The 216,929-nt window shown below is 41.7% G+C and overlaps 3 protein-coding genes and 3 non-coding genes across 39 annotated transcripts; 5 read left to right on the top strand and 1 right to left on the bottom strand.

Moving 5' to 3' along the window:
- Positions 1-27,326: 27,326 nt before the first annotated feature.
- Positions 27,327-148,487, bottom strand: FAM122C (family with sequence similarity 122C). Of its 15 annotated transcripts, none has more exons than XM_017954395.3 (11): positions 147,656-147,971; positions 144,213-144,384; positions 137,438-137,516; positions 116,795-116,851; positions 102,463-102,506; positions 102,310-102,364; positions 100,243-100,335; positions 99,746-99,831; positions 98,475-98,536; positions 94,505-94,601; positions 28,182-28,310 (listed from the first exon to the last, which is right to left on the bottom strand). In XM_017954395.3, the coding sequence occupies exons 1-11, from the start codon at positions 147,702-147,704 to the stop codon at positions 28,271-28,273; spliced, it is 834 nt and encodes a 277-aa protein (XP_017809884.1). In that variant the 5' UTR covers positions 147,705-147,971; the 3' UTR covers positions 28,182-28,270. The 15 variants fall into 15 exon arrangements, with proteins under 15 accessions (XP_009196559.1, XP_017809884.1, XP_009196558.1 ...); XM_009198294.4 differs by having other exon boundaries at positions 28,183-28,310; positions 98,475-98,533; positions 99,746-99,834; positions 147,656-147,969; XM_009198293.3 differs by having other exon boundaries at positions 28,185-28,310; positions 99,746-99,834; positions 147,656-147,964.
- LOC116272192 lies at positions 28,287-28,395 on the top strand. Its single transcript, XR_004180919.1, has one exon. It is a non-coding gene; the product is annotated as a U6 spliceosomal RNA (small nuclear RNA).
- On the top strand, positions 31,216-59,037 carry MOSPD1 (motile sperm domain containing 1). 3 transcript variants are annotated; one of them, XM_003918308.4, is made up of 6 exons: positions 31,216-31,373; positions 46,791-47,045; positions 47,164-47,239; positions 49,277-49,494; positions 54,957-55,118; positions 57,487-59,037. In XM_003918308.4, the coding sequence occupies exons 2-6, from the start codon at positions 46,892-46,894 to the stop codon at positions 57,516-57,518; spliced, it is 642 nt and encodes a 213-aa protein (XP_003918357.1). In that variant the 5' UTR covers positions 31,216-31,373; positions 46,791-46,891; the 3' UTR covers positions 57,519-59,037. The 3 variants fall into 3 exon arrangements, with proteins under 3 accessions (XP_003918357.1, XP_009196556.1, XP_017809889.1); XM_009198292.3 differs by lacking the exon at positions 57,487-59,037 and adding an exon at positions 53,353-53,459 and having other exon boundaries at positions 54,957-55,028; XM_017954400.3 differs by lacking the exon at positions 54,957-55,118.
- Positions 148,488-154,702: 6,215 nt separating the features above from the next.
- Positions 154,703-181,696, top strand: FAM122B (family with sequence similarity 122B). Of its 18 annotated transcripts, none has more exons than XM_009198289.2 (11): positions 154,703-154,814; positions 155,582-155,829; positions 158,020-158,098; positions 162,906-162,962; positions 163,281-163,324; positions 163,408-163,462; positions 163,716-163,817; positions 164,445-164,506; positions 166,044-166,105; positions 170,018-170,114; positions 179,905-181,696. In XM_009198289.2, exons 2-11 carry the CDS (start codon positions 155,732-155,734, stop codon positions 179,972-179,974), a joined length of 726 nt encoding a protein of 241 aa, XP_009196553.1. In that variant the 5' UTR covers positions 154,703-154,814; positions 155,582-155,731; the 3' UTR covers positions 179,975-181,696. The 18 variants fall into 18 exon arrangements, 17 of the variants coding, with proteins under 17 accessions (XP_009196553.1, XP_009196545.1, XP_009196543.1 ...); XM_009198281.4 differs by lacking the exon at positions 179,905-181,696 and adding an exon at positions 178,979-179,235 and having other exon boundaries at positions 154,717-154,814; positions 166,041-166,105; XM_009198279.3 differs by having other exon boundaries at positions 154,735-154,814; positions 158,020-158,110; positions 166,041-166,105; positions 178,979-181,395.
- LOC116272295 lies at positions 174,722-174,867 on the top strand. Its single transcript, XR_004181008.1, has one exon. It is a non-coding gene; the product is annotated as a small nucleolar RNA U109 (small nucleolar RNA).
- A 9,399-nt stretch (positions 181,697-191,095) lies between the features above and the next one.
- Positions 191,096-191,236, top strand: LOC116272317. The gene has a single exon (XR_004181021.1). It is a non-coding gene; the product is annotated as a U4 spliceosomal RNA (small nuclear RNA).
- Positions 191,237-216,929: the final 25,693 nt, after the last annotated feature.

The following is a 216,929-nucleotide window of genomic DNA, read 5'->3' as shown; positions in this document are numbered from 1 at the left end:
ACCCAGGCACACAGGGAGCCTACTGTGGCCAGTCCATGACCACACACACACCCATGCCTGCCCACACACACCCAGGCACAGAGGGAGCCTACTGTGGCCGGCCCATGACCACACATGCACCCATGTGTGCACACACACACCCAGGCACACAGGGAGCCTACTGTGGCCAGCCCATGACCACACACACACCCATGGGTGCACACACACACCCAGGCACACACACCCTGGACCCCTGATCCTATTATATTTCTTTCCCCATAGTACTTTTCTCACCTAGATTATCATTTTAGTCACCTTTTGGTCAGTAATTTTTCTCCTCCAATAGAACCTAAGCCCATGAAGATGAAGACAGGGCAGGTTTTTTACTACCAGCATTGTTCGCTGGCATAGCCCAACCACGTCGACCACATTGTAAGCTCTTGATAAAAAATAAAAATTACTCAACACGACAAAAAGAGCCACCATGTGGTCAGAAGGGACCAAACCACAGACCCACTCAGGTCACGAGGCATTTCTCTTTCTGCTTTCAGGACTCGATGGCCTTTGACAACTTCGTGAGGATCTCCGAGTTCACCTTCCTTGGAATTCACTGAGCTTCTTGGATGTGTAGAGTCATGTATTTCATCACATTTATGACTTTTTGGTCATTATTTCTTCAGCTATCCTCTGTCCTTCCTCACTCTCCTCTCCTTCTGGGTCTCCTATTATGCACAGTTAGTGGCTTGTGGGGGCCACAGGTATCTCCAGCTTTGCTCATTTTTCTGTATTCTTTTTTCTTTCTGACCCTCAAACTGGATAATCTCAATTGACCTGTCTTCAAGTCACTGATTCTCTTTTTCTGCCTGCTCAAATCTGCCACTGAACCTCTCTAGTGAAATTTTCATCTCGGTTATCTTAGTTTTCATCTCTAAAAGTTGTTTGGGTAATTTTCATAATTTCTGTCTCTTTATTGAAATTCTCTATTTGTTCAAACATATTCTCCTGGTTTTCTTTCTTTGCCCATGTTAAACCCAACTAAATATGGCCTCAGAAGGACTCTGTACTTCTATATTTGAGTCCTTGTGGACGAACTGCAACCTAGCTTAATAGGTAGACAAGATTGAAAACCTAACTTAGGAATCTGCACCCGTAACAATAGCTGAGTCTTGTCCAATCCCAGCAGCTATAGTTCAACCATTCATACACTGCTGAGTGTTAAACTGTGTTCAAATAAGGCAAACACCGAGCTGTAACCAACCCAGCTGTTCTGTACCTCACTTCTGATTTCTGTACATCACTTTCCTTTTTTTGTCTGTAAATCTTCTTCCACCACATGGTTGCACTGGAGTCTCTTTGAGTCTGTGGTGATTCTGGGGGCTGCCTGATTCACGAATCTTTCATTGTTCAATTAAACTATTTAAATTTAATTCAGCTGAAGTTTTTTTTTTTTCTACCCACTATTTCCTTTAGCTCCTAAACATACTTTAAATAGTTGATTAAAGTCTTTGTCTAGTAAGGCACATCAAAGTCTCCGCTTCTTCAGAGAGAGATTCAGTTGATCTTTTTTTTTTCCCCCCTTTACCATCTATGGGCCATATTTTCTTGTTTCTTTGCATGCCTTGTAATTTTTTGCTGAAAAGTAGACATTTGGAATGTTATAATGTAGCAGCTATGAAAATTTCCTCTCTCCCCAGATTTGGAGTAGGGAACTCCAAAATCCATCTGTTCACAAAAGCAATGAATAAACTGACAAAAACAATCAGAACCAACTCATTGCTGCTTATTTAGTTTTTTTTTTTTGTTTTAGTTTATTTTGTTGCTGCTTATTTTTAGTATGCGTCTGTTTATTTAGTAACTTTTCTGAGCTAATTTTATGAAGTCTGTGTTCTATGCTGTATGTGGTCAGTGAAGTTTCTGTTCTGTGAGTTCAGTCTCAGCTAATGATTCTACAGAGTGAGGACTAAGCTCTGGCTTTTTCTTATCTTGCCCTTCTATCTAAGGGGTCTGGGGAGTCATGCCCTATGAACCATAAATTCTCATCAGATGGGTTTTATTTAACCTTGTGTATTGTGACTTACTTTCCAATCTGTCTCTGGCATAACATTACGTGACAAAGAAGAAAATAAAATCAGTTTTCCTGAAGACATGTTTCTTTGCCATATTCTGAAATGGCCCTGCAAAGCCATCCTTTGTGGGGAAAAAACTTGCATCTGTAAAGAATCTCTAGTAACATAGCTAGATCTTTTTCTTCCAGGCCCTCTCAATCCTGAAGAGATTAACTGAGAGTCTAGCACCTTGTAAAGCTCTGAATAGGAAACATTTGTCATTGATTGTCTCTAAGGGCAGCCATCATGAGACTCCAAAAGAACCGTGGTCTCCAAAATCTTTTATCTTAACCTGAATATTTCCTTTCTATTGATCCCAGGTCTTTAGACAATCTCAACCAACTGTCAACCAGAAAATGTTTAAATTTACCTATAACCTGGAAGCCCCAGAGGCCCCCCTTTGAATTGTCCTCCCTTTCTGGCCAAACCAATATATTTCTTAAATGTATTTGATTGGTGTCTCATGCCTCCCTAAAATTTATAAAACCAAGTGTTAGGGAATCTTTGGGGTTTCAGTTTTCTTCCCAGACACCCCTGTGGCTGGTGGCACCTTTGCTGAGGTCTTGTCCTGCATCCAGGAAGAATGAGGTATACAGACAAGTGGAGGGTGAACAAAATGAAGAGGAGGTTTACTGAGTGTTACATCGGCTCAGAGGAGCCCCTCAGTGGGTAGCTCCTGTCCATAGGCGGGTCATCCCCTCAAGTGCTCAGCTTTCATCAGAGACGAGGCCCTGGAGAGGGTAGCTCCTCTCTGTAAGCAGATCATCCCCTCAAGTGCTCAGCTCTCATCAGAGACGAGGCCCTGGGGAGGGTAGCTCCTCTCTGTAGGCAGGTCATCCCCTCAAGTGCTCAGCTTTCATCAGAGATGAGGCCCTGGAGAGGGTAGCTCCTATCTGTAGGCAGGTCATCCACTGAGTATTCAGTTCTCAGCAGAGAGGGGGCCCTGGGGTAGTTTCTCTCTGCAACTGGTCACCCTGATGTCTGCATCTCTTAGTGGAGAAGAGGCCCTGGAGAGGATGGTTCCTCTCTGCCAGCAGGTCGTCTCTGTAGCTCTCAGCAGAAAGAGTAACTCCTCCCTGCCAGCAGGTCATCTCTGCAGCCCTCAGGAGAGAGAGTAGCTCCTCTCTGCATCTGGTTGTCGCACAGTCTCTCTGCCCTCTGTCCTCTGGTCATCCTCTGCCCTGCTCTGGCTAAACCTAGGGCTTTTATGAACCCCAGAGGGGAGGGAGTATATGCTGATTGGTCTATGGGTGGCCATGGGTGGGCCTGGAAGAAGCACTATGGGTTCCCTCTCCAGTCCGGGGGACGCAGTCCAGCCTCCAGCCTTCAGGGTCTCCCTGGCTGAGGGTGGGGCCTTACTGAGAACCTGCCCCTTCCACCCAGGAATCAATCTGCCTCCTGCTGCCATTCATGGCCCCTGGGGCTCAGCCTCAACCCCACTGTGAGATCAGAACAGGCACCCGGAGCAGAGACAGGCCAGGCAGTGGAATCTGATCCTGGAGCCTGCAGGGACCATGACTGCAGACCTGGGCCTCCCACTCTACAGAGCAGGCAAGAGCCAGGGACAAGCAGGTCCTGCCGCTTCTGAGCGGGTGGGGCAAGAGCTCCCCAGGTGCAGCTGCAGCCGCCCTCCAAGGCACAGGACCCGGGCATCCCTGCAGCCGGCACCCTCAGGGGCCCAAGAAGGCTCCCTCCCTCCCACTGCACCCAGGCAGGCAGGTCCTGACGGCTCCTGGCCTTTCCAAGAGAACAGGGAGGCTCAGAATCACAGCTGCAGTTTGGGTGGGTGTAGCCCCGCCCAGGAGGGCAAGGCTCCCACCAGCTACATGGAGCGTGCAGCCCAGCCATGACTCCCAGCTGCAGCCAGTGTGATGGAGCAGCCCATGAGGCGTGTGGCCCAGCCGTGCCTCCCAGCTGCAGCTGGTGTGATGGAGCAGCCCATGGGGCGTGCGGCCCAGCCGTGCCTCCCTGCTACAGCTGGTGTGATGGAGCAGCCACTCACCTTGGGTACATGATCACCTTGGGTACATGTTCTCAGGACCTCCAGAGGGCTGTGTCATGGGCCACGGTCACTCGTATTTGGCTCAGAATAAATGTCTTCAAATATTTTACAGAGGTTTCTGTAAAATTTCATTGACAAGAGGTTTCCTTAAACACTTGAAACATAGCACACACGGGCAAAATACCTCCCAGTCTTTGAAGGGCGGGGGGCTCTGTGTGTGTTCAGGGGCACACCTTCAACATGGAGGCAATTTTCAACTCTGCCTTAGCCTTCATTTCCTGCTTGCACAGACGCTGAAGGTCAGCCAGAGGTGAGCACGCAGAGCCGTCTTAGGTCTTTTCTACATTTGTACACACTCCTGGGTATGCGCCTGGATTTCTAGATTCCAAAGAATATGCAGAAACCCTCAAAATCTGTACCATCCAAAGCATCTCAGTCCCCAGTCTTTCCTCCCAATCTTTATGGTTCATCTATTGTTTGCCCCAACGGTTATCCCTTGCCCCAGGCAGCAGTGACTAATACACTTGACTTTTAAATGTTTCAACAAATGCCTATAGGGAGACACCTAAGAGCTCCAAGTTATGTGAAAGAAAGGCAAGCCCTTTGAGCCTGTCCATCCAGGGGCCACAATTGTCAGGGGCATTTGAGCCAGAGCAACTCCATCTTGAACAGGAGCTGGCTAAAATGAGGCTGAGACCTACTGGGCTGCATTCCTAGATGGTTAAGGCCTTCTAAATCACAGGATGAGATGGGAGGTCGGCACAAGACACAGGTCATAAAGGCCTTGCTGATAAAACAGGTTGCAGTGAAGGAGCCGGCCAAAACCCACCAAAACCAAGATGGCAATGAGAGGGACCTCTGGTCGTCCTCACTGCTACACTCCCACCAGCACCATGACAGTTTACAAATGCTGTGGCAATGTCAGGAAGTTGCTCTAAAGAGTCTAAAACGGGGAGGCATGAATAATCCACCCCTTGTTCAGCATACCATCAAGAAATAACCATAAAAATGGGCAGCCAGTGGCCCTCGGGGCTGCTCTGTCTATGGAGTAGCCATTATTTTCTTAATCAACTTTACTTTCCTAATAAACTTGCTTTCAGTTTACTCTATGGGCCTGCCCTGAATTTTTTTCTTGCGTGAGATCCAAGAACCTTCTGTGGGGGTCTGGATCGGGACCCCTCTCCTGTCACACAACCACATGCTAAGGTCTGTCCCCTCCTCTGCCGGTGCTAGACTCCTGTGCTAGGAATGTGTGCTGTTGTCTTCGAGGCCTCAAGCTGGCGAGTGGTGGATGGGTCCAGGGTAAGTGAAAAGGCCACAAAGCTTCCTTACTGAGATTCCTGATGACGCACTCCCCTGGTGGCTGCAAGCTTTGATTAGTGTGCAGAGTTCTAAGAAACTTGGTTCTGATCATTTTTGCTGGTTTGTTCACTGCTTTTCTAGACAGATGGATCCGGGGTTCCCTACTCCAGCTTCTTCACTGATGTCTCCGTGGTTGGGTTTGGAAAGTTCTTCATGCGTTCTAGATACAAGTCCCTTATCAGATATGTGCTCACAAAGATTTTCTCCCTGTTTATGGCTTGTCTTTTCCTTCTTTTCACAGTGTCTTTTGAAAGCAGAAGTTTTAAATTTTAACAAAATCCAATTTATCAATGAATTGTTTTATGGGTGGTGTTCCTTCTCCTACCCCACTGCCCAAATTCTCTTATTTTATTGTACGTGTTGTGATTTTCTTTTCACCCCCAAATTAGATATTTGATTCATTTACTGGTTCTCTGGATTTTAAAAAGTATTGGTTTTTGCTCTGGCCTTTTTTTCTTCCTTTCTGTTTTCCTAAAGGTTGGTGTTTGAATTATAAATAAAAACATGTGTCTATGCATGTGCACTTATGTTAGTTCGATGTTTAATTAATTCAATATAATATTTTTATTTAATAATGAAAACATTTAAGAATCTTGATTGACCTTTGCTACACTTAGAATATTCATTAAAAAGCCTAAAATTACATCTTAATTAGCTCCTTAATCCAACTGTTGTTTAGCCAAGGGCTTCTTAATTTCTAGTGGATGAGGCATTTTCACACCAGGTCTACTCTGATTGCACTCTACTTTTAAGAGGTAGAATGCGTGATGTTTGCATTTGAGATAACCGAGGTTTGCTTGGTTTTGGTCTTTTTGGTTATTTTAGCCTAGTACATCATTTAATATTATATAAGAAATGTGCTATTTATAGGTGACAAAGTTTTCTGTATACTTATTTATTCAAATGTTTTAATTATTCAAATAGTTCAACAGTAGAGCCTACTTGTCTTAATTTAGTGCATCCCTGAAAGACTGAGAAATACATTAAGCTTTCTTCACCATAAGTGCCTTCTGTTGATGTCTCCCTTTATTTCTAATCATTTTTGCTTTATATTTTTGAGAACTAAGTAATTCAGAAAAAGCATGTGATGTTTTCACTGAAGAGTATCTATTTTATGAATATAAAACGACTCCTTTATTTAATATTTTTACTTTAATTTTATACTGATGTTAAGATCAGCACTTTGATTTTTCTTTATTTACATTTGCCTGGTAACCCTTCAGTCATTCTTTTGTACATGTGTATAACTTTTCTCTTCCTATTTTCGTGAGGAATCTAAAACACTTATATTTATTATCAAAACTGAGAGGTTTGGCTTTATATATATATATTGCTTTATAGTTTCACATTTTGTGTTTCTTTGTAGTTTTGTTTCTTTTTGTCTCTTTGGTTTACATAATAATTTCTATTTGCACTTATTTCCTGTACCAATTTGACAGGTAGCAATTCAGTTCTTCTATAGCTGTTGCTGTTGAATTTGTTCATCACATCCTGACACAGTCCCACCATTGTCAGAGTCAAGAACAGGCCCTCACCCAAGACCACACACCTTCTCCTCCAAATTCAGGATTGGAGCAATAAAATAAAGGAAATCTTCAAAAGCCAAACCATTATGGAAGCCTCTTCCTTGTGAGACACAGGACGATAATGCTCCCTTTCCCTCCTAAGGCAGGAGAAAGTCCAGGGCCCTTGTCAGTTCTGAGCTGCCCAGAAGTGGGGCCTGGGTGGACATCCACTCACACCCCTGGGATGAGCCAGGGGGGCGGGGGTGGCCCAGCTTCGAAGAACTTGGGTTCCAGGATCACAAAGACCAACCAGCAAGGCCTCAAGTCCTAACCCCTCCTACGTGTTGTGCAAACTTGGGCAAATTATTTCACTGCTCATGCCTCAGTTTCCCCAATATAAGATGGGATAACAATAGTTCCTCCTTATGGAGTTGCTGCAAAAATTAGATGAGATTGTGTCAGAAATGCCAGCAATTGTTATAATTTCTTATTATTACTATATGCAAAGAGCTGGTGGGTCTTGGTGAGGATCTAGAAAATGGGCAGGGGTATGTTCCTGGGGGTGCATCAGGCTGGGTTTTCAAGACGGCCCCAAAGACATCCACAGAACATGTCTGGCAACTTTATTTGCTCAGCCTTCCCCCTTCCCCACCGCCCAAAATGTCCAATTTCTGTGGGATCCCGCACCACTCATTAAATATTGGAAGATTTTCCTCCGAGGAGGTGGGAATGCCACTCACGTGACTTCCATTTGACATTGTACTGGTGCTCTAGCTATCCACTGCTGTGCTAAACCACCCCGCAAACCTAGTCCAGTCCTGTGCTAAACCACCCCACAAACCTAGTCCACTGCTGTGCTAGACCACCCTGAAAACCTAGTCCACTGCTGTACTAATCCACCCCACAAACCTAGTCCACTGCTGTGCTAAACCACCCCGCACACCTAGTCCACTGCTGTGCTGGAGCCACCCATAGGCCCTAGTCCACTGCCGGCTAATCCACCCCGCACACCTAGTCCGCTGCTGTGCTAGACCACCCCGCAAACCTAGTCCACTGCTGTGCTAGACCACCCGCACACCTGGTCCCACTGCTGTGCCTGGAGCCACCCGCAAACCCTAGTCCACTGCTGTGCCTGGTCCACCCGCACTAAGTGTCCGGCTGCTGTGCTGGAACCACCCACTTTACACCCACAGATCCCGCCTGCTGTGCTAGACCACCCACTTTTTTAATTCCACTGCTGTTGCCAAATCCATCGGACACCGTCCTTGCTGTGCTGGAGCCACCCTGAAAACCTAGTCCCATTCCTGTGCTGGGCCACAGCAAACCTGGATTCACTCCTGTGCCTAGACCACCCATAAAACCCTAGTCCTGCTGTGCTAATCCACCCACATAAACCTAGTCCACTGCTGTGCTAGACCACAGCAAACCTAGTGACTCAAGTCTAGAGCCATCGGCTATTTCCCTCTGAAACTACAGCTTGGCTGGGGCTCAGGAGGTGCATTGCTCCACGATGGCATCAGCTGGGACAATGGAGCTGGTTGTGTACCCAGCTAGTGACCATCTATGGCTGGGAGCCCAGCAGGAACGTCAAGGAGGCCCTGTTCCTCACGGATGTCATGTCCGCGCTAACTCTCTGGTAATATTAAATCCACTTGTTAGTAAATTTCCTTCTGTGTGTTCTGTTCATCCTGTGACAACCAGAGTCAGTTCCTCTCATGTTGAAATTGCTACCTCTCTTCCTGGACACCACATCCCTCAAATGTTTGATGTTCTCAATGGAACAGAAAGGAGAACCCAGAAATAAAGCCACACCCCTACAGCCATCTGATCTTGAGGAAGTCGACAAAAAATAAGCAATGGGAAAAGGACTCCCTATTCAATAAATGGTGCTGGGATTGCTGGCTAGCTGTACACAGAAGATTGAAGCTGTATCCCTACCTTTCATCATATACGAAACTTAAGGCTGATTAAGGATTTCAGTGTGGGACCTCAAACTATAAGAATTCTAGAAGGAAACTTGGGTGGGACCCCATTAAACTAAAGGGCTTCTGCACAGCAAAAGAGACCATCAACAGAGTAAACAGACAACCTAGAGAATGGGAGAAAATATTCACAAACTATGCATCCAGCAAGGGTCTAATATCCAGAGTCTACAAGGAACGTAAAAAATTCAACAAGCAAAAAACAACCCCGTTAAAATGTGAGCAAAAGACTCAAAGACTTCTCAAAAGAAGACATACAAGAAACCAACAAACATACGAAAAAATGCTCAATATCCCTACTCATTAGAAATGCAAAATCACAATGAGCGGCCATCTCACACCAGCCAGAACGGTTATTATTAAAAAGTCAAAAAACAACAGATGCTGGTAATGCTGTGGAGAAAAGGGAACATTGGAACACTGTTGGTGGGAATGTAAATTACTTTAGCCACAGTGGAAAGCAGCTTGAAGATTTCTCAAAGAACGTAATACAGAGCTACCGTTCAACCCACAATCCTATTACTGGGTATACACCGAAAAGAAAATAAATCCTTCTACCACAAAGACACATGCACTCATGTGTTCATCTCAGCACTATTCACAAGAGCAAAGACATGGAATCCACCTAGGTGCCCATTGATGGTGGACTGGATGAAGAAAATGAAGAAAACGTACACACGTGTGTGTACGCCGTGGAATACGACGAAGTCATAAAAAGAATGAAATCGCGTCCTCTGCAGCAACATGGATGGAGCTGTCGGCTGTCTCTTTAAGCAAATTAACACAGGAACAGGCACTTTGGGAGACCAAGGCTGGTGGATCATGAGGTCAAGAGATCAAGACCATCCTGGCCAACATGGTGAAACCCCGTCTCTACTAAAAATACAAAAAAAAGAAAAAAAAAAAAATTAGCGGCATGGTGGCGCCTTCTTGTAGTCCCAGCTACTTGGGAGGCTGAGGCAGGAGAATCCCTTGAACCCGGGAGGCGGAGGTTGCAGTGAGCCGAGATCACGCCACTGCACTCCAGCCTGGCGACAGAGCCAGACTCCGTCTCACATAAATAAATAAATAAATAAATAAATAAACAAATAAATAAATAAATAAAATACAAAAAATATCTGGAAATCGCTTGAACCCGGGAGGCGGAGGTTGCAGTAACCCGAGTTCGTGCCACTGCACTCCAGCCTGGGCAACAGAGCGAGACTCTGTCTCAAAAAAAATACAAAAGATATAAGAAAGTTCCATAAATGATTGGATCCCACAACAAGCAGAAATCACAGCGCTAGACCCTTTCCTTGTTTAGAAAAAAGTGTAGTTAAAATTTATCTCAATATCTTTCATCAGTCTCTTAAACAAACAGCTCAGAAATTGTCCCAATACCAGGTATTTGTCAAATTATAACAGATGAGACTGGGCACCAGTGGGTGCATGGTGGCTCACGCCTGGCTGAGGAGGGCAGATCACTTGAGCCAAGGAGTTTGAGGCCAGCCTAGGCAATGTGCCAAAACCCTGTCTCTACAGAAAATACAAAAATTAGCTGGGTATGGGTAGTCCCAGCTCCTCGGGAAGCTGCGGTGGGAGAATCACTTGAGCCCAAGAGATCGAGGCTGCAGTGAGCCGTGATGGCACCACTGCACTCCAGCCTGGGCGACAGAGCGAGATCTTGTCTCAAAAACAACAACAACAAAAAACAAGTTATAGCAGATGAATCTGAAGCTTTTATTCTCTCCTTCCTTTTATCTGCATCCCATTCAAGAGAAAAATAAATTATTTTCCTTATGTCTCACTGCGGGTCTCACTCCCTCCTCTGAGTAATTTATCAGTCATTCTTCCAAATCAACACAACATTCTTTCTAAGCAACGCACACACACAGAGGAGATGAATAGATGGGAGAGCAGAACACAAAGGCCTAACTAACCTCATTTGAGAGCCAATTAATCTGCTTGAGAAAATATTTTTTTTGAATTTCATTTGAGACCTGAAGGATAAATCGTGCAAAACTGTGGTGCTGGCGTGGTGGAGGCCTGGTGGGATGAGGGGGAGAGCACTCTGTGACAAGAGAGCACAGTATGCAAAGTTTCCGAGTGGGGAGAGCAAGTCATGTTTCAGGAGTTCGGAAAAGTCCTGTTTGGATAGAGTTGAGAGATCAAAGGGAAATGTTGCGGGAGATGTTGGGAGACGGCAGCAGGGGCCAGATCAAGGAGGGCCTCTGTGGTGTTATGATGTACATATATATTGGTTTTCGCCCATGGTTCTTGGTTCATAACTCCCATAGCCCTTGTTACACTCTTTTGTTATAATATTGGGTGTGCTAGGCCTCAGAAGCTGGCCTCAGGAAACAGAATCTGTTTCTGTTTCTCCCACCCTCCTTTCACCTGCTGCAAGGCAGAACTCGAATCTTTCCCCCACTTTTCTGATTTTGGGTCTTAAGACCCTCTCCTGACAGAGTCTTGCCACATACCTTAGGGGAAGTAATGCTGATGTAATGACACGTCCATCAAAACCCAAGAAGACTGGGTATGGAGAGCTTCCCGGTAGCTGAACACATAAAGGTTCCTAGAGGGTGGTGCACCAGGGACATCATAGAAGCTCCATACCCCTTGCCCCATACCTTGCCCTATGCATCTCTTCACCTGTATCTTTTGCAATACGCTTCATAATAAATCAGTTAACATGTTTCCTCAGTTCTCTGAGCTGCTTCAGCAAATTAATGGAAACCAAAGAGGCGATTGTGGGAATCCCAACTTAAGTCAGTCAGTCAGAAGTTCTGGAGGCTTGGACTTGCACCTATTGTGTATGGTGGGGCAGCCTTGGAGAGCGAGCCCTCCCTCTGTGGGATCTGACAGTATCTCCAGGTAGAGAGTGTCGGAATTGAATCGGAGGACTTGGTGTGTGGGGAAAATCCCCCCTGTATATTTGGTCATAGAATTCTTCTTCTGTTTTGATGATTGCTGTGGTGGTGTGAGAGCAGAGGAAAAAACCAGTTTGGAAGTTTTCCAAAACAGCCTCACATTTGCCTAGTCTTTTAGCAACTATTTGCTGAGTGCTTACTATGTGCCAGGAGCTGTCCTAGGTGTTTGGGAGTGTATTAGTTTGTCAGGGCTGCCCAGTAACAAGGTACCACAGACTAGGTGGCTCAAATAACAGAAATTTATTTTCTCACAGTCCTAGAGTCTGAAGTCTGAGATCAAGGTGTCAGTACAGTTGGTTTCTTCTGAGGCCTCTCTCTTTGGCCTGTAGATGGCCACCTTCATCCTGTGTCTTCACATGATCTTCCCTGTATATGTGTCTGTGTCCTCATCTCTCTCTCTCTCTTTTTTTTTTTTTTTTTAGATGGAGTCTCACTCTGTTGCCCAGGCTGGAGTGCAGTGGCACAATCTCGGCTCACTGCAACCTCTGCCTCCCGGGTTAAAGCAATTCCAGAGTAGCTGGGACTACAAGTGCACACCACCACGCCCGGCTAATTTTTGTATTTTTAGTAGAGACGGGGTTTCACCATATTGGTTAGGCTGGTCTCAAACTCTTGACCTCAGATGATCCACCTGCCTTGGCCTCCCAAAGTGCTGGGATTATAGGCGTGAGCCACAGTCCCCAGCCCTCCTCTCTTCTTATAAGGACACCAGTCAGATTGAATTATAACCTACCCTAATGACTTCATTTTATCTTAATTACCTCCTAAAGACCCTATGTCAAATATAGTCACATTCAGAGATACTGGGCATTAGCACTTAAACATACGAATTTTGGCAGGGGTTGGGGGGCAGGCTTCAGGGGGCAAATTTGGTGCAAACTAGTGATATAGCTGTGTGCAAAACAAAGATCCATGGACTCACGGAGCTTACATTCTAGAGGAGGGAGACAGATAACAAACAATAGTCTGAATAAAGTATATAGACTGTTAGAAGGTGATTATGGAGGCTGAGTGTGGTGGCTCACACCTGTAATCCCAGCACTTTGGGAGGCGGAAGAGGGCGGATCACTTGAGGCCAAGAGTTCGACGAGATCAGCCTGGACAACATGGCGAAATCGCATCTCTGAAAAAAAAAAAAAAAAAGGAGGAGAAGAAGAAGAAGAAGGTGATTATGGAAAAAAAAAGATAACGTAGGGAAGGATGAGGGGTTGGGAATATGAGCCTTGTGACAGAGGGCGGAGGTGCAGACGGAAGGAAAGAGGAAGAGCTACAGATTTTGTTCTTTATCCTAGAGGCAATGAAAAGCTCTTAAAGGGTTTTAAATAGAGGTGTGACATATTTGCTTTTGAAAAAGATCACTCAGACTGCTTATAAGAAAATAAAGGGTGGGAGAGGAAGGTAGGAGGATATAGCAGTAATGCAGATGATGATACCGGTCTGAATTAAAGTGGTAGTAGGGGGAATGAATGATATGGATAGATTTAAGATTTGTGAAGGAAACTGAATTAATAGGACTTGGTAATTGGTTGAATATAGAGGGGGAGGAAAATTGACAAAACAAGGATGACTCCTAGGGTGCCGTCTTGCATAACAGGATGGATGATAGCGTCATTCACTGGCATAAGGAACACTAAGAGAAGACCTGGTTTGGGAGAGAAGATCACGAGTTTGCTTTTGGATGTTGTGAGTGAAATGCTTGTGTGACACCCAAGTGGAGATATCCAATGGTTAGTTAGATGTGAGGGTCTAGAGGTCAGAGTGGGACAGGAATAATATAGGGTGGTCGCAGGAGAATAGAAAATTTCAGGCAGCAGTTTTACATGACTAGCAAAAGGAAACTGTTGAAACAGCTGCATAGGCTAAGGGCCCATAAGACCCTGAATAACAGGATGTGGGCCAAGCTGGCTAAGACTGACTGGACCCAACATGGCCCTGGATTTGACCTAGGTTTCACCTAGGATCTCACTATATGCTCATTAACATAATCTCACATCCACTCACATCCCACAGTTCTGGGAACACCCATATTTGGTGTAAAAATGGATGGTGCCACAGTTCTGAGAAATCTTCACCTTTTTCCAGAAGTCTTCATGAACATTTGGTTAAAGAAACCCATAAAAATAGAAGCCCCAAACCCTATTGGGTGCAACTCTCTTGAGTACACCTGCACTCCCCTTTCTTGAGAGTGTGCTTTCACTATTTTCTGACTTGTCCTTGAATTATTTCTCATGACAGTGTCAAGAGCCTGGACAACAGCCAGGGTCAAGGTCCCACCAGTGTTGGGGGATCTCACCCAGCCCACTGGTATCAAGAGGCAGTGAGTGCATGGACTAGAGGTACAGATCTGGAAACCAGCAACTTATAGAGGGAGGGAGAAGCAAGGGGAGAGAATGAGATCAAGATCAACACTGCCTAGCAAGACTACTTTGCTTCTTCAGTCTGTTTGCTCTCCCACTTTCTACAATGAGAATTTACCTTTTCCACCTTCTTCAAAACTTCTGCCACCCCTACTCAATCAACACAAAAACACACCACGACCACCACCACTACCATCGTCATCAACTGAGCCCCAGATCCCAAACTCTTCTCCTGAATCTTACCCACTATTCCCTCCCTTTTCTGTATCTTTGGTCACTCCCTTTTTATTAGGTTGGTGCAAAAGTAATTGCGATTTTTGCCGTTACTTTTTTTTTTTTTTTTATAAGATGGAGTCTCACTCTCTTGCCTGGACTGGAGTACAATGGTGCGATCTCAGCTCACTGCAACCTCCACCTCCCAGGTTCAAGCGATTCTCCCCAGGTTCAAGCGATTCTCCTGCCTCAGCCTCCCGAGTAGTTGGGATTACAGGCGTCCGCCACTATGCCCAGCTAATTTTTTTTTTTTTTTTGAGACGGTGTCTCACTCTGTCACCCAGGCTGAAGTGCAGTGGCGTGATCTTGGCTCACTGCAAGGTCCGCCTCCTGGGTTCATGCCATTCTCCTGCCTCAGCCTCCCGAGTAATTGGGACTACAGGCGCCCGCCACCACGCCTGGCTATTTTTTTTTTTGTATTTTTAGTAGAGACCAGGTTTCACTGTGTTGGCCAGGATGGTCTCGATCTCCTGACCTCATGATCCGCCTGCCTCGGCCTCCCAAAGTGCTGGGATTACAGGCGTGAGCCACCACGCCCAGCCGCCCAGCTAATTTTTTGTATTTTTAGTAGAGACAGGGTTTCACCATGTTGGCCAAGCTGGTCTCGAACTCCTGACCTCGTGATTCGCCCGCCTCGGCCTCCCAAAATGCCGGGATTACAGGCGTGAGCCACAGCGCCCAGCCTGCCATTACTTTTTTTTTTTTTTTTTGAGACGGAGTCTCGCTCTGTCGCCCAGGCTGGAGTGCAGTGGTACGATCTCTGCTCACTGCAAGCTCCGCCTCCCGGGTTCACGCCATTCACCTGCCTCAGCCTCCCAAGTAGCTGGGACTATAGGCGCCCGCCACCACGCCCAGCTAATTTTTTGTATTTTTAGTAGAAATGGGGTTTCACCATGTTAGCCAGGATGGTCTCGATCTCCTGACCTTGTGATCTGCCCACCTCAGCCTCCCAAAGTGCTGGGATTACAGGCGTGAACCACCGCCCCCGGCTCTGCCATTACTTTTAATTGGAAAAAACCGTAATTACTTTTGCACCAACCTAATACTTTCTCCATCCCATCATCGTTTATACAAGCTCAAGTCTCTCATATCTTTAGGATATTTTCCTTGATCCCACTCTTCCTTCCAGCTATCATTCTATCCTTTTTCTCTTCATTGTTAAACTTCTTCAAAGGGTTGTGTATTCTTTTTTTCACTTCCCACTCATTTCTCAATCTACCTTACTCTGTATTCCCCCCACACCATTCTACTGAAATCTTTTGAGAAGGTCAGTAGGACCTTCATGTTCTTAAATCTAATGGGATTTTTTTTGTTTTTCATCTTCTTTGATAGCTCAGGAGCATTTGTCACAGTTGAAAGCAGTGAAGAACAAAGGTTGTTTTTTTAAAGTGACAAGCTCATTTCATTCACTTATGAAAAATAATCTGCCAGATACTCAAGTCGGAATAACTATAGTTTGTCAGTTATTCTTTCAAGTAAAAATGGAGTTCCATGACAAAATCAGCTAGTTCAGTTTGCAACTCAACTAACCAGTTGTTTTTATTTTTGAGATAACCATCATACTTTTGTATACAGAGTGCTTTATGCATACTTCCTATTTTGTCACACAGATTACTAACACCTGCACTCAAAAGTTGATATTTAATAAAATTAGTAATTTTCACTGCTTAATCAGGTAAAATTTGATTTTTTTCTTTCTTCAAGCATGTGATGGGGAAAAGTACAATGACCATTAGTAGGCTGATGCCACTGCCTTGATTTGTGTGCCAGTACACCTGCAGTTTTACTTACCATTGCTTTTGCACCATCGGTGAAATTGTCCACAAAGAAAAAACAAAGGCAAATAATGACTATTATTTTGCAAGTTGTTTTGACTTTGTGAAACCTTGGAAAGGGACCAATATGGACCACAATTTGAAAATCGTCATTTTAGATTAATCAGGACTGACCCCAAAACTGATAAACAGAATCACATTCCCTAAAAGATAGATCATAGAAAAAAAAAAGTGGGTTTCTGTTAGCATCGAAGAGGAACAGAATCAGTGTTCATAGCCAGCCAAGTATCTCTTCATCGAAGAAAAAAAAACAGGTATAGTGGAGTAATTGAAAGGAAAATGGTGTAAGGGGAGGTTTGATCAGAAAGTAGAATTTCAAATTAGTGCAGGGGTGTCCAATCTTTTGGCTTCCCTGGGCCACATGGGAAGAAGAATTGTCTTCAGTCACACATAAAATACACTAACACTAAGACAGCAGATGAGCTACAACAAATCACAAAAAATAATGTTTTAAGAAAGTTTACAAATTTGTGTTGGGCTACATTCAAAACCACCCTGGGTTGCATGCAGCCCATGGACCATGGGTTGGACAAGCTTGAATTAAGGTAAGTTTCTGCTGTTTATAAGGTCAAGGGTGCAACTGCTGAAGTAGGTGGCTGTGTGGAGGAGAAGGTCATTAGAAATTAGGAGGTCAGGCTGGGCGTGTTGGCTCACGCCTGCAATCCCAGCACTTTGGGAGGCCAAGGCAGGTGGATCAGAAGACCAGGAGATCGAGACCATCCTGACTAACACGGTGAAACCCCGTTTCTACTAAAAATACAAAAAATTAGCCTGGCATGGTGGTGGGCACCTGTCGTCCCAGCTACTCGCAGGAGAATGGCATGAACCCGGGAGGCGGAGCTTGCAGTGAGCCAAGATCGCACCACTGCTCTCCAGCCTGGGCGACAGAGCGAGACTCCGTCTCAAAAAAAAAAAAAAAAAAAAAGAAAAAGAAAAGAAATTAGGAGGTCAAGGGAGAGAATGGCCAGGTCAATGGGTGGATTGACCATGTGGACACTGAAGTCCCCCAGAATGATGGCAGCAGGGCTTACAGTACACAGCAAGACTAAAAGCCACTTGCTAAACTCTCCAGTGAATACAGAGGAGTGGCCAGGAGTTCAGTAGATAACAAGGACCAAGATGGGGAAGCATTATCATAGCCAAACAGCATGTAACTCAAAGGAAGGAGTAACGGTTTGAAAGTGGCATTCCCCAGTGTGGAAGACACCAACCCCACCTCCCAGACTATGGAAGGTAGGGTGCTGAGAGATTAAGTAGCTACCATTGAACGGGGTTACAAAGGAAATGGTGTTCTCAGAGGAAAATCAGATTTCCACTAATGTAAGGAGGTGGAAAAATGCTCATGAAAGGTGTTGAGGATATAAAGGTGTGTGATAGTTATATAGCAGCCATTCCAGAAAAGGCATGATAGAAGTTTTTGGTTGCTGGCAGAAGAGTGGAACTTCAAGTAATAGGAGAAGCAGAGAATTAGGGCAAGAAGCATGATTGGGAGATGGAGTAATATATGACTAGGGGAGCTTAAGCTATCCTAGATTTTGTCCTGACAGCCTCTGGGAGGAGCAGACTCAGGCCTCTAGAATAACAGCTAAGGTTTGAAACAGCAACAACAATCATTTCAAAGCTGCAAGTGAAACTGACCCAATAGTCCCATAGATCGTTTTTATTTTTTATTTTATTATTTTATAAACAGAAATTGAGCCTTCTGATCTCAAAGCATAAAACTTATTATTTGTTTTATCCCAGTTACTTCCTCAGGAGATGACCTTCAGGCCTCTCAGGAAAAGTATCAAGAACTGAAACTCATCAGATAAGCACATCCAGATAATGAGATGTGGGCCTCCTCATTCCTCGTGATTGCTTCCTTGCTCCTCCTTAGTTCCTACTTTCTTATACGTTGTTACATTTTTTCCCTGTGATGTAAACCCCTAGTTTTAGTGGGTCAGGGAGATGGGTTTGAGACTGAGCTCCCATGTTCTTGACTGCAGCACCCAAAATTAAAGCCTTCTTCCTTGGCAATAATTGTTATGTCAATGATTGACTTTCTGTGCTATGGAAAACAGGAGCTAGACCAAACCCCTGGTGTTTCAGTAACACAAGCATTTTCTATATCTTTTTTTTTTTTTTTTACCCCGTGCTCCTGCCTCAGCCTCCCGGGTAGCTGGGACTACAGGTGCCTGCCACCACGCCTGGCTAATTTTTTGTATTTGTTAGTAGAGACGGGGTTTCACCATGTCAGCCAGGATGGTCTCTATCTCCTGACCTCGTGATCCGCCTGCCTCGGCCTCCCAAAGTGCTGGGATTACAGGCGTGGGCCACCACGCCCAGTCAGCATTTTCTATATCTTAAGAAGTATGGAACTGTACACTTCTTTGAGGCAGATGTGCCTTTGTTCTGAAAAAGAAAAAAAAAAAATGCCTGAAATGTTCTGCACAAGGGGACAGGCAGTCATGGACTATCACTGCTAAGCTTATACAGTTAAGCAAGTTTAAGCATGCCAGCTTAAAAGTACCACTGGTAGTGAAAGGAGCTGGGCACATTCCTCAGCCCCGGGCTCAAAACTCCCTGAGCCTAGTACAAACACATCCCATCCTCCCATCCCACCACATACCACCATATATCTCTCAAACTCCCTGAGCCCAGTACAAACACCACCTGGAAAGTCTCCGATAAGGGGACAGCCGTTCAAGGTTACTGAAAGCGCGGGAGCCAAAAGAATTTCTTTGTTCCCCTGCAACTTTCGGGCTATAAAAAGCAAACGCTCGCATTGTTCGGGGCCCTCTTGTATACTGTGGAATGGAGGGACCAAGTTCGAACTTGTAGTAAAGATCCTTGCCGCTTGGCTTTGACACTGGACTCTGGTGGTCTTCTTTGGGGATCAAACGGTCTTGGCATAACAGTAGACCCAGTACAGTGGCTTACACCTGTAATCCCAAGCAGGAGGCAGGGAGGCCAAGGTGGGTGGATTGCTTGAAGCCAGGAGTTTGAGGCCAGCCTGGGCAACAAAGGGAGACCCCCATCTCTACAAAAAATAAAAAATTAAGTCGGGCGCAGTGGCTCATGCCTGTAATCCCAGTACTTTGGGAGGCCGAGGCAGGTGGATCACAAGGTCAGGAGTTCGATACCAGCCTGACCAACATGATGAAACCCCATCTCTACTAAAAATACAAAAATTAGCTGGGCATGGTGGCGCATGCCTGTAATCCCTTCTACTCAGGAGACTGAGGCAAGAAAATCGCTTTCCTGCGAGGTAGAGGTTGCAGTGAGCTGAGATCGCGCCACTACACTCCAGCCTGGGCGACAGAATGAGACTCTGTCTCAAAATAAAAAGGAAAAAGAAATAAAAAAATAAAAAATTAGCCAGATGTCATGGTATGTGCTTTAGTCCCAGCTACTTGGAAGACTGAGGTGGGTTGGAAGGCTGAGGCAGGTCGGAAGGTTGAGGTAGGAGGATCCCTTGAATCTAGGAGTTCAAGGCAGCAGTGAGCTATGATCATGCCACTCCACTCCAGCCTGGGAGACAGAATAAGATCGTGTCTCTAAAAGAAAAAATAATAATAATAAAGTACCACTGGTGAAAGTGTATTCTGGTGACATAATCTTGTGTAACTTAGTTTTTTACTGGTTTTTTATTTGGGGGTTTTACTTCAAAGACTGGGAACTTGTTTGGGTGTGCGTAACCAGCTTAAACTAGAATTGGTTTTTTAAAATGTAGTTTAGGTATTTCAAATGCTGAATTTCATGTATTTAGGAAAGTTACTGATTCTAAATATGTATCTAGATGCTGGTGTTACTCCAAATGCTAACGTTAAAAATGTGTTTTGAAGAGTTATACAGAGAACATCAACATTTATATAATCACCCCTATTTTTCAAATAAGGAAACTGAAGCTACAAGAGACAAACTGGCCCAAGGTCACATACAGCTAGTAAGTGTCAAAATGAAGTTTTAACCCAGGTGTGAAGGCCTCTTATCCATGCTCTTAACCACTGCACTGCAGTAGAGTATACCTACCTCTTGCAGTGGACATTTGGGAAAATACTTACAACTGGATTATAGAGCTGGTCACTTTTGAAGTACAAAATCACATGGTCTGAAGTAGAGTGTAATTACATACAAGCTACATCTTAAGTATATGTTATTGCAGAATCTTCCCTTGCTGTGGCTTGCTCACCCCAATCATTGAAATCATCTGTGCCTCTGTGAGGACATATTCCCAGAAGTGCTGTGACGCACATGCTTTCCTTAAAAACTGTGGTTTGGCCAGGCGCAGTGGCTCATGCCTGTAATCCTAGCACTTTGGGAGGCTGAGGTGGGCGGATCACCTGAGGTCAGGAGTTCAAGACTAATCCTGGCCAACATAGTGAAGCCCCATCTCTACTAAAATACAAAAATTAGCTGGGCATGGTGGCGGGTGCCTGTAATTCCAGCTACTTGGGAGGCTGAGGCAGGAGAATTGCTCGAACCCAGGAGGCGGAGGTTGCAGTGAGCAGAAATGGCGCCATTGCACTCCAGCCTGGTCAAAAAAAGCAAAAGTCCGTCTCAAAAACAAAACAAAAAACAAACTTGTGGGTTTTTTTCTAGGTATATTATTAGTTCAGTCTGCCTTCCAAGTTTGGCCATGAAGAAAGTAGGTAAGTAGGTGAGTGTAATAAGTTATACATCTTGGATGCTTAATGAAATTTCAGTGTTGCCCTTTGGCATATTCCCTCAACAGGGTGTTTCAAAAGTCTCAGTCCAGTTTTTTTTTTTTTTTTTTTTGAGACAGAGTCTCACTCTGTCACCCAGGCTGGAGTACAGTGGTGCGATCTCGGCTCACTGAAAGCTCCGTCTCCTGGGTTCACGCCATTCTCCTGCCTCAGCCTCCCGAGTAGCTGGGACTACAGGCGCCCGCCACCACGCCCAGCTAATTTTTAATGTGTTTTTAGTAGAGATGGGATTTCGCTATGTTAGCCAGGATGGTCTCGATCTCCTGACCTTGTAATCCGCCTGCCTCTGCCTCCCAAAGTGTTGGGATCACAGACATGAGCCACTGCGCCCGGCCTCAGTCCAGTTTTAAGTTTTAAATATGTTTCATTGAGCACCTACCAGATTACTAGATAGAAAATTCCAGGCCGGGCGCAGTGGCTCACGCCTGTAATCCCAGCACTTTGGGAGGCCGAGGCGGGTGGATCACCTGAGGTCGGGAGTTCGAGACCAGCCTGACCAACATGGAGAAACCCCGTCTCTACTAAAAATACAAAATTAGCTGAGCCTGGTGGCACATGCCTATAATCCCAGCTACTAGGGAGGCTGAGGCAGGAGAATTGCTTGAACCTGGGAGGCGGAGGATGCAGTGAGCCGAGATCGTGCCATTGCACTCCAGCCTGGGCAACAAGGGTGAAACTCCGCCTCAAAAAAAAAAAAAAAAAGAAAATTCCAGATGAACCTGGTGGGCCTGCCATTTATGAGAGAAGCCAAAGAGCCAAGTATGAAGGATAGGGCCACAGGAAGTACAGACTTTGGAAAGGAACAGAGTGGAAGAGTGGAGACAGTGGGATAGTACAAAGCTACTCAGAGCACGATGTGGGATCTCCCCCACAATCCTTAAGAATTGCAGTAAAATTGCCAAATTTAGAAAATGCTGATTGTATCTGGATTTCTTGTGGAAAATAGCAAAACTTATCAGGGTTTGGTACAGGACAGGGTGAAAATAGCATGCACAAATGTCTAAGAGCGTGGAGACACCTAGTATGAAGTACAGCTTGGAAATCCCTGGAGGATGCTGAGATATAAGCGGCAATTGAGGGTGACCTAAGACAGTATCTGGGCTACAACATCATTAGATAAGATGGACTGCCTTGATTTTTTGTTTTGTTTTGTTTTTGTTTCCCCTTGATAGTTTTTCTTTTTTTTTTTTTTTTTTTTTTTTTTGAGACGGAGTCTCACTCTGTCGCCCAGGCTGGAGTGCAGTGGTGCGATCTTGGCTCACTGCAACCTCCCCCTCCTGGGTTCAAGCAATTCTCCTGCCTCAGCCTCCCGAGTAGCTGGGACTGCAGGCACACACCACCATGCCTGGCTAATTTTTGTATTTTTAGTAGAGACAGGGTTTCACCATGTTGGCCAGGCTCGTCTCAATCTCCTGACCTCGTGATCTGCCCACCTCAGCCTCCCAAAGTGCTGGGATTACAGGCGTGAGCCACTGCCTGGCCTCCCCTTGATAGTTTTTCTTAAAGACGTTATTGTTTTAGAGCAGTTTTAGGTTCATAGCAAAACTGAGAGGAAGGTACAAAGATATCCCATTTAGCCCCTGCCCCCACACATGCACAGCCTCCCCGATTATCAACAGCCTCTTGAATTTTTAAAACAAAGTTGACTAATCTCAGTGGCCATGGCCTTTATTTCATTCTTCATCAAGTCCCAGCTTCTTCATAATATAAACATATATATGAGTGCCTTCTGTGTTCTAGTCACTTTAAAGACATGCATTATTTCCTCTACTCAGGCTACCTTATGAAGGAAAGTTTCACAGATGAAGGATCTGAGCTCAGAGAATTTTTTTTCTTCCTAGATGGAGTCTCGCTCTGTCCCCCTGGCTGGAGTACAGTGCCATGATCTTGGCTCACTGCAACCTCCACCTCGTGGCTCAAGCAATTTTCTTGCCTCAGCCTCCCGTGTAGCTGGGATCACAGGTGTGTGCCACCACACCTGGCTAATTTTTTGTATTTTTAGTAGACAAGAGGTTTGCCATGTTGCCTAGGCTTGAGCTCAGAGAATTTAAGCAACTTACGCCAGTTTCCGCAGCTCATGACTCTCTGTTTCTTCCAGTGAACCACACTGCCTCACATGCCTCATTCCATGGTTATTTTCTATATTCACAAGGAATTCCTGACTTTTATTTCTTTCCCCTTAATACTATGCCCAAGACTGTCTCCTTGTCTTGGTCAACTTTCTCTAGCATGGTGAATAGATAGCCTTATGTAACAGTGTTGTAACCTGACAGGTGCAGAGTACAGGTGCCCTGGTTGCTACTACAGAAGGTGAAAAACTATCCTTAGCTCTGCCCACAGGCTCAGTAAGTCACAGGGCTCTTGACATCCCTGAGGCCACTCCAAGCTCTGGAGCATGGAAAATGCTCCCACTATTTAAAGAATAAAACAAAGTCATTCATACATAGTGTTGACATCTAGCAGGCAATTCAAGGGTTCTTGATTAACTGGTAATTTAGTCATTTTTATTTAACTTATATGGGTCATGGGGTAGGAGTGATGAGAAATACAGGACAGTTTCTCTGTGGTTTGATTCTATAAACTTGCACAAGGAATCAAGACAGAAGAAAGGCTAGTTCCAGGACCTTGAACAGAAATTTTTGGCCAGGCCTGTCACAAACTCATTCTAGCCCAGCAACTTCACTGTATGAAGTGAATTTCAAGGTCCAGGAAGAAGAAAGGTACAGCTAGTTAGTGCAACAGTGGAAATCAGTTCCTACTTTTGCAAAAAGTGCTCTAGGGAATTAAAACGGGTCTCTATTGTCTGCTTTGCCACTGAATGACTGCAGTTATTATTCCTGTTCCTTAATTTTTTTCCAAAATGAGCTATGGCAAGAAAGAACAGGAGAGGAACTCTGGGCAAAGGCTACCAAAATGGACTGGCAATGCAACATGTCTGAACATCCAGAATTAAAGGTGTGGTTTTTAATACCTTTTTATGGCTGGATTGACCATGCGTCTGGATTGTCAGCTAATGAGAAGGCAGCTGAAGCCTTGTTGGCGTTCCCTGTTTTAGCCACATCTTTTGGTCTCCAGCCCTTGCCTCAACGTAATGGGAGAACTAGGCAATATTCCCCACTCCTCTCATAAGGCCCCTCTCAAACTCACCTCAGCTAAAAATAGCACACCTATATAAAGGCTATGAACAGTAGGCTCTCACTGAGTCCTAATCCTAAGACTGCCAGTGCCAATGCCTAGCGGACTCTGCATCTTTCCTGAAGTAACTAACATAGGCTTTACCAAAGGGGAGACCATTCACCCTTTTTGTTTGTTTGTTTGTTTGTTTGTTTGTTTTGAGACAAAGTCTTGCTCTGTTGCCCAGGCTGGAGGGCAGTGGTGTGATCTTGGCTCACTGCAACCTCCCGCTCCTGGGTTCAAGCAATTCTTCTGCCTCAGCCTCCTGAGTAGCTGGGACTACAGGTGCTCACCACCACACCTGCCTAATTTTTTTTTTTTTTGTATTTTTAGTCGAGACGGGGTTTCACCACGTTGGCCAGGCTGGTCTTAAACTCCTGACCTCAACTGATCCACCCACCTCGGCCTCCCAAAGTGCTGGGATTACAGGTGTGAGCTACCCGCCCCGCCCCATTCACTCTTTAACAAATATTTCCTGATGGATGACTGTGTGCGTGGCACGAGACTAGCACATAAGGATGGATACAGAGTTGAACAATGACTGCCCTCAATAAGTTAGTTTCCAGTCAACTAGGTGAGGCACAGAGTAAACAGACAATTTCACCTTTGCATCCCCTGGGCCTCACATTGTGCTTGCTATATTGTAGGTGCTTATGTTGGTGGATAAGACCAACTCCAGCTCTTACTACTTAAGAGGCAAACAGGAAAACAATGACAGTTGGCCGGGCACCATGGCTCACGCCTGTAATCCCAGCACTTTGGGAGGCTGAGGTGGGCGGATCATGAGGTCAGGAGTTCAAGACCAGTCTAACCAATATGGTGAAACCCCGTCTCTACTAAAAACACCAAATTTAGCCAGGTGCAGTGGCGCACACCTGTAGTCTCAGCTACTCGGGAGGCTGAGGCAGGAGAATCACTTGAACCTGGGAGATGGAGGTTGCAGTGAGCCGAGATTGCACCACTGCACTCCAGCCTGGGCGACAGAGCGAGACTCCATCAAAAGGAAAGAAAGAAAGAGAGAAAGAAGGAAGGAAGGAAGGAGGGAAGGAAGGAAGGAGAAAGAAAGGAGGGAAGGAGGGAAGGGAGGAAGAAAGGAAGGAAGGAAGAAGGAAGGAAAGAAGGAAAGAAAGAAAACAATGACAGCACAGTGTTTAAGTGCGATGAAAGAGGTCTGCCCAGGGAGCTGGGAGAACTCTGGAGAGAGGGATCTAGTGGGAGCACTGGTTGAATAAAGCCACTGTGGCACTAAGAAATTTCTGAAACATCACCAATTAGTTGAGACAGTAAAGGTCCCTGCTTTAACACTTTGACTTCAGATGGTAAATGATATTATCTTCAAGTCACCTAGTGTCTGCAACCAGTTCTAAGAGCTTGGGGCGAAGACAAGGAAATTCCAGGGGAAGGTTTTGCATATACTAGCTGCAGGCACAATTGTAAGGGCAGTTTGGCCCTGCTGGAGCCTCCTTCCAAGCTCTGTTCCACAGTTTTGATTTCTCCTTATCTGAAAGGCCTCTCCCAGAAAGAATCCTAAACGAATCCATTCTGATACGTGAATGACTGGTAATGTCATTGACATTATCTCCCAGATGACAGTGTTTCCCAGATTTGCCTGAGGATAAGAATCACCTGGTCTCATTCCTAACTGTACTTTTAATCTTGTCTTTCTCCTGGAAATTGGTATTCAGTATGTCTGGGATAGGTCTTGGAATGTTTTTAACAAGGTCTCCAGGTAATTTTTTTTTTTTTTTGAGACAGAGTTTTTTGCTTTTGTCACCCAGGCTGGAGTGCAGTGGCACAATCTCAGCTCACTGCAACCTCCGCCTCCCCGGTTCAAGTGATTCTCATGCCTCAGCCTCCCGAGTAGCTGGGATTAGAGGCACCTGCCACCATGCCTGGCTAATTTTTGTATTCTTAGTAGAGATGGGGTTTCGCCATGCTGGTCAGGCTGGTCTCGAACTCCTGACCCCAAGTGATCAGCCTGCCTCAGCCTCCCAAATTGTTGGGATTACAGGCGTGAACCACCGTGCCCAGGCAGGCTCCAAGTAATTCTTAACCTCGGGCAAATTTGGGAAACCATGATCTAAAGCATTATCCATAGTCATTTGCAATAAAGCCTTTGATTCCCACAAGTGGCATCTCAAACACACATATCTAAGTAATACAGTGTCAAGATTATTAAAAACATAATAATAAAACAGAACTTACGTTTGAAGAACATCTTGTGGTTTACATTATTACTGGTCCCTGGCCTGTTAAGAACTAGACTGAACAGCAGGAGTTGAGCCATGGATGGGCAAGCATTATAGCTGAGCTCTGCCTCCTGTCAGATCAATGGGGGCATTAGATTCTCATAGGAATGCGAACTGTATTGTGAACTGCGCATGGGATGGATCTAGGTTGCACGTTCCTTATGAGAATCTAATGCCTGATGATCTGAGGTGGAGCAGTTCCATCCCAAAACCATTCCCCACCCCCATCCATGGATAAATTTGCTTCCACAAAACCAGTCACTGGTGCCAAAAAAGGTTGGGGACCACTGACCTATTCCATATACATTACCACATTAGAACCTCCTAAGAGCCTGGTAAACTGTGTAGGCCAAAGATTCTTGTCTCCATTTTAGGAATGAGGAAACCCTGCCAGAGTGTAACTTGTGATATAACTGGAAAGAAAGCAAATGTATCATAAATGACGCAAGAACAACACAAAACAAGATGCCCACTTTTGCAAAAGAAGAAATCTTCCAATTTATAAGATCTGAAGAGACATCAAGTCCAAGGGTAGTCTAAAGCAAATAGGAGTCAAAAGGTGGGAGATGTGTCTCCTTTTGGAAATTCAGTTGTTTTTCATGGCACCATACAATTTTTCTATACTGGATTCTTTGTTGTTGTTGTTGTTTTGTTTTGTTTTTTTGAGACGGAGTCTCACTCTGTCGCCCGGGCTGGAGTGCAATGGCAGGATATCGGCTCACTGCAACCTCTGCCTCCCAGGTTCAAGCAATTATCCTCCCTCAGCCTCCCGAGTAGCTGGGATTATAGGCACCCGCCACCAGGCCTGGCTAATATTTGTATTTTTAGTAGAGACAGGGTTTCACCATGTTGGCCAGCTGGTCTTGAACTCCTGACCTTAGGTGATCTGCTCACCTGGGCCTCCCAAAGTGCTGGGATTACAGGCGTCAGCCACTGTGCCTGGCCTTCTATACTGGATTCTTATGTGAGCTGTACCAGTTACATTTTCCACAACCACATATTATACCACAAACCAGTCTGACCTGCAAGGCAAGTACAAGCATTGGTCCTTTTGTAATGCCCTGCTGCCTAACCAGTTTGTATTTGCAAAAGCGACACGTGGCCAGGTTAAGTTGGAGATGTCCTAGGGAAGGGTGGATGGTTGTTGTATGAGGCCTTGCCTAGGGTCCTTTCTGGGCCTACTTAGGGCTTCAGATGCAATGGAGATGAAAGATTTTATTTCATCAAATGGTATTAACGTCATTTCTGGATCAGGCCTTGTGCTGGCAGCCTGAAGAATTCATAGTCTAGGTAGGAGAGAAAGGAAGATATACATGTGGCTAGTGATTACCTAAGTTAAGATGAATTGTAAAGCAGAATAAGCAACATTCTATGGTGATGGAGCAGGAGTTAATAGTTCTCATGGAAGATCCTGGAAGGTTAGTGGAGGAAGGAGCATTTCCACTGGGCCTTGAAAGATAAGTAGGTATTCCAAAGACAGAGAAGGGCATTATAAATTGAGGAAATCTGTGAACAACGTTATCAGAGGCATGAGCTTAAGGAAGATCTACTGGCAGCCTAGGTGGGGCAACTGGGGAAAATTCTTTGGGCCTTTTTCTTATGGAGAGGGGATCGGTCAACACTTCACCTTACTCTTCCTCTAAACAGCAATACAATTTAATTTTGAAAACTGTATCTTTAATTATACTCCAAGGGGCCTATGGAAGTTACTGATAGTGTGGCCTCCTTTCAAGGGAGAGTATTTGAGGTAGCCAGTGCTGGTTGAGTTGTCCCAGACCCTGCTGTCTTCCACGGATAGCCAAATGTATTGGGCTAGAGTATAGGGTACATCAGAAGAGGATTGCAGTACTTTCTTTGGCAGCACATGTACTAAAAAAAGGAACAACACAGAGAAGATTAGCATGGGCCCCTGCACAAGGATGACAAACAGATTCATGAAGCATTCCACATTTTTTTTAAAAAAGAAGAGGTTGCAGAGATCCTGAGCAAAAAGAACAAAGCTGGAGGCATCACACTGCCTTACTTCAAAATACACTTTGGTTACAAAGCCATAGTAACCAAAACAGTATGCTGCCAGCATAAATACAGACCTGTAGACCAATGGAACAGAATAGAGAACCCTGGAAAAAGTCCACGCATTTACAGCCAATTCATTTTTGAAAAAAGGTCCCAAGAACATACCTTGGGGAAAGAACAGCCTCTTCAATAAATGGTGCTGGGAAAACTGGATAACCATATGCAGAAGAATGAAACTAGACCCCTCTCTCTCACCACACACAAAAATCAAATCAAAATAAAGACTTAAATCTAAGACCGGAAACTATGAAACCACTAGAAAAACATATTGGAGGCTGGGCGTGGTGGCTCACGCCTGTAATCCCTGCACTTTGGGAGGCTGAGGCGGGTGGATCCCTTGAGGTCAGGAGTTCAAGACCAGCCTGATCAACATGGTGAAACCCCATCTCTATTTAAAAAAAAATACAAAAATTAGCCGGGTGTGGTGACGGGCGCCTGTAATCCCAGCTACTTGGGAGGCTGAGGCGGGAGAATTGCTTCAACCTGGGAGGTGGAAGTTGCAGTGAGCTGAGATCACGCCATTGCACTCCAGCCTGGGCAACAGAGCAAGACTCTGTCTCAAAAAAACAAAACAAAACAAAACAACAAAAAAAACCATATTGGAGAAATGCTTCAAGGCAAAGATTTTTTTGAGTAAGATTGCAAAAGCACAGGCAACAAAAGCAAAAATAGATAAATGGATTACATCAAGCTTAAGAGCTTCTGTACAGCAAAGGAAACATTCAACAAAGTGAAGAGACAATCTACAGAATGGGAGAAAATATTTCTACCCATTCATCAACCTCTCTTCAATGCCCCCCTTCTCCCCTCCCCTTCCCAGCCTCTAATAACTACCAATCTACTCTCTATCTTTATAAGATCCACATTTTACACCCACAATGAATGAGAGCATTGACTATTTGTCTTTCTGTCCTTGGCTGATTTCACTTAAGATAATGACCTCCAGGCCAGGAGTGGTACCTCACGCCTGTAATCTCAGCACTTTGGGAGGTCAAGGCGGGTGGATCACATGAAGCCAGGAGTTCAAGATCAGCCTGGCCAACATGGGGGAACCCCGTCCCTACTGAAAATGCAAAAATTAGTGCCTGTAGTCCCAGCTACTCGGGAGGCTGAAGTGGGAAGACGGTTTGAGCCCAGAAGGTTGAGGTTGCAGTGAGCCAAGATCCCAAATATCTTTTCTCATTCTGTAGATTGTCTCTTCTCTTTGTTGAATGTTTCCTTTGCTGTACAGAAGCTTTCTAGCTTGATGTAATCCCATTTGTCTATTTCTGCTTTTGTTGCCCGTGCTTTTGCAGTCTTACCCAAAAAATCTTTGCCCTGTCCTGAAGCATTTCCCCAATATGTTTTTCTAGTAGTTTCATAGTTTCAGAAGGAATGAGAGCTAGTATTTGATACTTCAGTATGGTAATTATAGTTTATAGTAATTTATTGTATATTTCAAAATATGTAGAATAGAAAAATTTGAATGTTCTCAGTATAAAGAAAAGAAGAAAAGACAAACTAGCTAATTTTTTTGTATTTTTTAGTAGAGACGGGGTTTCACTGTGTTAGCCAGGATGGTCTCAATCTCCTGACCTTGTGATCCACCCGCCTCAGCTCCCAGAGTGCTGAGATTACAGGCGTGAGCCACCGTGCCCAGCCAGAAAAGACAAACTTCTGAGGTGATGGGTATCCCAATTACTCTGATTTGATTTTTACACATTATATGAAAATATCAAAGTATCACCTGAACTCCAAAAATATGTACAACCTCTATGTTTTTTTGTTTTTTTGTTTTATTGAGAGAGCATCTGACTCTGTCACCCAGGCTGGAGTGCAGTGGCACAATGATATTGACTCACTGCAGCCTCGGACCTCCCAGATTCAAGCGATTCTCGTGCCTCAGCCTCCAGAGTAGCTGGGACTACAGGCATGCACCACCACACCTGGCTAATTTTTGTTTATTTAGTAGAGATGGGTTTTGCCATGTTGGCCACGCTGGTCTCGAACTCCTGGCTTCAAGTGACCTGCCCGCCTCGGCCTCCCAAAGTGCTGGAATTACAGGCGTGAGCCACGGTGCCTGGCTAATTTTTGTGGTTAGTAGAGATGAAGTTTCAGCATGTTGCCCAGGCTGGTCTCGAACTCCTGACCTCAAGGGACCCGCCTGCCTTGGCCCACTTTATATACCATGCTAAGGTATTGTAGGTACTGTTGAGACTGAAAGGTTTCAAGGAGAAAAGTAACGTGGTCATGTGTACATCTTAGATCGATCCCTCTGGCTGCTTTCTGGGAGATGGTTTAGACTGAGGTAAGAGTGGAAGCAAGAGTCCAAACAGGAGGCTACTGAAGGAGTCCAAGCAAAAAGTCATGGGGCCTAAACAGGTTCTGAGGATAGGGTGGAGCCAGAGGCAGTCAACAAGACATGTCTCAGAAGTATGAATAGAAGCCACTAGCCTTGAGTACTCACTGGGTGCGTGTGTGCAGGAGAATGAGACAGGACAGCAGGCAAGAGGGACTGCCTAACGAGCGCAGAGAGAGGTGGCCCTCTATGAGAGCCTCCAGTCTGTCTCTTCAAGGGAAGGCGGGAGAGGAGGGGCAGATCCGAGGACAGAGAAGGAAGAAGTTTAGAGCATGAAGAAAGAAACCCCAAGAGGCCAGGTGGCAAGGCCAGAGCCCCGCCCCAGGCTCCGGCCCCGCCCCCAGCTCCACCTCTTCTTCCTCCCACCTCCCACCCCCAAGTCGCGGCTCATCCTCGAGGGCGGAGAGAGGTGGCATTTGAGTCCTCCGGTATCCCAGCAGGCAGTGCAGCCTAGAGACGCTGACAAAGGAGCGGAGGAGCAGTCGCAGCTGCTTTCCGAGGAAGCCGGTGTTGCCGAGGTGAGAGTCCCCCACCGTCCCGTCACCCACTTCCTCTCACTTCGGGAAAATGTGGAAGTTACGTGGCCGAGAGCCCCCCGCCAAAGAATGACCCATCCCCACAGCCGGAGGTTGGCTCTGTGATTGACAGCGGCGCTCCGCTGCGCCGGGATGCGGGTGGGCGGCGGGGAGGAGACGGAGGGGATCCTTTCCTGTCCGGTGTGTGACTGGCAGTGGCTCCGCCGCCCTCGGCGCCCGACCCCGGGGTCTGGCCAGCTGATGTGTGGCTCGCTCCTGCCCGGGCAAAGGCAGGCTCGGGAGCCTCTCGGTGCCTGCCCGGCGGAGTTCGGTTGCCCAGGGGATGCGGCTCTAGGGACAACTCTTCGGTGGACGCAGCGAGGAGGGCTGGGGGAGGGAAGTTGACTCCCCGTTTGGGGTGACACTGTCCTCGCCCTTCCTCCGGCTCAGCCGGTCGCCCCAGCGAGCAACTGGAAGGAAATCGGCAGGGCTGGAGCGAGGCGTCCCGGGATAGCCTCAGCTGTGCTGTCTTTGCCTGGAGGGAGATGAAAGTAGGGTGGAGAGGCGGGGAGGGAGAGCGAACGCCTTCTTGGAATAATGGGGTAGGGTGTAGGGGGTGCGTGGCCTGTTTCCTTCGCCTTCCCTGGACCTCTGCACGGATCCTGATGGTTGCACCAGCTGCTCTGCTGTAAACAGGCTCACATGACCGGTTTCACATGGAGCGGCCGGTGTGGGGACGAGGGCTGGGAAGGCTGGGCCCCAATCAGGTGGAGCTGAAGTCCTAGGACAGTCCATTTTGTACTCCCTCTCCAGCCCTCCTGCCCTTAATCAATGTTCTGCAGTTTCCCGCTTTGAAGGAAAGTAATTGACATCTGCCCTCTCTGGCTGAAGTAGCAGATCTACCCCAGTAGAATCTGAGAGATCTCACGTCGGGGAACGAGAGGACAAATACTAAGTGAAAATTGACCTTTGAGGGAGATAAGAAGAGGACTCAAACGTGAAAAATTGGGTCCTTTGGATCTTGCCTAAAAAGCAGTCCTGTTCTTAATGTGAATTCCAGACAGAAAGGGGAAAGTCTACTTTTTCAGGCAAGGCACACGTGGGATTTAATATTCTTGGTGAATATCTTGTCCACACTTCCTCTGAATACTGGAAAATCTCTTTGCTTAGAAAAGACTATATACAGGATATTGAATACGGAGTGGATACCAACTTTTAGATTATACTTATAGTTGGTAGTGGGAAGTTTGGAAAACAGGAAACAGGGCCAAATGTGTCTTTCAAGTTGTTCACGTCTACATACCCAATCAGGATGCGAGATTAAACTAGTTTCTGAAGCGTTTCTTGAACTCTCAAAACAACAGGTATACCTAAATACTAGGAGAGTTGAAATTTTGGAAGTTTTCAACTTAGTAAGGGATAGCTGTGATAGATTCTCCACACATGTATTAATAATATATAATTAAATGTAATGGACAATATTCAGTATAAAGTTACTCCTTTATAGGCAAAAATAGACAATAAAACAAATACCCTGTAAAACAATGCATGCTTCTTCCTTCAATTGTTTATGTACATTTGCTTCCCAAGTGTTTTATTTTTTTTTTCTTAGAGAGCTTTTACATTTAACTCCATTTTCTGAAAACTAACAGTTAAGAAATGATCAGAGAAGCGATTCCATTCCCTAATAGGCCAATAAAGTAATTGGCTACTATTCTTTTTCTATTTTTAAAGAAGCTTAAAATGGAATATGTAGACATTTTACATGTCTACAAAAACATATATATTTTTTGAGACGGTCTTGCTCTGTCGCCCAGGCTATAGTGCAGTGGTGCAATCTCAGCTCACTGCAACCTTTGCCTCGCGGGCTCAAGCAATCTCCCACCTCAGCCTCCCAAGTAGCTGGGATTACAGGAGTGCACCACCATGCCCAGCTAAGTTTTTTTTTTTTTTTTTTTTTTTTTTGAGATGGAGTCTCACTCTGTTGCCTGGCTGGAGTGCAGTGGCACAATCTCGGCTCACTGCAACCTCCGCCTCCCGGGTTCAAGTGATTCTCCTGCCTCAGCCTCCCGAGTAACTGGGACTACAGGCGCCCGCTACCACGTCCGGCTAATTTTTTCTATTTTTAGTAGAGACAGGGTTTCACCATGTTGGCCAGGATGGTCTCGATCTCTTGACCTCGTGATCCACCTGCCTTGGCCTCCCAAGGTGCTGGGATTACAGGCGTGAGCCACTGTGCCTGGCCACCCAGCTGATTTTTGTGTGTTTAGTGGAGACAGGGTTTCACCATGTCGACCAGGCTGGTCTCGAACTCCTGACCTCAAGTGATCCGCCCACCTTGGCCTCCCAAAGTGCTATGATTACAGGTGTGAGCCACCATGCCCAGCCAACTTTATTTTGTATTTTTAGTGGAGACATGGTTTCCCAATGTTGGCCAGGCTGGTCTTGAACTCCTGACCTCAGGTGATCTGCCCACCTTGGCCTCCCAAAGTGCTGGGATTACAGGCATGAGCCACCGTGCCTGGCCAAAACCCAGGCTGGAGTGTGCAGTGGCATGATCTCAGCTCACTGCAAACTCTGCCTCCTGGGTTCACGCCATTCTCCTGCCTCAGCCTCCCGAGTAGCTGGGACTACAGGCGCCTGCCACCACGCCTGGCTAATTTTTTGTATTTTTAGTAGAGACGGGGTTTCACCGTGTTAGCCAGGATGGTCTCAATCTCCTGACCTCATGATCCACCCGCCTCGGCCTCCCAAAGTGCTGGGATTACAGGCGTGAGCCATCGCACCTGGCCAATTTTTTTTTTAATTAGCTGGGCATAGTGGCTTGGCACCTGTGGTCCCAGCTACTCGAGAGGTTGAGGTGGGAAGATCGCTTGAACCCAGGAGGGGTTAAGCTGAGGCCATGCCACTGCACTCCAGCCTGGGTGACAGAGGGAGACCCTGTCTCAAAAAGGAAAAAAAGGCTGGGAGTGGTGGCTCACACCTGTAATCCCAGCACTCTGGGAGGCTGAGGCAGGTGGATCATCTGAGGGAGTTCAAGACCTCGTCTCTACTAAAAATAGAAAAATTAGCTGGACATGGTGGCAGGTGCCTGTAATCCCAGAACTTTGGGAGGCCGAGGTGGGCGGATCACCTGAGGTTGGGAGTTCGAGACCAGCCTGACCAACATGGAGAAACCCTGTCTCTACTAAAAATACAAAATTAGCCAGGCATGGTGGCACGTACCTGTAGTCCCAGCTACTCAGGAGATGGAGGCAGGCAAATCACTCGAATCCGGGAGGCAGAGGTTGTGGTGAGCCGAGATGGTACCACTGCACTCCAGTCTGGGCAACAAGAGTGAAACTCTGTCTCGAAAAGAAAAGAAAAATAGGAATTGCACCCTGCAAAATTCTCATTAGGTATATTAACCATATAGGTTGACCTATACCTCTTCATTGGGAAATTGAAGATGGCCTCAGCTAAATCCTGCCTCCAAAATTAGAAATAACAGCTTCAGTTGACTTTCTTGACCTTCAGGGCAGAGAACAAAGTCTGATTCTTTTACTCATTCCAGCTTCTTCCTGAATTAGGCAGACTATGTTATTAATGGTGAAGTCAGAAGTTTTTAAAAAAGGAAGGCTCTAGCAGTGTCTTAATTTAGCAGTATCTTGGTTAGATCACCAGAACCAATGTCTGGTTTTCAGCTTTTCCAGGTTCAAAATTTCATTGGCATATCCAGAAATTGTCAGTCTCGCTGATTGATTCACACCAACCAAACTCAAAAGATTTCTATGAGCATGAATGGCAATTTGCTAACTCAGTGAGAACGGCCAAACAGACCAGAAGACTCATGTACAAGCCAAGGCAAGCTTTGCTGTTGACTATATGGAAACACAAAGAAGTTGCTCTTGACCTCCCGTTTTTCCAGGTTCTATGAGGACCACTTTTTCAAGCCTAGCAGTCAATATATTCCACATCATTACAGGTTTCTTTTATATAAAAACCATTTCAGTCATACCTTTGTATGGATATATCCTAGTCACCTGGTTGAATTGGGTCACATGTAAAACATCTCTAAAATCTGTTTCTTCTGCATTCCTGCAGCCTTAGCCTAGGCCCTCATCATTTCTTCCTGCCACAGTCATTCAACAGTTTTTTTTTTTTTTATTTTTTATGGTAACTACTCAGGAGTCAGGTGTTGTGCTTGAATGGTCGATGGCAACCCCTCTCCAACTTCAAATCTTAATTGGTCAGTTCCGTGCTTAAAATCCTTAAGGCCAGGGACAATTGTAGGTTACACTTGTAACCCCAGTGCTTTGGGAGGCCAAGGCAGGAAGGTTGCTTGAGGCCAGGAGTTCAAGACCAGCCTGGGCAACATAGGGAGACCTCGTCCCTATATTTAAAAAAGAAAAACCCTTAAGTGGTTTCCTGTTGCCTGCAGCAGTGGTTCTCAAAGTTTAGTGTGGATCAGAATCACCTGGAAGTCTTGTTAAAACAGATGGCTGGGCCCCAATCCCAGAATTTCTGATTCAGTAGGTCTAGGGTGAGAACCAAGAATTTGTGTTTCTGACAAGCCAAAACCACTGGCATAGGGAATCAAGTTTAAACCCCCAAACGTTCACAAAATCTTTCACAATCTGCCTCTAACTTACCTTTCTAGCCGAATCTCTTGCCACTCTCCCCGTATCTGCTATTTTTAACCATATGCAGTGCCAAAGCTCATTTTAAGCATCCCTTTCATGCTTCTACACACATTCTTCCTGGAATTCATCTGGCCCTCCAGTTCTGCAGACTAGCCTTAAGGCAGATGATCACTTTCTTTATGCTCCCAGAGCACTTTATATCTATCAGCAGTTTTAACATTGCTCACATCATATCCTAATTACTGCTGTATATCTGTTTTTCCGCTAGTCTGAGTTTTTGGAAGGCTGACAAAATATTTTCATCTTGTCTTCATATTCCCTAGCACAGTGCCTCGTATATAATAAGTGCTCAGGGAATGTTTGTTGAGTGAATCTGTGATTTTTTTTTTTTTTTTTTTTTTGAGACAGAGTCTTGCTCTGTCACCCAGGCTGGAGTGCAGTGGTGCGATCTTGGCTTACTGCAACCTCCGCCTCCTGGACTCAAGTGATTCTCTTGCCTCAGCCTCCCAAGTAGCTGGGATTACAGGCGCCCGCCACCATACCATGCCTGGCTCATTTTTGTATTTTTGGTAGAGATGGGGATTTACCATGTTGGCCAGGTTGGTCTTTAACTCCTAACCTCAGGTGATCCTGCCCACCTCGGCCTTCCAAAGTGCTGGGATTATAGGCGTGAGTCACTGTGCCCGGCCATGAATTTGTGATTCTAAAACTTCTGAGTGTTACATGTAGCAACATATATAGAATCATATAATATGGATTTTGCTTTGAGAATTGCACATCTTAAAATGAGGACATACGGAGATATTGTAAAACATGGAAACAACACATTAATTATAACCGGGTTGTAAATAACACATTTGACAATATGAAGTGTTTTCAAAAAGACATTAGGGTATTCTTTTTTTTTAAATCTTAAAATGTATACGACTCAACTTTTAAATCTTGAATATAGAATAGCCAATCACTACATATTAATTATAGCAGTCAATCCCATTAGTTAAAATAGCAAAGCATACCAAAAATCTACACAATACATAAAAACAAAAGTGCCAAATATTCAGCAATGAACATTGAAGTAGAAAGTAAACATTAGAACGTCACTTGTTATGACTTTAGGAAAATGCCAGCAATTAAAAACCCTAATAAATAATACTGGGAATTCAGAGGAGGACAACTGAGTTTATGAAGTGGGAGGGAAGGAGGTTTTAATACTAATGAGACTAAAGGAAAATAACATATCGCTCTTAACGATTTAGTATTTAGTTGGTCATTGGCAAGGAATGCACAGAGTATGGAAGAAGGAGATAGCCCCTATGCCCAGATAAAAGGGAGCTGACCTGAAGGTAGAGCTGGGAACCTTAATCAGAGTAAACAGCAAGAACCAGGCAGAGAGAGTTAAGTAGCTGGTACACTGTGACCAAGCAGATGGGTCACCAGTTTCTGGGTGAAGGCTGTACTTTGAATCATCCTTAACTGTTTTCAAACTTCGAACCACTTATTTCAAATGAGAAAATGCTATGAAAGTGGTTTCAGTGCTCTTTAATGGTCTCTAAGTTTTGTATCTATGGTGGTAAAATGGATTCCTGTTGATCTCAAAGTCTTACCTTTTCCTTCCTCTGGTCAATGCAAAGTGAGGAAAATGGAAAGAAACCATCATACTTTGGGGTACTGGTCTCCCCGGATTGATGGTAGTAGCAGGCATGTGTGAATATCTCAGAGTGTTTATGCTTCTTTTTGTGGCAAAGTACTTTGCAAACTGGTCACAAGGTGGTGTGCACACATCAGGTTTTCTTTATAATTTCATTCAGGATTGATGTTCTGTGCCTTTGGTACAGGAGAGGAAGACAAGACAGTTTCCTGTATCACCAGATCTCAGCCGTACTCTCTGCCTGTGAGGTCAGAAGTGTGGTGGAGCCTCAGATTTCTAAATGCTTGCTGGCACAGTTAGGCACTGAAGAGCCAGGGAAAATCAGAGGGAAACAAAGAGGGGAGGGGAGAAAAGGGGAAGAGAGGCAACTAGGAGTGCTGATTCTCTCTGCTCTCCTCTTACCCCAACCCATGGTGAGCAGCTACCTAAGATTTACTGCTCCTCTAATTAGGATCCCTTGCTTGTCTTGTATAGACAAAGTGTGTTCAGCTATGATGGGCGAGTGGTGGGGGGAATGTTTCCCAGTGGAGGAGACAGTTATTAGTAGACATCTGTAGGACAGCTGATAAGCTCTTAGCTATCTGCTAAGTGCTCAGCACTGACCTTGGGCCTATGAAGGGTACGAAAAACAAAAGCATCCCACAAAAAAACAATATGGCATTATACCTAAAATCTGACTGAGGAGTCAAAATTAATGCACACAAAACAAATGTCAAAATATTCCATTCTGACTGGGTTCAGTGGTTCATGCCTGTAATCTCAGCACTGTGGGAGGATTGCTTCAGTTCAGGAGTTCAAGACCAGCCTGGACAACACAGGGAGACCCTGTCTCTACATAAATTAAAAAAAAAAATTAGCCGGGAGTGGTGGCACATACCTGTGGTCCCACCTACTTGGGAGGCTGAGGTGGAAGAATCACTTGAGCCCAGGAGTTTGAGGCTGCAGTGAGCTGAGATCATGCCAATGCACTCCAGCCTGGGTGACAGAGTAAAACCACGTCTCAAAAAAGAATTCAACTCATACAGTAAGTACATTCAAAATAACATCATAAAATTGGTGAGATCCGTGGAGATGGAGATCATGGTAGTAGAGGAATGCCACAGGGAGAGGGAATTTTTTTTTCTTTTTTTTGAGTCAGAGTCTCGCTCTGTCACCCAGGCTGGAGTGCAGTGACGCCATCTTGGCTCACTGCAACCTCCGCCTCCCTGGTTCAAGCAGTTCTCCCGCCTCAGCCTCCCGAGTAGCTGGGATTACATGTGTGCACCACCACGCCCAGCTAATTTTTTTTGTATTTTTAGTTTCGCCACGTTGGCCAGGCTGGTCTCAAATTCCTGGCCTCAAGTGATCTGCCCGCCTCAGCCTCTCAAAGTGCTGAGATAACAGGCGTGAGCCACTGTGCCCAGCCAGGGAAGGGGAATTTGTATTAGGTTTTGAAAAATGAGTAAAATTTTGCTGTCCAGAGAGGAAGAATGCGGCAAGCCTTCATTATTAATGTCCTGATGAATAGTTCCTGACAACTACAGCTGTTTCATCATCAGGAAAATAGTGTGTGCAACTCAATAAGTGAAATTGTCTCTTGATTTTTCTTTATAAAACTGAAAAGGAAACACAAATGAAGATAATGCAGACTCAGTTGTGACTTGAATTTTGGATCATCCTTTGAGAACTCTGATCTTCTTGATAAGCAGGGACAGTTGCTACAGATTAGGGCATGTGTGGTAGTCAGCATCAGGGAGGCAGGACTTTGTTTTTTTTTTTTTCGAGATGGAGTTTCGCTCTGTTGCCCAGGCTGGAGTGTAGTAGTGCGATCTCGGCTCAATGCAACCTCCATCTCCTGGACTCAAGCAATTATCCTGCCTCAGCCTCCTGAGTAGCTGGGATTACAGGCGTGCACCACCATGCCCAGCTAATGATGGCCAGGCTGGTCTCAAACTCTTGACCTCAAGTGATCCACCTGCCTCAGCCTCCCAAAGTGCTGGGATTACAGGTGTGAGCCACCGCGCCTGGCCGAGGCAGGACTTTTGAAATTGAGACACAGAAGGGATGACTGTATAAGGAAGTGTAAACCTGGAGACCAGAGTTCTGCCACTAATACCCTGTGCAACCTTGGATAAGTCTCTTAACCATCCTGGGCCTGTTTCCCACATCTGTCAAATGAGAAAAGTGGGAACCAACTAATTCTGACTTGGTGTGCACTTGACTTTTGGAAAGCAACCTCCTAAACCGATTTGCAATAAGTTTTTACCAGTTTAGTATATAATCTCTCCCCAGGATTTTTGCATTTTATCGTTTTGTAATATGGACTGCAGCAAAGAGAAAGTGTTAGTCTCCAGAAAACTATCAATTCAAGGCAAGTGTTACACCTTATTATGTTCATTGGCACAGTTGCTAATATTGCTCTATTGACTTGGTGCTAATTCTTCCCTAATTTCCACTGGTTGGAGTTTAGGAGGCAACTTATATCTTAGCCAAGGTAAGTGATAAGCTGGGCGTGGTGGCTCACGCCTGTAATCCCACCACTTTGGGAGGCCAAGGTGCGCGGATCACGAGGTCAAGAGTTCAAGACCAGCCTGGCCAACATGGTGAAACCCTGTCTCTACAAAAATACAAAAAAAAAAATTAGCCAGGCGTGGTGGCATGCACCTCGAATCCAAGCTACTCGGGAGGCTGAGGCAGGAGAATCACTTGAACCCGGGAGGCAGAGGTTGCTGTGAGCTGAGATCATGACATTGCACTCCAGCCTGGGTAACAAGCGAAACTCCGTCTCCCAAAAAAAAAAAAAAAAAAAAGTGATAAATGGGAACAGAAATAGGAAAAGAAATAATAGTAAATTGCTCAAATATTATTAAACACTTAAACACTTCTCTCATAGTAACAAGGAGATAGCCTATTCGTGATTCATGGGGAAATGTGTACATGTTCAACTCACAAAGAGAAAGCTTTGAAATTAAAAGAAAAAGAATTCCTACTATGCCATTATTCAAAGATAGTAAAATTTCTACTTTGACCTCTGTTGACTAACTTTTTAAAGTTAGAACCAAGGGTTTAGCATTTGTCTGTGTGGTTAATTTTGACTTCCCAGTCAGATTTATGAACCATTTCATACTCTTTTAAAACAAATAGTTTCACATTAGAGTTATACATGTTCTTAAGTTTGCAAGTTATCTTAAATCTTTTTCTCACTATGAGTTTCTGTTACATGTAAATTATTTTAAATAATCGAAATTATTCTATTTAGCCCATAGTTTAAGGTTTTCAGTATGTTTTTGGGAGAATTATAAACTAGAAAATACAGTTAACAGAGATTTTTCACATTGCTTCTAAATTCCCTCTTGTGTTTCAAAACAGGCACCTTTTTCAAAGTAAGCCCTAGTAGAGTTGTTACTTAATTTTTTTTTTAAATAAGTATTTAAAGACTTCAGAATTCAAAAGATACAAAAGGGTATCCAGAGAAAAATTCCTCCCACCCCTGTTTCTTTCTCCAGGGACAAATGTGGATATCCTTCCAAAGAATTTCACCTGTATCCAAGACAATAGGTTTTCATATTCTTTTATCTGCCCCCCCCCCCTTTTTTTTCTTTTTGAGACAGAGTCTCTCTCTGTCGCTCAGGCTAGAGTGGAGTGATGCAATCTCGGCTCACTGCAAGCTCTGCCTCCCGGGTTCACGCCTTTCTCCTGCCTCAGCCTCCCAAGTAGCTGGGACTACAGGCACCCGCCACCACGCCCGGCTAATTTTTTTGTATTTTTAGTAGAGATGGAGTTTCACCGTGTTAGCCAGGATGATCTTGATCTCCTGACCTCATGATCCACCCACCTCGGCCTCCCAAAGTGTTGGGATTACAGGCGTGAGCCACTGCGCCGAGCCTTATCTCCCTTTTTATACAAATGGCAGCATGCGTTACACACTGCACTGCTCCTTACGTTTCTCACTTAACACTACCTCTTGAAGATCAGTCCATCTCTAACTACACAGAGTCTCCTCTTGATACCTGGTATCCCAATGAAATGAATGGATAGACTATACTTTATTTAATGAATCCTCTTTTAATGGACAGTTGAGCTGTTTCCAATCTTCTTTTTTTTTTTCAGATGGAGTCTCACTTTGTCTCCCAGGCTGGAGTGCAGTGGCATGATCTCGGCTCACTGCAACCTCCACCTCCCGGATTCAAGTGATTCTCCTACCTCAGCCTCCTGAGTTGCTGGGATTACAGGTGTGCGCCACCACACCCGGCTAATTTTAGTATGTTTAGTAGAAATGGAGTTTCACCATGTTGGTCAGGCTGGTCTCGAACTCCTGACCTAAGGTGATCTGCCCGCCTCGGCCTCCCAAAGCGCTAGGATTACAGGTGTGAGCCACCTCGTGTGGCTTGTTTCCAGTCTTTTGCTATTAACAACAAAAAACTAGCTCTTCCTGGGTGCCAAGTTCTGTTCCATATTGTTTCACATAAATCATTTTATTTAACCCTCAGCACTGCAGAGAAACCTTTCACCTACATGACTTCACACAAGGGTAATATATATGCCAGATAAATCCCTAGACGTACAATCTCTGGAACTGAGGCTGTGTGCATTTGATTTTGGCACATATAGTGGTTATGCCAATTCACCTCCCCACAAGGAATGTAAGCACATGCTTGATTGCTCCCATCATATGCTGTCAAAATTTGAGTTTTACTAATGGGATAGGTAAAAAATTGTGGTATTATAGTATGGCTTTATTTTGGATTTCCTTTGCTGTGAGTGAGGTTAAACATCCTTTTGTAAGTTCAAGGACAATTTTTATGTCCCTTTTCTATGAAATATTATAGTTTACTAATTTTTTGTTTTAGTTTTAATTGACAAACAATAATTTAATATACTTTTATATTGAGTTGTCTTTTTCTCAGTAATATGTAGGCCCTCCATATAGTAGGGAAACTTGCCTGTGATACGAATTGCAAATGTTCCTTTGGCTTTGCTTATAAAGTTTTTTTTGCCATGCAGAGTTTAAAAAGTTATACAGACGAATTTATCATTTTCTGTTTATTTCTGTCTTCAGGAACAGTTTTTTGTTTGTTTGTTTGTTTTTTTCCCAAGACGGAGTCTTGCTCTGTTGCCCAGGCGGGCGTGCAGTGGCACAATCTCCGCTCACTGCAACCTCCACCTCCCGGGTTCAAGCAGTTCTCTGCCTCAGCCTTCGGAGTAGCTGGGATTACAGGCGCACGCCACTATGCCTAGCTAATGTTTGTATTTTTAGTAGAGACAGGGTTTCACCATGTTGACCAGGCTGGTCTCAAACTCCTGACCTCGTGATCCGCCTGCCTTGGCCTCCCAAAGTGTTGGGATTACAGGCGTGAGCCACCGAGCAAGCCCGGCCTTCAGGAACAGTTTCTTTTCTTTCTTTTTTTTTGTTGTTTGTTTTTTGGTTTTTTTTGAGATGGAGTCTCACTCTGTCACCCAGGCTGGAGTGCAGTGGTATGATCTCAGCTCACTGCAGCCTCTGCCTGCTGGGTTCCAGTGATTCTCCTGCCTCAGCCTCCCAAGTAGCTGGGACTACAGGCACACACCACCATGCCCGGCTAATTTTTGTATTTTTTAGTAGAGACAGGGTTTCACCATATTGGCCTCGAACTCCTGACCTCGTGATCCTCCCACCTCAGCCTCCCAAAGTGCTAGGATTACAGGCATGAGTCACTGCACCAGGCCAGGGACAATTTCTAAGTGAAAAAAAACAATTTGGTTTCTGTTTTTACGTCATTATTAGAAAGCCTGAGGTTTTTTGGGTTTTTTTTCTCATTGTTTCTTCTAGAATATTTATGACTTTACTATTTTTTTAATTTTACTTTTTTTTAAAAAACTTGTATCTGTTTAGAATTTTCCCTGATTAAGGAGTGAAGGATAAATTATTTTTTTTCTAGATAGATACCTGATTCAGCTAACATTTATTGATTAATCTATCCTTCACAAATCAGAGATACCACTTTTTATCCTAAATTAAATTCTCATCTCGACAGAATTTTAGAATGAGATGGTGCATATAATTTTGTGATGCCAAATTTGGATGTTCTCTTCCTAATGCTTCCTAAGATAGTAATTATACAGCTTATTTATCATTTTTTATTGAAAAAAAAAGAGAGAACACATCAAACTTCTGAGAGCACATTATCCCAATAGAAATGTGTATGCTTTTGAGTAGAAGAAATAAAAATGGAAAATTATAATTCTTTAATCGGATGGCTTTTAGAATAATCTTAGTTTTGTATTTTTTTTCTATAAACCCAGGAACTTGATAATCTTAGTTGTTTTATTTTATTTTCTTTTTTTTTTTTTTTTTTTTTTTTTTTTTTTTTGAGGCCGGGTCTCGCTCTGTCCTGCCAGGCTGGAGTGCAGTGGGATCTCCAGCTCACTGCATCCCGCCTCCCGGGTTTACGCCATTCTCCTGCCTCAGCCTCCCGAGTAGCTGGGACTGGCTCCCTTTTCGCCCGGCTAAGTTTTTTGTATTTTTTACCCCAGCCCAGAGGCGGGGTTTCACTGTGTTAGCCAGGATGGTCTCGATCTCTGACCTGTTGATCCCTTCCGTCTCGGCCTCAAAGTGCTGGGATTACAGGCTTGAGCCACAGCCCGGCCTATTTTCTTTTTAGGGCAGAATCTCAGTCTGTTACCCTGGCTGGAGTGCAGTGGCGTTGTCATGGCTCACTGTAGCCTCAACATCCCTGGACTCAGATGATCCTCCCACCTCAGGCTCCTGAGTAGCTGGGACTACAGGCATGTTCCACCACCCCCAGCTAATTTTTGTATCCTTTGTAGAGACAGGATTTTGCCGTATTGCCCAGGATGATTTTAAATTCCTGGGCTCAATAAATCCTCCCACCTTGGATTCCCAAAGTGCTTGGATTACAGGCATGAGCCACCGCATCTAGCCTTAGTTTTATTTTATTGAAGTGCACAGACAGTATAGTGGAAAGAATACTGGACTAGGAGGCAGGAGGTCTGTCAGCTCTTTGGTTTTTTGTTTATTTATTTATTTATTTTATTATTATTATTATTGAGACGGAATTTCGCTCTCGTTGCCCAGGCTGGAGTGCAGTGGCGTGATCTTGACTCACTGCAACCTCTGCCTCCCGGGTTCAAGTGATTCTCCTGCCTCAGCCTCCCAAGTAGCTGGGATTACAGGCACCTGCCACCATGCCTGGCTAATTTTTGTATTTTTAGTAGAGACAGGGCTTCACCATGTTGGCCAGGCTGGTCTCAAACTCCTGACCTCAAGTAATCCACCCGCCTCGGCCTCCCAAAGTGCTGGGATTACAGGCGTGAGCCACTGTGCTCAGCCAACTCCTGGCCTTTCTTACAGGTAGAATTATTTATGTAGTCCTCTGATTCTCTAGCACCATATATACCATGATAGGCTTATAAGCATCTATTATAATAGAGGTAGCTTCAATATTTTTGCTTGTCAATTAGACTTGAACTTTTGAGAGTACAGCCTGTGTATTATTCATCTTTGTATCTCTGCTCAGCTTCTGACATAGTTCCTGGTATATAATAGATACCCAGCTGAAAGAAAAGAATAAACATTTGCATACATGACTATATAGCTCCTATTTGATAGAAGTTGGAAAGGCCTCTATCAGAATCAGAGCATGTGAGCCTCCGCAGCTGGTAAAACCAAATAATTCATTCATTTGTTTTGTTTCTCTTTGAATGCATGAGAACCTGAACTTGAAATTGTTAAATGGCTTATAGTCTATTTTAAAGGTGTGATCTACAGGGTAAAAATCAGATATTTTCTCTGATTGTACATTTTAGCTTTTGCATTTTATTTTTAAAAGCTATGTTTCAATTGTGGGGGCACGCCTGTAGTCCCAGCTACTCTGGAGGCTGAGGCAGGAGGATTGCTTGAGGCCAGGAGTTCAAATCCAACCAGGTAACATAGGGAGACCCTGTCTCTTAAAAAAAAAAAAGGCACACTTGGTGTGCTGGGTAAATAAGAATATTGATTAAAGTGAGATTAGGAAATAAATACAGAAACATCACACTTAACAAGCATTCAGACTTCTGTCAGTTACAGCTATCTGGAACATATTCAAGAACCCAGAGGGAATCTAAAAAAGCCTCTGAAGTTGGAGGAGAATAGCTCTCACAAAGCATGTGTACTTGATGTAGGAGGGAGAGGCACAGTGCCACTCACATGCCAAAGCCCTACTTACTGACTACACATTTTCATAAAAAAATTCCAAGGACTGCTTAGCATGTGTGGTCATTCGGCCTCCTTTCAAGACATTTTAGCTTGTTTCTGGTTTCAGCAGAAAAAAGATTAAAAGAACTCTCCCACCCATGCTGCCAAGAAGGCACTAAATAAAGTATTGTTGACACGAGCGTAAAAGTGATTCTCATGGTTTTCTACAGAAATCATGGAAACTTACTTTGTGTTTATTTTTTAGTCTTTAATAATTCTGCTGGACTCGTGCAAAATCAGTTGTGACAATACTTAATTTATTCTACTTTTTAAAAAATCTGAGGTTTAAGAAGAGCGATATCCCTTTGATCTCACCTCTTTGAAAGGGGGTCATTAATTTGAGAAAGATTTCTTTATTCCTTTGAGTATTTAGATTATTAATCATAGGTTGAAATCCTCAATATGAAAGGAGCATGTATAAACTTCTTCGCATAATTTGGTAAAAGCTATATAAGTAAGTCAAGGTAAAAAGTCAAAAGGCATGTTTAAGTGATTTGGGGACTTTTTTTTTTTTTTTGAGTCGGAGTCTCCCTCTGTAGCCCAGGGTGGAGTGCTGCAGTGTGATCTCGGCTCACTGCAACCTTTACCTCCCAGGTTCAAGCGATTCTCCTGCCTCAGCTTCCTGAGTAGCTGAGACTGCAGGTGTGTCACCACACACCCGGCTAATTTTTGTATTTTCGATTTTGTATTTTTGTATTTTGTATTTTTAGTAGAGACAGCATTTCACCACGTTAGCCAGGCTGGTCTGGAACTCCTGACCTCAAGTGATCTGCCTGCCTTGACCTCCCAAAGTGCTGGGATTACAGGCAAGAGCTACTGCACCCGGCCGATTTGGGGGCCTATTTTAATGCATGCTAAATATGCTTTTTGTGTAGGGGCTATAGATTAATGAAAATTGGGATCATTCACTTCTCGCTTTCTTCTTCTATTTCTAGATTGCCAAAATGCTTTGGAGTTTTTAACTGAATCTAAGAAAAGTCCAAAATAGATTTGAGACTGTAAAAACAGAAACTGCAGCAAGGGGGATTCAGTGCCAATGCATCAACAAAAAAGACAGCCAGAGTTAGTGGAAGGAAATCTTCCTGTTTTCGTGTTCCCCACGGAGCTCATATTTTATGCAGATGATCAGTCAACACATAAGCAAGTGTTGACACTGTACAATCCCTATGAGTTTGCCTTAAAGTTCAAAGGTGAGTCTCCTAGCTCTATTTTCTGGGTTTTTAACTGCTCCCTACTAATTTTTTACTTGTAGAAACTAATTAAAAAAAAAAAAAAACCACTAATGGCCATTGTGACTTTTTCTTTCAGTTTTGTGTACTACTCCAAATAAGTATGTTGTCGTTGATGCTGCAGGTGCAGTAAAGCCTCAGTGTTGTGTGGATATGTAAGTCAAGATCACTTCTTGGTAACACGTTTTAAGTGTGTTAATATTTATGTTTTTAACTTGAGAAAAAAAGATATTTTCTTGAAGCTGTTCTCACATAGGCATTTATTATATCTTGAATTTTTGCTGAAAATTTGTCTATTAAAATTGTTTCGAAGAGATTCGGCCAAATACTTAATAATATTTCATATTGTTGGAGCTCATGTATGTGTTAGTATCTCCGTGAACATTTTCTCATTGTTGTGGTTTTAGTCATACCAGGGATGTATAAAGGTAAAGTTCTGACTTATTCCTTTAAATTTCTCCAGCTATGATAGGGGATTTAGCTTTCTTTGGAACATGCTGCTATTTGGAAAACTATAATACTACTACTGTCTAAGAACAATGGTAATATGAGTTCATCTGAAGTGATTCAACTAAAAGCCTGGAAGTTAATCTATATAAACAGGAAGCAGTTGTGTAACCACTCATCTGTAAAGTATTATTTGAGCTCTTCCAGATAATTTCATCTTAAGAGTGTCAGATAAATGATTGTTCAAGCTGTTCATATTTAATTTTTATTTTAGAACTAGTGGTGACCAGATGGATCCACTGACCAGCCCTTAATTTTAAGCTACCAAGTACACTGTATTTGTTTAAATCTTCTGTGAGAATGAGAAGCAGAATTCTTTTCTTTTGAATACTTTTTCACCAGCTCAAAGCCATAAAATGATGTATCTTTGAGAATGTTTCTGCACATTTTAAAAAATTTTCATTCAGTACACAATAAGCAAGAGCTATTACAAAGAAATGTAGTCTCTTGCCAAATAAATGTGTTACTTTTGACCTAATTGTTTTGTGTTCCCTGATAAGAACAAAATAAATGGAATTGCAGAAAACTCATAAGAATTACAGTGCTTGGCTAGGTGCAGTGGCTCACGCCTGTAATCCCAGCACTTTGGGAGGCTGAGGTGGGAGGATCACCTGAGGTCAGGAGTTCAAGAGCAGCCTGGCCAACATGGTGAAACCCCATCTCTACTAAAAATACAAAATAAAAATAAAAATAAAAATAGCTGAGCATGGTGGCAGGTGCCTGTAATCCCAGCTCCTGGGGAGGCTGAGGCAGGAGAATCTCTTGAACCCAGGAGGCAGAGGTTGCAGTGAGCAGAGACCACACCATTGCACTCCAGCCTGGGCAACAAAAGTGAAACTCTGTCTCAAAAAATAAAATAAAATTACAGTGCTGTATACTCTTTTCTCTTCAGAGAAGCAGAGGTGTATTATTGGCCTTCTGTTGCACTGGTAATAGTGGATTACTTACTTATTCAATTGCTTGTTTCTACCTGCATGCATGGGATTCAATTTTAAGTGTAGGGTGAGGTTTGTTGCCTAAACAATAAGTAAGTAGAAATGGAAATTTATGAGATGTTTGTGGGGAATAAACAATTGCATATATTTCTATTTAGTAAATGTTGCTGCACTGAGATATCCAGAAAAAAAAAAGTCATTGCTAAAGATAATTTTCTTTCCTTTTTTTTTTTTTTCAAATGAGACAGTCTTGCTCTCTTGCTGTGGCAGCGATCATAGCTTAGTGCAGCCTCAAGCTCTTGGGCTTGGGCTTAAGGGATCTTCCTACCTCAGCCTCCCAAGTAGCTAGGACTACACGCACACCACCAAGCCAGTTAATTTTTAAATTTTTTTGTAGAGACGGGGTCTCTGTGTTGCTTAGGCTGGTCTCAAACTCCTGGCTTCAAGTGATCCTGGCCTCAACCTCCCAAAGTGCTGGTATTACAGGTGTGAGCCACTGTACCTGACCAAAAAGGAATTTTCTTTACCTGTTATTTTTTTGCTTAAGACTTTTATTCTGTGTTTCAGATTATGTGCTTTCATCTAATATTTCTGAATTACTCATTTCCGAATTACTCATTTTTTTAACATCTTAGCAAATTTCTGTTTTTGAGTATTTGGTTGTAGTCAGTATATTAAAATATCTCACTGCATTCTGTTTGGCTGGCCCCCAGAAATCTAAACAGCATTTGTTATTTTTGCTGTTTTCAGTGTGATTCGTCATAGAGATGTTCGATCCTGTCACTATGGTGTAATAGACAAATTCCGTCTTCAAGTTTCTGAGCAAAGCCAGAGGAAGGCTTTGGGAAGAAAAGAGGTTGTTGCTACTCTTCTCCCATCAGCAAAAGAACAACAAAAGGAAGAAGAGGAAAAAAGAATAAAGGAACATTTAACTGAAAGTTTATTTTTTGAGCAGTCATTTCAACCAGGTAGTTTTGGGGTTGTTTTTAAAGCCCTTTTGATGTCTTACACATTATTAACTTTAAAATAATCAGGCAGCTAAGAATAATTACTAGAAAAATCATCTACCATTTCAAACATGGTCAACTACTTTAAAACTGAACCTAGAGAATCAGGGACCTGAAGTAGAACAAGAAGCCTGGAGGTGGATTTTGAGAGGAGGGAATACCCCTCACTGGACTAGGCTGTAAGGAGAGGGTAGATGTTGCTGTAGCCTTTTAAATATATCTGTATTTAAACATAAACATAAACATATCTAAGACTGCAGGCACCATACTTTATGAAGCTAGTAAATTTGGCAGTTCTATACTTCTGTTTCCATGACTTTCCTATATCCTTTCTCATTTAATTAGTTCCAAGGAAGAGAGAGATTGTGTTTGGCAATAGGCCAAGCTTAGTGCACTGTTCATATTATTTTGAAAAAAAAATCTCATTAAAGTTGAAGTTAATTAAACTAAGTAGATTATAATATCCCCTGTGGGCTATTAATTGAATCCCTCTCCAGCCCTCATTTCCTTCCAGCTTAGATATTCAGAAGTGTTATGATATATTCTTTCAACATTGACACTACCCTCATATTCAACTCTTTGGATGTCATTACCCCGTCTTCTTAACTTCTCATTATCTCCTCCTAAACCTGTTGTAGTAGAAGGAAGATAAAATTTTCCATAGAAAAACAGGGAAACTGGAAACTTTTTGATGGTGATACCGATACATGAATATGATAGCAGCTGTCCTTGAAATTGCAACATTTTATGAAGGATTAAAAAAATCTAATTGCTGTTACATTCAGTCATATCAGTTTGTTCATCTTAGAATGTTTATTTCCGCCGGGCATAGTGGCTCACGCCTGTAATCCCAGCACTTTGGGAGGCCAAGGTGGGTGGATCATGAGGTCAGGAGATCGAGACCATCCCGGCTAACACAGTGAAACCCTGTCTCTACTAAAAATACAAAAAATTAGCCGGGCATGGTGGTGGGCACCTGTAGTCCCAGCTGCTCGGGAGGCTGAGGCATGAGAATGGTGTGAACCCGGGAGGTGGAGCTTGCAGTGAGCCAGTGCCACTGCGCTCCAGCCTGGGTGACAGAGCGAGACTCTGTCTCAAAAAAAAAAAAAAAAAAAGAATGTTTATTTCAATAACAGGAAGTAGTAGTGCCTCTTTGATTTACTGTAGCTAAGAGTCTCTTCCTAGTCCATTAGGGACCATCTAGATTTTCTGGTAATACCAGGACTAGTGACTAGGTAGTAGCTATTAGGTTGGTGCAAAAGCAATTGCGATTTTTGCCATTACTTTTAATTGCAAAAACCGCAATTACTTTTGCACCAACCTATAGTGGATTGTTTTATTCTGACCAATTAGTATCAACTGACAGGACCAGCTTTTCATCTTTTGAAGCTGAAAGAGAACCTTTGTCCAGTGTCACTCTGTCAGATCAATATTGTAAAGTTAATGTAGTTATGAAACGCAAGATTCCCTTTTTAAAATGCTTCCTCTGGTATAAGAAAGAAAGGCCATTTAATTTGTATTTGTTTTTTGAAGTTACACTTGTAATTTAAAATAGTCTTTGAAGTTCAGTTTTGTATTTAACAGATTGGTTTAATAACCAATCTGGAGTAAGGAATAATAAGGAGTAAGGTTTAGGGTATATGTGTATGTAAATATATGTAAGGAGAACTTTATTCCTCTTATTGTGAAATTTATTAAAATTCAGGTGAAGATCATGCTAAGAGGCTAAATAATTATAGTATGTATTGTCTTATTTTGTTTTATTTTTTATTTTTTGAGAAAGGGTTTGTCTCTGTCGCCCAGGCTAGAGTGCAGTGGTGCCATCATAGTTCACTGCAGCCTCCAACTCCTGGATTCAAGTAATCCTCCTGCATCAGCCTCCTGAGTAGCTGGGACTACAGGTGCTCGTCACCACACCCAGGGTCTCACTATGTTGCTCAGGCTTGTCTTGAACTCCTAGCCTCAAGCAATCCTCCTGCCTCAGCCTCCTAAAGTACTGGGATTACAGGCCTGAGCTCCCGCACCCGGCCTTATTTCATTTTTCTAACAAACCTTGGTGTCTAAAGTATATTAGAGAGTTTTTCTAATTATAAAATTGGAGTAGGCAGATGAATGAGGATAGGTGATGCTAGCATAACACATGGTGATCTCTGTTTTGGGGGAAAAAATTCTCTAATCCATTCCTGTAAGGAAGCTCAATGAAGGCAGGCACTTTTCCTAGTACTATTATATCCTCAGTACCTAGCGCAGGGCCTGGCACAGAGAAGCTACATAATGAATTTGTAAATGAGCTGAGCTAGGAAGGCTGGACTTCAGGTCTGGTAAGGGTCTGTGGGAATGGTGAGTTTTTTTGTTTTGTTTTGGCTTACAAGGTTTTCATGGCTATGACAGCTGTTTAGAGGAAGGGTGATACCACAGTACAGCCCCATTCACAGTCCTGGCCAACATGTCCCATTTATGGGTAGTTACCCCAATGTGTCTAATAACCTGGAAGTAAGTTGAGTAAAGTTTTCTTCTTTAATAGAATATCATGATGACTGATTTCGTCTCCTGTCTATTAAATTTACAGGAATTTATATGTCGTTTCCAATATGTGGAAAACTCAGGTTTTTAAGTTTTTCTGAACTAAAATGTTGAAAATTAATTGAGATTGTTTTGGGAGGCTTTGAAATGTCATTACTTTTACAAGTCCTTAGCTTAGAGAATATTTCAACAAATGCATATTATTAAAGTATTAGAGGTACAACAGTGTTGTGAGACTCACTTTTAGCAGGAAAATGGTTGATGGCTACATTATGAAAAATTTGGATTTTGAAATATATTGAAAGTCAGTAAAAATGAGAAAAATTTAAGTTTATTGTATAAAACACATATAGCAATAACATAAGAAAATGTACCTGTAATCTCACACACTTAACACATCTGCTTATATAAGTGTTCCATGTTACTTTCCAGACCTTGCCTATGTGCATAAGTATATCTTGTGAGTTTTTTTATTCAACAGAAATTTAAGTATACTTTCATAAAATACTAGAGCTCAGGTTATTAAGAAGCCATTTTAAAAGATACATCTGAATCTTAGTGGGTTTGTCTTAATTACATTATTAATGAACTGCTATGTCTATGCTATAATGTTTGAGTCAGTACCCTCTGGCTTAAGAAAAGTATAGTCTTAATTATTGTTTATAATAATAAAAAAATTGAAAATAACTGAAAAGTCCATCAATTGGGAATTGGTTAAATTATAAATATTCATAAGGTAGTGTGCCAGGCAGACATTTACGAGGATCTGATAGAATGATGAATGCTTATACATTGTCATATAAAGAGCTTCAAATATATTTCTAAGTAAGGAAAAAAAACCAGTTATATAACAGTATGTATAATATGGCCTTATTTATGTAAAAGATTCTCCTACATGTTTATACGGGCATTTGTAAAATCTAAAAGGATACATACCAAGCTGCTAACAGTGTTAGCTCTAGGAGGGTGGAATTATGGAGGAACATTCACGTTTTCTACATCTTTATAACATATTTTACAACGATCCTGTAGTACTAGGGGGAAAAAAGCTTTTTCCATTTTGAAAAATTTCAAGCATTTATGTAAATGTTTTTGGAATACTAAAAATTCCAATTTCTCTAAATACTACATGTTCTCTAAATACTAAAAATTATTTGAAATTATCTTTATTGTGGGTTTGCAGTGAATGGTGTACTTGTCATAAATAACTGTTTTCCTTGAGAATTCATCCTTGCAACAAAGATAACTATAAAGGTACTCTATTAACTGAAACAAGACTTGGGGTTTTTCTTTTAGGTATTTCTGCTATTGTTTCATTCCAAGCAATAATTACTATAAAATTTGAATTTGTTTTCACCTCTCTGGCTCTGATGAAGTTCAGTTAACGCCACACAACAGCTAAGGTATTAATAATTTAGAAAAGTTCCATTTAATAATAGAATGAACAGCATTATTTCATTAATGAAACACAAAGATTGTGTTGCTGTTGGCTATTCCTTTTAATGAAAGGAAAGGTAGTGGGAAAAGCTGTATGAAAGAAAATGCTGTTACTGGGTTTCTTAAAAATACGGGTATGTATACTATACAAATAGAGTCAGAACGGTAGAATAGCAGGTGTGATAACATTTTTAATTTTTTTTTTTTTTTTTGAGACGGAGTCTTGTTCTGTCCCCCAGGCTGAAGTGCAATGGTGCAGTTTAGGCTCACTGCAACCTCCACCTCCCGAGTTCAAGCGATTCTCCTGCCTCAGCCTCCTGAGTAGCTGGGATTACAGGCGCCTGCCACCACACCCGGCTAATTTTTGTATTTTTAGTAGAGATGGGGTTTCACCATGTTGGCCAGGCTGTTCTCAAACCCCTGACCTCATGATCCACCTACCTTGGCCTCCCAAAGTGCTGGGATTACAGGCGTGAGCCACCATGCCCGGCCTTTTTAAAAAATCTTTTAGAATTTTATTTTAGGAACATTTAACATGAGACCTAGTCTCTTAATGAATGTTTGTGTACAATAAAATATTGGTTAAATGGAGGGATAACGTCGAGTAGATTTCTAGGACTCACTCAGTTTACATAATTGAGACCTATCCCCATTGATTAGCAATTTGCATTATCCTCCTCCCCCAGCCCCTGGCAACTACCATTTTGCTCTCTGCTTCTATGAGTTTGACTATTTTAGATTTCCTGTATAAGTGGAATCATGCAGTATTTGTCCTTCTGTGACTGGCTTATTTCACTTAGCGTATTTGCCAGATACTGTTTCTGCTGTTTTCTTCTTTGCTATAAATGGGTTAGAGCAGAGGGAAACACTTTTGGTTCCTTAACATTTTCAAAATTGATAGCAGGATGTACAGTTATTAGGATCAAACCTATCTGGGGGGCTCCTTAAAATATTCCCAAAAGGTAGTGGAGGTCTAGTGTGGCAGGCTCAAATTGAATATACACAGGCAAGCCACTGGGGTACTGGAAGAAAATATCAGAACTTCAATTTATATTTATTTTTAGCACATTCTTCCAAAAATCTATTTGTATGTTTTATATTAAGCCTAACAGTACAGAACTTGTGCATATAATTTTAAAATGTGCATACATTGATGATACATGCTTGAATACTTTCTACTGACTAGGGTGGGATGGTCGGGGGAGTTGGTGACCACCTTTCAGTAAGAGCTCACTACCTCACAATGCCACGTCAGCATTCCATCCTGCAATGATTCAGACCAGTTAAGACATGGGCTTCCACATCAGCCCAGCAGTTAACTCTCTGACGGATGAAAACGATGGGGAAACAATCGGAGAAGTTAGACAAAATCAGAATTCTGGTGAGTGGCGGCCAGTGTATGTGAAGGAACTTTTGTCTTAAAGTTTTTAGAAGGAAGCTTAGGGATTTTTGTCTTTTTACAGAAAACAGAGCTGTCTCCTCAGGACCTAGTTTACTAACTGTCTTCCTGGGAGTGGTGTGCATTGCAGCCCTGATGCTGCCTACAATGGGGGATGTGGAATCGCTGGTGCCTCTCTACCTCCACTTAAGTGTGAATCAAAAATTAGTGGCTGCTTATATCTTAGGTAAGGGTTTTAAAGATGCATTTGGGACATATGTGTAGGATTTTATGTGTTTATGGGTGGTGGTGGTTTGATTTTTTTTTTTTTTTTTCCTGAAGAACAGGTAAAGAAATGTTTCAAGAGCATGTTGAGGTCAGGTGCCTTTGAAGACTTTTTCAGCTCACATTTAGTTCTTTTTAGCTTATTTATCTAGTACCTGATACTGTATTCAATTATTTTCCTTTTGCCGACTTACAATGTCATAAAACATGTATAAAATGTAAACCGCATGCATTCCATGATACAGCATTTCTACTTTTAGGAATTGCTCCTAGGGAAACAAAGTACATGTGGTGATAAAGATGAATAATGCAGCCTTGTTTAATATTGTGAACCTTTCTGTTTTATTATTATTTTTTCTTTACTTTTGAAGGCACCATGTTCAGAACTTTTTAAGCCAATTCCCTTATTTCCTATTGATTCACTATTTCAGTCATCCTGGCTTGAAATCTTAAGAGTTAATTATTTCAATGGAACAAATATTTATTCTGTACCTTCCATGTGTTGAGGATTAGTGTTCTGGTGATGAATGACTTTCCTCATGTTCTCCTCTCACCTTTGCTTAGATGCCAACTCTTTTCGGTATTCCCTGGCATATGTGCTTTCTCTTATTTATTTATTTATTTATTTAGAGACGAAATTTCGCTCTTGTTGCCCAGGCTGGAATTCCCTGGCATATGTGCTTTCTCTTATTTATTTATTTATTTATTTAGAGACGAAATTTCCCTCTTGTTGCCCAGGCTGCAGTGCAATGGCGCATTCTCAGCTCACTGCAAGCCTCGCCTTCCAGGTTCAAGCGATTCTCCTGCCTCAGCCTCCCGAGTAGCTGGGATTACCGGCATGCACCACCACACCCAGCTAATTTTGTATTTTTAGTAGAGACGGGGTTTCTCCATGTTGGTCAGGGTGATCTCGAACTCCCAACCTCAGGTGATCTGCCCAACTCGACCTCCCAAAGTGCTGGGGTTACAGGCGTGAGCCACCAGGCCTGGCTGCTCTCTCTCTTTTATTTTGAGAATCATCTTCTTGATGATTCTCTTGATCGTCTACCTTCTGTCTGTGTTCCTTCTCTCTTTTTCTTCCCCCATTCATTCCCACCCCCAACCATCCATCATATTGTCATATTTATTTCTCTTTTGCTCTCACGACCACCCCCTAGTCAAAAATCTTCAGTGGTTCCCCATAATCCATACGATGAAGTATATAACCTTCAGTGCCATAGTTTGGCATTTAAGACTCTCCACAATCTGAGACCTCTCTGAGCCAAATCTGTCTAGCTGCTTCCTCCTGTAAATCATTGCCTAAAGCCTTTTAGATTATTCACTCATTCTGGAAAAGCTCCTCTAGAGGCCTGGTTCTCCAGGCCCTTACTCATGCCATTCCCTCACCTGAAATGCCTGCCCATCTCCTCGTTCTCTCTCTCTTTCCTGTCCATGTCTTTTTTTTTTTGCGATAAAGTCTCGCTCTGTCACCCAGGCTGAAGGGCAGTGGGTGGCTGGATCTCAGCTCACTGCAACCTCCGCCTCCCCAGTTCACTGGATTCTCCTGCCTCAGCTTCCCAAGTAGCTGGGATTACAGGTGCTCGCCACCACACCTGGCTAATTTTTGTATTTTCAGTAGAGACGGGGTTTTGCCACGTTGGCCAGGCTTGTCTTGAACTCCTGACATCAGGTAATCCACCTGCCTTGGCCTCCCAAAGTGCTGGCATTACAGGCGTGAGCCACCATGCCTGGCCCCTGTCCATCTTGTAAAGCAGCTTTTTATCACTGGGGGCAACTTTTCTGACTGCCCCAGTCTCATGTGATTATCCTCCGTCTCTGTACTTTTTTTTTTTTTAAATCACACTTTCATCATCCTTCATTTAGGACTGAGCATATTCTTATTCTTATTTTATATTTTATATATTCTCTCTTCAAAAGAAAGAAGCAAAGCAGGAATGCCATGCTTCTGTCTCTTTGTGGCCCTAGGGCCCTGGGATACAGGTAGACTCTTGATGCTTCTGTTAACAAAGTCGACTGGCTTTACCCATGCTTTAAAATGGCACATCTGCTGTTATGGCTGATGTGACTGAATAAAGTAGGAGGTATGTTTGATAGTTTGCTGTGGCCAGACATTAGTGATTTAATTAAATCTCTCCAGTGACTGCCCATTGCTATAAATTGGATTTCTTCTTTATAATATCAACAAAATTCAAATTGACTTTGAGTTCTTGGTAGAGTGCCTGCCTATGTGCTATGTTTTATTTGTTCACTGAGGTCCGAACAATTGCTTATTGAATGAAATATTCTATTAGATGCATATCTTTAACTGTTCTCCATTTTTTTTCTTTCAGGTCTTATCACAATGGCCATACTTAGAACATGAGCAAGGATTTCAGTTGACTTCTGAAGTAAATCTATCTTGAAAATATGAATGTGGACTGCCTTTTATCTCTATTTCACTCCATTAACATGCTACAAACTATTGAATGATTTCAAGTAATTGCAAATGTATAATATATATTTTAAATTATAATTTAATTTGAAGGACCGCAGAACATTATTTTACAGACAGCAAGGATGCTTCTGAGTGACACCTAGGAAATTATTTGAAGAAATTCTTTTTATACCTATACCTGTTGTGCAAGAGACTTTAAAACATTTGTTATTTGCTCACCCTTTTTTTCCAGTTCACTTTGATTGCTAGGGGTCATGTCTGCTTCGAAGTTACAGGACTAAAAGAACAAACTGACCGGCCTAAAACTAAAATGACATTTACTCCCTGGCTACAAACGTCAACGTTATTATGTTAATCATACCTTACCCTCTATCATTATAAGCGGTTGCCATGGTGTTTCTAAAAGTAAGTGTTTTACCATTAATGTGTAGAGGGGAACAAAGCATAAAGTACTAAGGGATCATGCTTATCCTAGGGTCTCACAGAAGACAGGACATATTAATCTTGTGAATTACAGAATGGGTTGTGGTCCAGACACCAAGAATCATAGGGGTTTTTTAAAAAAACCTAATGGAAGTAGGGTGACCTCTCTCTTTGGTCTAAGAGTTCTAAAGGAAGGTAGGCATCTGTTTAATTAGTTGGTTCACCCTGGCTTTACCTCTGGTTAATGCTTTGTGTTAACAGGAAGGAAAAATCACTTTATCTTTTCTTCCAAGCCCCTTCCCCACCTGACTTGCCCAGACTGGGCTTACCAGATACCAGGTGATTTATGTGGAGATGATTTTTCACCTTTAAACTCTAAGCCAAGTGTAGGAAACTCTTCATAGCTGTGTCGATTTTATATCAGTCACTGAGACTTTTTTTTAAGTTTTTATTTATTATTAAGACAACTTTGCCAAAAAAAATCCCCTAAGCACAACTATTTACATTTCTTTATAGCCTCTTCTGATCTCTAACACATATATGCAGTTTTAACTGTTACTGTCATAGTAACTGATCTTTTGTCTAAGGATTTTTACCTGAAAGCACAATGCATTAAGAGTCTCTTGAAAATCATCTTTCAGATCTTTTTACAGAATGAATTTATGCACTGCAACAAACACAAATGTATGCCTGAGGTTGGTTTTTGCAGAAAATAGTCTCCGCTTCTAAAAACTTCTATGTCTAGTCTTCCATAGGAAATCCTCACTGTTTAACCATGTGAGGAGCCTAAGTCATTAAACGGATCATGTCTGTACATTGTGTAATGAATGAAAAGCACATAAATGTAATCTACTTTGAACTTTGTAGAAATTATGTGTGGAGGCTATTCTTACTTATCCATCTCAAGTCCTGTGTGTGCACGTGTGCGCAAGTGCACATACGTGTATGTATGTGTGTATAATAACACATTGTAAAGAACAGAAATTACTTTAAAAAATAAACAGAAATGGAGACCTGAGCTTCACATTGATTTAAACATTTTATTTAACTTACCTTCGAGGAACTTAAGGTTTTAGCTCTCTTATTTCCTAAAGTTGTCTCATATTTCTGTGACTGACATAGGAAAAGTAGAAACAGTGAAATAATAACAGCTTTATTTACCAAGGGATTTAAGTCACTTTGTAATTTAACTTCTTGAATAGGTAACAATCATATGCTTCAAAAATGAAAATAGAGTGAAAAATCACTCCTCACCCTCTCGGTGCACCCAGCGCCTTACAAATGACCCCTTTTATTAGTTTAAATATATGTGTGTGTGTGTGTGTGTATGTTTGAGTGTTGGAGACGGGGTCTCTCTCTGTCACCCAGGCTGGAGTTCAGTGGCGCAATCTTGGCTCACTGCAGCCTCAGCCTCCTGAGTAGCTGGGATTACAGATTTGCACCACTATGCCTGGCTAATTTTTGTATTTTTAGTAGAGACAGGGTTTTGCCATGTTGGCCAGGCTACTTTGTTTCTTTATGCAAAACATATACAAGTTGAGTATCCCTTATCCAAAATGTATCCCTCATCCAAAATGCTTGGGACCAGAGGTGTTTCAGATTTGGGAAGTTTTTCAGATTTGGGGATATTTGCATATACATAATGAGCTATCTTGGGGCTAGGACCCCATCTGTAAACATGAAATTTGTTTCATACATACCTTATACACATAGCCAGCAGGTAATTTTATTTTTCCCTTGGGGACATTGAATAAACTGTTACGTACCTGCCTTTTGACTGTGACCTATCACATGAGGTCAGGTGTGGAATTTTCCACTTGGGGCATCATGTCAGCACTCCAGAAGTTTTAGTCTGGAGCATTTCAGACTTTGGAGTTTTGGATTAGGGGTGCTCAACCTGTATATTCTTACTTTTTTTCTGTAGAAACAATAATAGTTTCATTAGTAGTCAGAGACCTGGGGCTTGAGCTGGCTCTGGAAGGGTAAGTTTAATTCACATACAGAGAGGAGCTGGATTCACAAGAAGAGGCAAGGATGTGCCACGAGGTGAGATTTGTTTTGAAATAATGTCTAGGGAGATGAGACTGTTGTGTGTTCCATTATTTCCTGTCTGCTGTGAAGAAAACTTTACTGCTGTGACTCATGGGGATGAACACAGGCTCATGAGGAAAGAACTAAGCTAGCCAAGGGGCCACAGGTATCACAAAATTTAATCAGAGAAGAGGTAAAGAAGTAATTGTCATCGTGAAAACAAATATGATTCATCCTGAAGGTAGCTAGCAAACAGGAAACACAGCAAGAGACATGGCAATAGTTGCAATTATCTGTCACTGCAGGTGTTTCTGCCACCACGAAATCGTTAGGCCAGCACAGTTCTGCCACCCGAGTTCATTTCGAAAGGAGCTGTACAAAGTCGGCCTGTGAAGCTTTAGGTTTCTAGAAAAGATTCTGGAAACGAGTGTCTCCCAGGTATTTTCGTTCACTGAACGAATAAGTTGAAGGACTATAGCAGCTGCAGAGGTGATATCTACAGGGTTTCCACACGCACACGGAAGTAGACGCTAAGGTTTCAAAACTTGACTATTATGAAAGAGATTGAAGATTTCAAGTGGTACCTAAAACCCTGCCATTTAGAGAAAGCATGCCTAAAAGAACAATTTAGACCTAAAGGAAGTTGGGGGGTGGGAGGAACTGGGACCACAGAGTTATCTTAGAAGATTCAAATGGAGGGGCCCAGCCAGCCTAGCTGCATTATCCTAGAAGTGGAAGGTCAAGTTAGTGATTATTTCATTAGGAAACTATTTGCTACACCTATAATCTGGAAGTGATAAACAACATACCAGAGCAGAACATTAGTCTCCGGGATTAAATACCAAACAGAATAACAAAGAGTTGACCCAGCTACAGGATGTTAAGACAGTCCTGTCCAGTTACCACATCAAAGACCCTGTAAGCAAGCCATGGGCAGAAAAAGGAGGAATAAATTGACACTGGTTTGGAGAGGCTTTATATGACCGAGAGAACAAAAATGCAAATGGACTAAACTCAAGCTGGCTGTTTATTTTGTTCATTTAGTTTTTCTGTGATTTGCCCGTCACTTAGTTAATCAGAAGATAGTCAACAAATTAAAGTGACACTTACCATGGGCTATGTTAGCTTCAGCGCCTAATAGAAACTGGGTCAGTTCAAGGAAGATGGTGGTGAGGAATGTCCAGCTTACTAAATACGTTTGCCAATTAGCTGGGTGATTGCTTTGTGAATCACTGACTTAACAAACACACAAGCTAGACAGTTCAGAATGTGATCCAGGTAGGTGGCGGAAAGGCTTGATTCGATAAAGAGAAAAGAATAAATGAAATGATTTCATAAGAATGCAGACAGATTTTTTAGTCCACCAGGGTAGAGAAAAACAATGTGAAATCTCTCTTGACGAAACGAAGTGTGAGGTGTGATTATGTTAAGAAAACTGCTAACCTCTGGGCTAGAAAGCAGAATGCAGATGTGGCACAGGTGCACGTGCATACACACAGATGAAATCCCACATTAAATTACTTTTGCACAATCATAAGTCACAGGAGGTACAGTTAGGAATGGATTTTTTCTTTTCTTTCTTTCTTTTTTTCTTCTTTCCTTCTCTTTTTTCTTTTCTTTCTTTCTTTCTTTCTTTCTTCTTCTTTCTTTCTTCTTTCCTTCTCTCTCTCTCTCCTTCTTTCTTTCTTTTTTTTTTTCGTCTGAGACAGAGCCTTGCTCTGTTGCCTAGGCTGCAGTGCAGTATTGTGATCATGGTTCACTTCAGCCTCAACCTCCCAGGCTCAAGTGATCCTCCCATCTCAGCCTCCCAAGTAGCTGGGATTACAGGCACACACCACCATGCCCGGATAATTTTTTTTTTATTACTTTTTGTAGAGATGGGGGGTTTCACTTTGTTTTCTAGGCTGCTCTTGAATTCCTAGGTTCAAGCAATCCTCCCACCTCGGCCTCCCAAAGTGCTGGGATTACAGGTGTCAGCCATCATACCCAGCCAGGCATGCAATTTATTAAACAAAAGCACCCTCTCTCCTAATAAACATGTTTTTGCAGCTAATCACTGTACTAGATAACCTGTATCTTCTGCTGTTCTCAGGCTGCTAGAGAGCAGATGTTTTTTGTTTCTTTGTGTGTTTTTTTTAGTAGACTTTATTTTTCAGAGCAGTTTTGGGTTCACAGCAAAATTGTTCAGAAAGTACAGAGTTCACATATACTCCCCTCCTCCCTCCGCCACGTGCACAGCCTCTCCCACTAGCAACATTCCTCATCAGACTGGTACATTTGTTACAATCAATGAACCTACATTGACACATCATGATCACTCAAAGCCCACAGTTTACATTAGGGTTCGCTGTTGGTGTGATATATTCTATGGGTTGGGACAAATGTTTAATGACATGCACCCACCAGTATAGCATCATACGGAGTAGTTTCACTGCCCTAAAAGTCCTCTGTTGGGGTTTTCTTTCTTACATTAAAATTTTTCTTATGGAAAATTTTGAATATTTACAAAAGTCAAGAGAATAATATAAATGAACTCTGCCTGTGTACTTATCACCTGCCTTCAGAAACTACCAACCATGGCCAATCGTGATGAGATGGAATTTTGGTGTTTTTGTTTGTTTTGTTTTTTTGAGACAGAGTCTCACTCTGTTGCCCAGGCTGAAGTGCAGTGGCACGATCTCGGCTCACTGCAACCTCCGCCTCCTGGGTTCAAGCGATTATCCTGTCTCAGCCTCCTGAGTAGCTGGGATTACAGGCTAGTGCCACCATGCCCTGCTAATTTTTGCATTTTTAGTAGAGATGGGGTTTCACCATATTGGCCAGGCTGGTCTCGAATTCCTGACCTCAAGTGATCCACCCGCCTCTGCCTCCCAAAGTGCTGGGATTACAGGTGTGAGCCACCTGTGGGGCCAAGATGGATTTTGTAAAGGATATGGGTACATAGCTATTGGCAGACTGATATTACTTCTGTGGAAAAGGGGCTTCTCACCCACTTTAAAATGAGTGATTGAATTATTCCGGGGTAAACAGGCATTAGTATTGAGCATTAACTGTGTTAGGCACTTTGCAAATGATATTGAGACCCTTGCTATTCCATGTGTGGTCCATGGCCAAGCAGCATGGGCTTACCTGGGAGCTTACTGGCCATGGAGAACCTCAGGCTCCACCCATGACTGACTGAACCAGGGTGTGCGGTTTAACAAGATTCCCCAGGTGCTCTGTCTGTGTATTGAAAGTTAGGAAGTACTGACTGCCTGGCACAGAGTAGGCTCTAAACAGCCTCCTAACAATCTTGCAACAAGACCACAAGGCAGATATCATCATGTCAGATTTATAAAATGAGATAACTACAGTGCAGAGATGTTATTTGGCTTTTCCAAGATCCCACAGCTAATAAACTTAGGTCAGGCTGGCTTCAGAGTCTATGATTTATAGCATGCTTCCTCCCAGTTAGAGAGTTCGTTTTTTTGGGTTTTTTTTGTTTGTTTTTTTTGAGGCAGAATTTTGCTCTTGTTGCCCAGGCTGGAGTGCAATGGCATGATCTCAGCTCACCGCAACCTCCATCTCCCGGGTTCAAGTGATTCTCCTGCCTCAGCCTCCCGAGTACCTGGGATTACAGACATCTGTCACCATGCCCAGCTAATTTTTGTATTTTTAGTAGAGACAGGGTTTCACTATGTTGGCCAGTCTGGTCTCAAACTCCTGACCTTGTGATCTGCCCACCCTGGCCTCCCAAAGTGCTGGAATTACAGGCGTGAGCCACCATGCCCACGAGAGTTCGCTTTTTTAAAGGGAGTTTACTGGCTGGGCACTATGGCTCACACCTGTAATCCCAGCACTTTGGGAGGCTGAGGCGGGTGGATCACCTGAGGTCAGGAGTTCAAGAACAGCGTGACCAACATGGTGAAACCCTGTCTGTACTAAAAATACAAAAATTAGCCGGGCGTGGTGGCACATACCTGTAATCCCAACTACTAGGGAGGCTGAGGCAGGAGAATCACTTGGACTCATGAGAAGGAGGATGCGGTGAGCTGAGATTGCACCACTGCACTCCAGACTGGGCAAAAACAGCAAAACTCTGTCTCGAAAAAAATAAATAAATAAAATAAAGGAGCTTACTTTTAGGGCAACTCAATGAAAAAAAGAAACCAGGATGGTATGTGTATATACAACACCAAAGCAACCAGTCATCTCAGCAACAACAGCAGAAAACCAAACTGCTACCATGCAAGCTACTTGCATGCTACTTACTTCACTAGAAGGCTTTTCACATTCCAGCCAGTTATTATGGTGTCATGTTGGACAGCTAAATATTTCAGAGCAATCAGAAAAAACCTAGAGCAATTATCGAAGTTATTCTCTCTTGTCAGTGACTGTTAACCCAAATAGGAAGCAAATTGCAAACCACATGCTCTTCCAGAACAAAGAGAAGATTTGTTAGAGTCCCAAATAACTGGTAAAGACATTTAAGAAAATCAGTCAGATCGGTCTGACTTCATGTAGGCAGAAAGGGCAGGTAGTAGATTGCTATTTCTCTTTCTAACCCGCTGGGTGACCTTAGCCTGTAGCTCTGCATGAGTGTTGAATTGCTTACACCAAGAAGAGAACCTTAAATGCTTGAGCACTGCTGGGCAATACAATAGGCGCTTTTGTTTCTGGGTAGCTTTTTGAAAGGAATATTACTGGAAAAGGTAGAAAAAGCATGATTCTTGGAGCACAACCCCCAGTTTAGCAGGAACTCATTAGACCTCAGGAACTTCTCCCTTCTAATCCTGGGAGGAGATTAGGCCATTTCCTTCTCTTTCGTTGCCCTAATGACTCTGGGGACTTGCATTAATGGATCAGCATGGCTACTTGGTTTTGCAATGAGCTGATTTGATGATTAATTAGCCTCTAGCAGGGATCTGATGAAGTTCTTAGCTCAAAGCTCCAGGGATCCAGTTCAGGGCAATCTGCTCTCATAATCAAAAAGACCAGGTGAAGAGGCTCACAAACTGGCCTGATGATAGGTTGCCATGGGGTTATGATTGACTTTCTACTTTATAACCAAATGACCTGGACATAATGTGCTGTTGTGAAACAGGAATATACTATGGAAAAGTAGTAAACCTACTGGCTCAACAAAGCTAATTGTCTTTATACATGAGATCAAATTCTTAGTGTATCTCCCCTGCCATGTAAATAACCATTTGGGTCATTCGTTCCCACATTCTAATGAATTTAATATTTCACGGCCAACCTTGCCCTCATACTAAAAAATGTAATGAACAATATTAATAGAGTCAACATAAGCAAAAACAAAACCAAAAAACATATAGGGTAAAATAGATAAGACTTTAAGAGTTATTCTAAGAACGTTTTTCTAAAACACTGAAGAACATTTTAAAATAGGGTACTATTAACACTGTATTTTGATAATGTATTAATCAGTGTGTTTTCCCTCCAAAGCTTCACAAGACTTTTCTAAGCCATAATTTTATTTCAATGATCACCATTGTAAGATTGGAAGGGCAGTTATTATCCCTCCTTCACAACTGAGAAAACCGAGACTCTGAAAGTTGAAGTCACTTGCCCTCCGTAAAAAGGCCTCCCAGTGAGTAAGATGCAGAGCCAAGACCAGCATGCAGATCACGTGCCAGCCCTTCATTCTTTCCACTTCCCATAAGTTGAAGAAAAAGACAGCATGACAGTAGCCACAGAAATGACCTCCTACAAAAACCAAGGCAACTGAGAACATGTCACGTTTACTAAGTTAGTTGAAAATACCTTTTCTCTTTGGAAATTACAAATTACACCTTATGGGTTATTTGGTGGGGCGGAAAACTTGAGACATAAGAAGCTGCACTCATTATGCTTATGATTGCCTTTGGTTGTGGGCTGTGATGTAGACCCAGAGCCGTGGCCCTTGGAGTGGGGCACAGAGCCAGCTTCATCCTCTCCTTCCCTCCCTCACTGCTCATCTTCTCCTCACCTAAGGGGAAGTGAGGAGTATTCTGGAAAACAGGGGTCTCTACTCAAAAAATAGGGAATGGGGGCCTTGTTTCCTGAACTGCAGTGTCTCCTGGATCAAAGGCAGATGCCTGCCCTGATCGCTGCCTCTGGGGCTGGCTGTGGAAGGAGTCATTAGTTTGAAGTCACTTTTTTTTTGTTTGTTTTTGAGATGGAGTCTCTCTCTTGTCACCCAGGCTGGAATGCAATGGCACGATCTTGGCTTACTGCAACTTCTGCCTTCTGGGTTCAAGTGATTCTCCTGCCTCAGCCTCCCAAGTAGCTGGGTTTACAGGTGCCTGCCACCAAGCCTGGCTAATTTTTGTATTTTTAGTAGATATGGGGCCAGGCTGGTCTCCAACTTCTGACCTCAGGTGATCCACCTGCCTCGGCCTCCCAAAGTGCTGGGATTACAGGCGTGAGCCACCGCGCCCAGCCTGAAGTCACTTCTTCTAAAGAGCACCACATCCTAATGGATCTGAGCCTGGCTTTGTGTATGGGCTGCTACACAGCTGAGGAGACCACGGTGCTCTTCCTGAAGTGAAGAGCAAGTGAAGTTTGTGCAAAGTGAAAAGATGTCAAGAGGCCAGGGGAGAGGGGGTGGGGGATCCAAATTGATCCTACCTGTGGCATCACCATGGCTTCACTTCTGCTAGCCTCTTGCAGTCTTAACACGACTTTGAGTCATTACTGTGAACAAAAGTTCTGTCATAAGGAATTTGGAAGAAGAGACTTTATTCCAGTGAATAAACTGGCGGGAGGCAGAGGGTGGAGAGGAAACACAGCCTTCTAATAAAGGGAAGGTCCAGGTTTTATAGCAAAACTTCCTGTTCAGGTTCTCAATCAGGTTCCTTTTATGCAAAGGAAGGATTCAAATTTGATTAGTTCTCATTTGTCAACACAGCTGAGATCTGATTAGTTGATACAGATGAGCCCTGACTGGTTGCTACAGGTGAGCTCTGATTGGTTGCTTCAGGGGAGCTCTGAAAGTCCCAAAGTTAAATAGAAGTGTGGGTTTTCTGACCTCTAGTCAGCAGATGGCTACTTGATTCCATTAAAAATTTAGTCACTTGGGATCCGTCTGGAGGGATTGGCTTTATATTTGTTGACAGTACTTTCTGATGTTGCAATGGACAATAGAGTGTCCAGTATAGCTCTCCTAACCACAAAAGAGTCCTGGGGAGTTGGGGTCCAGTTCAAATGATCTCATGGATCAATAAGTATAGATATCGTTTAGATAACACATTCATAATCAGTCCGGAATGAAACTCCACACATGAACCACATTTATTTGAAGGGTGCCTACTGCTAGAGGCCAGGCTATTTATTCTGTAATTAGGAGGGGATTTCTGGAATTTTCTGTGAGCCTTCCAGGCTTCCTGAACCTCATCCCTCTCGTTAGGTAAAAGGAACAGAAGAAAGTAGATACTTGTTTGGGACAGAACAGTATGTGATGGGGAAATCAGCACGTGAGAAGGCATTTTGTAGTAGTTAATCTAAAAGTAAGAATTTCACTAATTATGGAAGGAATTAGGGTTTATGGAAGGAAACAATGTCCTTGCTCTAAATGTTTATATCAAATTCTTCAATACTCCTAAAATCCCATAGGAGGTTCTGGTTTGCACATGGTAGGGTCTCGATGGACACTTGGCAGGGATATTGTGGAGGGAATTTGGGTATGGGACACAAGTCTGGGCTGGAGAAGCCACTTCTTCAAGCCTGAGATTCTGTGAAAACTAGAGGTGCCAATGTATTTTATTAAAGAAACGGTACCTTTTAAAGTACAAAATCGTAGAGAGAGAGAGAACAAATCAATGGTTACCAGAGGTTCGGGATGGTGGGGGACAGGGGTATGATTATAAATGGGTACATGGGAGAGATCTTTGTGGTGATGGAAGTGTTTTGCATCTTGAGTGCAATGGTGGTGCCACGAATACATACATGTAATAAAATGGCATACAGAAGAACAGTTAGTGCAAAACAAAAACCAAACAAACAAAAATGGCATAGAACTCCCCCACACACATTGTACCTATGTCAAATTTTCTGGCCTTTATATTGTACTATAATTATGTGAGATGGAATCATTGGAGTCCAATGGTGCCATCTCAGCTCACTGCAACCTCCGCCTCCTGGGTTTAAGTGATTCTCCCACCTCGGCCTCCCAAGTAGCTAGGATTATAGGCATGCGCCACCACACCCAGCTAATTTTGTATTTTTAGTAGAGATGGGGTTTTACTATGTTTGTCAGGCTGGTCTCAAACTCCTCACCTCAGGTGATCCACCCACCTCAGCCTCCCAAAGTGCTGGGATTACAAGCGTGAGCCACCATGCCCGACCAATCTTGCATTTCTTTTAAGGGTCCTACAGAATCCTTCCTTTATCCCATTTTTCTTTCAAGAGAAGCCCATCCCACCCCTACCCCATATACATATGACTCTTGAGAACTAGAACTACAGACTTAGAAACAAACTTTTCCATCTTAATTTCTCCACTGGGAGAAAAAAAAAAAGTCAGAGAACATATGTGCCCTTCTTTTATTTTATCTATGGATCTGATGTTTCCGATGGAGCTATTCCACTAGTAATGGCTTGAGCAGACTGGGAAGCTTCTATAGTCAGCTAAGCCAGCTCTTCTTACTGCCATGGAATAAAAGCAGAAATATGTTAAATTCCTTTCATCCCTTCAATGTGAATAGAAGCATAAGGGTAGGAAGGAAGGAGGGGCAGGCTAGGAGGGTGTGGGGTCTTGTGGTTCTGAAATGAGAAGCACCAGGCCACCACACAAAGCAGAGGGGCTTCTCTCAGCTCAGGAGGAGCTGTGTTTTTGGGGTTGAGACACACAGAGAAATTGGCCCAGGACATCAGGTACTTGAAAGCCAGCCTCAGAGAGGGGAGCCGTTTGAGTTGAATGTAGAAATCTGAACCAGCTTTCCCTCCCAGCCTCCCCAACTACACCAGAAGAGGAGATGAACAAAGCCTGAGCCCTTCGGTGGGAACAGGTGGTTGTAATGGGCACAGGTCATAAAGGGATTTGGGATGGGAGCATCTGCTGCAGGCTGCCCCATTCCTGACACACCCTATCTCCCAGAGGCCCCATCTTGGCCTTCCTACATTTATTCCATTCCATCTTCTCTGGCCCATGCAACCTAGCACTTGACAATAAGTCATCTCACAGTATTCTCTTATTTTGAGTTAGAGGAGCCTAAGTTCAAATCCCAGTTCTACCACTTACTAGTTATGTGATCTTGGGGAAGTTGTCTAAATGTTTTTGCCCCTCAGTTTGCTTACCTGTTAAATGGGGGCAAAACCTGCTTTACAGGGTTCGTAAGGTGCCTGGCACCTAACAGGCGCTCAGCATATATTAGCTTTTTCCTTTCTCTGCTCGTTGTTTCCTATGTGAATGGCACATCGCTCACTAGATTGTAAGCTTCTTCATGGAGCTTCCCTCCCTTCTTTCTCCCCCAGTACCTAGCCTAGGGTTGGGCACACAAGAACTTGTTCATGACTCCTCATTGGCTAGGCTAAATGGACTTTTCCTGGCTGTCTCAGTAATGCTGATGGGGACCTGAAATGAACATAAGGGAATGCCAACATTCCATTTTAATGATATGAGGGTAACATGTTGAATTCTTTTTTTTTTCTTTGAGATGGAGTCTCGCTCTGTTGCCCAGGCTGGAGTGCAATGGCGCGATCTTAGCTCACTGCAACCTCTGCCTCCCAGGTTCAAGCGATTCTCTTGCCTCAGCCTCCCAAGTAGCTGGGATTACAGGCACCCACCACCATGCCCAGCTAATTTTTTGTATTATTTAGTAGAGATGGGGTTTCACCATGTTGACCAGGCTGGTCTTAAACTCCTGACCTCATGTGATCCACCCGCCTCAGCATCCCAAAGTGCTGGGATTACAGGCATGAGCCACCGCACCAGGCCAACATGCTGAATTCTTTACTTCAAAACTCATGTGCTAAGTCCTGCCTTTAGTGCAAACATAATTTTAGACACCAGTTATGCAGCTCAAGTAAAATTAGAAGCCAATGGTTTAAGTATCTTGACAAAATCACTTCTTGATCTGTTTTGCAGATGTGAAGTAGGAACAAGAAGCAATTACAGACTGACATGCTTATTGCCATAGAATTCAGAAGGTTATCAAATCTAACATGAGAATCTGAAATTGACCCTGTTACATCTATACCTAATCACTGTCTTGGGACCATATCTCAGTCTGTAGTCATTTGTGAGGTCCAGTGGAAAGAAAATGAAGACCAGAGGTGGAGTCCCAGATTCACTCATTCAGCCAACAAACATTTACTGAATGCCTACCATGGGGCTAGGCTCTATGCATCACAGATCTGATCCTGCCCCACATGGAATTTACTAAGTTTGTAGCTGTGTGACCTGCGGGAATCACTTCACCTCTCTGGGTCTCATGCTCCCCATCTGCCAAATGGCGACAGATATATTTATATCATAAAGTAATTATTAGAATTATATGAGGGAATGCAGGGGCGAGAGCTCTGCAGACTGTGCTTGTTCTCTATTATTGTCCTCTATGTAATGGTTACATGAATAGCTTGTGATCACTTGAAAATTATGTCCTAAGTCTATTTCAAGGGGGCTGAACATGTTCTGCCTGTCTCATTTTCCTTCCTTACATGTTGTCAAGCCAACCAAAACCAGAGTGAGCAGGAGAAACAAAGAGAGTTATGCTGTGCCGGGCTATGCGTTACAGAGAATAGCACTCCACTTTGTGTTCTCAAGTGGGCTGGATTTCAGATAAGGTCCCGTTATGAAATGAACCACGTTCCTGCAAATGTAGTTGAAGTCCTAACCTCCAGTACCTGTGAATTTGACCATATTTGTAAATAGGGTTTTTGCAGATGTAATCCAGTTAAGATCATAAGGGTCAGCCCTAGCCTGATATGACTTGTGTCCTTACAACAGGTAAATCTGGACACAGACACAGTGAAAGGAGACTGCCATGTGAAGACACACACAGACACACAGAGGAGGCGGCCATGTGAAGATGGAGTCAGAGAGTGGAGTTGTGCAGCCACAAGTCAAGGAATGCTTGGGGCTATCAGAAACTGGAAGAAGCAAGGAAGGATCCTCCTCTACAAGCTTCAGAGGGAGTACGGCCCTGCCAACACCTTGATTTCATACTCCTAGCTTCTGGACTTGTGAGAGAATAGATTTTCGTGTTGTAAGCCCCCCAGTTTGTGGCACTGTGTTACGGCAGCCCCAGGAAAACAGTATAGTTCCGAAACAGACACAGCCCTTCCCTCCGTTCTCCAGGTGGTCAGATGCCTCTTCCTTTTCTGTACTTGAATCCACATAATAAACAATGCCTTGATATAAGAGCCTCAAAATGTGGGTCTCCAGAATGGCAGAAGAGCTTGCATGGAATTCTGAATTTCATTGCACATTTTTCTTTTTTTTTTTGAAATGGAGTCTCACTCTGTTGCCCAGGCTGATCTCAGCTCAATGCAACCTCTGCCTCCCAGATTCAAGCATTTCTCCTGTCTCAGCCTCCCTAGTAGCTGGGACTACAGGCGACTGCCACCACACCCAGCTAATTTTGTATTTTTAGTAGAGACGAGGTTGCACCATATTGGTCAGGCTGATCTCAAACTCCTGACCTCAAGTGATCTACCCGCCTCAGCCTCCCAAAGTGCTGGGATTACAGGCGTGGGCCACCGTGCCCAGCCATTGCACATTTTTCAAATAAGTCAACGTAGAAGCCAAGGTTGCCCTCCTTTACCCTTTCTGTTCTCAAATTTGATGGAAAATAGCAAGAGCAGGCAGGCATGAGACCCACAGGCATGAGAACTACTGAGTAAACAGCTTCTGCTTCTAGCTCTCAGTATAGAGACTATCTTGGGAATTCAGAGGGCCCATTCTGGGCCCTGATAAAGCCCAGGGGCTTGCAGGAGAACCGGTCTCATTTAAGATTTCCAGGAACTATACTGCAAGCTTGTCCAACCTGTGGCCCGCAGGCCACATGTGGTCTAGGACAGCTTTGTGGCCCAACACAAATTAGCAACTTTCTTAAAACATTATGAGCTATCATTAGTGTTAGCGTATTATATGTGTGGCCCAAGACAGTTCTTCCAGTGCAGCCCAGGGAAGCCAAAAGATTGAATACCGCTGTGATACGGTTTCGCTGTGTCTCCCCAACAAATTTCATCTTGAATTGTAATTCCCACGTGTTGTGGGAGGGACCTGGTGGGAGGTAATTACCCCCACGCTGCTGTTTTCGTGATAGTGAGTGAGTTCTCATGAGAGCTGATGGTTTCATAAGGGGCTTTTCCCCCTTTTGCTCGTTCTTCTTCTTCCTGCAACCATGTGAAGAAGGGCATGTTTGCTTCCCCTTCTGCCATAATGGTAAGTTTCCTGACGCCTCCCCAGCCATGCTGAACTGTGAGTCAATTAAACCTCTTTCCTTTATAAATTGCCCAGTCTTGGGTATGTATGTCTTTATTAGCAGCTTAAGAATGGACTAATATACCCAGCTATACTGTATCATGTGCTTCAGAGCCAGGCTGACAGCTTGTCTTGCCTAGACTCCTCTACTCTTGCAACCAACCAGAGGCTGCCATCCTAGCAAAGGAGGTATCCCTTCTATAGGACAGACAGGTGATTCATTTAATCAGTGCATGTGTCTTATTTTGAAAAATTACTATTTGGCAACCACCAAAGCAATAGCTGATTCAGGCAAGAGTCATCAACAGATCCTTAAACTAGTGAGTGAAATTTTTATGAGAAACATGATATTTACATAGTCTCAAAGTATCTCCCCATATGTTAGTTATTAAGCATAAAAACAAAATAGTATCTTTACAGTGGAAAAATCTGGTGGACATCATCTTAACCAAGGAATCAAGGTTAACATCACCAACCATCGCATGCCTTTTTATGTTTCACCCCCACCAAAAATGTGTAACCTAGCTCTCATCATGAGGACACATCAGGCAAACCCAAGTTGAGGGACATTCTACAAAATAATTGGCCTGTACTCTTCCAAAGTGTTGATGTCACAATAGACAAAGAAAGGTTGAGGACTGTTCCAGATTTAAGAAGGCTTAAGAGATTAAGAGACATAAAAACTAAATACAATGTGTGATCCTAGACTGGATCATGGATGAAAAAAAAGCTATGCAGGACATTATTGAGACAATTAAAATTTGAATATGAATGGCAGATTATATATTAGCATACTGCAATAATGCTATATGTCCTGTATTTGATAACTCTACTGTGTTTATATAACAGATTGTCTTTGTTCTTAGGAAACACAATTTGAAGTATTAAGGAGAAGAGGAACATGACATCTACAATTTATTCTCAAGTGTTTTAGAAAAAATATGTGTGTCTATGTGTGTATGAGTAGAAAGAGAGAATGATAAAGAAGTTGTAACAAGATGCTTACAAGAGATGTATCTTGATAAAGGGTATGTGAAAGTTCTTTTTACTGTTTTTGCATACTATTTTCTGTAAGTTGAAAGTACTTCAAATTAAAAATTTAAAAATATATTATTTTGAGCATTTAACTATGTGCCTGATGCTGTGCTGGGTGTGAGGCATTCAAGGGAGAACAAGACATGATCTTTACCTTTAGCTCACAGTCTGAAGCAGGGAGACAAAGCGGCAAGCACAATTCTGTGTGATGAAGGATGCTGTGAGCACACAGAGGAGGTACGCTAAACCCAGACTTCTCAAGCAAGGGAGTCAGTGGGGCTCTCTACAGAGGAGGGAAAGAGGTAGAGTTGGGATAACTTATTCAGCTTGGGGTGCCAGTGATACATGCAAGAAGTTGGGGGGAAGAAGCCAAGCCTGGACCTCTAAGTAGCAAGAGGAAGTCACCTGCCTCCTAAGGACAGACAACAAGGCACAGATTAGCAGGTGTCAGAGGCCAGGCTGAGGTTGTTACAGCCTCTAACGTAACATAAGAAGCGCAGACATCAGCAAAACAGCTTGGGGCTGAAAGGTTGAACACAAGTGTGTTTACTGATGACCTTTGCGGTGATGTATAATGGATGCCCGAGAGGTATCAGCCCCAGATTGATAAATACAAGTAACCTGGATAAGGGCATGGCCTCCAATTAGCTTAAGTTGCTAATAATAAACGTCACGGCAGGAAGAGAATGTCAAGCGATCATAAGAAGTGATTTTTTGAGAACAGGATGAGCTTTACCAGCAATAAGGATAAGGTAGTAGCCAATTAACACAAAACAGGATGGGGAGAGATTGTTGTTAATAGAAAAAATCCTGAGGACAGTACCAGGTCCCGTAATAAAGGGAAATCAGGGAGGCAGTACTGCTGTTTCAGAAGTTGATGTGGGAATGGGAATTTCCATTCAATTATGAGATACAAGAGCCAGGATGAGAAAGTACACCGATGTTCTTAGCAAGGACCTAGTGGGAGTTTTATTTTCTTTTTAAACTTTTGTGCTATGAAAAATTTACAAAAATAATGACAACAGCATTAGTTTAAGCCACATGAAATTGCCAAAATTTGACGATTTTTGATCTACAAACATGGCAATTTTGTGTTTTAAATGAAAACAAACCCCCAATACCCACCACTCAGCTTCAGCAATTATTGACACATGGTCAATTTCATTTCCTCTAAATCTCCAACCATTATTCTGATAAACTGACTGATATAAAGGAAACCTCTGGTGGAAGTTTTTGTTGTGCTTTTGTTTTAATGATTTAATATCTATAAAAGAGACTCAAATTACATATGTACACATAATATTAAAATTAAGAGATTCCAATTATGTGTAGATATGTTTTTAGTTAATTATTTTTTTCAGTAATACATCCAGATGGTTCACAATTCAAAAGGTACAAAAAAACCAGGGTACGTGAAAATTCCCTTCCAACCCTTTCCCACTTGCCAACAGCTGTCTCTCCTCAAGGGCAAGGAATAGTAACAGTTTTATTATTTTGTTTAAAAACAAGGTCTTGCTCTGTTTCCCAGGCTGGAGTGCAGTGGTATGATCATAGTTCACTATATCCTTGAACTCCTGGGCTCAAGAGATCCTCCCGCCTCAGCCTCCCAAGTAGCTGGGATTACAGGCATCTACCTCTATGTCCAGCTATTTAAAAAATTTTCTTTTGGTAGAAATGAAGTCTTATTATGTTTCCCACGCTGGTCTTGAACTCCTGGTCTCAAGCAATCCTCCCACCTCAGCCTCCCACCTCCAGTGCCCTTGTATTACAGGCGTGAGCCACTGCACCCAGCAACAGTTTTTTATGGATCATTCCAGAGATGTTTTATGCATATGCTCGTAAAGAGATTGTAAACTACTCACAGTGTTCTGCACCTTGCTTCTTCCACTTAACAATATATTCTGGAGATTATTCCATATCAATACATAAAGATCTTTCTCCTTTTTAACAGCTACCTAGCATTCCATTTTATGAAGCATAATTTATTTAACTAATCAAATTACTACTGATGGACTTTTAGGCAGTTTCCGACCTGTTGCCATTACAGACAATACTGCAGTGATTTGCCTTACACATTCATCTTGCACAAAAGCAAGTAAGTATATCTGTAGGAAAAATTCTCCCGAATGGAATTGCTGGATAGAAGGGGATGTGCATTTGTAATTCTGATAGCAGTTGCCCAGTGGCCTCCAAAACGTAAGAGCTGTTTGAATGCTGTCTGCACCCTACCCTTTCATCATGCATAGTTTCCTTGTTGCTCCTTTCCTCTTACTCCCAGGGTCAAGGGACCACTTCCACATCTCAAACTTAGAAAAGTCCCTCCGACCTCAGCCTCCTATTGGTCTCCTTCAAGCACATTTTGGGCCCCACACCTACCAGCCTATCCTTCCTCCTCTCTTTTTTTCCAGAGGCCATCAGCATCCTCCTGGCTTCCTCTCCTCTTTCCAAGTCAGCCCTACCATTGGCCATTTTAGCTCTGCTAGAGTTGATCCCCCGGACTCACTCTCCCCGTGACCTTCGGCAGCACCTGCTCTGCCAATCCCTGGCCCTGTGAAAGCCCCACCATGCATTCTCTTCATTGCCTGCTCCCAGGCGGCTAGCTATTGCTGGAGAAGGTCATGAAGTTGGCTCCACTACAAAGCCAGGCCAGCCAGCCTCAGCTGGGCCCCAAGGGCTGCAAGGCAGTCCTTTTATATATCAAATTTCTCTCAGCAATTGTTCCAACTCCTCTCCCTCTCCTCATATCCCCTACTCCATCCTTGTGCCAGACCCCTTGGTACTGGGCCTGGCTTTGGATTTCAATGACAGGACATAGGTTATCAAGCAGGCACTCCCTCAATGTCCCCCTCTTCACCTCACCTTCCCCACTTCTCTGCACATTCACCCATGCCTGTTCATCCACCCACACCACCTTCACGGGAAGGAGGTGCTTCCTCCTCAAGGTTACCCCTTCCAGTTGTGTCCTTGGCACTAGATTCTCTTGCTTTCTCCTACGCTTGGCCCCAGAAGCCATCCTCTTTCCCTTTGGGCAAGCTCTTCCTCCTCATTAGTTTTTTCCTCTCAGCCTAAACACACTTCCCTCATATCTGTGTCATTGTTCCACATCACCACCAGACTTTTTTTTTCAGATGGAGTTTCGCTCTCGTTGCCCAGGCTGGAGTGCAATGGCGTGATCTCAGCTCACCACAACCTCCGCCTCCCGGGTTCAAGCAATTCTCCTTCCTCAGCCTCCTGAGTAGCTGGGATTACAGACATGTGCCACCACACCCGGCTAATTTTGTATTTTTAGTAGAGACGGGGTTTCTCCATGTTGGTCAGGCTGGTTTTGAACTCCCAACCTCAGGTGATCTGCCCACCTCAGCCTCCCAAAGTGCTGGGATTACAGGTGTGAGTCACCTCGCCCGGCCTGGACTTTTAAAATTCAGCAATTCATGTGCCTCCTGGCTTCACTTCCTCCTTCCATGTTGTAAATTTCCTCCCCAAATTTAATAGAAAAATCAGAAATATTGACAAGTGAAAAGGAGAAAATGAAAATTATCCACAATGCCATCATCCAACTATTGACATATTCATGTATTTCTTTTCAATCTTTTTATATGCATATATATATATACATTTACGTATTTTTTACAAAATTGGACCATAGTATAAATACTGATTAAGTAAATGCACTTCTTTGAGTGAGTCCATTTCCTCCTGTGTAAAGTGAGGACTATTATAGTAACTACCTCACAGGGTTGTTATGAGGATTACTCAAGATAAAAATATAGAAAAACACTTATCACAGTGACACATAGCAAGTTGAATTAATGTTAGCTATTACGATCTTCCCACGTCAACAAATATAGCTCTACATGAGAATGTAATGAGTTCTGTCACTGCAGTGTCTAATAGGAGTGACTAAAGCACTGCAGTGACTCACCAACACACATTCATTTGGCATAAGAGCAAGTATATCTGTGGGATAAACTCCTAAAAGCAGAATTTCTGGGTCAAAGGCTATGTGCATTTGTAATTTTGATAGATATGTTCAAATTGCCTCCATCAAGTGCTAGTTACCATGATTTCTTTAACTTATAAAGAAGTAATGAGGCTGTTTCACATTTTTAACTGATACAAACCCAGACCATGAAGAACATTCTTATAACTGGATCTTTGCATAGATCCACGATTATGTATCCAGGGAAGAGGAAAGAGTATGAATAAGGGCACAGAGGTGGAGGCTCAAATGATGTGCATGGGAAACTGCTAGTATTGATGACTAACAGCTGAGAATGGCAAGAGTTGAGGAAAACATAGTGGGACCAAATCATGAAGGACCGTGAATGTCACTGTCATTCATTCAGTCAGTCAGTCACCAAATATTTATTGACCACCTAATACAGACCAGGTACCATTTTAGATACCTTGTTCACTTACTGAACAAAAACAGAAGATTCCTACCCTGGGGGAACTTATGTTCTGGCAGAGAGTGGCAAACAATATATGGAATGTTAGAAGGTGATAAGTTCTATAGAGAAAAGGAAAAGCACAGCAGGCCAAAGGGGATCAGGAGTGCTGAGAGTTGTGATATGAAATACAGTGGCTACCCCATTGTGGACTTTGAACGTACTCTACAATGAAGAATTAGGCATCACTTACATTTATCACCAACCTGCCACATCCACATGCCTGATAACCTAACTATTCTCTTTAAATCAGCTTACCTCCCCTACTTCGATTTATTTCAAAGGAAACTTCACAACACTAGCATAAATGGAAACCCAGGATTGCTGTCATACAGGTCTAGAAAGGGAAGACCTTTCTAGAGGGGGCTGAGGCAAGAGGATCACTTGAGCCCAGAAATTCAAGACCAACCTGGGCAACATAGGGAGACCCCATCTCTATGCAAACACATTTTTTTTTTAATTAGCCAGGCATGGTGGCATGAGCCTGTGGTCCCAGCTACTTGGGAGGCTGAGGTGGGAGGGTCATTTGAGCCCCCGAAGTCAAGGCTGAAGTGAGCCGTGACTGTGCCACTTCACTCCAGCCTGGACGGCAGAGTGAGGCCGGGTGCGGTGGCTCACGCATGTAATCCCAGCACTTTGGGAGACTGAGGTGGGTGGATCACTTGAGGTCAGAACTTCAAGATTAGCCTGGCCAACATGGCGAAAAACCATCTCTACTTAAAAAAATACAAAAATTAGCTGGGTGTGGCGGCACACTCCTGTAATTCCAGCTACTTGCGAGGATGAGGCAGGAGAATTGCTTGAACCCAGGAGGCAGTGGTTGCAGTGAGCCGAGATCACACCACTGCACTCCAGCCTGGGCAACAGAGCAAGACTCCATCTCAAGAAATAATAAATAAATAAATAAATAAATAAATAAAATACATAGAAAGGGAAACTGGAGAGTACCTAGCGCTGGCTTCTTCCCTTCCTTTTGTAGGTCAGTTATTAAATAACAGCAACAACAAGCACTTACTACACTATGTACTTATTTTCCAGGTAGCTTAGGGTTTTATGTGCAGCAAATAATTTCATCTTCACGATGACCCTATGAGGTAGGTACCATTATTGTCTCCACTGGTTTAGGAAGAAACCTGGGTAAAGTGACTAACCTTCCCACATCTCAGTTTCCTCCTACATAAATGGGGACAATAATGGCAACACAGGAGAGAAGAGCCCATTGGCTTCTCCCCACTTCATGTCATGCTTAGGGGAGAGTTGGAGAGGGGACAGGAAGGGGACAGTGGCTCCCAGCTGCAGCATTCCCTGACTGCCTTCCCAATGCCAACAATTGAGATTAGAACTAAATTACTGCTTTAAAACACCTCTCCCCAGAGTTAAATTTATTAGTCACTTTAATTTTCCCATGAAGAACTTTAATCAGAATGTCCAAATTGATTTCAACCTTGCTAGGATGGGAGGTTTTGATTAGAAGAGGGGAAGATGATGTGCCTTGGGAGCATAGGCCCTTTTTTTGGAAGAGATCAGAGCAGGGTAGATACTGAGGGGTTGGGGGTGGGAGCTGGAGGGAAAGAAGCAGCAGAAAGCAAGGTGGAAAGAAACTAAAGACGAACTCTATCAGCTTCAGCTGTCTCTAATTCAAGTCCTTTTGGAGAGGAAGCAGAATCTAACTGACAATAAATAATACATCATTAGAGAGACAGCACCTTGGTCCTGTTAACCTGCTTAGTCTCTCAAAGTATACTACTGCTATTCGACTTCCTGAGAAGTCATCCTTGTATCTTTAAAAAAAAGTCATTTTCATTCATAGGAAATAATATTGGATTCTGAACTACTCAAAGACTTTGAGCCAGGCCAGGTGCAGTGGCTCACACTGGTAATCCTAGCACTTTGGGAGGCCGAGGGCTCGCTTGAGCTCAGGAGTTCAAGACCAGCCTGGGCAATATGGTGCAACCCCATCTCTACAAAAAATAACAATTTAGCCAGGAGTGGTGGCATGCACCTGTAGTCCCAGTTACTTTGGGGGCTGAGGTGGGAGGATCACTTGAACCTAGGAGGTCGAGGCAGCAGTGAGCCAAGATCACACCACTGTATTCCAGCCTGGGTGACAAAGTGAGATCCTGTCTCAAAAAAAAAAAAAAAAAAAAAAAAAAGAAGACTTTGAACCAGAGCTATGTCTTTCCCTGGTTTTAGTTTTCATTGAATAATGAGAATTCCATAAAGTCACACAGACGAACCCACATTCCCTGAAAGGCTTACTTACAATCAAGAAAAAGTCAATATAATGCAGTAACCCAGGAATGTGAGCATTGGAGTAGATGAACCCACGTGTAGAATAAATATTTTTAAGTTGCTTAGAAGAAATTGGAGAGGAAAGAAAAGCTTCTCATGGAAACTAAAAAGCTAAGAGCAGAAGGGGTTAGATCTATGGTGCAAGGCCGGCACTGCCTAATGACCCCTCATAGCCCACAGATGTGATGGGTTATGTAGGCCCTGTGCCACAAAGGAACACAATGTTGGATCTGTTCGGTCTGGACCATCTATGAGAGGATAGAAATCCCCAAAGGCAAGCACATTACCCCTGATTTCACAGTTCAGGAAAGGAAACATCAGATTTCTTTCGTTGACACCCTGTTGAATGGGGGAACTACATTATCTACTACACAAATGCCTTCCTTCTCCTGCCCACATTTGGGGAGCCGCAGACAAGATTCAGACAACCCTGGCCCTTATGCTGGAGTTTCAATTTGGTAAAGTGGGATTAGCAAAAAGCTTGTTGCTTGGTAACAATGTGCTCTTATAAACCCTTAGATCTTGGTATGATGAAATAGACCAAGTACATCTATTATTTTATTTTGCTTTGCTTTTTTATTCATTTCTTGTCACCAAGATCCAAAGGATGATACCATGCTTTGTGGCTTTTCAGATATCCACCACCCCTAACCAACAGGACACTGGCAAGTATCTATGAAATCAGATTCTCTTCCTGTCAGTAAGTGGGGGAGTTCAGGAGGCCACTTAGACATATAGTATGTCACTGATCACAGGAACTTTAGCAAGTCACAGCCTTTCTTTAATTGAACATGCTTTATCATGAGTTTCTAAGTTAAACAAAAGAAGTAGAAAGTCATATGAAGCTATTCCTAAGAATTTTAGGAGACTCTAGAGAAAGTCAGGTCAGTTTATTCTTTAAATCACATTAGATTTTCTTTTGAAGGAAGTATGCCATGTAGCTGATCATTTTAAACAGTAATGAATAATTGTGTCTGGTTAAATACGAAGGCCCAAGATCTATAAATTAAATTCTTTTTTTTTTTTTTTTTTTGAGACGGAGTCTTGCTCTGTCGCCCAGGCTGGAGTGCAGTGGCCGGATCTCAGCTCACTGCAAGCTCCGCCTCCCGGGTTCACGCCATTCTCCTGCCTCAGCCTCCCGAGTAGCTGGGACTACAGGCGCCCGCCACCTCGCCCGGCTAGTTTTTTGTATTTTTTAGTAGAGACAGGGTTTCACCGTGCTAGCCAGGATGGTCTCGATCTTCTGACCTCGTGATCCGCCCGTCTCGGCCTCCCAAAGTGCTGGGATTACAGGCTTGAGCCACCGCGCCCGGCCAAATTAAATTCTTTAAAAACAAAAATAATCTGGCCGGGTGTGGTGGCTCATGCCTGTAATCCTAGCACTTTGGGAGGTTGAGGCGGGTGTATCACCTGAGGTCAGGAGTTTGAGACCAGCCTGGCCAACACGGTGAAACCCCGTCTCTACTAAAAATACAAAAATCAGCCAGGTGTGGTGCCACGCACCCATATTCCCAGCTACTCGGGAGGCTGAGGCAGGAGAATCGCTCGAACCCAGGAAGCGGAGGTTGCAGTGAGCCAAGATTGTGCCACTACACTCCAGCCTGAGTGACAGAGCAAGACTCCATCTCAAAAAAAAAAAAAAATTAGATCAACATTTTAAATAAAATAGACATATTTAAACATATTCCCTCATGCTCATTGATGTCTTTCTTTTGTCAAGCAATGTTTAACACAGCAAATTATTTTGAAAACCAGGATCTCAAAATCAAAACATTGTTTAAAAGAGCTACATATATGAACTACATAAATGAACATGCACTGCCGGTGAAATATAAAATATTTTATATAAATAGTAATATCACTTGGGAAAACAGGCTGCTAATTTCTTACAAAGCTAAGCATGCATTCACTATATAATAAAGCAATTCTAGTAGGTATTTACTCAAGATAAATTAAAATATATGTTGACACAAAGGCTTAAACACAAATGTTGATAGCAGCTTTATTAGTAACAACTCTCAAATGGAAATAACCAAAATGTCCATCAACACATGAATGGATAAACAAATTGTACCATATATACAGTGAAATATGATTTGGCAATAAAAAGTAATGAACTACTGATAGAGGAAGCAACACAGATGGATCTCAAAGACATTATTCCAGGCAAAAATAACCAGACACAAAAGAGTACATATTGTGTGATTACATATATATGAAGTTCTATAAAAAGAAAATCTAATCTACAGTGATGAAAAGTAGATCAGTGTAGCCTGGAGCCAGTAGTGAGTGTGGAGGAAGATTAACTGCAAAGGGGCAGTGGACATTTTCTGTGGCAAAGGAAATGGTCTGTATCTTGACTGTAATCTTAAAGTGGGTGCAATTTGTAATACGTAAATTATATCTCAATAAAATTGATTTTAAAAGCTGCGTAAGGCCATGTACAATGGCTCACCCCTGTAATCCCAGAACTTTGGGAGGGTAAGGCGGGAGGATCACTTGAGCTCAGGAGTCCAAGACCAGCCTGGCCAACATGCGAAACCCTGTCTCTTCTAAAAAATACAAAAATTAATCCCAGCTACTTGGGAAGCTGAGGCAGGAGAATTGCTTGAACCCAGGAGGCAGAGGTTGCAGTGAGCTGAGATCATGCTAATGCACTCGAGCCTGGGCAACAGAGTGAGTGAGACTCTGTCTCAAAAATAAAAAATAAAAATAAAAATAAAATAAAAGCTGCATAAATACGAAACTTCAAAAGTTGAAGATTTAAAGTTATTTCTGCCTAGCAAGCATGAAATATAAAGCATCCTGTGTATGAAGATGCAGTACCTACAATTAAGCAAGTACTCTTTTGAAAAACTAAGCACACAGGCCCATATGCATGGTGGAAGTCATTGAGCTCAGTGTTATTTGGAGCTGGTGCATATATTTATCACGCTTTAGTAACAAGTGCCTACTATGTAGGAGGAATGGCAAAAAGAAGAAAAAGCAAAGGACTCATTAGGCTGGAAAGAAGACCAGGGTGTACACTGGATTTAGCAGGAGAGCTGAGAACATGCCAAGGACAGGAAATGATATTCTACACATCACCATGAATCCTGGTCTTTCACTATCATCTTGTGGAGTGACTCTCAGTTGAGAGGCCAATCAATCTACATACAGCTTGACCTTGTCTAACTCAGCTCTAATGTTGATCAAAAGCCAGAAAAACTGGTACCAATGACTGGGACAAAGAGTAGAAAATGGTATAGGACAAGAGATTCTTCAAATTCCTTGTCCAAGCTACAGAGAATCCTTTGCCTTCCCCATCGGTAGAGAAGCTCTCTCATTTTTTTTTTCAATGTTTGGTAAAAAGTTCTACTAGTGTTTTAATAATTGCAGGAGGCTGGATGAGAAATTGACCTGGAAGGCTTTATCCATCTATATAACCTTAGAAATTAAAAGATGGGGGGATAGATAATTGAGTGTCTCTCATATAATCTTAATTTTTTCATTATTATTTTTCTTTCTTTTTTATTATTTCAATCCTGCTCCTTCTGCATAATCTTAGGATAGGATTCAGAGTACAGTCACACTAAACTGGGAAGTATTCTGAAATTACTTTTTAAGTCAGAGAACCCTAATACCACAATTTATAGAAACTGAGAATGAAATGTAGAAAAAGTGTGTAGTGTTGTGGAAATTTCTGAGTGTCACACTTTAAACACTGATAAACTGGAAAATGTTCAGAAGCCAATGGTCAGGATAGTATCAAGGTCTGGAAACTATCTCAAAGAAAAAAACACTGGAATGGAAAATCTAGAGGAAAAAAGATTTGTAGAGACATGATAGCCATTGCCAAATATCTGAAAGTCCATCTATTGGAGAGGCGATGGGTTTTGCTTATTTTGTGGCATTCCCTAGGACAAATTGGGACCAAAAGATGGAAGGTAGATTTTGGTTCCATATCAGAAAGAATGTTTAAATGAGTAGAACTTTCCAACAGTTGAAAGACTCTTATACTCTACTTCAATAAAAGCTCAGATAGAGGCAGGATTCTGGATCCTCTCACCCCTTCTCTCACAAAATTAATAACTGCATATGAGTTTCTAAAATATATTTAACTTCTATTGTTTCTTGATTATACAAGTAATAGATAGTCCATGCGGAAAAATCTGAAAGTACAGACAAGGCAAAGAGAAAAGCAAATAAAAATAAAAACCATCAATCTTCCTACTTCCTAGAAACTTAGTTTTTGGCATATAAGCTTACAGATTTTTTTTTTCTGTTACATATCTATATAAAATATATAGATACATATACTTCTTAAAAAACAAAAATGAGGCAATGTGTGGTGGCTCAAGCCTGTAATCCCAGCATTTTGGGAGGCCGAGGTGGGTGGATCACCTGAAGTCAGGAGCTGGAGACCAGCGTGGCCAACATGGTGAAACCCTGTCTCTACTAAAAATATAAAAATTAGCCGAGTGTGGTGGGGGGCGCCTGTAGTCCTAGCTACTCAGGAGGCTGAGGTAGGAGAATTACTTGAACTCGAGAGGCAGAGGTTGCAGTGAGCTGAGATTGTGCCATTGTACTCCAGCCTGGGTGACAAGGGTGAAACTCCGTCTCAAAAAAACAAAAAACAAAAACCAAAAAAAACCAAAAATGAGATCCCATTAATCACACTGCTTTTTAACTTTACAATCTAGTACAAACATCTTTCCATGTCAAGTGATATATGACCATGCCATCATTCTTCACTGGTGCCAAGATTTCCATGGAATGAATGTACTGCAATCTATTTTAACCCAATGTTTCCCAAAGGGTATTCTATATAACATCAATCCCACAAGCTATCCCTTAACAAGATAATATGGGTTAAACAGTTTGAAAATGCTTCATACCACATCCTCTTTCTTGGGCTTTCAGAATGTTAAAGAAACAAGTCAACTGAATTTTCCAAACTTACTTAACCATGGACTCCCCCTGGACTTCCTCTTCAATTCTTCAGGACATTTACTTACTCACATTTTATCAGGTTGGTGCAAAAGTAATTGTGGTTTTTGCCATTTTTTAAAAAAAAGCCACAAAAACCGCAATTACTTTTGCACCAACCTAATATAAAGCACCCTGAGAAATGTGAATTTAACTGATCTTAGTGTGACTAAACATTAGTTGTTGGTTTTTTAACATAAAACTTACTATTTTAACCATTTTTAGGTATACAATTCAGTAGCCTTAATTACATTCACAATGTTGTGCAGCCATCACTACTATCTATTTCCAAACCTTTTTTTTTTTTTCTTTTTTGAGACAGGTTCTCACTCTGTTGCCCAGGCTGGAGTGCAGTGGTGCCATCTCGACTCACTGCAACCTCTGCCTAGATCGGGTTCAAGCGATTATCCTGCCTCAGCCTCCTGAGTAGCTGGCGGACTATAGGCACCCGCCACCACACCCGGCTAATTTTTTGTAGTTTTAGTAGAGACGGTTTTACCACGTTGGCCACACTGGTCTCCAACTCCTGACCTTGTGATCTGCCCGCCTCGTCCTCCCAAAGTGCTGGGATTACAGGCGTGAGCCACCGCACCCGGCCCAAACCTTTTTTTTAAAATCACCCCAAACAGAAACTCTGTACCTGTTAATAACTCCCCATTCCTCCCACCCTCTAGTCCCTAGTAACCCGTAATCTATTTTCTGTCCTTATGAATTTGTCTATTCTAAATATTTCATATAAGTGAAATAATATTTATCCTGTTTGTGTGTCAGACTTATTTTACTTAGGCTAATGTTTCGTGATTCATGCATGTTGCAGCATGTGTCAGGACTTCATTCCTTCTCATGGCCCAACTTCATTATTTGACACGTGGCTACTCAGTTGCCCCAGCACCACTTGTTGAAGACAGTAAGTTTTTTTCATAATTGATTTTTTCCCACTTACAAATAACATTACAATATCTTTTTCAACCTGTCCTGTATTTTTCTCTAAGAAAAATTCCTATAATTGCTATCCCCAAAGAGATGCACTTTTTGAAGGCTTTTGATACACACTACCACACTTCCTCATTAAAGGACAATAGGACTCCACCACAGTAAATTCAAACACCACTTTCCCCACTCTCAACAACCTTGTATATTATTTAAAATTTTAAAAATTTCTGCTAATCAGTGTGGCATGGGCGTATTCCAAATCAAGTTGAAGGGTCCAGGTGTGGTGGCTCCAGCCTGTAATTCCAGCACTTTGGGAGGCCAAGGCAGGCAGATCGCTTGAGGCCAGGAGTTTGAAACCAGCCTGGCTAACATGGAGAAACCCTGTCTCTACTAAAAATACAAAAGAATAAATGAGCTAGGCATGGTGGCATGCGTCTGTAGTCCCAGCTACTCAGAAGACTGAAGCACAAGAATCACTTGAACTGGGAGGTGGAGGGTGCAGTAAGCCAAAACAACACCACTGCACTCCAGCCTGGGTGACACAGCTAGACTCTGTCAAAAAAAAAAAAAAAAAAGTTGGAGTTTTAGCTGAACTTCCTTCTTCCTTCACAGCCCTGCCATGCTGGCCTCAGTACCATCCTTTCCAAAGACCCCACTCTTAGAGTTTAATATACGTCAAGTTAAGGAAGCAAACTTAAACCCTTCCTCTTAGAGGAGGGAGACTAGAAATGGAAAGTATAATTAGGTTCCTCTGCTGGATAATGTAATTTTAAAGTATTTCCTTTCTCAGAACAAAGTCACAAGCAAGCTACTTGCAACTTTCAAGTTTGTCCTTTTTTGTTGGTGTTCATTGCAGAGTTACCAAGCACAAGAGCCATGCCAAGAAATAAACCAACTTAACGTACCAACTTAACATCAGAAGGCTTTTCTTATTGCCATATAATAATTATCAAGGAAAAAGAAAAAGTTCTTTTACTGATAGTGTGCTTTGTAGTGTGAGTTGAGCACTTCTGAATTTGTATTGGGATGGTATTTTTATACTTGATGTAGCTTTTGGCCATGTCTCTCTTGCTTCTCTGAAACAAACATACCAAGTATATCTTTGTTTTGTCTCAAGTTGTTGTTACAGTACAATGAAAATTTTATGGTGAGTGCTGTGTCAGTAGGAACTTGTTATTAATATGGAAATCCTGAGAGGATCATTTATTCACACAAAACAAGAAACCAGGGGGAAATTAGCTTTCCACATTTCATCATAAATCATGCATAATTCAGAAAAGAGAGGAAACTATTGATGAAGCTGAGTAAAATGAGTTTCTTGTTGCCAGAAAGAATAAAAATATTAGGTATAAAGTTCTCTAATTTCTTAAATATTTTAAATGCCACCATGACTTTTACTGTCATACTAGCAAAGATGAAGGCACATGTTTTCACAGAATCCATAAAATTTTAAGAGGCAGAAGGGACCTTATAAATAACTAGTCTGATCTGTTTTACATATTGGATTCCTGAAGCCCAGAGTGGTGAAGTGACCTGCCCAAAGACCCACATAGCTAGTGGCAGAACTGGAGCTACAAGTCAGATCTCCTGACTCCTATACTTACTAAGAATGTACTTTGGTCACTCTCCCAAAAGGCTGACATGAGCATTTATGTTACTGATTTACTTTGCTGTCAGTAAAGCCACAGAAATCTCCAATTGCACATATGTAGCTGTTGGTCAACTTATAGGATTTAGTTAATGACTGCATTCATTTAATGCATTTCTTCTGAGAGACCATGGTCATCAGGTCTCCCTTTAGTAAGGGGGTTGAGCAAGTTTCCAAGATTCCTATATGACGTATGATTCTCTCCACCTATACGTTATAGATACTTGTGGAAATCAATCTTGTTTACCCTCGGGTTAAGAACTACATTGTAAGAAATCTGCGAGACATTATGGAATTTCAGAAAAACAAAGTTACGTATTTGCTGGGGTACTTATGGTTCCCTGACCTTTTCTAAATGCACAATTTTAACTATCTGACAGTGAAGTCTACCTATATGATAGATTTTTCAAGCTCAACTTTTAAGATCTAAAATATTTAAAAACACTTCAGGCAAATTGTAATTAGTTTTCCCCATAGATACCTAAAGTATCATACATGCATTTTCATCTTGGATATTTATATATCGTTGTTTCTAGGTGAATTTTAAAAATTCATTTAGGAGATGAGATTAAATATATCCTGTAGTGGGAGTACTAATAATTCAAGGAGCAGGGACAAAGATTAATGCAGAATTAGAACCTTAACTCATGTGCTTTTAATAGCTCATTTGATTTGTCTCAATTCTAAAGAGCCAATGAAACAGGCCACCCAAATACAAACTCTACACTCATCCCCCCTTTTAATGTAAGAGATTTCTAAATATGAGAGCTGTCCAACAATACAATGAACTGTCTTGTGACAGAGTCCATTCATTCCTACAAGATTTCAAACTAAGGCTAAAAAATAATCTGTCTGGAATTATTATTATTATTATTATTATTTTGAAATGGAGTCTCACTCTGTTGCCAGGCTGGAGTATACTGGCATGATCATGGCTCACCGCAACCCCTGACTCCCTGGTTCAAGCAATCCTCCTGCCTCAGCCTTCTGAGTAGCTGGGATTATAGGCATGTGCCACCACACCTAGCTAATTTTTGTATTTTTAGTAGAGACAGGGTTTCACCATGTTGGCCAGGATAGTCTCGATCTCCTGACCTTGTGATCCACCCGCCTCGGCCTCCCAAAGTGCTGGGATTACAGGCGTGAGCCACCGCGCCCGGCCATCTGTCTGGAATTCTTAAAAGGATTTCTGCATTGAGAGGTATGAATACTAAGATTACATTATCTCAGTATTAGCTTTATATCCTATTTTTACAGTAAAAGTGTCTTTTCTTATGTGTATCTATAGTCATGTTACCATAGAATGTCTTGTATCATTATTTTTGCATTTAGTTATCCTGCTTGAAGACAGATAAGGTATCTCACTCATCCTCATATATCATAAAAGTTTTAGTACAGTTTCCTGTACATAGAAAGTATTCACTAGATATTTATTGAATATACTTAAAATTATAAATGTTATTGGTTGATTTGGTAATTATAAATTTTACAAACCATATATATTTTTTCCCGATCTGAGAACCCAACTCATTACTACAGTGAGTTTTCATGTTGAATATCAGTGAATCATTAGGGTAAATTTGGAGCACTGCTCTTTTATAAGATTGTAAGTAAAATACAAATACTTTATTGAACACATATTTAAGGCTTAATAATGATGCTTTATAGTCACCTCTTGTTCTCACATTTTTAAGATGAGTTATAGGAGAGACAATTTTAAAAAACTAATTTAGGAAAGATGAAACAAGCAAAATCAAAATTCTAAAATTATACCATTGTGTGTTAAATTGTGTCCTCAAAAAAATATCTTGAAATTCTAATCCCCAGGACCTGTGAATTTGACCTTATCTGGAAACAGGGTCTTTGCAGATATAATGGAATTAAGATGAGGTCATATTGGATTAGGGTGGGCCTTAAATCCAACGACTGGTTGTCTTTATAAGAAGGCCATATGACGACACAGGACACAGAGAGAATCCTGTGATTCTCTCTGAGGCAGAGATTGGAGTGATGTATCTGTAAGCCAAGGATTGCCAGCAATCACCAAAAGCAAGGAGAGAGGCATGGAACAGATTCTCCCTCAGAGCTTCGAGAGGCAACCAACCCAGCTGACTCCTTGATCTTAGGTTGGTAGCCTCCAGAACTGTGAAACAATAAATCTCCATTGTTTAAGCCACTCAGTTTGTGATGTTTTGTTATGGCAGCGCTGGGAAACTAATATATGTCCTTCACTATAGAAAACTGATATGATAATTCTTTGGCATGTTTAGAAAGACAAAATATAGCCTTACCATAATTTTTTTTCTTTGAGCAGAGTCTCACTCTGTCGCCCAGGCTAGAGTGCAGTGGCGTGATCTCAGCTCACTGCAACCTCTGCCTCCCGGGTTCCAGCGATTCTCCTGCCTAAGCCTCCTGAGTAGCTGGGATTACAGGTGTCTGCCACCACGCTCAGCTAGTATCTTGTATTTTTAGTAGAGATGGGGTTTTGCCATGTTGGCCAGGCTGGTCTTGAACTCCTGAAATCAGGTGACCCACCCACTTCGGCCTCCCAAAGTGCTGGGATTACAGGCGTAAGCCACTGTGCCCGGCCGCCTCACCATAATTTTAAAAAATCAAACACAGAATAGCAAGTAAAAGTTACAATCATTTTGGTCTAAAAATCAACAATAAGTGGAAAATCGTTTTAGAAATGGATCCTCTCAATACACAAGCTCAAAAGCCAACAGAATGAAGAACCAACTATGGAATCCTTGAGTCTGAGCATATTATAGTGAGTTGTGGCATCCTAGTGTACAGCTAAATCAATACAAATTAACTGAATAGGGCTGAGTTGGGTGGCTCATGCCTGTAATCTCAGCACTTTGGGAGGCCAAGGTGGGTGCATCACCTGAGGCCGGGAGTTCAAGACCAGCCTGGGCAACATGGCGAAACCCCATCTCTACTACAAATACAAAAATTAGCTGGGCATGGTGGCATGTGCCTGTAATCCCAGCTACTCTGGAGGTTGAGGCAGGACAATTGCTTGAACCTGGCAGGCGGAGGTTGCAGTGAGCTGAGATCATGCCACTGCACTCCAGCCTGGGCAATAGAGCGAGACTCCGTCTCAAAAAAAGTAACTGAATAGAGGGAAAGGAATTGTCTGAGTTGAGAAAAGTATATTGAGATAGTCAAGATTACCAAGATTTGCTGATAAAAGTTCCTCATACAACTGAGTGGTAGTCTTATCCCCATTAGTTACTTTCTGCATCCTTAGTTCTTGTGCTTGAACATTCTGTGAAATTCTCTTTGGCTAAGGTGCCAATAGTACATGTGAACCTTCGTCTGTCAATGATCTACAGTTTCAGCAAGAAACATCACTGCAACCACACCACACCTCATTCCATGAGGGGCCCCTCTCATAACTGGTCCACTAAATAGCTGGCAAGTAAAGAAGCAAGTAACAAAGGCAATATTTATAGTTTTCTTGTTCTTAGCCAATTTATAGAATCCTGTCCCAGTTTCAAGAGACCATCATGATCCTAGTCATTTTATAAATAGTTGGTTTCATCTATTCATAATTGAATAGAATCTTCTCCCACTTATGTATCAATTCTGATTAGTTCCATCAGGGTCAGTGTCAAAAAATTGTTAGTGCCACAGTCTTTTTCCCATATGGCAGCATACCCACATCAGATTTCTATCATTCTGATTCCTTCTGACAAAAAGAAAAAAAAGTCTTTTATATGTATTTTAGATAATTGTTCCTGTCTTATTAGCTGAGGCAATTTAAACCATTCTCAGCTTCATTTCTCGAGAATATGTTTCTGTTTTTCAAAATGCTAATACTACCTCCAATTACTTACAGCACATTAATTTAAATTTTTTAACACACAATTTTTCCTATTTAAAAAAAGAAAAAACAACCCTTAAGACTTTCAAATGAAAATCAGGGTTTAAACAAACATTTACAGCCCTTAGGGGACAACTGGAAGCACGATTTTGGCAGAAAAGCCCTAACATATTAAGCTTGTGTTTAATCAAACCAGTAGTCATGATGATGAATAAAACGTAAATGATAAAAATGTAAAAGACTACAATTTGTCAACATTTTTCCACACTTAATTAGAATACGAAATTAGTCAGGGTTAATCGGGTTGAGTACAAATTGAGTGAAGCCTCAATTACATATTATTTTCTTTCTATTCAGTTAACTTTAATTCATCTTGCTCTTCTACCTACTGCTTCCCAAAAAATTGAATATCTAAGGATTCATGTGCAAAATAAGCAATCCTTGGATCAGTATGGTACAACTCAGTCATAAAAATTGCCTTTGATATGTGACTTTTCTTTACCAAGTGGAAGCTAGTAGTTACTGAAAATAGCATTAAAGACTAGCATGGACCATTAAGTACATAACTGTCAAACATCATTTTACTTTGTTAATTGAACAATTATATTTTATCAGAATTATGTTTCATAAGATTATTTTAAAAAGTCAAGGTACAGCATTTTCTAGACAATAGCAGCCTAACAATTTATGCTTGTATCTTCAATGTAGTTCTTATTTGGAAAACATCTTTGAAAATATTATTACATTGAATTTAAGGACATACACAAAAATTGTACACACAAGTTCTGTAGATAAATAGAATTTTAGGAAATTGAGGAAAAAAGATAAATAGGAGATAGTTTAAATTATAAAGTACAGGCCGGGCGCGGTGGCTCAAGTCTGTAATCCCAGCACTTTGGGAGGCCGAGACGGGCGGATCACAAGGTCAGGAGATCGAGACCATCCTGGCTAACACGGCGAAACCCCGTCTCTACTAAAAACACAAAAAATTAGCCGGGCGAGGTGGCGGCGCCTGTGGTCCCAGCTACTCGGGAGGCTGAGGCAGGAGAATGGCGGGAACCCGGGAGTCAGAGCTTGCAGTGAGCTGAGATCTGGCCACTGCACTCCAGCCTGGGTGACAGAGCGAGACTCCGTCTCAAAAAAAAAAAAAAAAAAAATTATAAAGTACAATTCTCATTGCTCTGACTTGGTTTGCTTGATGTGTGTGTTTCTCCATTGGTGAGAAAGTCTTGGGATGGGTGAACCATTTAGTTGAAAGTTCAACTACTAGAACAAATGAGAACCAGTATCAGAAGGTGACAAAGGAGAGTTTGTGACAGTGCCGATTTCAGTTGATGAATTACCAAAAGACCCAGCATTGCTGTTGTTTCCATCAAAAGTAGCTGGAAATAGACTAGAAGAAAATGCCACTCGTTGATAGCAGAACTCAAGAGATCTGTCTGCATACTCTGCTTTTTCTACACATGAGTGCAAAATACATGACTAACAACTGGCACTTGTCACAGGCAAAGTTCTGTAAGAGTCATACAATGAAACCACCAGTAACAATAAATGGAAATCCATGGCCAGGTGTGGTGGCTCATGCCTGTAATCCAAGCACTTTGGGAGGGCAAGGCAGGTGGATCACAAGATCAGGAGTTCAAGACTGTCCTGACCAATAGGGTGAAATCCGGTCTCTACTAAAAATACAAAAATTACCCAGGTGTGGTGGCACACACCTGTAGTCCCAGCTACTCAGGAGGCTAAGGCAGGAGAATCACTTGAACCCAGGAGGTGGAGGTTGCAGTAAACTGAGATGGCACCACTGCACTCCAGCCTGGGAGACAGAGCGAGACTCCGTCTAAAAAAAAAAAAAGGAAAGAAAAAGAAATCCATTCTGGTATTTCCTGTTTTTATCACTAAAACATGCTTTCTTAGGCATGCTTTTCAATAATACTCTCAACCCAACAAGGTAGACAAAAATCCAAGGAAGAAAAGACAGGCAGAAGATTACTTTTTCCAATGATGCATTTTTATGTATTTCTCTAGTATCTCTTCATCTAATGCCAAAATCTCACTTCTAAAAATGTATCCACCATATATTAGTATCACATACATCTCATAAGAAAAACACTCCGCCAGGTGACGTGACTCACACCTGTAATCCCAGCGCTTTAGGAGGTCAAGGCAGGTGGATTGCTTGAGTTCAGGAGCTTGAGACCAGCCTGGGCAACATGGAAAAACCCTATCTCTATAAAAAATACAAAAATTAGCTAGGCATGGTGGTGCACACCTGTGGTCCCAGCTATTCAGGAGGCTGAGGTGGGAGGACTGCTTGAGCCTGGGAGGGGGAGGTTGCAGTGAGCCAAGATTGTGCCACTGCACTCCCAGCTTGGGTGACAGAGTGAGACCCTGTCTCAGAAAAAGAAAAAAAGAAAATAAAATAACTCAAGTTTATAGCATCCATTTGGAATATTAGTTTTGTTTGTTTGTTTGTTTGTTTTTCGAGACAGAGTCTCACTTTGTCGCCAGGCTAGAGTGCAGTGGCGCAATCTCCGTTCACTGCAACCTCTGCCTCCCTGGTTCAAGCGATTCTCCTGCCTCAGCCTCCCGAGTAGCTGGGATTACAGGCACACACCACCACGCCCAGCTAATTTTTGTATTTTTAGTAGAGACGGGGTTTCACCATGTTGGCCAGGATAGTCTCGATCTCCTGACCTCATGATCCACCTGCCTTGGCCTCCCAAAGTGCTGGGATTACAGGCATGAGCCACGGCGCCTGGCCTGGAATATTAGTTTTAAAACTTCTAAGAATAGTTAATAATATACCATACTTCTGAATACATACAATAGCCAAAGTAGACTTAAAAAACAAGTAAAAATGGTCAATGAATGTTTAAAATCTCATGTTAGTACTCACCACCCATTATTTTCTGACAGTTGGGAAGTATCAGAAGAAAGTATGTTGGTTGTGCCTTGGAAAATCCTTTTTGGTTGATATTGAAATGCCATTTCACCTATGACAATATAGTAGATCAAGGTAGATTATGTTGTATTTAACATGTTTATTATTATTTTAATTGCAAAAGTAATAGTTATTCACTGCAATTAATTTATAAAATACAGAAAAGCACAAAGAAAACAATTTTAAGTAACCATTGTTCAGACATAACCATTCTTTAGTAATTTTTGAATATGTTGTATACACAATTGTTTTTTAAATAAAATTGGGTTTGTACTGTATATAATATTTTTAGATTTACTTTTTGTTTTCAGTGATTATAATTTTATTATATTATTAACTAAATTCTATAAGATGATATTATTAATTATTATTATTATTATTATTTTGAGAAGAAGTCGCTCTGTCACCCAGGCTGAAGTGCAGTGGCACGATCTGGGCTCACTTCAACCTCCGCCTCCCAGGTTCCAGCGATTCTTGTGCCTCCGCCTCCAGAACAGCTGGGATTACAGGCGCAAACCACCATGCCCAGCTAATTTTTTTATTTTTAGTAGATATGGGGTTTCCCCATGTTGGCAGGCTGGTCTCAAATTCCTGGCCTCAAGTGATCCACCCACCTCGGCCTCCCAAAATGCTGGGATTACAGGCGTGAGCCACTGTGCCCGGCCCTGCAAGATGATTTGATATAGCTATGTAGTAAGGCTGTTTAATGAGTTTAATGTCATTCCTTATTTTAAAACTTTAGATTGTTGCTATCTTTATTTTGCTAAATGTACACAATGAAGTAAATAGATAAGTTCTTTTATAGCACACAAGGAACAAAATAAGTGTATCTTTAGAGACTAAGGTAGAACATCTAATCGCAAAACAAAAGAAACAAAAAAAAAACAACAAAAAAAAACTGCATTTCTGTAATCTTTGCCTTGAAGTAAATGCTAAAATCTGCACAGTGTTTCACATTCATATGATAACCATTTCTGGACCTGAGCAAAACTGACATTTAAGCCCATAACTTCTATTGGAATGATAAAACACTAAGGTCACCATTAAGATATTGCATAGACCTTCCACAGAAGTGTAATTATGGCTCATAAAGTTTAAAAGAAGTCTGGTGTCCTGTGCCTTGCCAGATTACATTTATGTCACTATAGAAAAACTACTCAGCTCTCCTTTTTGGTTTAACATTGAAAACATGACAAATCAAAACAAATTCCCCGTAAAAGAAAATTAGGTCTTTCTTTGCTAAAACCAGCATTACTTGTCAAACGATATTTATAGCTGCCCAATTTCTGCAGTATTCCGATATGAAGGCTTATTTACTCTCGCTTATTCCTTTTTTTTTCTCAGACAGAGTCTTACTCTGTTGTCCAGGCTGGAGTGCAGTGGTGTGATCTCGGCTCACTGCAACCTCTGCCTCCTGGATTCAGGCGATTTTCCTGCCTCAGTCTCCTGAGTAGCTGGGATTACAGGCACGCACCACCACCCTCGGCTAATTTTTGTATTTTTAGTAGACACAGGGTTTTGTCATGTTGGCCAGGCTGGTCTTGAATTCCTGACCTCAAGTCATCCTCCCGCCTCAGCCTCCCAAAGTGCTGGGATTACAGGCATAAGCCACTGCGCCCGGCCCATGTTCTCGCTTATTCCTGATGGAAGTAACTGCTGCTTCTCACCATAAAATATGACTTCATATGCTTTGGAGACGCTAATCTTGATCTCACTTCACAGAATCCTCATTCTTTTTAGTTCCCCCTGCCCCCTGCCTCAGGACCTCTCTTTTATTTTTATGCTATCTTTCTCCTACATTTCATTTGTATTAATGGGGTCCAAATATGACATAGTTTGTTGTTTCCCAAATGAATATGCATATTCCAAAATATATGAATAAATTTCAATTTCTGTTTATCTGTTATTGTATCTGGCCAAAAATGGCCAAATGAATTTTCAGCACATTTGTATAGGGCATGCTTTGGAGGGTGGGGTATGACTTAAAATATGGACTAGGTGGTATATACAGAATTCGCTTTGGAGTTCCGTCAGGGATACCTCAAAGAAATAAGGCAGTCCTCTTTCAGAGCAGCTGAAAACCAAGTGTGAGACAGGTCACATCTCCGAAGACACTGGGCAGAAACCACATCTTTTATGTCAAAATTGATCTATAAAAATCATTTTTAAATCATAAATTCTAAGAAAACTCCAGATGCTTTTCATGTGATAACATATTTATGTATACATGTCTCAAAAGGAGAACTATTTTAATCTGGTAAAACATTCCTCAATTTAAGCGTACTTTATTTTAAATACTCAATTGACCCTCGACTTCTAACAGCTCTTAAACTCCTGATATATTTGAATACTTTTTCAACACTAGCCCAAATTTCACAGCACAGGTAAAAGACCCCTAAACTTAGTAACTGAAGCATCTTCATAAAACAATGTGCTTACTTTGGAAAAGAGTGTTTTCCAGAATTTATCTAGCCCTTGATCTTAGAATACAAAAAGTACATGCTGAGTTAGTTATGTTGTGTTGTTAGGAAGACTGCCATTAATTAATCCAAAATACACAAAGAACATTAAAGCATATTTCAGTTTCTTTCCTCTTCTTATTCTTCTTACTCTTCTTTCTTAATAGATTTTTCACAAAACCATTTCCCCTCCCCATGGTAGTTAAACATTGTACTAAATATACAGGCTTATGCTTGTAATCCCAGCACTTTGGCAGGCCGAGGTGGGCAGATCACCTGAGGTCAGGAGTTCGAGACTAGCCTGGCCAACATGGTGAAACCCTGTCTCTACTAAAAATACAAAAAAAAAAAAAATAGCCGGGTATGGTGGCAGGCACCTGTAATCCCAGCTACTGGTGAGGCTGAGGCAGGTGAATTGCTTGAACTCGGGAGGATGAGGTTGCAGTGAGCCAACACTGTGCCACTGCACTTTAGCCCGGGTGACAGAGCAAGACTCTGTCTCAAGAAAAAAAAAAAAAGAAAAAAAAGGAAGAAGAGCATAATTTAGTGAGGTACCATTGAGAAGTGGGATCCAGGATCATAGGAGTTTTTAAAAAACCCTTCTGTTCTTTCCACTGCCCTTTTATTACTGAGTAGGTGGGTCACTTTCCATATATTTAACCAAAAATAACTCCCATAAAGAAACTAAACACCAAAGAACATACACCTTCATATATATTTTTAGTGTTGTAAGTGGATCTAATTTGTGTCAACTTATTCATATGATAGCAATGTGTGTGTGTGTGGCAGTGAGGCAGGGGTTGACATTCAGCAAAATACTTGATGACTGACTCACTCTATTTGTTCATTCTTTCATTTATTCTCTACCTTGTTTTAGAAAGTAATGAAGATAGCTAGCTTGGTGAATTATATTGAAGATCATAATAGCCAACTAAATTGGAATTAAATTTCTCACTTCACATTTATGTAGCATTTTAGAGTTTTCAAAATATCCTTATACATATTTCTAGTTGCATAAAATGAAAGGCCTCTAATAGCTTATTAAATATATTTTAAATAAATAAAGCCTTTAAAAATAAATTTTTGTATAACATTTTATTTTAGATTTTTTTTTTTTTTTTTTTTTTGAGACGGAGTCTTGCTGTGTCTCCCAGGCTGGAGTGCAGTGGCGTGATCTCGGCTCACTGCAAGCTCTGCCTCCTGGGTTCACGCCATTCTCCCGCCTCAGCCTCCCAAGTAGCTGGGACTACAGGCGCCCGCCACCATGCCCGGCTAGTTTTTTGTATTTTTAGTAGAGACGGGGTTTCACCATGTTAGCCAGGATAGTCTCGATCTCCTGACCTCGTGATCCACCCGCCTCGGCCTCCCAAAGTGCTGGGATTACAGGCTTGAGCCACCGCGCCCGGCCTTATTTTAGATATTTTATAAAATAACTTATATTTATTTCTGCTGGTAGATAAAAGTACCTTTTCTTTTTAATGGTCCAAGGATACTTGGTCTAATAATGTTGGTAGGATTTTGACTTCTTCTAAAATAAAATCATCATGATCATTATAAGAAATATTTTTTAACAAAATCAGCATGACTATTTCATTATAACAGATCTAAGGACATACACAAAAACGGGACTCTGTATAGGACGTGGCATTACATCATTTTACTGCTTTTCTTTGTTTTTTATTTTTATTTTTTTTCCTGAGATGGAGTTTCGCTCTTATCACCCAGGCTGGAGAGAAGTGGTGCAATCTCAGCTCACTGCAGCCTCCGCCTCCTGGGTTCAAGCGATTCTCCTGCCTCAGCCTCCCAAATAGCTGGGATTACGGGCATGCACCACCACACTCGGCTAATTTTGTATTGTTTTAGTAGAGACGGGGTTTCACCATGTTGGCCAGGCTGGTATCGAACTCCTGACCTTTGGTGATCCACCCACCTAGGCCTCCCAAAATGTTGGGATTACAGGTGTTAGCCACCACACCCAGCCATTTTAATGCTTTTCTTTACATATGGGTAAAAACAGGAATGCCTTAGGAGCAAACTATCTTCTAATTCTCAAGGATTCAGGATTTTGAATCCTAGAGTCTACAAAAACCTACAGTTCTGGCTGGGACTTGCCTTGAATGAAGGTGAGAATCACGGTTGAAGTTGTTTAAAGTTCTAAAGATAGCTCTGATCCTTATTAACAAACTTGGTTAGAGAAAGATTATGTATTAGCAGGGTGAAGGAATTACTAAATTCTTCTTATGTTCTTAGTCACCTGACTTTTTCAATATACAAAATGATAAACTGAAACAGTGACTTTTTCTTTTTTTTTTTTTTTGAGATGGAGTTTTGCTCTTGTTGCCCAGGCTGGAGTGCAATGGCGTGATCTTGGCTCACCGCAAACCTCTGCCTCCTGGGTTCAAGCAATTCTCCTGCCTCAGCCTCCCGAGTAGCTGGGATTACAGACATGAGCCACCACGCCCGGCTAATTTTGTATTTTTAGTAGAGACGGGGTTTCTCCATGTTGCTCAGGCTGGTGTTGAACTCCTGACCTCAGGTAATCCGCCCGCCTTGGCCTCCCAAAGTGCTAGGATTACAGGCATGAGCCACCGTGCCCGGCCGAAACAATGACATTTTAATTTCCCTAAAAAGAAGTCACTTCTTTGGTTGGCACAAAACTTGGAGCTATTATTTCTTTTAAGTTTCTATAATTCTTGTTTTATAAGCAATTTGGTATTTTCATACAACATAAACTTACATGATGTATTGTTGCGTAGGACTGGGAATGTGACTTGAAGGAGAACCAGTGCAACTCACACAAGTTTGTAATGATGGAGAGAAACACTGCTAAAATCAAATTGGAACAGAGGTTTTAAAACTGCCACTTTTCTCAGAAAGCAGATCATTGGTTTCCTAGGGAGGGGGCAGGGATGGTGGGGAGGGAGACTGGGGTACAAAAGATCATTAGGAAATTGTTTTGAGGGTGGGAACTGTTTGATATCTTGATTATGGTTGTGGCTACAGGATTGTACACAATTACCAAAATTAATCTAACCCTATACTTTAAAGTTGGTGAATTTTATTACATATAAGTAATATTTGAAGAAATGAAAAAGGAGGGAAAACTGTTAGTTAGAATCAGATGTACTGTGACAAAATATATCCCCCAAAAGATTTTTGTTGGTGACCATTAATGTTCCTAAATATTTCCTAAATATTTCAAGGGACATAGACTTTTAGGTATTCCTTTCTTACCTTCCCAGTCTTCTTGATGGAAGAAGCCATTGAGGATACTGGTGTTAAATCAATGCACTTTAGAGAGGATGATTTCTGTGAACCGTTGTCATTCTGTGTAAGCAGAAAGCAGTGTACAATTGTAGCACCAATTGTTTATTAACCAAATACTTGAGATACCTGTTGCACAGGGAAGTGAGTCCTTACTACTGAGTCACTGGCTGCACCATGGTGAAGAGCTCTCACCATCCTAAAGCAATCAGGGAACCCAAAATTCACTTCAATAAGCAAAGGTACCCTTTTCTCTTTTGGGAATGAGAGCTATATGGTGACTGAGGGGCTTCCCAGCATGCCAGAAAGTCCTAGAATGTGAGTGCTCAATACTATAAACACAAATCCTAAATTTAAGCTCTTCTCTTTGCTTCGACCTGTGCTTTGTTATTGAAAACTATAATGCTACGTCCAGGAAAGGACCAAAAAGGTTTTGACTGGAACTAAGATGCAAATGAGACAGCAGGAATAACTACATTTATGGAAACTGTCTCTAGATTTTGCATAGACAAAATCAGTACTTCATAATTCAGGATTTTAAAATCTGCCCTTTTCTTTCTAAAACAAGCCAAGTGTGTATTACATGTACCCTTCCTCTTCCTAACACACTTACAGATTCTCTTACTCATCCATGCCAGTACCTAAAGTAATTAGAATTGGGCCAAAGGACTCCAGCAGTATCAATCCATTGTATTAGCACCAAAACATGAACAGTGACAGGCTCCAGAGATTATCTACTCATTCTCCCAGACCTATTCCAAAATCAGGGATAACTGCCCATGTAAGGTACTCAGGGCTCAAAGGAAAATAAGATGCCATTGCTTCTGTTGACAATCCATTTCTGTATCGAATAACTCCCAAATCTGAAGATTGACATTAGTTAGAATCTCTCCTATTCAAATTTCAGCTCAGTACTTGTTTTGTCACTATCTGGGATGTCCATAGAAAAGAACACTAAATATCATTCAGCTACCACAACTAGGTAACCACAATGTGCACACAGACATTTAAAAATGTTAACAAGAGATGAAACTAAATTCTAAGTATGTTTAAATTAAAGGTTTTATATTAAAATGGTAGTGGGAGAATGTGTTACAGGCTGATATGGTGTGGCTGTGTGCCCATTCAAATCTCATCTTGAACTGTAATCCCCATAATCCCCACGTGTTGTGGGAGGAACCTGGTAGGAGGTAATTGAATCATGGGGGTGAATTCCCCAGTGCTGTTCTCGTGATAGTGAGTGAGTTCTCACGAGATCTGATGGCTTTATAAGCATCTGGAATTTCCCCTGCTGGCACTCATTCTGTCTCCTGCCACCCTGTGAAGAGGTGCCTTCTGCCATAATCGTAAGTTTCCTGAGGCTTCCTCAGCCATGCAAAACTGTGAGTCAATTAAACCTCTTTCCTTTATAAATTACACAGTCTCGGGTATTTCGTTATAGCAACGTGAGAACGGACTAATACACAGGCATAAAAATGCAATATTTTTCTAGTAAGTCTATTGTCTGTGGTCTCTAATATATAGTTCATAAATTATTGAGAAGGGAGTGAAATCTTTTATTGTTTTGTTATCTAAGCACTTTAACTAGTGCGACTGAACTTTTTTTTGGCCTGCTAGGACAGAGAAGAAACTGGTCCACAGCAGCTATGGTTTTGTGTCACAAAACTGTTTACTTTGAACTCCACTTTCAAATAATGGTAGCTATTTTTATGAGTAAATCATGAAGTATTTCTCAAGAGCAATCAAGGGCTAGGTGCAATGGCTCAAGCCTATAATCCTAGCATTTTGGGAGGCTGAGGCAGGAGGATCCATTGAGCTCAGGAGTTCAAGACCAGCCTGGACAGCATAGTGAGAACTTGTCTCAAAAAAAAAAAAAAAATTAAAAAGAGCACTCAAAAATTATTTATGCAACAGATACAATTTTTGTTTCAAACTAGAGCTTAGATTTCTAGAAATTACAGCAAAACTAGATATGCCAACACCGCAAGTCAGTAAAAATTTGAAATTTTCTACAAAACTGAAGTTATAATACCATACCAGTTTCAAGCCTTCTTCCCAAGATTGACTTATCTGTATCTCAGTTTGTATTTTCCTACAAAAGAAATAAAAACTGCAGTTTGCCTATCTGAAAGAAAAGATATAATTAAATACACAAATTATGAGAATAGTAATTCAAAGTACAGTACTCACCATTCATACATTGTTTCTCTAGTTATTAAATTCATGGCTTCTTCCTGTAAAGGTAGGAAAATGAGAATAAACTGAATATCCATTCCTATGGTTTTATAAAATTTGATTTCATTTGGATGCACCATTATTTTTATTCACTGGGCTATAGAAAAACTAGAGAATAAACAAATCTCTAAACAAGTATCTGGTTTTCTACCCTTTATTGCGTCACAAATTATCACACCAAAGATCTATTACTTGTGCATTACAGTACATCAGATATGCAGGAACTGATTAGATGAAAAACTTTGTATTTTTCTTTTTTCTATTTATTTATTTATTTATTTATTTTTGAGATGGAGTCTCGCTCTGTCGCCCAGGCTGGAGTGCAATGGCACGATTTCTGCTCACTGCAAGCTCCGCCTCCCGGGTTCACGCCATTATCCTGCCTCAGTCTCCCAAGTAGCTGGGACTACAGGCGCCCGCCACCACGCCGGGCTAATTTTTTGTATTTTTAGTAGAGACAGGGTTTCACCGTGTTAGCCAGGATGGTCTTGATCTCCTGACCTCGTGATCCACCCGCCTCGGCCTTCCAAAGTGCTGGGATTACAGGCGTGAGCCACCACGCTCAGTCAAAACTTTGTACTTTTCTTTATTCAAAAGCAAAAACATTAAGCATTCAAAATTTACAGCTTTCTCTGAACTTTTTAAAGGTCTACTAGGACAGAGAAGAAACTAGTCCACAATAGCTATGGATAGCCATTAATACAATGATATTAATAAAAATTACTCACAGTACACAGACAACAAATTAAATGCCTATCAGGATAAGTTTGCTTAAGTAAATGATGAGACAAACATAATTTAAATCTAGTCGTTGACATCAAAAAACAACTATTACATATTAAATGGGAGACAAATGGATCCTATTTATATAAAATTGTAACAGAGGTGCTCAGAAAGATGTTCACCAGAAACTTAACAGTGGTTATCAGTGAGTAGTGAGATCTGCAGTAATGTGTTCTTTCTTCCTTTGCACATTACTATATTATTTGACTTTTTATTAATATGCAAGTATCATTTTCACATAAGTAGTTTTGTTTTTTTTTAAATAACCCACCTATAGAAAGACATCCATGTTCATGGATTGGGACAATGTTTAGATGACAATTCTACCCAAAATGATCTACAGATGCAATGCGACCCTTACCAAAGTCCCTATCACGTTTTATACAGAAACAGAAAAATCCATCTGAAAATTCATATGGAATATCAAAGGACCCCAAATAGCCAAAGCAATCTTTGAAAAGAAGAACAAAGCCGGAGGACTCATACTTCCTGATTTCAAAACTTCCTACAAAACTACATAGTCAAAACAGTGTAGTTCTGGCATAAGAACAGATGCATACCAGCACTTTGTGAGTCCGAGGTGGGCGGATCACCTGAGGTTGGGAGTTTGAGACCAGCCTGGCCAACACGGTGAAACCTCGTCTCTACCAAAACTACAAAATGTAGCTGGGTGTGCTGGCACACGCCTGTAATCCCAGCTACTCAGGGGGCTGAGGCACAAGAATTGCTTAAACCCTGGAGGGAAAAAGGTTGCAGTGAGCTGAAACTGCACCACTGCACTCCAGCCTGAATGACAGAGAGCAAGATTCTGTCTAAAAAAAAATAAAATAAAAATAACATTCATATAGCAATGGAACAGAATAGAGAGCACAGAAATAAGCCCTCATATAATATATGGTCAAATGATTTTCAAAGTGATGTCAAGACCATTCAATGGGGAAAGGACAATCTTTTCAACAAATGATGTTGAGAAAACTGGAGCTCTACATGCAAAAGAATGAAGTTTAATCCTTTTTTTTACCCTATGTAAAAATTCACTCGAAATGAATTAAAGACTTTAACTTAAAAGATAAAACTCTAAATCTCTTAGAAGACAACATGAGGGTCAATCTTCATGACACTGGATTTCACAATGATTTCTTGGATATGATACCAAAGGCACAGGCAACAAGAGAAAAAAATAGATAAACTGGTCTTCATCAAAATTAAAAAACTTTTTTTTTTTTTTTTAAGATGGAGTCTCACTCTGTTGCCCAGGCTGGAGTGCAATGGCGCAATCTCGGCTCCTACAACCTCCGCCTCCTGTGTTCAAGCAATTCTCCTGTCTCAGCATCCCGAGTAGCTAGGATTACAGGCACACACCACCAGGCCCAGCTAATTTTTATATTTTTAGTAGAGATGGGGTTTCATCATCTTGGTCAGGATGGTCTTGAACTCCTGACCTCGTGATCCGCCTGCCTTGGCCTCCCAAAGTGCTGAGATTACAGGCGTGAGCCACTGCGCCTGGCCAAATTAATGCTTTTTATTTTATTTATTTATTTTTTTGAGACAGAGTTTTGCTCCTATTGCCCAGGCTGGAGTGCAATGGCACGATCTCAGCTCACTGCAACTTCCACCTCCTGGGTTCAAGCGATTCTCCCGCCTCAGCCTCCTGAGCAGCTGGGATTACAGGCACCTGCCACCACACCCAGCTAATTTTTGTATTTTAAGTAGAGACGGGGTTTCACCATGTTGGCCAGGCTGGTTTTGAACTCCCGCCTCAGCCTCCCAAAGTGCTGGGATTACAGGCGTGAGCCACTGCACTTGTTTTTTTTTTTTTTTTTTGAGATGGAGTCTCCCCTCTGTTGCCTAGGCTGGAATGCAGTGGTGCCATCTCGGCTCACTGCAAGCCCCACCTCCTGGGTTCACGCCATTCTCCTGCCTCAGCCTCCCGAGTAGCTGGGACTACAGGTGTCCACCACCACGCCTGGCTAATTTTTTGTATTTTTAGTAGAGACGGGGTTTCACCATGTTAGCCAGGATGGTCTCGATCTCCTGACTTAGTGATCCGCCTGCCTCAGCCTCCGAAAATGCTGGGATTGCAGGGGTGAGCCACCGCACCCAGCAAAATTAAAAAAACTTTTGTGCATCAAATGACACTATCAAGAGTGTGAAAAGACAACTGGAGAATTGGATAATATGCTTGCAAATCATATATCTGAAAAGGAACGAATATCCAAAATATATACAAAACTCCTACAACACAGTGACAACAAAAACCAACCCAATTAAAATATGAGTAAAGAGACTGAATGTTTCTCCAAAGAATACCTACAAATGACCAAAAAGTACACGAAAAGATGCTCAACATCATTTGTCATTATGGAAATGCAAACCAAAACCACAATGAGATGCCACTTTCCCCCCATTAGGATAGTTATTTATTTATTTTTTTATTTATTTTTTGAGACAAGATCTCACTCTGTCACACAGGCTGGAGTGCAGTGATGCAATCTCAGCTCACTGAAACCTCTGCCTCTCAGGTTTAAGTAATTCTTGTGTCTCAGTTTCCTAAGTAACTGGTTTTTTTTTATTATTTATTTATTTATTTATTTATTTATTTATTTTTGTGACAGAGTCTCACTCTGTTGCCCAGGCTGGGGTGCAGTGGCACAATCTTGTCTCAGTACAACCTCTGCCTCCCAGGTTCAAGCAATTCTACTGCCTCAGCCTCTTGAGTAGCTGGAATTACAGGTGCATGCCACCACACTCAGTTAATTTTTGTATTTTTAGTAGAGATGGGGTTTCACCATGCTGGCCAGCTGGTCTCGAACTCTTGACCTCAGATGATCCACCCACCTCGGCCTCCCAAAGTGCTGGGATTACAGGCCACTGCACCGGGCCAAATTTTTAAATTTTCTAAAAACATCATTTCATTCTTATCTCATCCTTTTTTTATATTTCTACTTTATATATATATTCTATGATTCACATGATATATAATAGTAAAGTGGTATATGTCCAAAATGTATAAGTAAATGCAGTATACTTATGTTGGAGGCATGTGCTCAAACATTTTCTCCTGATGTGATATGTGATCGAAAGAGTTTAAAGATTGTTGTCTATAGTATAAATAATACATGTTTGGGGTAGTCCATAATAGAGGAGTGGTGTGAGTTGTGTGAAAGAATTAAAATTTGGCCACGCACGGTGGCTCATGCCTGTAATCCCAGAACTTTGGGAGGCCAAGGCAGGAGGAATCCTTGAGCTCACGAGTTTGAGATCAGCCTGGGTAATATAACAAGACCTCATTTCCACTAAAAGAAAAAAAAAAATTAGCCGGGCACATATGGTACTCATGTCAGTAGACCTAGCTACTCAGGAGGCTGAAGTGGGAGGATCTCTTGAGCCTGGGAGATTGAGGCTGCAGTGAGCCACAATTGTGCCACTGCACTCCAGCCTGGAATAATATGAGACTCTGTCTCAATAAACAAATATATACATAAATAAAGATTTGACCTAGTCCTTCAAAGATGTATAAAATACGAACAAGCAGTGAGTAGAGGGAAGGGTATTCCAAGCAGAAGAACCCATATGAACAAAAGTTTAGGAGAGGGAAAAAATACAACAGATTTAGAGATAGTGAGACTACCTTGGCTGAAACTGAGTTTGTGCTACAAAGTAATAAGACAGAAAACAGGAGAGGTAAGACAGGGCCAGATTTACAGGTTCTTAAATAATCAAAGAGTTTGAATTTAAAGAATTTGGCCAGAATCACGTTGTTGTCAGGACCACAGGCTTTGGAGACAAACAGAACTGAGTCAAATCCCAGCTCTATAACCTACTACCTGTGCAAACTTAGGCAGGTGACGTCACCTGAGCATCAGTTTCTTCATCCATATGAAGATGACCATAAGAATGAGGATGATGAGGTGGCTGTACAGTTCTCACCACACTGCCTGGCAAACAGTTCAGTGCTTAAGACATATTAGCTATTTTTACTATTATTCAATAGGTAATGGGAAGCCATTGTGACATTTTGTATGGGGGGAAGAAAGTGAAAATGATATTAAAAAAAAAAAAAAAAAGTTGGCCTGGTGCAGTGGCTCATGCCTGTAATCCCAGCACTTTGGGAGGCTGAGGTGGGTGGATCACGAGGTCAGGAGATTGAGACCATCCTGGCTAACATGGTGAAACCCCGTTTCTACTAAAAATACAAAAAGCAGCCGGACGTGGTGGCGGGTGCCTGTAGTCCCAGCTACTCGGGAGGCTAAGGCAGGAGAATGGCGTGAACCCGGAAGGCAGAGGTTGCAGTGAGCCGAGATCGTGCCGCTGCACTCCAGCCTGGGCGACAGAGTGAGACTCTGTCTCAAAAAAAAAAAAATTTATCTTGGTCTTGATTGTGGAAGATGGATTCAACTGGGAGAGACAGAAAAATCTATTGGGATATTATTTCAGTAATCTAGACCCGAGGGACAGAAGAAGGAAGTGGCAGTGACAACAAAGAGGACATTGTCAAGGAAGAATTCGTAGGATTAGAGGCCTAATTGGATACAGTAGAAAAATAAGGAAGAAGTGAAGATAAATCAAGAGCTTCGAGTCTTAAAACTGTGACTATTTTGATACTATACAATGAGGTATCAAATTGAGAGCTTTGAGTCTTAAAACTGTGACTATTTTGATACCATACAATGAGGTACAGAAAATGAGTGAATTGGAGAAGGTAATTTAAGAAGATAATTAGTCTTTTAAAAACAATGGAATAACAGTAAATTCAGCAAAATGTAACTGTTAGTATAGTTCTTCGATTTAATATTATATAGATATTCTCCTCTAGTGTGAAGCTCAAAGTATTTGGTAGTTCATTCGGTCAACAAGTAAAGAGCAGGTAGTTCTGTGAAATTGAGATAGAATTCTACTTAATATTCCTCCCACTGAAAGCTGGAGCATTAGCCAAAATCAGCTATTGAAGGCTGTTAGGAGAAGAGTGTTGACTTTTTTTCATTTACGTCTTGCCTATTTCCAAAATGGATTTGTGATGGCTTATAATAAAATAAGATTGTTAAAGTAAGTATAAAAGGTCAAGAGCCATGCATTATAACTGTAAGAAGCAGAGTACAGTATACTGGAAACCTAGTTTAAGGACAGTTATTATATTTGGATGTTAAAGTTAGCTTTCCATTTTTCAGGATACATGGTAAAAATGGGAACTGTAAGTTACCAACTTTTGCTCTCCGAGGAGACAACATCTGAAAGATTTTAGTTGCTGAGTGCCTGCACAGTACCCAACTAAGATCAAATTAAATTTTTTTCTTTTTTTTTTTGAAAAGGAGTCTCACTTTGTCACCCAGGCTGGAGTGAGTGCGTGGTACAATCTCAGCTCACTGCAACCTCTGGCTCCCGGGTTCAAGTGATTCTTCTGCCTCAGCCTCCCAAGTAACTGGGATTACAGGCGTGCCTCACCAGGCCTGGCTAATTTTTATATATTTAGTAGAGACGGGGTTTCTCCATGTTGATCAGGCTGATCTCGAACTCCCGACCTCAGGTGATCCACCTGCCTCGGCCTCCCAAAGTGCTGGGATTACAGGCATGAGCCACCGTGCCTGGCCAGCAAGTTAAAAAAATTTTTTTTTTTAAAAGACGGAGTCTTGTTATGTTGCCCAGGCTGGTCTTGAACTCCTGGCCTCAAGTGATCCTCCTGCTTCGGCCTCTCAAGTCACTGAAATTACAGGCACGAGCCACCACGCCCAGCTCAATTTCTTTTTATTGATTTTTACTTAAGACACTATAGAGAAAGTCAAGTTGTTATTGGGTGCCAATGACTCATATCCTGTTTAACAAATCAGGAATTAAATATAAAGCTATATAATAAGAAACTGTGAGCAAACTGTTATGGGTTGAATTGTGTCCCCCCAAATTCCTATGTTGAAGTCCTAATCCCCAGTGCCTCAGGATGTGACCTTATTTAGAGACAGAATATTTTCAGAAGCAAGCAGGTTAGGATGAGGTCATTAGGGTGGGCCCTAATCCAATGTGACTGCCGTCCTTCATGAAAAGGAGAAACTTAGAAACAAACACATGCGCAGGGAGAACACTATGTGAACATGAAGATAGCCATCAACAAGCCAAGGGCAGAGGCCTGGAGCAGATCCTCCCTCACAGACCTCGGAAGGAATCAACCCTCCTGACACCTTTATCTCAGACTTCTAGCCCTAAGAAATGTGAAACAATATATTTCTGTTGTTTAAGCCACCCAGTTTGTGATACTTTGTTATGGCAGCCTGAGCAAACTAATATACAAACTGTTTCTGCATGGCACTTATTTATGTTTAGAGCTTTGGGAAACAGGGAACTACAGACTGAATGCATTCAGATCTTTTGGAATACGAGCTCAATTTTTATTAGGGGCCACACGTGGTGGCTCACGCCTGTAATGCCAGTACCTCGGGAGACTGATGCAGGAATACCACTTGAGGCCAGGATTTCAGCACCAGCCAGGGCACCACAGGGAGATGTCATCTCTACAAAAAATTTAAAAAATTGGCCAGGCGTGTTGGCTCACGCCTGTAATCCCAGCACTTTGGGATGCTGAGGCGGGTGGATCACCTGAGGTCAGGAGTTCTAGACCAGTCAGACCAATATGGTGAAATCCCATCTCTACTAAAAATATAAAAGTTAGCCAGGCGTGGTGGTGACTCCAGTCAGACCAATATGGTGAAATTCCATCTCTACTAAAAATACAAAAGTTAGCCAGGCGTGGTGGTGGGTGCCTGTAGTCCCAGCTAGTCGGGAGACTGAGACAGGAGAATTGCTTGAACCTGGGAGGCAAAGGTTGCAGTGAGCCAAGATCATGCCACTGCACTCCAGCCTAGGCGACAGAGCGAGACTCCGTCTCAATAAATAAATAAATAAATAAATAAATAAATAAATAAAATAAAAAATTATCCAGGCATGGTGGTGTGCACCTGTAGTCCTAGCTAGTCGGGAGGCTAAGGCAAGAGGATCACTTTAACCCAGTAGTTCGAGGCTGCAGTGAGCTATGATCATGTCACTACACTCCAGTCTAGGCAACAGAGCAAGACCCTGTCTAAAAAATAAATAAAATAAAATTTTTATTAGGAAAGGAAAATTACACAAAATAATTCCTATTTAGGAATAATAACTGTGTTTAGAAAATTAACTTCTAGCTTGATGGTCTCAATCTCTTTAATACTTAGAAAGCAGCTAATAATAACAGTTGAGAAGAAATTGTCCTAATTGCTTAATAAGAAAGGTGTAACATAAACCAAATATTGGCCCAGAACCTAACATTGACTTGGGGCTGTGTGCTCATTTAAAATTAAAAGCAAATTTCATCATACTATTTTACAGGAGGCCAGGTGTGGTGGCTCATGCCTGTAATCCCAGCACTTTGAGAGGCCAAGATGGACGGATCACTTGAGGTCAGGAGTTTGAGACCAGCCTGGCCAACATGGTGAAACCCCCTGTCTACTTTAAAAAAAAAAAAAAAAAAGCTGGGTGGGGTGGTGGGCACCTGTAATCCCAGCTACTCGGGAGGCTGAGGCTAGAGAATCGCTTGAACCAGGGAGGCAGACGTTGCAGTGAGCCGAGATTGCACCACTGCACTCCAGCCTGGGCGACAGAGTAAGACTCTGTCTAAAAACAAAAACAAACAAAAAAACTATTTTACAGGAAATACAGAGGATAAAAGAACATATTAACACCACATGGAAGCAAAATCAGAATGTGGGACATTATACAGGACAAATGGCCTCCCTGGTTTGTTCAATAAATAAGAGGCATGGCACAAAAAACAGGCAGAAAATGCTGTTTTACAGTATGGTACTGGTACCAAAACAGACATATAGACCAATGGAACAGAACAGAGACCTCAGAAATAACATCACACATCTACAACCATCTGCTCTTCAACAAACCTGACAAAAACAAGCAATAGGGAAAGGATTTCCTATTCAATAAATGGTGCTGGGAAAACTGACTAGCCATATGCAGAAAACTGAAACTGGACCCTTCCTTGTACTTTACACAAAAATTAACTCAAGATGGATTAAAGATTTAAATGTAAAATCCAAAACCATAAAAACCCTAGAAGAAAACCTAGGCAATACCATTCAGGACATAGGCATGGGCAAAGACTTCATGACAAAAATGCCAAAAGCAATTCCAACAAAAGCGAAAATTGACAAATAGGATCTAATTAAACTAAAGAACTTCTGCACAGCAAAAGAAATTATCATCAGAGTGAACAGGCAACCTACAGCATAGGAGATAAGTTTTGCAATCCACCCATCTGACAAAGGTCTAATATCCAGAATCTACAAGGAACTGAAACAAGAAAAAACAACCCCATCAAAAAGTGGGCAAAAGATATGAACAGACACTTCTCAAAAGAAGACATTTATATGGCCAACAAACATACGAAAAAAAGTTCAACATCACTGATCATTAGAGAAATGCAAATCAAAACCACAATGACATACCATCTCATGCCAGTCAGAATGGCGATGATTAAAAAGTCAAGAAACAATAGATGCTGGCAAGGCTGTGGAGAAATAGGAACGCTTTTACACTGTTGGTGGGAATGCAAATTAGTTCAACCATTGTGGAAGACGGTGTGGCAATTCCTCAAGGATCTAGAACCAGAAATATCATTTGACCCAGAAATCCCATTACTAAGTATATACCCAAAGGAATATAAATCATTCTACTATAGACACATGCACATGCATGCTTACTGCAGCACTATTTACAATAGCAAAGACAAGGAACCAACCTGAATGCCCATCAATGACAGACTGGATAAAGAAAATTTGGTACATATACACCATGGAATACTATGCAGCCATAAAAAGGAATGAGAGCATATCCTTTTCAGGGACATGGATGAAGCTGGAAGCCATCATCCTCAGCAAACTAACACAGGAACAGAAAACCAAACACTGCATGTTCTCACTCATAAGTGGGAGTTGAACAATGAGAACACATGGACACAGGGAGGGGAACAACACACATCAGGGCCTGTTGGGGGGGAGGTGGCGAGGGGAGGGAACCTAGATGACAGATCAATAGGTGCAGCAAACCACCATGGCACACGTATACCTATGTAACAAACCTGCACATTCTGCCCATGTATCTTGGAACTTAAGTAAAATAAAATAAAATAAAATAAAATAAAATAAAAATGCTTTTTTAAATAAAAGAGATCTAAGAGATATATATCAATATATATCAACCAAATGTCATATTTGGATTGTTTGGATCAGTTAAAAATGCATTTTTGAGAATTAGGAAAAATATAACGTGGATTTAGATGACATTAAGGAATAAGATAATTTGTTACGCATAATTATGGCATTGTGATTATGGGGGGAAAAAGTCCTTCTCATGCCCATAAACTTGGGTAAAAAGATATGTCAGAAATTTACTTTAAAGCACTCTCTCCCACCCCTAAAAGAGAAGCAGATAGATGAAAAAGGATATACAAAATGTGGATAATTGTTAAAGCTGTGTGTTAGGTATATGGAGATTCTACATTCTATGTTTTAAATTTTCCATTTAAAAAGATTTTTTTAATGCAGTACTCTTGGCACTACGCATAATTACTTACAGTCGTCCCTTGGTATATGTAGGGAATTGGTTCCAGCACCACCCCTCACCCCGCCACCCCCCGGCATATACCAAAATCCACACATCCTCAAGTCCACAGGGGGCCTTCTGGAACCCAAGGATACAAAAAGTCAGCCATACATATAGGAGGGTTTCACATCACAACAATACTGTATTTTTGATCTCCATTATCTGTGTATAAGTGCACCCACGCCATTCAAATCCATGTTGTTCAAGTTTGGAAGTTCCTCAAAAATTGAAAAATAGAGTTACCATATGATCCAGCAATCTCACTCCAAGGTATATCACCCACCAAAAAGGAAATCAGTATATGGAAGAAATATCTACACTCCCATGTTTATTGCAGCACTGTTTACAATAGCTAAGATTTGGAAGCAGCCTAAGTGTTCATCAACAGATGAATGGATAAAGAAAATGTGGTACATATAAACAGTGGAGTACTATTCAGCCATAAAAAGAATGAGATCCAGGCTGGGCACGGTGGCTCACACCTATAATCCCAGCACTTTGGGAGACCGAGGCAGGCAGGATCACCTGAGGTCAGGAGTTTGAGACCAGCCTGGGCAACATGGCAAAACTCTGTCTCTACAAAAAATACAAAAATTAGTCTGTCGCAGTGGCGTGGGCCTATAATCCCAGCTACTCAGGAGGCTGAGGCAGGAGAATCACTTGAACCTAGGAGGCAGAGGTTGCAGTGAGTTGAGATGGTGCCACTGTACTCCAGCCTGGGTGATAGAACGAGACTATCTCAAAAAAAAAAAAAAAAAAAAAGAGATCCAGTCATTTGCAGCAACATGGATGAAACTGGAGGTCATTATGTTAAGTGAAATAAGCCAGGCACAGAAAGACAAACATCTCATGTTTTAACTTATCTTCTTTTTTCTTTTTTTTGAGACGGAGTCTCACTCTGTCACCTAGGCTGGAGTGCAGTGGCGTGATCTCAGCTCACTGCAACCTCCACCTGCCAGGTTCAAGTGATTCTCTAGTCTCAGCCTCCTGAATAGCTGAGATGACAGGCGCCCACCACCACACATGGCTAATTTTTGTATTTTTAGTAGAGACGGGTTTCACCATGTTGGCCAGGCTGGTCTTGAACTCCTGACCTCAAGTGATCTGCCCCCCTCAGGCTCCCAAAGTGCTGGAATTACAGGCGTGAGCCACCGCGCCCAGCCTCATGTTCTTGCTTATTTGTGGGAGGTAAAAATTAAAACACTTGAACTCATGGAGATAGAGATTAGAAGGATGGTTACAAGGCTGGGAAGGGTAAATGAGGGGTGGCGAGGAAGTGGGATGGTTAATGGGTACAAAAATATAGTTAGAAAGAACAAGTAAGACTCAGTATTTGCTAGCACAACAGGGTGACTCTAGTCAATAATAATTTAATTGTACATTTAAACATAACTAAAAGTATAGTTGAATTGTTTGTAACACAAAGGATAAATGCTTGAAGGGATGGATACTCCATTTACCCTGATGTGATTATTACATGTTGCATGCCTATATCAAAGTATCTCATGTACCCCGTGGCACCCATAAAAATTAAATTAATTACTTTTTAAAAACCCAGGTTGTTGAAGGGTCAGTTGTAATTCTTTTCATCCTCAAAACGATTCTATGAGATAGCCAATATTATTCCCCCCGTTTTGAGAAAATCAATGCCCTTATTAATGTTGTTAAAGTGAAAGTTCAGAAGGTAATGGGGAGAGAACCACACATTTCCGTTTTGCACTTAAAGGGTTAAGTTTAATAGGGACAAAGAAGTCAGTCAAAGAATGCATGTAAAGAAATATGCAACCTATGCCAGGCACAGTGGCTCACCCCTGTAATCCCAGTACTTTGGGAGGCTGGAGGCTGAGGTGGGCAGATCACTTGAGGTCAGGAGTTCGAGACCAGCCTGACCAACATGGTGAAATCCCATCTCTACTAAAAATACAAAAAAATTAGCCGGGTGTGGTGGCATGCACCTGTGATCCCAGCTACTCGGGAGGCTGAGGCAGGAGAATCCCTTGAACCCAGGAGGTGGAGATTATAGTGAGCTGAGATAGTGCCACTGCACTCCCACCTGCACGACAGAGTAAGACTCCGTCTCAAAAAAAAAAAGAAAAAAAAAGAAATATGCAACTTAAGATATCTATCAGACCATTAAACTGCTGAAAATAAGTCTTAATTTTCCATTCAATCAGTATCCAGATTGAAAATTAATGTTTTTCTGTTTTCCCATCTCATTCATTTTCTACTTACATTTCATTTTTAAATGTTTATAATATATATTATGTTACTATGGAAATAAACTGCATTAAACTTATATTCCTAACCAGTGTAAATTAGTATTTATATCAAGCTTCGTCAGCAAATAGCAACACGTAACCCATTTTCAAATATTTGGTTTGATTTAGGAAAAGCAAAGAAACATATTGCACAGATAAACCAGAGGTCGCTTTACTACTTCTTTGAACTTGTTTCATTCCTTAAGAATTTCTAAAATAGCTACATACAAAGACAGGAGTAAAAGCAACTTTTACCTACTAAAAAGTAAAAAAAAGGCCTGGCGCGGTGGCTCACACCTGTAATCCCTGCAATTTGGGAGGCGGAGGTGGTCAGATCACCTGAGGTCAGGAGTTTGAGACCAGTCTGGCCAACATGATGAAACCCTGTCTCTACTAAAAATACAAAAATTAGCCGGGCATGGTGGCAGGCGCCTGTAATCCCAGCTACTCGGGAGGCTTAGGCAGGAGAATCACTTGAACCCGGGAGGTGGAGGTTGCAGTGAGCCAAGATGGAGCCACTGCACTCCAGTCTGTGCAACAGAGCAAAACTCTGTCTCAAAAAAAAAAGGAAAAAAACCGTTTTTACCATACTTTCCTGCTAGTGGATAAGCTGACCTTAGGGAAGCCATGCCACAGGGGTGGAAGGGAGAGGGAAAGGAAGCAAGAGTTGGAGGACTAACAACTAGGATTACAAGACGGTATTATGGGCTTTGTGCACTGAAACAGGGAAAGGGGAGCTGGAAAATAATCCAGTAATTTGGGGCCAAATCTTGGCTCTGACATTCACCAACTCTGGACATTGGGTAAATTGCTAAATTTCTCCCCTTTTTAGTTTCTGACCTTATAAAGTTGTTGCAAGATAAAATGAGACCACAAATGGAAAGTACCTATTAGTGCTAAGTGAATAATAAGCCTCTCTTGGGGGGAAAAATGTCTGCTTGTAACTGGATCAAAAAAAAAATACCACCTGTGGCATAGTGGTGATTTGATCTTTTGAGTTCTGTGGCTAATCCTTGGATAATTAAAAGGTTGAATTCTGTATTATGCTTGTGCTATTAAGCATGCATGTGCACATGAGTGCACACCCACCCACCCTCATACACCCTCCCAACCACACACACAAACACAAACACACACGCACACAGAGATGCGCATGCGTGTACACGGGCACAAAATATAAACCAGTGAGGTACAATGTGTCCCTGAACTCAGATCACTAAGAAGTTAACACAAAACAATAGCATGAAGCCCATTTTATCTGTCAAAAAACTCATCTGAGGGTTAAAAAAATAATGATAACTACAGTTATTATGAAGCTGAAAATTAATTTTTGTGTATAACATTCCACTTTCAGATCCCTGGAAGAACGAAGCTAGACTCAAGGTATAAGAGTATGTAGTATTTCCAGAAATTATTAATTAAAACAGTTAATAAGCCAAATAAAGGGCTTCTTAGTTTGTTTTGTCTTTTTTTAAAGAAATCATTCCTAGAAATAAAAACTTAATTACATGTGACCTCACTTAGAATTACTGAAATATAGGTATTTTCACAAAGAAAAATAAAATTTACTTTTTTAAATGACCAGTTGTCAGTTTGGAAAGTCTTCTTACCTGTTTGATTTGATGAAGGCGGCTGATGGAACCATGAAAGGGAGAAGGTGGCAACAACTGAAATTTAAAATGTAGATGTCAAGCTTGCTTTAACGTTTCTGATTAATTATATCTAAACATTAAGTCAATGTTGAATTACCTAAAATAATTATTTAGTGTCTTACGCATGCCAGCAACAGTATCAGTTAGGTTCAAAGTTAAAAAAAGATCCAACTGAATCTTGACTGAAAATTATACTAATCAAAAATCAACACTTTCCAAAACAGAAGAAAATAACTGTTATCATAATAAATACAGAGCAGAACATCAATAGAGGATTTTGTTTGTCGCTACCTTTTCTTTCCTAAGGCACTAGATCTTAAAATTGCCTCATTTTTCTTGCCAGTTTTAGCCCATCATTAAAGCTTAGTGAGAGGTATTACCCAGAACAAAAAGCTGAAACAGTCATTGAATCAGTAGCTAGCTTGCCAAGCATACTGCCCAAAAATCATAAACAGAATAACTACATCAAATATCCTGGAATCTAGCTGGGAAACCAAACTTTCATAATATGGAATGACTTTAAGGTAATCACTTTCAAGTCATTTAGCATATTTTACTCTTGGTTGCTCAGATACTTCTTGTCTAGGTCCTTTCTCTTTTTTGGGGCTACTTTTTCCTTTTCAGTCTTCTCTCAAAGCTTATGAGGACCCACACAAGAGGGGAATGAAAGAATGGAGGCATTTAAAGCTAAGTGTGAAAATGAGGCTTGAAAATTATCTTCAGAATTCATTTGTAAACTCTTTCTGTACCGTGGTTATTTCTTAAAATGCCAGATAATGTGTTTACCATATCTTAGTTTCAAATTCTACCTTAAGAGCACATTGAGTTGTACATTCAAAATATTGAATGAGGTCGGGCGCGGTGGCTCATGCCTGTATTCCCAGCAATTTGGGAGGCCAAAGCAGGCAGATCACTTGAGGCCAGGAGTTCGAGACCAGCCTGGCCAACATGGTGAAACCCTGTCTCTACTAAAAATACAAAAATTAGCCGAGCGTGGTGGCACATGCCTCTAATCCCAGCTACTTGGGATTTTTAAGAAAAAGAAAAGAAAGGACCTGGAGGCCAGGCACGGGGGACTCATGCCTATTATCCTGGCACTTTGAGAGGATCACTTGAGGCCAGGAGTTCAAGACCAGCCTGCACAAGATGGCAAAAACCCACATATGTGTGTGTGTGTGTGTGTGTGTGTGTGTGTATGGTGTATATAGTATATATATAGTGTACATAGTATAGTGTACATATATATAGTGTATATAATATATATATTAATACTTTAAGCAACATATAATGAGTGAGGTAATATATTCCTTAAAAAGCAATATGATACATTTTAAAACCCAATAGAAATTCAGACTATCTGCTTCATAGAAACATTTATTTATCCAACACATACTTTATTTTTTTTATTTATTTATTTTTTTAGAGATGGTGTCTTGCTGTGTTGCCTAGGCTGGAGAGAGTGTGTGTGTGTGTGTGTGTGTATATATATATATATAGAGAGAGAGAGAGAGAGAGAGAGAGCGCGAGCGCACTGAGCTAGGCCCTGAAGATCCAAAGATAAATAAGACATTTTCCTGTCCTTGAGCAAGTCAAAGTCTAATTAGGGGAAACTAGGTCACAGTCAAATGGCAGAACAGAGTTATGATTTGGGTTCAAGAGACAGAGTTCAAAGGACAGAGAACTCTGTGTGGGTCTTGGAGAAGTCTTCACAGAGGAGTAGCAATTCATTAGATAGAGAAGAGGAGGGAGGACATTTCAAGGAGTGAGAGGAAACACTCAGGCAGAGAGGAATGTTCAGGGAACAGAGAGGTTCAGAGTGGCTGAAACTTAGTACTTGCGAGGGTGCAGCAGGAAACAAATTTAGGGAAATTAGACTAAAATCAGATTGTAGTTTTTGGACTTTAGCCTTTGAGCACAATAGGAAACCCAGAGCATAGATTCCTCTGAGTTCTTAAACCTCAAAGGTTGTTTAAACAAGATCATATCTACTTTAGAAAGGTAACCCGAGCAACATCATGCAGAACACATTGATGGTGGATGGAAGACGGACTAGACGCAGGGTCACAGGCCAGGTCACAGATGGCGAGGGTCTAAATGAAAAACGGAGAGTGAAGAGAAGGAGGTAGATTAGAGAAATGACCAGAAGGCTGAAGAAGAGGTTGCTAAGGTTCCCAGTAGAAACCAACAGATGGAGTGTGGCCATGAAAGGCAGTAAGAGGAGTGAGTGAGTGAGTGGAGGCAAGATGAGTGTTCAAAAAGTATGTGTTGGGCCAGGTGTGGTGGCTCATGCCTGTAATTCCAGCACTTTGGGAGGAAGAGGTGGAGGCGGGTGGATCACTTGAGGTCAGGAGTTCGAGACCAGCCTGGCCAATATAGTGAAACCCTGTTTCTCCCAAAAATACAAAAATTAGCCAGGCATGGTGGCAGGTGACTGGAACCCCAGCTACTCAGGAGGCTGAGGCAGAAGAATCGCTTGAACCCAGGAGGCAGAGCTTACAGTGAGCTGAGATCGTGCCACTGCACTCCAGCCTAGGCAACAGAGCAAGACACCATCTCTAAATAAACAAATTAATTAATTAAAATAAAGTATGTGTTGGATAAATAAATATTTCTATGAAGGAGATAGTCTGAATTTTTGTTGGGTTTTAAAATGTATCATATTGCTTTTTAAGGAATATATTACCTCACTCATTATATGTTGCTTAAAGTATTAAAATCAGTTTGTTTTTTTTCAAATCATTTGCTATAAAGTAGAAGAAACAGCCAAGGTTGTAAAAATAACAGTAGAAAATTGGTATGTGGGTAACGGAAAATTTACTACAAATAAATTTTATTTGACAATTAGCAACAACTACTTCACCACACTAATTAGCTATTGTCAAAATATGGCTAGCTGTTAAGTATTTCACTATTTTTTGAATACTTGCTATGTTTAATGAGCTATTTTTCTGCTCAGAGGGGAATGAGAGAATTGTTTTCTTTAAAAAAAAAAAAAAAAAAGACAGCTAATAAGCTGTTGCTATTACTCTCAGTTATTACTCAGAGACCTTACAATCCACTGAAGAAACCAGTCTTGGAAGCAGATTTTATATAAGAGACAAGGAAGTGCACGTCAAATGAAAGCAAAGTAGGGCGGGAATAAAAAGCAAAGATGAAGTGGGTGTGTGTAGGGGGTGGGAGGTGGAAGACAAATAAGAAAGGCATAAGGTGGTATTTCAGTTGGACCTTTAGGACAAGGAGTTTGCCAGCAAAAGCAACAGAAAAGTGAAAGTGCTTGGCATGTGTTAAGACGGGATATTGGCCCTGTGTGAGTGGAACACCAAGAGTTCATGGAGGGAGAAAGGACTCTGAGGCCAAAAGCGTGAAGATGCTAGAAAGCTTTAAATGTCATGCTCAAAGAGTTTGAACTGTGGAAAAATGATCTACTCTGTTATACATAGGAGAAGAGCAGGTTACACCTAATGGCACCATCTATTTAACTTTGGAATAGACATACTCAGATATCATCAGCCCTGAGCCTGGTTCTATTGCTATCCAGAGAATGGGTATAAACATGTCACGCTGGACGTGGTGGCTCACACCTGTAATCCTAGCACTTTGGGAGGCCAAGGCGGGCAGATCACTTGAGGTCAGGAGTTCAAGACTAGCCTGGCCAACATGGTGAAACCCTATCTCTACAAAAAAAAAAAAAAAAAAAAAAAAAAAAAGCCAGGTGTGGTGGCAGGCGCCTATAACTCTGGAGGCTGCCACAGGAGAAATCACTTGAACCTGGGAGGCGGAGGTTGCAGTCAGCCAAGATTGCACCACTGCACTCCAGCCTGGATGACAGAGCAAGACTGACTCAAATAATAATAATAATAATAATAATAATAAAAATCTGACAGTTGTGGACTCTTGACTGGTGCGTAACTCAGACTGGTCTGTATTAATCATGTTCCAGGGTTGATATTCTAAGGAAATTTGTAATTCAAACCAATAATGCTATTAGTTGCCCCTTCTAACAAAAGTCAGAAATCTTTTCTGGATAAAACTTATATTAAAGGGATACATTGAGTATATAATTTGTTGCTATAGGCAATAGCGTTAAGAACAACATGCCAGAGTTGCTGTTTCAAGCATCTACTTATATTAAATGTGATAATGGTGATAATGCATGTAATGTGTTTAGCACAGCACCTGGCACACAGTATGTGCTAAATAAATGGTAACTATTACTACTACCACCATTATTACTATCATCGTCAAACACTCTAAAATACATCATTTAATGATACATAAACAATTTGGATTATATGCTGAGTATTTATAAAACTAGGCTATCTGTCCCCTGTTACCCAGCAGTTTCCAGTCTTTTCCTATTTGATCTTTTATTTATTTATTTTTAATAGATTTTATTTTTTAGAGCACTCTTCGGTTCACAGTGAAATTGAACAGAAATTATAAAGAGTTCCCACATACCCCCCAGCCCTCACACAGGTGCAGCCTCTCCCACTATCAACATCCCTCACCAGAATGGTGCATTTTTTACAACCAATGAAGCCACATTGGCACATCATTACCACCCAAAGTTCATAGTTTACATTTAGGTTCACTCCTGGTGTTGGATATGCTAAGGGTTTTGTATGACATGCATCCATCATTATAGTATGCTACAGAGTAGTTTCACTGCCCTAAAATTCCTCTATGCTCTGCCGTTTGTCCTGATCTGTTTTCTTCTTCTTCTCCTTCTCCCCTTCTCCTTCTCCTTCTCCGTCTTCTTTTTTTTTTTTTTTTTTTTTTTGAGAAGGAGTCTCAGTCTATCACCCAGGCTAAAGTGCAGTGGCCCAATCTTGGCTCACTGCAACCTCCACCTCCTGAGTTTAAGCAATTCTCCTGCCTCAGCCTTCCGAGTAGCTGGGATTATGGGCGTGCGCCACCATGCCCGGCTAATTTTTATATTTTTAGTAGAGACAGGATTTCTCCATGTTGGCCAGGCTGATCTCGAACTCCTGGCTTCAAGTGATCCACCCACCTTGGCCTCCCAAAGTGCTGGGATTACAGGCATGAGCCACCAGGCCTGTCCCTGATCTTTTCGTTTTTAACAGATATTGGCTCACATTTTTTTCTCATTATAAAGCATATATATTTAATATATATAATTTTATACATTCTGAGTCTTTCCATGTTAAAATTCATCTGCAACGCCATTTTAAGTGCTGAGTATTATACTGTAAGGATGTACCATAATAATAAGCAGCACTTTTATTATGTGCCACACATGTTTTATCTCATTCAATTCTCACAGCAACCTCATGAGGTATGCATTATTATCACCCCCATTTTGCCTCAGAAAAATTGAGGGCTACAGTGATTAAGTAACTTGCCCAAGGAGTTATTCAGTCATTGCTAGAACTGGAATTCAAATACAGGTAATGAAGGCTCTTTCGATTGATCTATTCCCTGTTGTTAGACATTCAGACTGCTGCCATATTTTTTGCTAGCTCATGTAAATAATGTTGTAATAATATCTTTTAAGCTAATGTTTGTGCACATCCTTAATTCTTTAGGATCAATTCATAGAGCTGGAATTTCTGGGTTGCAAGGTTGTTGATACAGATCGCCAAGCTGCCCTCCAGAAAACTTACCTAAATTTATTTCCCAGTAGTGTATTAGAATACCTATTTCCTTGTACCCTCTCAACATTAGATACTGTGACCTTTTTTCTTTTTTACTTGAACCCCTAATATTGCTAATTTTAAAAATATTTACATTCCCATTCTTAAGGCATACTATAAAAATAATCAAATTTTCAAAGCAAGCAGAAAACACTGTGATTTATACCGTTTTGGAGATTCTTCCTCAGTATTTCCCTTTAGTAACACTAATTGAGAAGTTGTGCAGTGGCATGAACAGAATCCGAAAAATTAAGGTTTTCCTGAAAAAAATCTCATCTATACATGGATATATATGTGTGCATGTATATATTGTGTATATGCATATACATGTACACATGTATGTATATATGTATACATGTACATAGAATACATGTATACAAATATACATACATATACACACATATACATACACACAAACACACACACCTTTGAAGAAGTAGAATTTTAATACATCTAATTCATGCTACTAAGGTTCACATCTTCATCGATCAAATGCCCAGAAAATTCACAATATATAACATGAAACACTATGGTTTATAAAGTTTATAATCTAATGAAAAAGATATATAACCTGAACTTAAATGTATACATATTTTCTATAGAAATTGTGACACTTTGGCTATATTAAAATTACATGTCATAAATAAGACAATTACTTTTTATTAATTTTTTATTTATTTAACTTTTATTTTAGGTTTGGGGTTACATGTGAAGGTTTGTTACATAGGTAAACACGTGTCACTAGGATTTGTTGTACATATTATTCCTTTTCTTTTTTTCTTTCTTTCTTTTTTTTTTTTTTTTGAGATGGAGTCTCGCTCTGTCACCCAGGCTGGGGTACAGTGGTGCAATCTCGGCTCACTGCAACCTCCATCTCCCAGGTTCAAGCAATTCTCCTGTCTTAGCCTCCTAAATAGTTGGGACTACAGGCACGTACCATTATGCCCGGCTAATTTTTTTGTATTTTTAGTAGAAATGGAGTTTCACCATGTTGACCAGGCTGGTCTCAAACTCCTGACCTCAGGTGATCTGCCTGCCTTGGCCTCCCAAAGTGCTGGGATTACAGGTGTGAGCCACCGTCCCTGGCCTGTTGTACATACTATTTCATCATCCAGGTAGTAAGCCCAGTACCTGCTAGTTATCTTTTCTGCTTCCCTCCTCACATCCTCCCCGCTCAAGTAGACCCTAGTGTCTGTTGTTTCCTTATGTTCATAAGTTCTTACCATTTAGCTCCCACTTATAAGTGAGAAAACATGGTATGGCAAATTTGTTTCATAAAATAATGATGGAAGACTTCCTAGAAGAGATTATTTTTAATTTATATGTAAGGAATGGGAAGGAACCAGTTTAGGTTCAGGTAAAGGCTTAGGATTTCCCATTGAAAAACTTTATCCAGGAAATCATGAGAAGATTGACTGAAATTGATGACACCAGCAGGGAGATAGTGTGAAATGTCTGAGGTAGGTAGGATTTGAACTTGAGCTACAGAATCATAAGCTATAAGAATGTTTTAATTGGACAAAATGTGGATCAAATATTGTATTGGCTGATTCTTTTAGTAATAATGCGAGAAATTAATTGCAGAAAACAAGGCTTCTGTAAGAGAATTCTCCCCAAATTAAATACTACAAGTGGTGTTTGCAAAGGAATTACCTTGGATAATTTTTCCACATGAAACAAAGTATTAAAATAGAAATAATGAGTTTACTGAGATGTAATAAACATCACTGGTATCTTCTGTGTAAATTTCCCACTGTGCCTTTTTCTCACGTTCCAGGAAAAAAGTCCTTGGAAGGAACCAAGAGTATCAGCACCAAGGAATGATGTCATGGTGTGAAGATGGCTGGGAGTAGAAGTAGGGGGAGGTTAGGGAGGGTGCTGGGTGAAGCTAATTCCTAAGAATTATTTCCAGTGAAGGGATTAAGATAGGAGGAAAAATCAAGCTTAGTTCCATTTAAGAGAGATCACAGAAAATTAATATTGTAAAGACATTAAGATTTTTAAAAATTATGTTTCATTTTCCTAGGTTTGCTGTTTTTAAGCCATTTCCTACTATAGTAACTACAGATAAAATGCTCAGAAAATCCTAAACAGAGGGTTGTACACTATGTTTATAAATGTCTCTGCTTAGTTTCAGAAATGATTTAAGATGGTTTATAATGCTACTCAACATGAACTGAACATGGGCTAGATGCACAGGGCATAAAGTAGGATCAGGAATGTATTACATGCTTGCGACATTGTGGGGCCATACACTAGATTTGGGGTTTGTGGTTGCCAATATGAAAAGCAAAACCTAATGAGACAGATGTCAGTAGGCCTAAAATTAGAACAGAGGAATTGCTCAAGAAAAGCACAACCTTTTCTCTTAGGAAGATGAGACATTTCCCCTGCTTCCTTTGGAAGAGGAGGGGGTGGGGATGGAGAAGTGACGCAGTGACACCCAGATTGAGAAGGGCCAGAATTCCTGGTGGGAGAGAAAAGCACAGGCATGTCAACTTCAGAGTTCTTAGGAGATAAAGCAAAGAGGTGATTTGGGAGAAGGCATAGTCTCAATGTCAGAAGAGGTCTTCGGGCTTCTATTCAACAGAAGTGGGTGAAGTGATTTCCCGAGAGAAGTGAAGAAAATATTCGCACTTAATTAAACAAAATAATTGCGAGGGAACAGTTTTTTTTTTTTTTTATACAATGCTTGGAAAATATACATCTTTATTTTTGTGTTGAATGAAACCCATGGCTCTTCAATGCCCTCTGTCACAGTGATTTGTTTCTAAAACAGTTTTACCTATATATGTATGTATACACACACCCCCCATATATATATACACACCATATATATGTATATATGGTATATATGGGGTGTGTGTGTGTGTGTGTATATATATATATTTTTTCATATGGAGTCTGTCTCTGTCGCCCAGGCTGGAGTGCAGCGGTGGGATCTTGGCTCACTGCAAGCTCCACCCCCTGGGTTCAAGAGATTCTCCTGCCTCAGCCTCCCAAGTAACAGGGATTACAGGCACGTGCCACCACACCTGGCTAATTTTTTGTATTTTTAGTAGAGATGGGATTTCACTATGTTGGCCAGGCTAGTCTCAAACTCCTGACCTCAAGTAATCCGCCCGCCTGGGCCTCTGAAAGTGCTGGGATTACAGGCGTGAGCTACTGCGCCCAGCCTGTTTTACCTATATTTAAATACATGAAAAGTAGCACCAATTTTTAAAATAATGGTAAAATACACTAACATGAAACTTACCATCTCAACCATTTTGAAGCATACAGTTCAGCAGTATTACGTACATTCACATCGTTGTGCAGCCAATCTCTAGACTCTTTTCATTGTGCAAAACTGAAACCCTTTAAAACTGTACCCTTGCAAAACTGTATCCTTTAAACTACAACTCCCCATTCCTTCCTCCTCCCAGACCCTAGCAACCACCATTCTACCTTCTGTCTCTTTGAATTTGGCTACTTTAGATGCCTGTGGCACCAATTTTAAGGATAGGCCAGTATAGGATATAACCATTAAACTTATAGTTTATGATATCATTCAATAATATTTGTATTTTTTCAAGAATAATGTTTCTATTTTGTAATATAATATCTATTAGAAATGAAAACACCTGTATTGCTCATGCTTTGTGAAAAACACCCAACTAGTATAGAAATGCATAAAGTAAAAATAAAATTCTGCCTATAATGCCAGGCTCCAGAGATATATACTAAAGATAGGTTGATAGATATCCTTCTCAACATCTGTAAATATATATATAAGAGCTTGCTATCCATTGATTTTGAACCCTGGGTCTAATTACTAGGTACATAATTAACTGTGGCTGCTGAAGATGGAGGGTGGAGAGATAGAAGGAACCTGAGTCTCTGATGACGTCATTGGGCCACTGAACTAACCCGGCCTAGAACCTCCTTTTCTTGGGGTTTCTTATTATTTGAGATAATAAATGTTCCTTATTGTTTAAGTCTCTCTGTTTTTTGTTTGTTTGTTTGTTTTTGTTTTTTTTGAGACAGAGTCTTACTCTGTCACCCAGGTTGGAGTGCAGTGGCGTGATCTCGGCTCACTGCAAACTCCACCTCCCGGCTCCAAGCAATTTTCCTGCCTCAGCCTACTGAGTAGCTGGGATTACAGGCGCATGCCATCATGCCTGGCTAATTTTTGTATTTTTAGGAGAGACGGGATTTTACCATGTTGGCCAGGCTGGTCCTGAACTCCCAACCTCAGGTGATCTGCCCACCTTGGCCTCCCAAAGTGCTGGGATTACAGGCATAAGCCACTTTGCCCAGGCTGTTTAAGTCTCTTCGAATTGGATTTTACTGCTTTTGCCAAAAGCATTCTAATTCATGTCATTCCCCTAGATAATTCAGCAGTTCTATACTAAAGGTAAGTATATACTTACATATGTCTTATAATAATAATGAAGTGATACTTTGACACAATAAAACCATATGCATAGTATTGTTATAGCAAGCTAAACCAACAAGCCTTGAAATCCCCATCATCCAATAAGTTAAAATGACTTCAATTCTGCCAAACACAATCTGTTATATAAGATGGTTTATTTTAAATATACATTATATTAAACTGAACATTATGCAAATTAAGAGCCTAGAATTCCTAAGGAATGTTATGCATTTTTAAAATGCCAAGTATTGCCGGGCACAGTGGCTTACGCCTATAATCCCAGCACTTTGGGAGGGCAAGGCAGGTGGATCACGATGTCAAGAGTTTGAGACCAGCCTGGCCAATATGGTGAAATCCCATCTCTACTAAAAATGTGAACATTAGCCAAGTGTGGTGGCGCACGCCTGTAGTCCCAGCTACTCAGGAGGCTGAGGCAGAAGAATCGCTTGAACCTGGGAGGCGGAGGTTGCAGTGAGCCAAGATCACGTCACTGCACTCCAGCCTGGGCAAGAGATCCATCTCAAAAATAAATAAATAAATAAAGGAAAAGTATCCTTTAAGTGTTTGGTACTAGAAAAAAAGATTTTAAAATTATAATTTTTAAAAAGCCAGGTACACTGGTGGCTGACTATATGTACTATTACTGATTTAAAAAAAACACATATTTATTGAGCATTTAGTATGTGTCAGTGCTGTGCTGAGTGCTTTATACTGATCAAGGTAATCCACAACAAACCTATAAAGCAGTTACTCTTACATTCCCATTTTACAGATGAGGAATTTGCCCCCCCGCCCCCCAAATAACTGAGCTTGGATGTACAGTGTCATTTATAGGTCCTTGGCTCTCAGTTATTCTTCAAAATCAAATCTGGCTTCATCTTACCCCACTCCTCCTTCTATGGAAAGTGCTCTCAAATGTAAGAATTCATGAGTAATCTCTGTTTTGATAATTTAAAGGACACTTTTCAGTCTGTTTGACTGCTTGACAGCATATGACTTACAACTTTTCCTTGTTTTTTCATGATACTACTCTCTTCTGAAGCCTCCTCCTGCCTCTCTACTTAGTCCATCACTCCTCTTCTGATTGATTTTTAAGTGTTGGTGATTTTTAAAGTTTTGTCCTGCAACTTCTTCTCTGCTCTTTCTATACTCTCTTTGTAGGTAGTATCATTCATTCCCACAGCTTTAAATAACAATCTACTGATGATTCCCAAATGGTTATCTCTAGCCCAGATCTCACTCCTGAGCTTCAAACTAGTACATCGAACATCACTAGTTTACATGTCCAAGAGAACCTCAAATGTAACATGTGCAAAGCTAAACTCATCCTCCTTTGTAAATCTACTCTTCTTGCAGTGGTCCCTTCTTATTCTGTGGCACCACCATCCCATCAGCTGCCCAAGCTAGAGACCTAGGAGTCATGTTTGCCTCCACTGTTTCCCAACATCCATTGATTCCATCTTTTAAATTTCTTCTGAATCTGGAACTTTTCTCCATTTCCACTACCATCACACTAGTCCAGGCTACCATCAGCTCTTTGCCAGGGTGATTGCAGTAGCCTATCTGATCTTCTTGCATATACGTTTGCCCTCTTCCAATCCACTTTCCACTCTGCAGCCAGGGCAATCTTTTAACAAATCTGATCATGTCAATCATTGGCTCAAAACTCTTCAATGGCTTCTCATTGACCCTAGGATAAAGTGCAAAACACTTAACATGACTTGAAGGCCCTACAAGATCTTGCACTAGTCTACTTCTTCAACCACATCTCTCACTACTGTATATTTACTTTCACTGTAGCTAAAATGCACTTCTTTCAAATTTTATACACACTCTTTTATCTATACAGCATACTTCCTTTTCCAGGACTTCAAGCATACTGTTTTCTACAAGGAATATTGTCTACCCCTGTCATCAATATCCCAAACTAGCTAACCCCCTCACATCAGTAAGATCTCAACTAAGATGTTATCTCCTCCCCAAACTCGGTTAGATCAACCCTGGCAACTAGATCAGGGCCTAATACGTAGTGGGTCCTAAACCACTACGTTGGTTTTGCTGAGTAGAAGACTGGATAGGTATGGAAGGCTTTGAGAGGCAAACAGGTGCTCAATAAATATCATTGAATGAATGAGTAAATGAGTGGAAAGAAGAAATATTTATTTAATGAACAGTTATAATTTCTCCCACTATATTGTGGGAATAATATTGAATATCATTCTATGAGGAGGAAAATGTCCACTTTTAAGATTAGCAAGCAATATTTTTTGTTTGTTTGTTTATTTTTTGTTTTGAGAGAGAGTCTCACTCTGTCGCCAGGCTGGAGTGCAGTGGTGTGATCTCGTCTCACCACAACCTCCAACTCCTGGGTTCAAGCGATTCTCCTGGCTCAGCCTCCCCAGTAGCTGGGATTACAGGCATGCACCACCACACCCGACTAATTTTGTATTTTTGGTCGAGATGGGGTTTCACCATGTTGGCCAGGCTGGTCTCGAACTCCTGACCTCACATGATCCTCCTGCCTCGGCCTCCCAGAGTGTTAGGATTACAGGTGTAAGCCACCACGCCTGGCCACGAGCAATATTTTTAAATTGGTATCAAGCTATAACATTTCACTAAAATGTATTCTATAGATTCTATCACATTAAAAATCATATTATAAGAGAAATCTATAATACACAACACATAACACATAAATTACCAAACTGATTCAAGAAGAAAAAGAAAATCTCAACAAACCTATAACAAGAGATAGAATTTGTAATCAAAAACCTCCCAACAAAGAAACATCCAGGACCAGATGGTTTCAACGCTGAACTCTACCAAATATTCAAAGAATCAACAACACCAGGCCAGGAACAGTGGCTCACACCTGTAATCCCTGCACTTTGGGAGGCCGAGGCAGGTGGATCATCTGAGGTCAGAAGTTTGAGACTAGCCTGGCCAGCATGATGAAACCCTGTCTCTACTAAAAATACAGAAAATTAGCTGGGCGTGGTGGCGGGTGCCTGTAATACCAGCTACTCAGGAGGCTGAGGCAGGAGAATCGCTTGAACCCGGGAGGCAGAGATTGCAGTGAGTCAAGATCGTGCCACTGTGCTCCAGCCTGGGCAACAAGAGCAAAACTCCATCTCAAAAAGACAAAGACAAAAACAAACAAACAAAAAACAAGAATCAACATAAAATCCTACCCAAACTCTTCCAAAAGTGGAAGATGAAGGAATACCTCCTAATACATTCTATGAGGCCAGCATTACCCTGATACCAAAGCTAGCAAAAGATACCACAAGAAAACAACAGGCCAATATCTCATGAATACAGATGCAAAAAGATTTATCACAGGAATGCAAGGGTAGTTCAACATGGAAAAAATAAACGTAATATACCATATGAATCTACCAAGGTGGGGAAACACATGATCATCCCAAGAGATGCAGAAAAAGCACTTGAAACAATTCAACACACTTTCATGATAAAAATACTCAATAAGGCCAGGTTCGGTGGCTCACACCTGTAATCCCAGCACTTTGGGAGGTGGAGGTGGGCGGATCACTTGAGGTCAAGAGTTCGAGACCAGCCTGGTCAACATGGTGAAACACCGTCTCTACTAAAAATACAAAAAAAATTAGCTGGGCGTGGTGGTGTGTGCCTGTAATCCCAGCTACTCTGGAGGCTGAGGCAGGAGAATAGCTTGAACCCAGGAGGTGGAGGTTGCACCAAGCCGAGATCATGTCACTGCACTCCAGCCTGGGTGACAAAGTGAGACTCTGTCTCAAAAAGAAAAAAAAAAAAAGAAAAATATTCAGCAAGTAGGAGTAGAAGGAAATTTCCTTGACATGATAAAGGACATTTACCAAAAACTCACAGCTAAAATCATATTCAATGGTGAAGGACTGAAAGCTTCCCTACTTAGATGAGGAACAAGACAAGGATATGTATGCAATTAAGAAACTAGAGAGCGGATAGCTAAACAGAAAGCAGCAGAAACCTCAGCAGAGGTAAACGCCCCTGTCTGACAGCTTTGAAGAGAGCAGTGGATCTCCCAGCACGGAGGTTGAGATCTGAGAACGGACAGACTGCCTGCTCAAGTGGGTCCCTGACCCAGTTAGCAGCCTAACTGGGAGACATCCCCCACTAGGGGCAGACTGACACCTCACACCACACACGGTGGGGTACACCCCTGAGATGAACCTTCCAGAGCAAGAATCGGACAGCAACACTCGCTGTTCAGCAATATTCTATCTTCTGCAGCCTCCGCTGCTGATACCCAGGCAAACAGGGTCTGGAGAGGACCTCGAGCAAACTCCAACAGACCTACAGCTCAGGGTCCTGACCATTAGAAGGAAAACTAACAAACAGAAAGGACACCCACACCAAAACCCCATCAGCACGTCACCATCATCAAAGACCAAAGGCAGATAAAAACCCAAAGATGGGGAAAAAGCAGTGCAGAAAAGCTGGAAATTCAAAAAATCAGAGCGCATCTTCCCCTCCAAAGGAACGCAGCTCATCGCCAGCAACGGAACAAAGCTGGACGGAGAATGACTTTGACGAGTCGAGAGAAGGCGGCTTCGGTCAATCAAACTTCTCAGAGCTAAGGGAGGACCTACGTAACCAGCGCAAACAAACTAAAAACCTTGAAAAAAGATTTGACGAATGGCTAACTAGAATAACCAATGTAGAGAAGTCCTTAAAAGAATTGATAAGAGCTGAAAACCATAACACGAGAACTACGTGACAAATGCACAAGCTTTAGTAACTGACTCGATCAACTGGAAGAAAGAGTACCAAATCTATGTCTGATTGGAGTGCCTGAAAGTGATGGGGAAAATGGAACCAAGTTGGAAAACACTCTGCAGGATATCATCCAGGAGAACTTCCCCAACCTAGTAAGGCAGGCTAACATTCAAATTCAGGAAATACAGAGAATGCCACAAAGATACTCCTCAAGAAGAGCAACTCCAAGACACATAATTGTCAGATTCACCAAAGTTGAAATGAAGGAAAAAATGTTAAGGGCAGCCAGAAAGAAAGGTCGGGATACACACAAAGGGAAGCCCATCAGACTAACAGCAGCTCTCTCGGCAGAAACTCTCCAAGCCAGAAGAGAGTGGGGGCCAATATTCAACATTCTTAAAGAAAAGAATTTCAACCCAGAATTTCATATCCAGCCAAACTAAGTTTCATAAGTGAAGGAGAAATAAAATCCTTTACAGACAAGCAAATGCTTAGAGATTTTGTCACCACCAGGACTGCCCTACAAGAGATCCTGAAGGAAGCACTAAACATGGAAAGGAACAACTGGTACCAGCCATTGCAAAAACATGTCAAAATGTAAAGTCCATCAATGCTAGGAAGAAACTGCATCAACTAGCGAGCAAAATAATCAGCTAATATCATAATAACAGGATCAAGTTCACACATAACAATATTAACCTTAAATGTAAATGGACTAAATGCTCCAATTAAAAGACACAGACTGGCAAATTGGATAAAGAGTCAAGATCCATCAGTTTGCTGTATTCAGGAGACCCATCTCACACGCAGAGACACACATAGGCTCAAAATAAAGGGATGGAAGAAGATCTACCAAGCAAATGGAAAACAAAAAAAAAGCTGGGGTTGCAATCCTAGTCTCTGATAAAACAGACTTTAAACCAACAAAGATCAAAAGAGACAAAGAAGGCCATTACATAACGGTAAAGCGATCAATTCATCAGGAAGAGCTAACTATCCTAAATATATATGCGCCCAATACAGGAGCACCCAGATTCATAAAGCAAGTCCTTAGAGACTTACAAAAAGACTTAGACTCCCATACAATAATAATGGGAGACTTTAACACCCCACTGTCAACATTAGACAGATCAACAAGACAGAAAGTTAACAAGGATATCCAGGAATTGAACTCAACTCTGCATCAAGCGGACCTAATAGACATCTACAGAACTCTCCACCCCAAATCAACAGAATATACATTCTTCTCAGCACCACATCACACTTATTCCAAAATTGATCACATAGTTGGAAGTAAAGTACTCCTCAGCAAATGTAAAAGAACAGAAATTATAATAAACTGTCTCTCAGACCACAGTGCAATCAAACTAGAACTCAGGACTAAGAAACTCAATCAAAACCACTCAACTACATGGAAACTGAACAACCTGCTCCTGAATGACTACTGGGTACATAACAAAATGAAGGCAGAAATAAAGATGTTCTTTGAAACCAAGGAGAACAAAGACACAACATACCAGAATCTCTGGGACACATTTAAAGCAGTGTGTAGAGGGAAATTTATAGCACTAAATGCCCACAAAAGAAAGCAGGAAAGATCTAAAATTGACACCCTAACATCACAATTAAAAGAACTAGAGAAGCAAGAGCAAACGCATTCAAAAGCTAGCAGAAGGTAAGAAATAACTAAGATCAGAGCAGAACTGAAGGAGATAGAGACACAAAAAACCCTCCAAAAAAATCAATGAATCCAGGAGCTGGTTTTTTGAAAAGATCAACAAAATTGATAGACTGCTAGCAAGACTAATAAAGAAGAAAAGAGAGAAGAATCAAATAGATGTAATAAAAAATGATAAGGGGGATATCACCACCGACCCCACAGAAATACAAACTACCATCAGAGAATACTATAAACACCTGTATGCAAATAAACTAGAAAACCTAGAAGAAATGGATAATTTCCTGGACACTTACACTCTCCCAAGACTTAACCAGGAAGAAGTTGAATCCCTGAATAGACCAATAGTAGGCTCTGAAATTGAGGCAAATAATTAATAGCTCACAACCAAAGTCCAGGACCAGATGGATTCATACTAACTCTGGTACCAGAGGTACAAGGAGGAGCTGGTACCATTCCTTCTGAAACTATTCCAATCAATAGAAAAAGAGGGAATCCCTCCCTAACTCATTTTTATGAGGCCAACATCATCCTGATACCAAAAGCCTGGCAGAGATACAACAAAAAAGAGAATTTTAGGCCAATATCCTGATGAACATCGATGTAAAAATCTTCAATAAAAATACTGGCAAACCGGTCCAGCAGCACATCAAAAGCTTATCCACCATGATCAAGGGCTTCATCCCCTGGGATGCAAGGCTGGTTCAATATATGCAAATCACCAAACGAATCCAGCATATAAACAGAACCAAAGACAAAACCACATATTATCTCAATAGAGTGCAGAAAAGGCCTTGACAAAATTCACAGCCCTTCATGCTAAAACTCTCAATAAATTCGTATTAATGGAACGCTTCTGAAAAATAATAAGAGCCGGGCTTATGACAAACCCACAGCCACAATACACTGAATGGGCAAAACTGGAAGCATTCCTCGAAAACTGGGCATTAAGACAGGATGCCCTCTCTCACCAATTCTATTCAACATAGTGTTGGAAATTTTAGCTAGGCAATCAGGCAAGAGAAAGAAATCAAGGTATTCAGTTAGAAAAGAAGGAGTCAAATTCGTTCCATTTGCAAATGACATGATTGTATATTTAGAAACCCCATTGTTTTCAGCCCAAAATCTCTCTTTTTAAGCTGATAAGCAACTTCAGCAGAGTCTCAGGATACAAAATCAATGTGCAAATATCACAAGCATTCTTATACACCAGTAACAGAGAGCCAAATCATGAATGAACTCCACCAAGCATTAGCTTCAAAGAGAATAAAATACTCAGGAATCCAACTTTACAAGGGATGTAAGGATCTTTCAAGGAGAACTACAAACCACTGCACAGTGAAATAAAAGAGTACACAAACAAATGGAAGAACATACCATGTCCTCATGGATAGAAGAACTCAATATTGTGAAACTGCCTCAAGGTAATTTATAGATTCAATGCTATCCCCATTAAGCTACCAATGACTTTCTTCAGAATTGAAAAACTACTTTAAAGCCTATATGGAACCAAAAAGACCCCACATTGCCAAGAGACAATCCTAAGCCAAAAGAACAAAGATGAGGCATCACTCACCCCGACTTCAAACTATACTACAAGGCTACAGTAACCAAAACAGCAGGGTACTGGTACCAAAACAGAGATACAGACCAATGGAACAGAACAGAGCCCCAGAAATAATAACACATTATTCCAGCCACTTGATCTTTGACAAACCTGACAAAAATCCAGAAATGTATGATTCCTATTTAATAAATGGTGCTGGAAATTACAGCTATGCAGCCAAACTGACCTTTCTCTTACTCCTTAAATTTAAAAATTAATTCAAGATGGATTAGAGACTTGTTCAAGAATCTAAAACCATAAAACCCTAGAAGAAAACCTAGGTAATACTCATTCAGGACATAGGCATGGGCAAGGACTTCATGTCTAAAACACCAAAAGTAACGCAACAAAAGCCAAAATTGGCAAATGGGATCTAATTAAACTAAAGAGCTTCTGCACCAGCAAAAGAAAAAAAAAACTACCATCACATTGTGGTTTTGATTTGCATTTCTGATGGCCAGTGATGATGAGCATTTTTCATGTGTCTGTTGGTTGTACATCACCTCTTTGAGAAATGTGTCTGTTCATATCCTTTGCCCACTTTTTGATGGGGTTGTTTTGTTTTTTTCTTGTAATTTGTTTATTCCTTTGTAGGTTCTGGATATTAGCCCTTTGTCAGATGAGAGATTGTAAAAAATTTTTCCCATTCTGTAGGTTGCCTGTCTACTCTGATGGTAGTTTCTTTTACGTGCAGAAGCTCTTTAGTTTAATCTTTAGATCCCATTTGTCAATTTGGCTTTTGCTGCCATTGCTTTTGGTGTTTTAGACATGAAGTTCTTTGCCCATGCCTATGTCCTTGAATGGTGGCTTACCTAGGTTTTCCCTCTAGGTTTTTATGGTATTAGGTCTAACATTTAAGTTCCCTAATCCATCTTTGAATTAATTTTCGATAAGGAGTATGGAAAGGATCCAGTTTCAGCTTTCTACTTTATGGCTAGCCAATTTTCCTGTGCACTATTTATTAAATAGGAATCCTTCCCATTTCTTGTTTCTCTCAGGTTTGTCAAAGATCAGATGGCTGTAGATGTGTGGTATTTCTGAGGACTCTGTTCTGTTCCATTGGTCTATATCTCTGTTTTGGTACCAGTACCATGCTGTTTTGGTTACTGTAGCCTTAGAATGGTGATCATTAAAAAGTCAGGAAACAACAGGTGCTGGAGAGGATGTGGAGAAATAGAAACACTTTTACACTGTTGGTGGGATTGTAAACTAGTTCAACCATTATGGAAAACAGTATGGCGATTCCTCAAGGATCTAGAACTAGATGTACCATATGACCCAGCCATCCCATTACTGGGTATATACCCAAAGGATTATAAGTCATGCTGCTATAAAGACACATGCACACGTATGTTTATTGCGGCACTATTCACAATAGCAAAGACTTGGAATCAACCCAAATGTCCATCAGTGACAGACTGGATTAAGAAAATGTGGCACATATACACCATGGAATACTATGCAGCCATAAAAAAGGATGAGTTTGTGTCCTTTGTAGGGACATGGATGCAGCTGGAAACCATCATTCTTAGCAAACTATCACAAGAACAGAAAACCAAACACCGCATGTTCTCACTCATAGGTGGGAACTGAACAATGAGATCACCTGGACTCGGGAAGGGGAACATCACACATTGGGTCCCATTGTGGGGAGCGGGGAGAGAGGAGGGATAGCATTAGGAGATATACCTAATGTAAATGATGAGTTAACGGGTGCAGCACACCAACATGGCACATGTATACATATGTAACAAACCTGCACGTTGTGCACATGTACCCTAGAACTTAAAGCATAATAAAAAAAAAAAAAAAGAAACTAGAGAGCGGTAGTCATTGAACAACATTGTGAATGCACTAAATGCTATTGAACTGTATACTTTAAAATAGTTAATTGAATGTTATGTGAATTTCATCTCAATAAAAAAATCATATAATGAATCATGTATTCACCTTGGCTTACTGATCTACAAGTATATTCTCTATGTTTACAGGATAATTAGTAGAAAAGAGTTATAATTTAGAGATTGCATGATAATACCATGAAAAGCAAATCTTATTTATAATTCAAGATAAATGTGAGATAAAAGTCTAACTAAAAGCCTAAAAATTACTTTTAGGAGAGTCTGCAAATTTTCCTCTCAAAGTTACAATTTTCTTTTAAAAAAAAATTGGAAACCAGATGGTCTTATACATAAAATCTCAATATTAAATCCATATGGGATTTAAAAATTAATTCTGTTGCAGCTGCAGCAATCATAACTGTAGTCAATGTGTTTATTTTTCCTTCAGTAATGTTTAGAGCAGTGTTTCTCAAAGTGGGAACTTGTTAGAAATGCAAATTCTCATGCTCCACCCCCATCTACTTAATCAGAAACCCTGGGGGTGAGACTCCCGCTGGCCATCTGTGTTTTAATAAGCCCTCCCTGTGAATGCTCAAGTTTGAAGACCATTGGTTAAGACCAATAAGCACAAGTGTTGGACAGGGAGGCCATTATAAGCATTTTCTTACCAGACAGTGTCGATTCTTAAACGTTGCTCTGTTTGTCCTAATTCTTAACATGTCAGCTTGCAACACCTGTGAATTAAAACTAAAAAGAAAAAGAAAAACATTTGTTATAAAATCCATTACAAAAAAAAAAATTTTTTTTGAGACGGAGTCTCGCTCTGTTCTGTTGCCCAGGCTGGAGTGCAGTGGCACGATCTCAGCTCACTGCGACCTCTGCCTCCCAGGTTCAAGCAATCCTCCTACCTCAGCTCCCCTAGTAGCTGCGATTACAGGCATGCACCACTATGCCCAGCTGATTTTTGTGTTTTTAGTAGAGACGAGGTTTCACCATGTTGGTCTGGCTGGTCTCGAACTCCTGACCTCAGGTGATCCACCCGCCTTGTCCCCCTCAAAGTGCTGGGATTACAGGCGTGAGCCACCATGCCCGGCCACAAAATTCTTTTAAAGAAGATTTCAAATACCTAAACAGCAAGGGTAAAGGCAAGCTGTGCAAAGGTAGAAATTAAAACACACACACACATACAGCCTTGGTTGGCTGAGCCTAAACAAGTCTCCATATAAGGTAAGGAATTCTCAAGCACCCTACTTTACTCCTAATTATGCTACGGAGAATGAATATAATTTATTGTGAACTTGGAAATACATCATTTTCAGTTTAAACCTGTAAATGATTTAAATTTATGATCAGAGCTACAAGGTGCAAATATCAATTCCCTCTCAATTCCCAAAGTTTCACATGAATAAGAGGAATAACAATAGCAGGGGTTGATGGAACTCAGATTTTCCACAGATGTGTTTGGTTTGGCCTACACAGTGTCAACAATGTTTTTGAATTTGTTTTGTACACTGTGAGATTTCACATTAAAAAAAACAAAAACAAACAAACAACAAAAAACAACACCCAGATTCCAACTTTCTGGCTTCTATTGAAAAGTTGCAAGATTTTGCAACACTGGGCCACATTCCCATGATAACAATGGACTGAAGTTGTGCAGCTGCTGCCCACTGAAGTTAGGTCTGTGTCCTCAGCTTTGATGGTTGCCCACCAAGTGAACTCGGTCCTATTTGACCTTGTAATCCTGAAGAAATCATTTCATTGTTTTTTCAGAGATGTGGTCAGCCCCGCTATATGTTGCCTAGGCTGCCCTCAAACTCCTAGGCTCAACGATGCTCCTGCCTCAGCCTCTCAAATAGCTAGGACTACAGATCCCAGCTGTGTCTGGCATGTTTTCCTTTTTATCATAACTTCTTATTTTGAAACGGTTTAAGACTCACCAGAAGTTGCAAAAAGAATACAGATGGTTCACACGTACCCTTCATCCAGGTTCCTCCAATGTGAGAAATCATCTATAACACTTTTGTTTTAGCTGCCTATATCCAGTCAACTGCCAGTATTTTAGATTTTACCTCTATACTCTCTCTCTCTCTGATATCCACCCGATTCTTTTCATGCTCCTTGCCAAAAACCAATTCAAGGTCTTTTTCCTTTTCCACAGACTGCCATAGTCTAACTGGGCTCCTTGCCTCTCTTCTTTCCCTTCTCTCGGCTATCTAACAGACTACCAGGGGCACCTTCCTAAAGAACAGTTTGCTCACAACTTTCAATGACTCTCTTCAGTGCCTGTCAAATTCAGTTACGTTCTTTACTATGACATTCAAAGCCCTCCACAGTTTGGCTCCAGACTCTTCAATTTCATGGACTAGTACAATTTCAAAACAAAATCTAGGCAGAAACATAGTTGCCACCTCTTTCTTTTACCAAGTCAAGTCATTTTTTAAAAAATCCCACCATTGACCAACACCATCATTTCATTTGTAAAATGACACTTTGGTATTAAGAAAATAAGAGAATAACAAATCTCAGAGTACAGTACAGTCCTGCCCAGGAAGGATAATTAGCAACTACATAATGACATCTTTAATTATGCTGTACTTAACTTTTTTAAAGGCATGGATTGGTAAAAACTTCACCTGAGATCAGCACTGATCGGCAGATGAACATTTGGGAGTCAGGGGTTCAGGCAAAGTGGACCATTCAGTTCTCTGGAATACATCTATGCTTTTCTGCCTTCAAGTCTGTTCTGTATATAATACTTAAAATACTATCCCAAGCATTGGTCCCCCTCTTTTCCAGGGTGTATCCTATCAATCCATGAAGGCCCATCTCAATTGTCACCTTCTTCATAAACTTGTCCTTCTCCCTCACCAGTCCCGCTGTAATTTCTCCCTTCCTTCTTTGAATTCCCCTAGCACTTTCTTTAGCTCCCTACGCACTTATCTTACTCTACCACACATTTAAGTCCTTCAAGTATTTACAGTCCCTATTAAAGTTTATTGAGCCCTGAGATATGTCTGTGCAACATCATAATTTGCATATAACAGGCGGTAACTTACTATTTTATGAATGGAAGGTATATGGATTTATCTAAGTTTACTTCCTTTCCCAGTCATTTTCTTTGTGAGAATAGGAATATGTTCTGGCAGTCACTTATAAGAAAATTGGAGGGACACTAATGGGCTATTTCTTTCCACTCTTTTTTGTTTACATGTGTAGGGGGCTTAATTCTTAGGGCTAGCAATGATATATTCTACCCTAAATTTGTTCGCCAATTTTAGTAAGACTATAACTGAAAGAAAGAATTCAGGCAATATATACTTCAACTGATATGCATTATTCAACATGAATTTATAAAACCCTAGGTGATATCTGAACTGAGTTAAGTGCTACTTCTAACTCGGAAAAAGCAAAGGTAGTATAACTGGATGAAGTTCAATGTTCCACATCAAATGATCGATAAACAGCTCTGTCTAAACTATAATAGATTTATGTCACTTATATTCCCAAAGTAATCATTTTTCATGGCTGCTATTCTTCCACGTTCGTAAGAGTTCAATAAACCAGAGGATGGGCAAACTTTTTCTGCAAAGGGCCAGAGAGTAAACATTTGAGGATTTGTGGGCCATACAGTATCTGTTGCAACTCCTCAGTTCTGCCACTGCAGTGGGAAAGTAGCCATAGATAATAACTAAACAAATGGGGATGGTTCCATTCCAATAAAATTTTATTTGCAAATCCAGGTGGTGGGCTGCATTTGGGTCTGGGGCAGTAATTTGCCTTTCAAATAGAATTGAGGGTCAGGGGCAGTGGCTCATGCCTGTAATAGCAGCACTTTGGGAGGCCAAGGTGGGCAGATCATGAGGTCAGGAGTTCGAGACCAGCCTGGCCAACATAGTGAAACCCGTCTCTACTAAAAATACAAAAATTAGCCAGGCATGGTGGTGCATGCCTGTAGTCCCAGCTACTCGGGAGGCTGAGGCAGGAGAATCGCTTGAACCCTGGAGTCGGATGTTGCAGTAAGCCAAGATTGAACCACTGCACTCCAGCCTCAAGACTCCATCTCAGGAAAATAATAATAATAATTGAGGCAGTAACAGTTTAAATGCAGGGTCAAGGTAGAGGTTTTTAAGGTAGGGAGGCACTGGCAGGAATACAAGAACCTAATCTCTGAGTCTTTGCATAAGGGTCAGAGAAAGAGAAGAAAAAAACTCCTAGCTTTAAACATAGTTATTGACACTAGTAATAAAGTCAGCCAACTACAGGGATAAAGAGTATAAAGAACCAAGAGGTTCAAAACTTTTGACGTTGGAATTTTTATTAGTTCAAGACACACATAAAACAGTGCAGATACTTCTTTAAAACAGTAATGCTGTATTAAAGAATTGATACAAAAGAAACCAATGTAAGGAATTTAATTCTGCAAATGCTGGTGCAAGAGGGTCTTTATATAGAAGAAACATGGAGCAAAGTTTGAAAATGACTTGAAAGAGGTGCAACAATGTTTAGCAAGCTAAATATTCTCTACAACAGCACAAAACATCCCCTCAGATCATTTGGGCAAGTTCCCTGACCTCAGGCATGTCACACATCATTCCTATGTTACTTCTTTCTGATGGACCGGAGTCCATGAACTCTGTCCACTTTGTGGTTTCTATAACTCCTACTAAAGAAATATGCTAGTGATTCTCACTTTCTGAAGAGAATGCTTTACTGCCAGGTATAGTTTAGAAAGGGGAAGTACACAAGTATTAGAGGGCCAAGGAAGAAAAAAAAAGGGAGAAAAGTGAGCAGTATGCATATGCAAATAAGAACTGAGGTGAAAATGAATTCAACTGAGGCTCAGTGTAATCCTACTCTAAATTTTTCTTGCTTCAGAATAACTTCTCTGACCATGCCCTACATTTTCTACAACAGCACAAAATATGCCCTCAGATCATCTAGGCAAGTTCCCCAATCTCAGGGATGTCACACATCATTCCTATGTTACTTCTTTCTGATGGACTAGAGTCCCTGGACTCCGTCCACTTTGTGGTTTCTCTATCTTTAAACTCCTACTAGAGAAATATGCTAGTGACCCTTACCTTTCTGTAAAAATTTTACTTCATGCATTAGGATCTTTAGCTATGGAATTTAACACTATAGCTATGCTCTAATATGATAAAAGCCAAAAACAAACAAAACAAAACAAAAAATCCTTTGCAGAACAAAGCAAGATATGAAGGGATAACTGAGATCTCTCTGTTTCCAAGGCTTTGAGGATTAGGGAAGGGTCCACTCCTTCTCTGGCATATTTAATACATTAAAGAGGATCCACAGGTTCTTTCAAGTACACATCCTCCATCGTCTATTTGCAGTCTATTTCTTCTTTTTATATTGTCTTCAATAAACCCAACATTCTCCCTACTGCTCTCTTCTACTAGTAGAGTGGGTCCCATAATTCCTTTATTTCCACAACAGGATTAGAGCAAAATCCTGAGTGAATAAAATGTTCTTGTTCTCAGCACAACATGCAGAGTCCCCCTTCTATGTTTTTCTACCTGCCTATTTTAAAAAGGTAATGTATTTTTTTCTTTTTTGGTCAATCTTAGTTTGCTTTTCATTTTGTGAACAGTATATTCTCTCCTACCTCAAATGACCCAAAAGCTGCATTTATTTAGTTAATCAACTTAGTTATTCATTAGTAGTGGCCAGAACAGTCATTTAGGAGTCAGGAAACAGAGGTTCCTAGTACTGGCTCTGCCACTAAACATGTCATTTTGGAGATTTATGGGCCTCAGTTTCCTCATATGTTAAACAAGGAGGGTAAAGCTGGTCTCTGAATCCCTTCCTGATAAGTCTATGGTACTGTGAATTACAACTATCAATCAGTATGATGCCACAAAAGGTGAGGAGCAAAGTTAGCAATGTATGTAGTGAATGCATTTTTCAGACATTTTTATGATATCTAGAAAACCTTATAATACTGAAATGTGAGATCCAAAATATCATTTTAAAAGTCTAATTTAAGTAAGATTTAGGCCGGGCGCGATGGCTCATGCCTGTAATCCCAACACTTTGGGAGGCCGAGGCGGGCAGATCACAAGGTCAGGAGATCGAGACCATCCTGGCTAACACGGTGAAACCCTGTCTCCACTAAAAATACAAAAAATTAGGCGGGCGTGGTGGCGGGTGCCTGAAGTCCCAGCTACTCGGTAGGCTGAGGCAGGAGAATCGCTTGAACCCGGGAGGCGGAGGTTGCAGTGAGCCGAGATCACGCCACTGCACTCCAGCCTGGGCGACACAGTGAGACTCCGTCTTAAAAAACAAAAAAAGGAAACAAGATTTAGTAATCCCAGATCTTCAGAAATACAGTTAACCATCATTTAGTGCAGTGTTTCTAAATTATTTTTTCATTATTGACCCTCTAAAAAGCCTTTTTAGACATTTTTTCCCCTAATTGCTTCCCCTCCGTGAAATTGTAATAACACATATATACTATATATCTGTGTACAGACTGTATGTATATCTGTGCTTTATACATAAAAAGAGTAAAAATTTTTCACACTCCCCTAAGAACTATTTTCTCCCCGCTTGGGGGAAGTATCACCCAGTGAGAATGTGTAATTTAGGAGATCAAGCTTCTGTGGTACCAAAACTTTTTGCGCCAATAAAAAATAGGTGTAGGACAGGAGCAGTGGCTCACATCTGTAATCCCAGCACTTTTGTAGGCTGAGGCGGGCGGATCACCTGAGGCCAGGAGTTCGAGACCAGCCTGGCCAACATGGTGAAACCCTGTCTCTACTAAAAATACAAAAAATTACCGGGTGTGGTGGCAGGCGCCTGTAATCCCAGCTACTAGGGAGGCTGAGGCACGAGAATTGCTTGAACCCAGGAGGCGGAGGTTACAGTAAGCTGAGATCGTGCCACTGCACTCCAGCCTGGGCGACAGAGCAAGACTCTGTTTCAAAAAAAAAAAAAAGGTGTAAAAAAAGTCCAAAGTTTATTTGTTTGACAACCATTTCCATTCAAGTGGCTGGAGGTGAAGGTCAGAGGTGATAAAGCAGCTGAAATGACAAATATTACAGTCATGGCAGAAGATCTGGGGGCGAGTGGGGGAGGATGCTAAGTTTCTTCAAAGGAATGGGTAAGAAATGGGGTGAAGTTAGAAAAAAGCCGTGCTCCACACCAATTGGCTGCTGCATTCGGGTCCGGGTGGACTATCAGGGGAGGATGTTCAGATTCAGATGTCTGTCAACCTCAGGGTGGGTGCGCGCTCTCCCTCAGGTCAGCCCGTCCCACTACCCCCACCCAAGGTTGAGGGTGGGATCTCAGGACACCAGGAACAAGGGAGATACCTGCAGAACCTCAACAAATAAAGGGACGGGAATTCTATAGGAAATCACTTTCCCGAACACCTCCTCCCCACCCGCTTGCCTCCTTCAGTATCTCAACCTGGCTCACCCAAGTCCATTGATCAAAGGGGCACTGTTGACTCTTCTCGGAATGTTGCTGTCTGCGGTAGTGGAACTCGGCAGCGATTCGAAACCTACTTCCATTTTCTCCTGTGCCATGTCCGGGTCGAGGAATAAGTTCTCAAGGCTTTCCGGCTGCCGTTCACACAAGGACAAGTCGACTTAGTGGGCAGGTGATGTAAGGAGAGAGGCAAAGGGGAAAAAGAGAAGAGAGGAGAAAGCTCTTAGACGAGTAGGGGTGCCCACCTTTGCAGCCCTAGCATCCCTAACATCAGTGAACACAAAGTTAGGCAGGACTGGCTCCGAACCGCCTATCTCCCATGATCGGGGCCTCTAACGATGAGAAGATCCCCCACCTCCAAGTCTATAATGTAACTGGGGAATTTAATCTGTCACCGCCGCGAATCCTTCTCCATCTCAGCCCTGGCAACTCATGGTAAGCCTTTCCGGCCAAAACAAAAACTACAATCTGCCGCCTTTGACCATCCGTTGGGTTCCGCCCCTCAGAGCCTGCGATACGCTTCCAGTCAGATGACGCGTATTGTGACGCAGGCAATGACGTCACTTCACGCTCCTCTGGCAGCTTTGCCAGGGGCGCAGGCGCAGTTAAGAAGCCGCTTTATCCCCACGTCGTCCCCTCCTTCCTCCTTCCCCAGTGCCCACTCCCCGTGGTTGTGCCTCTACTCTTTTACAAACCCTGGCATGGTTTCCTTAAGCATTATTTAGAAATGAAAGCTTTGGGAGGGGTGAGGTCCTTTCTGCCCTATGCCTAATTCTCAATTTTCTTATCCCTTTATGACTGAAGCCAACAAGCTTCCAACCTCCTATGATGCATTTTTCCATCCTGTAACAGCAGACACACTACACCTTTGTAATTTTAGAAAAGCAAAAGTCTGAAAAGAAAAAAAAAAAGATACTGCTACCGAAGTACTTAGAGGCCACTTGTTCCCAAAGGGTCTTGCTAAGGTGCTAACCTAACTGAGTTCATTTGGCAAACGAATTACTGTTTTCAGTGTGGTTTCTTTCTATTTTAAACCATAATTGTACAGTTTTTTTGTTTTTTGTTTTTTTTTTTGAGATGGAATTTCGCTCTTGTTGCTCAGGCTGGAGTGCACTGGCTGTGATCTCGGCTCACTGCAACCTCCACCTCCCAGGTTCAAGCGATTCTCCTGCCTCAGCCTCCCGAGTAGCTGGGATTACAGGCGCTCGCCACCACGCCTGGCTAATTTTTGTATTTTAGTAGACATGGGGTTTCACCATGTTGGCCAGGCTGGTCTCGAACTCCTGGACCGAAGGTGATCCACCTGCCTCGTCCTCCCAAAGTGCTGGGATTACAGGCGTGAGCCACCGCGCCTGCCTCGGTGTGTGTTTTTACATTATATATAATCTGGCTCCTCACAGCTATTCATATAAAAAAGACCTCAGCTAATTTACAAAGATTTGAGTTAAAGCAGTGAGGCTTTTTAAAAAACAAATATCTCAGAATTTAGTATCTATGCAAATCAGTGTTTTCATTTCAGGTAGTATTAGAAGCTACATACATTCTAAGAATGCTGCCATGGCTCATATCATTTTAAGAACTGCTGTTTTAGAAATTTTAACCATCACTTAATGAGCCACACTAAGTACTAAAATCTTAACTCCATGCTAATAATTTTGTAAAACCACACATTTTAGTAACCATATAGAGAACTGGCTGAGAAGGCAAATAAACCTAGTGAAATGGGAGTTGTTAATTAAAATAATCATAACACTTTATAGATAATTTTTTTTTCTTGAGACAGAGTTTTGCTCTTGTTGCCCAGGTTGGAGTGCAATGGCGCAATCTTGGCTCATCGCAACCTCCACCTCCCGGGTTCAAGCTATTCTCCTGACTCAGCCTCCAGAGTAGCTGGGATTACAGGCATGTGCCACCACTCCCAGCTAATTTTGTATTTTTAGTAGAGATGGGGTTTCTCCGTGTTGGTCATGCTGGTCTCGAACTCCCGACCTCAGGTGATCCACCCGCCTCGGCCTCCCAAAGTGCTGGGATTACAGGTGTGAGCCTCTGCACCTGGCCTACAAAATGTTTTTACATACTTATCTGGATTGGTTCAATCATTAACCCTGCTCAGCTACCCAGTGGTGAACTTAAAATAATGGGACAGTCTTGAGATAGTTCGTGACAAGTTATGACATGTAAGATAATAAATATGTATTCTTTGTTCATTCTGGGAATAGAATAAGACAAACTTGATTATATTAGGCAGAATCAGATTACTTAAATCCCAGACATGAAGATGATGTGGAGTCCCCATTCCTGATATAAGACAGATTAATAATAGCTACTGTTTCTTGGACACTTACTATGTGCCAGGTACTGTCCTAATCACTTTAAATAGGTGATTGCATTTAAAGTTTACAATAATTCTTTGAGGTAGGCACCATCACAATGCCCATTTTTCACAGGGGGAAACCAAAGCCCAGAGGGGTTACTCAAGTTACAACTACTAAGTGGCAAAGCCAAGATTCCTCTGCCCTTCTGTTTAAGTAAAAAAAAAAATGAGGTGCCTCAGAATATCTCCCTGGACACAATTTCTGTACTCATAAGCACTTGATAAATACTTATGAAATTATTTTATGAATAAATGCAGGTTTAAATAGCCTATCTTTCATAGTTATCTTGTAAAGTAGGTAAATCATTTCTGTTTTACAGTTGGATAAAATTCCAAAGAGATTAATGGCACATAATTAGATAGCAGCAGAATTCAGGCTAGTATCAAGATGTCCTAAAAGCCACTGTTAAAATTCCCAGGGTACCTGAAAGTTTATAAAAGATGGTGGTTAAAGCTGAGTAAATTCAGGGTGAATGCAGAAGCAGTGATTAAAGACAGAACAGAGTAAAAAAACAAATTGCCTGAATAACAGAAAAATATGAAGCAGGCCAGTGAACAAGGGAATCTTACCTCCATTCTGTTCATTTTAATTTTCAACATTTGCTCGTATTCTTGGCAGGTAGTAAGATTTCATATGTATATTTTGAATAAATAGACAAAATTTCATCCCGCCTAAGCCTTACAAGTATCTAATTTTTAAATAAGTACAACACTAAGAAAACAGGTATAATAAAATGACAAGGAAAGAGTGACTAATGGATTGTGTTTCTAAGAAAAGGAGTTAGTAATATGAAATAACTAAATATATGAGATGGTAGTAAATTTACAGCTATTATCAAAGAGAAAGAGCTCTCTTTTACTAAAGAACAGCTACATGTCAGGAACCCCAAACCTGTAAAGATATAAATAGGACTCATAGTACATACACAAATTGGAACATCAAAAGGAACAAGTAATACAAAAACAGCAAGAATTCTATATGCTACAATGGCAAACACAACATTAAAGAAATTGTTTTCACTTCTCCCCATTTCTACCCACACATTATTATACCAACCTAGCTGTGTTTCTTGATCAGTTCTTCCAGTTCCAGGGAAATATGCCATGATCTTGGGACACTGTTTTTGTTAGATCTAGACTTGACAATTAGGCTACTCTTCTCTGCATATCCCAGTCTGCTGCCCTGTGTCCCAGGCCCTCACCTATAAAAGGGAAGTAACAAACGTGATAATCAGCTCTTTATTTTACCAGTTGTCATGACAACCTTGAAGCTACGTTGTAACCTTTAGTTACCACAAGAGCAAGTCAAATACAAGTTGAACCCAAATCTACAAATCACAAACACCCCAAACCTTCCCAAAAGATTTACATGAAAGGTAAAAAAAAAAACTAGCAGGCAAGAATGATGTGAATAAAACCTAGAAATGATAGCCAAAGTAGCATTCTTCTCGTCTTGTTCTCCTAAATTGTTAAGCTCCTGGGGTCAGTGCATGTGCCTCCTCAACAAATGATTGTTTAGTAGCTATTGTGAACAAAAGAATGTATTATAATTTCTTTTGAGCAGGGAGTAGGAGGTGGGGCTGGCCTAAAGGGTTGCTGAGACCTTGAGATAAAAAGAGATACCTAAGTTGCTCAAAAACAGAGGTTGTTGTTTCTAATCTAGCTGGGAGAAAAATACAGGCAATTTAAAGGAAACCATCTAAAAGTACTTACAAATCCCTCATACTGCAGGCAGAAAGCATAAACAGTGAGGAATAAAATGACAATTGGCCTTGGCAAGTTTAGTATGGGATAATTGAAAAGAGGCAGGCAAAATTATTATTTCTGGCTGAATTTTGAAAGCAATTTCATAACTATTACATTTCAATGCAATGGCCTTCTCTTCCCCAGGGCCATTCAAGTGGTGAGGATTAAGAGTTTGCGGAGTCCTGTTAAGATAAGTAAGAAACAATGAGCAAAGCGCCCCAGGTGGGGAAGAACGATGCAAAATTGTTCAGAGAGACCTAGGGCACAACGACCTCGTTCCACATGTGGGTCCAGCAGCATGACTTGTTTCCACATGCAGCCCCCTCCAGCTCCCTCCAGCGCCTGCCTCTTTGCAGATAGCTCCTCCTCTGCAGTGCTGCCCTTTGCCTCCTTGCAACATATTTTTCATGACTTCTCTAATAAATCTGCCTTTCTTTACCTATGACTGTCTTGGTAAATTCCTTTACCACCCGCGCCACTGGCCAGTTGCACGTGCAACATTTTGGTGGCCCGTATGGGCCTCTCCCCTACTCTCTTCCTTTCCTCCAATTCCAACCTCTCGTTGGACAGCGTCAAAACCCTGAGATAATTTAAAGTCCCTGGCCAGGGCTGCTCCCCAGGGAACCAGGAGGTCCCGGTGGAAAGACATCAGACTGCTGCCCCACGATCCCGTGAGAGTTCAGAATTTGCTTTACTTTTCAGTCTTCCAGCCGACAAATTCTAGTATCCCTCTGGCAACTGATGGCAACTGGTCAGGGCCATTTCCTGGTGTGGCCTGAAGGCCAGCGGGTGTGAACAGGTTTGGCTGCCTTGCCCAGAAGGGAAGAAGGCCCTCTCCTATCCCTTCTGGCGAAAAGGTCTACAATCCCTTTGTGGTGCAATTGGCACATATGTTTTGGGGAGCTCAGAGCCCCTCTTTCTTACTCGAAATAGTCCTGCGAAAACAGCCAGACCTCCTGCTCTGGACGTTCGCAAATTAGGTGATCGCAAACAGCCTCAGAGCAGTGAGTCTCCCCATTCTGGTCCTCTCTCCTGGGATGGGACCAGGCTGAGTTTTTCCTTTACCCTTTTTCCTCGCACTTGGGCTAACCATCCAGCGTAAGGCCCCAGCGCTGAGATGTCCTTTCCAGTAGGTGGGATGCCCCTTTAGAAAGTGCACTCGAGGCCAGGCTCAGTGGCTCATGCTTGTAATCCCAGCACTTTGGGAGGCCGAGGTGGGAGGATCACCTGAGGTCAGGAGTTCAAGACCAGCCTGGCCAACATGGGGAAACTCCGTCTCTACTAAAAATGCAAAAAATTAGCTGGACGTAGTGGTGCATGCCTGTAACCCCAGCTACTTGGGAGGCTAAGAGAGGAGAATTGCTTGAACCTGGGAGGTGGAGGTTGCAGTGAGCCAAGATCCCACCACTGCACTCCAGCCTGGGTGACAAAGCGAGACTGCATCTCAAAGAAAAAAAACACAAAAAGAAAGAAAGAAAGAAAAGAAAAGAAAAGTGCACTGGAATTCCTCAGCAGATGTGAGCTGAGTCCTCTTCCCGGTGGGGCAGTGGGGGGGCGGTTTGCGGCGAGAGAGTGTGCTTCATGTCCGCAGCAGACATTAGCCCCCAGCAGCTCATCGTTTTCCAGTCCCACCGTGGGACAAACTTCCTCTATTCCGTCAGACTAACCTCTGGGTTGCATCCCAAAACGTTGAGACAAATGTAACCCTGAGATAAATTTAAAAAATGAAAAATGTCCAATTTTCTTTTGTAATACAGCATGGCCTCTATGCAGAAAACCTCAAATTAGTCTCCTCAGTCTTTTATAACCAAGAGCAGGATAAGGACAGGGCTAAGGAGAAAGAAGAACGCAGGGACAAGAAGCAGGGTCAACTGTTGGCTGCTTTGCAAGTCCCTAGCCTCCATTCCAGGTTGCCCTAAGGATACTCCTCCAGATAACTGCCATCAGTGCAGAAGCCCACGCCACTGGAAGGCAAACTGGTCCTATGGGATGAATGACGAAAAACCCCCGCATGGCTTGCCCCCTCTGCCACAAGCTCGGCCACCGGAAATGGGACTGCCCTGGAGGGCCAAAGGGCCCCTGGGACATAATCCCAACCCTTGATGATCATCAGGCCTTAAACTGAAGGGGGGCTTTCTGCTTTGGCTAGCTTCCAGATCAAACATGAGTCATCAATAAAACAAAGCCAAGGGCAACTCTGGAGGAGGCAAGTAAAATCATAAACTTCCCTTTTGATTTAAAAAGCTGCCTGCCATGGAGATGCCTCCTCTACCCCTTTCTGGAAATACCTTTTGCTTATGTGGTAAAAACCTGGAAAATTACTATCTGGACTTTAACAGGCTTTTATTTAGATTGAGTCACTATTGGAATTGAGAACACCATGAAAAGAAAATGGTTACATTAAAAGAAGGATGCATAATAATAACATAGCTAGTCTTAGAAAATTCTCTTGAGCAGTTAAAACTTTTTGCAAGCTTGAAAATGCTCTGAACTCGTGGTAAAACAACAATAGTCACCTTGTGCTGTAGGTCAGTTGCTAAGGCTTTGCCCTATCACAATGGCACCTGGGTTCAATTCCTGGATTTGAAAGTCACTCCTTTGTGGTTTAATACTTGTGGTACTTTTGCCATGTATTGATTATTTTTCCCTCCATGGACAGCTTCTGATTTCCTGTCTTGAAATTTTCTTTTCTCTGAGTTACCTTTGGAGAAGTTCTAGATCTTATAAATTGCTTGCCATCTCTTTGGAGACACCTCATGTTTAAATCATCCCCTCAGTTAAGGCTTCTTTTTTATTTTTTCAGACGGAGTCTCGCTCTGTCGCCAGGCTGGAGTATAGTGGTGTGTTCTTGGCTCACTACAACCTCCACCTCCCAGGTTCAAGCGATTCTCCTGCCTCAGCCTCCTGAGTAGCTGGGACTATAGGCGAGCACCACCATGCCCTGCTAAGTTTTGCATTTTTAGTAGAGATGGGGTTTCACCATGTTGGCCAGGATGGTCTCGATCTCTTGAACTCGTGATCCGCCCGCCTCGGCCTCCCAAAGTGCTGGGATTACAGGTGTGAGCCACCACGCCCAGCCAACGCTTCTTAATTTCACATAGGAGGTTACCTTTAGTAAAAGGTTCGAAAACCAGAAATATTGACTCTGTTGCCCAGGCTGAGTGCAGTGGCATGATCTCTCACTGCAACCTCCGCCTCCCAGGTTCAAACAATTCTCCCACCTCAGCCACCAGAGTAGCTGGGATTACAGGCGCATGCCACCATGCCCGGCTATTTTTTTTTTTTTTTGAGATGGAGTCTTGCTCTGTTGCCCAGGCTGGAGTGCTGTGGCATGATCTCAACTCACTGCAACCTCCGCCTCTGCCTCCTGGGTTCAAGCGATGCTCCTGCCTCAGCCCCCCGAGTAGCTGGGACTACAGGCACCTGCCACCATGCCCAGCTAATTTTTTTTGTATTTTTAGTATAGACAGGGTTTCACCATGTTGACCAGGCTGGTCTCGAACTCCTGACCTCGTGATCCGCCCACCTCGGCCTCCCAAAGTGCTGGGATTACAGGCATGAGTCACTGCGACCAGCCGGTAAGGAAGGTTTTAAATAAAAATTTTGTATGAGAAAGGATTTTTTTTTTGTTTTTGACACCAAGTCTGCCCAGGCTGGAGTGCAGTGGTGCAATCTCGGCTCACTGCAACCTCGGCCTCCCAGCTTCAAGTGATTCTCCTGCCTCAGCCTTCGGAGTAGCTGGGATTACAGGTGCCAACCACCACACCCGGCTAATTTCTGTATTTTTAGTAGAGACAGGGTTTCACCATGTTATGTTGGCCAGACTGGTCTTGAACTCCTGACTTCAAGTCATCTGCCTGCCTTGGCCTCCCAAACTGCTGGGATTACAGGCATGAGCCATTGCGCCCAGTCAAGAAAGGATCTTTTATGACAAATTTTTGTCCTAAAGTAAAATGACCTGTTGTTTAAGAAAGGGGTGTTTAGGACAAGTCAGAAAGCCCTGATGTCCAAGTCAGAAAGTCCATACAGTCTGTGTAAGTCGTGAGAAGGTTTACAAAGGAGAAGTTATGAAAGGAATTTTGTATGTGTTTAAGTTGGTTATAACTGAAAGGGAATAATTTAGGATAATCTAACATCAGTCCCCTATGTTAAAAACAAGATTTTCTGAAGATATTAATCTGCTCTTAATATAATTGTAAGAAGTTAAAGCTTCACAGAATAATATCTCAGTTCAACTTTTGCTGTGCCTTGCTGCTTTCAACTTTTTTCCCCGGAGAATGCCAAAGATAATAACTCTCTCCTTCATTTTTTGTCAGCTCCTGTAACTTTTTCCTCCAATTCTGTTATTATGGCCTAATGCTAAAATGTTTCATCTTGAAAAAAAAAAAACAAAAAAAACAAAAAAAATCAACGAAGCAATGTTTTCCTCTAATATAACTTAATTCTGTGCCCTTTTAAAAAATATGTCTAAATTATCAATGTAATTTAAAAAAACCTTTTCACACTTTTCCTAAGAGTCATGTATTCACCTGCTATACTCATAACCCTGAATACACTCTTCTTGTGTCTAATTATATTTAAACACTTTTTCTTTGAGTTTAACTTCCAGGCTATCTAAATGGGCTTCCAATAAGGAAAAACAGTCACACTACAAATGGTTGTGGGGTTTTTTGTTTGCCTTTTCAGTAACTGGCTTAAGAAACAAACTTTTATCTTCTAGAATTCAGCAGTTTCACTTTCAAGTAATGCTGTGAATGGGATATCAGTCTCTCCCCAATGATGCCTGCTACCTTTATGAGTCTCCCCTGGATTCAGCTGGTCACCAGTTTTGCCTTGACATACTCCCACTCTGTGATGCGTCCCTTCCTCCAGCAAGATTCAATATCCTAGGTCCCACAGTCTGGGACAATGACCCACAGGGTCTCCTGACAGACCAACAACCATAGATAGGGTCAACTCTATACCCCTGGTCAGCAGGAAGCAGTTGGAAGATGAGACCTCACCCCCAATTCCAAAGATTTGTCATTGTTGTTCTGAGGGGTGTTACGGGGCGGGGTGGGATGCAGAGTCCTGAGAAGTAAGCAACAATGAGAAAGGGGCCAGGTGGGCCCCAGGTGGGGAAGAACAATGAGCACAAACAACCAGAGGGCACACCTTCCACACAGTGGCCCCAGCAGCATGACCTCTTTCTGCACTTACCCCCCTCCAGCATGACCCTATAAAACTTCCCTCCAGTCCCTGCTTCTTTGCAGACAGCTCCTCCTCTGTAGTGCTGCCCATTGCATCCTTGCAACGTATTTTCATATCTTCTCTAACAAATCTGCCTTTCGTTACCTATGACTGTCTCCGTAAATTTCTTTAGCACCTGCACCACTGGCCAGTCACAACCAAGACAGTTAATATTTCTAAAACTCTTAGAATAGTGCCTAGCACATAACAAGTTTTATGTAGGTGTTAGTTAAATAAAAAATCCAAATCTAGGCCGGGCGTGGTGGCTCGTGCCTGTAATCCCAGCACTTTGGGAGGCGGAGGCGGGTGGATCACCTGAGGCCAGGAGTTCGAGACCAGCCTAGCCAACATGGCAAAACCCTGTCTCTACTAAAAATAGAAAAAAATTAGCCAGGCGTGGTGGCGGGCGCTTGTAATTCCAGCTACTCAGGAGGCTGAGGCAGGAGAATCGCTTGAACCCGGGCGGGGAGGCAGAGGTTGCAGTGAGCCAAGATGGCGCCACTGCCCTCCAGCCTGGGCGACAGAGCGAGACTCTTTAAAAAAAAAAAAAAATCCAGATCTCACACACTCTGAGTCATGATTGTTCGGGACTCCGTAATTCCTAGTAAGAGAAAACATTTGGTTCTGCTTGCTACCTGTTCTTCGGACTTTTCCCAGTTTTGTTGAATCTAAAGATGCTTGCAAAATGGAACTGAGTTTCTCATTAGCTATACGAACTGTCATGATATTCGCTTTATTTTTATCCATTGCGTTTGTTTTCCCACTTCTCTTTTGTCTAGTGCATCCAAATGGATGATCTGAAAAAGAAATCAGCCCCTCCAGACAAAGACCAACAAAATCGAGGGATTTAAGGCATGAGTGGGGATCACAGAGGTCGGAGCGTACAAATTAGGAGTGAAATAACGTGGAAATCCCATGTTTTTCTCTGTTTCCCATGAATATTGGCCCAAACTCCTCCTGAAAGCCGATGCTCCAGCATTTCCCAACTATTGGTTCTTTTCAAAATTGGGCGCCAGGGTCCCCAGGCCAATGCCATCGAGGAAGGCGCCGGGCCCCCTGGAAACGCTCCTCCCCTTTGGAGGAGGATTTCGAGGCGGGGCTGCCACGCACGCTCCGTGCCCGCGGGCCCATTGGAGTGGCCGCTGGACGCGTGCGCAGGACCCGATGGGTGCCCGGACGCGGAAGAACTGGCCCCGCGGAGGTTCCCGCTTCTGAAGCGTGGGAGGCGGAAGAGACTGCAGGTTGTAGATTTTGGTCTTGGCCCCAGCGTGTTCCCCCAGACCATTAGAACCCAAGAGAGGAAGAGGAGGCATCGCGGCGGCGGCTGAGAGGCCGAACCCCCAACCTGTCCTCGAGGCGGGAGGGGGGCAGGGAGGGGAGAAGCACCGATCCCAGGGCTGAGGAGCCTCCGGGACCAGGTCCGGGAGCATGGGGGGCTGGACCGGGTCCCCGAGCATGGGGAGCTGGAGTCGCCAAGGCTGCCCGGCCGGGTCCTACCCGACTGTCAGGTCCTCGGTGCTAGCGCTGCTCGGGCAGCCGCAGCATCTGTAGCCCGGCCCCGCTTGTGGTCCTCAGCCGGAAAGATAGCAGCATGAGTTCCGCCGCTGCCTAGTTTCCTCCCCCTCCTCTTCTCCCTCCTCTCTCCTCTTCCCCAGACCACCTCCTTTCCCGCCCCTGCGCTCCTCTTTTCCCTTCCCCTCTGTCCTCCCTTCCCTCTGCCCTCTCCCTTCCCCTCCCTCCCCCGCCCTCTTCCTCTCCCTTTTCACCCTCTGCCCTCCTCCTCTTATCCTCTCTGTCCTCCTGCTTTTCCATCTATCCTTTTCCCTCCCTCTTCCTTCCTCCCTCCATCCTTGTTTTCCCTCCATCCCTCTTCTTTCCTGCATCCTTTTCCTTCATTCTGTCGCCTTCCACCACTACCTCTGCACCCTCCTCCCCGCCTCACCATCATCCTCCCTTCCTCATCATCATCCTCCTTCCCTCCTCCTCTCCTACTTTTCTCCGCCCCCAGCCCCCGCCCTCGTCCCCAAGCCTCCGCCCCTTAGCCCCCGCCCCCAGCTGCCAGTCCCCAGCAGCTCAGTCCTGCAGTGAGAGTCTTGGGAGTCCATAGCTAAGCACCAGGAGCTGAGCACTGCCCGCTGTGCCTGCCTGCAAGTCTGACATGGCTCAGGAGAAAATGGAGCTGGACCTTGAGCCTGATACATCTTACGGGGGAACCCTGAGGAGATCCAGCAGCGCTCCCCTAATCCATGGGCTCAGGTGAGCAGGGTTGGGGAGGATGGAGTACAGGGTTCAGGGGCTCCTTGTCCCCGTGCGAGCAATCTTCCTTCCTTAAAGTGCACGTTTGAGCTCATTTGGGCTCTTCAACCTGAGGGGGTGGCGACTCGTTTGCTTGATAGTGACTTGGGTCCCAAGGTGGAGTGAAAGTTTAATCTCCAACTTTGGGCAGTGTGGAGGAAACGGTTCCCCCTCCACCTGGGGCCATGTTGTCCCACTGTAAAAGGAACTGCAGAAAGCTTCTGGCTCTTCTGACAGGTTGCTTGCCCGACTAACTTACACCAGGGAATGTCAGATCGAAACCCCTGGAACTAGATGTGCAACTTGACACCTGTCTCTCAGAGCTGCTATTTCTAAGCTTAGTTTAGGAATCCTGGTATTAACAGAGGTTTACTTTAATCACACTTTATCTAATAACTTGTAATTAAGTGGTATGTTCACATCACAGTACGTGATTTGGATTTGCTCTAATGTTTTCAGGTTCCAAAACTGCCTGAAATGCGTTGCAGTGAATAAAAAAGAAGGGTGGTCTGTAGCTTAGGGTCAGTGAAAAGGCACGTTTTAGAAAACGGTGGAGAGAATCGACTCTTCAATTTCGGTGGTAGGGTCTTGTGTTTTCATGTGAATAAGTCATCGAGGGTCTATTTTAAGGTAGCATCTTGTAATAGTGAAGGTTAGGTTGGTTCATCTCCTGAGCCTATTGTATTTCACTTTTATAAGGAGACAATTCATCTTAGGTAGAGAGCCAATTTGCGAGACCCTGTAGAAATGGCATTAGTCCAAAAAAGGAGATGAAAGTACAATTAGCCAAAAACATATTAATCAAGCACAGTGAAGGCAAAGAAAGAGATAATCCTTGCTGTTGAACTGATTATAACATCCATATTTTGGGGAAAAAACAGGTTGACTTTTTCATTTATTAAATATAATTTTGAAACTGAGGGAATGTAGGAGTGACTTTTTGCTTTCCTGTTGCTGTCCTTGGCCCTGAATTTATTTTGGTTACTATAACAATAAACTGGTCTTTTTCTGATTGTCTTTTGAAATCTCATAAGCAAGCAATTGCTAGGGACTTCAGCAATTCTATTGACCTGCATTTAGACTATTGTAGCAAAAACATACTGTTTTTTGAATCATGATTTAAGTAACATAGCATGATGTGACACAAGAAGGGGCGAGGAGACCAGGTCTGGTCCCAGTTTTCACTAACTAGCTATGATCACGAATGAGTCATTTAACCTTTCTGAGTCTGTTTTCTCATTTGAAAATTAAGAGAGCTGAATTAGGTGATCTCAGTGGGCCCCGAAAGCCCAGTGCAGTTCATTTCTGAAAAATCCTTCTGGAATTCTCATCCTTATTGTGGCATCGCCCTCTGCTAGGCACTGCAGGGATATTATAAAACATGAATAAAACACCTCTCTACCAGTGGGTTTAAGACACATCCACATTTCTCTTTATTAAGAGACAAAGTAGGTGTCTCAAGAAGCAGCTCATCTCCCAGTGTACTCTTTGGGTTCAAAGGAGAGAGTGATTGCATTCCGTTTGTGGATTGAAGAGAGGTTTGTGCCATGCCTTCACTGAAGGGTATGGCATTCAAGATGGATGTGGAAGGAGAGGAAAGATTTAATAGATGGTGGCAGGAGGCAGAACATTTGAGGCAGAAGGGGCAACAATCTCTGCTATGTTTATTCCATCCAACAGCAGAGTTCAAAGGTAGGACACATGCTTAGGGTGAAGGGGGAGATGTCTTGATCCACCTGTATTGTAGAACAATGCTCCTCGCCCCTTTTCGCATCATGGCAAACACAGAAAACAGTACTCATTGGTTCTCTGGGGTAAACAGATGAGGCTGCTCAGGTCTGGTGGTAACCGGTTTGGGGGCGTAGCTCTGACCAGAAGCAGCTAGAGTCAACCAGTCTGGGGCTCCGCCTGCACCACTTCTCCCAGCTGCCCCCAACCACTGAGATCAGTATCTCTGCAAACCTGTAATCCACAGCACACCACTTGGGAAGCTCTGCAGAGACGACGGTGAGGAGTTCATTCTCTGTATGAAATGAGGAGCCATGGAAGATTTCGTTGTTAACTAGAGAACTGATGTTAATGTATTTGAAAGAGATCTTCCATTAGAAAAATTACTAATTTTGTTTTTTTGTTTGTTTTTGTTTTTTTCAGTGACCTTTCACAGGTTTTTCAACCTTACACACTTAGAACTCGGAGGAATAGTACAACAATTATGAGCCGTCACAGCCTGGTAAGTATAGAAGTAAGTATCTGAAGTGATTTAGATTGGGGAAAATACTTTGAAATGGAGTTCTTTCTTAAAATGATGTGCTATACACAACTTTTTAAGAAAGAAAAGATTGATTTTACCTATCTTGTTTACTGCTTATGCTGTGGCCATTCAGCTTTTGGTACAAAAAGGATACATGGTTAAAAATTTTTCTTTGCTGTGGGACCTTGTATTTTTTAAAATTGTTCATTATTATTTGTCATTACTTGCATCAGGCTTGTGAGGTAAGTCAGGATTAACTTCTAATTATAGCTGAGAACAGTGGTCTTCATTTGTCCTAAGATGCACACATCACTTGAAGGTAGCAGAGTGTTTGTTTCTGACGCTTACCTGTTAAACAATGCTGGTTTTCCGAAATGAAGACTCCTTTTAAAATGCTTGTATTTATATTCTCTGAAGAGTTACTGATTGCGACTGATCTCTGTAGCCAGAACTGTCAGGGATTGCTTTGTTAGTTGGTCACATTGGGATAAATTATGATGAGGTTTTTTTATATGGTAGCAGTTCACATGTGGAACTCACTTATCCAGCAGCTTCAATTCTCTGGAAGACATCTGAAATGAAAGAAGACAGATCCCTAAATGGCAGAACTAGATTTCCATAGTCTGTGCGCAGAAGTTCATCGGTTTATTTATAGGAGAGCCTCTGACCTCTGAATCATCTAAAATGTATGCACAATTATAATAAGCTTCCAATCCAATAGTGTGTGAGAAGCAGCAAATTAGAAGGGATGCATTTTAGTTAAAAGTATACTAATAGCTGCTAGCAAGGGAGGAGAGGGAAAAACTGAAAAACAGACATTTTTTAAAAATTTGTTTGTGGCTAATTAGTATAAGGGCTAAGAGCCTGTTAGTACACCCCAAGCATGTCATTGGTGTAGAATCATATAATAATTTATGTTCTTAAGGATACCTGGGTCATTAACTTATTCATAAATTCTAGTAATACCTACACTTGTATAGTTTTTTACCCATTACAAAGTACTTTCACATATTTAATTGTCATAACAACCCCTATTTAGGGAGGGCAAAGATATTTTTCCCAATTAAAAGAAGCAGCAGCTAAAACTCAAGACGTTAGAAGTGACTTGCTCAGAATCGCACAATTAGTAAGTGTTAGAACTGGGAATAGAATAGAGATCTCCCAGTGCCATTCTGTTTGGTATAATTTGTTTAAGAAAGGGAGAACTAGAACACATTTTAGAAAGATTTCCAACTGAAATGACTGAAAATACTTACAGGGGGAAATGTTAGCTATCTGGAGGCTTGATTCATTTTACCTTCTTCTCTGAGGATACTGGAAAATATTACTTATTTTTGCTGGATATATGAAAAATGTTTATACATGTTATACAGCCATGCTCCTGATAACAGTAGCATAGCAAAGAAGGGAAAGTGAATTTGCCTCTCTACACTTCACTTACCTCTTTTGTAAGATGAGAAGATTCTTATCAACAGTGGTCTAGGTTCATCTCTCACTGAAATACCTAGTTTTCTGAAAGGGCCATGGTGACTCACTGCTCTTTGTTGATCCTGATGCATCTTTTCATTCCTGCCCTTCTCCTTTCTAGCATTTTGGTCTTCCAAAACTCAGTTTAATCCTTATATCTCCTCTGGGCAGGCTTCCACAACTATCATAATATTAATTACACTATATACACTCTATCACAGGATGTGCTATAAATCTTAATACATTTATCTGTGTCCCATGGTAACCTGTGATGAGTAAGGTGTTGACAAATGAAATGGACTGGATATGCAGATGTAGGATCTTCATGGCTCACCAGCTGATTAGATATAAGGACTAAGAGAAGGAAGACTCCAAGTGATGGAAATTTTGTGTGTTGGTGACCGGGGATTGGCGCTGCGTAGGAGTAGAGAAATTGAGATGATTGGTAGTTTGAAGGGGAAGAAGATGAATTCTTTGGGACATAATTGGATTTAAGGTGCCTCTGGCCCCATGATATTCTTCAAAGCAGTATTCTCCCTTTTTAAAAAGATTCTGTCTGCTTCCAGTGTCACCACTTTTTACTTTGAGCAGATGACCCTTCTTACTTTACAAAGAAGACAGACACCTATCTTGTGTAAATGTCAGCTTTCTTTGCCTTGAAATGTCTTTAGCTTCACGTATGGCATTTCTCCCCAATGGTTCATATGCTTTTGACTCTCCTGTTGCTTTGCTCGGTCTATCATCTCCTCTCTCTCTTGTATCTTTTCCCTATTCCTCACGAGCTCTCTTCTTTCCACCTTCTCCAGACTCATGCATCTGATGGGGGAAAACAAACTGTTTTCTTTTTCGTAGGTCTCTCCTTCCCTTTTCCTTCCCCTCTCCAAGCTCTTTCAAAGCATAATCTACACTCCACTGCCTCTAATTCCTTGTCTCCTCGTTTCTGGCCAGTTTGTAATCATGCTGCTTCTACCACAACTCCATTAAAAAACTGTTCTTGCAAAAGTCACCAGTGCCCACTTAACTGCCAATGTCAGGGGCCTCATTTCTTATCCCCCTTGAGCTCTTTGCTTTATTTAACCCCGTTAGCTAGCACCTCCTTGGAGTTCTGGCTCTTTTTGTGTGTTTTTTTTTTAGCCGATACATTGCCCTGTTGTTTCTGGTACTACACACAGCTTTGCTCTGTTCTTTCTGGTCTACTTTCCGGTTTTGTCTAAAATTGTCAAGTTGTGTATTATGTAAATGTAGCATGTAAATTTCTGACTTTCTCCCCAGTTAGTTTTTGGCCATCCTCATGTCAGCTTTCCTGATCGTTTCACTGCTTCTTCAGTTTCTTGGGTTTCCCTAACTGACACATCTGTGCTGTCTTCCACAGTCTCCTGTTGGAGAGTCTTCCTGCTGTATTTGCTCACCTTGTAGCTTAGTGTTTTCTAAATGATCTTATTAAGAGTTTGCCAGTGGCCGGGCACAGTGGCTCACACCTGTAAGCCACTTTGGGGGGCCAAGACGGGCGGATCACGAGGTCAGAAGATGGAGATCATCGTAGCCAACATGGTGAAACCCTGTCTGTACTAACATACATTTATCTTATGCTCCAGTCTCCCTTAATGGTTGTAAAAATTAGCTGGGCGTGGTGGTGTGTGCCTGTAGTCCCAGCTACTCGGGAGGCTGAGGCAGGAGAATGGCGTGAACCCGGGGGGTGGAGCTTGCGGCGAGCAGAGATCATGCCATTGCACTCCAGCCTGGCAACAAGAGCGAAACTCTGTCTCAAAAAAAATAAAAAGAAACTTAGAGCATTTTATTACTATTTTATACTGCTCACTGCATTAGTATTCAAAAAAGTTTTAATAGCATGGGGCCTCTTAAACAGGGTGATTGTTATTTGGTTTTATAGTATTACAAGTTCATTTGTATTTTGTTATAGAATAAATAGTAGTAGTTTTTGTTTTTTGTTTTTTGTTTTTGAGACGGAGTCTTGCTCTGTCTCCCAGACTGGAGTGCAGTGGCGCGATCTCCGCTCACTGCAAGCTCCACCCTCCGGGTTCACGCCATTCTCCTGCCTCAGCCTCCCGAGTAGCTGGGACTACATGCGCCCACCACCACACCCAGCTAACTTTGTATTTTTAGTAGAGATGGGGTTTCACCGTGTTAGCCAGGATGGTCTCGATTTCCTGACCTCGTGATCTGCCTGCCTCAGCCTCCCAAAGTGCTGGGATTACAGGTGTAAGCCACCACGCCCGGCCAGTAGTTGTTTATATTACGACCACTAGAACTCTCTAAGACCTGTTGATATGAATTGTGTCTTACAGTTTGTGACCAGCTTGTAATTATTGTGAAGGAACATAATTTGGCCTCCAAATCATTTCTGCTTTGTGTTATTAAAAAAATGATGATCTAAGGGAAAGCATCAGTTATTTTAAAGATACACCTTGTCTTTCCAAATTGTTTTTTTTTTTTTTTTTTTTTGAGACGGAGTCTCTTCTTACTCTGTCACCCAGGCTGGAGTGCAGTGGTGCGATCTCGGCTCACTGCAAGCTCCGCCTCCCAGGTTCACGCCATTCTCCTGCCTCAGCCTCCCGAGTAGCTGGGTCTACAGGCGCCTGCCACCACGCCCGGCTAATTTTTTGTAATTTTAGTAGAGACAGGGTTTCATTGTGTTAGCCAGGATGGTCTCGATCTCCTGACCTCGTGATCTGCCCGCCTCGGCGGTGGATTACAAAGTGCTGGGATTACAGGCGTGAGCCACCGGGCCCAGCCCCAAATTGTTTTTTGTTAACTAGTAAGATTTGTAGTGATAGAATGTGATGAGATTTTAGAATGGATTTGGATCGTGAAAGCAAAGCCTCCTCATTGCAGTTTTAAAGTGTTTTTGAAAAACATCAATCATAGACAAAATACTATGTACTAGACTTATTAGCCTCTCTTCCCCCATTGCTGCATTGGTAATAAAAATTAATAGCTTTGGTGTTTTTTTTTCCTTTCCCTTCTTATGTAGTTCTCTATTTTAGATAACTGGGATAATGGATATGTCTAAGGCCCATAGTCTTTATTTCTCTAAATTTACGTAGCTTCACATTCATTTGGGAAAAGTGCTGAAGTCAGTGTCTGTCTAGCAACAGATGGTGCTTTGAGGTTGGACACCTGGTGTACTTTTTGAAGACTAAATATACTGCCTCTAGTGCATTAATGTTCAGTGATCTAAAGAGCTAAATTTCGAAGAAGAATATGAAAACTTACCTTGGAAGAGGTTGTACACCAGTACTGACAGCAGACTGCTGCTTTGTGATTCGGAAAATAGTAAATGTTTACTTTTTCTTTCCAGTTGCTGTCATCCTCACCTAATCGTATTCCTAGTAGCAGACTGCATCAGATCAAAAGGGTAAATTTTACTTACTAGCTCAGATTGGAAATTTTTTGGATTTTACATTTTTATTTTTATTTTAAAGATTTAGATATTAAAATGAGTTGGGATGCAACTCTGGTTAGTTGGAGACAGATTATAATTCTTCTGGAGTGTGCAGATAAAATATACAAGCGGCATGAATATTCTACTCTACTGTGATTATGTCAATGAGGTAGAAAAGTCTTTTTATTTTATTTGAAGCCGAGAACTATGTGGATAAAAATTACAGTGTGTGGAAGAGTTAATATTTTGTCAGTGATCCTACCTTTTTAGCACATATGTTTGTCTTTGCAGGAAGAAGGCCTGGATATGATGAACAGAGAAACTGCACATGAAAGGTTAGTGCTTTGCAAGAGCAGGGCCTAGCCTAATAACTGTCTTGTTTGTAAACACTGATGGCCCTTCCCTTTGTTTATTTTAGGGAAATGCAAACGGCAATGCAGATAAGCCAATCATGGGATGAGAGCTTGAGCCTGGTAAAGTTTGCTCATGTCTGTTTGGTTTTCATTTTCTAAAAACTTTTATGTTGTTCACTGGCTTCATTAAGTTTTTCGCACGCTTCTGTCCCCTTCTACTTCCAAATTGATACTTGTTTTTTGATCTCTGCTTTTCCAGCAGAATATTAGAGTCTGTACCTTTCTCTTTGGAAAATCTGGGTGTGTTATAGTAGTAAATAAGAGCTGTGATGTGCTGAATTTGTTATGAGGATATGACACTTTATGTTTACAGAGTGACAGTGATTTTGACAAGCCGGAGAAATTATATTCTCCTAAGAGAATTGACTTCACTCCAGTTTCTCCAGCACCTTCACCCACCAGGGGATTTGGAAAGGTAGGATAATTGACAGGATATTAAGTCTATTTCACAAACTGAGCTGTTTACTCTAAAACGCACACAAATCACACCACTTTTAAAGTATCCAATGCCTTGAAGGAAAATCAATGAAAATCTATGGCAGTAATTTGGAAAATATACATATATATATATGTAATTTAGTTATGAGACACACAGACAGCCAAGCAATTCTAAGGAAATTGTTTCTGTCATTTTGAAAAGAACCTTTTGAAAATGACTGTGGGTCTGGTATGGTGGCTTGTACCTGTAATCCCAATTCTTTGGGAGGCCAAGGCGGAAGGATCACTTGAGCTCAGGAGGTCGAGAGCAGCCTGGGCACCATGGCGAGACCCCATCTCTACATTAAAAAAAAAAAAGGCGGGGGGCATGGTGGTGCACACCTATAGTCCTAGCTCATCAGGAAGGTAGAGCAGGAAGATGGCTTGAGCCCAGGAGTTTGAGGCTGCAGTAAGCTATGGTCGCATCCCTGCACTCCAGCTTGAGCAAAAAAGAGACCCTGTCTAAGAAAAAAAAAAAAAAAAGGAAGAAAGAAAACTGGAGTGCTAGAACTATTTTAATATTGAATATGTTTTTTTCTAGTAATGTTTCTCACCATTCTTACAGATGTTTGTGAGCAGCAGTGGGTTGCCACCAAGTCCAGTTCCCAGTCCAAGACGATTTTCAAGGTAAGCAAACTTGAATTTTAAATGTGGTTGAAGTACCATTCATTACATTTATCTCTCAGATTAGCTTTTTGTGGCTGGGCACGATAACTCATGCCTGTAATCCTAGCACTTTGGAAGGCTGAGGCTGGTGGATCACCTGAGGTCCAGAGTTCAAGACCATCTTGGCCAACATGGTGAAACCTCGTCTCTACTAAAAATAGAAAAATTAGCTGCGCCTGGTGGCAGGCGCCTGTAGTCCCAGTTACTCAGGAGGCTGAGGCAGGAGAATCGCTTGAACCAAGCAGGCAGAGGTTGCAGTGAGCTGAGATTGCACCATTGTACTCCAGCCTGGGCAACAGAGCAAAAACTGTCTCAAAAAAAAAAAAAAATTATTTTTCCCAATATTTCACTGTAAAATTTTCAGACATCAAAAGTGAAGGAATTTCACAGTGAACACCCATATACCCACTGCCTATAATCTACAGTGAACACCCATATACCCACTGCCTATAATCTACCATTAACATTTTACCAGAGTTTTTTCTTTTTTTTTTCTTTTTAATTTGAGACGGAATCTCGCTGTGCCACCAGGCTAGAGTGCAGTAGCGCGAACTCAGCTCACTGAAACCACTGCCTCCCGGGTTCAAGCAATTCTCCTGCCTCAGCCTCCCAAGTAGCTGGGATTACAGCCATGCACCACCACACTCGGCTAATTTTTGTATTTTTAGTAGAGATGGGGTTTCACCATGTTGGCCAGGATGGTCTTAATCTCTTGACCTCGTGATCCGCCCGCCTTGGCCTCCCAAAGTACTGGGATTAAAGACATGAGCCACAGCGCCTGGCCCCAGAGGTTTTTTTAGGGGGGATTTAATGCTGATTTATATTTAGTGGGGACACACACACACACACACACACACGCACGCACGCACACCACAATAATCCTTTTTAAGAATAAGGAAAAAATGTTAAAGTTCATAGACCAGTCAAATCCAGTTTCGCTCCTGTTTTCCAGGCTGGAGTGCAGTGGTGCAATCTCAGCTCACTGCAACCTCTGCCTCCTGGGTTCAAGTGATTCTTCTGTCTCAGCCTCCTAGGTAGCTGGGATCACAGGCATGCACCACCACACTTGGCTAATTTTTTGTGTTTTTAATAGAGATAGGGTTTCACCATGTTGGTCAGGCTGGTCTCAAACTCCTGACCTCAGATGATCCGCTTACCTCGGCCTCTCAAAGTGCTGGGATTACAGGCATGAGTTACGGCGCCCAGCCCCAAAATACTTTTTAAATAAGGTATCTTTTTTTCTTTAAACTGTTGTGGGTATTTTGTCATATGGCATATTTTTTAAATGGCTTAAAATGCTGTTGTATTATTCCAGGTTGCCATATGCTGGGTGAAATCATGTATTGGCATTTCAGTTATTCAGTTACACAAGAATTTTCCATTTCAGTCATTGATATGATTGTCCATTTTATTTATGTATTTGTTGGGCTGGACTGCTGTTTTATCTTGCATCTTGGATGTTCTTCACATTATCCTGTTTGTTTTTTCATCAAAGCAGGAGAAGTCAGAGTCCAGTCAAGTGCATTAGACCCAGTGTTCTCGGTCCTCTTAAAAGAAAAGGTATGTAGCAGCATGGTGACTATAGTTAGTGCTACTGTGTCATATACTTGAAATTTGCTAAGAAAGTAGATCTTAAGTGTTTTTACCACACACATACAAAAGGTAACTAGGTGAAGCAAAAGATGTGTTAAAAACTTGACTGTGGGCTGGGCACAGTGGCTCATGCCTGTAATTCCAATACTTTGGGAGGCCAAAGCAGGTGGATCACCTCAGGTCAGGAGTTCAAGACCGGCCTGGCCAATGTGGCGAAACCCTGTCTCTACTAAAAATACAAAAATTAGCTGGGCGTGGTGGTAGGTACCTGTAATCCCAGCTACTCGGGAGGCTGAGGCAGGAGAATCACTTGAACCTGGGAGGCGGAGGTTGCGGTCAGCTGATACCGCGCCACTGCACTCCAGCCTGGGCAACAGAGTGAGACTCCATCTCAAAAAAAAAACCAAAAAAACCTTGACTGTGATCATCATTTCACATTATGTACATACATCAGATCATCACATTGTATACCTTAAATATATGTAAATTTGTTTGTCATTTATACCTCAGTAAAGCCGGGGGGGAAAAGAAAAAGATAAGCATCACGCTTCTGGTCTTAAACCTAGCCAAGCTTGAATTAAAAACTAGAACTCCCGTCTGAAATGAGCTAACAGCATTGCCCTCTTGTGTTTTAGGGAAACTCAAAAGTATTCTTCCGAATGTTTGCTCTACTGATTTTCAATTTTGTAAATGAGTTATTTGATACATCTGTATTTTCTTATACTTCATAAGTTTTATTCATATATTCATTATCATTATATATTCAAAAAATTGCCTCTCAGTTATCTAAATATGAAAGAGATGCATAGTTTATAAACTGCAGAAATATATGCTAATGCTGTATCAAACATCCATAAATGTGCTATATACTCAAATATAAGGTGAGGTTTACCCCCTCATCAAATTATGCCTCATCAAAGCAAGAATTGCCTTATATTCAATTCTGTAGTTTTTTATATAACAGGGTGCTCTCAGTTACCTTGTTTTGAACCACAAAGCAGTAGGCTAAAATAGTTTAGTATCAATCAACACTAGTGCTAGATGCTTATAAAGGGCACCTGATGGCATCTCTTTAAAACGGCAACACAGGTCTGTAATCCCAGCACTTTGGGAGGCTGAGGCAGGAGAATTGCTTTGAGCTCAGGAGTTTGAGATCAGCCTGGGCAACATGACAAAACCACATCTCTACAAAAAATACAGAAATTAAGCAGGCGTTTGGTGGCTTGTGCCTGTTGTTACAGCTACTTGGGAGGCTGAGTCTGGAGAATTCCTTGAGCCCAGGAAGCAGAGGTTGCAGTGAGTCGAGATCACAGCCTGGGCCACAGAGTGATACCCTGTCTCAAAAAAAAGCAACGCAGGTTTTTGTCTGTTTTTTGAGACCAAATTTCACTCTTGTTGCCCAGACGGGAGTGTAGTGGCATGAGCTTGGCTGACTGCAACCTCCACCTCCTGGGCTCAGCGATTCTCCTGCCTTAGCCTCCCGAGTAGCTGGGACTAGAAGTACCCACCACCACGCCTGGCTAATTTTCTGTATTTTTAATAGAGACAGAGTTTCACCATATTGGCCAGTCTGGTCTTGAACTCCTGACCTCAGGTGATCCACCTGCCTCGGCCTTCCAAAGTGCTAGGATTATCCCACCACACCCAGCTGGCAACACAGGTTTATTCATTATTCCTGGGGATATGACTACACGATTGCAAGTGTCAGGTGTCATTTTAAACGAGTCTTAACAATAACTTTTTTTTTTTTTTTTTTTTTTGAGGCAAGATCTCGCTCTGTCTCTCATGCTGGAGTGCAGTGGTGTGATCTCAGCTCACCGCAACCTCTGCCTCCTGGGTTTAAGCGATTCTCCTGCCTCAGCCTCCCAAGTACCTGGGATTACAGGAGTGCGCCACCATGCCCAGCTAATTTTTGTATTTTTAGTAGAGACAGGGTTTCGCCATGTTGGCAACGCTGTCCTTGAACTCCTAGTCTCAAGTGATCCACCTGCCTGGGCTTCCCAAAGTGCAGGGATTACACAGGTATGAGCCACCACGCCCAGCCATTAACAATAACTTTTTTTTTTTTTTTTTAATTGAGACGGAGTCTTGCTTTGTCACCCAGGCTGGAGTGCAGTGGTGCGATCTTGGCTCACTGCAACCTCCGCTTCCTGGGTTCAAGTTATTCTTCTGACTCAGCCTCCCAAATAGCTGGGATTACAGATGTGCACCACCACGCCCAGATAATTTTTGTATTTTTAGTAGAGATGGGGTTTTTGCCATGTTGGGCAGGCTGGTCTCAAACTCCTGACTTTAGGTGATCCACCCGCCTCGGCTTCCCAAAATGCTGGGATTACAAGCATGAGCCAACCGCGCCTGGCCAACTGTACTTTTAAAAGCAATTCAGCAAGTGGTTTCTTTGTGCAGATCACCTTCAGGGCCAATAAACAGACCAACTTTTCTAATGTTAGGGGTACAGGTATTTGTGGCTTTGAAAACTTTCCAGTCATAGGATCATACACAGATTCCAAAAGTGCTGTGTTTCAAACAACTTAAAATTAAAGATCTTGTGCTCTGGAAAATAGTTCCTGATATGGTGACAATATTTGTATTTAATATATAAATTTTATCTTTATAAACAGTTTTTCCTCAATCTTGTAGGGAGTTATTTGTAGTCCTAGGAATGTTCTCAGTAGCTAGTAAGTGAAAATAACAGTTGGAAATAAAGCTATTATTGTTGTTATTATTACTAACTTAAAATTTGTTGCAGGAAGTTGAAGGAATTAGCATGGTAGTTTAGTTTTACAGCTATTCCAAAATACACCAGCAGATGGAGGAATTCTTTGCTCAAAAGAGCTAAAGGCTTTTACTAGTGAGGCAAACTCAAAAGCCCAGCAGCAACTTTTAAAAGCTGCATATTAAAGCATGGAAAATAACAACTTTTGCAGATTTTCAGCAATTTTCAGAATAGTCCCAGAGGAAAGATAACTAATTGATAACATGGACAAAATGAATGTTGCGTTTGTTCTTGCTTAATCTTTTTTCATTCTAAGAATCTTACACAGTTTTAAGTTCAAAGTTACTAATTTTCTACTGGAGTATAGACAGGCTCATGAATTAAATTGTCTTGAACATTCCGTTTTCAAGCTCAGATGAAGAGCTTCAGAACCAAGGAATGTATATGTTTTAAATAACATCAGAGCCTGATTTTAAAGGAGATTATTCTAACTTAGGGTTTTACTTTTTGTACTCCTGGTAGCAAAATGTTAGGCAGTATCCCTGTTGGTGCAAAGTTTTTATATTAGCAATTCCGAGAAAATCTGTAGGATTGAGGTGGTCAGTACAATAAAAATTTTGTGAATTGAGTAAGATTTGCTTTTGATTACAGATGTATTTTCAAACTTATCTTTTTAATCTTCATTTTCATTAAATAGTGTGAAAGCAACTTTTTACTTATACACTACTTATCATTTTTTAACCAGTTTGACACCATCTTAGGAAATGTTCAGATATCAAAATGTATAAAACCAATAGGCCTTGCTAACCATGTAGCATACAATATTCACTGTGAGTGTCCGCTATTTGGGAATTCTTTATCTCTACTGTGGTCAGCCTTGCTTCATTTTGCCTGATGCGGTCAGTGTTCTACTGTCCTATTAATGTGAATATGTCCATAGCACGCTGTGGATAATGAGTGAGAAGCTTTTTAGGGCTGCCGACTTTTTGGTTGAGTTTATGTGGAAGCATATTTCTTCCACGTTAAAGCACATGGGAAAATAGTTTTAAGCAGTGGTTTGAAGAAGTATTCTGAGCTTTGGTTAAACAAAGGTCATCCTATTTTAGCACCACGCCTGTATTTGTAAAATTGTTTTATAGTAGCATCATCTCTTTCTGTTTTAGGTGAAATGGAGACAGAAAGTCAGCCCAAGAGACTCTTCCAAGGCACTACTAATATGTTATCTCCAGATGCCGCGCAATTGTCTGATCTCAGTTCATGGTAAAAAATGAAATAAAATGAAAAGTATATTAGAGTATAATCCATTTTAAAAGAGCCACATGGAAAGTATATTGGGATAATTTAAAATATTTTCAACTTCTTATCCATGCTCCCACGAAGGGGAAATCTCTGTGGAGGATAATGTGAAAAAACAGATTATTTTAAAGTCAAGAGTATTTCGTTTGGAAATGTATATGTCTTTCTGACACCTTCGCTTTCGTTCCCAGCTCCTGTTAGGTCAGCCTGTCATTAGTTGCCAATGGTGTGGCAGTGCCAACTGCTGGCTGGTGTGAGAAAGAGTCTCTGGGTGGCTGTGGGTAATGTGTACTGATTGTAGCTGCTCTGCCTGCATTTTGTATCCAGTCCTTTCAGCTTAGCAGAGAATAGTAGGATTCTCTTAAGCATAGTATTCTCTGATTAGCATTATCTATTGTTATCTTTTTGAAAATTATGAAATATTTTGTCACAGTGCTAAGGTTTCATTTTTATAATAACATTTCCTGATTCCTACGGTCTAGTCACACACATGTTTTTTAAATCTTACTCATCCTAGTTTAGGTCTTTAAGGGCCTTCAGTGTTTTCATGAGAACGTTAACTTCTTTTCCTATACCTGAAGTTGAGCACTTGAGTGCTTATGTACATGTTGGAAGGAAGGGGAAGGAATAAGTAGCAGTGACCAGGTAATATTTTGAAATCTTTCAGTATGTTCTGATCAACTCACTGAATACTTGTGTAATCAATTGTGTACTGTTGTTCAGAATTTTTTTTGTTCCCTGAGTTTTACAGCTGAGGATTTTTTTTTTTTTTTTTTTTTTTTTTTTTTTTTTGAGTGAGATAGACTTGCTCTGTTGCCCAGTCTGGAGTGCAGTGGTGTGATCTTGGCTCACTGCAGCCTCTGCCTCCCAGCTTCAAGAGATTCTCCTGCCTCAGCCTCCCGAGTAGCTGGGACTACAGGCACGGGCCGCCATGCCTAGCTATTTTTTTTTTTTTTGTATTTTTAGTGGAGATGGGGTTTCGCCATGTTGGCCAGGCTGGTCTCAAACTGCTGACCTCAGGTGATCCCCCTCACCTCGGCCTCCCAAAGTGCTGGTCTTACAGGTGTAAGCCACCGTGCCTGGCCTGAAGGTCTTTTTAAAAAGCCCACGAGGGCACTCACTTTAAAAATAGCAAGATCATACCCTCTAAATGGAAAAAGTATATAAGCCACTTATAAGCTATAAAGATGGACGATCCCTTCTTCCCAAATCACTTATTCATTGTTCCATGTGAAATAACCTGTACTTCTAGTTGACCAAGAAGTCACAGATTATTCTAGTTTGTTAGTCTTTTTGATCAGTACTATTCTAACCTTGGAACAGATAGATGCCTTTTAGAATTGTTCTAGCTATTTTCAACCCCATGGTCTCTTTTTTCCTCTCATCTCTGTATGTCCTTGCTACTTCAGTGTGCTAATTTTGGTACAGAGTACCTTTCCAGGTATGTAGATGATGGAAAAGAGAAAACTTCTGAAGCTTGTCAAGAGGACTATTGGGTGAAACTCTATCCTTAGTGGAAAGTGCATATCACTTTTATGGCAAAGTGTTTTAATATAGGCACATGACTATAAATAGGTTTGCTTACCTAGTTACTAACCAAGTGACCAAGTTAAGTAAAATATATGACAGCATTTTACCAAGCTGAAAACATACAGGGTGAGGTGACTTATTTTTATATTGTCTTTGGCTGACAGTGCAGGATGCGTAAAACAGGTTCATGCAAGTAAGTAAGAAAGGAAAGAGAAGGTGCAGTATTTACGAAGGGTCTTCTCTCATTGTCCAGACATTTATTCCTCTGAGCAGCACAACCTAAACCATCTCTAGCAGTGGCTATTGTGAGGCTTCTATTTCCTTGTCACTACTCCCCTATCCCGTAGACCCATGAATGGCTAGGAGAGCCCTGGAAACGTCAACATTGGTGATGAAGGAAACTTTTATTTTATTTTAATTGTTTTGAGACAGAGTCTCGCTCTGTTGCCCAGGCTGGAGTGCAGCAGTGCAATCTTGACTCACTGCAACCTCCGCCTCCCGGGTTCAAGCGATTCTTCTGTCTCAGCCTCCTGAGTAACTTGGATTACAGGTACGTGCACCACACCCGGCTAATTTTTGTATTTTTAGTAGATATGGAGTTTCTCCATGTTGTCCAGGTTGGTCTTGAATTCCTGACCTCAGGTGACCCACCCACCCTGGCCTCCCAAAGTGTTGGGATTACAGGCGTGAGCCACTGTGCCTGGCCAACTTTTGATTCTTAAACATAAAAAGCTGTTGTGGTGCGGTGGCTCATGCCTGTAATCCCAGCACTTTGGGAGGCCGAGGCAGGCAGATCAGGAGGTCAGGAGATCAAGACCATCCTGGTTAACACGGTGAAACCTCGTCTCTACTAAAAATACAAAAAAATTAGCCGGGCATGGTGGCAGGTGTCTATAGTCCCAGTCACTCAGGAGGCTGAGGCAGGAGAATGGCGTGAACCCGGGAGGCGGTCTTGCAGTGAGCAGAGACCGCGCCATTGCTCTCCAGCCTGGGTGACAGAGCGAGACTCCGTCTCAAAAAAAAAAAAAAAAAAGTTGTTGCTTCACACAAGAGACACTGCTTTATTCACAGCCACTCATAGAGTGTCAACAAGCCAAGTGTGGTTCAAGTAATCTGCAAAAGAAATCTGTTACTCAAAATTCACAAAACTAAGTGTCAAAGATAGTTAAGTCATTAATTAAACTTCCAGATGATGTTTTTAGTCAGTTTGCAGCAATTGTACTTCTGAGGTTATTAAAGCTTAAAATTGTGCTGAGACTTTGGGAACACCTTATATATTAATGATGCTGACATTTTTGCCTATAATTAAGAGATTTTTAAATATGATTTATTTCTTTTATATAAAAACTGGATCCTGGCCAGGCATGGTGGCTCACACCTGTAATTCCAACACTTTGGGAGGCCGAGGTGGGCGGATCACTTGAGGTCGGGAGTTCAAGACCAGCCTGGACGACATGGTGAAACACCTTCTCTACTAAAAACACAAAAACTAACCGGGCGTGGTAGCGCATTCCTGCAATCCCAGCTACTCTGGAGGCTGAGGCAGGAGAATTGCTTGAACCCGAGAGGCAGAGGTTGCAGTGAGCCAGGATCGCACCACTGGACTCCATCCAGCCTGGGCAACAGAGCGAGACTCCGTCTCAAAAAAAAAAAAAAAAAATCTGGATCCTGCTTTTGCGGAAACTTTTTTGAGACGTAGTCTTACTCTTGTTACCCAGGCTGGAGTGCAGTGGTGCAATCTCCACTCACTGCAACCTCTGCCTCCTGGGTTGAAATGATTCTCCTGCCTCAGCCTCCCGAGTAGCTGGGATTACAGGCATGCACCACCACACCCGGCTAATTTTGTGTTTTTAGTAGAGATGGGGTTTCTTCATGTTGGTCAGGCTGGTGTCGAACTCCCAAACCCAGGTGATCCACCTGCTTTGGCCTCCCAAAGTGCTGGGATTACAGGCATGAGCCACCATACCTGGTCTTTTTTTTCTGTTGTTGAGACAAGATCTGGTCTATTGCCCAGACTGGAGTACAGTAGTGTGATCATGGCTCACTGCAACCTCTGTTTCCCGGGCTCAAGCCATCCACCCACCTCAACCTCCCGAATAGCTGGGACTACAGGTGTGCACCATCTCGCCCAGCTAATTTTTCTGTTTTTGTAGAGACCGAGTTTTGCCATGTTGCCCAGGCTGGTCTTGAACTCCTGCCCTCAAGTGATCTGCATGCCTTGGCCTCGCGAAGTGTTGGGATTACAGGCATGAGCCACTGCACCCAGCCTCTTTTATCTCTTTAATGCAGTTTTATTAATCAGAATCAGACATTCATATTCTTAGAAATGGGGCTAGAGATAGGAATCTGGCTGTGTTCTGGTTTCTGCTACCAAGGTTGGCAACCTACTTGATAACAAAACTAAGGAATCTGTGCTAGGCTTGATAGGGCTGTGGCTAATTTTTTATTTATTTACCTACCTGCTATTAATCTGATAGAACCCAGCTTATTGACTGAACAAGGCACAAAGTGGTTCAGCCAGATGGGGTGATAACATGAATCAAACCGAATATCTTAGTTTTGTGATTACTTTTATCATTGGATGGTTTTAATGATTTGCTATTTTAATGAAACTACAGAAACAACTGCCCTCTATCTTTTAGAGAGCAGAAAAAGGATCAGATCGTTAGATGTTATCTTGTCATTTAAATATTTATGGTTTATTCCCTGCCCCACCCAACAAAAGGAGAGATGGCTTTTATAGCCTTTAAAGTTTATATACTAGATAACAATCTTTAAAATCTGACATCTTTTGAAGCATAAATTAAGTTTGAAATTTGAGTGTGGACCCATTTGGAGTTTGTGTCCAGTTAGGCATACTTTTTATTTCTTTTCTTTTCTTTTTTTTTTGCTAAATGAAAATTCCCAAATCTTTGCCAACCAAATCTAGAGGACATTATCAACCATAAGGCAGGAGTTATGTCATTCTGCATTTAATCCTTATGGACATCAAAATTTGAGCATAAATCAGAAGTCTACCTTTGCCTGTGCTTTGATTCTTTCTGCATGTTGGGAGCTCTTAATCTGCTCTTCATTCTGTTGGGAGTGAGACTGTGTGTGTCTGCAGCATACTATATAAAATAAAGGAGTTTTCAGGGCTGCTGGCCATACGGTGACGATTAAATGATAGTGTCTTTCTTTTTTATGAAAGGAAAACTTATGAATTTTCTTACCCCGTGCATCAGTGTTAATGTGATAGTTTTAACACGTTTTTTTGTTAAATTGGTCTTAGTGGTTCTAACACTATTTTTAATGTTATATGTGTCGTGCCAAAATTTCATGAATATGTGACAAGTACAAAAAATAAGTTTTAATCATTAATAGGAATGTGTATGTCTGTACACATCTCTAAAGTACACATGTATACACACACACACACACACACACACACACTTTAGAGATGTTTATGTGAGCAACTTAGACATCTGTGCTGATAGTTTAAAACTCCTGTCTACCTTCACCATAAAAATGAGCAAGTTAAAAACAAAACAAAACACTCCTGTCCTCAGCATGACTGCGGACTGATATTTAAATATGTGATCTTAAAAACTTAGAGGCCGGGCGCGGTGGCTCAAGCCTGTAATCCCAGCACTTTGGGAGGCCGAGACGGGCGGATCACAAGGTCAGGAGATCGAGACCATCCTGGCTAACACGGTGAAACCCCGTCTCTACTAAAAAAAAATACAAAAAACTAGCCGGGCGCAGTGGCGGGCGCCTGTAGTCCCAGCTACTCGGGAGGCTGAGGCAGGAGAATGGCGTGAACCCGGGAGGCGGAGCTTGCAGTGAGCTGAGATCCGGCCACTGCACTCCAGCCTGGGCGGCAAAGGGAGACCCCGTCCCAAAAAAAAAAAAAAAAAAAAAAAAAAACTTAGAGATCATTCAGAAGGATGATACTAGGACCCTTAAGGTAAGATAGGAGAGACCAGAGAACATGCCATATATATCAGTTTAACCCACAGCAAGGGGTGTGGGGATGCCCTACAGTCATACCTTATACCAAAATCTGTGCTAGGCTTGATAGGACTGTGACTCATTTCTAACGCATTTACCTGCCTGTCATTAATCTGATAGGACCCAGCTTATTGACTAGACAAGGCACCAAGTGGCTCAGCCAGATGGGGTGATAGCATGAATCACACTGGACATCCTACCTTTGTTACTACTTTATCATTGGACTCTTTTAATGAGTCACTCATACTTCATCCTTAGTTTTTCTAGACAGAGGGCATTACCTTAAGTCATAAGTACTTTTGGTTGTGTGGTTCAAATATTGCCTCAATATGTATATTCAGTGGCTGGAACGCATTCGTTCAGTTTTGATTCAGGGATTCCTGTGTCCAATTTGAATTGTCTAGATCCTTTTTTACTATTGTCTGGCTTTCGGCCATTAGTGTAAGTAAGGCTCATTAGCACTTCCATCAGAGCTTAAGCCAGGAAAGAAAGAAGAGATGAACTCAGATTAGTCCAGACCTCGTTGCTTTTAGAAGCTCTGGTAGAAGAGTTAATAGTAGACTCTGTGAAAATTACTTTTGTGCAGTGATGTTGCTGTGGGTTAAAAAATCATGTAAGTCTTACTTGACATGGATAGAATAACAATGAGTGATTTGTGACGTGAAGTCTCTGCTTCCATGACCATGAGTAATTGTGCCAGATTAATTCAAACGGAAACTAGATTTTAGTTAAGTGAAAATGTCTGGTTAAAGATTTACCAAGTTCTGAATCTAAATTGCAGTGGAGACTAAATGTAAGTGTGCTATTTTCTGTTAATGAACAAAATTATATACATTTATATTTTAATAATAGGGAAGACATTCTGAAATGAAATGTTCAGGGCTTTTTTTTTTCTGATCCTCCATTAGCTTATTTCTCTTAAGGTAATCAGCAGTGTTAGAAGTCAAATTTCACTGCATGAGTCCTGTTGTGTGTTTTCGAATGAATACAGGATTCACTCAAGCAGGCAGGCCTTAATTACAAATGGAATCTTTTAACCCAGGACTCACCGTAAGTCTGGTGGTTGGAATAAAGAATTCTTTATTTATATTCAGATTATCTGCTTGGTGGCCAAGTGTTAATCTAAGCCCATTTCTTCCTGCCAAGTAGCATAGAGCGTGTCCTTCGGCTGCCCGGCCAATATGTGCTTTAGGAAAGTAAATTCATTTTAATATTAGTCTAGGCAAAAAGCTGCAGGAGGAAAAATCGCATATGTTCCAAAGGCAAATAGAAAGGTCTTTTGATTTTCCAGTGTCTTGGATTATCTGTGCAACTTTCTTTCAGTAGTTTGAGTAATTCATATTTTAGATCCATTTCGCCATTTGGTTGAAAAAATATCGGAGCCAGCTAAAATTTCCAAACTTCTTACTTAAAAGTGATATTATTAATGATGCATTTGACAGCAGTGAGTGTAGAGTAGGAGTAGTGTGGAATATACTGTTTCCATTTTTACTTTTACTTTTCTGAAGCCTATTTGTAGTCTGTCTCCACCTAAAAACAATCCACAAACAAGAGAATGAAATGACATTTCAAAGAAAAGTAGAAGAGTAGAGAAGCAAGGGTGGGGGCGATATATTTCATTGAGGGTAGTACAGGGCCCAGAAACTTTCTAATGTACCATAGGTTACTTTTAACACTAGAAATACATTAACTTGGAAATTCAGAAAAATGATAATATTAAAGACTCCCAACATTTTCGACTCAGCATGTTAGACTGGAATGGGCTTTTTCAAAGGAGTTAGTGACCAAAGTTAAAACTAGAACCCGTGTTTCCTGATTTCCATAATTCCTTCTCCAATTCTGTGCTTTTTTCCTTTTCAAAAATAAAAAGTGTGTAAATTCTAAAACTGCCCAATTACCTCTCCCGCTTTGTCTGTCACTGTGTTTTCTTCACTCTCTATACCCCAGCCACAATAGTCTGCTTTTGTTTGGTTCCTAGAACTATCCTTGCTTCCTCCCAAATCTTAACTAATTAATGCCTGCTCATCCTTCAGGTGATAGCAAATATCATCTCTGGGGAACCTTTTCTCATTCCTCCGAATTAGATTAGGTTACCCATGTTATATATTCTCATAGCCCCTTGTATCTTTCCTTTATCACTTTTATTGCAAATTATAATTACATATTTATTAGCATGGTTATTTGAATGTCTGTCTTCTGCACAATACTGTAAATTCAATGAGGGCTGGGACCACGTCTGTTTTAAACACTGTTGTATTTCTAATATCTAGTGTGCTTCCTGCACTTGGCAGGCACTCAGTAAATATTAGAATAAGTGAATGATTGAATTCAGGGCAAATATAAAGCATAGATCTTATTATTGGATTGATGGAAATCAAAGCCAGAAAGGCAGCTTGATGCCAGACTGTAAAAGCTCTCATTTCCCTGCTGAAGTATGGAGCCAGATTCATGAGTCAGGCCAGGTTGATGGTTGGGAACAGTGAGCCCCTGGGCTGGATAGGGAAGGAATCCCTGGGCTGGGTATAGAGGTTCTTGATGTCCAGATCTGGAGTTTTACTGGAAGGATAGGAACAGGTGCCAGTTGTCAGGATAAAGAGGCAACAGACAATGGGTACTGAGACCATGAGTGTAGATTATTCATTGTAGAAGCTTAACTGGAGAATAACTGAAGGGATCAAAGAAAGGGACTCTTCTAGAAATAGACCTTTGGGTTTTGAAAGCAAGAAGAAAGGAAACAGTGTAAGGAATTATAAATGGCATAGAATTGGAGGGGGAAATCATTTAAAAATGTGTTTGAATTGAAGGCCCTTTGGGAGTGGGGAAGTGATCAACTCTAGGGGAGTTGAAAGACTTTGTTTTAGAGTAGAGGAACTATGAGGCAGTGTACTTGATCGAACACCTCTGATAGTCCGAGTATGGTTACCTCAGTAAGTAACTACTCCTCTTGCTTCAAGCCTGATGGGAAGATAAAAAGATAAACATAAGGATAGAAATTTCTTGAGCTGAAGTGAAGTGAAGGAACCTCCCTCCCAAAAACCATGGCATGTCAAGAGGAACATTTATTGTAGGTTGGATGGTCTGGTGCCTCCAGGGGGGACAATCAAATGATACAGGACCTCGAAGAGTCTTACTTTGGATTTTTGTGGCTTTATAATGTAGTATATTATGTAGTTCATTGCTGTGGCTTTATGCTTTTTTATTATTTACAAGTGATCTACTGATTTGTGAGCTCTTGAAACTGTGTCATTGCATGTTACGTTTACCCTGATAGTTGCATTTGCTTATAATTCTTTTTGCTTTGTCTTCAGTTCAGATATTTTGGATGGCAGTAGTAGCAGCAGTGGCTTATCCTCAGACCCACTGGCTAAAGGCAGCGCTACCACAGAGTCTCCAGTAGCATGCTCCAATTCATGCTCTTCGTTCATCTTGATGGATGATCTCTCACCCAAGTGACTTAACCATTTCTGATTCAACGTTTTAACTGCTGTTTCCTACATAAAATGTTTAGTGGGGAACGCAGAGAACTTTGATCCATAATGAGGATTAAAGTTTTACAGATTTCACCCATTCTGATGCTATTATTACTCTTTGGCATCTCTCTTCTCCAAAGTTCAATTTTATGAGCCTAATGACCTTAGCTAATAATCTGGTTTTGCTGATCTCATTTTGGATTTAGTGATTAAATCTCAACTGCTCATTTTTGATTGCTTAGAGGAATTTTTTTTTCCTTAGTGCCTCAACACCTATTTTGAGTTTATACATTTAAGAAAGGCACTGATACGTATTGCCTTTAATGGTTCTTTTCCGCAGCAGTGATACGACAGATTTGATCAGAAATTCTCTTGCTTGAGAGATTTTTTTTTTGTTCTTTGTTGACTACATAGTTTCAAATCTCTATTTCATGATAATATATAAATTGCTTTTAATTATATTAAATTTTTATTTTTCTGCATCAGCTTAAAGTACATTATTTTGTTTCCCTTTCCTGTTTGAGCCGCTTACGCCATTTCTCACAGAGGGGAAGAAATACGTAGTTGCTTTCATTACCCTTATTGCTTCTTTGCTGTTGGGGTGTGTGAAGTGAGCATTGATTTTAGTGCTGAGAACGTAAACGGACTTACAGGATGCTTGGATTAGTCACCACAGGTTCTTATGACTTTGCTACCACAGTTGATATATTTCTCCTCAAACCTGTTGCCCTAAGGAATATATAAAATATTGTTGATATTTCTAGGTGGTGTTATCAAGGAGAAGAAATTCCTGCCTTGACCAGATGTGTGGAGCATCTACAAATGAATGAATAGTTATTTACACACAAACCACTGTGTACAAAAGCGTCCATGGAGCTGTCAGTGTCTCGGGTGGCATTATGAGGCCTCGGGTGCCTTGGGGTACATTGTCATGCTATAAGGGATGTATATCATAAGGTATGGTGGAAGAGGGGCCTTATGTGTATGAATGCCACATACTGTTTGTGTTGCTGCTTTTTTTCCGATTCCTTTTTGTCATTGGATTTGTTTGTTTTGTCATGTGGTGAATGGTGTTTCAGTTCATTGTGTTGCCGCCAGAATCAGAATCCAGTTCTTGTTCATACTGCCTTATAGTTATTGTGTTGCCGCCAGAATCAGAATCCAGTTCTTGTTCATACTGCCTTGTAGTGAGGGCAGTTTAATATCTACAAAGAAGCTTTTAGGAGCTGAAGAAGTCAATGTGATTGTGTGTTCTGCTTTTAAGAAGCTGTTTCAGCTATGAACTGTGTACATGCTATAAGTGTGAGGTACCGTAAGTTATTTAATTTTTAAAAGAGGAAACTCCTGAGTGAGCTGTTTAAGAAATCTGAGTGTAATCTATTGTTACGTTATTTATAACTAGGTAAAATGTCTGTCGTGATAGATTTCTTTTAATGTTCAGATATTGTGGTTGGGTTGTCTATATTTAATATGCAGATTTGCCTGCTGGAATCATCATAATCCATTTTAAAGTGAATGTAAGAAATGAAAACTACTGCATTTGTGTCTTTTGAAGGCAAAGATCCTTGGATTTTAAAGGAAGATTATGTGCTTTGAAGGCACTCAGAGACTAGTAATAGCATATGGCTTGAAGGGAAACCCATTCTCTTTCAATTACAAGAGAGTATCACTTAGCGTGCAGTAGTTCTATTATAGCATCTGATGTGTCCTTTATTTTAAATTGTAACCATAACAGCCATTAATGGCTTTATTTCTTGTATTGCTCTCATCTGGGAAAAGTCTACTTCTTCAAACGTAACAAATATATCTATTATGAAGCTTGTCCCCTAGTATGCCATTATAAAGAAAAAATTCTTCGATGGTATGCAGTGTATCTATTCTGTTTGTAAAGGATCATGTCAAAATGTTCTGCCTCTATAATGATAATAGATGGTTTTGTCTTTCAGGAGATTTATCCACCTACTGTCTTCTTTGCCTTAAAGGGACACTTGGCCATCATTTTTAGACTTGAACTTAACACTGTTAAGAAATAACTGAAATATGATGGTACTTACATTAATTTTTGAAATTCAATGGTGGGATAGAATTAGGTCAGGAAATGGAAATTGTTCCAATGGTGTGAGAACTAGGAGACAAGATGATTCACTTTATTATTTAAACCAAGCTTCATTTTTAGTTTTTGTTGTTTAAATGAACTGGAAAGTTAAGTTTTTGCAGGGATTGTTTTGAAATAAAGAGATATGCTAACTCACAGATGAACTTTGTTGATAAGACCCCTTTATTTTTATATAAAGTCTAATATTTGAAAAGTGATTGTTATAAAGTAAAATTCTCTCTTCCTATTCTAATATATATCATTTATTTCAGGCTTCTATTTGAAAACAGGTATAAGAGATGATATGATGGAACCCTATAATGTTTTTTGCTTGATTGACTTATATAATCACTGTTTCATGATTACTGCTTTTGGAATAATAGGAAGTTTTGTGAAATGCTGGTCTTGTGTATATCTTAGAATGCAAATTTAATAAAGTGTGTATACATGCATAAAATTTACTAATGTTTTAAAAATCTGTCCTTTGTTCTTATTAATAATCATTTTCTGCCCTTATATCCCAATAGTTTATTCTCTGTGTCTAATTGCAGGTCAAGCTTTGAATAAAAGGATATCAGAAACACAAAAGAACTAATAGCTATGTTGAAGTTGGGGCTGTTTGCCAAAACGAAGTGAAACCTCTCCACATAATCAAATTTTCAAGAGTATTTTGTAGAATTTGACAATTTAGAAGGTTCTTGCCAGGGTCATACATCTTTCTTCCTCGTTTTCAATTTAGTTTATCTTGTTAAATTTTTTACATATTGATAAGCCTCTATAAATTATTTTTAGAACAAGATTGGGGTGAATAAACAGACAGAAAGGTCCGGGCACGGTGGCTCACGTCTGTAATCCCAGCACTTTGGGAGGCCGAGGTGAGCAGATCACGAGGTCAAGAGATCAAGACCATCCTGGCCAACATGGTGAAACCCCGTCTCTACTAAAAATACAAAAATTAGCTGGGCATGGTGGCGTGCACCTGTAGTCCCAGCTACTCAGGAGGCTGAGGCAGGAGAATCGCTTGAATCCAGGAGGCTGAGGTTGCAGTGAGCCAAGATTGTGCCACTACACTCCAGCCTGGTGACAGAGCGAGACTCCGTCTTAAACAAAAAACAAAAAAACAAAAACAAAAACAGGCAAAAAGCCTTTTATGTATGATTCAGATTATTAAGTTTTATCTTCAGTTTCTTTTCTATTTTTATTTTTATTTTTTTTTTTTTTTGAGACGGAGTCTCGCTCTGTCACCCGGGCTGGAGTCCAGTGGCCGGATCTCAGCTCACTGCAAGCTCTGTCTCCCAGGTTTATGCCATTCTCCTGCCTCAGCCTCCCGAGTAGCTGGGACTACAGGCGCCCACCACCTCGCCCGGCTAGTTTTTTTGTATTTTTAGTAGAGACGGGGTTTCACCGTGTTAGCCAGGATGGTCTCGATCTCCTGACCTCGTGATCCGCCCGTCTCGGCCTCCCAAAGTGCTGGGATTACAGGCTTGAGCCACCGCGCCCGGCCTTATTTTTTTTTATTTTTTTTTTGAGGCAAAGTTTTGCTCTTGTTGCCCAGGCTGGAGTGCAGTGGCACAATCTTGGCCCACTGCAACCTCTGCCTCCTGGATTCAAGCAATTCTTCCTGCTTCAGCCTCCTGAGTAGCTGGGAGTACAGGCCCCCGCCACTACGCTTGGCTAGTTTTTGTATTTTTTAGTAGAGATGGGGTTTCATCATATTGGCCAGGCTGGTCTCAAACTCCTGACCTCAGGTGATCTACCTGCCTCGGCCTCCCAAGGTGCTGGGATTACAGGCACGAGCCACCACGCCTGGCCCTATCTTCAGTTTTTAAGAAATACATGAACTACTTTATTTTAAAATACATTTTGGGCCGGGCGCAGTGGCTCACACATGCAATCCCAGCACTTGGGGAGGCCAAAGCGGGTGGATTGCTTCAGGCCAGGAGTTTGAGACCAGCCTGGGCAACGTGGCAAATCCTTGTCTACTAAAATTACAAAAATTAGCTGGGTATGGTGGCATGCGCCTGTAATCCCAGCTACTTGGGAGGCTGACGCTTGAACCTGGAAGGCAGAGGTTGCAGTGAGCTGAGATCGCACCACTGCACTCCAGCCTGGGTGACAGAGCAAGACTCTCTCAAAAAAACAAACAAAAAGAAAAACAACTTTACATTTTGAAATTTGAAATAATTTCAAACTTACAAAAAATTTGCAAGAGTAGCTCAAATAACTCCTATATATCCTTCACCCAGTTTCCTCAATTGTTAACATTTAATCACATTTGCTTTGTCTGTCTGTCTCTCTCCTATATATGCACTATCATTCTGCTTCTCCCTGTGTCTCTCTGTGTGGGGGGGATGTGTATATATATATATATACACACACACACATTTTTTTTATGAATCATCTGAGAATGAATTGTAGTTACAATGCCCCATTGCCCTTACATGCTTCAGCGTAAATTTCTTAAAAGACAAAGACATTCTACATAACCACATTGTAACTATCAAAATCAGAAAATTAACTGACACAAAACTGCCATTTATTAGTGGCTCGCACATGTGATCCCAGCATTTTGGGAGGCTGAGGTGAGAGGATCGCTTAAGTCCATGAGTTTGAGACCAGCCTGGGCAACACAGCAAGACCCTGTATCTATATATTTTTTTAAATAGAAAGATTTTTTTAAACTGCCTCTAATCTACAGACCCATTCAGTTTTTGCCTATAGTTGTGATAATGCCGTTTTTGGCAAAAGGGAAGAGATCGTTTTTTTTCTTCTAGAGGAGGAGGAGACTTTCTTATCTTAGTAATTGACACCCTCACCCACTCAGCTACTCAAGCCAAGAACCCAGGAGTTAACCTTGACTTGTTGCTTACTTTCATTCCTTGCATGTAATTCTTCAGCGTGACTTCATTCTGTTTCTGAGATATATCTTCTTGCCCTTGTCAAGGAGGAACAATACCAGACATAGTTAGCAAGACAGATTTTATTCAGACTACTTCAGTAGGGGAGAGACCCCTGTTTCTTCTGGAGGAGGCACATGGTGTTACTTTGTCCTGTTACTAGTGATAACCTTGATCCCTTGGATAAGGTGGTGTCTATTGTCTTTTTCCCATTGAAATTAAAGTATTTTGTGTACTTTGAGACTACAAATATCCTGTTTCCTCATTAAACTTTGACCCCCTAGTTTTAGCATTCATTGATCTTTCTTGTCTGATGGTATTATGATGGCTGCCTGATAGTATCATGATGACTACCTAATGCTGGCTCTAATTCCATCATTAATTTGTTAGTTGACATTCTACTGTAAAGAAGAACACACTCTCCTCCACCACTTTGCATCAGTGTGGACTCATGGACACCCGTTTTAGTTAGTGAGTTTTAATTCATTACCATGATTGTTTTGATATTCAAGTTGCCTCAGATTTGGAAAATGAGGGCCCCTCCAACTCGTCCCTGTGTCCTTTGGACAAATCCCTATCAGTTTCTGAGCAGTTTTTTACTTTTCTGACTCAAGATGTCCCAGATTCATACTTTCCTTGCCCCAGCCACTGGGATCAGCCATTTCTCTAAGTAGCCCCTTGATTCCTTTTAATAGAGAACAGTGTTTAAAAATCAAGTTGGGGAACTAGGTATATTATTGCTATTGGGGCATCATTGTTTAAAGGCCTCAGAGCACAGAGAAAAACACACGTGTATATATGCCATGTAAATGTATATACACATCTATATTTGTTTAGTTCAAACAATACCTCTGAGTTCAAACTATACCTCTGATTCCAATTCAGTACCACAGGGTTTATTCCAGTGTTTATCTCAGTGTAATTACTCCTTTCTCCTGTGTGTAACCAATTTCCTACCCTGCCAGCTGGCTACCCAGCCTGCCTCCTCAGCCCCATCCATCTCCTTGGCTCTGACCCTGATGGTCTGCCAGTCTTGGCTGCCTGGATGGAAGGAAGGAAAGAGGAGCTAAGTCCTCAAGTTTTAAATATCCCTGGTTCACACCCACCCCAACCACCACAAGCTCCTTATCTTCTGTGCTTGACTGTTCACAGCTTGGGAATTTCTTACATTCATCAATTTAACAAATATTTATTGAGCCCTGTGCTGTGAACTGTAAATGCAGATTAATTTCATGCCTTTGGCCGGGCACAGTGTCTCATGCCTGTAATCCCAGCACTTTGGGAGGCCAAGGTAGGTGGATCACCTGAGGTCAGGAGTTTGAGACCAGCCTGGCCAACATGGCGAAACCCTGTCACTACTAAAAATACAAAAATTAGCTCGGTGTGGTGGCATGCCCCTGTAGTCCCAGCTACTCAGGAGGCTGAGGCAGGAGAATTGTTGGAACCCAGGAGGCGGAGGTTGCAGTGAGCCAAGATCATGCCACTGCACTCCAGCCTGGGCAACAGAGTGAGACTCCGTCTCAAAAAATAAAATAAAAAAAAAGCATGCCTTCAAGGAGAGCAGTAGAGCAGAATAGTCAGGTACACTGATTACTGGAAGCACTGATAGAGTGTGTTGGGGAGCATCAAGGGCGAACACCCCCCCTCCCCCGATGCTTCCCAGAAGAGGGAACACTAAGGCTGAATCTTGAAGAACAAACTTGGCATGAGTCAAGGAGTTAGGTAGAGGGAAATAAGATACAGGTGAGAAGAGCACTAAAGCACCATTACAGAAATGCTAGTAATTTGCTAATATAGGAGATGAGGCTGGAGAGGAAAACAGACCTTACTTGTTCTTTGGGGATTTGGGAGTCTTTAGCTTATGTAGGTGGAAGTTATAGCTGTAGATGTAAACAGGGAGATCATCCAGACAAGAAGGTTAGGGACAAAATCCCGACAATCATCAGCATTTAAGAGCTGACGGATCACGAGGTCAAGAGATCGAGACCATCCTGGCCAACATGGTGAAACCCTGTCTCTATTAAAAATACAAAGATTAGCTTGGCGTGGTGGTGTGCGCCTGTAGTCCCAGCTACTCAGGAGGCTGAGGCAGGAGAATTGCTTGAACCCGGGAAGCAGAGGTTGCAGTGAGCCGAGATTGCGCCACCTCACTCCAGCCTGGCGACAGAGTGAGACTCTATCTAAAAAAAAAAAAAAAAAGAGGCCGACTGAAGATAAGGGATGGCCTAGATGAAGCAGCTAACAATATCAGTGAACCATAAGGAGGGAGTGGTCTACAGAGTCAATTGAAATGAGGACTGAAATTTTCCCATTAGATCTTAAAATTAGAAGATCCTCTGGAGGCTCTCATTAGTGTACTGTTAGTGAGGTTGAAGGAGCCAAAGTTGAATTGCAGTGGCTTAAATAAGCGGGGGCTTAGGAGATGGAGACAGGAGGGTATGTTATAGTCTATGTCCATCTGCCAACTTCCTTTTTTCCCTTCTTTTCTTTCCCAACCCTTGCTCAATCATAATACAAACTCTCCCGTTTTCCTTCTGTATCCTCAGCAGCTAGCATCCTGTCCGAAATGGAATAGTCACTCAATAAAATTCTGTTGAACTAAGTAACCCCTTGCTATCCTATCGGAAATAGAACAGTCACTTAATAAAATTTTGTTGAACTAAGTAACCCCACACTATCCTATCTGAAATAGAACAGTCACTCAATAAAATTTTGTTGAACTAAGTAACCCCACGCTGTCCTATCTGAAATAGAACAGTCACTCAATAAAATTTTGTTAAACTAAGTAACCCCACGTTATCCTATCTGAAACAGAATAGTCACTCAATAAAATTTTGTTGAACAAGGTAACCCCACGCTCTAACCTATAGAGGGAGTAAAAGAAAGTCACTCTCACCTATAGAGGGAGCTGAAAGAAAACCACAGGGAGTGTTAACCTATAGGAGAAGCTGAAAGAAAATCACTAGGGAATGACCCTATAGGAGAAGCTGAAAGTAAATCTCCGGGGAAGTGTTAACCACACACTCTCACCTCTAGGAGGAGGGTGAAGCTTCTTGTCTTCCAGACATTCCCGAGGAAAACTTGCACGAGGAGTCTGTCAAGGAGTGCCACCCTTTGGTAATCTTTATTAATATATACCTAATATGTACCTTCTGTTTGTGGCATGTGATACTGATGTTCCATTTATTATAGTGATAGGAAGCTTTTTATTACAGTAAACTTGGCAAGTCGTATAGTAAAGGAAAAGTGACATAATTTAAATACATCTTGAGTAAATGATAGTACGAATGATCCATAGCCAGATATGACCCAAATCTTAAAATATACATAATTACTTTGATCCAGGAAAGTATTGGGTCACAGTGGTGTGTGGAACTGTCTGTATGAAGAAGTTAGAAGCTGTGGAATCTGTGTGGAATGCTCTTGCCGGGTTCTTTATAGATTTCCTCTTTTTTGGGATTCTGCACTTTTCCTTTCCCTTTTCTTTTCTCTTTCTTTTTTTTTTTTTTTTCGGAGTTTCTTTCTTGTTGCCCGGGCTGGAGTGCAGCGGCGCCGTCTCGGCTCACTGCAACCTCCGCCTCCCGGGTTCAAGCAATTCTCCTGCCTCAGCCTCCTGAGTAGCTGGGATTACAAGCACCCGCCACCATGCCCGGCTGATTTTTGTATTTTTAGTAGAGACAGGGTTTCACCATGTTAGCCAGGTTGGTCTCGAACTCTTCACCTCAGGTGATCTCCCTCCCTCGGCCTCCCAAAGTGCTGGGATTTCAGGCGTGAGCCATCGCGCCCAGCCTATTCTGCACTTTTCTTCTTCTGTGAGGTGTGGTAAGAGAGGTCAGGAACCTCTCTCCTTCAGCTTCTAGGGGGAACTGGAGTGTGGCTGAGGTAAAGTGGGGCTAAAGAGCACTTCAGGCCTGGTTTGCTTACCTATCTCTTCTGACTAAAAAAGTGGTTAGAACTCCAGAGCTACTGTCAGCATGCAGCCCTCAGAGAAAGAAGCTTCTAGTCTGGATCACTGAGGCCTGCCTTCTTTGGCCAAAAGGAATTTTTAGTCTAGTTCCCCTGATGACTACTGAAGTAGTCTGGGGTGAAAGCCCTAGCACTTTGAATCTGCCCTCTAAGCATCCATCTCCCTCAGAGACCTGTGGGTTGTGGGGAGGAAGAAGGGAAGAGGGGCTGTGGCTGTTGTAGGTGAGGGGTTAAGAATTCTAGAATTTGTAATCTTCATCATGTGTATTTCTACCTCAGAGACAAAATTAACATCTCATAACAGTGGTTTAATTTCTTTGTTTTTTCATCTTTATTCATTTGTATTTATTTTTGAATTATGGAGGAGAAAAGCTTATTATAAGAAGTTGAAACCTCATAGAAGTATGCAAAGTAAAAAATACTCCCCCTCCAGCCTTTTCATCTATAATGTAATAGTTTGATTTGTGTACCTAATTATCTTTTTCTTTTCTTTTCTTTCTTTTTTTTTCTTTCTTTTTTTCTTTTTTTGAGATAGTGCCTCACTCTGTCGCCCAGGCTGGAGTGCAGTGGCGTGATCTCGGCTCACCACAACCCCTGCTGCCCAGCTTCAAGTGATTCTCCTGCCTCCCGAGTAGCTGGGATTACAGGCGCCTGCCACTGTGCTCGGCTAATTTTTGTATTTTTAGTAGAGACGGGGTTTTACCATGTTGGCCAGGCTGGTCTTGAACTCCTGACCTTGTGATCCTCCCGCCTCAGCCTCCCAAAGTCCACAGTGCTGGGATTACAGGTGTGAGCCACCGCGCCTGGCCCTAGTTATCTTTTTCTATACATAGGTGAACATATTTGTAATAGATGCACATGCGTATTTTAAATTTTTTATTGAAATGTAATGTATATACAAAAAAGTGTACAGGTTGATGAATTATCACAAACTAGATATTCTGGGGGAATGTTCTGTGTGACCTGGGTGATGGTTACATGGGTTTATTCATTTGTGATAATTCCTGCAGAGTAAATGGCTGAAAATGAGCAGTAGGGAGCAACTCAAGAGTTCTGGAATGTTCTCTATGGACCTGGGTGATGGTTACTTGGGTTGATTCAGTTTGTGATCATTCATAGAGTGAATGACTAGAAGTGGTCATTTGGGGGCGCCTCAACAGTTTTGGAATGTTCTATGTGACCTGACTGATGTTTGCTTAGGTTCACTTTTTCAGCATTCATAGAGTGAATGACTGGAAGTAGGTATTGTGGGGCACCTCGAGAGTTCTGGAATGTTTTCTGTGGACCTGGGTGATGGTTACTTGGGTTGATTGCGTTTGTGATCATTCATAGAGTGGATGACTGGAAGTGGGCATTAGAGGGCGCTTCAAAAATTCTCGAATGCTCTGCACTGAGGTAGGTGATGGTTTATGGGTTCATTTTTAGCGATTGTATGAATATTCCATAATTTAACCCTCAAATGATCATTGAGGTTCTTTATAATTTATTAGTATACACAAGTAAATGTTGTTATTCATTTAAATTTGTCTGCTTCTGCATGTATTTCTTCAGGAGAGATTCTTAGAAGTGATAAATTGTTGGGTCAGACGGCATGTGCGTTTTATTATTTTCTTTTTGGAAAGGTAAGACAAGTTCAATGTAAAAAAATGAAATAGCAAATAAAAAGGACATATAGGGAAAAGTCAGTTTTCCTCTTAACCCTTGACCTCCAGTTCCATCAGATCCTTTCTCAGAAGCAACCAGTGTTACCAGCTTCTGGCAGGTTCTAACAGAGATAGTGTGTACATTGCATATATATTTACATATTGTTATAGGCATTGCTTAAAGCCCTACTACCACCCCATCAAGATTGTACCAATTTATAATCTCATCAATAGGATTTGAGAGTTCCCTTTCCCCTGATCCCAGGGATAATTTAGGGGTTCTGAAAAGATTTGAGTAAAAAGGAACAGGTTTTATTCATTCATCCATTGGCAGTACATTAATGTGCTTCAGAATTCAAAAGGTACAAAACGTCTGCCTCCCACTTTCATCCCCTAGCTGCCATAGCTCCTTTGCCCCAGAGCAATTGTGTTTTCAGTTTCTTGTGCATCCTTACGGAGAAAGTTTGCATATGTAAACAAATCCATCTATATAGTCTTTTTTTTTCTGAAATTTTACACAAATGGTAGCATATTTGTATGAGCGATTACTACATGACCTCCCTCTCCTTTTCCCCTCAAAAACCTAAGCGGCTTAAAACAATTATTCGTTTTTTTCTCATGAGCCTATGGGTACCTGGGAGTATTTACTATTCAGGGCCAGGCTCAGATCATTGTGGCTGGTTAGTTGATGGGTCAGTTGGGGATTGGTTGGTCTAGAATGGCTTCAGCTGGTCTTGTTCAGCTCTACTTCATGAGGTCTCTTACCCATAAGCAGTCTAGTCTGGGCTTGTTCTCATCGTAGTGTCAGGACTCCACAAGAACAGAAGCACAGAAGGCCTCTGGAGGCCTAGACTTGGTTCTGGCACAACATAACTACTGTCTTATTCTGTCGACCAAAGCAACCCACAGGCTAGCTAGCCTGGATTCAAGGAATGTGAGGAGCTGCAAAGTCACATTGCAGGGTGTATGGGCTTAGGGAGGGGAAGAGCTGGGGCCATTTATTCTATCAAATACAATACTATAGGTATTGTTATGTACCTTACTTTTTTTTTTTTTTTTTTTTTTTAACCTAACACTGTATCTTGGAAATGACTTCATATTAGTCTACAAAGAGCTTCTTTGTTTTTTATTCTATTTCATTTTGCCAGCCCCCTATTGAAGGAAACATATTGCTTCCAGTCTTTTGCTATTATCTAACAATGCTGCAATGAATAACATTGAACATATGTCAGATAAATTCCTAGAGGTGGAATTACTAGGTCAAAAGGTATATGTATTTATTATGTTTGATAGTGAATTCCAAATTAAACTGAAAATTTTGTAATTTTTTTCCACTCTAAAGAAATAGAAGTTCAGTTTTGTGCAGTGGCAACATCATAGCCAGTGAGATTTGTCTAAGGAGTGATTATTGCTAATTGAAAACTTTTCCCAATACCCCGCCATGATGGCTTGAAATATAGTTGGCATCGGCATTTTTTGACAGTCTGTATGGAGACTAAACTAAAAATAGAAATGAAAAAAAAAGAAATGGAAGTTCATAATTAAAAATTTTTTTTTTGTACAAGTTGATGGGGTATATGTGAAATTTTGTTACATGTATATAATGTAACATGTATAGTATTTAGGGTGTCCATAACCCAAGTACAATATATTTTTGTTAAGTATAGTCAACCTAATGTGCTGTCAAACACCTTATTTATTCTTTCTGTCTTACTGTATATTTGTACCCTTTAACCCACTTTTTTTCATCCTCCTCCCTACTCCCGACTCACCCTTCCCAGTCTCTGTTATCTGTCTGACCACTCTCTATCTCCATATGATCAAGTTTTTTAGTTCCCACATATAAGTGAGAACATTCAATATTTGTCTTTTTGTGCCTGGCTTATTTTTACTTAAGATACGACTTCCAGTTCCATCGATGTTGCTGAAAATGACACGATTTCATTCTTTTGTATAACCATATAGTATTCAATTGTGTATATGTACCACATTTTCTTTATCCATTCATCTGTTGATGGACATTTAGGTTGATTCTATATCTTTGCTATTGTGAATAGTGTTGCAGTAAACATAGGAGTGCAGGTATCCCTTTGATATATTGATTTCTTTTCCTTTGGGTAGATACATGGGACTGCTAGATCAAATGGTAATTCTATTTTTAGTTTTTTGAGAAATCTCCATACTGTTTTCCATAGTGGCTATACTAGTTTACATTCCCACCAACAATGTATAAGAGTTCCTGGCCGGGCGCGGTGGCTATGCCTGTAATCCCAGCACTTTGGGAGGCCTAGGCAGGTGGATCATGAGGTCAGGAGTTCGAGACCAGCCTGGCCAATATGGTGAAACCCTGTCTCTACTAAAAATACAAAAATTAGCCAGGCGTGGTGGCACACACCTGTAGTCCCAGCTACTGAGGAGGCTGAGGTAGGAGAATCACCTGAACCCAGGAGGTGGAGGTTGCAGCGAGCTCAGATCTCACCACCGCACTCCAGCCTGGGCGACAGAGCAAGACTCCGTCTCAAAAAAAAAAAAAAAAAAAAAGTTCCTTTTCTCTGCATCCTCACCAACATCTCTTATTTTTTGTCTTTTTAGTAGTAGCCATTCTGACTGGGGTAAGATGATATCTCATTGTGGTTTTGATCTGCATTTATCTGATGATTAGTGATGTAGAGTATTTTTTCATATACCTGTTGGCTGTTTGTATGTTTTCTTTTAAGAAATATCTATTCATGTCCTTTTCCCATTTTTTAGTGGGAATATTTGTTGTTTTCCTATTATCTGAGTTCTTGGTATATTCTGGTTATTAAGTCCCCATTAGATGAATAGTTCACAATATTTTCTCACATTCAACAGGTTGTTTCTCCACTCTATTGATTGTTTCTTTCACTGTGCAGAAGATTTTTAGTTTAATTTGCCTATTTTTGTTTTTGTTGCCTGTGCGTTTGAGGTCTTAGTCATAAATTTTTTGTCTAGATCAATGTCCAGGAGAGTTTTCCATAGGTTTTCTTGTAGTGTTTTTATAGTTTCAAGTCTTATGTTTAATCCATTTTGAGTTGATTTTTGTATATGGTAAGAGATAGGGGTCCAATTTCATTCTGCATATGGTTATTCATTTTTCCCAGCACTGTTGAAGAAAGTGTCCTTTCCTCAGGTAAGTTCTTGCTGGCTTTGTCAAAAATCAGTTGACTGTGTATGTGGCTTTACTTCTGAGTTCCCTATGCTGTTCCATTGGTATGTGTGTCTGTTTTTTTTACCAACACCATGCTGTTTTGGTTATGATAGCCTTGCAATATATTTTCAAGTCAGGTAATGTGTGATGCTTCCAGCTTTCTTTTTGCTCAGGATTGTTTTGGCTACTTGGGCTCTTTTTTTTGTTTTGTATGAATTTTAGGATTGTTTTTTCTAATTCTGTGAAGAATTATGTTGGTATTTTGATAAGGACTGCATCGAATCTATAGATAGCTTTGGGCAATGTGGTCATTTTAACTAGATTAATTCTTCCAACCCATAAGCATGGGGTTTTTCTTTTCCATTTGTCTATGTCATCTTCAATTTCTTTTATCGGTGTTTGTAGCTTTCCTTGTAGAGATCTTTCACCTCTTTGTTTGAAATTATTCCTACATATTTTATTTTTGTAACTATTGTAAATGGGATTGCCTTCTTTTCTTTCATGGCTAGATCATTATTGGCCATCATATAGAAATGCTAATGATTTTTGTACATTGATTTTGTTTCCTGCAACTTTTTATTTTAAAAGAGTCAAACCTACAGAAAAGTTGAAAGAATAGTACAATAGAAACCCATATACCCTTCATGAAGATTAAACACTTGTTAACATTTTGCCACATTTGTTCTCTCTCTGTGTGTATACATATATATAATGCTACATAGCACATACATATATATATACATTTTATGAACCATTTGACATTAATTTGGAGATATCAAGACACTTCTTCAGCCTGTATTGCCTAAATACAAGGATGTTTACCTACATAATCACAATTTTGTTAACACACCCAAGAAAGTTTTGACAGAATAATATTATTTTATTCATAGCCCATATTCAAATTTCCCGATTGCCCCAATAATGTCATTTAGAACTTTTGTTTGTTTGTTTGTTTATTTCAATCAAGGATCCCAAATTCAGGATCAAAGGTCATACAAATTCATGTACTTGTCATATCTCTAGTAGTCTTTCATATAAAAGTTTCCCACTTTTTTCATTTTTCATGAAATATTCATTTCAAAGACTTTAGGCCAGTTATCTTGTATCATGGCCTATAATTTGGATTTGTCACATTGTTCCCTCATGAATATATTCAGGTTAAACATTTTTGGCAAGGATACCACATAGGTGGTTTCCATTGCATCTCGTCAGGAGGTATACAATGTCAATTTGTCCTATTGCCAAGTTTGATCACTTGGCCAAAGTAGTGTAATCCAGATTTCTCCATCGTAAAGGCACATTCTCCTCCTTTGTAATTAATATTAAATTAATATCTTTAAAGTATGACCGTGTAAATGTTCTGTTCCCCAACAATTTTCATCTGATAGTTTTAGCATTCATTATGATCCCTACCTGAATCAGTTTTTAACATAGTGGCTACAAAGGCATGTTTTCCAAATTCTGTTGTTCCTTCCACATTTATTAGCTATCCATTCTTCTGTAAAGGAAGCTGAATCCCTTCTTTTTTCATGTCACTTCAAATTCTTTTTTAAAATTAATCAATGTGTTATAACCTGTTACCATTATTGGTCTCGTGTCTAAATAGACTGACAAAACAAAGCAGAAAGTCCAGAAATAGACCCAAGTATATATGAAAATGTAATCTTTAATAAACGTGGTATATCCAAATTATTGGGGCAAAGATGGACTTTTTAAAGAAATTCGATTGGCATAACTGGATAGCCATTTGGATAAAAAGGTAATTTGGTCCCATACTTCACATTGTACCCTAGAATAAGCTCCAAATGGAGCTTATCATATAAAATAAAAAAAAAAAACCATATATGTACCAGCTGGTCCAAATATTTTTTTAAAAAAACCATGTAGGCACTAGAAGAAAACGTGGATTAATTTCTTTATAATCTGGGTGTGGGGAAAGCCTTTTTAAATATGACTCCAAATCCATATGCCATAAAATGATGAGTATTTTCAAGTACATAAAAATTAAAGTAAAAGCCTTTTTTTGCATAGTAAAAATCAGATAGGCAAAGTCAAAAGAAAGATGATGAAGGCTAGGTATGGTGGCTCATACCTGTAATCCTAACACTTTGGGAGGCCAAGGCAGATGGATCTCGAGGTCAGGAGATGGAGACCATCCTGGCTAACACGGTGAAACCCCATCTCTACTAAAAATATAAAAAATTAGCCAGGTGTGGTGGCGGACGCCTGTAGTCCCAGCTACTTGGGAGGCTGAGACAAAAGAATCACTTGATCCCAGGAGCCAGAGGTTGCAGTAAGCCGAGAGCACTCCAGACTGGTGACAGAGCAAGACTACATCTCAAAAAAAAAAAAAAAAAAAAGAGGAAACCGAGAGGTACCTAAATACTTATAATGCATATACTAAATAAAGGGCCAATATCCCAAACAAATAAAGAACTTTTAAAATCTAAAGAAAAAAGGCTAAAAAGTCTCAGGAGGAAAATGGGCAAAAACATGAATGCATAGTTCACAGAAGAAAGTATACAAATGATCCTTAAGTGTATGAAAAGAGAGTCAACTTCACACATAGTAAGAGATGCAAATATCTTTAAAATACACAGTCAACTTGACCATCTGGATTATTTGGAGAGGAGGAGCAATGCCAGGTTAGGTTAAGTTCTCCCGTTTAGGCATTCCTTGATCTCCCTGGGCTTCACCTTTTATGGCACTTATCTGACTTGTAATTATAGTGTTTGTTTAATGTCTGTCTTCCATACTAGTTACTAAATGTATAAGAATAGTGACCAGACTATCTTGTTCACACTGGTATCCCCAGCTCCATGCACAAAGTAAATGCTCAATTAACATTTGTCAAATCAACGAACAAACAAATTACAGAGTACTTATACTCACCAATGAGAGCTACCACTTAATAGTTGAATGAATGAATGAGTAACGTGGAGGCAAGGAATTGAATCTAAATCTATGTTTTCTATAGTTCTCTCTCCCTGCTTCTCTTTCAGTTCTTGCCCACTTTCCATGGCAAACTCTCTCTCCTATTTTTTTCTCCCTAATTTCCGTCTAATTTCCACATGCTAGCTAAAGTAAAACCTTCAGCATGGCCCATGCTCATAAAATGTGTGCCTAGATCAAAAATAAGAAAAGTTGCAAATTTACATGATAAATTGGATGTTAGCATCTGAAGTGCTTTAAAATGGCCTGCTTTCTTATCTTTCTATAATTATTTTCTCATGCACCAAAATAAGAAAACTGAAAAATAATTTATTGTTAAAGTCATTCCAACATTTATGTTATTGCTAAAACTGCTTCCTACTGTTTCGTTGCAAACCTACAGTATTTTAGCTTTACTTTTGTGAATCAAATTGGCACTCTAACCAGCATAATTTTGTCTCTTCAAGAAAATGCATTGTAGGCACCAAAATAAATAAATACATAAAATAAAACAATAGATGTTTGAAATGTAGCACATTTGTAAATTGGAAGACAGCATGTTTATGAGTGCTTGTTGATTAAATTTGTTAATGAGCCCTTAAGAAATTGCCCCTTTTTCTCCTACCACTAGAAATCCTTGATGGATTTTTCGATTACATCTAATTTTCAACATATAGAATAAAGCCTTCCTTCTGTGTTGACTTTTACCTCAGAAGTTGAGTGAGTTACTTGATTTTTACAAGCCCAGAAAAACAGGCTTCCCCCAGACAGTCATTGTAGAAGGAGTCTCTTGGTAGCAGATTCCATTTTTTTCTAGAACTGTAATTATAGATCGATCCAATAAATGTTACTTTAAAATTTTGCTCAGTGGAAAGGCACTATAGAAAAATCGCATGTATTAGACTAAAGCAGCTTGAATCTACTCCCTATCTTGTGAATGTTTAGGAGTTTTGATAGCCTATATAAATAAGTGTGCTGCATGGCAGCAGTTATTACAATAAAACAATATTCTGCCGGATTTTGTTGAAGTTTTGATTAATGTGAATATAAATTGATAGGGACAACAGAAAGTTTGAGGTTAAAATTTAGGTAGCAACCTTGCCATAACATATTGTAAAAGTACCATATGCTCATTGGAGAATATATGAAAAATAGAAAAAAAACGTTTAAAGTGAAAATAAAAACACCATAATTACGCCAGGCAGAGACAGCTATGCGTTTGTGGGGTTTTCTATGTGATGGAACTCATATGCTATATGCAATATTTTAGTCTATGAAAGTACTTAAACATTGATAGTATTTTTTAAAGAAATATTTTGTGTAATCCAGGGTATTTAAGTTTTATGGTTTCGCACACTACTGTGGGCGAATGGTTTGAGACTCCCGAGTCGAGAAACGAATTCACAGATGTCCTGTTTCAATTACCTGCAGATGTCAGTGTGGATCTGAGTGTGATTCAACACTTTGTTCCAGGATGTGGTGGGACAGTTGAAGTCCAGTTGTGAACCAGTTGCTTATTAAACAAATAACAGTTTAGTTTGGATGAGAAATGTGAGCTGTAAGGACCTCAAGTCTCTGAAATTTCTTTTTATAAAATCTAAATGAGCATGGATATATTTTCCGGTTACATCTAGTTCACAGAAGATTATACCATCGCGTTCCTGCCCCTGATTGTTTAACCAGCCTTTTCTAAGATTAGTTATAGTGTTGGAGAAGCAGAGTTGATGTCGTTGGGCTTATTAAATTTGACTTCAGCCCAGATGGCAGGTCTGAGTGATACATTAGGAGCTGTGTTGGTTTATTTTTTGCTGTTATCGTATATTTAAACGCAAAGTTTAAAACTGATGATTCCAACTCTAAAAGGGCATCCTCTTTGCCATTGCTTCTGATGCTTATCTGCTTTTCTACATGATCCCGCTCTTTCATGCAACTTCGTGACATGAAAAGTCAATGTCGATTAGGCTAGGAAAATGTCAGGGAGACTTGCAGTGGCTCATTTTACCAAAACACAATTGTTTCTCGGGCCACGACACAAATCTACCATCTGTTTCATAAGCTTGCAAGCTTCCTCTCAAGTGTAATTTGCTATATATACTGGTACAGAAATTGTTGGTAGCTTATGTTTACCTAGCAACATAATCTGTTTGGGAGAAGGCTGTGGGAAAGGAGGCTTTGTGGAGGAGGATTTTCTTTTTCTTTCTTTCTTTTTTTAAAGAAAGCAGTTTCTTCATCTACAAATTATCTTTAAGTGCAAGAAAGGCGGATGTGCTGGCCCAAACAATCTGCCTTTTATACCATTTTAACCTAAATTGCCTAGTAAATGCTCACTTTGGGGGTTATTTTTGCCATGTCAATTATCTCATATATACATGAATGCCCTCTTTTCAATTTGTTTTTCTTTTCCTACAAATCACTGTGAAATAACTGCCTTGACCTTCTAGCTGTAAAAGATCACCGAGCCTTGGGACTGCCTGCATCTGTCCAGTGTATATTTCTGCTGTTTCCCAGTGCTCTTAGTGTGACTTGTGGGTTTTGAATGTTGAATTTACATTTCAAGGATGTTTGTCAGGGCCTGGTAGTCTTTAAGTTAAATGTAACAAAATCAAGCAGCCTGCACTGTGTTGTCTGTATTACATTAATTTTCATTTAGTTGAATGAGCTGTATATTTCTACCTACTCACTTTCTTAGCTTTCTTATCAGCAAAGCAATGTGTCTGTTGAAAGAAAAAAAAAAGCCAAGGGGAGAAAAAAAAGTTCCGACTTTCCTTCATGTTAGTTATAGACATCATATGCTGGTAAAGGTTACAGTGTACTTTCTACATTCATTTTGAGAAGGGAAAGAAAGTGTTGTCCTGTCAACTTCCTTCATGTAACACCAAGGTATAATTTGCTGCAGGCTTATTGCATGATATTGCCCTTCTGAAAGTGACTGGTTTTCCATTTTAATCTACAGCATTATGTAGTTCTCAATGAAGAGGCAATGTGGAGGTTACTAACCTACTTCCCCCTCTGAAAAAAAACAAAAGGAAAAGAAGAAATGAAAAGAAAAACGAACTTCTATAGCATCCTGAGACTTTGAAACTAGTCCTGAGAAAAAACTGTGGCAGAACTGTTATATGGACAAAGTTCCTTTGGCCAGAGCCATCCCATGTCTTTCATCTTACAGCCTTTGTTTCTGCCCCCTTGAGTCCCTAACTCTTCACAAGCCCAGAAATCTCACAATGCAGCCTCACAGAAGAGCACTGATAACTTCTTACAGAGTTGGCCCTGACAGTTTTGCGAGGAACATAGGAATTAACTGGGTTGGAGGGCAGATTTCCTTGCATCACTGGGGGCAGTCATTAATAATACAAACATTTATTCTTGGTGCTCTCCAGTAATGCTAGTCATGGAAGTGAGAAATTGACAGCTTGAGTTGTGAAACTGAGACCCATTTTTATACAGAGCAGATAGTTAAAGGCAAGTGAGAGAAGATGAGCTCATGAGAGAGGGGCTGACAAAAGAAGAGCAGAGGACCGGGCTTTTGCAACAGAAGGGAGATGTAGGATGAAGGATCCTGGAGGAGTGAATGATCAAGGAGGGAAGCTTATTGTCTTATTTAACCAACACTTCTTCAGCAATGGTAGCGTGCCAGGGACAAGAGATGGGAGGAACAGGATAGAGAGGAGACATTTTTAGGAGGGTGATGAATGAAAATAAAATGGTAGAAGATGCCCCAAAAGTCTTTGGTGGCTTTATTTCTGTCGAGAAGGTCAGAAGACAGATTGCAGAGGAGCAAGAAAGGAAAGCAGCATTCATTCTAAAAGTTTGGTGGCATCCTAGAGACTGGTAGCTGGAAGGGTAGGAGGGTCACTTGTGGAGCAGTTGTTGATGTTGTTGTTGTTGATGGTGATGCAGCTGTCTGCATGAGATTGAAGAGCCCATGGGATAGGAAATAAATCAGAGGTCCCTGGTGAGCAGTGCTGTCCACTAGAACTTTCCACGACGATGGAAATTATATACATTTGCACCATCCCATTCAGCAGCCGCTAGCACCACGTGGCTGTTGAGTACTTGAAATGTGGCTAGCACAATCAATAAACTAAATTTTTAGTTTTATTTCATTATAATTCATTTACATTTTTCTTTTCTTTTTTTCTTTTTTTTTTTTTTGAGACATAGCCTTGCTGTGTTGCCCAGGTTGGAGTGCGGTGGCATGGTCTTGGCTCACTGTAACCTCTGCCTCCTAGGTTCAAGCGATTCTCCTGCCTCCCCCTCCTGAGTAGCTGGGACTACAGGTGGCGCCTCCACACCAGGCAATTTTTTTTTTTTTTTGTATTTTTATTAGAGACAGGGTTTCACCATGTTGGCCAGGCTGGTCTTGAACTGCTGACCTCAGGTGATCCGCCTGCCTCAGCTCCCCAAAGTGCTGGGATTACAGGCTTCAGCCACTGCACCCAATCATAATTCATTTACATTTAAATAGCCACACGTGGCAAGAGGTTACTATCTAGAACAGCAGAGGTCTAAAAGAAGAAAATAAATGTGGGAATGAGAAAGTGGGAAGAAATGAATTCTAGAGCAGAGTAGGAGGCAGTAACTTAGTATTTAGGAAAAATCTTCATCTAATTAGAGATGCTCTCGCATCTCCAATAGCTAGGAGAGTTCAGACCCATAGCGTAAATGTTTTCAGCAACCCAACTGTCAAGCTCATCTACTAAAAATGGGAGAGTTGAGAGGAAGAAGACTTGGGGGCCCGAGGAGAAAGATTGGGATATTCACAGCATACGGTATATCAGGAACAACTGGGCAGTGATGGGAACCAAACTGTGGTTGACAGCATGAGTTTGTGGTGGGCCAAGTCTAAGAGGCTCAACATGGGCCAAATTTGTACTGAGCCAAATGCGTGCAGTTCCATATAAGGTTCTTTCTGGAATAAGAAACAAACTAAAAGGATCTGGAAAAAGGATATTATGCAATTTAGGCTTAGAAAGTTATATTTGAGTATATCCCAGCAGCTCTGTTACTCTCTCTTAAACATTTTCTGATAAATTGCATTAGTTTTTTTTCTGATGAATTTAAACCTTGATAGTATAAAATGTATCTGGAGGAATCTCACTAGACAGGTTAGGGCCCTTCTGCCTGGGTGGTGTTTGGTTAGGGTTATCTGCAAGATTCCATTGCTTGTTCTCCTCTTATTCTCCAAGCAAAAGAGCTTTGGGGTAGCTCACCCACGCCTCTCTGGTGATAGGAGTGGGGATGGTGGGGGCTTCCTTATAGCTAGAAAAATTATAGCTCTGTGTAAGCCCATTGCTATTTAACTAACACTATTTCCAGATGTTCTTGGAATGGAGGCCAGGGGCAAGATATGCTTATTGCAATACAGCTTCTATTTGTGGGAAAGGAGAAAAATTAAAGGAATGAGCAGATAGAAATGGAAACTGATCAGCTAGTATTTTTCTATATGTTAACAACACAAAAAGAATTAATTATGAACTGAACAGAGTTTTCTTTAAAATCCAGGTATTAGGCAGCAATTTAAAATCTTGATTTTTTTATAGAAATATCTCAACAAGCTCAAATTTTTAACTTCAGAAACAAGTGCACTCTTTGACTACCTCGTCAGTCCTGTGGATATTTCTGTGTAGGCATTTGGTTCTTGTTTTCTTCTGTCGCCCAGGTTGGAGTGCGGTGGCACGAACATGTCTTACTGCAGCCTCAACCTCCCAGGTTCAAGGGATCCTCCCACTGCAGCCTCCCGAGTAGCTGGGACTACAGGCAAACGTCACCATGCCTGTTTGTTGTTGTTGATTTTTGTTTGTTTGTTTTGTTTTGTTTTGAGTCAGAGTCTCACACTGTCACCCAGGCTGGAATGCAGTGTCACGATCTTGGCTCACTGCAGCCTCCACCTCTCATGCTCAACAATCCTTATGCCTCAGCCTCCCGAGTAGTTAGGACTACAGGCAGGTGCCACCACGCCCGCCTACTTTTTGTATTTTTTGTAGAGAAAGGGTTTCATCATGTTGCCTAGACATGTGATAGCATAGAGAGAACCTGGAATTAGCGTATCTAAGGCCAGTTTTGTCACTAACTGACTGGATCACCTTGGCCTTAAACTCTAAATCCTGTTTGTTTTTCTGTAAAATGGAGATCGTGCTACTTGCTAAACTGGCTTTCTCACAGGGCTTCTTGTCTAGGCTGGGAAGCCATACTGGATAATTTCAAAGTCCTTTTCTGGCTCTTAATATTCTATGATTTTATGGTAGTGAATCCAAAAGTGCTTTGAAAAGTGTTAAGTAGTGTACATTGTAATGTTGGTGGCATTATCATCATTATGAATGCCTCTTTGGGGTTCCGAGAGGCTGATATTCTCCCTGCAGCTGCTAACAGGCCCACCACACAGCAAGTTTCCTGACTCTCAGGCCAGGGTTCTCTTTCTGATCCCATGATGCCTCTTTTAAAAATTAATAAGCTGAGTGACTAGCAGAGAATTTCCCAAGGAGGTCCCTACTATTTCCCCAGTCCCACACACATTTATTTTCTCTTCCTTGGCAGAGTGCAAATTTCACTACAGGCCACTGAACAAAATAATGTCTTCTTTTAAAATCATTAAGCTGAGTGACCGGGCGACTCGAAATATAGCAGGGTGTTTCCCAGGGAGGTCAGGTCACCACTTTCCCCACCCCTTCCTCATTTATCTTCTCTTCTCCATCAGAATGCAAGCTGCCACACAAACCTTTGGGCATATGCTCTTTTGGCCTCCTGGATAGGCCCGCGTTAGCCACAGGAAACAAGCAACTAAACAGGCTGCTCTTGGTGCCGATTGGCCATGGGTTAATGAGAGGTTTCATTTAACTCTAGGTGGTCGATGGTGTTCCACCCCACCTCTCCCAGAGTATGTCATTGTCCTGAATGAGAAGGCCTAAGGGCAATGCTTAGAAATGAGTTTAAGCTGTTACACATCAACTAAGGATAAAGTCCTCTGTGCTTCTGTCACCCTTATAGCCTACTCTATACCATTCCTCTTAGCATATACTGCCTTGGGCTGTTTTTATTTTTTCCAAAGCATGTGGCCTGTATCCCTTACTGAAACCCTTGTAGCCCCTTGAACATTGAGCACAATGTTCTGTAAACAATATTCACATAATTTGAAAAACAAAATCCAAGCAATGTAGAAAATACGATCTTTTGAAGTATTTACAGTCCAAAAGAAATTATACTGATACTAATCCAAGAGACTTGGAAGTCTATTCACTTCCACCCTTTCACCTCAAATTGTACAGATTGGTTTAACAGCCCACCATGTCTCACTAATGTTAATGTATGGTTACCTCTGGCAGTCTCGACGCTGGGATCTGTGAGTGGAGCCTGGGCATCAGTTAACTTTGCCAATGACTGTGATATATCATCTATAATATATGATACGTGATATGGCCAGTGGAGCCAAACAAGTCATTGGAGAGTGAGTTATGGGCTTTCTGGACAGAAGAAGTATTGGGTCAAGTCCAAAAACAGCATTCAATTTTCCTACTCTGTAAGCAGCAAGAAAAATGAGGGCCAAGGTGACCACAATCCTATCTAGCCTCTACATCTGCCTTTACCAAGATGTTTTTAAAGTCCTTGATGTTAACTCCAGAAAGGCAGTAAAAATGGACCAACAGCAGAGAGATGTAAAGGGTGCCTTCCTGTCTCTTGGGACAATGAGGCAGCCAGCCAGCCTGGCCAGCTGAAGGAGAACAAGGCAACCTGCCCAGCAAGACAAAGCAGAGGTCAGGCAAGGAAGTGAAACTATTCTGCAAGAGGGGTGGGAGTTTTGAAAAATTAAAAACAGGTCAAGGAGGAAGCTGATGATGGGAACTGAACCTCAGGCCACAGGCCTTTGATTGTATACCCTCCAGAACAGAGTGTCACACTGAGCACTGCAAGTAATCTGGCTTTGCCTGTGTCAATGTGTGTTATCCTCAACCTTGGCATGGGTGAATCTTCAATTCTCAAGCTGATTCATTTTAAATTCAACAAAAACAAGGGAGAGGTGGGGAGGGGAACAGATTTTAGGGATTACTTACCTCCCTCTGAAGCTAATGCTGGTGTTTTCTAACCCAGCACCTTGCAACAAAGGGAGAGCATGTTAGCTTCCTTCTGGGAAAGGAAGGAACTGGACTTACTGTGGTTTGGGTAGTGCTTGCTACTGAGGCATTAATCAGGGTCCTGACATAGCTGGAAAGGGCTGGTTTCCTTTTCATGTATAGAATCATAAAGGGGGCACAATATTCAAACAAAAGGCCAAGGAAACCTCTCCCAAAGATCCTATCAACTGCAGTTCTGGACCAAGGAGTCTGGCCAGAAGGGAAAGCCCATTTTAGAAAAGGACCCTGTTTTTCCAGGCAGTGACATTCCTGTTACTGCGGATATGACTATAGTTCCAAAGAGGTCACTGAGATAGACCTTAACTTCAACTGGCTTTCAGGGACTGGCCAATTCTTTATGGTAGGGTTATTTTTCATTATCTGTAACATTAAGAAGTACAGATCTCCTACACTTAAGATGGTAGCCATTGTGGTTTGATATCCCACCATCCATTTTACCTCTTACATTGTTTAATGTAAGTATAGTTTTGGGGATTGCTTCCAGCTCCAGTGGGTGGAGCCTGATTAGCCTGAGCCAGTCTTGGTAATGCCATGTCCCTGGATTTTTCAGCTATACCTCGCTACAACGATTGACTTGGGAATGGGCATATGACTAAATTCATATCAATGACAGATGAAGGAAAGTGTGCAGTGGGTTTCTGAGGAAAGCTTCCTCATTGTTAAGAAAGAGATCTCTCTCACTCCATATGTTGTCATACATGGGTGTGAGGTCTGCAACTGCTGCAGACATCTCACTCAAGCTTGAGGGTAAAGTCAACTGGAGTAGGAGGCCAGGACAAAGAGAAGAGTGGGGAAAAGGAACCAAGGCCACAGAATTATGTCGGCCCTGAAGCCATGTGCCTCTGGATTTCTACTTTTATGAGCCAATAGCTTCCTCATTTTGGAAGGTAGATGGTGACAAGAGAGGCTGGCTTGTCCCTGAGACAGGAACTCCCAGATCACCCAGTGGAGACTCTGGGAGACTGATACACACACACTGGACTCAGAAGAGACTATAATCTGGAACACCGATTTATTCAATGACAAGGAGGATGTGTCTTTCCAGGACCTGAAATACTTGTGTCCTCCAACTTCCAATCCCAGTATCAAGGTACCTAGGAACCCAGGCTGGTAGTAAAAAAATAACAAACAGCAAAAGTAATAATAACCAACAGCCTAGTTTGCCCAAAGTCACATAGCTTATAAACAGCAGAGCACAGGGAGTCAACAGGTAGACTTTGATCTATCTGAGTCCAAAGCCAAAACTCATAAGTAGTTTATCTAGCCTTTAGTGACAATCAGGAGGTTATTCCGATTGACAAAAACAATATACTGAGCCCTTGCTATGTGGCTGGCCGTGTGCTAAGCACTCAACATGTATTACTTCATTGAATCCTCACTATAACCCAGTGGGGACAGGTATTACGATAATTCCCATTTTATAGCGGTGGCAACAGAGGCTTAGAGAAATGAAGTCAATCCCCAAGGCTACCTGGGTAATAAGTGGCGGGGTCACCTGATACGATTTTAGGGTATCCACTATTCTTTAAGGAATCATAACCAAGGGAGCGGGGAGAAGAGTAGCATTTAGGTTGTTTCCTCTGGTCCCATCCAAAATATACATTTTTTTTTTCATTATTTTTTGAGATGGAGTCTCTCTATGTTACTCAGGCTGGAGTGCAGTGGCATGATCTTGGTTCACTGAAACCTCCGCCCCCTTGGTTCAAGCAATTCTCCTGCCTCAGCCTCCCTAGTAGCTGGGATTACAGGCGTGTGCCACACCCGGCTAATTTTTGTATTTTTAGTAGAGACGGGATTTCAGTATGTTGGCCAGGCTGGTCTCGAATTCCTGTCCTCAGGTGATCCACCTGCCTCGGCCTCCCAAAGTGCTGGGATTACAGGCATGAGCCACCGCGCCCGGCCCAAAATGTATCTTTCTGATGGCCTAAAGAACTTACGTCCTCTTCCTTAAACAATGCCACACACTTGCTGAGAACGTCTTACAATCCAGATGTCCTTATTCAGTATTCACGTTCGGTTACCAAAACCTTTCGTCACAACCACATCAAGATAACTGATTTCGTATTGGTTAGCCCTTTAAATTGATCCCTTATGGTTGAGATTTTAGAAACCACTCAGTCTCTTGCTGATTTTGAGATAGTACCCTAGTCTTAATAGCATCAATGGCTGGAGTTTTTCTTCTTTCAGAGAGTGACATTGGCTGGCCTTGTCCCTACATGCCAGGAGTCTACCTTATTTGCATCCTGCAGACCTCTCCTTACTGTTTTCATAATTTTTATGGTGTTTAATTATTCATTCTTGCTGGAACCATACATCTTTGCTGTAACTTATGTTTCTTTTGGTTCTTTACTACGTCTTTATTTTCTAATTAAATTATTTTAATTGTTTTATGTTTGGAGGTCTTCTCTCCCCCACAACAAAATGACAAGCTTCTTTCAGGCATTGACTGTATTTTCTGCTTTCTACACATTCCCCACAGCACCATACAGAAAGTGGAGCCCATAGTAAGCATTCAGTGAATGCTGATGGAATTGAATTATGAACTATTGTCTCATGTTCAGTCTTTCCCCAAGGGCTTTTGGTTAGAACATTTGGCCGGAATGTCATACAGACAAAACTGAATTAGGAAAAAAACATGCAATATATGTTAGAGTCAAGGTTTCAGGCTTAGAATTTTGCATTACCTAATGTTTTGACTTCTTTTCAAGTCAGTTAGTTATTATCTGGCCTCACAAACATTGCCTTTCTTGTTATATCTTCTAGGTGGGATTTTTTTTTTCTCTTTGTCCCGTAATTTCACATTAATCCCTCTCAAACAAATCCTTGAGCATGGTTTTTCTTCTTGCTGAAGAAGTCACTGTTGTGGCCATCCTAGAGTGGCGTGCTGTGAAACATGTGCTATTTCACTTCTGTCTTTGTTTTTATTTTCTTGTCTTTCTGTTTCTGTTTTCTTTTCTTTTTCTCTCTCTTTCTTTCCTTTTTCTTTCTTTTTACATTAACAACTGCCTGTAGATGACAACAGCTAGAAGGCGACAACAGAAAAAGGAGGCCCAGCCCTTGCTGTAGCTTACATCCTAAAAGGGGAAAGACAGGACATCCAAATGGAACAAAACACACACAATTGAGGATTCCAATGCAGGAGAGGACAGAGGAGTCATCAATTTGAACCTAATTTAGCCCCTTAAGGAAGTCAGCACTGAGACCATTGCCAAAACTTTATTGATTCCTACTTTGGACTTTAAAAACACCCTCTCAGAGTTGAAAGGAGAAAACCACTGTTGTCTTTTTTCCTTTTTTCTTTTCTTTTTTTTTCTTTGAGACAGAGTCTCGCTCTGTCATCCAGGCTGGAGTGCAGTGGTGTGATCTCTGCTTACTGCAACCTCTGCCTCCTGGGTTCAAGTCATTCGCCTGCCTCAGTTTCCCAAGTAGCTGGGACTATAGGCATGCGCCACCACGCCCAACTCATTTTTGTATTTCTAGTAGAGATGGGGTTTCACCATGTTGGCCAGGCTGGTCTCGAACTCCTGACCTCAGGTGATCCACCCGCCTCAGCCTCCCAAAGTCCTGGGATTACAGGCTTGAGCCACCCGGCCCAGCCCACTGTTGTCTTCCTTACTTCGCACTCCATGCTCCAGGGTGTGCAGCCACAGTCCTGTGCTCTCGGTGCCTGGGCAGGGATAATCAGGAAGTGTCAACTCTGTTGTCGAGGGAACAGTAAGCCTGTCTGCCCATCTTCAGTGATGAGGTCTCTTTGAACTTACATATTCAATACCTGGATTTAGGCAGCAGTGGCCCCCTTTAGACAGCCATACATAAGAACTGACTGCATGAGGGTGGAAAAAGGCTCTTCCCACTGCCCATCCCCCACCCAACCCCTGCACCTGTGACTGTTTGAAATCCCCACTCTGCCAGCTTTGTTCCTCAGTAATCCCTGCTGAGGGAATTCAGGCCTGCTCTCCACAGCCACTTCCATCTGCACTTGGCTTTCTTCTTGAGTCCACAGTTCTGGCAAGGGCTAACTTCTTCCAAGTCAGTGAGAGGAGAGTGCACGTTCAAAATCATCTGCCTGAGATTGGAGGGAGTGGAAAATGGGAAACATGCTCAGTGTGGAGGCATCTCATTCTTTTGGAAAAATCTGAAACCTCCACTGGTTTACTGTTTACCAGCTGCCAAGTGTGTTCTTTTTTTTTTTTTTCCCAAGACAGAGGACACCATCTCTGCATCTCATTCTAAATAACAGACAAACTATATACAGTGCTTCTTCCACCCATTACAAAATTGCCAAATAAGGTGGGGTTAGGAGTTGGCTTATTATCATTGTTGTTTACCACAAAGGGGTCACAGTTGAACTGCTTTGAGCAAAAATAAGGTGGTGTTACTCTCTCCCTCCTCGGTGATTGGGTATGTCTATTCCTTATCCAAAATTTCCAGACAGTTCCTGTCTCAGAGACTTGTTACCCCTAAACTACCTTGCTACCTAATTTAACAAAAAGGAAAGTATGAAAATTAGATGCTTGCTCATTGCTTCTGACATTTTTTCTTTCAAAGTTCTCCTCACCGTACTACAGTGGAGGGAAAGACTATGAACATACATTTGTTACGGGTATACTTTTTTGATTTGGTAAAAAGGCTCTGCTGTTGTGAAGTATGTCTTAAACATAAACAATAAAACCTCATAAAGTCAGCTTCTGTTTATCCAAAGTGGTGGGTAATTGGAAACTGGATTATAGAATCATAGATTTTTTAAAATAAAATTGTTATCAAAGCATAATATCCATGTCAAAAAGTACACAAATCGTTAGTGTACAACTTGGATTTTTACAAAATGAACATAACCGTGTAACCAATACTCAGATCAAGAAACAGAACACTTTCCTTATATTAGTTTCTGTGGTTGCCATAACACATTACTACAAATTTCATGGCTTAAAACAACAGAAATGTATTCCTTTGCAGTTCTAGAGGCCAGAAGTCTGAAATCAAGGTGTCAGCAGGGCTGTGTTTCCTCCAAGGGCTGTAGGGGAGAATCCTTCCTTGCCTCTTCCTTCTTGGAGCTAGTGGCTCCAGGCATTCCTTGGCTTGTGGCTGCATCACTCCAGAATTCTCTGCCTCTGTCGTCACATGGCCTTCTGCTTCTCCCTCTTCTGTGCCTTCTCCTTTGCCATCTCTTATAATGATACTTGTCATTGTATTTAGGGCCCACTCAGATAATCCAGGATGAACTTATCTTGAGAGCCTTAACTTAGTTACATCTACAAAGGCCCTTTTCCCAAAGAAGGCCACATTCACAACTTCTAGGACATGGACATATCTTTTCTGGGGCCGCCATTCAACCTAACACCCCTCCCAGCGACTTCCATGTCAAAAGTAACCACTGTCCTGACTTCTAAAAGCATAGATTAGCTTTGCATGCAATTCAGTTTTCTATAAATAGAATCATAGAGGATATATACTCTTTTGTGTTTGTCTTCTTTTGCTTAACATCATGCTTGTGAGATCTCCATGGTTGCTTACAGCTGTTGATCATTCACTCTCATTGCAGTATAGTATTCTATTGAATGCCTTTTTTTTTTGAGACAGAATTTAACTCTTGTTGCCTAGGCTGGAGTGCAATGGCGCGATCTCAGCTCACCACAACCTCCACCTCCCGGGTTCAAGCGACACACCTGCCTCAGCTTCCCGAGTAGCTGGGATTACAGACATGTGCCACCACGACTGGCTCATTTTGTATTTTTAGTAGAGACAGGGTTTCTCCATGTTGGTCAGGCTGGTCTTGAACTTCCGACCTCAGGTGATCTGCCCGCCTCGGCCTCACAAAGTGCTGGGATTACAGGCATGAGCCACTGCACACAGCCTGAATGACTTTATCACAATGATCCATTCGACTTTTGAAGGCCTTTGAATTACTTTCAGTGTTACCATTATGATAATGTGGTTATGAATATTGCTGTATTTGTGTCTTGGGGCAAATGTGCGTATATTTCCATTGGGTATACCTCGGGGTGGAATTTTTAGGTCCTAGGATATGTGTATGTTCAGCTTCAGTAGACAATGCCAAAGAATTATAGATTTTTTAAGTTAGAATTAATCTTTGAAATCAAGACCAGATTTAAGTAATGCTTCACTTAAATAAAATGCAAATAATAATCCCAAATCCACTAATCCAAAAAACAGTATTTCTCCTGGTTCCCAACCTTTTGAATGGGGCAAATCTTATTGTACATTGCCATTCTGGCTCAGGCACCCCAAAAACTTGCTGCATTGTCTTTGTCAGATCACACAAGTAAAAGAGAGCTTGGTAGCATTGGCTATGGAGACAGGCAAGAGGTAAGCCATGTGGCCAAGAGCATTAGCTGGAATTAACCAGCTTCCTCCCTGCACTGAGGCTTCCTGTTTGCTCTAGCAGTCAGCTGGCTTGGGATAGCATTGAAGGCAGGCTCTCTCATCCTCACCAGTGTAGGCATAGGAGTGATGTTGCCTAGGAAAGGGCATTGCACATGAAGCTTGCATTTCAAGAAGTGTCTGTTTCAAAAAACAGTTCCCACTTTTGGACCCTGAGCTATGAAAAACCATAGGTACCTCAAAGTTGAATAAAAAAATCAATTTAACAAAACAGTCCCTTTCACACACACTCCCACCCTGCTGTGTTATTTTTTAAAAACCATTTAGTGTCATTAAGTCGTTGCCTCGTAAAGTTGTTTCACCAGGAACTTCAGTTTCCCCAGGAAGAGATGAAAATAAACTGAACATTTCATGTCACTGTTCCCACGAGTCTTAAAACATCATGTTTGTCTTTAACAGCACGACATGAAACATCTCTTATCGATAAGGAGTTATCCTTCAGGATAACAAGGAACAGAATCTACAATGATAAATTTTACCCACATTTTAAACCAGAATTCCTCTTACAGATTACCAGGCATGTTTGACTCCAACCATATTTTCCCACATAATTATTTCTTTTAAATCTCCTAATTATTCCATTCTGTTGAATACCATCTGTCCTGCTGAGGGACAATTGTGTCTAAACAAATCAACAGGTTTTGCGTCATTGTCTAAATATGAGGGAGAAACAACAGCCCCAAAACTCTACTCTGGCACTTTGGTAGAAATGAAGAGTTCTAAATCCCACATTGGGAATGCCTCATCTCTGGCTCCCCTGGAAGCTAACTTTCATAACTTGTGGAGCCCAAAAACAAAGCCAAATGAATTTTGGAAAGGTCAGTGGGAAAGAGATTGGGGTGGGACTTTCCCAGAAAATGTTTGAGCCTTTGCTCCATGAGCTGTCTGGTCACCCGGACAGTTTGTACTTCCCAGAGAGGGTGGGGAAGGGAGCAGAAGCAATTCTTTTCTCTGGGTACCTGGGTCCAGGGGGGCTGGAAACCTGGGATTTGCTCACTTGGCTTAGGTGCAGTTGTCTCACCCTGGGAACGAGCCCGTTTGAACCCCAAGAACAGTGTAGTTATGTCAGGAACCTTGGAGATAGAACAGAACATCTGTGGGAATAAAATAGCTGAGGATTGTCTGCCTTGTGTCTTGTTTTCGAGAGAACTGCTGATGTGTTTCAAATAATTGAATACTGTGCACTGGGAAAATGCTTCTCCCTGAAGCCAGTTCCAGGCACCCCAGAGCTCCAGTGCTTCTGCTAAGGGCTTGCAGACATTGCTGTTAACACGACACCTTCCAACAATAATTGACCTTTCTCCTTTTTATTTTCTTTTTTCTCACCCTCTCTGTCTTGCTCTCACTAGTCTTCCCCTTTCCCTAGTCTTAGTTTTCTCTTTATGTGTTTCTTTCTTCCCTCAAAGATGTGGCCAAGAAGCCCCAATGGCTCTCAGAGTCACAAAGGAGGTTAAGTGCACTGGTGTGAGGATAACCGGCAGTTCTGAGAAATCAGCAAGTCCCTGAAGATTCTTTTCCTCCCTCTGTGATTGCATCAGCCTCACTCTCCCCTACTTGTCTGTGTTATCCATTCTCCTTTTATCCATGCTCACTTTTAAATCAGTTCATTCAAACACCATAAGCATCTGCCTTCAGCGAATTAACTGCGATTTGGTTCAAAGTTCAATCAAAAGGAACCAGAATAAAGGAATAGAGTGGACTTCCCTTTCGGCGCCCCCACCTGACTTCCCATAAACCAAACTGGCTTTTTCGTAGACCTGAGCATGGTTAGAGCTTCCACATCTTTCCAACTGCCCATGCAATGTCAGAAGGAAGGGTAATGGAGCACACTGCTAGAATGTTGGGGATCAGTGGTGCTCCCAATCAGGGGCAGGTGCATTAGCACACACACACTTCCTGGCCTCTCTCCCCTGGCCCCTGTCCAGAACTCCAGCAAGCTAATCACAAGGAAACTGTGTGTGCCTGAATGTTAGGAGTGAACAGGCAGGTGACTTGCTTCAGAATTAGCCTGCAGCATCTCTTTTTCTAGCTGCCATCCAGTATTAGATGTGGTAACCACACCAGTTAACACCCCGGGTCGGCTTGGGATTATGAATGGAAGGAAGGGAGATCCCCATGCAAGCAAGCAGCTGTCCCTTTGCTTAATTATTGGGATCCACAAGTCCATCCCTATTGCCAGGGCTTCAGTGTCGAGATGATGAAATAGGTGATTAAGGGACTTGGAGGCCAGTCCACATTGCAGCTTTGTCTGAGTGTTCCAACGACAAGTGTTATTAGTCCACTAATCATAACATTGCCTGCAGTGGAATTTCCTTGGGAAGGAATGGGGCAGCGCTTCCATGCCAGAGGGCTGCGCAGCATGAAAATACTAACACATCACAATTGGCTGTTCTGTGGGAAGATGATTCCAACATCCAATTCAGGAAATAGGTCACCGGGCTGCTAGATGCACTGCTATTTTGATTTACTTCCTTAGACTCTTGTAGACTTCTCTCTGGGTAGAATCAATCTCCTCCAACTTACTGGCTTCTAGGTGCCACATGAGGAAAGATGCAAGCAAGTTCTGAAAACAGAGGCATGGATTTCTTGTGATCAATCTTGTGGTGTCCTGGTGTCCACTTGCTTCCAGAATCCAACACAATGCCCTTTGGGATACTCCTCACCTTGACCTCTTTCAGGGGAGCTTCCCAGAGGTCTGGGGCCATGGCTTTTAGGAGCCTGCAGCTGTGCCTGCCAGACAACAAATGTTTAGTGAGAGGTTGAAGAGATACAAATGGGTTGAAGGGCGCCAGAGCCTTCTCAGTAATGAGCATAGCAAAGCTTCGATTTCCAAGGATCTTGGGAGGACAAGATGTACTCATTTGGAGTATCACACTGCCAGGGCTGTTTGTACCAGCTGTCGGGTTCAGAGACCACCCTGTTGGTGGGGTCAGGGGCCCAGCCAACCCTTTCTTTTATTCTATACCTCTGGTCACTTGGGCCTTAAGAAGCAGGAGTCGGAGCGGGGGTGGGGCGGTTTGGGGCTCTGTCACCAAGCAGCTGCCTCTTGCCTGGATCAGTCTTGAGTTCCCCCTGATTTTTCCTAAACCCAAGCAGTTGTCTACTGCCTTGGAGTGTCAGCAAAGGGTATTGTGGGTCCATGGTATTTGCAGATTTCATATCAGGCAAAAGCTTATATTTCCCTTTTCTTCTTCTTTTTTTTTGAAACAGAGTCTCGCTCTGTCGCCAGGCTGGAGTGCAGGGGCACAATCTCAGCTCACTGCAACCTCTGCCTCCCAGGTTCAAGCGATTCTCCTGCCTCAGCCTCCCGAGTAGCTGGGACTACAGGCGCTCACCACCACGCCCAGCTAATTTTTGTATTTTTAGTAGAAACAGGGTTTCACCATGTTGGCCAGGATGGTCTCGATCTCTCAATCTTGTGATCCGCCTGCTTCGGCCTCCCAAAGTGCTGGGATTACAGGGGTGAGCCACCATGCTCGGCCCCTTTTTTCTTTTTCTTTTTTAAGGTAGTCAGTTTATCTGACATTGGGGACTCTGAACTTACCCGCTACCCACTTTTTGTTTTTAGCCTTTCAACTACTGGGTAATTCTGGATTTATAACCTCTTTCTTGGTGCGCAGAGGCATACTATATTATGTTGGGGCATAAATTTTGGGCTTCAGCTCACCTGTCCAGAGATGCCATCCCAAGGCAGCCTTTTAGGAGATGAGGAGTTGTACCTGTTGAGATACCATCGGAGAGTTTGAAGAGGTATCTTGTTGAGTAAGACCAAAAGGTGTTCTCTCTCTCTCTCTCTCCCTCTCTCTCTCTCTCTCTCTCTCTCTCTCTCTCTCTCTCTCTCCCTCTCTCCCTCCCCCTTGTCTTTCTTGCTTTCTCTCTCTCTTTCCTATTAACTATGACCTATATCAGCAAATAGGAAAGGGGAATCTTTGTGATAAACTCCTCCTGGCAAATCCATTTCTTTGGACTCTGGACTTGAGAAGAGCTTTACTGCCTTTTAAAATTCTAGGTACTCTGTTAAATACTATTTCGACCCTCTAATTCTTTCTTCAGTTCTTTTGTTTTTGTTTTTTTAAACAAATCTTTAGAGCAGAGGTTGTCACACTTAAGTAGGTGGAGTAGAATTTATAGTCACTGCAGAACAACCACATAGTTATTGCATATACTGCAGAGACAAGCAAAAGATACGAGACAAAATTCGTAAGAGCAAGCACCTCCAAGTTATCCAGCAGCCAGTAAGGTTACAGAGGTTGCTACTGGTTACAGAGGCTCTGATGTGAGCTGGGCCTGAATTTGATCCCCAGCTGAGCTCCTTAGAGCCGTGGCACTAGGCAGGTTCCTGAGCCCCTGCTTCCTACCCTCCAGATGAAAACAAGAGTTCTTAGTGCAATAGGGTTGGGAAGGTTAAATGAGAAAATATAGGTGATACGCTTTCTCAGCCCAGTCCTGGAAATTAGTAAAATGGTCACAAAATGGTGACTCTTCTCATTATGAAAATCATCTCCTTGGCTTTGTAGTCCCATTTCCTGTTTAATAGCAACTGAAATAGCCACAGGAGCCACCACCCCCCATCTGAGTCTGGCTATTTTCGAGGCTCCATTTGGAAGGGGATGGCCCCAGCAATCTAGGGGGTGGGAGGTGGTGGGGAGGGAGGCATTATTCTCTGGGTTGCAGCTGTGGCAGCAAGTACAGTATCCCCCACATGCCAGATGAATCAAGCTGAGGGCCAGATCTGGGCTGTGGGCCAGAGGTTCCCCACCCTGATTTATAGCGTGGACAGAGATGTGGGTGTTTTGTGAATATATTTTGATGATGATAAAAAAAGAGAGAGGGGAGGGAACGCCATTCCTTAAAAATGTGCTGAGGGAGGGAGGTTCAGACCTATCTTCGAGATTAGAGCAGCCTGGCTGTTCGCGGTAGCAAGTCATTAGAAAGAGGCCCATGGAAGAGCAGCCTGTGAGAGGCCTTGAAACACAGTGAATTGTGAATGAGGCCCCTGTATGCCAGCCATTGGGGGCAGATTAGGCTTGCTGTCCCCTCTGCAGGTGTGGAGTGGGGGACTAAGCCTGCATTTTAACTCCTGCAGGTCCCAAGAGCAGAGAAAGGGAGCACTGGGCCTGCTGAGCTGTGGGGAGCCCCCTGGCCCCATGCGTTCCCAGTGCTAATAGTTCTCCCGAAACCAGCAAGGCTTTGCCTTTGAGATCAGGCCTAGGTCATAACCAATGTAGTGAGGACAATAGGCTAAGTGTGGAAGTTCGCCCTGGATGGAGTTTGGAGAAAACTCATGTGGAGGATTTATTCTGAACCTTCAACCTAACACATTTGAGAGGGCTGGCTGAGCAGTGGATGGGAGTTGTGGCTCCCTCCAGAATGTTCCCTTCCCAAATAAGGCACAACTAGGCACAGACCTCCTTGTTTTACTCGTGGGATGTCAGGCACAGTTGTCCTGGTTTACTGTAGTTCATCCAGGAAAGAACTTCAATCAGGTTTCCTAAGACCCATATAGATCTTTGAAGACAAGAGATTTATTCCCCAGAGGTAAGGCCACTAAACAGACAGGGTCCTAAAGCTTGCAGTTCATAAAATCCCATTGGTCTGCAAACATTTTTTTTTTCCTAAGGGAAGGGCAGTGAACGCTCTCATGCCAACAGCCTGCAGTATCTGACAAGTACAATCTGGTTTTTTTCCCTCTCACCTCTCACTGCTCCCAGCCTTGAGCCTTCTGTTCAAACCAGGCCTCATCCTCATCCCTAGCACCCCTGCCAACCCACCCTGCTCAGATTTGCCTTTAAGCTTTTGCTCCATCTGGAATCCTCTTGCCCTTTGAGGATCCAAAGCCTTTGTCCTTTCACATGACCAGTTCTCTGAGGAAACAGCCCTAGCTATTCCTGAGGCCCCTATTACTGCCTGACCAAGGGCTTTGGGGCACATACTGCCGTGTGTCCATCCTCATGAACTCCAAATCTCCCCACTACTCCAGAGGACAAAGAAAACGAGACTGACAACGAAGTCTGAAGGAGAAAGGCAAGTATCTTTCTGCTGGACTGGCCCTCAAGACCTAGCACAAGTGAGTTTTTGGAGTTTTTTCCTGTTATTTTTGTGTTTATGTATATACTCACCTCTTTTCTGTGTCCACTTCACTGAAACACAAATCCACCACACCCATAAGGCCAACCCTGGGTTACTTTTTGAGCCTGCAGAGATTTCCCCCAACAGACAAAACTTCTAAGCCCCGGAAGTTCTCTGTTTTATATCTAGGATGTGAACTAAGACTCTGTGAGAGGGGTTCTGGTCTATATCACTCGGGGCTGCCTCCTTCAAGGGATGGTGAGAAGCCCCCTGAAATGAAATAAAATGGTTTCTCAGCCTCTTCCTTTTGAATTTCCCATTTCCTGCCTCAGGGCTCAACAAAGGACTTGTGTATGAGGGGGTGTGTGAGTGTGTATACCGTGGCAGGAGAAGGCACACAGGATCCTTGTTGTTCATTCACTTTTCCTGGGAGGAAACAGCAGTGGGTGTCTACTCCCAGCAGTATTAGGGAGCAGTGGTGTGGGCCCCCG

The sequence above is a fragment of the Papio anubis genome, chromosome X (assembly GCF_008728515.1).
Source record: "Papio anubis isolate 15944 chromosome X, Panubis1.0, whole genome shotgun sequence".
Classification (NCBI taxonomy): Eukaryota; Metazoa; Chordata; class Mammalia; order Primates; family Cercopithecidae; genus Papio; species Papio anubis.
This window is presented reverse-complemented; position numbering and strand designations above follow the sequence as displayed.

Excerpts from the sequence above, each read along its gene's own strand:
- MOSPD1 (XM_003918308.4), top strand. The coding sequence starts at position 46,892 with ATGCATCAACAAAAAAGACAGCCAGAGTTAGTGGAAGGAAATCTTCCT. Across the intron at positions 47,240-49,276 it reads CCTCAGTGTTGTGTGGATAT|TGTGATTCGTCATAGAGATG; the intron begins GTAAGTCAAGAT and ends TGCTGTTTTCAG. Across the intron at positions 55,119-57,486 it reads AGTGGCTGCTTATATCTTAG|GTCTTATCACAATGGCCATA; the intron begins GTAAGGGTTTTA and ends TTTTTCTTTCAG.
- FAM122C (XM_009198293.3), bottom strand. The coding sequence starts at position 147,704 with ATGGCATATTTCCCTGGAACTGGAAGAACTGATCAAGAAACACAGCTA. Across the intron at positions 102,507-116,794 it reads GCCTTCATCAAATCAAACAG|GAAGAAGCCATGAATTTAAT; the intron begins GTAAGAAGACTT and ends CTACCTTTACAG. Across the intron at positions 28,311-94,504 it reads CTGTCAGAAAATAATGGGTG|TACATGTGCTGCCAAAGAAA; the intron begins GTGAGTACTAAC and ends TCCTTTTTTTAG.
- FAM122B (XM_021932700.1), top strand. The coding sequence starts at position 155,732 with ATGGCTCAGGAGAAAATGGAGCTGGACCTTGAGCCTGATACATCTTAC. Across the intron at positions 163,325-163,407 it reads AGAGAAACTGCACATGAAAG|GGAAATGCAAACGGCAATGC; the intron begins GTTAGTGCTTTG and ends TGTTTATTTTAG. Across the intron at positions 163,818-164,444 it reads CCACCAGGGGATTTGGAAAG|ATGTTTGTGAGCAGCAGTGG; the intron begins GTAGGATAATTG and ends CCATTCTTACAG.